This window comes from Giraffa tippelskirchi, chromosome 3 (genome assembly GCF_054371585.1).
Source record: "Giraffa tippelskirchi isolate mGirTip1 chromosome 3, T2T-mGirTip1v1.2.pri, whole genome shotgun sequence".
Lineage (NCBI taxonomy): Eukaryota > Metazoa > Chordata > Mammalia > Artiodactyla > Giraffidae > Giraffa > Giraffa tippelskirchi.
The window spans coordinates 42,701,098-42,944,890 of NC_137277.1; the positions used below are offsets into that span (position 1 = coordinate 42,701,098).

At 48.2% G+C, this 243,793-nt stretch overlaps 16 protein-coding genes, 5 long non-coding RNA genes and 5 other non-coding genes across 85 annotated transcripts; 12 read left to right on the plus strand and 14 right to left on the minus strand.

Moving 5' to 3' along the window:
• The first annotated feature begins 4,571 nt into the window (after positions 1-4,571).
• FAM222B (family with sequence similarity 222 member B) lies at positions 4,572-58,789 on the plus strand. Of its 6 annotated transcripts, none has more exons than XM_081580350.1 (4): positions 4,572-4,677; positions 6,089-6,267; positions 48,006-48,127; positions 54,853-58,789. In XM_081580350.1, the coding sequence occupies exons 3-4, from the start codon at positions 48,046-48,048 to the stop codon at positions 56,460-56,462; spliced, it is 1,692 nt and encodes a 563-aa protein (XP_081436476.1). In that variant the 5' UTR covers positions 4,572-4,677; positions 6,089-6,267; positions 48,006-48,045; the 3' UTR covers positions 56,463-58,789. The 6 variants fall into 6 exon arrangements, with proteins under 6 accessions (XP_081436476.1, XP_081436480.1, XP_081436475.1 ...); XM_081580354.1 differs by having other exon boundaries at positions 54,965-58,789; XM_081580349.1 differs by lacking the exon at positions 6,089-6,267.
• Positions 22,122-22,194, minus strand: TRNAG-UCC (transfer RNA glycine (anticodon UCC)). The gene has a single exon. It is a non-coding gene; the product is annotated as a tRNA-Gly (tRNA).
• TRAF4 (TNF receptor associated factor 4) lies at positions 43,886-67,460 on the minus strand. 3 transcript variants are annotated; one of them, XR_014079609.1, is made up of 9 exons: positions 67,227-67,460; positions 64,186-64,237; positions 63,505-63,609; positions 63,272-63,433; positions 63,018-63,179; positions 62,772-62,927; positions 61,868-62,511; positions 50,892-51,299; positions 43,886-49,649 (listed from the first exon to the last, which is right to left on the minus strand). XR_014079609.1 is itself a non-coding variant. In XM_081580356.1 (9 exons), exons 1-9 carry the CDS (start codon positions 67,367-67,369, stop codon positions 61,551-61,553), a joined length of 1,296 nt encoding a protein of 431 aa, XP_081436482.1. In that variant the 5' UTR covers positions 67,370-67,460; the 3' UTR covers positions 61,384-61,550. The 3 variants fall into 3 exon arrangements, 2 of the variants coding, with proteins under 2 accessions (XP_081436482.1, XP_081436481.1); XM_081580356.1 differs by lacking the exons at positions 43,886-49,649; positions 50,892-51,299 and adding an exon at positions 61,384-61,729 and having other exon boundaries at positions 61,868-61,962; positions 62,270-62,511; XM_081580355.1 differs by lacking the exons at positions 43,886-49,649; positions 50,892-51,299 and adding an exon at positions 61,384-61,729.
• Positions 67,094-74,185, plus strand: LOC145542139 (uncharacterized). Its single transcript, XR_014079611.1, has 6 exons — positions 67,094-67,271; positions 67,680-68,045; positions 70,370-70,585; positions 70,878-71,000; positions 72,341-73,154; positions 73,961-74,185. It is a non-coding gene; the product is annotated as an uncharacterized LOC145542139 (long non-coding RNA).
• NEK8 (NIMA related kinase 8) lies at positions 68,055-76,634 on the minus strand. Of its 2 annotated transcripts, none has more exons than XM_081580347.1 (15): positions 76,572-76,634; positions 74,316-74,521; positions 73,859-74,091; positions 73,491-73,622; positions 72,832-73,040; positions 72,584-72,663; positions 72,332-72,513; positions 72,086-72,236; positions 71,618-71,694; positions 71,170-71,287; positions 70,355-70,505; positions 69,945-70,108; positions 69,697-69,855; positions 69,355-69,513; positions 68,055-68,982 (listed from the first exon to the last, which is right to left on the minus strand). In XM_081580347.1, the coding sequence occupies exons 1-15, from the start codon at positions 76,616-76,618 to the stop codon at positions 68,954-68,956; spliced, it is 2,097 nt and encodes a 698-aa protein (XP_081436473.1). In that variant the 5' UTR covers positions 76,619-76,634; the 3' UTR covers positions 68,055-68,953. The 2 variants fall into 2 exon arrangements, with proteins under 2 accessions (XP_081436473.1, XP_081436472.1); XM_081580346.1 differs by having other exon boundaries at positions 68,055-69,136.
• A 1,566-nt stretch (positions 76,635-78,200) lies between these two features.
• Positions 78,201-80,651, plus strand: TLCD1 (TLC domain containing 1). 2 transcript variants are annotated; one of them, XM_081580395.1, is made up of 5 exons: positions 78,201-78,344; positions 78,897-79,188; positions 79,485-79,567; positions 79,662-79,744; positions 80,113-80,651. In XM_081580395.1, the coding sequence occupies exons 2-5, from the start codon at positions 78,995-78,997 to the stop codon at positions 80,494-80,496; spliced, it is 744 nt and encodes a 247-aa protein (XP_081436521.1). In that variant the 5' UTR covers positions 78,201-78,344; positions 78,897-78,994; the 3' UTR covers positions 80,497-80,651. The 2 variants fall into 2 exon arrangements, with proteins under 2 accessions (XP_081436521.1, XP_081436520.1); XM_081580394.1 differs by lacking the exon at positions 78,201-78,344 and having other exon boundaries at positions 78,841-79,188.
• RAB34 (RAB34, member RAS oncogene family) lies at positions 80,155-89,570 on the plus strand. Of its 17 annotated transcripts, XM_081580387.1 has the most exons (14): positions 80,155-80,981; positions 82,702-82,770; positions 83,179-83,240; positions 85,067-85,324; positions 86,342-86,420; positions 86,639-86,730; positions 87,775-87,840; positions 87,928-88,029; positions 88,146-88,210; positions 88,335-88,386; positions 88,565-88,646; positions 88,765-88,855; positions 88,981-89,088; positions 89,169-89,570. In XM_081580387.1, exons 5-14 carry the CDS (start codon positions 86,367-86,369, stop codon positions 89,234-89,236), a joined length of 780 nt encoding a protein of 259 aa, XP_081436513.1. In that variant the 5' UTR covers positions 80,155-80,981; positions 82,702-82,770; positions 83,179-83,240; positions 85,067-85,324; positions 86,342-86,366; the 3' UTR covers positions 89,237-89,570. The 17 variants fall into 17 exon arrangements, with proteins under 17 accessions (XP_081436513.1, XP_081436506.1, XP_081436507.1 ...); XM_081580380.1 differs by lacking the exon at positions 82,702-82,770 and having other exon boundaries at positions 80,685-80,981; positions 86,208-86,420; XM_081580381.1 differs by lacking the exons at positions 80,155-80,981; positions 82,702-82,770 and adding an exon at positions 83,048-83,100 and having other exon boundaries at positions 86,208-86,420.
• Positions 81,085-83,957, minus strand: RPL23A (ribosomal protein L23a). Its single transcript, XM_081580398.1, has 5 exons — positions 83,918-83,957; positions 83,166-83,349; positions 81,822-81,998; positions 81,344-81,413; positions 81,085-81,146 (listed from the first exon to the last, which is right to left on the minus strand). Exons 1-5 carry the CDS (start codon positions 83,946-83,948, stop codon positions 81,132-81,134), a joined length of 477 nt encoding a protein of 158 aa, XP_081436524.1. The 5' UTR covers positions 83,949-83,957; the 3' UTR covers positions 81,085-81,131.
• LOC145543978 (small nucleolar RNA Z17) lies at positions 81,229-81,299 on the minus strand. The gene has a single exon (XR_014081207.1). It is a non-coding gene; the product is annotated as a small nucleolar RNA Z17 (small nucleolar RNA).
• On the minus strand, positions 81,489-81,567 carry LOC145543953 (small nucleolar RNA SNORD42). Its single transcript, XR_014081189.1, has one exon. It is a non-coding gene; the product is annotated as a small nucleolar RNA SNORD42 (small nucleolar RNA).
• LOC145543977 (small nucleolar RNA Z17) lies at positions 82,085-82,154 on the minus strand. The gene has a single exon (XR_014081206.1). It is a non-coding gene; the product is annotated as a small nucleolar RNA Z17 (small nucleolar RNA).
• LOC145543952 (small nucleolar RNA SNORD42) lies at positions 83,434-83,500 on the minus strand. Its single transcript, XR_014081188.1, has one exon. It is a non-coding gene; the product is annotated as a small nucleolar RNA SNORD42 (small nucleolar RNA).
• A 1,776-nt stretch (positions 89,571-91,346) lies between the features above and the next one.
• On the plus strand, positions 91,347-99,210 carry PROCA1 (protein interacting with cyclin A1). Of its 11 annotated transcripts, XM_081580364.1 has the most exons (6): positions 91,347-91,804; positions 92,380-92,481; positions 95,471-95,557; positions 97,570-97,705; positions 97,961-98,116; positions 98,191-99,210. In XM_081580364.1, exons 2-6 carry the CDS (start codon positions 92,469-92,471, stop codon positions 98,849-98,851), a joined length of 1,053 nt encoding a protein of 350 aa, XP_081436490.1. In that variant the 5' UTR covers positions 91,347-91,804; positions 92,380-92,468; the 3' UTR covers positions 98,852-99,210. The 11 variants fall into 11 exon arrangements, with proteins under 11 accessions (XP_081436490.1, XP_081436498.1, XP_081436496.1 ...); XM_081580372.1 differs by lacking the exon at positions 97,961-98,116; XM_081580370.1 differs by lacking the exon at positions 95,471-95,557.
• A 1,114-nt stretch (positions 99,211-100,324) lies between these two features.
• SUPT6H (SPT6 homolog, histone chaperone and transcription elongation factor) lies at positions 100,325-131,285 on the minus strand. Of its 3 annotated transcripts, none has more exons than XM_081580333.1 (38): positions 131,142-131,285; positions 122,889-123,030; positions 121,950-122,108; positions 121,778-121,854; positions 121,259-121,451; positions 120,953-121,037; positions 120,043-120,316; positions 119,461-119,562; positions 119,102-119,218; positions 118,691-118,780; positions 118,342-118,484; positions 117,521-117,669; positions 117,273-117,371; positions 116,729-116,858; positions 116,493-116,643; positions 116,174-116,328; positions 115,787-115,982; positions 115,174-115,313; positions 114,934-115,051; positions 114,067-114,143; positions 113,684-113,819; positions 113,255-113,392; positions 113,009-113,176; positions 112,256-112,383; positions 110,923-111,130; positions 109,980-110,127; positions 109,402-109,544; positions 108,350-108,490; positions 106,623-106,818; positions 105,985-106,223; positions 104,812-104,925; positions 104,514-104,638; positions 102,738-102,850; positions 102,237-102,314; positions 101,979-102,145; positions 101,351-101,538; positions 100,921-101,103; positions 100,325-100,821 (listed from the first exon to the last, which is right to left on the minus strand). In XM_081580333.1, exons 2-38 carry the CDS (start codon positions 122,995-122,997, stop codon positions 100,809-100,811), a joined length of 5,190 nt encoding a protein of 1,729 aa, XP_081436459.1. In that variant the 5' UTR covers positions 122,998-123,030; positions 131,142-131,285; the 3' UTR covers positions 100,325-100,808. The 3 variants fall into 3 exon arrangements, with proteins under 3 accessions (XP_081436459.1, XP_081436458.1, XP_081436460.1); XM_081580332.1 differs by having other exon boundaries at positions 131,138-131,285; XM_081580334.1 differs by having other exon boundaries at positions 100,809-101,103; positions 131,138-131,285.
• A 296-nt stretch (positions 131,286-131,581) lies between these two features.
• Positions 131,582-139,284, plus strand: SDF2 (stromal cell derived factor 2). Of its 2 annotated transcripts, XM_081580397.1 has the most exons (4): positions 131,582-131,761; positions 132,044-132,205; positions 135,618-135,814; positions 138,602-139,284. In XM_081580397.1, the coding sequence occupies exons 2-4, from the start codon at positions 132,097-132,099 to the stop codon at positions 138,887-138,889; spliced, it is 594 nt and encodes a 197-aa protein (XP_081436523.1). In that variant the 5' UTR covers positions 131,582-131,761; positions 132,044-132,096; the 3' UTR covers positions 138,890-139,284. The 2 variants fall into 2 exon arrangements, with proteins under 2 accessions (XP_081436523.1, XP_081436522.1); XM_081580396.1 differs by lacking the exon at positions 132,044-132,205.
• Positions 139,285-139,724: 440 nt separating this feature from the next.
• LOC145542138 (uncharacterized) lies at positions 139,725-141,921 on the minus strand. The gene is made up of 2 exons (XR_014079610.1): positions 141,186-141,921; positions 139,725-140,404 (listed from the first exon to the last, which is right to left on the minus strand). It is a non-coding gene; the product is annotated as an uncharacterized LOC145542138 (long non-coding RNA).
• Positions 141,706-171,081, plus strand: BLTP2 (bridge-like lipid transfer protein family member 2). Of its 6 annotated transcripts, XR_014079607.1 has the most exons (40): positions 141,706-141,833; positions 142,684-142,807; positions 143,330-143,379; positions 143,679-143,823; positions 144,000-144,118; positions 144,354-144,414; positions 144,597-144,786; positions 145,757-145,880; positions 146,044-146,168; positions 146,421-146,488; positions 146,596-146,741; positions 147,430-147,548; positions 147,657-147,820; positions 147,980-148,238; positions 148,778-148,983; positions 150,204-151,296; positions 151,726-151,917; positions 152,059-152,261; positions 152,409-152,527; positions 152,634-152,854; positions 153,828-154,018; positions 154,143-154,242; positions 154,379-154,581; positions 155,682-155,976; positions 159,328-159,485; positions 159,782-159,988; positions 164,677-164,776; positions 165,256-165,438; positions 165,924-166,045; positions 166,496-166,651; positions 166,734-166,855; positions 167,426-167,606; positions 168,236-168,322; positions 168,523-168,633; positions 168,752-168,903; positions 169,008-169,138; positions 169,318-169,419; positions 169,724-169,858; positions 170,289-170,546; positions 170,967-171,081. XR_014079607.1 is itself a non-coding variant. In XM_081580327.1 (39 exons), the coding sequence occupies exons 1-39, from the start codon at positions 141,766-141,768 to the stop codon at positions 170,469-170,471; spliced, it is 6,699 nt and encodes a 2,232-aa protein (XP_081436453.1). In that variant the 5' UTR covers positions 141,706-141,765; the 3' UTR covers positions 170,472-170,710. The 6 variants fall into 6 exon arrangements, 4 of the variants coding, with proteins under 4 accessions (XP_081436453.1, XP_081436456.1, XP_081436454.1 ...); XR_014079608.1 differs by lacking the exon at positions 170,967-171,081 and having other exon boundaries at positions 170,289-170,710; XM_081580327.1 differs by lacking the exon at positions 170,967-171,081 and having other exon boundaries at positions 168,768-168,903; positions 170,289-170,710.
• On the minus strand, positions 145,726-154,842 carry LOC145542141 (uncharacterized). 2 transcript variants are annotated; one of them, XR_014079614.1, is made up of 3 exons: positions 154,548-154,842; positions 147,341-147,556; positions 145,726-146,161 (listed from the first exon to the last, which is right to left on the minus strand). It is a non-coding gene; the product is annotated as an uncharacterized LOC145542141 (long non-coding RNA). The 2 variants fall into 2 exon arrangements; XR_014079615.1 differs by having other exon boundaries at positions 154,552-154,784.
• On the minus strand, positions 166,420-178,174 carry LOC145542140 (uncharacterized). 2 transcript variants are annotated; one of them, XR_014079612.1, is made up of 3 exons: positions 177,904-178,174; positions 177,452-177,571; positions 166,420-166,621 (listed from the first exon to the last, which is right to left on the minus strand). It is a non-coding gene; the product is annotated as an uncharacterized LOC145542140 (long non-coding RNA). The 2 variants fall into 2 exon arrangements; XR_014079613.1 differs by lacking the exon at positions 177,452-177,571.
• On the plus strand, positions 171,354-176,807 carry RSKR (ribosomal protein S6 kinase related). Of its 4 annotated transcripts, none has more exons than XM_081580361.1 (12): positions 171,354-171,566; positions 171,949-172,197; positions 172,291-172,374; positions 172,499-172,567; positions 172,916-172,985; positions 173,221-173,325; positions 173,491-173,531; positions 173,777-173,804; positions 173,914-174,003; positions 174,091-174,179; positions 174,303-174,413; positions 174,854-176,807. In XM_081580361.1, the coding sequence occupies exons 1-12, from the start codon at positions 171,510-171,512 to the stop codon at positions 175,076-175,078; spliced, it is 1,218 nt and encodes a 405-aa protein (XP_081436487.1). In that variant the 5' UTR covers positions 171,354-171,509; the 3' UTR covers positions 175,079-176,807. The 4 variants fall into 4 exon arrangements, with proteins under 4 accessions (XP_081436487.1, XP_081436485.1, XP_081436483.1 ...); XM_081580359.1 differs by having other exon boundaries at positions 171,415-171,566; positions 171,952-172,197; XM_081580357.1 differs by lacking the exon at positions 173,777-173,804 and having other exon boundaries at positions 171,415-171,566; positions 173,886-174,003.
• Positions 178,175-178,305: 131 nt separating the features above from the next.
• On the plus strand, positions 178,306-196,551 carry SPAG5 (sperm associated antigen 5). 10 transcript variants are annotated; one of them, XM_081580341.1, is made up of 25 exons: positions 178,306-178,430; positions 178,684-178,803; positions 182,035-182,499; positions 182,974-183,125; positions 183,229-183,403; positions 187,956-188,030; positions 188,267-188,359; positions 188,455-188,589; positions 188,795-188,914; positions 189,036-189,128; positions 189,231-189,344; positions 189,676-189,769; positions 189,921-190,068; positions 190,148-190,250; positions 190,444-190,577; positions 191,033-191,168; positions 194,003-194,114; positions 194,282-194,368; positions 194,632-194,752; positions 194,869-194,980; positions 195,371-195,451; positions 195,613-195,768; positions 195,849-195,923; positions 196,054-196,134; positions 196,361-196,551. In XM_081580341.1, the coding sequence occupies exons 1-25, from the start codon at positions 178,380-178,382 to the stop codon at positions 196,430-196,432; spliced, it is 3,105 nt and encodes a 1,034-aa protein (XP_081436467.1). In that variant the 5' UTR covers positions 178,306-178,379; the 3' UTR covers positions 196,433-196,551. The 10 variants fall into 10 exon arrangements, with proteins under 10 accessions (XP_081436467.1, XP_081436471.1, XP_081436461.1 ...); XM_081580345.1 differs by having other exon boundaries at positions 178,694-178,803; XM_081580335.1 differs by having other exon boundaries at positions 182,035-183,125.
• Positions 196,552-197,240: 689 nt separating this feature from the next.
• Positions 197,241-200,764, plus strand: ALDOC (aldolase, fructose-bisphosphate C). Its single transcript, XM_081580402.1, has 9 exons — positions 197,241-197,325; positions 198,344-198,465; positions 198,555-198,766; positions 198,880-198,934; positions 199,029-199,189; positions 199,311-199,394; positions 199,629-199,803; positions 199,933-200,132; positions 200,262-200,764. The coding sequence occupies exons 2-9, from the start codon at positions 198,354-198,356 to the stop codon at positions 200,355-200,357; spliced, it is 1,095 nt and encodes a 364-aa protein (XP_081436528.1). The 5' UTR covers positions 197,241-197,325; positions 198,344-198,353; the 3' UTR covers positions 200,358-200,764.
• On the minus strand, positions 198,005-203,378 carry LOC145542144 (uncharacterized). Of its 2 annotated transcripts, none has more exons than XR_014079616.1 (3): positions 202,701-203,378; positions 200,912-201,014; positions 198,005-199,884 (listed from the first exon to the last, which is right to left on the minus strand). It is a non-coding gene; the product is annotated as an uncharacterized LOC145542144 (long non-coding RNA). The 2 variants fall into 2 exon arrangements; XR_014079617.1 differs by having other exon boundaries at positions 199,884-199,947.
• Positions 202,818-214,318, plus strand: PIGS (phosphatidylinositol glycan anchor biosynthesis class S). 2 transcript variants are annotated; one of them, XM_081580401.1, is made up of 13 exons: positions 202,818-202,877; positions 203,156-203,295; positions 203,377-203,488; positions 204,078-204,281; positions 204,598-205,965; positions 206,379-206,470; positions 207,787-207,994; positions 208,529-208,671; positions 209,720-209,834; positions 210,972-211,117; positions 211,914-212,014; positions 212,648-212,858; positions 213,215-214,318. In XM_081580401.1, exons 5-13 carry the CDS (start codon positions 205,815-205,817, stop codon positions 213,488-213,490), a joined length of 1,443 nt encoding a protein of 480 aa, XP_081436527.1. In that variant the 5' UTR covers positions 202,818-202,877; positions 203,156-203,295; positions 203,377-203,488; positions 204,078-204,281; positions 204,598-205,814; the 3' UTR covers positions 213,491-214,318. The 2 variants fall into 2 exon arrangements, with proteins under 2 accessions (XP_081436527.1, XP_081436526.1); XM_081580400.1 differs by lacking the exon at positions 204,078-204,281 and having other exon boundaries at positions 205,876-205,965.
• A 1,009-nt stretch (positions 214,319-215,327) lies between these two features.
• On the plus strand, positions 215,328-220,979 carry UNC119 (unc-119 lipid binding chaperone). Its single transcript, XM_081580403.1, has 5 exons — positions 215,328-215,606; positions 219,035-219,148; positions 219,651-219,753; positions 219,874-220,046; positions 220,299-220,979. The coding sequence occupies exons 1-5, from the start codon at positions 215,387-215,389 to the stop codon at positions 220,409-220,411; spliced, it is 723 nt and encodes a 240-aa protein (XP_081436529.1). The 5' UTR covers positions 215,328-215,386; the 3' UTR covers positions 220,412-220,979.
• A 5,161-nt stretch (positions 220,980-226,140) lies between these two features.
• FOXN1 (forkhead box N1) lies at positions 226,141-241,479 on the minus strand. The gene is made up of 8 exons (XM_081580404.1): positions 240,628-241,479; positions 239,760-240,218; positions 237,287-237,397; positions 235,210-235,340; positions 233,800-233,896; positions 230,145-230,352; positions 229,462-229,953; positions 226,141-227,701 (listed from the first exon to the last, which is right to left on the minus strand). Exons 1-8 carry the CDS (start codon positions 241,045-241,047, stop codon positions 227,388-227,390), a joined length of 2,232 nt encoding a protein of 743 aa, XP_081436530.1. The 5' UTR covers positions 241,048-241,479; the 3' UTR covers positions 226,141-227,387.
• Positions 241,480-243,793: the final 2,314 nt, after the last annotated feature.

Consider the following 243,793-nt stretch of genomic DNA (forward strand, 5'->3'; position numbering starts at 1 on the left):
GGAGAAACTCGCGCAGCGTAGGAGGAATGATCCCGGGGCGTGGGACCTTGTACCGCTCCCGCTGAGGTTCTTTTTAGTCCTCTCCAGCCAGAGGCTTGCAGGATCCCCGCCCAGTGGCCCTCTGGTTTGGCCTAGCGTCGGCAGCGGCCTCCGGCAATCTGTGCCTTAGCTTTATGGGAGCCTCCTGTAAGGAGTGGTCGGTGGGTCTGTGGTCCCGATGAGCAGCAAACCCGGATTTCCCTCCTATAAACCTCGGCTACTACCTCCTCTCTGAGGCCATTCCTTTCTGGAGAAAAACCAGAGGGTCTGCAAAGGGAGAAGCTGCTTAGTCACCTAGGATCTCCGGGATTGTCTTAGCTGCCTGAGGATCCTGATATACCTTGGCTGATTTGTGGCCCTAAGCCCTCCCTTCATCCTTTGACGCCTCAGTCAGACTTTTGGAATTGAGAGAGAAATGTCGCGAGGATTGGAGGTGCTGAGGATACAACAAGGAACAAAACGGACAAAAATCTCCAGCACGGGACTTGTATCCTGGGGGCTTCGTGTGTGTGTGTGTGTGTGAGAGAGAGAGAGAGAGAGATACCCTACCTGTGACCTGACAGGGCCAGTTTCAGTGGGATGGTTTGCGTGAAAGCCTAAACCAAGTGGATTTAAGAGAGAGTGAGGGGAGAGGAATTGAGGGTAGCCGGACCTTCCCAGGTGGTGCTAGTAGTAAAGAACTTGCCTGCCAATGCAGAAGACATAGAGACTTGGGTTCAATTCCTGCGTGAGGAAGATCCCCTGGCAGAGGGCATGGTAACCTATCCCAGTATTCTTGCCTGGAGAATCCCATGAACAGAGGAGCCTGGCAGGCTACAGTTCATGGGGTCTCAAAGAGTCGGACACAGCTGAAGCGATTTAGCACAGGGGAAACTTCCCAGAGGAGCAGAGCAAGAGAGAGTGATAACAGAAGAGAGGGAAAGAGGAGTGGAGTTAAGAGAGGATTTACTTTTTTTTTTTTAAGATGGGAGGTTTTTGTTTGCTTATGGTAGCGACCTAGTAAAGAGGAAGAAATTGATGATATAGGACAGAGAGGGGAGAATTGTTGGAGGATGGTAAGAACCAACTGGGCAGACGCTGTTGTGGGAATGAAGGCTGAGTGTTCGATAAGCTCTAAGTGATACAGATTGACAGAGCCTGGGGCAGCCAAATGCACTGATGATTTGCAAATGGTGTCAGGCTCCAGCTTTCAGGCTGCCTTCTCTGTAGAAGAAATGGCCTTTTTGGAACATGATATTCCGGATGTTCTTGGGGCATATGGGTGTCCAAAAAACAAGATGCTACTAAATACAAGACAGCCAACAATCAGAAAAATAGAAATAGTCTTTCATGAACAGTTAGGTGAAATACCATTTCAACTGCAATTAAAATGAAGGGGAATTTCAGGTTAAACAGTAGTTGAAGAACTCAATTACATAAATGCAAAATCACCCAAGGAACACATACTAAGTACCACAGTGGTGGCAACAGATAACACTGGAAGAATCTCAGGAATAACATAAAAACTTATGGGAAATGAGTTAAAAAAAAAAACAAAAACCTTCCCTGATCCTCCAAGTCCTTTTCTAATAGGTGTCATTTTATCCTTCTCACTAAAATAGTGCAGTGAAGGTGGTGGAGAGAAACAGATGGATTCCAGAGATCTAAGGAGATAGAATTTGAAGAAGACGGAGCTTAAAACCTTCCAAGGGACTCCAGTTACAGCTAGATAAGTCCAAATCCTTGCATGCATCTAGCTCTGCTTACTTCTACTCCCAAGGCATCAGGCAAACTAGCTTTCTTTCCATCTCTTGATTATACCAAGCTCATTTCTGCCTCAGGGCCTTTACACCTGCTGCTCTTGCCTCCTATGTTTTAGATTTGGCTTCTGCTCCCCATTCAGGTCTTAGCTAAAATGTCACTTTCTTGGGCAGGCTTTTCTTCACAGCATTTACCACTCCTGCAATGATTCTGTTGCAGTGTCTGGAATGCTATAAGAAACTGCTCAGGGCTCTTCAGGGTCTTACCTGTCTCCTGATGGCCCCAATCTAACCAAGTAACTTCCTTGCTTCAGTGCCTTCATGATAAAGTGTAAACCAGTTAATGTGGCTCCAGCTTACTTTGCCAGTCTCATCTCTTACTCTTCTTTTTGAGCTCAACTGAATTTTTTTTAGTCCCCCAATTGCCTGGTATTCTCTCTCACTTCCAGGTCTTTCCATAGGCTGTTTCTTCCATGACAGGTTACATTTTCTTGTAGGATCCTTTATCCTCCTATGACAAAGCAGTTAACAATATACTGATTGAGCACACAGATAATTGAGCCAGACAGCCTGGCTCTGGTTCTCAGCCCCATTATTTACTGTGTGGCCCAGGGCAAGTAACTTCTGTTTACTGCAGTTTCCTCATCTATAAAATAGGCATAATGGGATTATTGTTATAAAAGAGGGTTGTTACAATTAAGAGTACTTATATGTGTAAAGTGGGCTTTTTGGGTGCCTCAGACAGTAAAGAATCTGCCTGAAATGCAAACGACCTGAGTATGATCCCTAGGTCAGGAAGATCTGGAGGAGGGAATGGCTACCGACTCCAATATTCTTGCCTGAAGAATTCCATGGACAGAGGAGCCTGATGGGCTACAATCCATGGGGTCTCAAAGAGTCAGACACGACTGAGCAACTTTCACACACACACATATGTGTAAAGTGTTTACCTATAACAGTACTAAGCACATTGTAAATGCTGTGTGCCTGCTCCTATTGTTATATGTCCTCTACTAGATTATAAGTTCTATGAGAACAAAGAATATATATATAATTTGTATATGTATATATGTCACTGCTGTGTCTCCTGCACCTAGAACAGTGTCTGGCACATTGTTCGGTGAGTGAATAAATTATATCTGTGTTTGGATTTGTGCTCCCTTGATGGTGTCAACACAGTTGCAGCACTATCAGATATTATTATACATCTTCTTATATCCAGTGTTAGTGGGAAAGGGCAACAGACTTTCCCAGAAGGAACTCCGTGCATTTTTGACTCTGACTGGGTTACATGCCCATCCATGAAACTACCATTCTAACTTAAGGAATGTTATGAGCTGAATGACTTGGGATCTAGCTTATGTGCTCATCCACATGGTCTGAAAATGGAATAGGGGTGATTCTTTGAATGATTATCATGAGATATAGTGAGTGAATGCTTGGCAGACAAAAAACAAATCACAATTCTGCCCTGGGTAAGAAATTTAAATAGGGAAATGGTTCCAGAGATCCTTACAGTTCAAATATAAGAAGATATGCCATCTGCATATAGATTGTAGCAGGCCTTCCCTGGGACTGCATGTGGTGGGGGAGTTAAGAAGGCACAGTTCCCAGAAGTTTCAGGGTCAGCTATGGCTTTCTTTTTAGTTATCCATTCATCAGGACATAGAATCAATATTAATTCTTCTTCCTTTCTGGCTCTGCAATTCCCCTCTGGTGCCAAATGTGCTCTCATTCCAAAGGATAATACTTTTACAAGTAATAACTCTTGGTCTCTATCCCTCCAGACTCTGAACTGTAGAGAGGAGACCAGGCTAGAGGTAGGAAGGAAGAGTCATGGTGATAAGGAGAGTTTAGTCCTGTATCTCCGCTTCCCTCTGACTGCAGTGCATTGGCTGCAGCTTTCAAGTTTGTATTGTGGAGGGGAATTCCCTGGATTCCCAGTGGTTAGGACTCCCCGCTTTCACTGTCCAGGATCCAGGTGCCATCCTGATTGGGGAAGTAAGATGCCACAAGCCATGAGATAAGGCCAAAAAAAAAAAGTTTGCATTGTTGAACTCCTGGGACTGAATTGAGCCTAATCTCTTGTTGGGTTATGCTAAGGCAAGGGTCTAGGTGATGGTCTAGAGGCCGATAGCTGGTTTTCCTTGGGCTAACGGCCTAGTTTTTACCAATTTGCAAGAGTCAGACTCCACAATAAGAGTTGGGAAGTAGGGAACTATTAACCTGATAAGCCCCTTGATGGTACATATGAGATGCCGGGAGCGTTTTCATTCCATAAACTGTATGTGCTTGATAAACAGACTGAACTTAGCAGTGTCCCTGTGCATTCGAGGTGTAGTCAGCTCCCTGACAAGGTCCCCAGGGCTTCTGAGCATTAGAGTATTCAGGGATGTCAAAGTTACCTCTTACACAGTTACCCCTAAATGCATTTTAGATGTGATCGTGTTCTTGAAAGAAACCTAAATTTATTATCAGTGGTCATCTCAGAGCATTCAATCCTTCAAGTGCAAGCGGGATCCAGAATCCTGGAAGTACGATTAAGTCTACGGCCCCTATAGGCACCGCGTTTAGTAACCCACGCTACCTTCCAAAAGTCTGAGACCCTGGGGCAGCCACCAGAGCCTCTAAGCTTACTAAGTCCTCGAAGCCAGCAGCCATGTCCACCTGACACCCAGGGGTCCAGGGCATCAGGCACTGAGGCAGACGCCCCCGGGGCGGGCTGCGCAGGCGCGGACGGCCCGAGAGGGCCCCGGCACTCCAGGCTGCGCAGGCGCAGGAGCGGCTCCCGGCGAGTCGCGACGGCGGCGGCGGTGACTGAGGGGCCGGGCCGTGTAGCAGCGGTGGCGGCGGCGGGCGGCAACGGAGCAGCCATGAGGGCCGGGCCCAGTCACCGACAGTGAGTGGTGGTGGGAACAGGGTGGGCGACAGGAGGGAGAGGGTAATCTGGTGGAGGGATACTATGACTAGGGGGGGTGGGGTGGGCTCTGCCTGTGGGAGGCGAAGGGGCGTGGGGGAGGGACAGTTTGAGGTGATGATGGGAGGATTTGGGGCACGGTGGTCAGCTCGCCAGCGCCAGGGCTGGGCGGCTTCGGGGAGGTCAGGGGGTGCGCGCTGCAGAGTGAAGGAGCCCCCCGCAGGGGCAGTGTCCCGCGCTCCCCCGTGTGTCATCCTCCCTTCCCCCAGGAGCTTTCGGTCGCCTCTCCCTTTCCGCTTCTTTCAGAGAATGATCTCGGGGGGTGGGGGGTGGGGGGTGGGGGGGCGGCGGCGGTAGGGTAGTGGAGGGTGAAAGCCCTGCTGGAGCTGAAGAAGACAACTCTGGTCCAGGCGGGGAAGAGCCAGTCGCCCGGAGTAATAGGCTATTTTGAGTGGAGGATGGGGGTCGTTTAAAGCTGGGAGGGGTCTAGGGAAAAGAGCTAGGAGCTTAGCGTCCGACAGGTTCGAATCCACGTCCATCGCTGGTTAAAGCTGATAGATAACCTTGGGCAGGTACCACTTAACCTTTCTGAACCTCCGTAGATGTAATGTGTTTCAACGGGCTCTAGCAAGCATCACGTATGTGATTGAGTTCGTTTATAAAAACTGTGAATTGTGAGTACTGTGTCGAGGTTGCTGTATCACCAGCAGTATCACTGGATTTTAGATTTTACCGTTATTAATGGAATGACTGATTTCTTTGTCAAGGCGAAGCATGTTGTTTGTAAAAGCGATCGGCACAGACGTGTTTTCTTTATCGGCTCAGCAGATCCTGTGCAGAAATACCAGTTTGTTCTGTGATGTGACACATTAGCCATCAGACAGACTTGTGTAGGAAAAATGCCATACTCTCAGGCATTTTTTTTTTTTTAACAAATGGTATGTAGCTCCTCACCCAAGAGGGAGACCAATCTGTTAAATGCTTTATGAATACAGCCTGTTCTGTTCCCTTGTAGCATAGTTGGTACTAACCTGCTTTATTATGAGTTGAAATAAAAACTAGTTTGAGACAAACTGGGAGGGGTGCACAGTGAGGGATGTGCAAATACAGTTTTGTTTCGTTTTCCCAGTTTGTTATTTTTTTAATTGTAAAAAAGTTTTTCTTTGCAAGAGTCTCTGGTTGCCCCAAGGCCCTGTGTCTATTTTGGAGGTCAGATAGCATATAGCTGCTTTTAGGTTCCACTTTGTGTTACTCTGCTTGTGGAAATCTCCAGGGTGGAGTGTCCCTCAGAGAAAGACAGAAGCAGCTGTGCAAAAGCCTACGAGGTGGCTGGTTTGTTTCTGAGGGGCGGAAGGAGCACTCCTGAGGCTTTGTCGTTGTTCTCGTTGTTTAGGGTGGACAAAGCAGAGGACAGTTAAACTGTGTACCTGGAGAGAGAGAGAAAATGGCTTTCTAGTCACAGCTTTTGAAAGAGAGGTGAAACTCCTTTCAAAAGGACAGAAAGAGATGACGCTTCAACTCTGCCAGCTCTGAGGATGGAGAGCTTGAAATGGCAAGGTCTTTTGGAAATTTGTGAGTGATTTATCTTTCATCTGACCAAAGGTAGGGGGTAGCTGTATTAGATCCGAAGGTTCACAGATAAGGAGAATGAATTATTTTATAGGAATGGGGAAATGAACCCTCATTGCCTTTAACTTCTCTGTCTGGTCAAATGTGTTTTACTTCTCTTCCCTGGAAATACACAGTAATAGATCATTTTAAACTTTTTGCTCTAGTTGCTTGGCTTTTCCAATAAATTCTCCATCCATAACAGAGGATAGTTTAAAAAAGAAAATGTTACTGTTGTCATAGGTCATTTACAGGATTCGAATTTATTCTGTCTTTGTCTACCACATGGAAGATGAAGTAGAGGTGTAAAAATGTTAGAACTAACCTAACCATCTCATTTCTAATAGTTGGACATTTATTTTTAATTTTGATGATGCATTTTCCCCTCTATTGGAAATTTCCATCAGTTCAGACAAGTCCATAAATGCCATTCCTATTATGTTAAAATGATAGAGGTTTGTTCAGCTGTGATGAGAATTTCCTGTCCTCTCCTTCTATTCTCTTTCCTGTTTGTGGTTCCTTTCATGTAGTAGATTACTGTTACAGAACAGGGAGTCTTCCCCTGAGGGGGAGAACGGGGATGGTCAGTGCCTTAATTGCCTGTTGCAAGAGCTAAAATAAAAGGAATAAGGTTTACCAGCTCTTGTTCATTCTGATAAAATGAATCATTTTTCTTAAAAAAAAGCAAGCATTTCATGCCTCGGGGGAACCCTTTTTAAAGCAGTCTATTTAAAAACAAAATTATGGTGTTTTTACCTCCCTCTCTTTTTCTTTTAACTGAGAATATTTGCTTGCAAACAGAACCTTTGTTTCTTCAGATCCTTTCTGATCTTGCCACCCATTCCTTAGCTGAAGTCTCTTTTGTGATATTTTTATAACCACTAATTAATAATAAGAGCAGAAGGATTTTTTTTTGTCGTTTGTTTTGGTTCTTGATAGAGTGCTAACAACTTTAAAGGAATACTATATGAGAAAATGTTTAAAAGGGAAAGTAAAGAGGAAAGTGGATTTGTTTATTTTTTATTTACTCAGCTTTTAGTGTATGTGCTGCTGAAGCGAGCACTATTTACTCAGTTTTTAAATTGAAGTAGTGTTGATTTACAATGTTGTGAGAAGAGTGGGTTTAACTTGGTGAATCTGTAAATTGATTGTGATGTTTGGAGGGTAAAGAATTCAAGAATGGACCTGTGGTTCAGAGGACCCTTTTGAAGACCAGGGTTTGCTTACCAGTGTTTATTTATTTAGCACAGCTGTTGGCTTAGAGTACTTGCTGGTTAATATTTGCTGAAGGGAAAATAATAGTGTGTAATCAGCAAATGTGGGTTCAAATCTTCTGCAACTTTGTGTATCTTTGAATAAGCTTACTCACTTATCTTTACCTGTTTCCTCATCTATAAACCAAAGATGATAATTGTACTTACTTTATGAGGTTGTTGTGAAGGTTAAATGTGTTAATATATATGAAGTGTTTAGAATGGTACCTGACACTTAGTAAATGCTAAATGAACACTAATTATTACTCCTGTTTGTTGGATACTCACTCTCTTTGTGCCCAAATCACAGGTCAGAGTTGATGATGACTTAACTCCTGCCCTTTGGGAGTTCACAGTCTAGTGAAGGAAGCAGAACTGTACAAAGTAATTATAATGGAATTCAGGACCTTATTTCATCAAATCTATGGTACCAGTGATTGTAAGTCTCACAGTTATTTTGCATACCACTAAGGAAGAAGAAATGCTACTAATGAGACTGGCATGCCTTCAGTTGCATTCTGTTTTCGGAGAAATGTGGTGGAAAAAAGCCTGTCTTAGAATTGATGGAAGGACTTCCCTGGTGGTCCAGTAGTTAAGACTGTGAACTTCCACTGCGGGGGCTGCTGGTATGATTCTTGATCGGGGAACTAAGATCTCGCATGCTGCACGGCCTTCCCCCCAAAAATGATGGAGTAAGAGTTGATGGAAGGGCTGGATTCAGGTATTGTCAGTAAAGGCCTCTACTGCATCGAACCTGTTTGATAGGCCCTCACAGATGGACATGGAAGACAGGACATTCCAAGCGGACAGTGAGGTCTGAAAATGGGAAAGGGGAGGGCATTATTGATGCGTACCACCATATCAGGACAAGCAGCAGGAGGAAATGAGCTAAGACTTTGGCAGAGCAACATTGTCTAATGCAGCAGAGCAGGACAGGAAGCTTGGAAAATTTTCAGAAGCATCATGAGCCTAATTCTTGGATTTAAACTCCTAAAATATTATCACAACTCTAAATAGGTGGTTCTGATACAATAAACTGAGAAGTGAGAGTATGTGTGAGAAGTGAAATGGCCAGGGGAAGGGCTGAAGCTTTACAGCTGACCAGAGAGGGGATAAGTGTGAAGTCGCTGTACTCTTGGTGTGAGGTGAATGCTTTCTTGGCAGAGAAGTGTTTAATATCTATTTCTGTCTTTTCACTGCCTGTCAAGGTCTTGATTGTGTCCCTTTTAGAGCTTTACAACTCAGAGTAAAAAGAGTGACTACAACTTGAGAGGAGAAATGCTAAATTTTATTAAAGATAGATTTAATACAAGGAGGATAATAAATTACTAGATTTGATAGCTCAGTTACAAAATGATTTGGTTCAGCACTGGAGTGACTATTTCATGGGAAAATATAGGTCATTTAAGGAGTGATTTAATACTTACTCAACAGTTGGTGATTAAAAAAAAAAAGACTTAAGGGAATTCCCAGGTGGTCCAGTGGTTAGGACTCTGCATGTCCACTGCAGGATTGCAGGGGACACAGGTTTGATCCCTGGTCAGGGAACTAAAAGCCCACATGCTGTGCAGCCTAGCCAAAATAATAATAATAAAAGACTCACTCAGAAGAAAAGACTTTGGTAGTAATTTTCTGGTGACTAACCCTGAAGCTGTTTGGGAAAAATATATAAAACCAAAAATACCATAAAGTATGAATTTCTGTAGTGCCTTTTTTTTTTTTTCACCAGTAAGCCAAAACAACTCTTATTAAGTTTTTGGACTCTCGTCTCATTGAAAAATGTTGGTGATAATCCTCAGCAACCAGATTCAGCAAATATTGAAGTGCCTACTGTGTGTTAGGCATTGTGGTAGACACTGGGAATTAAAATGTGAATGACATGATTTGTGTTTTTAAGGTGCTCACATTTTAATTGGAGACTGACAAATACGTAGTTATGAATCGTTCCAGTATAGTAAGTGCTGTGATAGAGATCTCTACTAAGAGTTATAGGAGCCCTGGTTCTGCCTGGTGGTGGGAAAGGAAGGTTGGAGAAGGCTTCCTGGAGGAAGAATCGATTGGGTCTTGAGGAATGAATACTGTTTGGCTGCTTCAACAGAAAAGGATTGGAGAAGATAGTATTTCAAGTGTAGAGAGCAGTTTGCACAAAGCTGTGAGTCTATACTGGGAAGGCCAGTGGTTTAATGTGCGTAGGTCAAGGGGTACGAGGTAGGAGTGGAAGGAAGTGAGGTGAAAGATGGGTTGGAGTCCAATTGTGGATGGTCTTATTGAGGGGTCTGAATTTTATTTTGTAGGTGCTAGGCAATCATGGGAGAGTTTAGATCACTATTTAAGAAAAGTAACACTGATGTATAAACAACCGATTCCTACTGTATAGCACAGGAAACTATATTCAATATCCTGTGACAAACCAGAATGATAAAGAATATGAAAAAGGATATCTATATATTTCTCTCTCTCTATAGGTAACTGAGTCACTTTGCTGTATAGCAGAAATTAACACAACATTGTAAATCAACTATACTTCAGTAAAATAAAAAGAAAGGTATAGAAGTTAGATTTTTAAAAGGAGAAATTGGCTGCAGGGAGACAGTTGGTTATGAGACTGGTATGATGGTCGTTTGAGAGATATTGAAGACCTCAGGTAGTGAAATTGTAGACAGATTAAACAGCTTTTTAGGAGACTGACTAGAAGGATCTTACTGACTTTATATTGAGGAAGGTGTCAGGGAGAAGTTGTCCAAGATGGATTTAAAATTATTTGCTTGGGCAACTAAGTGGATGGTGATGTCATTAACTGAGGTAGGGAATAGAGGAGTAAGAGGGTGTTCCATTTGAGGGAAAATGAGTTTGATTTTGGCATGTCAGATTTGAGGTGTCTGGGAAATCCAGGAGCAAATGTCTAACAGGCTTTTGGAATTTGAGTCTCGAGTTCAGTAGAAAGCGTTAGAATCTCCGTAGAATGGAGATGCAGACCTAGAAATCATTGGGGTATAAGTAATAGTTAAAGCCAGTGTAATGATCCTGTGAGTCTTAAGGTCCAGTTGCTTAATGTGTTGATCATTCACATCGTCTGGAGGGACTGGCTAAAGCAGAATGTGGCACTCAGTACTTTCTCAGTAGTAGTTCATACTTACCTTTACGTTTTTTAATGCGTTATACACTTGGCTTAAATGATCAGCTTTAAGGTTGCAAAGAATAAAACACAAAACCTTTCATCTTAGTGGAAAAAATGGTAGCATTTTTTTCTTTTTTACCTCTTTATTATGGAAAAATTTAAATAAATGCAAGAGTAGACAGAACAGCATAAGACACCCCTATCCCCCTGCCTACAGCTACAGTGTCAGCTCATGCCCATCTTGTTCCATCTGTATGGCCTGTACCCACTAACCAACCTACATTATTTTTTTTAAATCCAGGATATCATAATCTCATGAATAAATATTTCAGTATATAGCTCTAAAAGATAAGGACTAAAAAGAAATTCCACCAAAAATTAGCAAGCATTTCTTAATAGCATCAGTTATCCAGTCAGTTTTCACATTTCCCCAGTTACCTCAGTAATTTTTCAACTGTTTGGAACAGTATCCAATTAAGTTCATTTAGAATGATTTTCATATATCTACTATTTATCATTTAATTTATAGGTCTGGTCTCCATCTCTTCATGTATTCATTGAGATCTTTCCTATTTAAAAGCTGCTATCACCTTCTAATCTTTTGGAGAGAGATGTGTGTGTGTGTGTATAATTGAATCACTTTGTTGTACACCTGAAACACAACTTTGTAAATCAGATATACATCAGTTAAAAAAAAAAGACTATCTACCATATGATTGGATTTATATGGCATTCTGGAAAACTCAAAACTGTAGGGACAATGGAGAACAGATCATATTGGGTTAAAGGTAGATGAAGTGTTTGATTACAAAAGGGTAGCATGAGAGTATTTTTGGGAGGTGATGGAACTGTTCTATGTGGTTATAGTTATATGACTATGCATTTGTGAGAACTCTCAGAACTGAACACTGTAACATGAATTCTACTGTGTAAAATTTTTTTAAAAAGGAAATCTGGGGTAGAAGACTTTAAAGAACTTTAAAGACATTCCTTGGGCTTCCCTGGTGGCTCAGAGGTTGAAGCGTCTGCCTACAATGTGGGAGACCCCAGTTCAATCCCTGGGTAGGGAAGATCCCCTGGAGAAGGAAATGGCAACTCACTCCAGTATTCTTGCCTGGAGAATCCCATGGACGGAGGAGCCTGGTGGGCTACAGTCCACGGGGTCACAAAGAGTGGGACACGACTGAGCAACTTCACTTTCACTTTCAAAGACATTCAAGAATTCCATAAATATGACTTCTTAAATGTATTGGGATTTTTTTACTTAATTTTATTTCTTTTTTGAATATATTTAAAATAACTTAAAAGATATATAGTGGAAATTTTAGATCCTTTTAGTTTATTTTACTTTAAAATGCAGTCGTGTACTCTGATTTTAACACGTCAGGGATACATTACCAGTTATTTTCTATGTTATGTAAGTTTGCCTATTGCCAAGCGTGATGCTACTAGATTTCCTTCTCCACTGTATTCTTCCTCTTCTAGGACGCTGCTGTGTCACCTAGAGATATTTTCTGTACTTGGTGCATGAAAAAATATTCACCAGTGAGATATCTCATGTTAATTGGGGGATATGTGAATCTCATCCAAAGTCTGGCCAAGCTGTCTGTTTTACTAAGGATGACTTAATAGACTGAAGCTTGGATACTTAGAATATTGTGGCAGGAGACATCCGTGATATTCTTGGAAGTTGTGTATTATAGCTTCCAGGTGAGAGTGGATTTTCCGATTTGGGAAGACATTGAGGAAATTGGCTGTGATTTTTAGGCAGCTGGACCAGGTCCAATATTGATTAACAGTATTGCACCCCTCTGCTGGGCATTCATCCTCTTCCCTTTGCTGCTGCTTTTTTGGTGGGAGATGGTTTGAAATACTTGCTAGTGTGTCTGGATCATGTCTCTACTCTAACCTTTTTTTTCCCCCACAACTACTCTGGTTTTCTACCAGATCTCAAATTTCTAAGTAGGACTTCTATTTAGATAAAATAAGATCATTCCTCTTAGTAGGGGATTGTTGGGTGCCTGATTAGGCTTCTCTATCTCATCTAAATAATTGCCTGTTCTTGGTAAATCATTAATCCAGTTATCTCTAGTCCTGTAATGTTATTCTTTCCCCTACCTTTCAAAGGCTATCAAGTGGAAATTTTCTTTCTTTCTTTCACATCTGCAGAGTTTACTATATTCATGTTGGCCTTTCCTTTTTTAACTATACTGTTAATTCTCTGTGACCTTGTTGCATCACTGTTTTCTTTCATCTAATCTTTAGTCTTTCTGTCTTTATTTTTTCTTTTCACAGGTAATGTAATTCACTACACACAGGCAAATCATCTAAATCTCTAGATTTAACTCAAATCTCTTTCTCTGTCTTTTCCTCTCCCTTGTCCCTTCCCTCCTTCCCTCCTAGAATTGAGTTCTATATTTCCAAAACCCACCTAGACATCCCATAGGCACCACAGAATTAATTATCTTCTCCATGAAATCTAAACATTCTAGATTTCCTGCCTAGTTGAATGATATTAATAGCCACACAGTTGCCTAAATAAAAAACTTTGGACTTGACCATAGTTCTTTTCCTTCATCACTCGTATCTGGTTGATACCTAGGTCTGATTTTAACCTTTGAGGTCTCCTAAATCTAACTTTTTGTTTCCAACCCTGTTGCCAAAGTCTTGGATTAGACCATTTTCATTTCTCACTTGGACAGTTGCAGTAACCTCTTAACTGGTCTGTATGCCTCAGGTCTTATCACCCTTCTGTCAATCCACCACCCGGTCACAGGAGTGATCTTTCTAAGTTCTGAGACTACTTATTTCCTTTCCCTTTAAGACTCTTCATTACCTACAGTGCCTAATACACAGCAGATGCTTGATTCATTTTCCTTCCGCCTTTCTTCATCCTATTTTTGCTCCAAGGACACGTCTAAAACAAGCAGACAGACATAACCAATAATCTAGTGAATTGCCTAATTAATCTTTAGGATTTAGCTCATAGTTCATTTCTTCTGTGAAGTCTTACTAGTTTCCAAAGCAGAATTAATCATTCCTGCTTCTGGGCTGCTGTGATATTTTAGTATCCTGTTAGCATTACACTTATTATTTAAATGTTTTGTTTCCTCAGTTGGATTATGAGTTCTTTGCGCATACGGGTTATGTCTTTTTTAAAAAATATTTATTTATTTAATGTATTTGGTTGCTCCTGGTCTTAGTTATGGCAGGCAGGATCTTTGCTCTTCATTGTGGCAGGCAAAATCTTTAGTTGCAGCATGTGGGATCTAGGTCCCTAACCAGGGATTGAACCCTGGCCCCTTCTATTAGGAGCACGAGTGTTAAGCTACTGGACCCAGTTTAGATCCAGATAAGGTCCCAGGTTATGTCTTTTTTACCCTCTCCTAACAAGTAAGCTTGCCAAATTTATTGAGTTTCTAGAATGTGCTGGGCACTAACCATACACTGGTGAACAAAGGCATACACTGCTCTTATGGAGCTGATATTCTAGGAGGCTAAACAGACAAACAACTTAAAAAAAAATCAGTTGCAGAGCATTAAAGTAGAGTGATATATTAGAGGATGAATGGATAGCTACTTAAGATTGGGAGAATAGGGAATATGGAATGCCTCTCTGAAGGTATGACATTTAAAATCCAGGAGGATACCAAGATTAGCAGATCAAACATTCCAGTGCAAAGCTAAGGAGGAATGAATTCCACTAGTTTTGTTTGTAGTGATGCTTCCTAAGGCCCACTTGAATTCACATTCCAGGATATCTGGTTCTAGGTGAGTGATCACCCCATTGTGATTATCTGGGTCGTGAAGATCTTTTTTGTGTAGTTCTTCTTTGTATTCTTGCTATCTCTTCTTAAAATCTTCTGCTTCTGTTACATCCATACCATTTCTGTCCTTTATTGTGCCCATCTTTGCATGAAAATTTCCCTTGGTATCTCTGATTTTCTTGTAGAGATCTCTAGTCTTTCCCATTCTATTGTTTTCCTCTACTTCTTTGTATTGATCACTGAGAACGGCTTTCTTATCTCTCCTTGCTATTCTTTGGAAGTCTGCATTCAAATGGGTATATCTTTCCTTTTCTCCTTTGCCTTTCGCTCCTCTACTTTTCATAGCTTCTCTACTTTTCATACTGTTTGTAAGGCCTACTCAGACAACCATTTTGCCTTTTTGCATTTCTTTTTCTTGGGGATGGTCTTGATCACTGCCTCCTGCACAATGTCACGAACCTCCGTTCATAGTTCTTCGGGCACTCTGTCTATCAGATCTAATCCCTTGAATCTGTTTGTCACTTCTACTGTATAGTTGTAAGGGATTTAATTTAGGTCATAGCTGAATGGTGTAGGAGTTTTCCCTGCTTTCTCCAGTTGAAGTCTGATTTTGGCAATAAGGAGTTCATGATTTGAGCCACAGTCAGCTCCCGGTCTTGTTTTTGATGACTGTATAGAGCTTCTCCATCTTTGGCTGCAAGGAATATAATCAGTTTGATTTTGGTATTGACCATCTGGTGATGTCCATGTGTAGTCTTCTCTTGTGTTGTTGGAAGAGGGTATTTGCTATGACCAGTGCATTTTCTTGGCAAAACTCTGTTAGCCTTTGCCCTGCTTCATTTTGTACTCCAAGGCCAAATTTGCTTGTTACTCCAGGTATTACTTCCTACTTTTTCATTCCTGTCCTCTATAATGAAAAGGACATCTTTTTTGGGTTTTAGTTCTAGCAGGTCTTGTAGGTCTTGATAGAACCGTTCAGCTTCTTCAGCATTACTGGTTGGGGCATAGACTTGGATTACTGTGATATTGAATGGTTTGCCTTGGAAACGAACAGGGATCATTCTGTTGTTTTTAAGATTGCATCCAAGTACTGCATTTCAGACCCTTTTGTTGACTGTGATGGCTACTTCATTTCTTCTAAGGGATTCTTGCCCATGGTAGTGTTTCATATGTTAGAGGAGCAGAAATAAGGCTGATGTGGCTTTGAATATGGTGAGTGAGAGGGAGATGGTGCAAGAAGAGGCCAGAAGGCAGATGACATTGACAGCTTGAGTGGTCTGCTTCCTTTGGACACTTTTAAGTAGGGATATGATGTGAGTTGATTTGTAATTTAAAAAAGTTATTACTCTGGTTACTATGTGAAACTGGATTGTAGAGGGATCGAGAGTGGAGGCAAGGAGACTAGCTTACAAGGCTGTTGTACTAAATCAGACGAGTTGATGGTGACTAGGACTGGGGAGATGGCTGAAGAGCTGTAGAGAAGTAGAAGGATTTGGCATATCTTTTGAAAGTGAAGTTGACAGGGCTTGCCCAGAGATTGTCAGTAGCCAGAGGGAGTGAGGCAGAGTGAGAAATCATGTATAGATTCTACATTTACTGGCTGGAGAGCTAGGTAGGTAAATGGTGATTATTGAGATGGGTAAGACTGTGGCAGAATATATTTGTCAGGAATTCTGTTTTGGTCATGTCAGGTTTGAGCTGTTTGTTAGACAGCCACCTGGAGCTATAGCATAGTTGGGTAGAAAAGCCTGGCATTCCAGGGAGAAGTCTGGGCTGGAATTGTAGAGTCAGAGATCATCGACATGTAGATAGAAGGTGAAGTCATGGAATTCAATCAGGCTGTCGCTTAGAATGGTTTGTGTCTAGAGAAGAGAGGTCTGACAGAGGGGCACCCAGTGAGGTAGGAGGAAAACCTGAAAGAATGATGTTATGGAAGCCAAGTAAAGAATATGTGAAGAAGGGAGGAGAGCACGATATCGAATGCTGTCTCAGATAAGAGCAGAGGTGTACCTGTGGGGGATTTGGCAACCTAGAGATTATTGGTAGTCTTGAGTAGAACTACTCATTGGAATGGTGGAGACAGATGTCTGATTGTAGTGGATGGAGGGAGCAAATGAGATGAAAAGCATTTCAGTTTTGTATGATGACATCGAGGTTTTGGGAGGCTATTTCTAAAAACTTCCTGTGTCAGTATTACTAAATCCTTACCTATTTATATTGCAATGTGGTTATATATTTTCATCAAAGCATTACAATTTTAGTGTTTTTGTACCATCATTTTAGGTAGATTACTGTTTTCTAAAAACCTAGTTTAATGAGCATTACGAGCAATACACATACGCTGCTGAATGAATGAGACTGCCTTTAAGGATCAGGTTCCTGGTCTTGGAAAAGCATACTGACTTGACCTTGGCCTTACATACATCAGTTTTCTCAGCTGTCAGATGAGGATAACAGGACCAGTTTAGCTCAGTGGGTGGTTGTGAGGCATGACTACTAATGAAAATAATTGTAAAACACTTAGGCAAGTTAAAGTGTGATATAAATGCTAAATAATAGTTCTTTATTGGGATGTTGTGAAAATTAACAACATACTGTCTGTTAGAGCCCTTAAGTTCCTTTTGAGAAAGGTGATATATTTTTATAAATACTATTTGCAGAGAAAGTAGCTCAGGATTTGGGAAAAGGCTGCTATCCTAATTTCTGAAATGTAACAATAATGGAACCATGATGACACAACTTTTTATTAAAGAGATTATTGTCTAAAGGTTTATTATGTTACCATTTTAGAGGATTCATATGACAAGAGTTTTTACCATCTTGGCTTTTTGGTTCAAGTGAGGCTGTGAGGGCCACCCTACAGCAGTTAAAATGCTGACTGTTTAAAGGACTGCTGGGAATGATTTATTATCTATATTTAAAATGTCACAATCAATAGAACCGCTAAAAAAAGCATTGAAAAAGCATTTTAATTTATTTTAGGTGACACCATATAGACATTTTAATGCAGGCTTAGGTGATGGCTGCAGTTAGAATTTAAAGAGGGACATGGTGCCATTTCAGGCAAAACTGGCACTCCTTGTTCCACACCTGTGTCTAAATATAGAGTCAGTGGTATCATTACCTGTAATGTACTTAGAAAATGCCTGAAATTTGAGTCTGATGAACTAAATTTTTCTCAGCCTCTAAAGTGGCATTAACAATGGAGGAAAACTGGGATGTGGTTCTTTTGATGTTTAAAATGATACGGGAAATGGTTAAGCAATAGTCTGCTCAGAACTTTATCCTGCTGACAGCTCAGTTGGGATCTTGTGTATTGTTTTTTTTTCAGTGGTGGTAGTTTAGTTGCTCAGAGAAGGCAATGGCAACCCACTCCAGTACTCTTGCCTGGAAAATCCCATGGATGGAGGAGCCTGGTAGGCTGCAGTCCATGGGGTCGCAAAGAGTCGGACACGATTGAGCGACTTCACTTTCACTTTTTACTTTCATGCGTTGGAGAAGGAAATGGCAACCCACTCCAGTATTCTTGCCTGGAGAGTCCCAGGGATGGTGGAGCCTGGTGGGCTGCCGTCTGTGGGGTTGCACAGAGTCGGACACGACTGAAGCGACGGAGCAGCAGCAGCAGCAGCAGTTCAGTTACTAAGTCATGTCCGACTCTTTGTGATCCCATGGACTGTAGCCCACCAGGCTCCTCCATGGGATTTCCCAGGCGAGAATACTGGAGTGGGTTGCCATTCCCTTCTCCAGGGAATCTTCCCCACCCAAGGACTGAACCTGGGTCTCCTGCATTGCAGGCAGATTCTTCACCAACTGAGCCGCCAGGGAAGCCCCCCGCCTTTTTTTTCAGTGGGGACCTGTGTATTGCCAATTTGAAAACAAAGTGGCATGAAGGTCTTAATTTTATGTAGGTTGGAATTGAATCTTTTTTTTTTTTTAATTTCAGTTCCCACAATCCATTACCTCTTTGTATCAAGGACAGGTAAAAGGTTTAGGTTTCTGTTCCTCTCTGATGGGAAGCCTGTACTCGTGTACTTGTTTTGCCACACCCAGACATTATTTGCTTTATTTCTGCATTTGGTGTTTGGAAAGGAGGTGCCTGAATGGTCTGCTTCCCCAGCAAAGACATTTGAGTAAGCTTTCCTTCTTGGAGAAGATTTACTTATGAGGTTGTATTTAAGCTTTCTGCTACTTGCTTCCATCATCTGCTTTGCTCATTGTAAACTCAGGGATTGGCTTCAGATTCATAGGTAAAGGTTCATCTTACATTTTTGTTTTAGTTCCTTCAGATTTGATTTGTGATTGACCTGCAGGTATCCATTCTACTTACCTGTCTCTTTCCCAAAGTAGGGATTTCACACAGCTTCTGTTTTCCCTTTCGGTTGTTTCTGTCTCTTATTGACTTGTATAAGTTCTTTGTATTTTGTGGCTAATTCTTTATCGTAAATGCTGCAGATGTTCTTTAAGGCTGTGTATGTAAGAAGTAAGAAAACAGGCTATTACATCAAATGCTTATCCCAGATGATATTTGGTTCAAATGTTTGCCTTGGTTATTTGAGCGATGGTAAGCTTCTTTTGTCTCTCTCCTTCCAAAGACGCATAGAAAAGCTCCTTCTGTCTGAAGTAAAGTGTTGGCTCTGTGTTGGTTATAATTTGCTTTTTCTGGCTGGCAGAGCCTTCTTTTTGTTTTCTGTCTTCTGACAGATTATAGGATTGTGGGGAAACAGCGTCCAGGGCTTTTTCAGGAACTGTGCCATTTTATCTACAGGAGAAGCCATTGGCTTTGGCACTAGAGGAGAATTGGCTGTGCATTTAAAGATGCCAAATCATGCTTGATTCACAAGTTTGCTGTCTCATTTTGTGTATGTGTGTGAAACTTTTTTCAGGATGTTGGCTTTTACTTTTTCTACCATGTGCTGTGCTCCATCAGTATGAGAAATCAACAACTTGTTCCTTCTCTCCAACTCTCCACCCCCAATACTCGCAATCCAAACATCCCAAACCATAGATGCAGCAGTCGTTTTGAGGATTAGGGAAAAATACACCACACAAAAGTTTCCATGGCCCTTTTGGTGACTTTGAGTTTTAATTCTACTTTATCAGCTAAAGTTTTTGTCTTTCCTATGTAGGCTTAAATTATTTAGATGGGGAAATGATTTGCCAACCAAGATGTCTCTCTACAGAGGGTTTACACAGGCATCGGTGGAAGCTAATTGTCAGAGTATTTTGTTTCCTAATTTGGGAAACTTAATTTGTAAAGACAGAACACATTTAGGAAACTTGTACTTATTTATCTTTGACATACTCTTTTCAGGGGGCTGTCTCATTTCAAATAAGAATTTTTATAATCCTGTAAGCAGTCTTAACCCCAGTTGTATCTGTTACCTTCATGCTTTTAAACTGGGTACAATTGATTTTGAAACCTAGCCAACTAGATATTTTAGCAAATCTTGTGCACGTGTTAATGCCTCATTCTCCTACTTTCTATAGATGACAGTTTAAAGATACTTTCTAAGTGTAGGTATTTCCATTTAAATTAAGATGGTAGTATAGTTAATACGAGAATAAGTCAGTTTGAGTAATCTTGTTTGTCTAGTATGAATTATTATATGGATCCATGTTTTTTCCCTCCTTCTGCTGAACTGTCCTTCCCAAACCCACAGTCTTGCAAAAGTTGGGGTTTGGTTCTCATGTGCATTCTTTGTTGTGGTGGCCTTTTTTTTGTTGTTGTTAAACTGGTGTCTTCCTTCACTGGAGTAAGCACCTTGAAGACAGAGATTGTAGCTTATTCATTTTTTTGTCTTTGGGGTCTATAATGTTCCTGGTATGTAGGAATGCAGTAGTGCTTAGATAAGCATCACCGACTCAATCAACATGAATTTAAGCAAACTCAGGCAGATAGTGGAGGACAGAGGAGCCTGGCATGCTGCAGTCCATGGGGTTGCAAAGAGCTGGATACGACTTAGCAGCTGAACGACAATAACAAGGAATGCAGTAAGTACGTGGTGAATGTGTTTAGTTGCCTCCGACGCTTTGCGACCCCATAGACTGTAGCCGGACAGACTCCTCTATCTATGGTGATTCACCAGGCAAGAATACTGGAGTGAGTTGCCATGCCCTCCTACAGGGGCTCTTCCCAACCCAGGAATCAAACCCAGGTCTCCTGCATTGCAGGAGGATCCTTTACTGTCTGAGCCACCAGGGAAACCAGAGTGAGTGAATAAATGAATAAATTGAATTCCCAAATACAGTGAATGGAGTTTATACTTCCCTCTAATGTCTGAAAGAGAGAGTGCAGCCAGTTTAAAAAAAAAATGTTAATACCTTGCTGTATTGAAATAATAGTCAAGGCATTGTCTTTTTTTTTTTCCCTCCCCAGATAGCTTTCACACTTGTTTTTTCAGATCTGTTCTCTTTAAGTCTAGTAAGTAGTAAGCTTTCTTATCAAAGTCTGTGTTCTAAAAAAAAAAAAAAAGTCTGTGTTCTGTCTCTTGGGTGTTTGAATTTTATAAAATGGCGCTGGCAGGTCTTTATGGGGGAAAATGCCTTTTTAATTATTTGCTTATTTATTTTTTAACAACAAAGATTTTTTTTTCCTTTGCCATTATGGTTTATTACAGGATATTGGATATAGTCCCCTGTGCTATATACAGTATGACCTTGTTGTGTATTCATTCTACATATAATAGTTTGCATCTTCTAATCCCACATTCCCAGTCCATCCCTCCCGTCCACCCTCCCCGTTGGTAACCTCAAGTCTGTTCTCTATGTCAGTGAGTCTATTTCTGTTTTGTAAATAAGTTCATTTGCATATTTTAGATCCCATATATAAGTTGTGTGGTAGTTGTCTCTTTCTGACTTACTTCACTTAGTATGATAATCTCTAGCTCCATCTGTGTTGCTGCAAATGGCATTATTTCAGTCTTTTTCTGGCCGAGTAGTATTCCACTGTTCATATATACCACATCTTCTTTTATCCTTTTATCTGTTAATGGGCATTTGGGCTGCCTCCATGTCCTGGCTGTTGTAAGTAGTGCTGCTGTGAACATGGAGGGGAGTGCATGTATCTTTTCAAATGACAGTTTTGTCTGGATATGTGTCTAAGAGTAGCATTACTGGATCATATGGCAACTCTTAGTTTTAGCTTTTTGAGGAACCGCCATACTCTCTTTTTCCTCCATAGTGGCTTCAGCAGTTTACATTCTTAGCAACAGTGTAGGACGATTTCCTTTTCTCCACATCCTCTCCAGCATTTGTTATTTGAAGACTTTTTAATGGCCATTCTGACCAGTGGTACAGTCTATTGGTTGCAAAGAGTCGGACACAACTGAGTGACTAACACTATGGAGAGTTGTAACTGCTTTTGTGCTTTTGAGGATTTTTGGTTTAGTTCAGGTGTATTTGGGGAGGGAATAGACTCATTAGCTAATCTGGGACACTTTTGTGGGCAGTATTTAAAATAAAAAATTTTTCACGTTTCGTTCTTTTTATCTGGAACTTAGTCTCTGAGACTAATGAAGTTTCTCCAGAAATCTAGCCAAGCCTTTTAATTTGGGTTAGAAAAAACGGCTGGCTTTTTTTTTTTTTTAATATTTTTTATTTGGCTAGACTAGGTCTTAGTTGCAGCATGCAGGATGTTTAGTTGCAGCACCTGAACTCTTAGTTGTGAAGTGTGGGATCTAGTTCCCTGACCAGGGATTGAACCTGGGCCCCCTGCATTGGAAGTGCAGAATCTTAGCCACTGGACCACCAAGGAAGTCCCAAGAGTGAGTGAGTGAAATTTGCTCAGTCGTGTCCAACTCTTTATGACCCCATGGACTATACAGTCCATGAAATTCTCCAGGCCAGAATACTGCAGTGGGTAGCCTTTCCCTTCTCCAGGGGATCTTCCCAACCCAGGGATTGAACTCAGGTCTCCCGCACTGCAGGCAGATTCTTTAGCAGCTGAGCCACAAGGGAAGTCCCAAACTGGCTTTTAAATAGGCATGACAGACAGCTCCTTTTCCATCTTCCCAGAACACTGAGGTTCATATATATATATGAAATGCTTTGAGCTCCACATAAGAAAAGGCTACTTAACTTCATTTTTTAAATTGTATTAGCACTTGGGAACTAAGTGGGCTTGTAGAATGTGGTGTAGACACTTAACATTAGTTGCAGGAACTTTGTGGACAAAAATGACAGCATAGGTTATTACTTGCCTTCCCCATTTCCGCTTTATTTTTCTTAAATGAACCCCTTCTATTGCTTCACCACTATACCTAAGGAAATATTCTACAGTCTTGAGCATATTCCATCCCAGCAGTGTTAGGTTTCTAACACTGGCATTAGTGATTGAAGTGTTGATGCAACCTGCCAGTTCTGCGGAAGCCTGGCTGTTGCTGAGTTTTTTCTATTAGGTGTATGGCTTGAACAAGACTTAGATGTTTGTTTCCTAATTGTACTTAGATGTTTGTTTCCTCATTGTACTGAAACCTGGTAAGGGAGTGGTTTGTTTGGATGTAGATGACTTGCATCTGAGCTGGGTTGGATCCAGGTGTGTGTGTGTGTGTGTGTGTGTGTGTGTGTGTGTGTGGTGTTTGTTGCAGGTGATTTACTGTATCCCTTCTTCCAGCGCACCAACTTCCAGATAAATGCCTTCCCAATATGTATCCCCCTCTCCCCTTAATTTCTGCGTCATGGGAAGCAGGAGTTTCAGACAGGGCGGATTGATGTGTGCAGCTGATCTAATATGCAAACCTGAATCTGTGCACAGTTATGAGGGAGTGCAGTTGATTAGTCTGAGAAAAGAAGGGCGAGGCAGAGGCCTGGGGAGCATCTTTTTGCTGTCGAAGGTCTCCGGATGGCTCTTGCTGTGCAAGTCTGAGGCACTGAGGCACCCAGGTACTGCCTGGGTGGGGGTCACGCCTCACATCCAGGCAGGGCGGGGGCAGGGGGCGCAGGGGAAGGGGCTTGGCATCACCTGGCCCAGCTGCGGGCTGCTGGGCTGCCGGCTTTGGGGTGGGGGCCTGGAGCGAGGGGGCAGCTCTAACAAAGAGGAGCCGTGCCGGGGCCGGGGCGGCGGGTGGCTGGCCTATCCCGGGCGGCTGACCTCCCAGTGGGCCTCCGCAGTTGGCTGTCGGGTGAGTCGCTCTGCTGGCTCCCTGGCTCGCCATTGGCTGTGCGGAATGGAGGGGGCTCGCGGAGGGCCGGGATGGAGTCGAGGGGGCGGGGCTGGCTTCCGGCGGCGAAGGGGAGCGAGCGGCAGCCGGCTGGGGGAGGGGGTGTCGGCGCGCCGCGGAGCGCTGCGCTCGGAGAGCCTGGCACCCGGAGCAGCCGCCTCCCCCTCCCCCTGCCAGGACCGCTAGAAACCCCTTCTCTTCCGTCCTCCGGGTCTGGGGCCGAGGACGGCTGAGCTGCCCCAGGCGGGCGGGGCGGAGCCCGGAGCCCCACCGAGCGCTGCAGTGTGAACCTCACCTCCCTTCCAGGGCTCAAGGTGTGTGTGCTTTTTCTAACCGACCCCGACTTCAGCCGACTTAACCTTGTGAGAAAAGGGGAAATGGAATGGGAAGTAAGAGCTCCACGTCTAATCAGTTTATTTTGATTTTCTTATTCTGCCCTTCATTCTTCTTTCCCTCCCTTCATCTCACCCCTGCAGCTGGGTAAGGAGATTCAGGACTCTCCTCTCTTTTTACTGATGTGTAGATGTAGGTCGCGTAGTAAAATGAACAGAGAAGAAAAGAGGAGCCCTTTCTTGTTTGGCATCTGATGCAGTAAGCCGGAAAAAAAAAAGAAAAGGACAGGCTAGGATAGGAGTGGGGTTTTGAAACTGTTCTGCATCCGTGTCCATTAAGGCTGTCTTCACCATTTTCCTACTTGGGACTGCCTTAATCAGCAAAAACAGTCTGAAAATGAAGGAGGTGCTAGTGGAAAGAGGGATCAGCTTCCGTCAGATGGTGGTTAAAGGAAATCCTGATGGTTGTTAGCGATTAACTCTGCTAAAGTCTCTCTCCCGAGTACAGTGTCACCGGCTTTGTGTAGGACTCAGCCCTGTTGGAGAAACCTAGCTTGAGCAAGCAAACTTCCCTTACCGTTACTGAAACTTAAAAGTCTCATTTTTCTCCATCTGTATATTTCTCATTCACAGACTCTCAGAGGGATTAGTTTCTGTCGTCAAAAAACAAACTTTAAACAAATCCAGATGAATTTTAAGTCGTTAATTTTTTTAAAGCACCCCCTCATGAATTCAGGTGGCTGTATCATTACAATTTATATTTATGTTTTGAGTTCCTTTGCTTCTACAACTTATGGACCCCTTCTTCCTGAAGGACAGTTTATCTTCGGCCAAAATCAGGAACCTCTTTTTCGGTTTTTAATAGAGAGGAAGGATATCAGTTGAAGAGGGAAAACTCAAAATTTATGATAGCAACAAAGGGTGTGTGTGTGTGTGTGTGTGTGTGTGTGTGTGTGTGTGTGTTTTCAGTGGCATTGTTCATGGTAAACTTGCTTTAACTGGGCATTTTCACCAAAAGTGTTTGGACCAGATTTATCCTGATGTTGATTAGAAAAGAGCTAGAATGCCAGAAGGGATGAATGTCAATTTTTTGGCAGCACTTTGGTAAATATTAATTGAAATGTTGACAGTTCATTCTTGTAAGCTGGGTTTGGTTTCCAGAAATTGTTCTAACTGGAGTTCAGTTTTGAAGATAGAATTGATACGCTGGAACTCTTTTAGTTTTAAGATGGATTAATGTTTCTTCTTTGCATTGGTTTTATTTTTATCTCTAATCAATAAGGAGCAGTTTGGGGTAAAAGCAAATATGATAAAGAATAGGATGATGGGATAGGAAATTGGTTCAATTGTGGAAACTTACTAGGGATCAGGAAACTTATTATAGTTGTTTTTTTTTTTTTAATCTGAAGCAGCCTTAATACAGAGTTGTGCAAAAAAAGTAGATTCTTAGTAAACCTTTGTTAGATTTTGGGTTTTTAGTTTATTACCCATTTATCCCTTAAGACTCCATGAATCATATTTAAGTTGAAAGGCAGAGAGAATACCCCAGATGTTGTCTTAGCCAACTTGTTACTGAGAATGAACTGTTAAAAATCACTTTGAAGCTTTGGCAGCTAGCTGTTGTATAAAACAAAGTGCACTTTGATGTCTAAACTATATGGTAAGCTGAGAAAGTGACAAAATCCACTTGGAGGCCATGTTAAAGCATATACCACCACTTCAGCTTGCTTCTACTAATAACCTCCTATTTGATATCTAGGTGTTATTTTTTGTCTACTCATGAGTGAGCAGCTAATACAGCTTTATAAAGTTACATTACACTTTGCTCACTTACTGTTTTTATATTTCTGTTTTCTTGACAGATTTGTATAATCTATATTTTGCACAGTGCAGTGATTTCCCCAAAGAATTTTCCCCAGGAGACAAAAGGCTATGTATAGAACTAATGATAGGTGTGTATCTATACTGATCTCCAGGTATCATTTAAGGAGGATGGAAATTCAGATTTGGTCATTTGTGAGGAAACAATTATATGAAGCCATGATATCCCATAATCTCTTAAGTTAAGGGGACATGGTGCTGTTGAGGTGCAGTTCGCTGATTTTTCTTTAGCAATCTGTTTTTATCCTGCTTCACAGCTTATGATGTGTTTTTGTTTTGTTTTGTTTTGTTTTTAAAAGAGGGCCCTATGTTCTCTCTAAAGGGAGACTCAAGCCCAATCCCCCATTCACATCTGAAGTATAAAATGGTCCCCTTGAGAAGGTGAAAAAAAACGTTGGACCCTTGGTGTTGTTTAATTCTCATGATAATCAGCTTGAGTGTTGTCAGGTTTGAAATTAGGGAAGACTTGTTCAAGGTGAGAAAATATTAGAGGCAAAAAGGCCTAGGAATGCTGCAGTGTGGGGGGCTTACTTAGAGACAATGAGCACATTCATATGGAGATGTGACTGGTGGTAGTCTTTAGCTATTCAGCTTTGTCAGTCAGGTGTCTGAGACAATATTTTGTGTGTGTTTAAGCACAACCCCCTCCCCCAAGGGTTGACTTTTGGAAGCTGATTCTTTTAAGGAAGTTGTTTGCCGTCTGAATCCAGAGGGTAGAGGACTTGGTGGAGTCTGTTATCTGTTTATGGCTTAGATAAGGACATGGAATTGATTGCTGGTGAGTTACTGAACTCTTCCTAATGAATGGTTGCTAGGCAAAGTGCATCTCAATCAGTTTAATCCTTCATAGTTTACAGGTCTGCTGTTGGTGAGGGCCAGAGCTGTCTTTCTAATGGTACTGCCCTTTAAGAATCCTGTTGGATGTGCATACATGTTGCTCAGTGGTTCAAGAAAAACAAAAAGACTAGAAAAACTAATGTGTCTCATTTCATCCATCTAAAATAACAGCTTTTGGCAACCTGGGTCAGCATTGTCATTAACTTCTCTCCTGGATCAAGTGGTGGGGTGGAGTTGCTCTCCAGTGTTAAGATAACCACTGTTTGATTATCTTTGGGTTTGTAACTAGTAAGTAAGGCAGGGAACTAATACATTCATTTTGGAAACGGGCCAGTGAAAACACTGCCCTTGGGCCTGGATGGATGGAAAAATAGGACAGAGTAAACAATTGAGGGCATAAATAATGAATCTTCCAACTGAGCCCTGGGAGAATGAAGGAGATTATCCTCAGAGCTGTTCAGTCTGGCGGTGAAAGGGGAAGAGTCCACTGAATTAATTACCCTGACTGTGTTTGATACTGTGCTTATTATGGAATTGTTAGAGCCATTCAAAATAGAGTTGCCTTTTAGATATAAACTATTAATCCATCTTTTTGTTTTTGTTTTGTTTTTTAAGCCAAACACCCAAATAGCTCATCTGTTTTATTAGAATCCAGGCCTTTGCTCCCTCCCCCAACTTTGTCCTCTGTGTTAGCATTCTGTGAATAATGGACAGTCCTTTTGTTTGGCCATATCTTAGGATTTTGCTTAATTAGCGATTTCATTATCTGTAAATATATACAGTAATAGAAGAGAGAAGCTGAGCTTGGCTTAAAGGAATTAGGAATTATTTGGTACCTTGAGTACATATTATACTTTGAAATTAAATGTGGGGTTGTAGGGAATAATTATATAACAACTCATAAAAGGTTAAGACAAGAGTTCCTTCAGCCCAAGAATCCTTTCCAGTATTAACATAAATATTTTTACTTTCGGATTAGTTTCATCCAGTGAATTAAATAAGCAGTCTCTTAGTGGTCTCAGCATTTCTCTGAGGTTGGGAAAACTAATGCCTCAAGAATGTCTAAATAACTTAGAAAGTGATTTAGTAGTGAAGCCAGACCCAGAGCCAAGGTCTCTGAATTCTTCCCTCCTCTGAATTTCTAATATGTTTGATTCTCTTCTTCAAGAACTCCTTTCAGGGTCCCTATTTGAAATGATTGAAAGTTTCTTATCTCTGCCCTGAGAAGCTGTTTTTATTTCTGTACTTGTGAAGAGAATCCAAAGACCCAAGATGCCATTATCAATCAAGAGAAGGAGGAACGTTCAAGATGAGATGCTGGAAGAATGATAGAGATATAAAGGAAAGGCCAAGTTGGAGTTTTATTATATTTTATCCTGATGGATGGGGGTGGGGAGAGGGAGGGGGGATAGCCACACTGACTGATTAGATCGAGTTTAGTCATAGACTGAGTTTGTTTCATGTAAGCCTAGCTGGAAAGGGCAGGAGGCACCTTTACCAACATACAGGGAGAACTCTAATAGTTAAGGATTCATTCTTGATCAGAGAATAGTCAGTTCTTGATTATTCATGCAGAAAGGCAAACAGGCAAAGGATAGACAAGTCCAAAGATATTCATAGGCCATATTTTTAAGCAATAGCTTTAACTTCCTCTGCTTTTTAACTGCAGTTTTCCAGCTGAACAAACTGATTATGTCTGATCATTCAAGAGCCAAGTCGGTGAGGTTGCCACCAGCTTGGTTTAGCTCAGTTTTGTATCCTTGAGACGGTTTGTTTCAATATTTTAAGACTTGACCCTAGTTATAGGACCTAATTATACCAAGGTCCCAAGGTCCTATGGAGAACTGAGATTTTCCAGGTAAATCGTAGATAAACTAACCCTCGACACTGGCATGTTTCCTTTGTTGGTGTCTTCTTGTCCCACGGATATGCAAATCGTTCATCCTATATGGACAGGCTGTAGGTAGTCAAACCAAAGAAGAACTATAACCGAAGTAAACCCCTTTTCTAACACTGGGCTCTATGGATTCTCCTGATTGGAGCTGTTGGCTGAAATCCATGTACACATTGGGTTGTGATCAAAGAAGTACTATAAATTATAAATTCAAAACTGAGGATTGCTTTAAGTGCTGTTTGGTTGGAAAATGTCTCCCCCACCCCCCACCCCTTGCTTCTGTTGTTGAAGATCAGCTGAATATTCCAGTAGATTTAAAAGGCAAGGTTTCATAACCAATCGCTACTTCTTGGCACTCAGCAAAGTGGGTTTTGAGGATCAGTTGCTGATCTGAGTGAAAATCAGATTTTTTTTTTTTAATTTTATTTATTTGGCTGCACTGGGTCTTAGTTGCAGCATGTGGGATCTAGTTCCCTGATCAGGGTTCGAACCCTGGCTCCCTGCATTGGGAGCTCAGAGTCTTAGCCACTGGACCACCAGGGAAGTCCCGAAAATGAGATTTTATGCCACTTGCAGAATTGGAGTGATTTACTCAGTATCAGTGTTGCTTCAGAGGAGAATCATAAGCAATTATTAGTCACAACTTAATTTTTTTTTTCCTCCCAGAAGTTATAGTACTTCTACCATTGGCATTTTGTTTATCAATTACAATGTAAAAGGTGGGACTTAATCTGTTTTAAAAGGAAAGGGTATCAAGACTATGAGAAATTGAAGAAGGCAGCTCATCCCAGGTCACAGTGTATCAATGGAAAAGGCGCATTTCCTGGGTTTCTGAATGGACCTCCTGGATCACCCAGCTATGCAGCTGAAAGTAGTTTTACTATTACGAACACATTAGTTGTGTAGCTGTGAAGGCACTGGTCTAGCTTTTGCTTATCTTATGCCCCAGAACCTCTCGCATTCAGCAGACAGTGGGCCTGGTGGGCTAACGATGGCTCTATAGCTTGGTTTCGACCTGTCCTGGCAGGTGTTACTGTGCCTTCACTAAAGTCCTTTACTGAGGATTTTAGTGCTTAGGCATCATTCAGTCCCTGTGAGGTATGTTGTGACTGGAGTGTGATACTGTGTTAGGATATTTCCCCAGAGAGATGAAAGGAACCTTTCCTTTTAAGAGAAGTGCTTTGCCTGTTTCCATAATCTGTGGGAAAATTAAGTTGGAACAAGTTGCTTTTCCAGCAAGCTATGTATTTTAATTTTGGTTTCTTCTCCAAGCTGAACAAATGTCCCAACTGAAAACTGTCGTTCTTACCGTTCATAGTACGTTCTGGGGAGACTTCTAAGTGCACCTAGAAATGAGAGGCTGATGCCACTCCAGGCTGCACACCAATTTTGTAGCTCTTTAAAATTCTGTTTGTACCAACTCCCTCCATCCTCCTGTGTATCCACACCTGCTCATCTTTCAGCTCCCCACCACTAGTTAAAAAAGTATCGAGTTGGTCAGAAAGTTATTTCATTTCCCTGTAAGATGTTATGGAAAACCTAAATGAACTTTTTGGCCAACCCTATACCTACCATTGCTCACACAGGGAAATGCTAGTCTTTATTAAAGTCATTGCACCCAGCAGCAGTCTTTGTATGTGTGTGCACAGTGGTGGGCTTTGGGCTTCTGTTACTTTCTTAAATTATTTCTTGAAGAGTATTTCAGCATTACAGAAACAAGGAAGCATCATGAAGACAGGAGTTTTTGTTAGTTTTGTTCATTGCTGAGTCCCTAGCTTCTGGAGCAATGCCTTGCTACATAGTAGGTGCTCAGCAAATATTGGTATGAAATAATTGGAGGAGGTAATCTTTAATAGATATCTAGGGATTAGAATTGGAGTGATGAGAAGAGAATATTATGTTCCTGGAGCTAGTATTAAATTAGGGATTGGATTACTTAACTACTTTAAGGGAAATAACATTTGTGAAAAAACTCAAGGATTGAGTTTTAATAATTGGGGTTAGTTGAGTTTTAATAATTAGAGTTAGTTATCCTAGATTAGAGAAATGGTAGACATTTTACAGTATGTAAATATGAAGGAGCATTGAATAAAGATAGATGACTAGCTCTTACTCATCTCGAAGAGAGCAGAGAAATAGGCTGAAACTTCTGAACAACGAAAATAAAACATGCAGAAGAATTTACTGATTCTAAGAATAAACATTGGAATAGGTAACCAAAGAAGGATGGTTTCTAAGAATGGATTTTTCAGCACTGGTACTGTGTTGGAGGCAATGGTGAGACTGGAAAAGAGCACAGAGCCAGGAGTGAGAAAATCTGGTTGTAGTCCAGGCACTTACTAGCTTTTCCTAGTTTATCTGTGAAAATGGCACTAATGATTCCTGCCCAGTCGATCTCATAGGGCATTTGAGCAACTCATGTGAGAGAATCAGTATGAAAGCACTTGGAAAATTGTACACCTCTCTACAAATGTAAGCAATTGTTAATGATTTTACAAAATCATCCCTGTAAGTGATTTAGATTCTTGGAATCTGAAAGTTGGATTTAGTGGTCATCTAGTTCAGATTTTTAGCTACTGAAAATAACTCTTTTTCCGTCACTCTTAATGGGTCATTGCTTTTGCTTCAGCGTTTCTAGTGCTGTGCCACTGTTGAACAAGCTCAAATTATTGTTTATGTTCATCTAAAATTGCCTTTCTTCAGACTTTAATTTATTAACCTAGTTTTGATCTTCGGAGCTCAGAGATAAAGCTGCTCCCTGCTTTGTATGACAGCCCTCTTGTGACACCTTTATTTGAAATCTTCATCATTTCTCACCTCGAAATCACTATAGCCACTTAACTGGCTTGTGCCATTTTCCATTTGTCTTTCACACTTGCAGCAGATTTATTTAAAATAGACATCTGATCATGTTACTCTCTTTAAAACCTGTTCCTATCTCCGCTGGTTTCAGGATAAAGTCTGACATTAGCTAATAATAGTTACAACTACCATCACTGAGCATAGGCACTGTACTGAGCACTTTATAAATATAATCTCATTTGATCATTATAGTTACTCTATATGATGTCAGGGCTGCTTTTCTGCTGATTTACTTTTAATCTGCTCTTCTGTCCCTCTAGTATGAAATATAAGGTTCTTCATAATTTAACACATCAGACTCATCTCCAAGTTTGGCCCATACACCCAACACTCTCCTCCCCATCCCAGGCTACTTGTGGTTCCCCAAACAAGTTGTTTAGTTTTACAACTGCATGCCTTTCGTTATGCTGGCTTTCGCTGTCTAGAGTAGCCTAACTGTCTCAATCCGGTAAATTCTTGCTCAGCCTTCAATGACACATATTGTTTCCTCCCATCTTTATAATTGTTTACTGAAGGTATTTTTTTCATTATTTTCGTTTTGAAACAACTCTGATTTCCTTCCTCCCTTCATTCCTGCTTGCCTGTCTTCCTTCCTTTCTTGAGGTATATAGTTGGTAATACAATGTTATATTAGTTTCAGGTGTCCAACAATCATTTTTTTTTTTTCCAACAATCATTTTTTAAAATGTATCTATTTATTTGGCTGCACCAGGTCTTAGTTGCGGCATGTGGAATCTCATTCTCTGACCAAGTATCAAACCTGGGCCCCCCCTCTTGCATTGGGAGCAAGGAATCTTAGCCGCTGGACTTCTAGGAAAGTCCCCCAACATAGTGATTTGATATTTGTATACATCGTGAAATGATCACATTAATCACATATCTTGTCAGGGATTTTGTCTGCCATATTTGTATTCCTAATACGTAGTACTACTCCTGCCATAATGCCTGGTGCATCATAGGTGCCTGGTGAACAAATGAATGAATGAATGAATGACATTCTAGTAAGTGTCCTCTTGTTCAGGTTAAACTCTTATTTCACTTTACTATCCATGTTACAGTTTCTAGGTACCTCTGTTACATCCTAGCCAAGCTATTCTAGGCTTTTCATATTTCACATCAGAAAATGTTGTATTTTGGTGACTAGAGGAAGTAAACTGCAACCTTCCAAAATAACTTCTATTGAAAAGTGTACCAAAGGGACAGGTGGTCCAGCTGCTTCCTTAGGGGAGGTTCTCATTGAATTAATTTCTCTAGCCACCTCCTTGCCAGGATAGAGCCCCGGCCACCTAAGAAAAAATAAGCAGACATAGCACTTTGTACTTGTTTTTCTCTTTTACCTTTTGTCACCTCAGGAGGTTACTGCTTTCTGCACACTTTACAGGTCATTGTAGATGTAAAGACCACAGTTTTCCCCTTCTGTGGCTACCTAAGACTGCATAATACTCCTAGGAGTCTTAGTTCCTTGGGCTGTAGACAGAATTGAAAGGCAGAAGGCCTGATACTAATTCCAGGGAAAAGGGCACAGTTCTTGTCCAGAATTGAAGGCAGGATGAGTCGGGCAGCAGGAATCTATCAGTTCCAGAGTTCATTCAGAAGCGATTTAATCTTTGCTGTTGAAGTAGATCAGCAATGCCATTTGCCTGTCTAAAAATGAGATTACCCAAGGATTCTCTTACAAGAAGATAAATTATTTGTGTAACAGTAGCTCCTGGCCTTGCATAATGTCTCTTCGTCTTACTACCACATGCTAGTGGTACAGGGAGCGTCTCGTGTATGGTGCTGGGGTGCGGAGATCAGGCCACAGTGCTTTACTTAGGGCATCTGGGAGAAATTTAACAATTCTCAGCAACTCTCAGCCTAATGGGCTTGGTTATTGTTAAAATTCATCTTTATCAAAGGAAGCATTGGTTAATGATTTTTCTCTTGGCCTAACATGCCTGGGCATTAGCTGGAATTGCCTCGTGATTTGCAGCGGGGAAGCCATGAGAGCAATTTCTTGTTTGTCCACAAATTAGCATTAGCAGTTTCATTTGCAGATTGAAGGAGCAGGAGGAGTGGGCCCTTCGCCAGTTGCAGCTTCCCTCTGACTAGGGCATTAGTTCAATTATGTCCAATTAACTTTTATTGCAGATAGTGGTGATAATTACTTGCAAGTCAGTTTTTTGGCTGCAATTATCCCAAGGCTGAAGTATGAACTTGATGGATTTTAATAACCAGAGTGACATATTTCGCTCCCTGCCGGCCCCCCCCCCCCCCGCAGTTACTTCTTTTTCCAGACTTCTCTTAGAGAGGAGGTCAAAGCATTGTAAAAATCCATCTCAGAATTAAAGCATACTGTCCTTTTGAAGAGCTGTGTAGGATCATATTTTAAAAGAATCTATTAGGAACAGCCTTAATGGCTTTTTATATTCTGAGATCATACCTTTGAGTTCATTGCTGCTTATCATGGGAGAATAGACTGAGATGGAACTAAATGTCGTTCATAGCAGTATGTGCTTGTTGTAAGGTTACTGTAATTGGCAAGGTGCATTTTAGTCCTCTGCTTGCATTGGAAATTCTCTTCAGAGTGCAAAAGAAAACTTTTGAACACTTTTAAAATTCGTAGGACACTTGAGGATACGTTTCTTAATAAGCTCTATAGGAATTTCAGTTTGTGATTTTAATAGAAAGTTGGATAATATATTTGGAAGCAATCCTTGCTATGTAGAAAAAGAGGGAAGAAACAAAAGAAAATAGTTTGTTTTTCTCTAAAGATGGTGAAGTTCCTTTGCTGTTTCCTTTTCTGTATTGCTGTTTGATGATTACCCTGAATATGCTTGTAAGCAAAATTTTATCTCTTTAACATGAGAAGACTGAAGCTGATTCCTGCTCAGGTTGTTCCTAGGTCTCCAGGTGACTTGCTGCGGCTTTCATTTTGGATGTCGTTCATCTTAATGTCCTTTGTTGCTAGGCTCTCTTCCCAAGGGCCCATCAGTCACTTTAGGTATAGTCATGGATGTGGCTGCATAAAATTTTTGTTGAGGATAAATTGCCAAGGAGTGCATTTTAAGAGTCGGCTTTTGTTAGAGTAAGGGAAGGGCAGTTCCCTGGCAGCCCAGTGGTAGGACTGTGCACTTTCACTGCCATGGGTCTAGGTTCAACCCTTGATGGGGAACTAAGATCCCACAAGCCTCGTGGCCAGAAAAAAAATAAGGGAGGAAAGTTCATGGCTGCTTGGAGACAGGCTGTAATATAGTTGTTCCTCCTCCAAAACTTCCATAATCACCCTAAATGAGAAAGAAGAGGAAAGGATGAGTGATAAACATCATCTTTGTACCGCTTCAAAGCTCTTCATTGATTGTTACTGAAAACCTTTCTGCTGTAGAATATCTAAGGCTCTGCCTGCCAGCTGCCATTGGTGTGAAAGTGGAGAAGCTGGTAATAGTTGCTACATTTCAGGAAGTCTGGAGATAAAACTTATGATGTTATTTGAAACTTCTTATATAGCGGGAGGAAAGATTGTAAAAACCATGTTCCACTCCAGAAGATTTAAGAAGGTTTTCCCTTGGAGCATAGGGGAGTTACATGTGTTTAGAATGAAGGGCCTTGAAAAAACTCTTATTAAAACATGAACTTGATGGGGATGTTAGTGAATGCGAGGCCTAAAGAAAGGAGGATCATTAATAGTGCCTCCTTCAGGATAAGACATTTCTTTTGGAATCTTTCTAAAGATGAAATTCTCCATCTTCAGGGTAGGAGAGTTGCATGAATGCCACTTAGAGGAAGGACTGCCAGAACAGAGTTGAGGCTGGGAGAGAGTTTCAGGTGCAGACATAGGAGAAAATATTATTCAGGTAAATATTAAAAAGAAATTAGAAGTTCATGAGGCAGAAAGATACATACAGGAAACCTGTTCCAGATGGCAAGAACCTCAGTGTCCGTACTCACCAATTCAGAGTTGAGTCACCTGTGTTAACACACAATGAGAATGGTTTCCAACAGACTACTCTCTTCAACTCTTCTTTTTGATCTCCTACCCTCCTTCAGATTTCAGCACTGCTGTCTTGGTTATTTTTGGTTTGTTTGTTTGTTTGTTTTAACAATTTTAATAAATTCGGGAACAATCTCAAATTTATAGAAAAGTTGCAAGTACAGTACAAAGAGTATTTTTCTTCCTTGAATCATTTGAGGGTAAGTTGCTCACTTGATTCTTCATCATCCCTGAATACTTTAGTTTTTGCAAAGAACATTCTCCAACATTATCACAATGCAGCCATCAAAATCAGGAAGTTAATGGTGACAACATTACCATCATATAATTCTCAGCACCCTCCGCAAATGTTGCTGTTGTACCAGTAATGCTCTTTATTACAAAAAAAGATCATACCTTGCGTTTATTTCTTCTGTCTTCTTGGTCTCCTTCAGTCTGGAACAATTTTTCAGGCCTTCTGTGACATTCATGACCTTGACAACTATCAGCAGTTGTTTTGTAGAAAGTCCTCAATTTGGGACTGTTTAATGGTTCCTTATGTTTAATTTAGGTTGTACATCTTCAGGAATATCACAGGAATGATGCCTGTGTTCTTCATTGCATAATTTTCAGAGATGCAGAGTTTTTATTTGTGTCATTACTGAGAATGTTTGATCACTCCATTAAGCTGGTTCCTTATAGGCATTTCCAGTGTAAAGTTACTCTTCCCTTTGTAATTGATATTTTGGGAGGAGACAATTCAAAACTATGCAAACATCATTTTTCTTTTAAGCTTTTAAGTTTACTAGTTTATTTACATTAGTATGGGCTCATGATTTCCTGTTTTAGTCAACTTATTATAGCTCAGCTGGTAAAGAATCTGCCTGCGATGCGGAGACCTGGGTTCAATCCCTGGATTGGGAAGATACCCTGGAGAAGGAACGGCTACCCACTCCAGTATTCTGGCCTGGAGAATTCCATGAACTGTATAGTCCATGGGGTCACAAAGAGTTGGACACGACTGAGCGACTTTCACTTTCATTACATTTTATTAAATTTAGTCTGTCTTTATTTGTTTTGATATTCATATTATCCCAGATTTTGCCAGTGAATCAAGAAAAAATATTTAACTGTGTGTTTAACCTGAGAGGTGCCTAAGTGATTTACTGTCTTTTTATTGCAAAGGGTTGGTTGGCACTAACCCAGACTAACATCTTATGAACAGTGGTAGAAAACAACAGTTTCTAATTACTCTATTGCTAGTATATGCCTCCTTCACTCAGTGTATCCATCCTGTGTTCCCTCTAATTTCTGCTGTGTAAACTTCTCTTTCTGGAGTTTCCCTCACCGATTGAGCATCCTATCAATCTGTCTTTGACATGTCACTGTTACTCTTTGAGCACTTCCTTTCCTGGGCTGTAATATGTACCAGACTCATCTAGTATTTTCTCTGCCTCAGTCATTTCTCCAAAGAGCCTTTGTTCCTGTTCATGGGAAATTTAGTAATTAGAAGCCAAGATCTGAGCAGACCCTGTTGGGGCTCATTGCTATTGAATGAGAAGTAGTCACTGCATCCGCCTCTGCTGGGGGTGCTCTCACACCACTTGGGTTCTGGCTCCCCACTTCAGGGCTCACCACCTGCAACCTTGTGGATACTCTCCTCACTCTGCACTCTGTTTGGGTACCTTCTGTTTCTAATCCAATTGAAACGATCTGACAGAGGGAACTGGGTGAACGTTGGTTAGGACACTGGTGAGGGAGACCTCAGAGCAAGAAGTTGATAGAGTAGAAATTAGGACCTTGAATGGGTGTATCGAGTGAAGGAGGCATGTACCAGGGATAGAAGAGTTGAGAACTTGTGTTCTGCCCCTGTTGATAAGATGTTCATTTCGTAGTGTAGCCATTTCTTGAAGGTATCTTTGAGATAAAGGAAGGCAGATCGTTTGGATATCTGTAAGATAAACCATATATTTATATAATTTTTCCTGATTCACTCAATGTTAAAGTAATCTTGAGTTAAATTGTTCTGTTTGGGTGGGACTTAATATTCGGTATAAGACTTATTTGACCAGTTAGAACCAGTCACCCACTGACAAATAACAGTGCTGAATGGTTAGGGAATTTCTCAGGGCCAGTCTGCTAATGGCTTGATCTGTGAGTGAGTTGTGGTACCTTGTGTCCTTGAAATATTTAAAGACCTATTTTGTTTTTGTTTTGTTTCCCAAGCAGTTCCTGAAATGAGGAAGCCTCCTAAAGCTAAGTTCGGAATCTTATTTTTGTGGGTGTTTACTCTAGCTATTAAAGTATTCTTCCAGCACAGATAGGGACTGTCTCTCCTTCCTGTGGCTGTAGCCAGTATTCTGAATTTTATTAGCTAGTTGTGGGGGTTTGCAGGGCGTGGGAGGAGGGGTTGCTCTTCTTCCTCAGTAAGCTGTCAGTTCCTGGGTCCTTTGGAGGTTTAACAGCCTCTCCTGCTTTCAGAGACACCTTTAGCTTCAGAAGCTTGGTAATTCCTTGGGTATGTGGAATAAAGCTTCAGGTGATAGTGAGGCTCAGTGAAATGGCAAGGTAAGATATTTTGATTTTCACTAAAAGGCTATGGAAACCCTCCCCCAAAGTTGTTATACTTAAATTCCTCAAGCTCCTCTACTCAGGCTGGGGCAGAAGTGTAAGTCGCTCAGTCGTGTCTGACTCTTTGCAACCCCATGGACTATACAGTCTAATGAATTCTCCAGGCCAGAATATAGGAGTTAGGGGCAGAAGGAAGGGCCTAAATGAACAGAATGAATTAGTATGTCAGTCACGCCTTGTTCTGTAACCTTAAAATCTGCCTATTGCCACACTAACCCTGGATGGCAGCAGACTAGAGATACAGTGAAGGGCAGTATGTTTACTGTAAGCGTTAACGTTCCCTGCCTGCCCTGAATTTACCAGCCTTACTGAAACTCTGCACTAGAAACCTAAGGCACATAAGCTCAAGGCATTGTGTACAGAGAACTGGTTCTAAGAGAGTAACAGACCAAATGAATACACAGTAGATAGCGTAGATGCATAGCCATGAAAAAGCGTGAGCTCCTTTTCACCCCTGAACTCAGAATGCCTTAAAGAGCAGGGAGCTGCTTCCTGTCAGAGACCTGGGTCAGCTCTGTGATGCCCAGCTTCCATCATAGTGTGAGTGTCCAAGGTGGAAACCAACTTAGCAAAGGTGTGAGTTGAGAGTATGTTCAGAGGTAGTCAAGGTTGACTTCTCCCATTCAGGAAAGAGCCTGAGAATAGGAGGGGAAGAGTTTCCTGAACGAGGGTAGTTTGAGAACGAGAGGGAACTGTGTTGGTCGTTACTTGTAGTATTCTGATAACACTTTTCCTCAGTGTGAATCATAAAGCTTTCTCCCGGAAGAAAGTCGGACCACTCAAACCTAAAGCTTTCCTTTGCCTTTATGTAGTTACTTGCCTAGTGCATTCTTACCCTGGTTATAGTTGTTCCCCCGCTTCTTTTTTTTGAAAGGAATTTTCACTGAAAGCCGTTTCCGAAGTGTTAGACTAGCCAAAGTATAATAGAGTTACAGAGTGAAGAGCTGATCTGTGGCAGGTAGTTCCCCAAATCCATAGGAGAGTCAATAATTACATTTACACTTAAAAGACAAAGCCATGGCCTAGAATATATATAATAGTGTAGGAAGGGGGCTATGATAGGTGCTCAATAAATATTGACTTGAGAGGCAGCTGTGGTATGGTGCAGCGTTTTCTGAACGTCTTTGTCTGTGCCCACAATGAAGATTGCATCCCAGTAAATACACTCATAATTTAAATAACTGGGACAGAGTCATAAAACAGTAAGCATTCTTAACTGTTACTTTGTGTTGTTGTTTTTTTTAAAGCCTGTGGATTAGAAAATATTTGTCTGATGGAATGAGCTACAGGTCTGGGAGTTAAGACAGAGACTGTCATGTGAGGTTCACCATCCCAGCTGTGTGTCACTGGACAAGTTACCTAACCTTTCTTAATGTGGGTTTCCTAATCTGTGGAAAGGGAATGATACTTATTCCATCTGAATTAAAAGCTTGCTTTCAATTTCAAGTGAAATAATGTATGCAAACATGTTTCAAAGTGTAAAGAACTATAGAGTCTAAGAGCGTGGTTTAATTCTGGTGGCAAAATAAAAAGTGACCTGGATTTTGATAGATTACAGGATAGATTAGCCAACATTTGAACAATGTTCACACTGGTGTCCTAAACCCTTGAATATATTAAACTCATTTAATCCTTAAAATGATCCCATGAAGGAGGTAACATTTTACAGATGAAGTTTTTTTCCCCAAGGTCACACAGCTGGTAGGGAGCAGAGAGCTCAGGCTTGTCTAGTTCTAATTCAAACCCAGTCTTGTCTCTTAGCCGCTTCGATGTTGTGCCTCTTGTGAATCCAGGTTTGTTCAGGTAATTTGAGCTGCACTGGACGCTTTTCTGTATGCGAATTTTCCGCTGTTGAAACCTTATCAGAAAATGACTCCCCTTGCCACCCAGTTTTTTCTAAATTCTGTTGACTTCTTTGGCTCTCTTGGTGTCATAATCAAGAAATGAAAGCTGAGTAGAATGTTATCCTAAACTAGATAGTCCAGGAGTGACAATTTACCCCCACAGAGTGCTGTAATGCGTTTAATGGTCAAACACAAATGACTTCATAATTTTCATGTATATATAATACATTTTACAAAATTATTATTATACCATATTTATGTATTATATGTACTTTTTAAACCCAGCACTTATAAGCATTTTTTGTCTTTAGATATTCTTTAATGGTATATATATTTAATTTGGGAGCTTATACTAATTTTATTAGATGAATATCCCATAATTTATATAATGATTTCCTTGCCTTTGGACATTTAGATTGTTGGAGTTTTCACACAATTATGAACCATACTGTAGTGAAGAGAGTTGTGTGTAAACCTTTGTTTACATTTCTGATTATTTCCTTAAGTTAGACTTTACAAGTATAATTACTGTATCAAGGAGTATGAGTATTTTAAAAACTCATTTATTTCTAGAAAGTGTGTCAATTTAGCATCTCACTTTAGTGACTTTTCACTGAATCCTTGACTCAGTGTGTTTTAGACTTTTTTTCAAACATGTTTGTCAATTTTTAAGCAAAAAATAAAATGTCATCTGTTTAATTTACATTTCTTTAATTATTAGATAGTTGCACCATTTCCTTGTATGTTTGGAGTTGCTTACATTTCTCCAGTAACTTTGCTGGAATGCGTGTCTTCACTCCACTAACATACATTCATTCACATGTTGTTGCTGTCTCCTTCCCTGCTTCCATTCATAACTCGTCGACACCTGTTCAAAGTTTCATTGAAATGTTCTCTGCAGTTTTGACAAACTACCCTCTTAGTATAAATCAGTGTTACTCAGTACATAGCAAAAATACGGGTTTACAAATTTCTCTCACAATTTCTAAACACAGCAGTGAGCTTTGGGTGATGCAGTTTAGACCCAGAAAAGGAAGACACCTGGGCACCAGGGTGAAGAAGCACACACAGACCCAAACACTCTCATTGAGACTTTTTTAGAATAATACCTGGTAGTTATGTACTCAAAATGGAGCAGCCTTACAAAAATGAATGAAATAATGCCATTTGTAGCAACATAGATGGACCTAGAGATTATCATACTAAGTGAAATAAGTCAGAAAGAGAAAGACAAGGGGAGTTCCTTGGTGACCTGGTGGTTAGGATGCTGGACTTTAACCACCATGGCCTGGGTTTGATCCCTGGCCAGGGAACTGAGGGTCCCGCAAGCCGTGTGGTGCAGCCAAAAAAGAAAAGAAAGACAAATACCATATGCTGTCACTTATATGTGGAATCTAAAATATGACACAAATGAACTTATTTATGAAACAGAATCAGACTGAACAGACATAGAGAACAGACTTGTAATTGCCAAGGCGGAGGGCGTGGGGGCGAGATGGATTGGGAGTTTGGGATTAGCAGATGCTAACTATTATTATATATAGAATGGATACACAGCAGGGTCCTAATGAAAAGAGTATGAAAGAGAATGTGTGTGTGTGTGTGTGTATATGTAGAACTGAATCACTTTGGTGTACAGCAGAAATTAACACAACGTTTAAATCAACTATATTTCAGTAAAATAATTTTTTTTTAAAAATGTGGCAGGCTTTCTAAATGATCTTAAGTCTCTTAAATTTCTGTCACCCTCTGAACTTGAAAGCCAGACTCTAGACTGAGGTAGAGGCCTTCTCTGGGGCCAGAGAGTCCCTGGAGAATGTGGCCTCCGTGCAGTTGCGGGAGGAGGAAGGGCCTGCGTAAGCAGCTTGTTTAGCTGCTCTTTAAACACATGCTTGCCAAGGTTTTTAAACAGCCTGCTAAATTCTTAAAATTCTTTTTCCATGTTGTGGCTTTGATCTATAAGATTACAGAAGCTATACTGAGGACCTGCCTTTTTTCATTTTTATCAGAATAAATGCCTGTCTATGGTGTGACTTGTTTTAAGCTCAGTCAGTGCCTATTAAAGGACTTTTTAGACATTGAGCCTTAAAATCGCACCCAACTTTGATATCTTTCCTACAAATTTCCTTTTTTAACTCAGTTGCCTCAGTTTCCCAGTCTGAGTGTGAGAACTGTGCTTCTGTAGCAGCTTTTCATGAACTCATGTGGGATGCAGGGCTTTGAAGATTAAAAATTGCCACATAATTATAGGTTATTTGTTGAATTATATTTCATCTGAGTAATAATCAAAAGCTTTCTGATTTGGTACAGGTTTCTACAGGAAATTGTAAAAGGAAAAAATCCAATATTTGTGTATTATCTCAAGGAAGCAGTTTCTTCTGATTTCTTATTATTCTCTTTGTCTTGCTGTGCACGGTCCCAGGTACTTATGAGTAAAATTCTACCAACCTGAGAGCTCTGCTTGTGATTATGAATGTGGTTAAGTACAAAGGTTGTTAGTCTTTCTAAAATGGTTCAGCTTAAGTTATAGTGATACAGCCCTGTTAGGAAACTGAAGGCTATTACATGCAATAACCAGAAACTGCAAATTCTGATTTAGCAGCTTATAACCTTCATTTCACATTTTTAGGAACACTTGATTTCTACCTAATGGTAATTAATGTACAGAAGCCAGAGGATACTTTTCAATATAGTGCAAATTGTACAATACAATACAATAAATGCCCAGTACCTGGGCCTTTTTTTTTAAGCACCTAGGCAGTTTTTGTCTCCTCTGCCCTCTCATTCCCAGAGTAAAGGCACCTGTGTGCACACCGGCACAGACACTTTTTGGCACTCGTGTTATTCATGTGTTTCAGGGACCTAAATTCAGATAAATTCCAGACCCTTGGATTAAAGTATATGCTATTCTTTCGGAATGTGAGCCAGCAGTATTTATTAAACATCTGTTACAAGAATAATCTTGGTCCTGACCCTGTAACTGGGAAGGATAAATAAAAGATAGTCTTCAGAAGCTCAAGTTGAAAGGTTAGAATGTCCAGGGCAAATACTTTCCTGGGACCTGAATAACAAATTCAGGAGAAAGCACTTGGGTCCTTCGATGAAATAAATAATGAGAGGATCCAGGAAAGAGAGCTCATGCTAAGGAAAGCACTGGCAGAGAAAGCACCTTTAGGGACACGGTGGTGGGGTAGGGTGGAAGGAATAGGATAGGAACAGGACCTTTTGTGATGGGTCTTAAAGGGTAGTTAGAAATAATGTTTCCAAACCCCTTGAGCCTCATGTGTTCAGCTTTGTGGAGGTGGTTTGCAGCAGGGTTAGTTCTGGGCTTGCAACAAAGTTAGTCCAGAGTGAAGGTCCATCTTTCTCGCCTGCTTTTTCTCCCAGCTTAGAGTTGTGAGGTCTCAGTTGCTAGTGATAAGTCCCCTGTTGTGTTAAGCATAGAGAAGAAAGATGCCTTTGAGCAATGACTGAATGTTATTGAGATTGGGTTAGTAGGGAAAAGTACAAGGTAGTTGGAAGTTGCCAGTTACCTGGACTGACACAATTATCTGTTTGAATAGATGATTTCAGTGACACAGACCTTAAAGATGACTGGTTCTGCAGAGTCTGGTTTGATGAACGTGTAATATTTTACCATCTTTTGTTCATGTTTATTTTCCCCAGAGCAGTATTCCCTTCAGTTTTTAACCTGATTTCTTGGACCCCAGGAATAAAGGAATGGGGAGCAGTAGGATGAGAATTCTACCCCCACTACTGAAAGGTAGTCTTTTTAGATAAACCTTTACCTCATGGATGAGAAAACTTAGTAGTCAAAGATAGTGATGACTCTTAATGAATGCAGTTTCTCAGGGTTAATCATACTCTCTTAAGATGCATGGACTCAGGATTTTCACCGTTGGGTGTATTTTATAAAGTGGAGTCTGATAACAAGGGGGCATAATATTTTCTTTTTTTACTTGGGATTTCAGAGATGCCACTGCTCTCAATTTCATTTTTTAATTAAAATCCATAAATGGCAGATTTAAAATTTTGAACCACAGAATGAATCAGAAATTGGGTTTGTCAACCTTTACTTTTGGGTGGTGGTAATTCTTTTTGAAAGTGAGGTTGAAGGCAGGAAAAGAGAGGGAAAGCAGGAGAGAGTCTTGGAAGTAAGGATACTGGAAGGCACTAGGCTGTGGGTGGGAGACTCTGCTGGGAGGTCATGACTCTCCATCACTTCACCCCCGAATCCCAAGTAAAAAACCCTTTGCTAGCATTTGCTCTCCCCTCCTTTTCCCACTAAAAAAAAAAAAAAGAAGGAAAAAAAGAAACATGAAGAGGAGTCTTTCTTTTCCTCATTTTCTACCCTCCAGTGGTCGTTAAGCATAAACAGGGACAAACAGTACAAACAGCTGAGGTTTTCCTACCGGCACAAACCTGTCCTAAGGCAGAGATGGCCCTTTATCAGATGCTACCCAGGAAAGCAGAGAGTGTGACCTCACAACTCTAATAAAACCTCTGTTCACCTCAGTGAGGCGGGGGAGTTGTGAGGGGCACGGATGAAAGTCTTTTGAATTTTCCCAGTGGGGTCAGAGTTTTGTTCCTTAATTAGAGGTAGTCTGGGAAAAGCCAGCACTTGTGCAATTGCCCCAGGAGGGTCTGAACACGTTAGTTCTGTGCTTACTGTAATACTGTCTTCCCCCTGCTTAGGGAGCAGACCAGCTGGTGGTAGGAAAGCTGGCTGAGAGCTCACAAGAGACTCTGCCAAGAAGATCTTTTTCTTTCTCTGTGATGTCTGCAGCTCATTTGGCCTGAGCACCAGGTTGCTACTTGATGCTGTTCAGCAGTCAGGATTTGAATTTTGAGGCCCTTTCAGAGAACGTAGAGGTAATGTTCGGAGAAGGGAATGGCACCCCACTCCAGTATTCTTGCCTGGAGAATCCCAGGGATGGCGGACCCTGGTGGGCTGCCGTCTATGGGGTCGCACAGAGTCGGACACGATTGAAGCGACTTAGCAGCAGCAGCAGCAGCAGAGGTAATGTTGATTTCTGAGTCTAATTGTGCTTGTGGAAGTTATCAGCTGTAACTTATATTGGAATATACATTTAAGAAAAAGCCAGATGGTAATCAAAATGTGTGGGTGGTTTGAAGTTTTTAAATAAAAGGCTTGTACTCAGCTGCCAAGCCTCCAGAGAAGTGCTTTGTACAACGCATCCCTGCTTTCGAATGGCTTGTGGAAGCAAGTTGCTTCCTTCCTATTTCCTCACAACCCTTGTGACCTTGCCACGTTCTCTGTCTTCCCTGCCCTGGCAGAAATTGATTCCTGACTTCAGTAAAACTGCTCAGGGGGCTTGCAGATTTCCTTAGTTCAAGAGGCAGTCTACTGGAAAGGATGGCATGTCCCTGAACTCTCAAAGGAAGTGTGTACAGACGAGGGGCTGTGCTCTTGGCAGCCCAGATGATGCCATTAAGGGCTCAGGAGTCAGACTTGCTGGGGGTTCTGGTTGAGAACATAATCATCAAAGGCCCCAAACTCTGGGACTGCTTCCTGCCCAGACTAAAAACGGACTTTCTGGAGTCTTTACAGAATTCACCTCTTATTTTTGTTCCTTTGTTTGCTGTCAGTAAATCACTAATGCCTTTTGCCACAGTTCAGCTGGCTTAATTCTCTCCTGTTCTTCCTGTTGAAATCCAGAATTGTGGCTTGAAGGGCAGTATGTTATGATCAGCTCTTTAGGAGCTGTCTCGTGGTTGCAGGCATCAGGGTTAGCTAGGTGTATCAGAGATTACAGTGAATGATTACAATCATTCGTAGATTGGTTCCTAAAATACAGGGAGAGAGTGTATCTGCAAAACAGCTGAATGAAGGTATTTTTTGTACCTCCATCATCACAGTCTCTTGACTTTCCAGGTGGAGTACAAGGCCTGGAGGTGGGCGTATGCTTGGCTCATTGGAAGAGCTCCAAGGAGACCACTGTGGCTGGAAGTAGAGTCAGCAAAGAGGGCAGGGGAGGTTAGAAGATAAGGTCAGATCCATAATAGTAACAGATCATAGAAGGCCTTGTGGGCCACGGTAGGATTTTGTATTTTATTCTAAGTGAGAGGGGAAGTTGTTGAAGATGTTTGAGCTGATATGGTTTCCAATTAAAAAAATAAATTACTCGGGCTGCGGAGTGGAGAATAGATTGGGTGATAGGAGCAGGGGTGGAACAGAGAGGTCATTTGGAAGGCTGTTGTTGTAATCCAGGCTAGAAATGATGAGACGACAAGTGAAATTATTGCCTACCTCCAAGAAAGGTTGGGAGACCTCAGAAGGAAAACGTCACTAAAGCCCCTCATACAGCCCATTGCACGATACTAGGCTCCGGTATTTGTTACTTCTCTTCCTTTCCTTGGAGTTTGCCCTCAGCTGTATTAGGACCATAGGAGAGAGGTTATTAAACAGATTCACAAGGGAAGGGTTGTAAGCAGTACCTCAGTCGTTTGACCCTAACAGAAGACTTTTTATTTCTCAAGGCACTGCAGTTGGCACACTGTGTTCATTCTGTCATCCCACCCACCAGAGACCTGAAAAGACCCAATCTGTGCCAGAAATCCGGGGCAGCTCTGTTCTCATTGAGGCTTTCACTCTTCAGTTCTTTCTGTGGTTGCTATCTTAGACACAGTCTGAGCAGCCTCTTTCACAAAGTATCTTTTCAGCTACCTGGCCTTGCAAACTGGAGCCCTCTGGTACTCATCGTGACAAGGTAGTTTTCACATACCTGAGAGGACCCTTTAAGGGAAAGAAAGAGGTTCTGTGGTCTTTGTTTAACATTTGAGCTTCCCCTCCAGCCCACACCGTTCCTCTTTTGTTGTGATCTGAAAGCCTTAATACCAAGCCACCCTGATTTCTGGGGTTTGCAGTGTGGGAAAGGAATTCAGTATGATTTAGTACATTACAGTTGTTTGGGAAATGCGTACTCCACGAGTATGCCACCCTGAACGTGCCTGATCTTGAAGTTAAGCAGGGTCCGGCCTGGTTAGTACTTGGATGGGAGAGAAGCGTGGTCCTTGGTATACAGGGAGCCTGAATTGTTGACGAAGCTTCCTTCCCTCCAGAAGGTTGCATCAGTGTTTGCTTGCTTGGGCTGTGTGTCTTGTTGGAGGACTTCACTGATGAAACCATGCCATCTTGTTACAACATCAGAATCACCTGCCCAAAGAGGCCTGCTGGCAGCCTACCACTTCCTTGATTTACCCTGAGAGCAAAGCTTTTTTTTTTTTGCCTCTTTTTTGGGGGAGGGATGGGTCTAGAGGTCTACTTGTGTGAAAGGCCGTAGGAAGGTGAATCCCCAAAAAACTTGCAGACAGAATTTGCTTTAACAGTAGTTAGTCTTGTCTCCTAGGATGCTCTTACTCCTCCTTTTTAAAAGTAAGTTCAGGCAAATTCCCTGGCGATCCAGTGGTCAGGACTCTGCCCTTTGATTGCCGAGGGCCCAAATTCAGTCCATGGTTGGCAAACTTAAGATCCTGCAAGCTGAGTGGTATGGCCAAAAAAAAAAAAGTAAGCCCAGATTACTAGGGTCACAAGTTGGACTTTGGATGTCTTTGCATCTCATATACTGTACTGTCTCTGGAAGTGTCTCACTGCCCCGGGTCCCAGCCAGGGCTGTGAATAGACTGAGCCAGGCCCCATGAGGATGAGCTGTCTTCAGGAATGCTGTTCTGTTTTTAGGGAGAAATCGTCTTTTCTTTCACCTCAGTTGGACTCTGCCCTAGCCTTTCTGCTCCTGCCTTAGTTGGGGCGCGGAGGAGAGCCAGGAGGAGAGCCAGCATACCATTTATGTGGCTGCCACGTGGGCTTACCCAAAGGCCGTAAGGAGAGGCAGCCTGTGGGAAACGCAAGCAGCAAGCAAGTGCATCCGTAGCTTGTGAACATGAAGACCTTCAGTTGTTTGTGTGGATCGATATTTTCTAGTTTTTATTTTCCCCACCCAGGCATCTATGCTGACTGAAATATCTGAGCCATAGCAATAGTAGAGAGCAAATTGTTTCCACAGATAAAGACATAGATATATTTTCGTCCTACATGCTGCTAATTAAATTGCTTAACTATCTAAACTCGGGCCTCCGCTGCTGATATCCGGTGTCCCTGGTGTCTTCCTTGAGCGAGTTGCCTGTGTCCCACGACCGCGTTTTTCTGTCGTTCCAGCGTGAGCGACGGCCCCATGTTGTGTTGATGCCGGTCTGCCATGCTAGCCTGTCTGCCAGGGCCAGCTGACCTGTCCTTTCAGCTTCTTTCTCACACGCAGATGAACACTGGACTTCAGAAATGTAAGTAATCTGGATCCCATGGAAGTGTGTGGTCCTTTATTTTTCCCCTCCATTCGGGTTCTCCCAGAGACAACTTTGGGGTACCCCGACTTTGGTACCTCCAAGATATTCTTCAGCACAGACAGCAAGAAAGCAGCTGCAGAACTTGTCGGCAATGCGAGACACTTCTCTGATCAGAGAGAGCCTCTTAAATACTAGATTCCCCAGTGTGTGTCATCGTAATTTTAATTGTTGCTGATAAATGTCTCTTGAGCAGTAGGGCTATATGGAGTTTTACAGCCCAGTGTTACATATATCATTTATGTATATATCACCCTTCAAGGAAGTGTTTCAGTTTGAACCCTGGGAGGAATGGAATGAAAACGCACAGTCCAGATTACCTACTGTATCCCTGAAACAAACTGTTTGCACTGTTGTGTTGTTTGGAGCTCTCTGAGTGCCTTCTGCCACAGGGACAGACCGTTCCCCCTTGGCCTTGCTGTCTGCCTTCTGAGCCAGTGCCCATAGCTCACGGCAAACAAACTCTCGCCTCCAGAAGGGACATGGAACTGTTTAGCTTTCTCAGCCTCTCTGGGCATGTTCCTGTTAATATTCTTCCCCCAAGACAAGATTTTGGAGAACTGCTAGCTTCCTGTATTACATTGGCTGGCACTGGGGCTTCAGACTTTGTATTTTCCCAGATTCCTACCTTCTATCCCTGTACTACGTGAATGTGCAAGGAAGATTCTATTCCTGGCTTATCATCATGCACAGCGTCTTCGAGTGTAAAGATGGCCCTAAATTTGGAATAGAGTTTCCTTTCAGAGCAAAAAGGGAAAATCAACGAGGCATCTCAGCTTACCCTTTAACAGAAAAAGAGCCTCAGCAGGTTACCTGACTCCTTTATGACAGAGGTTGGCAAGCTTTTTCTGACAAGGGTCAAATGGATCATACCACGTGGTCTCTTGCGTGTCCTCACCTCTGCTTTCCGGGGGCACAGGCAGCCGTAGGCAGTGTGTAAACAGATGAGTGCGGCTGTGCTCCAGCACAACCCTCTGCAGAAGCACAGAGTCCGGCTCGGGCTTTCAGGCTGTAGTTTGCCACTCCATGCTCCAAGAGATTATCTGCAGTAGTTAAAAACGGTCTGGCCTCTTGACTTCTTTCTTTGAGGGAGAGTAAGACTCAGAGCCTGGCCAGGTCTAGAATTTGGCCAGTGAATTTGGCCGTAACCGCAGAGCTGAGGGTGTCAGTCTTCTGCAGCTGCCTGACTTAGTAGCCAAGCTCGCTGTCCCAGCTCTTCCCCAGCCTTTCTTTCTCCCACTGAGTGCTGATTGGGTGAGGGTGTTTTCTGGGCTCTCTGGCCATCCAGAGCCACATGTTCACACCCTGTGACTGGGTGCAGGCTTCCAGGCACAGAGCTGGGGCGGGGGTGTACTCAGAAGCGTGTAATGAGACGACAGAGAGCAGCGCACTGTCTTTCTTCTTGGTCTGTAACACACTCTGACACCTTCACTCAGAGGTGTACCATCAAGGGCTGAACCATCTAGGAAGAAAGGCAGATTGGCAGCTTTATCTTAGCTGCTGACGTTGGATATTCACTCCCTTCTCCCCAAAGCAGCCCCCAAGTCACCTCTGCAAAAACCTTTATCCCAAATCTGTATTCAAGAATTGAGGTGTCCTTTTTCTCTGGTTTCAGGCTTACCTATCTATTTGGGGGACAGTGTATTTGAATCCCTTCAACTCCCTTGTGACTCTCCTTAACTACACCTAAATTTTTGAAGAGAAGAAAACCCAGTGGTGTTTTTAAGCTCACTTGCTTGCTTCTTTGCTCTCCCAAAATGTATTAGAAGAAAAAAAAATCCTGTGATGTACAGCTGTTAGCATTAAGCATTTACCATTAAGGTGGGACAGAGTATAAACTGTCTCCTTCAGAAACCAGAAGCTAAGGCGCTGCTCAGAGCCCAAGTCTACCAGCTGTCAAGACCTGTGACTGCTGTTCAGCCTTTCCCTGCTCCCATCCTACGGAGGGTCTTAAAAGTTGCTCAAAACACAGAACTCAGTATCTAGTGAGATGGGCATGGAGTGTGTGTATGCTAAGTTGCTTCACTCATGTCTGACTTTTTGCGACCCCAGGGACTGTAGCCTGCCAGATTCCTCTGTTCATGGCGATTCTCCAGGCAAGAATACTGGAGTGGGTTGCCATGCCCTCCTCCTCCCTCTTCCCAACCCAGGGATCAAACTCATGTCTCTTACGTGTCCTGCATTGGCAGGCAGGTTCTTTACCACTAGTACTACCTAGGAAACTCCATGGGGTACAGATGTTTATAACTTTGTTGTTGTTCAGTCACCCAGTCATGTCTGACTCTTTCCGACCCTATGGACTGCAGCATGCCAGGCCTCCCTGTCCCTCACCATCTCTTGGAGTTTGCCCAAGTTCATGTTCGTTGTATTGGTGATACCATCCAGCCATCTCATCCTCTGACACCCTCTTCTTCTTCTGCCCTCAGTCTTTCCCAACATCAGCATTAATAGCTTAGTATATCTTATATTGGAATAGTCAGCTTAAGGCAGGGGAGATGGGTCAGGGCTCAGGAGAGGGGATATGTGGCTTCTTGGCCCAGCACCGTCAGTCACCTGGCTGATCAATCTGCCCCTGGCTTGAGCTGCCGTATGTACAGAATCATAATATCAGTCCCTTCAGACACCAGTGTTTTCTCTTCTTCCCATCCTTTGCTACATGTATAGGAGGGTGTGATGCATTTTCCCACCTAGAAGTATGACTTGCCTTAGTGCAGGCTGGACTAGGGACGTCTTGCCTTTGGCTGGGTCCTGCAGGGGCTAGAAGACCACAGTTGTGGTTAGTGGCTGCCCTCCCAGAACTTTCCTGGATTGTTATTCCGTAACGTCACACACTTTGGGAGACCTTGGCCATTTTGGAGCTTTGTACTTGAAAAATTTGTTTTCCTCTGAGCCATATTCTCCCAATTCCCCAGAAGCTGTTGCTTTTGAACATTTTTTTCCTTCATTAACCCCAAGCCTCTGCTCCTGTTTCTCCAGCTCACAGACAGTTGTATAGATAGGGTGGCTTGATAAAGATTTCTGGGTAGAGTGGTTGAAATGACCAGAGGTCCCTGGTCTTCAGATTGTCTTTCAGACAGCAACTGTGACCTCTTTCACTGTAGAGTCTTGGGACCTAGAACAAATAATCAAAATTAATCTTTTACTATACTCTCATACGCTTATCTGCCCCCTAGTGGAAAGATCTGGAAATGGCAAATTGGCCCAGTGACTGGATAAACTCAGAGAAACATCAGAAATATTAGCTAACATTTGTTGAGTGCTTACCATATGCCAGGCACTATCTTGCGTATTTTTATGTATGTTCCCATTCATTCTTCAGTAAGTCCATGTGGGAGACTCACTTATCTTTTAAGCATGAGAGTGTTTGTCACTTGTCAATGTCACGTTACTAATCAGTGACTAGACTAGAATTCACTCTTGGGTCAGACTCTAAAGCCTGTAATTGATGCACAGAGCCTGTGTGTCTCCACAGGTTAGAGGTTCCTGCTGCGTAAGCCTCTAGTGTCTTCTGATCTTCAAAACAGAAAGATAAACGGGGAGGTCCTTGTAGGGAATCCTCGATTCAGGGAGATTCCCCCCTACCCCCAGTCCCTAGTCCTTGGAACTTTCTCTACTACATTTAATGCTCCGACTCAAGTCTGGGAGGTCCTGCATTTAGGGCTTCCACGGTGAGGTTACTTTGTCCCATCTGTGGGCAGACTCAGTGAAACCTGCTATCCTTGAATAATTGCCATTGACAGCTGCAGGTCCTGTTCACAGAGCATTTCTTCTTCATCGGATCTCTTGATCTTAGTAATTCTGTGAGGTAGGACAGCAGGTATCATTGCTGTTTATAAACGAGAAATGACTGAGTGACACTCTGAGTAGTCAGATAATAAAGCCAGTGCTTGAATCCAGTCTCTTTTTTCTAACCACAGAGTCTCTGTTCTCCACTGCTTTATGTCTCAATTAATGACATCGCTGGTACCAGATAGTTAAATAAGTTGCTTGCAGAGCTGTAGTGTCTGTGTCGGCTGTGCACTCAGAGAAGATGATGCAGAAGAAGGAGAGGCTCCAGGGTGCCTGTGTGGGGACTGAGATGAAGTACTGAGGAAAACTCGGAATGGTTGGGCTGAAGTCTGGTATGTGAAGTGGGTGGTGTCAGAGCCCCAGAATGTGACCTCATTCTTGTCCAGTATGCTCATCTATCATCCTTGAGAGTCTTCCTTAACATGCTATAGCCTGTGTCAAGCCTCCCCGCCTCTCACCTCATCACCATTGTCAACATCAGTGGAGCCAGGACAGAGGGAACTAGTCGGTGTAGTGTCCCGTCCCATACTCCTGATTGAGGCCAGCACACCTTGTGCCTCTGCTAGGAAAAACTAGCTTGAGAGTTTGTATTGACTTGGAGCAAAGGAGCTCTGTTATTCAGCAAGCCACTGTATCAGCCTTTCTTAGTTGGCCTTCAAGGAGAGAAGCTTGTTAACATGGATCAAGACTTTTCCTACATAGAGGGGCAGACCTTCATTTCCTGTCTGAATGGAAACACAGCAGCTTCAGATTCCTCCTGTTCAGCTGAATCCCAGCTGTTCAGCCAGACAGTATACGTTCAGGAACTTACTGCAGGTCTACTCCGGGTAAGGAAGGCGCCAAGCCAGGAGTGTCACACACTTTTCATCAGTCACATGAAAGCACAGTGGCTGACCAGGGCAGCTTCTCATGGAGTTCTGGTGCCTTGAGTTTAGGGACATTCTTCAGTGATCCCAGACTTTTTTGGTGTCCTCTATGCAAGAGAATGTAAGACCCATCAGAAAATGGCTCCCACTTTATGGAGCCGGAAGCCCATTAAGGGTCAGAAGCTTACAAGCAGCAGCAGAACTCTGTTCTCCAGGCTTTGACCCTTCTTGCCATCTAGTGCTGCCTAGAGGGTGGGAGACTTCCAGGCCTGTCTGCCTCCTACCTTTGATTGTCACTGTCACATTCATCCTTCTAAGGCCTTCTGCAGATCAGTCATCTTACAAACATTGTGATTACGGATGGAGCAGGTATTCAGCACTCAGTAAATAAAGTAGAGCCTTGAATACGTTAGAATGCCTACCAAGTTCAAGGCATTGTGCCAGCGTTTGAAAACACGAACCTTTTCCTTTCTGTACCCTTTTTTGCTGAGTCCTGCCTCTCTGAGTCCGGATCTCTCCGCCCCTCCTGAACTGGAGCTTTCTTTTCTTGCTTCCGAGGAGAGCAGCAGTTTCTAAGCAGTTGCTGCCAGCCAACCAGCAGTGTCACCTAATGCAGGCAGCTGTGCCCTCTCCCTGCTAGCACACTCACTAGACGACTTCTGTTCAGTGATGCCCAGCAACATAACTTTGAATGGGGTCTCCTTTGGGCCAAGCCAGCTGAGGCCACAAGCCAGGCATTTGGTCAGCTTAGTCCTTGGTCTGCCCTGGCCGCCTCCAGGCACAGGGAGGAAGTAGGGAGGGAGTCAGCTAGCTGAACCCAGGCTCCCAGCCAAGCGCACCCCTCCTTTTTTTTTTTTGCTTCGGGGAGTCTGTATACTTACTCAGCAAGCCTTTATTAAGCACCTTCTGTGTATATTCAGGGGAGACCCTCCCTCGGAGAGAGGGAGAATGGAGCTGAGACCCCTTGCCAGGAGCCTGGCAAGCTTAAAGAGCTCTTGTTCTCAGAACCTTTTCCTTTTTGACTGCAAGCACGACATCCGCTGGAGCCCCCTGATGGGAGGCGACTGGAGATGGGAACAAAGAGACTGTTAGCATTAATGAGGCCCATTGAGCGGTGTTTCCGCAGTCTCCAAAGGAGGGCAGGTTTTTCCTCTTTCATTTTGGAAAGTGACAGCTGACAGGGGCCGAATACAGACTATTTTTGGCTCTCAGAACTTAAAGATGCTCTGAATCCTTTCTCCTCAGTTTCCTCCCTGCAGTCCTGTCATTATTGTCACCCCCCACAAGGAAATAAATAAAGCCTTTTGATCTTCACCCAGTCAGGCTGAGAGTAAGCTGTAAACAAAAGTGAACTTGTGACATGGGGGTGGGGGAGGGATGTTGGCAGCTCGCTCCTCTGAAAAAAGAAGCATCCTGTCTCCTATGCCAGGATGCCCACCCCATGGGCACAGTGCCCCAGCTGCCACTGCCAAGAGAGCTGACGCCTCACTGGCCACCGCAGACCGGAGAGGAGCCATTCTGGGTGTCTTCCTCCCCAGGGTGTCACTGGGCAGGGACTGAGTGGCCCTGACAAGCAGCCCTGCTTAGAACCTCCACACCCCAGGCCAGCAGGGGCTGGTAGGAACTTGGAGAGACTTTGCGTGAGAATTGGCCCAGTTCCGGCTCTCTAAGATGTGAGACTTCAGAAAGTTGTTCTGCTCTTCTGATCTTTAGTGACCTCATTTGTGAAGTGGGACCATCATGATAGTACCTGCCTCCTAACACAGTAGCAGGGATTCATGGAGACAGCCTGGCACTCAGCACGAGCCCTGGCCCATGAGATGTGCCCACTGCATGTTAGCCGGGCTTGTTTTTGTGGGGGCTGAGGCTGGCTCTGAACTGGAGACTCGGCCTGATGCCCCATGTGCCCTGCCCCCCAGGCCGCAGGCGGGAAGTCTAGGAGGGCTGGTTGGCTTGGCACTGACGAGCTCCCTCTCCTTCTCTGCTCTCCTTCCCCTTCTCTCTCTCTAGGGGACACTACACAGAAAATGAGAACTGCTCACTACCCCACCCCAGCCGAATTGGACGCGTATGCTAAGAAGGTCGCAAACAACCCACTGACTATAAAAATCTTCCCCAACAGTGTGAAGGTTCCCCAGCGGAAACACGTTCGTCGTACTGTGAACGGCCTGGACACATCGGCCCAGCGCTACAGCCCCTACCCGACTCAGGCCGCCACCAGGGCAGGCCTGCTGGCCATTGTTAAAGTGCCAGCCAAAAGCATACTCAAGGACTTTGACGGCACCCGAGCCCGGTTGCTCCCCGAGGCCATCATGAACCCCCCAGTGGCGCCCTATGCTACTGTGGCACCCAGCACTTTAGCCCACCCCCAGGCCCAGGCTCTGGCCCGCCAGCAGGCCCTGCAGCACGCACAGACCCTGGCCCATGCCCCTCCCCAGACGCTGCAGCACCCTCAGGGTATCCCGCCACCCCAGGCGCTGGCCCACCCCCAGAGCCTCCAACAGCCTCAGGGCCTGGGTCACCCTCAGCCCATGGCCCAGACGCAGGGCTTGGTCCACCCTCAGGCCCTGTCTCACCAGGGTCTCCAGCACCCCCCTACTCCCTTGCTGCATGGAGGCCGGAAGATGCCAGACTCAGACGCCCCCCCGAATGTGACCGTGTCTACCTCAACTATCCCCCTCTCAATGGCGGCCGCCCTGCAGCACAGCCAGCCCCCGGACCTGAGCAGCATCGTGCACCAGATCAGCCAGTTTTGCCAGACGCGGGCGGGCGTCAGCACTACCTCAGTGTGTGAGGGCCAGATCGCCAACCCCAGCCCCATTAGTCGCAGTCTGCTCATCAATGCAAGCACTCGGGTGTCGACCCACAGCGTCCCCACACCAATGCCTTCATGTGTGGTCAATCCCATGGAGCACACCCACGCGGCCACCGCCGCGCTGCCCGCTGCAGGCCCTGTCAACCTACCCGCGGGCCTCTCTCGCGCCCCCACTGGCTACCCTAGCGACCTCAAGCCAGTCGCCTGGAACCAGCACCAGCTGGCCCACCTGCAGCAGATGTGTGGTGAGGCCGGTGGGACGCCGGCCCCTGGCTTGACAGGCAAGCATGCGGCAGGACGCGAGTTGGCAGGGCCTGGCTTGGTGGGCAAGGCCCCTGCCTACCCGCAGGAACTCTGCCTGGCACAGTCTTTCCATCTGAAGCCACCCCTGGAGAAGCCAACCCCGTCCCCACCTGTCAACGGCCTGGCGGCCCCACTGGCCTACCCCAATGGTCACTACTTCCAGCCCCTGTGGAACAACATTCTGCCCACTCCCAATAGCGACAGCTCGGGGTCTCAGGACCTCGCCGTGCCATTCCACGGTGGGCAGCCCGCGGGCGCACCCCTCGACTGTGCGGCAGTGGCTGCTGGGGCCCACTTCCGGGCAGGGACCGGGGGCGGTCCAGTGGCAAGCCAGAACAGCTTGATACAAACGGTGGATTACCTAAGTGGGGATTTCCAGCAGGCCTGCTTCCGAGAACAGAGCCTGGCCATGCTGAGCAAGGCCCACCGCGCCCCTGGCAACCGAGCCCCTGACCCCACAGATAGTCGAAGTCTTCATATTCAGCACCCAGGGTATAGATAGGGAGCCCTGGTGCCCTCCACAAGTTCCACGTCATACATCACCCTCCTAGGTTTAGTCTTACTTTTGAGTAATTGGATAGTTTCAAAGTTTGACTGCTCCAACGTGATCATTCTTAGATGTCTAAGAAAGGGAATTTAGTGGGATCTAATTGAGGACAGAGGGGGGTCCTCTTTGCCCTCATCTTCCCCTGTACCAGCCCCAGCAACTTTTGGGTTTATGTTGGGACCTAATCTCAACTCCCGGCTCGACTCTCGATTGCCTGCCTATCAGTCCAGTTCCTGCCCCCTCTCCCCCCCACCTCCTGCCCACCATTTCCCACCAGCCTCCTTTCATCTTTACCTGCACCTCTCACTGTTGCCCTTAGGACTGAGGTATGGGCTAAGGGAAGGGTCCCCTAGGCGAGGTAGTAGTATCCAGCTGCCTAAGCTAGGCCTCTCCCTGTCTGTCTGGGACTAAGAAGTCAGACTTCCCACTTGCTCTGGAAGCCAATTTCTTATTTACCCAAAGACCTGAAATCAAAACTGACCCGGTCTGCATCTCCTCCCAGCCCTTCCCTATTCCTCAAGGCTGTATTTTTACACCCGCATTGAACCCAGAGCCACTGCACTTGTCCTTGCCACACTCCTCAGGGGCATCCTGCAAGCGCGTGGCCGTGGCCGTGGCCTTGAGACATTGCAGGGGCAGGGGGGCGGGGAACCTGTCTTTGTATTGATACCTTGGTTCCTAACTTCCTTTCCATCCCTAGAGAAATGCCAGGACCGTCTGGCATATCCAAGACCACCTTCCTCACTGTTGCCTCTCCTAAGTCACCTGCTGCCCTCATCCCCCACGCCCCCCTCACAAACAAACAAAAAGCCAATCTTAACTTGAGGAGTTAGATAGTAGGTATGGGATGATCACATTGGAGTTTGGAATTAAAAACACTGAAAAAAAAGTTAAACTGCATTTGGTTCTCTACACTGGCTAAGAATATTGCTCTACACTGTAAGTTTTAAACGTCCTGTTTCTGTATGAATGTAGCGTGGGTTTGAGTAGCAATGTGTGTGAGCGGCCCCACAGGTGCATTCACTGTCTAGTCACCTTTCGCAGCCCCTCAGTTTAATGAAGAAAAAAAAACACAAAGCCTTAAGCTCTTTGAATTCTCCTTTACCAAATGAGCATGGTTCTAACAGCTGGAGATGGGCCTCTATTGGAAACAGCCCCTCCTCCTGCCCCTCGCCCGGCCTCACCCACTCCGTGCTCAGTCTCATCCCCAGGTGACAGTTAGTTGGCTAGAAATTTTAAACTTCTGTAACTTAGATTATGTTTTCTTGTAATGTTTTGCACCCTTCTGTTAAAGATGCATAGTTGGACTCTTGTTTTCTTTTTTTTTCTTTTCCTTTAAACCAAATAAGCCCTACCCTTTCCTCTTGTCTCTGGGGAATGTGAGCTGATGTTATTTAAGATTCTTGGTTTTGTTTACTATACTATCCACTGTTGTTTAGCCAGAAATTCTCTAGTGATCTAAAGCAATGTGACTGAAGACCAGTTTTTAAATTATGTGTTGGCAAGTTGCCTTATATTTAAAAAGAGAAAAAACAAGGAAAAATAATGCCTGATTGTGTTATGCCAAATGATAGCAACATGAAGTCCTAATTTATTGTTCCCCGTTGTTTTGCTGCGTCTGTAGACACTGGTACCTCCCTGTCCTGAGCCCCCAGGAGCGCCAGCAGCTTCTGGTGCAATGCCTTCTCCCAGTGTGTTGGCCACCATCTCACCCAGGGGCCCCTTCCAGTTCTCGCTTCTCTTGAGTTAAATTCTCTGAAAGGACACCACTGTCTCAGCTTATCCCCTGCTTGATCTCCAAACCAGATACTTTTGCTGTAATTTTTTTCCAATGCCTCTCTCCCCAAAAGGTGAGCTGCCATTTTAGGAAATTGGACCAGACACCAACTTGGGGGCTTAAAAATCAAACCTCAAACCCATCTCTTCCTGTGTAGGGGTGCATCTGAAGCTCTCATTCCCACCCCTAGTCTGCATGGAAAATGTACTGTGACCCCCCCTGCCCCCACTACCCTCGCCTTTGGTGGGAGATGTTTCCTAGTTCACCCTGAACCCCTCTTCCCTTCTGCCAGCCAACCCCCAGCCAGCAATAAGGGTCCATGCCAGGGCCTCCTATCCAAACCCCCGCCTCCATTCCACACTGCCCCTAGAAAATAATCTGGGTCTCCTGCCGTCCACATACTGTAGCATTCATTCTCCATCTCCCTCATCCTCTCACCTGTGGTGGTTTATGGGTGTGATGGGGTTTTTAAGATTATTATAAACCAGTAAAAAGAGAAAACTCACTTTTTGATCTTGTCCTATTCGTTAATGCTTGTTTGAGATGATCTTTCTTAACGGTTTTTAATACTTACTAGAAATAATTTCTCGTTTTTAAAGGGCCCTCTAGAGTATTTGTCCCAGTCAGAAGCCCTCCCAACCCGTCATCCCAGGGCAGGTGTGCTGAGTCAGCCCCTGGAGGGGCACCCGGCTGACTGGCCCTCTCCCCTAGGCAAGGCTGCAGGGGGCTTGGTGGGACTTGATGGCTAAGTATGTTTGCCGCCCTTCGCTGGAGTTCGAGTTCAGTGTACTGCCATGTTCACTCCAAGGACCATCAATCATTGAAAAATGGGGATCTGGTTTGTGAATAAGCCGACTTAAGGCTGAATGTAGCCTTCCCTCCCCTCCCCCTTGAAAATCTTGGAATTTCTGAGGACCTCTGACAAGTGATAATAAGTGTTTTAATAATCTGTAACATGAAAAGTGGCCGTCTTGGCAATTTCAGTCTTAAAAGGTTGAGTACTGACTGGAGGTGTTTTTTTTTTGTGGGGGGAGGATCGAAAACAGCTCTTTAGGTCTCCCCTTTCTGCTGAGTTTGGGTCTGGTCTAAGATGTGATGGAGGGAAGGAAAGATCCTACAGGTTGTGGAACTCAGTGAGGGTGGAATCAGGTGGTTAATAGGTGGTTCTCAAAACAGATGGGAGTCGAAAGCACCGTGAGCATGCCCTTGTCTGGGGGGGTGTTCTTTCGTGAAGGTGCTTTTTGCCTTTAGTCCTTATGCTGTCCGTGTGAAAGAAAACTCGCTTCCACTCGTTAGATGAGACCTACAGTCAGCCTAGAGTAACAAGGCTAAACAGAGTAGACAGTTGAGCCCCACTCACACTGATGCAAAACCCGGCTTGTGCTCCATAAGCAATTATGGCCACCTGCAGAGGCACAGAATGAGCAGTGTGGGTATGGGGTCAACCAAAGGAGGCACCAACCTATGTGAAACTACTGCCTGGAATGGTGCAGTGGCACAGTGCTGCCAGCAGAGGGAGGACATGATCGGGGGTGGGGTGGGGTCTGGCTTCTGCTGAAAGGCTAATGCAGAAGAGCCTCCACCTGTTGGTGCTGGAAACCCAGGTCTGTGCTTAAGTGAAGGCATTTCCTCTGCTAGAGCCCATGGTCTTTTACCAGCTTCCAGGCCTCACTATAACAAGATGGTTTAGCTCATGAAAGAGCCATGTTTCTCAGCAAAGCAGCCAGGGCTTCGTCTCTCCCTAGATGAGTGAATTTGACCTTTTGAAGGCTAGGTTGGTTAGTGTCTCAGGCTTAGACCTTTCCTGTCACTTCTGATAAGGGCTCTTCACCTAAGTCTCTGGCTGGGAAAGCAGAAAAGGCAAGCTACAGCCTTTGAACCTTCTTCCCATACTCTGAGCCTGAACAGTATTTTCCATACACAGGCCTCCTAAGGCCAGGCAAGAGTAAGGCACTTTATGCTGATGAGTTAATCTTTACAAATCTAGCAGGATTACTCTCATTTTACCAGCAAGAGTAAGGATGCCCATGTAGCTAAGTAACTTGCCAAAAAGCAAGCATAGCAAAGATCCAAAACCAAATCTATTGCCAAAATTAAAGGAAGCTATTCTAGGGATTGCTGGAGCTTAAAACAGAATCCAGTGACAGGGGGAAGAAAAATCCAGGCCCTGCCCCAAAATAGCTGGAAGATCACTGAAGTCAGTTCAAATATGGATAATCACAGTCACCCTCTTTGAGGCCTGTATGAAAAGCAAGTATGAATGGGGAAATCCAAGTGCTTTGAACACCTTGAAGGCTTTGGAGTTAGGCTAACATTCACCAAGTGCTCACAGTCATCCCTCATTATCCACAGGGAATTGGTTTAAGAATTCCCCAATTCATACCAGAGTCCACAGATGTTCAAGTCCTTGATAGAAAATAGCATAGCATTTGCATATAACCTACACACATTTTCCGATACACTTTAAGTAATCTATAGATTATAATATCTAATACAATGTAACACCATGTAAATTTGCCCATGAGTGGCCAGTAAGTTTTGCTCTTTGTAACTTTCCCCAAGTGTTTCCAGTTCACTCTTTCTTGATTGAATTCAAGGATGTGGAACCTACAAAGGACCGACTGTATCTTGTGCTAGGTGGGAACTTGCACTGTCTTCATCACAGCTCACTAAAGTCCTTTTATTAACTATTGCACTTCAGTGAAATAATGCATATAAAATGCTTAGCAGTTATCAAAAGTACTAAATGAATGATAGGTACTATCAGTAGACCAAGAAACACCTGCCGAAGGACAGGCACTAGTCTTTGGTGAGGTATGAATCAGGGACTAGATAGTGTTGAGCCCGCACCTCCCTCATCGAACCACCAGAGGGCAGCAACAGGCAACTCTTCCACACAAAGCCCCTTGCATTGCCTCTGTCCACCAGAGGGCGATCCATCAGCGCCATTGGACTCGGGCCAGAACGGTTGCAGGTTCCCTCCCTCCCCTCGCCCCGCCCCGCCTCACCCCCCACCCCCCGCCCCGGTCCCTTGACTTCACCCTTGGGCCCAGCCTTCCAGGACCCTAAGCAACCCAGATGAGTCAGGCTGGAACCAAGTTAATAAATACAATTCAGGATTTATTAAAAATCAGGGCTCCCTGCTGTGCCCTCCTGGCACTAAGTAAATAAATAACCAGAGGGGACACAGTTGGGAAAAGGATAAGAGAAATCAGATCTCAAGATTCTTTTAACTACTCTCTCTGTTTCCCAACTTCCCCTCCCCCCTATGGCTCTTGGGACATAGCACCAGCAGGCACCTTGGTCCCGGGAAGAGTGTAGCCGGCACCAAGGCACATCTGCCCTGTCCAGGAGACAGGTCCGGGGCTCGCTGGTTTCCAAGCCCTTGATGACCCTAAGACCTGCTCTTCCCAGAGGCCAGGGCTGAAGCACCAATAGGAGGCACCTGAGGGTGATGGGGAAGGAGGGGGGGGATGGGGTACCAGAACCTTGGCAGCAGAAGCAGCTGTAAGGGGGTCCGGCCCCCTCTCCAGGCTCAGCCGTGCTCAATGGAGGTCACTGCCCTCCCCCTTTCTCCTGATACCTGGTCTGCTCTCAGCTGAGGATCTTTCGGGGCAGTTCAACAGAGGCACGGATGAAGACAGCATCATCCCGTACATAGTTTCGCTTGCGGATATCCTGGTGGGAGATGAACTTGGGGTAACCAAAGCCCAGAGAACTCTCATCCAGGGAGCCCCGCCAAGTGCCTGGTTTTTGGAAATTCTTCCAGTTTGGGTCAGGGTGAAAGGTCTCAGTGACATGCTGTGGCTTGGCCAGCCCAGGGTCACTCTGATCCAGCAGGGAGAAGGTCACCCGGCGGGCGAAGGGCCACTCGAGGAGATTGTCAAAGGCACCCGGCAGCACACGAATGTAGAGCGAGAGGTGGGTGCCCTCACCACTGCCATTGCCGTTGAGGAACGCAGACACCTGTAGCTTGTAGCCGTACTTGTGCGTGTAGAAGGCGGGGCTGAAGCACTCGAGGTTGGGCTTGGCTTTGGCCTCCTGGAGCCGACGCCCATAACTGCCAATCTTCCAGATGAGCACGCCATCACTGCCCACCGACAGCTCCTCCAGCTCTCTTCGAAGCTCCTGCAGCTCCTGCCGCTGCCGGCTCACCAGGGCACACATCATGGCCAGGTGCGGCTTCACGCTGTCTTCCACGTGCCGTGCCATCGCCAGCTTAGGGCACTGTCGGCAAAGCCCCAGGCCATGGGGGGAAGAGAGGAGAGTGAGTAGGGGCGAGTTCAGTGGAGAGGGGAGGAGCGCATACAGGGTGGTGGGCACCGAGCCCTGAGTGGGGAAGACAGGGCGGCACTACGATAAGGCTGGAGCTGGCCAGCAGAGGAAGGAATGGGCCTTCGGGGCAGCACAGCAGGGACCGCTCAGGGCCTATGTCTGAGGTCTCAAGGACCAAGAAGGGAGCTGACGAGAAGGAAGAGGCATCTCACCCTGTGCTTGCAGCCGGAGTCTTTGAACGGGCACAGCACCAGGGCGGTGCTACAGCTGTCCTTCAGGTGGCCCGGCAGGTCCTCCCGAGCCACGGTGCCCACGCCACACTGGTTGGGGCACGGCACAGGCAGCCTCGGGCACTGGTACTGGTGACTCTAGGGCCGCAGAGGCAGAGCGGAGAGGTCAGCGGCCCGACTCGCTGCTCCCGGCCCGCGGCCCCCGCCCAGGCTCAGGAAGAGCCTCACCTGGATGGTGTCGAAGACGAACTCCTTGGTGCAGTAGGTGCAAGGCTGGGTGCGCTTGGGGCATTCGGAGGTGGCATGCTGGGCCAGCAGCCGCCGCATCATGCGGGCACCACACTTGTTCTCACAGTACACGCTCTCTTGCGGACACACGCCCTCGTGGCTCTGTGAAGCGCAGGGGTGGGGCGGGCGGGCGCTCAGTCTTCAGGGCTCCTCGGGCCCCGGGTGCCCCGCCCCCTCCCCGAGGCCCCACCCACCTCGAAGGCCTCCCCGCTGAAGTCACAGCCGCAGAACTCGCACTTGAGCCGCCGCTTGGGGCAGTCGTGCTGCAGGTGCGCAGGCAGGTCGCGGCGGCTCAGCTTGGCGGGGCAGCGGTTGGGGCAGGGCACCACGTTGAAGCTACAGGTATTCAGGTGGCCCTGGTGGGAGGGGCTGAGTTAGTGCCTGCCTAGGGGGGAGGGTGTCCCACCACCCCGGGGCAGAGGCTCACCTGCAGGTGCCGAAGGGGGCCATTCCAGCGGCAGCCCTCCTCGCTGTGGATGCAGCGGATGGGCAGGCCCAATACCTGCACCTCCAGCTCTGGGTCTGGGTAGATCTGGGGTCACGAGGAGCAGTGATCAGGGACAGCGCCTGCGACAGTCCCAGTTCCCGCACCCACCACCCATCATAGGCTTGATGGCTCCCTCAGAGCCAGGAACAGCCTCCCTCCTGCTAAACTCCCCTCGGAGCCCAGGCATACAGAGCACAGCAGGTGGCATCTGCTCCAACCCCAGATTCTGGGGTCCCCAATATGCTGACGCAAGATGCTCCCTTTGAGGTGACAGCCAATCAGCCTGCCCAGCCCCTGGTGGCCCCCACACCGTCTGCTTCCTTCCCCCTGGTAGAGGGGTCCTGGCCCTCAGCCACAGGTCTGGCCAGCCACTCAAAGGGGAGGGGGACACTTCTGGTGGGCACAGAGAAGCTCTGTGCACCCCCACAGGCTGGGCATTGTGCCCGCCCTCCAGGGCAAACACAGGCCTCATTTGCAAACTGGCCTGGTAGGAGGGAACAGGCCACCTTTGTGGGGGCGCACAGCACTGGGTTGACATTGGCCCTGAGCCCACTGGCTGCAGAGGCAGCTCCAGCCTCCACCAAGGGCGGCAAGAGCCTGTGCCTGGCACGGTGGACTCACCTTGGCATAGTCCAGAGGAAGCTGGTCCTCTGGGCACTTGAAGACTCCTTCACTGTGAAGAGGGAGGGGACAGGGTCACAGAGCTGGAGGGGAGACCCCGGGGCTCCACCCCCTCAGCCAGAACAGCCTCAGTGTCACCAGATGGGTTCCCAGGCAGCCTCACCTGAGAGGGCAAGGAGAGGCCTGAGGGTACCCACTTCTCCAGGACCCACGGAAGAGCCCGGCTTCTGTCCCGGGGAGGGGGGGATCTGGGCCCGGCAGAAGCAGAGGCAGCTGCCTCAGGCAGCATTTGGGCAACAGGCGGCAGCTGGCACCCCTCCCCCCAGGACGGCAGCTGGACTGGGAAAGGAACAGGCTGCCCAGCCACCCAGTCCCCCAGGTTGGTGTTCACTGGCTGGGCTGGAAGCTCACAGGGGAGGGTGAGATAGGCTGAGATTAAGTGCCAGGGCTCCCCAGTCCCCATAAGGGCGCCCTGCCAACAACCCAGGGCAAAAGTCAGCTTGGGGTCACCTTACCCCACCTCCCCCTCCTCCTAGGGGGGTGTGTCTTCTAAAGCAAAGAGGAAAGGCCGCTCCAAGGTCCTGTGTTTACACTCCCACCCGGCACACTCCTGTGTTCTCACCACCTGCCTGAGAAGGGGCTCAGTGTCCCCATTTGGCAGATGAAAGAACTGGGGCTCCCAGGTGAACTGGATACACCTGCCTGATTCCACAACTCAGTTTCTATTACCCTGTACACAGAAGAGAGGCTAGTCCCCAAAAAACTGGCCAGGCAAGCACAGCCAAGAGTCTGCTCACTGCACAGCGGGCATCCGAAGCCTGCTGACCCTGTCCACTGCCCTCCGGGTCCTTCACCAACCCCACAGCAGGTTGTCAGCACTCAAGGAACCTGTGGCATGCCTCCTCCTGCCAGCATAGCCTTGCTGACCCCAGCCAGACCAGTCACTCCTGCCTGGCGCAGCCTAGGCAGGGGAAAGGCTCACCCAGCAGGACTGAAGGCCCTCAGGCCTGGCATTTCTGGCAAGTCTGAGTCAGGTAGGTAGGTGGGAGGCAGGCCAGGACGAAAGTGGAAGCAGAGGCCACACGGCACCCCTGTCCAGGACGGCACGTTGCAGGCCGTAGGCAGTCCGTGCTCCCTGTGGTCAAGGGATTTCTAGCACCCATCTCCTCCCCCTGACCCCACGACTACTGCTGGCCATGCTGCCAATGCCCAGACAAATACATGCCCAGGCACTGAGGAGGTGTGCCCGTGCCCACGGGGCAACCAGCCTTCTTGGACCAACCTGAGTAATAGCCCTGGCAAGAGCAGGGGACGAGGGGTGGGCCTGGGGCGGGGGCGGGGGGGTGGTCTGCTTGGCTGCCTCAGGAATGTGCTGACTTCGTGGTTCTGGAGTCAGGGAGGGAGTCTGAGGCAAGTCCCCAGGCTTCAGGCAGAAGATTAGCCTGGGCAGCTTGGGGCCCAGCCAGAACAAAGGTTCCCCTAGGACGGCGGACACCCTAGCTGTTAGGGTGGGCGGGGCAGCGCCCATCCCACCATCCCTTCCCTCCCCGGGCCTCAGCGTGAGCCCGGGGTGGGGGGAGGCCGGGGCCGAGCGCTCCAGGCTGTGCAGTGGAGGCCCAGGCCCAGGGGAGAAGACAGGATGGGGGGGGGGTTTGGGGGAGAGGAAGAGGGGATTTCCGGGAGGGGGAGGGGCAGAAGCCGCCAAGAGGGGCAGAAAGGAGGGAAACTAGCCTGACAGCCCCCTCCCCCGATCCTCCCCCGAGGCAGGCACGGAGGGTCAGCTGAGGAGGGGGGGAGGCTCAGCTGGCCTCATCTGGAAACCAGAGGGCCGGGGGAGGGCACGGGAGAAGACAATGGGGCTGTGTGTCTGTAGGAGAGCGTGTGTACGCGGACGGGAGGAGGGAGGAGGGGAGGGAAAAGGAGGAGGGGGCCCGCACCGCGGCTCGAGCCGGAGCATATGTGAGGGCAGGACCGGTCCAGGCTGCGGGGAACACAACTAAACAAAGGGGCCTGCGGAGATCGCAGGGCTGGGACCGCGGAGGACGGAGGCAGGGAGGCTTTCAAGCACGAGCCCCGGAGATGTTCTCGCAGCCTGCGCCCCGCGAACCCTCAGCACACAGCCTCCTGACACACGGCAGCGGCTGGCCCACCTTCCCCCGGGCTCTCGGCAGACGACCCCAAGAGCCGGGGCTCCCTCTTCCGGCCTCCCCATGCCTCGGCCTCCCCATGCCCGGGACAGTGCAGTTCCCACAGCGGGCTGGAGACTCAGGACAGCTCAGGTTGCCCAGAACTCGATGGGGGCCCAAGAGCCGAGGGACGGATGAGCAGGGGCAGGAGACGGCGGGGTGCGAGCCCCTCCCGAACGATTTAGACCACCCGCGGTACCCAAGACCCCCAGAGGCGGGGAGGGACACCCAACAACGGGCTCCTGCTTCACTGAAGATCGGGGCGTCGCAGTCCTCTCTGTATCGTTAGAACACAAACCGCCCGCGCTGACAACCCCCTCCCCCCATTAGGTAGATAGTTGCGCGACCCGTGGGCAAGTCGCAGTCTATGTCTTTGAATCTGTGAAATGGGAGAACAATAGCTGCCGTTCTGGGAACATCGGAAAGATGAGAAGGGCTTAGATGGGTGTAAACTCCGGAGGCTTAAGGCGCCGTGCGGGGCAGAGGGTTTTGTCTTCCTCTTCCCAGAAGGACTCAAAGTTCAAGGCCGAGGCCGCTCCGGCTCTCAGGTGAGGGGGAAGGGACGGCCGCAGGTCAGGAAAGGCGTCCTTTCCCACCTCCACCCCGCGGGAAGGCACGGGATTCGTCCCACTCGGCGCGTGGCACGCGGGACCCTACGGATTCGTCCGTGGGGGGGTCCGCCCTCGGGGCGTGACGTCACAGTAGCCCCGTGACGTCACGGCGGGCACCCCTGAGGTCACCAGGCCGCGGCGCAGACAAAGAGCCGGCGTGCTCCCGGCCCCGGCCCTCCGGGGACAGCGTCTCCCGTATCCCCCGGCCGGCCGGCCCCGCTCCCCACCCCTCCCCAGGCCGCACCTGAGGAACTCCTGCAGGCAAGTGTCGCAGAAGCGGTGGCCACAGGTAGAGACCTGGACGGGCTCGCGCATGGGCTTCCCGCACAGCGGGCAGAGCAGCCGCCGCTTGGGCTTCTCCAGGAACTTGTAGTCGAAGCCGGGCATGGCGGGCGGGCACGGGCGAGCGGGGCCGGGTGCGATGAGGCCCCACAGCCCGCGCCTCGCTCCGGCCGCGCTCCCGGCTCCGGGCGGCGCCGACTGGCAGCCGGGGCCCGCTCGCGGCCCCTGAGCCCGCCCGCCGGAAGAGGGGGCGGGGCCGCGCCCGCGCGGTCCTAGCGCCCGCTCTGCCGCGCTCCCCACCCACCCGGCCGGCCGGCGGCTTCGGGGTCGGCGCTCTGACAGACTCGCCACCGCCGAGAAGCAGGGGTTCCCCTTTCCCCTCGGGAAGAAAAACCGAGGCCCCGCTTCTCTCCAGGGCTGGGGAGGTCGGAAGGAGCTCGGACACTGGATGGGGCGGAGGGCCTCGGGGGACCGGCCCGGCCGCGCCACAAAGCTTCGCTTCTCCGGAGTCAACAGCTCAGTCTCGGGGGCCACGTGTCGCCCAGAGGCCCGGGGCTCCAGCCTCCAGGTGCTAGGCAGCTGAAGCATAGCAACCAGATCCGGGGAGTCCAGCTGGGCAGGGAGGCCGGGCTGGGCCCCGGGCCAGAGGAACCTCGGCCCTAGCCTCAGGCTGCGCCCACATTCCTGCCTGGACCGCGGCTCTGCAGCCCAGATCAAGCCCAGCCCAGCCCAGCCCAGCCCTGGGGTGGCCGCCCCCACCCCTGAAGAGACCACACTCTAGGCAGGCAGCTGATTTTTTTTTTTTATTGGCGCTACCTCCCAGTCATCTGGGAAACTAGTCTGGCCCAGCCAGCTACCCCTTCTCCCAACCTGCTTTGGGGGAATGGGATGGAGTGAGGGGCCACCCTCTGAGTGTACTGCAGCCCACTCACTCCCGCAGGGGAAGGGAGGCACTCAAAAACTATGTAAACCCCTGCCTCGGAATACAGGAGTAGGGGCGGGTGGCGGCACTCCTGGGACCTCCCTGCCCCAGGCGATGCAGGGGCTAGGTCGCTGGAATGGCCAGTCCAGGCAGGCCCCAACTTGCCCTACTCCAAAGCACCGCGCTGCTCTCCCAGTAGACACCGGGGACTTATTTTATAACTGGGGGAAGAGGCAGGGTCTGGGTGGAGTCACACAGCCACCTCCAGCCTTTTTCTGCAGAGGCTCCCAGAGACCCCCCTGCTTCCGAAAGTTATGTCTGGCCTCCAACTCGAGCCAAGCTGAACCCTGGGGACATTAACTACAGATAAGAAGGGGTGGGGAGGGGAAACTAGGATGTTGGGGGAATTGAGTGGGTTGAGTTTTACATTTGTTGTTGTCTAGTCGCTAAGTCGTGTCCCAATTCTTTGTGACCCCATGGACTGTAGCCCTGTAGGAGCTCACCAGGCTCCTCCGTCCAGGGGATTTTCCTGGCAAAATACTGGAGTGGGTTGCCATTTCCTACTCCAGAAGACCTCCCCGACCCAGGGATCGAACCCCGGTCTCCTGAGCCACCAGGGAAGCCCATATCCAGAGCCAAAAGCAGAGCAGGGGCTTTACTGGTCCTTATACCCCATTGATGACACAATCCAGTGAGGCGCCTGCACTTTTCAAGAACATTCAGAGGAGAAGCAATATCAGGGTAGCCCAGCAGTGTATCCAGGTGTGTCAAGGGGGGACTGCCTCATCCGTGACCGCTGGGGAGTACAAAAGAGAAATCCCTGCAGCCTCCCAGAGAGCAGTGCCTCTAGCAAGCCTCAGCTCCCTTCACTCTCTCTCCTACACGGGGCCCTGGACTCTGGACCCTGCCAGGCCAGAAACAGAGGTTCAAACGGGAACTGGACTTGAGGGCTGAAGGAGAAAGAAAGCATTTGATCCCCAGGGAGGCCCAAGAAGTGCCTACCCTTGCCCACCCTGGGAGCTCACTTTGGCCCTGCAGCTTCTGCTTTCATTTATCTGGGAGCTGAAGATGCTTTTAGCAATTTGGGGTGTGACCGCTGGGGATGCGAGTATGAGCAGGAGCCAGCTGGGTTAACCCTTGTGTGGGTGAGGGTGAAGTTATAACTCACGGCGGATAGCCAGGAGAGTGTTGCCGTGGCAACAGGACACAGAGGTCACGGTGTAGGGGTGGGTCTCATCCAGCTGCACTGGCCTAGGGAGTGCGGTGTCCTCATCTCTCCTTCCCAGGCGACCTCGGGCTCCTTTGCCCCAGGAGTACACTTCACCTTCTGCCAAAGAGAATCCCAAGGAGAGCAATGGGACAAGGACAGAGCTTAGCAAGCAGCTAGCCTCCTAGAGTGCCCTACCGGCCCCCACATGGGGTTGCTGAGTTCAGCAGCCCTGAGCATAACCCCTCACTGCCCAAGGGTCTGCCCACACCCCCATCTGTCCCCATAATGTCCATTGATCACCTGCCCCAATGGCGACAGTGAAGGCATCCCCACAGGCCACCATTGCTATCTTGATGCCCTGGAGGCCCTGGACTTGACAGGGTGCCCGGCTGACCCGGCGAGCATTGGTACCCAACTGCCCATGCTGATTGCTGCCGAAAGTGTAGCAGTCACCAGAGGCTGTAGGGGAAGAGAGAGGTAAGGAAGAAAAGGGCCCAAGGAAGCCAAGATAGTCCACCTTTGGCCTCCTGTGTCCAGGTCCTACTTACCAGTTACAGCAGCTGAATGAGCAGTGCCCAAGTCCACACTCAGCAGGGGCTCCCGGTCCAGGGGTGCAGAACCTAATGGAGTGAAGTTCAGGGCCTCCTCCACTTGCTGGTGTGGGGCAGACTCCTCCCCTAGGGAGAGGTGGTCCAGGCCCAGCTTGTTGAACCTGAGGACAGAGCCAGGAGCCAGTTCAACTGACACACATATAGACTGTCCTCCCCCTCACCTATCTGGGCAGGAGCTGGTGCACCAGGGGACAGGCCCCACCCTGGGCTGAACTCAAGCCCTCCTCAGTTCTAATCCTTGGTGGGAGGTAGGCAGTGACAGATGAACCCTGGCAGCTAAGGTGGGGGGGGTGTGAGGGGGAGGCTATCCAACGTAGTGCACCCAGTTACCTGCTGCTCCCACTTACCTGTTGCTCCCACAGGCCAGGGCTTGGCCAGGCACCGTGAGGATCATGGAGGAGTCAATGCCACATATAACCCGCTGGGCTTCCTGTCCTGGGGGCATGGGTACCTGCTGGGGGCAGCTGTGGGACTCCCTGGTGCCTAGTCCCAGCCGACCTACAAGGAGAAACCAGGACTGGGCTCGTTTGAGCTTTAGGACTGATGATACTAGGATAAAGAGGACCCATGGAGAGGAGGTGATGGCATGAATGAAGGCTGTTCCCCAGACTGAAATGCCCATCCTTGGCCCCTCTGTGGGTCAAAATCCTATTCCTCCTTTAAGGCTCTGTTCAGATGCCATATCTGTCTTCTCCAAGTGGAGCCTCTTGCCATTCCTTGGGTTCCCACACCTTTGGACCTTGGGGGGAGCCCTGCAGCTGTCTGTCCTCTATCATACTGGAGATATATCCTCTATGATCCCTCCTCCACTTAGACTGAGTACCCTAGGAGGACAGAGACCCCATCTAAGTCTCTAGTTTCAATGCCCAGCCTGATGCCTGACCCAGAGAGGACCACAACAAATATGGCTGGAAGAATGAACTCTCTCTCGTGACATCATGAGCGCCCGAAGGAATCGACGTCTTACTCATCTTGTCTAGCACTCCAGGCAAGGTAGGTGCATAGTGGGTGCACAATGAAGGTTTGTGAAGTGAACAAATTAATCAGAGAGAAAAGAAGAGCGAGAGAACAGGCCATGGGGTAGAAGATGGCTATGAAGGGGGTTCATGGCTATGAAACCATGGCTGGGTGTTCCAAAGACTGAAACAGAGTGAAAGCTTACCACCATCTCCACGGCCCCAAGCAAACAGTTCTCGTTCAGTGGACAAGGCCAGCACATGAGAGGCTCCACAAGCCACCTGCACCATCTCATAGCCCAGCAGGGCCTCCACGATGGTGGGCTAGAACGAGAGAGAGGAAGCAAGGGCAGACTGGGCAAGGGGCCTGGTTAGCCACCAGGCCCCAGCATCTCCTGTAAGGATGAAGTTGGAGGCTGCAAGTTCTTGTGAGGTGGCTGTCTCTTTAACTACCCCCCACATGTACTGCACCCACTGGGGAAGCCTGGTCTTTCTGTACTTCCCCAGACATTGCCCAGAACAGGTGCAGCCGGGAAGCTACTGGGACCGTGGTTGCTGGGGATTCCCCTGCCCCCAACCTGGGCGTCAGCTCTCAGATGTGGGCTCCTTGCCATCTCCCCACTTCCTCCTCCCCAGGGTGCAGGCAGAACCCACCTGGCTGATGTCATTGAGGCCGCCATGGCCTAGGCACCCGTTGCTACCACTGCCAAAGGTCATGATGATGCCTCGGTCTGGGGAGGGGGGCAGTGAGGAAAGGGAAAGGAGACAGTTTAAGCTGTTCTTCCAGACAGACCAGTGCAACCTTGGATCAGAGAAGCGAGAAAAAGTTAGTTGGCAGCTAGGGCTGGAAGAACTGGGTGAGGGGAGACAAGGACAGGGTTCTTTCTACACCAAGTGTGTGACTCTGGACAAGTGACAGCTTCTGAGCCTTAGTTTCCAGATCTGTCAAAGGGGAATCTAACTGCCTTGCCAGGTCCGCTAGGAAGGTTAAGGGAGATCTGTAAGTAAAGCACCTCCTGGAAGATAAAAGCGTGATTAGCAAATGACAGGCAATTGATGGAAATTGCTCTGGGGGCCTTCTTAAAGCCAAGTCCCCACAGGGGAGGGCCCCGACCAGCTCACCAGTCAGGCAGGCGGTGAAGAGGTCCCCGCAGGCCACGTGCTTGATAGTCACACCTGACTGACCCTCCAGGAAACGGGAGACGAACTGGGGCTGCTGCTGCTCCACCGCCCCGGGCAGGAGGGCGCCCCCTCCGGCGCCAAGGGGCGGGGCCTGCGAGGGGACGGGGAAGGCGTGGGCGGGGCCTGAGCGCTCTGCTCCGGACCCTGCTCCCCCTCGGTTCTGACCCACCCCTGCCGGCTGCTCACCTCCCAAAGGATGAGGCGCCCGGAGCGAGTGACGCCGGCCTTCTGCGTGCGCCCGGCTGCCACCTGGACCACCTCTGTGTTGAGCATGGGCAGCTGGAGTGGTGCGCTGAGCCCGCCGCCCCACGTGTATACCGACGACAGCGGCGGCGGGATGGCTGGCCGTGCAGGTCCCCGGGGGACGCCTGCGGGGACAGCTCATCAGGCCCGTTACATAGGTGCCAACGCTGCGGTCGCCCCGCCCGCCCGACTTACCTCTGCACCGGGCGCTGGTGGTCCTGCTTCCTGTGCTGCCCGGGGCCATGGGTGGCCCGGTGGCCAAGAGCTTCTCTGCCCTGCGGGACAGATGCGGTGGGCGTCAGGACAAGGACCCTCCCTGACGATCCCACACTAAGGCAGAGAGGACTGGCCCAGAGCGCCCCTCTGCCCCAGACCTCCCCTGGGGGCCCCCCCACCCCTGCTTCCCAAACCCTACTCCGACCCCCTCGCTTCCCTGCACCGGCCTCCGCATGCGGACACTGCCCAGGTCGGTGTGCAGGTTGAGGAGCGCCCGGATGCAGAGGGGCTGCGCCATGATGTGGCTGAGCGGCGGCCGCTGGGCGGGCTCCAGGCTGAGCAGGCTCAGAACCAGCTGGCGCAGCTCCGGGCTGTACCGGTCAGAGATGGGCGCGAAGGTACCGCTCATGATCTTCAGTACGAGCGCTGGCAGGTTCTGTGAAGGCAGCGGAGCCTCAGCCAGGCTCTTAAGTCAGCAGCACCCCCAGCTCCAGCCCCTAGCCTGGTGGGATGGTCGCAGCCCTGCACTCACTTGGAAGCCTTGGGTGTGGTAAGGGGACTCCAAGGAGGATAGGGGAACCAAACCCGGCTTTCAGGAACCTCTGAGAGGGGAGCTGCAGCCCTGTCCACTGGCTGCCTGTTGGGGAAAACTCAAGTCCTGCCCTTAGGAGAGTCCCTAATCTGATGGAGAGTCCCACCCTCAGGAGTCTCCAGTTTAAGGGAGGACACACGCCCTACCCTCAGGAACCCACAGTGTGAAGGGAGGCGCAGCCCCAGCCTGGGTTAATCCACCAGCTTGAAGAGAGAGACATAATGGTGCCTGGGGCCAGGGACTTCAGGAAACACAGGGAGGGATTTCCTAGCTGTTCTCCTTTGGGGGACTTACCGCAGCCTCGAAGGCCCTCTTGAGGCTGGCCAGCTCATAGAGGACACAGCCCAGGGCCCAGATGTCACTCTTCTGGTTGTAGGGCTTGCCCTCACACAGTTCAGGGGAAATGTAGCAGGGAGTACCCACCACCTGCAGGAGGGGAGCTGCTATTACAGCCGGGGTGGGAGGACCAAGGCTCTGGCCCCAAAGCCCACTTAGAGACAGCGTCTCTCCAAAGCAGGCCAAAGTGTTTCCTCCTGCGGGACCACCCAGCCAGGGACCCAGGGGCCGAGGTATTGGGGGTGCAGGGATGAGGACAGAGATGCCAAGTAGCCCTGGCCCCCCAAAACCTCCAGCACCCTTGAGGGCCCCTCCGCGCCAGGCACCGTGTAGGCCTTGCTCTTGCTGCTAAGTATCTTGGAGATGCCGAAGTCGCCGATCTTGACGACCATGCGGTGTTTATCGAGAAGGATGTTTTGGGTTTTGAGGTCCCGGTGCAGGATGAAGTGGCTGTGGACGTGATGCAGCGCCAGCAGGATCTGCACGAAGAAGTGCAGGATGGTCTCCTCCTCCAGCAGGGAGTTACAGCGCTTCTGGATGAACTCAGCCAGGGTGCCGCCTGCAGCCACAGGGAACTTGTTAAGACCCAGGCTTCTCCGTGCTTGAGTCTTTCCTTCTATGAAACTAAAGGCCCAGACAGGGCAAGGAAGGTCTGCTGGTGTCACATCCCTAGGGTCAGAACTCTATATACCTCGGACCCTCAGCCAAGCCCACTCCAGGGAGGGAATTGGGGTTGTCCCAGTGGCAAGAGGCCCTCAGGCCAATGCAAGAAGGCTGTCCCACCTGGTGCGTATTCCATGGCGATCATGAGAGCCTTGTCCTCCAGGAAGTTCTCGTAGTACTCAATGACGTTGGGATGGTTGAGCAGCTTGAGGACCTGGCACTCGTTCTGGGCTGCCTGCCGCTCTTCCTTAGTCATCTGCTCCACGGGGATCTGCTTGATGATCACCAGCTTCTGGTCAGCCTTGCGCAAGCACAGATGAACAATCCTGAGGACACGGAGTAGAGGAGTAGGGACTGAGCCTCCAGCCACATATCAGGCAGGTCAGACTGGTGACTGGATGTTTCTTAGAACGGGGGAATAAGCACTTACACTAAGAAGTCATCTAAGTAAGTGCACAGAACACAGTGAGGAGTAGGGAGAACAGACTACAAACTGTGCGAGACCTTTGGCAAGTCATTTAACTTATCTGGGACTCAGTTTCACCATAGGCTCAATGAGGTAAAGTTAGTCTTGGTCTCAGTAAGTCCCCACAGACTCGAGTTAACTGCCTGGGTTCAAGTCTTGGCTCCTCCTCTTACAAGTTATCTGGTCTTAAATTATGTGACATCAGGTTCTGGAAAAAATAGGGTTGATCTCACAAGGTAGTTGAGAGGATCAAATGAGAAAATGCAAGTTCTGCAGTTAGCACACTGCCTGGCACATCAAAAATACTCAATGAGCAGGAGCCATTCATTATATTATTTTCTTCCAACTCTAGTCAGTGTTCATAAAAGCAGGGTTTTGTTCTTTCACCTTCACCGCTATAGCCCCAGTGCTCAGCCTAGTGCATACTCCTGCACTTAGTAAGAGCTCTACAAGTATCTGCTGAATGAAGGATTATCTAAGTATCAAATGTCTATCTCCAGCTCAGAGGTCTCCTCTGAGCCTCAGACTTACATATTCAACTACCTGTTTTGTATCTCTACCTGAATGGCCCACAAGCATTCTAAAATGTAACAAATACAAAACTCTTGATCCCTGATCTCAAAACCTTTCCTTCCTCAGTTCCTCCTGTTTCAGTAAATGATACCACCATCCACTAGTTATTAAAGTCAGACACCCGAAAATCATGCCAGAATTTTTCTTCCATTTCACACTAACATATCTGTAAACCCTGTTTCTACTACCTCCAAAATATTGTGAACCCACCCATTTTTCTGTGTCTTCTGCTATAACCCTTGACCAAATCATCATTTCTTGCCTAAAATACTACACTAGACTTCAAATGGTCCTTTTCACGGTTGTCACCTCAAATCTAAATTCCACTGGCAGAGTCAGTGACGTTGTAAAAATGCAAATCAAGACCATTCCTTTGCTTAAATCTCTTTTCCTTGACACTGTAAATAAATTCAACTTCTTTACCTCTGCCTGCAAGGCCATAGGGGCTTCCCAGGTGCCTCAGCAGTAAAGAATATGCCTGCAATGCAGGAGATGCAGGAGCTAGCTGTCGGTTGGATCCCTGTGTCTGGAAGATACCCTGAAGGAGGGCATGGCAGCCCACTCCAGTATTCTTGCCTGGAGAATCCATGAACAGAGGAGCCTAGCGGGCCACAGTCCATGGGGTCACACAGGGTGGAACACGACTAAAGTGATTTAGCATGCACACAACACACAAGGCCATAATCTGGTTCCCACCCTCTGTGACAAATCACATTTTATTCCATTCTTTACCTTGCCCATTACATTCCAATGACATTAGTCTTCTTCTCAGTTCCTTGAATACTATGAATTTTTTCCCACGTGAGGACGTTAGCAAAAGCTGTTTCCTTCCCCTGAGAAGCTTTGCTTTTTTCACTAGGTATCAGTCCTCATTACTCAAGTCTTGATTTTAAATTTCACCCCTCAGAGAACTTTTCCTTAACCATCCCAAATGAACACTCCCTCGTGTTGTACTCTATTCTCGCAGTTTGTTAATCACTGCTTTAACAATGTCCTGTTTATAGCATAATTTTCCGGTAGTATGTAAGCTCCAAGAGGGAGAAGACCACGCCTGTTTTGGTCTTAACTGTATACACAGCACGGAAAGCATTTGTTGAATGAATGAGTCAGGATTAAAGAACAAACTCTGCGGGGGCCGCGAAGGCTGGCCGGGGGCGTGACCTCCTTGGAGGCGGAGTTTCCCAACCAGGACTAGAACCGGAAGCCTGGGAGGGGCTTCCCGGACTGGGCGCTCACGCCTCGGGGCGGGGCTACACAGGCGGCGAGTTTGAGGTCAGAATTGGGGGGCTGATTTTCCCTCTCCGCAAGCACTTTCCTCCCCCAGGGCCCTGGCTCACCCGAAGGCACCTCTGCCCACCACTCGGATCCGCTCGTACTTCTCCATCTCATTTCTCAGAGTCACATTTCCGGAACCCCCAAGCCCAAAGGCAGCGCGTGCGCGGACCCGCCCTCTCTAGAGCCACGCCCACTGCCGTTCAAGATAATTACGTGGCGGAGCTAGTGGAGCTAGGTGTTAATTCAGCCACTTATTTGTCTCTGCTCGTTTGCACGCTTTCTGCAGTCCAGATCTGCAGTCGCCCCTCTAGGGTCCAAGGAATAGGGCGATATGCCATTTCTTGGCACGCCCCACAAAGATCGGTACTGTACCAGCCACTGCCTACACACGTGGCCGCATCCGGCCCTTGCAGTTCTTCTTTAGACCTGAGGGGTTCCCCGTTCAGGCCAAGAGAGGGTGGGAAGAAAGGACGGATCTCTCTCTGCCCCACTCTTTGCCCACTGATCACACTGTTTTCGAAGTGCAGGGCAGATTCTCATTAGCAGACAAACGACCAACTACCAAAACTGAATCGAGTCAGCGCTCTCGGTCTGTGGGCAGGGTGCAAGGCTAGTTTCGTGTTTGCCTAGGGAGGGACCGGGGAAACCCTGAGCTATGTAAGCTGATTCACCTAGGGAGGACGTGATACGGTCTCCGGGCTGTTCCGACTGGTGAGCTCTGCGCTCGTCAACACTCAACTCCCCAGAGCACACATACAACGCTTGCCACTGCAGCAGATTAATCTGACTTCAACACTCAAGTAGAGAGGACCTTCTTGGGAGAAGATGGGAGGGAAGTGGACTGCTACCTGAAAGAATCGGGGAGAGGGAGAAAGATAGTCGTTCAGCTGATATGAGTTCAAGGGTTCTGCCCAGAGGTAGGGGACTGGTTAGTACAATTGTTTAAGGTCTTGATCAGAAGTGTGCTTAATTTCAGGTGTCTCCCTGGCGCCTCTTCACGAGCTCCATAGCTCCATAAAAGCTCAGTTAAGGAAGCAGGAAGGATGGTGATGAGCTAAGGGACAGCGTCCCTATTTCTGAGTGGGAGAGGAATGTGAGAAAAGGGGTGTTTGTCTTCAGCTCCTACTCTGTCCCTTGAAAGGGTGCCCAAACATATCCACATGGGATGACCACTAGAAGGGCCCCTCATGAGGCCGCCCCCCAACCCCTGTCTGGCTCAGGCCGGTGTGGCTGGCGGACAAAGCTGCCCTGAGAGCAAAAGGGAGCGCAAGTGGGAAAACCGCTCAACCGGGACACTCCGTGCTCTCACCTAGAAACCGATCAGGCCTGGGTTGACCAAGGAGCCCCAGAGGGGTTAATGTGTAACCTTGGAGTCAGCAGGGGAAGCAGAGCAAACACCCAAATCTCTTGGCGCCTCAAGGCTTCTGATATTTCTTCCCACTCTCAGCACCTCCGCCCCCTCTGCTCCACCCCCAGCTCTCCACCGTCCTTCTGTTTGCGGAGTCGAGCTAATTCTCCACCCAAAACAATCACCTCTTTTCTTTGGCGGTGGGAGGGGATCCCGCGCCATGGTGAGGACAGGCTGACACCTTGTGGTCGCGAGCTGCATCTGCTCCAGTCCACTGGCCTGCAGAGTCACCCTAGCGGTCTGGGCAAATCGGCCGTCTTCCCCGCCCCAGCCTCTAGGGAGCGGGGAGAACCGAGCTGGGACTGTGAGGGAGGACTGTGAGTGCCGCGCGGCCCCAGGAGCCCGAAAGCCGGCTGGGAGGAGGGGTGCTGACGGGTTAGTCGACAGTTTCTAGGCTCCGACTCGGTGCGGGACGAGGTAGAGGCAGGTAAACATGTTTGTCTTGGGCCCCAAGAAACTAGTGATCCAGTGGAACAAGGTCCGGGCGGAGACACCGCCCGAGGCGGGGTACCGGCTGGTCCCTGGGACCAGGGATTGAGGACGTAGGTTGTGACGGGTCTCGCTCCGCTCCGCTCTGCCCACCAAAGAGTAGAAGGCGGAGAGAGAGTTCTGTCAGTACCCGCCCAGGCTGGGGAGCCGGAACGCCTGGGGAAAGGGTGGCTGCAGGTTAACGAGGCCAAGCAAGCAAAGTGGGACTCCGTCGGCCGTCGGAAGGCGCCAGCGAGGGATGGCTCGGCGGCGGTGCCCCCAGGACAGCTCCTTTTGACCGAAGTCCGGGAAGGCTGACGGGCCTAGAGGGCCCGGGGGAAATGGGGCTAGTGCCCTCTGCGCTGCAGAGGCGCCGGAGGGGCGGGGACAGGCGGGAAGGGCGGGGCGGGGCGGGGGCGCTGGTGGCTGGGGGCGGGGGCAGAGGCCGGCGGGGAGGGGACGGGAGGAGCGAAGGGGCCTACAGGACTCTGCCGAAACTCTGTGTGTGAAGTCGGCGGCTGGCAGGACAGGGATCCAGGCTGGACTGGTCCACGAGGGAGCCCCGTCCCCGAACAGCCGGAGGAGGCCACCTAGAGGGCGGACAGAGGCATGCCCCCAGTGCTGGTCCCCGCCCTGCCGCTTCTCCTGGGCGCCACGCTGACCTTCCGGGCGGTCCGGCACGCGCTCTGTCGCCTGCCCCTGCCCGCGCACGTGCGAGCCGACCCCCTGCGCACCTGGCGCTGGCACAACCTGCTCGTCTCCTTCGCGCATTCCATTGTGTCAGGGATCTGGGCGCTGCTGTGGTGAGTGAAGGACTGGGGGAGTGAAGGTGTCTGGGGATTCCTCACTCACCGGCAGGCTATGGCCCAGACAGTCTCACCTGATTCTCGGCTTGGAATGCTGTCCAACCAGGAGCGGCGGCAGCCCCAGGCGCGGGGCAGGGGGGGGTTCTCACCTGGGAAACGGGACACACCTGGGTTTCAGCCAAGCCCCTCCTCGCTCCCCCGTCAGCCAACAGAGGACTGGCTAGGGTAGTAGGGGGATTTGTGGGACCTTTGGGTTACTGAAATGATACGAGTTTGCCTTCTCTTTATTTCAGTATATGGCAGACCCCTGAGATGCTGGTGGAGATTGAGAAAGCATGGTCGCTTTCTGGCTACCTGCTTGTTTGCTTCTCCGCAGGTAGATCTTGCTGGGAGGCATTAAATGGGTGGGGAGACAGGGATAAACTTCTAATTCCGTACCCTTTACAACCTCTCCTCCATCCCTCTGCTAGGGTATTTCATCCACGACACGGTGGATATCGTGATCAGCCATCAGTCAAGAGCTTCTTGGGAATACCTCGTCCACCACGTCATGGTGAGTGAGAAGCTGGGGATGTGGTATAGGCCTGGTGCCTATACCTGAAAGCACCTGAACCTGGAAGGTAAAGACCATCTTTTCTAAACCCCATCCCCACTGTGTCCCACATCTCGTGCTACAGTGCTGAGGGCTAGCAGAATGAGCCCTTGGTTCACTACTTAAGGCCAGCAATCATGCATGGCCTTCCAGCCAGAGTGTGGGCAGAGATCAAGATTTACTACTGTTGAATCCACTGTAAGCTTTGTTTCAGAGTGAAGCTATTAAAGGATTTCTTATCCCTCCTTGTGATACCCTGGATATTCCCAGCAACTTCCAAGAAAACCCTGGCATCCGGGCCCTAACCCATCCTCTCCCTTGCCTTGTAGGCTATGGGTGCCTTCTTTTCAGGCATCTTTTGGAGCAGATTTGTTGGTGGGGGTGTCCTAACACTGCTGGTGGAGGTCAGCAACATCTTCCTCACGATACGCATGATGATGAAGATCAATAATGCCCAGCATCTCCTCCTCTATCGAGTCAACAAATACATCAACTTAGTCATGTACTTCCTCTTCCGCCTGGCCCCTCAGGCCTACCTCACCCATCTCTTCCTGGGTTATGCTGGCCAAAGGACCCTGGGAACCTTTCTGCTGGCCATCCTGCTCATGTTGGATGTCATGATCCTTGTCTACTTTTCCCGCCTCCTCCGCTCCGACTTCTGCCCCCAACGTGTCCCCAACCACCAACATAAAGACAAGTTCTTGACTGAGTGAAAAAGCAGTTAGGGATTTGTGGCAAGGACAGCAAACACCGCCAAGAACAGCCTCACAGGAATGGAGAAGAGACATAGCCCCTCGCCTGAGATGCTCTCTTGGGGCCAGCCTCTCCACCAAGCCTGCTCCTACTATTTAAAACACTAATGAAAGAATGCCTCTGAAGTCCTTGTCCTTTCTTGGGCAAGGGGTGAGGGAAGCAGACAGACCGGTTGGACGCAATAGATGGGTGTGGGGTAAGGTGCTACTGCAAAGCCAGCCAAGCCACACAGCCCCGAAATAGATGTTAATGGAACCTCTGGATATTGGTTTCATACCAAGCCTCTTCCAGATAAAGAAGGCGGTCTTGTAAAGCTTCTTGCTTGGTCTCTTACCTCCAGGATGGAGGTCAAGTTGTAGTTGTCCTAGGACAACCAACTCTAATCTGGGTCATAAATCTCTGCTGCCAAGTATGGTGAAGTGATATGGTTGAGTGTTCCAACAGGGTAAGTAGACCAAGAGTTTGCCCAACCAAGCCTGGTTACTTAAGTGTGTATGTACCACAGTATGGCCCCTCACCCAAAAATCAACATAAAGACAAGAAGCATATACATAGTGAAAACTTTTATATTTGGAATTAGCCAGCTGGACTCAGTTTAGATGATCCCAATCTGAAAAACAAAAGGGAACTTTGTTACGGGAATTGAAATGTGAAGGTTAAGAGGGAATGTCACAGTATTTTTAAAAGACAGGGGTACAGTCAGTCAGTTAAGACTAATCACCGAAGTCAGGCTTTGGTCACTAACAGACACATCATTTGCACCCAGGAAGGTAGAGTGTCAAGGAGTTTGTAGCAAAGAAAGCTTACTTTGTTGGCAACATCCAAAGCATCATAGTCAGGAGCCAGTCGAACATATGCCTTCTTCTCTCCATCAGGCCTAGGGTGGTGAAGGAAGCCTTAATCCTTGCTGCCCCTCACTGCCCCCATACCCTCTCTTCCACCCAGACTTCTGGTGCATCAGTGGTTCCTTTGTTCATGTCATTTTTTTTTTCTCACAAATAGTGATTTTTTTTTTAATCCATCATTTGCACAGAGGGAGTCAGGGAAGCCACTAAGCCACAAACCACAGGTATTCTGACATTAACTGTACCTTACTCTAGGACCTGCTTTTGCCTAGAGATAGGGATCAGGAAAATGAGAACTAACCCCAAAGTCCTAGAAACAGGACAGCTGATGTTCTGGGAAGCCTACTTCGGACCCCAAAAGCAGCATCAAGGAATTTCATGCCATTTAGGCGACAGATGCCCTGGCCTCCTCCCCATCCCACAGGGCCCCACTCACCTACCTGATCAGAGTATTGACCTTAGCCACGTCAATGTCATAGAGCTTCTTCACAGCCTGTTTAATTTGGTGCTTGTTAGCCTTGACATCCACAATGAATACCAGTGTGTTGTTGTCTTCTATTTTCTTCATGGCTGACTCGGTGGTGAGGGGGAATTTGATGATGGCATAGTGGTCAAGTCTGGGAGAAAGGTAAAATGGGGTCACCTGGCATGGATCTACTAAAAGGATGGGTCCTTTTTAGCAGCCCAAGGCCCAGAGAGCCCAGGTGCATCAGACAATGATAGCAATCATTTCTTTCAGACTTTGGTCGCTGAACAGTGTCATCACATGCACCCTGAAACTTGGGGACCTGGATGGAGCCTTGGCTTAGTGACATTTCAAGGGCTTTCATCCTTTTAAGAGATTAAACAATCATCTTTGAGTTCTAACCCTCTTCATTCTTTACCTGACCTCAACATTCCTGAGGAGCAAATTTCTAAAAGAAACTTGAGACTGGAGAGGTTAGAAAACCAAACCCAAGAGCAAAGTTACAACTATGGAATCTTGAAATCCACGCTAGGGTTCTAAAGCATGTTGGTGCTTCACTATGAGGCTGAATTGACTGTTTTCCCCCGTTTCGGTTACTGAAATCTGGCTGACAAGCCATCAATTCTTGAGAGCAAGTTTTTATTTATAGCTTAGGTTAAAGTTACAATAGCCTCTCAGGACACAGCTTTCCCTATGAAATTTAGAGAAACAAAGCTCTGTTTGCCTGGGTACACTGTCCTCTTTTGAAGATAGAAATCAGGTTTCAACCTTTCATCACACTAAATTCTAGGTCCAAATGGGGGTAAAAGTCCTCTTCTCTGTGGACACAATCTACTCTCCTGCCTTTTTCACAGGAAGCAATGGTTAAATTACCTTTGGTGGTAACCACTACCATGGCTCTACTCTCAACTGTGCTCCTTAAGGTCAGTCATCACCAGTAGTGTGACACCAGAACACTCATGTACCCTAACCTTTTGCCCACTCCCCCTAACCATTCCTTAAATGAAAAGAAGCTGCTATGTACTGCTGCAGGCCTTCACTGTCCAATACAGATCCTAAACCTGGAACTCTTAAAAGATTTCAGTCCCACTTTATACTCACAAGAAAGTAAACCACATATGCAACAATCTAACAATTGACTAACCTTGACAATGACTCTGGGTTGTTTTAAATATATGGCATTAATCTCATACTCCCGTTAGACAAGCACACTAGGTACCAACATGATTTTGAGAAGCCATACTCTAGGTTTGGTAAATTTCCCAATTACCAAGGAGGATACCCAAACATCTTTTCATGAACAAGGGGCAGTACTGACTTGTTTCTCCTAGGGGCGCTCTTCCGAGGATATTTGGGCTGCCTCCTGAGCCGCAGTGTTTTGGGCCGCCTGAAGGTGGGTGACGTCCGGATCTTCTTTTTCTTGTGGCTGTGGACACCTTTCAACACTGCTTTCTTGGCCTTCAAAGCCTTTGCTTTGGCTTCAGCTTTAGGAGGGGCAGGGGCTGAGAAAAGGAAAGAAAACGAGGATGAGGGATTTAGAAATCACTTCCGGCCCCAAGACCAGTAGTGGGCCTCCCAGGCCACACGTGCATCAGTGGTTCCTTTGAAGGCATCACAAGTCTCAGGAGATTAAAATTTTTCCATCACATGCACGATTCTAGAATGAACTTGGGATAAGATGAGGAAGAGACTAGCAATGAACGAACGCTTGGCATTTGCTACAATGCGAACCAGTAGTTTTATATATACCATCGCACAGCTACCCATTTAACGTGGGGTCAAACAGTTGAGAGTACTGATTCCTTACAGGTCTAGAAAACATGGAGCTTCCCAGAGCCGACGACCCTGCTGTCCCTGGCAGGCGGTACAGGCCAGGGTTGCCTCCCCAACCCCCTTCACTAGAGCCCCAACCATGCGGCTGGGCGTAAAGGCTCCTTAGCGTTGCCGAAACTCGAGAAGCTGCTCCGGAGCAGACACCGCAAGGGTTGGGCCAGCCATCGTTCTCCCAGTTCATTCACTATGCGGGGACCCTCGGCCAGTCAGTTGTTGATCCCCAGCCCCAGCACACACCTTCCTTTTTCGCCTTCGGCGCCATCTTCATGAAAAGGGTTTTCGAGACTTGTTACCACGGGCTTATAGAGCCAACTCTCACCGAAGACTCGCGATACTTTTTACTTAAAGCTGATTGGAAAAGCTGCAGCGCTGCGCCCGCCGGGAATGGTAGTTAGATTTTTATTTTCTCGCGAGAGAAACTAAGCTAGCGCCACCCCTCCGCCTGTCAGACCCTAAAGCTTCATGGGCGTTGTAGTTTTTTGGAGACACGCGTTTATTTTCAGTGGTATAACCTGCGGCTGCGCGGATCTGAGCGCTTCGCATCTTAAGCAACTTTAGGGAGGAGGATTGTGTGCTTGTGTGCCTGAAACGATTAAGTCGCTTCAGTCGTGTCCGACTCATGGCGACCCCATGGACTGTAGCCCGTCAGGCTCCTCTGTTCACGGGATTCTCCAGGCAAGAATACTGGAGTGGGTTGCCATGCCCCCCCTCCAGGAGATCTTCCCGACTCAGGGATCGAACCCGAGTCTCTTAGGTTTGCCTGCATTCGCAGGCGGGTTCTTTACCACTAGCGCCACCGAGGATGAAGGATTGCAGTTCCACTGCAAACTAGAATTAATACTGTAGTTAGATTGACTCAGTAGAGTGAAGCAAAATTCTAGAATCTTAGAGCAGAATTTGTCCAGTCCAACTCTGTCAGACAACATCTGTGGAAACGGAGGTCGAGAGAGGGGAGAGGACTTATTTATAACAGAGTGATGAGTCAGGCAGAAGGGAGGAGCAAAGTGTCTGTCAGAGGAGGTGGTCACATTTCCCCTCTTTACCTGTGACAGCCTTCACGAGTCTTCCTGGGAATCTTTTCGAAGAGACTCTACGAATATTCCAAACACTCAACGCTCAGATTTCTCCAGGATACGCTCGTTCTTCTTGGGAATGATTTCATTCACAGTCCCCTCCCCGTAAATAGTTTTCCTTTCCTTGCTTATCTTTGCATCCCCAAATTCAGTTCCTGACACATGGCAAGGTTTAGTAAACGCTCAGGTTTTAGCTTCTTTGAGGGACTGCTTACCCGCTCCATCACATCGCCTTTATGCCCACCTCCACCTCTCTCGGAATCAGAGATTCTCTTTGAAGGTGAGATTTACCGTGTGCTATCCCCTCTTCTAGCCTGCAGACTGCAAAAAGGAAACGTCCTGGGGGAGTGGGGGTAGATTCCATCGGGATCAGAGCGAAGAAGGCCCGTGTCAAAGGAGAGTCCCCATGTCCCAGAACGGTGACTTCCCCAAAGGAGGAAATTCTCGGTCCCCTAGCCCTCCTTTATCCTCCTCCATCAAGAGAGACAGCTTGATCTTCGGCCCCCTAGGCCTCCAATCTACACGGCAGCCTTGGAGGAATAGGCACCAGATTCGGACACCTCTCTCCTCGGTGGGTACCTCATTCCTACCCTGGCATCGCCACCTCCCAGGGCAGAAGGGCGAGCGGGAGCAGACCCTATGAGTCATGTCCTGGGCCTGCAGTTGATGAGGGAAGCGCCGCCTCTCCTAGGGCCCCTTCTCTCCCCCTTTCCCCTCCCGCTGGTTCCTGGCGCAGCCAGATGCTGCGCAGCGATCGCCGATTCCCCTTCACCAGTTCGGCGGGGTAAGGGTCCCCTCGGAGGCTCCTCCCCGCACAGGAGATGCTGGGGAGAGAGACTTGGGGGATCCCGCTCTCGGCAGGTTGCAACCTGGGTGAGGGCGGGCCCGGAGCCCTGGCGAGTCAGTCTGGCCCGGGAGCCTGACCTGGGGCAGCACTCGGGGAAGAGAAGAGGGGGAGGCCGGGGCGGGCAGCGAGGCCGGGAGTTGCCGGGAGAGGGGCGGGGGGCGGCCCTTTTCCAGGAATTTCCGGGGATCAAGTTACAGCGCTGGCGGAGGGAGAGCCGAGTGGGACGCGAGGCCCTGAGGCGGACTGGGCCCCTCGCCCTCTCCTGCAGCAGTCCCCCGGCCGCACGGTGGGGTCCCTGCACACACTGACCCCGTGTGGCGGGGCCGCTCAGCGCCCCCCGGCTGCTCTGTTATGGTAGGGCCGCCTCAACCCCGAGTTGTCGTCGGGTCTCCACGGCCTCGAGTAATCGTAGGAACTATCCGACCCCGAGTTATTGTAGGGTCTGCGCGGACTCGGGTCCCCCCAGACGGGACTCCCCGCCCTCACTTGGAGGCCGAGGGGTCTCCCAGGCCTCGAGTCGTCCTAGGGACGCCCCGGGCCCGGGTGATTGTGGGTTCGCCCCGACCCCCGGTGATTGTCTCATCCCCGTGGCCCGCGGTGGTCGTAGCGTCCCGGAGGCCACGGGCTCCCGTAGGCTCCCCGTGGCCCCGAGTTATAGTCGGGACCCCTCGGTCGCGGGTGATTGTCGGGTCTCCACGGGCCCGGGTCGCTGGGGCGCATCAGGCCTCCGCGCCTTCTCAGGGCGCCCCGCAAGGACGCAGGCAAGATGAACATTCTGGCGCCGGTGCGGAGGGACCGCGTCCTGACGGAGCTCCCCCAGGTAGGCGCCAGGGCCACGTCGGGCTTCGGGCGGCGGTGGGTGTGGGCCGGGAGGAGGCGGCACCGGGCCGGGCTTGGGCCCAACCCTGCCGCCCAGCTGGGCCAGCTGCTTCTGGGTGGTCCTCTCCCCACCCCCATCCTCCCGCCCCGCCCGGGGCTGCTCGGTGGTGGGCTGAGGGCCAGGAATGGGTTAGTCCCATTCTCTTCCACCCCACCCAGTGCCTGAGGAAGGAGGCCGCTTTGCACGCGCACAAAGACTTCCAGCCCCGCGTCACCTGCGCCTGCCGGGAGCACAGGACAGGCACCGTGGGGTGAGTTAGACATACCCGGAAGGAAGAAATGGAGTCCCAGGAAACCTGCAGTCAAAGCAAGGGTGCGGAGGCAAGAGCTGCAGGCTCCATTTCGGTCCCTACCAGCCACACTGTTGTTCCCCCTTAGTGTGCCCCTGTGCTCCCCTTCCTTCCAGCTGGGTTATGGGAAGTCCTAAGAGATGGGGTGGGGTAGGAAGGTGGCAGTTTTAATTCCTGACACAGGGAAGGGGTCCAACTTAAGGCTGTGGTCACCAGCTTAGCTTCCCACACTCCATCTATTTGAGCTTCAGGACAGTGAGCTGTCCTAGAGGGATAAGTCCCATTGTGGGTTAAAAAAAAAAGATAATACTATTAACAGTTGCCACTATTAACTGAGCATGTACTGTGTGCCAGGCAGTGTGTTGGATATAATTATTATCTTTTATTAAATGGAAAATACCACTTTCAAGTTGTGTCCTGGGGAGGGAGGGAGAGGTGTTGGAATGTATGTGTGTGTGTGTTGAGGGGGAGGCAGTTGTTGGGTTGTTGTTTAGTCGCTCGGTGGTGTCCAACTCTTTGCGACTCCATGGTTCCTCTGTCCCTGTGATTTCCCAGGCAAGAATACTGGAGTGGGCTGCCATATCCTTCTCCAGAGGATCTTCTCGACCCAGGGATTGAACCTGGGTCTCCTGCTTGGCAGGCAGATTCTTTGCCACTGAGCCACTTGACTAGTCCAGAATATAGGACATTTATTTCATTTTAACCTTCACAACGACCCAATAAAATGTGTGTTAAATCCCCACTTAACAGATGTTGAAACTGAGGCTCAGAGAAGCTAAGAAACTTGTCCTAAGTCACACAGCTAGTAAGTGAAAGCTGGGATGCAAAATCAGTCTCTGACACTGAAGCAGAAACACTCCTCCCTAGCACATCTGTCCAGGCCTGGTGTCTATGGTAACCTCAGCCCAGGTGCAGCTCCCTTTGTGGACCTGCCCAGGAGCACTGGGACTCCTCTGAGTGAAGGAGCTAGAGCTCACTCTTCCCACCCACTCTTGTGTCCAGCAGATTTAAGATCTCCAAGGTCATTGTGGTGGGCGACCTGTCAGTGGGGAAGACTTGTCTCATTAATAGGTAAGAGGGTGCTGGAGCTGAGAGGGGTGGGCCCAAGCCTAGCCAGGTGGACTGGGCTCAGGATCAGAGCATCTGGTGCCTCCTCAGGTTCTGCAAAGACACCTTTGATAAGAACTACAAGGCCACCATTGGAGTGGACTTTGAGATGGAACGATTTGAGGTGTTGGGTGTCCCGTTCAGTCTGCAGCTGTGAGTTCTTTCCCCACTCCTTCCCACCCTTGCTTCACCCAGTACCTGTTCCCCACCTCAGCCCCCAGCACCACCCTGCCCCGCACCTACCTGTGTTCCCCCCACCTTCCTCCCAGCTGGGACACCGCTGGACAGGAGAGGTTCAAGTGCATTGCATCAACCTACTACCGAGGAGCTCAAGGTAAGAGCCAGAGTTGTGAGGCAGGGGGTACACCTGGCCTCTAGCCTAGGGCTGGAGGGATTGTGGAAATGAGCCAGCAGCGTCTTCCCCAACAATCTGCAGCTGTTTTCTGCCATTCTTCCAGCCATCATCATTGTCTTCAACCTGAATGACGTGGCCTCCCTGGAGCATACCAAGTAAGTGAGCAGGCCGAACTATAATGGGGGGTCTGAGAAGAGAAGGTTCAAAAAGAGGCAGGTCAGGAGTATGGAAGGGAAGGAGAAGAGTGCATCCAGGGAGGGAGGGTCATTGGGCATATAAGTGGGGGGATCCTGTCTGGCTCCTTCATCTCTTGCTGTCCACTGTCTGTGGCAGGCAGTGGCTAGCTGATGCGCTCAAGGAGAACGACCCTTCCAGCGTGCTTCTCTTCCTCGTGGGTTCCAAGAAAGACCTGAGTGTGAGTATGCCAGTGTAGTGGGTGGGGGGGGGACTTGCCAGTGTAGGGGGTGGGGAGGGACTTCCCATCTCGACGAGGGAAACCCCATGCCCAGTGCCTGACTCTGACTTCCCCTCAGACTCCCGCTCAGTATATACTGATGGAGAAAGATGCACTCAAGGTGGCCCAAGAGATGAAGGCCGAGTATTGGGCAGTCTCATCTCTCACTGGTGAGTCAGAGGCACCTGGCCTTCTGCTCTGGCCTTCCTGCCTGCCTTGCCTGTCACTCCTACACCTCCAGCTGTGCCTGTTGGCCTGGAACCACCCCTGAGCTCCTATCTGCTCCCTGTGTTAGGTGAAAATGTCCGGGAGTTCTTCTTTCGTGTGGCGGCACTGACCTTTGAGGTCAACGTGCTGGCTGAGCTGGAGAAATCGGGATCTCGGCGCATAGGGGATGTTGTCCGTGAGTGCCCGCCTGGACGAGGGTGGCAGAGAGCACAGGGACCCTCCATCCTTGCCTCACTTATTTCTCACCCTCTTCAGGCATCAACAGTGATGACAGCAACCTCTACCTAACTGCCAGCAAGAAGAAGCCCACGTGTTGCCCATGATGGGTAGGGGACTGTCCAGAGACTGCTCGCCTTGGGGCACTGTGCCACCTTGACTCGCCCAGAACTCAACCCCAGGACATTTGCACTGACTGTTTTTCCAGACCAAAGAGCTGCCTCTCGGTGGCAGTATCCCTGGACGGGACCATTCTAGTCACTTCCTGCCCCCAGGCACTGTGTCAAAACCTGGATGCCCCTCTCTCTCCAAGGTGCCCAGTGGGGGGAGGTAAGAGGGCCCTGCTGCTCTTACTCAGCCGTTGGGCCCTCTCGGTTTCAGGATGCTTAATGGTCCCAGTCTCACACTATGCCTTATGCATTAAAATTTCTGTTATTAGCAGGTTAGGGTCTGGAGTCCTTTGTGGGGGATCAGGGATGTGGAATGGGCAGGGCTATATGGTGATCTTAGGACTGGAGCCTTCTGCTGTGATTCTGGCCATTCTTGGCCTCTGGGCAGGGCTCAGGCAGGCTGGGAACTCAGGGACCACATGTAGAGCGATGCATTCGACCCTCACTGGATGACATCTGAGCGATCTTTGAGATCTTTAAGAGCCCTTTTCCTTTGGTCCCTTCCCCCCAAATGTCTCCTGCTACTTGGTGCTTATACATAAGTCCACCATTGGGTAATACTTTTTTTCGCCTTCTTCCTGCCTTTTAAAAAATACTTCTCTAAGAAGTATTTTTTAGAGTATGGAACATAGTGAGAAGTGAGTTTTGGGTGCTTGTTGGGTTGACCAGAAGGCCTAGGAAGGTAGAGGCAGAGCTCTTACTTAGAAGATGTGCTGATAACATCTAAGTATATTAGTGATATAAATGTTAAATTATGAGTAGCACATTTTTATATTTTAAAACAGTTAAAAACTAAATTGGATTAAAAATAAGACATTTTTCCCACTTCAAAAAAAAAAAAGATGTGCTCTAAGCAGGAGGTTCTGCATTTGAATCCTTGCTGTACATCTTGGGACACTCAGACAAGTCAATTCTCCTCTGTGCCTTAGTTTCTTCATCTCTATTGTTATTATTTTCTTTTGGGGGGGATGTGTGCTGAGCAGTTTATGGGATCTCAGTTCCCTGACCAGAGATTGAACCCGGGCCATGGCAGTGAAAGACTGGAATCCTAACTAGGCCACCTGGGAACTCCCAGTTGCCTCCTCTAAAGGAGGAGCACGTTCATCATTCATTTCATGGATGAAATAAGATAAAGCACTAATACACACGTGCACGCATGCATGCTTGCTAAGTTGCTTCAGTCATGTCTGACGCTTAGCGACCCCATGGACTGTAGCCTGCCAGCCTTCTCTGTCCATAGGATTCCAAGCAAGAAGACTGGAGTGGATTGCCATGCTCTCCTCCAGGGGATCTTCCCAACCCAAGGACGGGTTCTTTACCACTTGTGCCACCTGGGATGCCCCAATACATACATAGGAAGAGTTTAAAAACCTTAACTATTATAATAACAGTTTGGGTGAAGACTGACCAAGAACCTGGCTCCCCATTGACAACTGACCCAGAGCTAGAGATTGGCTGGCAGTGTCTCAGATGTTCAGGCCACAAAAGGAGGGACACCTGTGGCCTGGTGTTATCATCCTAAGAGGCCAAGACAGGAACATCAATCCTAGTTCCCAGTAAGCAACCCCTCTGTCCTTTGCCACCATTCTTACTTGCTATGCTATTCTGGAAGAGTTGGCTTTTCTGCACACTCGCCCTTTCCCTTCCCCGCTCCTCCGACTCCATGTTGACATCTATATTGGGCAGTATTGTCACTGGGACAGGGAGCCCCGTAGAAGTAGGAGGGGGCGCTTGGGGTGGGGGCCGTCGCGGGGCTGAGCCGGTATCACGTCTTCTTTCGCTGGGCTACCGTGGAGGGGCCTGCTGGGGGAGAGAAAGAGCGAGCCCAGCCACCGGCCAGGGAAGGAGAGACCCTGAAATCCTGGATGGAGGGCTGGAGATTGGTGGGAGTAGCTTCCCAGGCGGGCGCGCATGGACCCGACTGTAGATTGGGGGCGGGGCTAAGGGCTGCGGCTGGGTTCCGAAGGATTGGGAGGGGCCGGGAGGGTGAGAGAATGGCTGGGGCGGGGCTAAGAACTGGGTTGGGGTGGGGCTAGGTTCTGGGGGTAGGACTAAGCTGGGAGCAGAGCTGGAGAGGAACTAGGAATGGGACTGAGGGCGGGGCCCGAGCGGCCGAGCTAAAGTTTAGGCCTGAGATACAGGGGAGGTGCTAAGGGTAAAGTGGAACAAAGAGGGGGGGGCCCGGAAGGAGCTAGGAGGCCCCGGATGAAGAGCGCCGCTGAAACTCAGACTTGGGCTAAGACAACGCAGCCTAGAGCAGAGGGAGAGGGGAGACTGGGCAGGCATGAAGCAGAGTTAAGGGCTGGACTGGGGCGAAGCTGAGATTGGGGTTTACAGTGGGCTCGGCCAAGCTGAGGTTCAGGGTTGGACTTCTGCGTGGAAGAGTCTTGTAGAGACGAAGAACTAGACTGAGAGCTATGTGGGTCAGGACGACACTGAGGATTGAAAGGTGGACTAAGGAAAAAACAGAGGACGATACCAGCTCGTGGGACGGGAGCAGCACTGGTAAAGAGGGGGCGTGGCAGATTATTAAGGGAGGGCTTCCAGCTGGGGGGCGTGGCACGGGGGACTGGCCTGAGAACCCAAGGAGGGGGTGGAACCTGAGAGCCCGACGAAGGAGGCGGGGCCAAAGGCTGGCTGGGGCGGAGTTAGGGCCTGGGGGCGGGCTCACTCGAGCCGTGGACCAATGATTGAGCAATAGGGACAGGAGAGCTGGAGAACCGCTTGCGGGTTGGACTGGGGTGGTCTGGTTCGAGCCAGAGCTACGATCTCTGGTTGTAGGGGTGGAAGGCATTGCTCCGCCTCAGCCGCTAAGCAGGAAGTGAGGAGTTTGGCTGGAGCCCATGGTCCAGTCGCTGGGGTTGGGGCCTGCGGTTCCATTGACTTCAGGGCAGGAAAAAGTCTGGAAGTTCCACGCGTGACGTCACAATCGCCTCCAGAGGTGGGCGGGACCAGGGCGGCATTTCCAAGGAGACCGGAGCTGCTCTGCCTAGCTCCCTCCTCTTCCCTCCTTCCCTTCCTTGGTTTTTCCTTCCCTTCCTTCCTCCTTCCCCCCCTCCCTACCTCCCTCCCCTGTTCAGCTGCTCGGGCGCCCGACCTGGAACCCTAACTCCTGTGCCGCAAGGGCAGGGGGAGCTCCTCAGCTCTCAAGACTGGGAGGACTGTACAAATGAGCATCACCTGTGAGTTTTGAGTTAGGTCCCTGTACCTCGATTAATGTCCTACTGAGAAAGAGACCTCAAGCTTACCTCTTCCTTTTAAGCTCTCTCTCATTCAATGTCACTCATTCATTATGGGATCTCCCCTATGGCCATCTTCAATCACTTGTGCTGCAGAGCTCCAGATTGCTGCTTCAGCTGGAAACTAGAGCAGATTGTCTTCCTCAGATCTGAGAAGAGTTATTAAATCCCTCCCCTTGGCATTAGAGTTATGACTGTCAAGGCTTCTTGGGGATATGGGGGGAGAGGCAGTTAGTCAGTGGACCCTGCATATAAGCCTCTTCCATGGTGACTCTGGATAGAGCAAGCAGAGTTTGAATCCTGACCCTGGCTCGGGTCACTCTGGCCTGACCTTTAGGGTCCAGGCTGGATAAAGGAGGCTGTGGAGTCAGGATTGAGTAAATCCAGAGGTTGAGGAATTGGCTGTGTTAGAGTTGAAAAGCAGTTGTGGGAAGTGATAGCTGGCAGGACAGGTTTTGGATAGGAACCACAAGTAGACAGGCTGAAAGAGCATAGACTATGGAGCTAAGAAAATTGGATGTGAATCCTACCTCTGTCATCTATTAACTTGTTTCTTTGGACAAGTTACTTATTGTAAGTCTCTGTGTCCCCATCCACAAAATGTGCTTTGGTGAGGATTTAGAATCAATGGCATGTTTTAAAAGCCCAGCACAGTGCCTGACTCTGGGAAAATGCTCATCCAAGGTCAATTTTCTTTCCCCAGAAAAGTCCCCAGATTTGAACCCTGGACAGAATCTCCAGTGCCACAGCTTCTTTGTGGCACCAGTAGGGCTTTATTCTCTTCTACTCATGTGTTTATTCAATCAACCAACTGGGGGACCAGTTGTGTCATGATGAAGAGTTTGCACCTCATCCTGAAGGTTGCTAAGTTGCTTCAGTCGTGTCCGACTCTGTGCGACCCCATAGACAGCAGCCCACCAGGCTCCGCCATCCCTGGGATTCTCCAGGCAAGAACACTGGAGTGGGTTGCCATTTCCTTCTCCAATGCGTGAAAGTGAAGTCGCTCAGTCGTGTCCGACTCTTAGCTACCCCATGGACTGCAGCCTACCAGTCTCCTCCATCCATGGGATTTTCCAGGCAAGAGTACTGGAGTGGGTTGCCATTGCCTTCTCCACATCCTGAAGGTAGTGGAATGCCATTAAAGAGGAGGAACGTGGTGAACCAGTTTGGCTGCATTGTGAGGATTGGATGTAGGGAGTGAGACAGAAGTTAGGAAGGCCAGGTGGGAGGCTACTCCAGCTGTCTGTGTCAGAGATAATTGATAGGTCTGAATCAGAGTCAGATGTGGGGGCAAGTAGGCATGGCAAGACTTGGTTGTTGAGTTGGTGAGAATTGAGGCAAAGGATGACCCCTTGATTTCTAGCTGAAGTGTCTGTGCTCTCTGAAATGGAAGTTACAAGAGACAGTGTTTCGTGAAGGGTAGGGAGAAGATGGTGGGTTCATATGACATGTGCTGGTCTGATGTTTTGAGAATGTCCGAGAGGACATAGGCTATGTGCTCAGGAAAGCAGTCTGCATTGGAGATTGAGATTTATGTCATTTTATTAGTGGATGTTGAAACCATGGAAACGGATAACATTATCCAAGACAAGCCTGTAGAGTCTTCTGAGAAGGAGGCCAGCAAAAGAACCCTGGTCATCATCAATTTAAGGAGTACAGGCCAGCAAAGAAGTTAGGAAAGAATTAAAAGCTAGGAAGAAAGAAAGAGATGAGAGAGGTGTGTCATGAGAGCCAAAGGAAGAGTCTGCAGGAGAAAGAGGTTGATTGATCAACAGGGTCAGTGAGATGAGACAAAAAGGTCACTGAGTTTGGCTATTAGATCACAGATGGCCTTTGCCTGGGCTATTCTGATAGAAGGGCAGGGATGGCTGCCATGCTGTAGGTGGCTGGAGAAGACAAAGGTCAAGACTTAGCTCACTGAAGGTAGGGACTGGGCCTCGTTTGCAGGTGCCTAGTGAAGCTGTCCAATACATCTGTTAAGTGAGGGAGTGAATAAACTTGGATTGAAAAGGAAGAAGGGTGGCTATGCAGTGACATAAGGAGAAATAGGGTTCACAATGTTTTGTTTAAAGATGTTCATAGCTGTAAGAAGGAAAACAAACATGAAAGAGGCAGAAGGTGAGAATTCTGTCTGGGACCTGGAGTTCAGGTGCTTGGGAAAGGAGGAAGGAGCGACACTTCCCCAGGCTAGAAGTCGATGGGGGTAGGAGCAGCCGCAGATGAAGCCCATGAAATGATGCATTGGGAGGAACAGTCGCGGGGTACAAATTTCCAGGGAAGCGTTCAGAGTTTCATTCGTTTGAGTACTTCCTGTGCCGTGGAAAACTGATGGAGCTGACCAGAGACCTATAGAAGGATGACCAAGTACCACTGAAGGCCCAGCTGAAGTCCCAAACCAATCATCTCCTTCCCTTAAGCAGGACTCAGTCCAGTACCCTCAAAGGACAAAGCTAATTGTAGGAAGGAAAAGGAAGTGCAGACTCTACTCTGTGGTTGCTGATGGAGCGGCTGTCGTGTTGGAGTTTCGTTTGGGGACACCCTGGGACAATCCCTTCCCTGAAACTGTCCCTCCTTACCTAGACTCTGGCTCACTCCTATTCTTCCCTCCAGATTCTACTCCTATTATGCTTCTTCCAAGAAGCCCCGTGCCCCCATTTCAGTGGGTGTCCTTGCTCCCACAGGCCTTCCTCCCCACCCTGTCCCTCCCTATCAGGGTCTGCCTCACACCACTGTCCTGTACTGTTGAACAGACTGTGTCTCCTTTCCTCATCCCCTCCCCCAGTCCCTGTTGTCCCCCAGCACCTGTTGAGAGCAGGGACTATTGTTTTTTAATCTCTGCATCTCCTGGGGCTGTCCCTGGAGCTTCTCAGGAGCTGTTTTCTGAGTGAATGGCGTGAGGAGGGGCTCCTGCTACCTCTGTGTACTCTCTCAGATATAAACAGGTTGCCCAGCTGGGGGAGAGGACATCTGCTGGCCAGTGTGGCATCCAGCACAGATGGTTCTACTTTATCCTCTGAAGGTGGGTCCTCTTTCAAGGGGGGCGGGGTGTGTGGAAATCTCTGGCCCCAGGCGTCCCCACCACCCCTCACCTGGTGGTAGGCAGGAGGGAGGGAGGTGTTTGGTCCTGAAAGGGTAACCCAGCTGCCCTACCCCAACCCCTTCTCGTGGCCTGCAGAGAGGGCCACTCCTTCTTGGAGGCTGCAGTCACCCCTTTCCTTTGTACAGCCCTTTATGGTGCACAAATATCTTTGACATATGTGAACTGAGTCCTTTCAACAACCCTGCAAAAGAGGTATTACCATCATTCCCATTTTGTGAGTAAGGAAATGAAGGCTCAGAGAAGTAAAGTAACTTGCCCCTAGGTCACCCAGCTCAACTTGGACTCAGGCCTGACTACAAGTTTGGGACGGTTGCCACTCTGCTGCCCTTTGCTGCAGTTCAGCAGTGCTGGAGAAACCCTGAGGCAGTGGTGATGGTGTTCCAAGGTCCTGCCTCCCAGGCAGGACTCTTATTCCCCTGCCATTGGAGAAGGGGCGTGGGAGGAAAGGAAGCACAAAGGGAGGCCACTAAGTGGACTGGGGTGTATAGGAGACCCAGGCCCCCCACTGTCTGGTGGGGGAAGGGAAGGGGCTAGCAAGGTGGGGAAGGCTCAGACCAAGCTTCTGTCTCACCTCTCAAGTCCTTTAAGTTCATCTGGAGTAGCTTTAAAGCCAGCCTGAGTTAACTGCTGGCTGGAGGTCAGTATGAAGTCTTGCCCCAGTTCTACCCCATGTAGGGGCTGGATAAAGGCACAGTCCTCCTGGCCTGTTCTGAGGGAGTCAGCCAGCCACAGCACCCCAAGCCAGGCAGCCCTGGAACTCACAAGTCCCCAGAGCCGGGGTTCAGGGGGAACCTACAGGAAGGTGCCTGTCCTTTCAGCAAAGGGAGCTGCTTCATGGGCTTATGTTGTAGCTGGTGGCCCGAGGGGAAGGCCACTGGGGCCTTAGGCAGGGTCAGAGGTGAGGCGGTGAGAGTGGAGGCTGGGCGAGACCATGTGTGTACAGGCTTGATGCATCCTAGCAAAAGAGGTAGGCATCTTTCCTCGGGGGCCTCCCCCTAATTCCAGCCATCTCTTGGCAGCTTCTCCCCTGTGCCACCTACAAGGGTGGATTGTTCAAGTTTGCGGCTCTAAGGACTGGGGAGAGAATGGATGGGGAATGGGAACTTGATAAGCAGGGAGCAGGGAAAGAGTCAAGATTGAGTCTACGAAAGGGGAGAGAAGAGGCTTGAAGAGAGGAGGAAGGAGCAGAGACAGAAGCCCAGGGGCATGACGCGGGGCTGGCGCTCAGGCAGGCTCCTCCTCCTGCTATAGTGGGCCCTGGGGCTGGAGCGGCTTCAAAGGCTGGGAGGGGTGGGACACCGGTCTACCCTCCGGGCCTGTGCTGAGCTGAGCGGGAACCAAGGATGCTGCTGGCTCCCCTCGGCTCTTCCCTCCCAGAGTTACTCTGCACACAGGGTCAGCTGACAGCTCGGAGCACTGGGTGAGGGGCAGGTGGGAATCAGTGGAGGGCCCTGGGAAGGTGGGGCTGCCATAGAAAGCAGGGGAGGGGAAGAGGCAGGTGTTCCCAAACAGCATGGGGCTGGTGGGGACCTTGGTGAGACACTGTGCTAGAAGTCTGCGAGGGGCAGGCAGATTCACATGCAATGGGCTGGGGAGAGGAGAGGCTGAGACCTAGGTACTGTTGGGCTGAGTTACTACTACAAAGCAGTAAAGACAGCTGTGTGTGTGTTGTGGGGGGTGGATGTCCCTGGCAGTCCAGTAGGGTTAGGACTCAGCGCTTTCAATGCTGGAGCACTCAGGTTCAGTCCTTCTTCGGGGGAACTAAGATCCCACAAGCTGCACAGTGAGGCCAAAAACAAAACAAAACAACTGGAGGGGGGGAGGGTGGTGGCAGCGGGTGAACCTGATGAAACCTTTAGATTGAGCTGTGGGAGGGGAGATCCAGCTGTGCTGCCGTGGCCGCCGTGTGACCCAGGCTCTTACCCACTCAGGTGAATTCAAGACCACTGACAGGTGCTGCTGGAAACACAAGAAGTGTACCAGGCACATCGTCCACCCCTTCTCCTCTGACTATGTCCACCACGACGTGCACCTGCACTCTCTCAGCCACTGTGACTGTGACTCGAGGTAAGGCCCCCCTCCTCGGGAGACCCACAGCCCAGGAGAGACTCCTGGCCAGACCCAGGTCCAAAATGTCCATTGTGGCTCCCTGCATCAGCTGTCCTCCTGGCCTCAGCTGTGTAAGCCCGGCTCTGCTCCAGGGGCCGTGGGGCAGTCTTCTGGCTGAGCACAATGGAAGCCTGCTGTCCCTTAGGCTTCTTGCTCTGGGCCCCTGGGGAATCATGGAGGCATGGGAACCAGGCTGAGTCCCCTGTGTGGCAGGCTGAAGGACTGCTCAGAGAAGACAAATAGCAGCTCTGGAGATGTGGGCCCAACCTGCTCCCGAGACGTGGACTCAGCCTGTTTCAACATCATCCAGTCCCCATGCTTTGAGCTCATCCCAGAGGAAGAGTGTGTGGAGCGGTTCTGGTATGGCTGGTGAGTTCCGGCAAGTGGAAAGGGGGCACTGGCCCCCACATTCTGTCATCTTTCTCTGCCCTCCTCCCTCGCAGGTGCAAGAGCTACAGGCCTGTCTCCGTGGCAGTGATCCACCATCCCATCCACCATGAGTGTGGGGCAGATGACCTAAACCAAGAAGAGGAGGAGGAGGAGGAAAGCAAGCCTCCTATCCCGACCCAGGTGGGGCCTACCCCCACCCCCACCCCCACTGACACAGGCATGAGCATGATCACGGGTGCCCCTGACTCAGCAGCTCCCATCACCATCTGGCGTTCTGAAAGCCCCACTGGGAAGTCCCAGGGCAACAGGGTGATCAAAAAGATAAAGAAAAAAAAAGAGAAAGACAAGGAGGAGGAGACGGACGAAAAGGAAAAAGCAAAGGTGAAGAAAAAAGTCAAGAAGGGCAAGTTGACAAAGAAGAAAAGCCCAGTGAAGTCGGAATCACCTCCGGACTTAAGCCGATCGTTAAGCCCAAGAGAGTTGGCCAGGATGTCAGAGTCCAGCCCAGACAGCCGGCAAGATTTGGAGAGTGAGGCCAGTTACAATGACCCTGGGCGGGAGGAACCCTCCAGCGAGGATATTGTGGAGTCTTCATCACCCAGGAAGAGAGAGAAGAACGGGGTCCAGGTCAAGAAGCCCGGCTTGAAAACCTCGCCAATCAAGAAGGTCAACAAAAGGAGATCTCCCCCAGCATCAAACCCCAATCTCAGTTGAGGCGACCAGGGTGAAGAATAAATGCGATCAAGCCTGTAGCTGACCCCCTGCTTCTCTCTCCCTCCAACCTGGCTACTTGTTGGGGCAGGGGGCGGGCTCTGGGCATGGCTGGAGCCAAAGGGCTAAGGGGCTGCGGGGGTTTCTGAAGGGCGGTCCGTCTTTCAAGAGAAGTCCAGAGAAGGTAGGTGGGTGGACAGGGAAGGGGCAGAGCCCATTTCTCTGTAACATCCTAGATCCAGGCACAACTGGGTGGGAAGGCAGCTTCCTGTCGACCAGCAGACAGGTCTGTGTGAAATCCACCTGGTGATGGGCAGTGCTGTGTGCGGTGATACCCCTAATAAATTGAACCTTTTAACCCACTCTGTGCCACCGTGCCTGGCCTTTCCCTACTCTTAAGTGGCCCTGCGGAAGGTGCTGGTGGCATCAAAGGGAACGCGATCTTCCCAGCTGGTTGGCCCTGCTCCTGCCCAGCCCTTCTAAACCGTCCCCACCCCCTCTTCTTTAAAAAAGATTTATATTAATTTTTTTTGGCTGCACTGGCTCTTTGATGCTGTGCTTGGGCTCCTCATTGTGGTGGCTTCTTTGGTTGCGGAGCATGGGCTCAGAAGCATCTTCCCGGACCAGGGTTTGAACCTGTGTCCCCTGCATCGGCAGGCATCAGGCAAGTCCCCCTTCTAGAAACTTTTTGTGCTTGAAGGGAAAGGAACTGAATTCCTGTCAGAAGGCAAGCCCCTCCCCCCAACTCCTGCCAAGAAACAGCCAAAGGGATCTTGAATGAAGACGTCAGGTGAGAAGCCCACCAAGTATGGGCAGCAGTGGCCTTTTCTGCTGAGCCTCAGGCAGAGAAAAGGGAGAGGAAAGCCTTGCTTTCCCAGGGCTGTGAGACAAAACGTGAAGGAACACAGGAACATCAATTCAGAACTAAAGAGGCAGCGGGCTAGACAAAGGGACCCTCGCCAGGGCTGTGTGGGCGGGACCAGGTGAGTGTAGGGCCTGTCCTGGGGCCACTGACGTAGAGGTCAGATCCCAAGGCCCAGTCAGCTAAAAGTGGGGAGAAGCGCAGGGCTCAAGTGGAGAAACCCAGATTGACTTGTGGCCTTTCCCCAGCATGGCAGAGAAGACCAGGAGGTAGTGGTCGGGGTGGCCATGTGTGAGCAGCAACAGCTGTGCAAACATTTACTGAGGTGTGATGAGGTCCCAGCCCCTGGACTGACCCGTCACACCTTTTATCTCAGTCCTCACAGCTGCCCTGCTGAGGCGGGTGTCCTCATCTCTGTGTTACAGACAAGAAAGCTTGCTCAAGGTTACAGCGCTGTGACCCTAGGCGGTCTGATGCAGATGCCACCTGCTCCTCTGTGAGTTGCTGCCTCTCTGAAGCCCTTGGGTCAGGGGAGCCTGCAGAGCTCCCAACACGGGTTTGAAAGCTCCCCCTCAAGAGCCGGAGATTTGGGAGAGAGAGGCTTTGTCAGGTGCTCTGTAGAAACACTGTTTATTCAAATGACAGGCAGGAAGCGGTGGCAGCAAGGGGTGAGGGCAGCCAGGTGGGGGCTGGGCAGGTCAGCACTGCTCCCCTACATCCCTCGTCATCCTGCTTCAACGGCCACCCCGCTGTTGGCACCAGGATGGAAGTACTCGCCCTCCTGTCCCAAACTGAATAAATAGCATCCCTCTCCCCACAAGTGCAGGGGAAACTCGAGTGCTGAACTTGGCCCCACCGCAGCCCAGAGTCAGGGGAGGGCAGAAGCTCAAAATGGCTTGTAGGGAGCAGAGCACAAAACTCCACTCTCACCTTCTTCTTCCTCTTCTTCCTCCCTGCCACACGCCGCTCCCAGCCTGGTCCCAGGACAGGCGGTCAGTGAGGGCCTGGAGGGGAGGATTGTTGCCTAGCGCACACTGAGCTCAAGTTCGCAAGGCCATCCAGCCTGTCGCCCATCCAGGCTGACCACCAAAGAGAACGTCAATTCACGCCACTTTATGGACAGAAAAGGAGGGGCAGGGAGTGAGGCAGTGGGCAGCCAGGTCTCTCCCAGCCTCAGAGGTAACCAGAGTCCTAGGAGCAGGCGCCCTACCGATCCATCTCGTCCAGGAGTGGGGTGGCATCGCCAGCAATAGACATGGGGGTGCTTTCGATCATAGGGCTGGGGGAGGGCCGAGGGGTCAGCCTCTGCTTCTGTTTCCGCCGCTCCGCCTCCTTCTCCTGCAGCCACTGCTCTGCCATCTTGCCCCAGTCGATGGCTGCATGGCTGTTGGACCTGGAGGAGAACCAGGGTATGTGATACAAGGACTTGACTCGGCCTGGGGCTCACCAGAAGAAAACCCACCCTGTAGTCCCTGGGAGCCTCCATTCTCGCAGAAATGGATCTCACATCTATGGACAGCAGTGTTGTTCTGGCTTCTCCCAGAGACCAGTCCTCCGGGGGACACCACCTGGCTCACGGCTGTCAGGATATCCAGAGCACCCACCTCGACTAACGACCTGTCTACCGTCAGTGTACTCACTTTGGCTGCTGCTGCCGTTGCCGGGAGCTGGAGGAGGGCTGGGGCTGGGCCTGGGCAGACTGTGGGGTGGTGCTGGCCTGCAGCTGGTGGTACTGTGGCGTGGTGATTGGTTGGCTGGGCGTTGTGTAGGAGTAGCTGGGGGTCATTAGTGGTGTGGCCACTGGCTGCTGGGCTGGTGTTGGGAATACCTGGAGAAGGGTGACAGTGGAGTTTAGGCTGGGCTTTGTGCTTATTTGCTCTTCTGGTAAATTTCTGACAAGCTGAAAATCTGGGCTCTCCACAAAGCCTTCCAGCTGATCCTCTCCTGAGCAGGGTGTGATTCTGAGCAGCGGAGGCAGGCCAACAGCAGGGCCCACCACTTGACCACTCGAGTCTAGAGGGTTCCAAAGATCCCAAAAGACTCTGTGGAATGGTCAGAATTCTCTTACTCCCCTTCCCCTCAGTTGGCCCGAGAAGAAGGAACATCTGTTGGAGACAGCTCCTAACACTGTGGCGGTCCCACCTGCTGTGGAGGCCCTCGTGGTGGGCCCTGCAGAGCCCAGTCTATGGACACAGGCTGGTAAAGGATGACCGTCCCCTTTCACCCTTCCCCACCCTCTGCAGGGCTTTTCCTCCCCAGGCCACATACGTGGTAAGCGCTGTTGCCCCCTCCACTGCCGCCGTAGCCATACTGGCTGGAGGCCCACTGCGCTGGGGTGGCATTAGGGTTCTGGCCCTGGCCTGTCACAGCAGCAATGGCATTGAACATCTGCGAGGTCATGTTCTGGGGCAGGGCGTTCACAGCCCGCGTCAGATCTGTAAGCACAAGAGGTGGAGATGGGTACGTTAGGGGACAGCCCTTCCAGCTCCATCCCTCTCACCCCCAGGCCTGGCATGAGCTCCTTGCCTGCAAGGTTGATGTTGGCCGGGGTAGCATTGATAGAAGCAGGTGTTCGGGTCCTGCTGCTGCTACTGGGGGTGATGCCTGCAAGAAATGGCCTGAGTGAGAAGCCTCTCCAGAAACCTACTTCCGGTTTTACAACTTAGGGGGCTGGGAGAGGTACCCAGGTGGGTGGAAAGAAGAGCAGCTGGGGGAATTCCCTGGCGGTCCAGTGGTTGGAACTCTGCCTTTTCACTGCTGAGAGCCTGGGTTCAACCTCTGATCAGGGAACTAAGATCCCACAGCTGCACAGTGAGCCAAATAAATACATTAAAAAAAGGGGGGGGGAAGCTGTATAGCCAAAGAGAATAGAGGACCTTCCTGATGTTAGGAGGAGGGAGTAGGATTTGAGAGCTACAGTGACAGTCTAGGTCTCACCTTCTGCTATAAAGAGTTAGTGTCTGTCTTCACTCAGTGCTCAGCTGTCCCTTCAACTACACTCTGGAAGTCACAGAGAGTAGAGCTCACCTGGTACAGGATCCTGATAGTGATCCTTAAACCATCTGAAAAGGCCATTCACAGTGGGGAAGACTTGGCCCCGGTACCGGAATCCTTCTGGAGTCACAGTTACATATTCTATCCTGGGATTTTGGAAGGAAATATGCATCAGATCCCACTTGTGGCCAGTTGCGAGCGAGTGGCCAGAGCAGATCTCCACCATGTGAAGGAGCCACACTGGGTGCTGGGGGGAGGAGATAAAAGAGCCAGTCCCTGACCCTGGAAAAGGAGGCTGCACTCTGGCGAGGTGAGGAGGGCCCAGAGAGGCCCAGACAAGGCCTGGAGTCAGCAGCCCCAGGTGTGCTCTCTACAGGCTGCCAGAAGGCTCGCTGGGGGCCGGGCCACCACCCTGGGCTGCCGTGTGATGGCACCACACAGCCGGCGAGGGGGATACAGAGATCACAGTGTTGGGGGTGGGGGTGGGGCCTCCCCGGGCAGCAAAGCACAGTGCCCCATGAGCCGAATCTGAAGTGCCTCTTGAGGGCGGCTGGTCTGTCCTCATTTAACACTTTGCCAGAGCAGAGAGTGGATAAGAGGCTCTAGGTTCAGATCCAGTTCCAGTTTTGGCTCTGGCAACTCACCACCTATAAGGTTTTGTACCAAGTTACTTGGTACCAAGTTACTGAATGTGAATCTCAGCCTCATTTGTGAAAAAAGGATGACAGCACTTAAATCTATAGAGTTTAACCTACGAGGAGTAAACAAGACAGTGTATAAAGCACTCATCACAATACTGAAAATGGATTGTGCTCAATAAAGCACAGCTGTCAACAGCCAGTGCTAAGTATGTAAGTTCTCACTCAGATTAAGATGAAACCTGCTTCTTGCACCAGAAGGAGTCTGTGCCCCTTTCCATGGGAAGCTATCACGTGGCCTCTGTCCCTGGTTAAAGTCTCCTGTTTGTTCAACTGCTCTTCGTGGAACAGTTTCCAACCCCCACATGGCCCTGGCTGCCATCTCCTAGAAGCATGCTGGTGAATCAGAAACAAGCATGATATTCCAGAAGTGCCCACGGTGGTGCAGGGTCCAGAGCTGCTTGTCCTCTGAGCACCTCCTAATGGAGCCCACTCTGGGCACCATGTGCAAGCACGTGATACAGGACCAAGAGCAGAGTGGCACAGACTGAGGCCAAGGATCGCAGGAGGACGCGGCAGTGGAGAAGGCAAGTCTGGCCATCAGTCTGGGTAACAGACACAAGAAAGGAGGTCGAGGGAGACAGGACTTGGTCTGGTGCAGGGTGAGTGTTGGAGGGACGCAGATATCGGAATACCCAGGGAGGCCAGCCTGGCTGTCACACACAGAAGGGAGCAGAGCAGGCCGGCGACTGGAAGAAGAGATGCTCTCCAGACCCACCCCACCTTCAGCACATGCTCACCACAGCAGCAGGGAGCCACTGCGTGAGGGTAAAGGCCCTGGTGAGGGTGAAGCAGAGGACAGAGCAGTGTGCTGGCCCCCATCTCTGCCAGTCAGGTGGAGAGAGTGTCTGGTGGTTTCCATCACTCCCTGGGAGGGAGAAGAGGTGAAGGGACCTCCTTTTTCACCCGGTTGATTAAAGCGCCTTTCTTATTCAGTCTTTGCCTTTTGCCTCTAAATCATCACCCTCTGTCCCCACCTCCAACCTCCACCTCCACTTGAAACAGGTAAGAAGGGAAAGGAAGTTAAGCAGAACCAGAGAGAGTACTGCTCGGGGCCTGCAAGCCTATCTGTGGACCCCAGCGGCAGCACCTTCTCAGCACCAGTGCTCACCTGGGTTTACCCCGGGGCTGGTATCCCAGTAGGAACTTGCCGGGCAGTTCCTTGCAGGCACAGATGAAATAGGGAATGAAGGTGGGCTTCTCCTTCTTAGTTTTGATGAGCAGCTCCTCTAATTTCTGGGGGTAGAATGAGGGGGAGAGGTTGGGATAGCAGCATGCTTGGTACACAATGTCTGGCCTCACACACCATGTACACCTCCTTCATCAGCGCAGCATCCCCTACACTGAAGGGAAACCAGACATCCTTAAGTGACTGGGAGGGGTCATCCCTCGCAGAGCCCTGGGCTCACCTTACGGTCCCCACCGCTGCAGTCCTGATAATACTTGTGGTTTAGAAGGTCCCGGGCAAAGGATGCCATAGGCTGAACATAGCGGGCAACAATCTCATCCAAGTCTTCAAACTCCTGTGGGAAGAAGGTGAAGGCCCCGAGTGTCACATGCTAAACTGAGATCCAGCCTTTCATCAAGTCCCCTTGGAAGAGAACCCACGGGAGGGGAGGAACTACCCCAGCCCTCCTGCTGTAGCCTCATTCTGCTGCAAAGTCCCTTCAACTTATCCACATGTGTGAGTTGGGTCTAACTTGATTAGCTTACAAGACACAAAATCCCTTACTTTTTTTAATTTTAGTTTATTTATCTATTTTTTAACTTTACAATGTTGTATTTGTTTTGCCGTACATTGACATGAATCCACCATGGGTGTACATGTTTTTCCCTTCCAGAACCCCCCTCCCCCCTCATCGCTTACATTTTTAAAAAATTTATTTGGCTGCATTGGGTCTTTGTTATTGAGGCACGAGTGCACCGGCTCAGTAGTTGCCGCGGGCAGGTTTAGTTGCTCTGAGGCATGTAGGATCTTAATTCCTCAACCAGGGATCGAAATCACATCCCTGCATTGTAAGGCAGATTCTTAACCACTGGACCACCAGTGAAGTGAAAGTCTCTCAGTCGTGTTCGACTCTCTGTGACCATATGGACAATACAGTCCATGGAATTCTCCAGGCCAGAATACTGGAGTGGGTAGCTGTTCCCTTCTCCAGGGGATCTTCCCAACCCAGGTCTCCAGCATTGCAGGCGGATTCTTTACCTGCTGAGCCACCAGGGAAGTCCACAAAAGCCTTTAAATCATAACTTTAGTTCTCCCTTAGTGCTTGAGAACAATAAGGGCCTTCATAAAATTTCTCTCCACTGAACAGAGAAATTTGGCCTGTGTCTGCCTGAGGACACAGCACTTGCATGTGTATTTTCTCCTCTTCCTCCAGTGGTTCTCTAGATAGTCTATTTTAGAATTTGGAGGACAGAGAAAGAAACACGATATATACAAAATTGCTGTCAAATTACTCATTTCATCAGGGCCCTGAGTAGCTAGAATACATACAATGCACAAAAGTGACTACAGTGGAAGAGTCCTGCTTCTGGAAGCAGGAGTGGGGATGCCAGCGTGTGCAGAGGCTGCCTCTTACCTCACTGTTGATCCACAGGGTGGCTCCCAGGCTGAAGGCATTTTCCTTGCCTTCTTCCCGCACATCCACGTGCTGGTAGATGCCATCACTGACCTTCCAGGTCACTGTCAGGTGATTCTCACCCTTGCTGCTCGGTCGGATGATAACATCACCCTGGTCCATGGTTTCCATCATTTTTTCTGCTTGCTTAAAATTTATATTATGGAAGGATGGGTGTGCAATCACTCGCTTGATATACGCTGAAGAGGGCAGGAAAGAAGCATAGGTCAGCTGATGGGATGGGGAGCCAGCCCAATGAGACAAGCCATGGCTAAATTTCTGATCCACTACTAAATTCTGAGACTTTCACCCTCTCTGGGCCTGGATTCTCGGATGTGAAGGATGTGTTAACCTGGGCTCCTAGGGTGCTGGGAGAATGCAGCTTTAGTAGGAGTCCTAGTGCATTAGCAAAGAAAATGTGACCCAAGAAGACCCTGGCGCCCAGTCCTGCCTATGACTCCCTTTCATGCTGCCTCTGGGCCTCAGCACCTCAGCGCTGAGCACTCACTCCCACTGGGAAGCTGAGCAGTCAGCATGCGCATCCGGGGAGGGAGGGCTGCCAGGACTCGGGGTGCACAGGCATGGCTGGGGGCACTCACTGGTCCGTTGCTGCTTCCGCTTCATGTCCTCCTCCTGCTTGTGGTCTGCTGCTTCGGCGTCAAAGTCATAGTAGGTGTCCTTGGGCAGTTTCCACTCGTTGTTCCTGTCCATGAGGTCCGAAGTGCGGCAGGTCAGGTCCGCACTAAACTTCTCGATGTCAATCTTCATGATGCGGCAGTGAACAGTCATTCCCACCTAGATCCACAGAACATGTGAGCTGGAAGGGACAGAGACGGTCTAGCCTGATGCCCCATTTTACATGTGAGAACAGCAAAGTCCAAGCAGAAAGGCGGACAGACTGTCCAGAGCCAGCCAGCTACTGACCGTCAGGTTAGCAGGAGTTCTGGGCTGAGTTTGGCCTGTACACTAGTCTGTGCCAAGTACTGACGCCTCCTGCTCTAGGCAGAAACACCAAATGGAGTCTCCTGGGATCTGTCACTGGCACTTTTCTCTTTCCCCATAAAGTTGCCCAATTACTGTTCCTAGGGTGTGAGCCAAGTATGGCTGTCCTTTTTGGAGGAAAAGCAAAGTAACAGTTTTTCTGTACTTTCCCCCTGATTTGAGCCCTTCTGTTTAAAGAGTGACAAAACCCAGTTAATTTGCACGGCTCTCCTGGAAACTGCCCTAGCTCCACTTACAGGTATACCTCAGAGACATTGCAAGTTCAGTTCCAGACCACCACAATAAAGCAAACATCATAATAAAGTGAGTCACTAAAATTTTTTAGTTTCCTAGGACATATAAGAGTTATGGTCACACTATAGTCTATTAAGTGTGCAACACTTTTTTTTTTAACAGTTATGTTTTAAAAAAATTAAATATCTTAATTAAAATTTCTTTTATTGCTAAAAAAAGGCAAACCATCACCTGAGCCTTTAGCGAGTCCAAATCTTTTTGCAACACTAACATCGAAGATTATTGATCACAGATCACCCTGACAAATATTAAAAAGTTTGAAATACTATGAAAATTGGCACAAATAAATGTAGCACAGAGACATGAAGTGATCAAATGCTGTTGGAAAAAATGGTACTAATAGGTTTGCTCAATGCAGGGTTACTACCAACTTTAAATTTGTTAAAAAAAAAAAAAATTACAATATCTGTGAAGGGCAATAAAATGAGGGATGCCTGTGTTAGGAATGTCTTTCCCCAGCTTTCCTAAGTCCATGGTTCTCAGGGGTTCCTAACACTTAGAACCAAAGATTTGGCAGATCTGGTACCACTAGCAGATGTCACTAACTGGATGATCCTGGAAAAGGCACTCAAACTTCTCTGAAACCAGAAGATAAATATTCCCTTCTCCATTGGACTAGCAGATCTGAGACAACATATGTAATTATCAAGGGCTGGAATCCAGTGTGTGGATAATAAATAGCAGCTCTGACAAGAGAAACTACAACAGAAAGGGAGCTCAGTCTTTCTGCTTCAGAGCATGAAACGCCGGGCCTTGCTTCCTGCCCCCCAGACTAAACCACGGCTTCCCACACAGGAAGGGCTGGCAACATGATGAAATTTCACAAAAGCAGTAAACAAAAACTGCTCCTCATTTGGGTAGATGCTTCTTACCCTGACTTCACTCAACTGGTTATAAATCCTCCTGAAATGTTCCCCACCAGGAGCCCCCGGGAACAGAGCCTAACTCCTGGGGGGTGCGCAGTCCAGCGCCAGCCTGATTTGGGCGGCTGAAAACCACGCCAGATGCCGCAGCCCTGTCATTCACCTACCTTCACTCGTTCCTCTGGCCGTTTTACCACTTTGTCACTGAGGAATTTGGTGGGGATGAAGCCAGTGACACCATTGTCTAGCCGTGTTTTGACACCGATGGCCTGGCCTGGGCATGAACCGCTGTCAAAGTGGTTCCAGACCTAAAGACGGCATCAGGAGAAGAGCTTGATCATTAAGATTCTGGAGACCACACAGTCAGGAAAGAGCTGGCAGGAATGCTGTAATTCATCTTACCACTGACACTGGCATCACGATGTGAGAACACGATGACTCAGCCACCCAGCAACACATTATTTGAATATCCCCTAGGTTCCCTGATGCATAACTCATGTTTGGCACCACTGGCCAGCAGATCAATCTTCTATGTTAATTTACTGTATATGTCCCTCCAGCTTCAACTGAAGCCCCTCCCTCCCATTCTGTCCTGACCTTGTGAGCTTAAGAAATATGTTTGTCACCTCAGAACAACTCATTTCAGTGAACCAGCACACCATGGCTCTTTTACATCCTTGACAAATCTCACCAGTTTGTTTTACTGGGTAAAGTTGAGAAACGGTCTATTTTACTATCTGCCTAAGTAACATGTGAAAATCCAGAAAAGGCTTCAGGATGGCTTTTATGAGTTCTAACCATGAAAAAAACAGATGATGCCGAGAAGACTGTGGGAAAAACTAAGATGTGTGTGGAGGATGAAAACATTGAAGGAAGTCTACAGATACCTTCTAACTAGCATAGGGACACCATGCCCACCCTGTATGTAAGAAATGCATACATTTCCTCATGTCTCTAACTGGTTGAGCAAGATCCTCAGAGAATGGGAAACAAGGATTAAGGGCTGAGTGAGAACAGAATAAGAGCACATAGATCATTTCTGACTAGTACCCATGGAGGGACTTTAAGTTAGGCCTGTGTGCATTCCAGATCTCTTCCCCCTTTTGTATTGCCGTGGTAAAGTGTCACCTAAACCACTCCCATTCTCGACGCCTTTCTAGAGCACTGAGATCATGTAATCACGAACATCCAGGGACCATAACAAAACTGCAGCACATACCTCGCTTAGTTCCGGGAAATTGTCTTGTTGACAGAAAGGGCACTGCCACAGCCCTGTCTCATCGTTGCGGATTGCCTGGTCATAACTCTCACCTTGTGGACGCCTGTGGGCGATGCCGGTGACGTTGCAGATAATGAGCTTTCCTGCAGGAAGGAGAGAGGAGGAGAAGGAAGGGAAGAGAAGGGGGGCAGGCTGAGAGAACCGGAGAGGTGACTCCTCCCCACCAACTGTTTAGTGACAGAACATCTGTCCTAGAGCATCTCCCCTGGTTTCTTTCACATCCTCGAAAAGGGAGATCTTCCCTTCACTTGATGACAGGAAAATGAAGCCACAAGACTGACCCCATAAACACCTCACAAAAGCAGGTTAAAAAGCACTATTTGACCTTGAACTCAAATTTGACTTCCAGCTTAGGGCTCTATAATCTTCTTAAAAGCTTCCCTGGTCTTTCCCACCCACAGTACAAACTGGCCTTATTCTGTTGGAATTATAGTCTGACTTGAACATACACAGTAAACACTATCCCATCAACCCCTTTTTATCCTCCTCCAACTAAAGAAAACAGACCCAGGATTTACCAATGTAGAAGGTCTCTGGTGTTTCTTTGGTTAACATATTGAAGATTTCCTCTGTGTTGGGAGAGCGGTAGGCTGTCCGGAGGTCCTTATACCGACAGCTCAGCTCTGCTCGGATGTCGTACAGAGTGATGTGTTTGTCACCATAGCCCTGGGGAAGAAGCCCCCATTAAAAGTCTTGCAACTGCTCCCTAACCTGAGCCACCAGCAGTTTCAACAAAAGGAGTAGCCAGTTGGCTCCTGTCAGCGTTTCTTTTCTTTCCCCCCAACAGTTACTAAATCAGCTTTTTAAACTTTTCCTTAGCCACGGAACACTGTTCTACAATAAAAATGCTTCATGGGGACCTCCCTGGTGGTCCAGGGGTTAAGAATCTGCCTGTCAAGGTGGGGGACACAGGTTTGATTCCTGGTCTGGGAACATTCCACATGCTGCAGGGCAACTAAGCCCTTGCACCACAACTACTGAGCCTGGAAGCCCTAGAGCCTGTGCTCCACAACAAAAGAAAGTCACTACAATGAGAAGCCTGTGCACCGACACTAGAGTTGCTTCTACTCGCCACAACTCGTCCCAACTCAAGAAAGCCTGAGCACAACAATGAAGACCCAAAGTGCAGCCAAAAAAAAAAAACCACCCATCACGGAATCACAATGTGTGAAACTAATGCAAAACTGCACAGTTGGAAAGGAGGAAAGAGGCCCCAGAAGGAAGCTACTATGTCCCCATTCCCAGCTCCCCCAAAACATGCCCCCCACAATGATTACAGCAGTCTCTGAGACGTCCTTGGCTCCTTGATAAGCAGACTGAAAAACTCCTTGAGTAAACCCAGTACTGCACGGGGAGGGAGAGGATCAAGTCTCTTACACTAAATAGTATTGGAGCTTCTCTGAGGATGTGGTTCCAGAGTCTCTTCTCATCTAGGCCAGGCCTTCCACTCTTGTCACCCACCTGCCTCTCCAGTTCTTCTGCAAAGGCATCAAGGTCTAGGTCCTTGAGTCGCTCTGGATTTTCCAAGATTTCTTCAAGGGCTCCCGCAGGGTTGGCATCCTCAGCTGATTCATCATATTCCAGAGCATCCACTGCCATCTTCCTGGCCCACTCATAAGTCTCAGGGTGAACTCGGGAACCATCAAGGACTTCAATATATGAGTCAGTGCTGGAGGAGAGGCAGAAGAGGAGCAGGATATATAACAAGAAGCTTCTAGTAACAACCCAGATGTCCACCAATGGGGAACTGGTTAAATAAATTAGGGTACCTCCATACAATGGAATACTATACATCCATTAAAAAGAATGAGGTAGAGCTGTGTGTGCTGACATGAAAGATGGCCACAATATATTGATAACGTGAAAAATGCACTGCAAAACACTATGAACCGTATGATCCCATTTTTGTAGTAAATGGGTAGTTAGTAAATGCATAGCAAAAATAAAATTTAGAAAAGTTGTAGTATACATCAACTTGTTATGGCAGTTATCTCTGGGGGGTGGGATTATGGGGGACTTCCACTTTCTGCATAATATTTCTGTATGTTATTGAATTTTATATGATGAAATTATATATAAAAGTCTTATAAATAAAACAAGAAGGGGGAAGAAGACCTTTGAGAATTTGCTGACAGCTACTTTCCCCCATAAAGCCTTCCCAGGCTGGTCTTGCCCGTGCACTCACATGGACCTATGTTATTCGTGGAGTGTTACAGCAAAGCTGGGTGGAAAATGAAGTTTTAGAACTTGAAGCCTATTTCCCCACTGATTTCCATTACTGAATGAGGAGCTATGTGCCCGTGGAAAAGATCCTCCAAAGACTGAGTTGATAACTTCTGGAGAGGAAGAGGTCAATAGTGAAGTCCAAAGTCCAAGTGAATAGAGAACTTTCTCTCAATAACATCATCTCAGAACATACCAAATCTCTCTCCCCCTTCCTTATCTCCTCAGACCCCCACACTCCTCTTCCATTGCCCCAACTAGTCCCACCCTTATCGAGCCACAAAAAATCATAACAACAGAACAAGTTTGTGTTTACTGAACCAATTCTTATGTTTTCTGTCCTCAATTGATAAACTAAGTTGGTTCTTTTGATGTTTCTCTCACAGAAAAGCTTCATATAATTGAACTGATCTTTTCCATAGGTCAGAGGCTCTTGACTAAATAAAGACTCTTGGCTTTAAAACGTTTCCTAATTTAAATAGTCTGTGGCCCTTTGACAGCCCTAATCCCCGAACCCCCCAAGCAAAGCCCAAGAGAACTCCTCTTGGCCCACCCAGGCAGAGGGCATCACCTGTCCCCCAGGGAGGCGGTGTCAATCTTGAGGAAGCCAGCGCAATTCATGAAGACTTTGGGACCCATGTGGCACATGGTGACCAGCTGAGTCCGGCTCTCGAGCCTGGTGTTGTTCTGTTTCAGAATCTGGAAGAGAAGCCTGGAGTGAGCAGGAGCAGTACATAGGCCCCACCTCCTGGTCTGTTTCCAGGTCTCTGGAAAACGTTCCACAATGGGAAGCTGCCCCAGCATCCCAATAGCTAATTGAGCACTGAGCAGTTAGCACAACATACTCACTGCTACTAAAAAAATTATTTTAAAGAACTATACTGTGCCAAGCAAAAACAATACATAGCTAATGTACAGCTTCAAAGTTGATGTAAAATATACACTCAAGTACCCATCCCACGTTAAGAAAAAAAATAACCACAAATACTCTTGAAGGTCGCTACATGCCCCTCTCTGTACTGAAATCCTTTCCTTCCTCCAGGGAAAGAAAAATCCACTATCCTGAGGTCTGTGTCTACCATACTCTCGCCTTCCTCTAAATCATGGCTTAGGCTATCTTTTCCATGAGCCACCAGAATGCAGTAGTGACAACCAGGACTGTGGCCACCTAGGCTGAAGTCTGACCCTGACTCTCACTAGCTGGATGACTCTAGGTGAGTGCCTTTACCTCTCTGACCTTGCCCTTTTTGTCAAACCATGCTGGGAAAGTAAAGGTTCACTGAAATAAGAACGTTCCTTTTTTTCCGATTCAACCCAATCCTACCTTCAAGAGATGGGTCCCTTTTCGAGGTCCCAGGCCACAGACATACTGAATCAAGGCCTGGCTGTAGGGGTGGGCAATGGCACGGTTGACATCAACTCCAACCTCATTGACTCGGTTGATGAATTCACAGTACAGGGCGTTGAGCAGCTCTTCTTTCACCACATGCTCCTGTCAACACACAGTAGGCAGGGATAAGGTTACTGTGCCACTCTGTCCACCTGGGCCTACCTGTCAAATCCTACTCACCTGCAAGGGGTGAAACTTGAGGCATAGGATGTCTTCATCTGAGCTGCACACCTGGGCAAACTCAATCAGAGGGTCCTGGATGCGCCGGGCCAGGGAGACGGCCTGTCTCAACACAGGAGGGTAATCCCGGAACTCTGCCTAGGGTCAGATGAGGGTCAGCATGGCCACAAAGTCCCTTCAGCTCTAACAGCCAGAGGAAATCCAAACTGCCTGGGTTGATGTCATGTTCTCTTCTCTGGGACCATTTTTCCTGGGACCAGTTTAATCTCTGGGGCTCCCAACCTGAACCATGACTGGCATGATGGGAGATTTTCTGCACAGGTAAGAGAAGAGGTGCAATCCTGTGCCCTTGACAATCTTTGCCTCCCTATCTCCCTGGGACTGACAGCTCTTGCCTGTGTGAAGTATAAGGGTGGGCTCCAGCCTTACCTCTGATTTCTTGCTGTTCATATAGAGGATGGCCAACTCGTTGTCAATCAGCTCCACCCCAATAGAGGACAGCTGCTGACCCTGGTCCAGCTCATGCACGATGCGCTTCACATCCTCAATCAACATCTGGGCATCCCTGGAGGAAGGAAGGATGCTGGTTAGGGATATTTCCGGATAGTTTCTCAGGGATGAACCATCTCAGGGCTGGGAGCGGGGAGGAGAGAGCTTTGAAGACAAAGGGGTACAATATTCCAGGGCTACCCCCTGGAAGTGGGGGGTTATCATGTGTTATCAAGGCTCTTCACAGGCACAGAGCAGATTCAACAATAAAGGATGAGTGACTTTAGCCAGGCCTGGCCCAATCGCCTGGTGCCCCTCCCTACCTGTTCTCTCCTGCAACTGTCACCACGTGAGGCTTTTTGTTCAGAAGGAATTTCTTCAGAGTTTCAATGTCTTGAGCCTAGAATGAAAGAAAATTGGAGCTAAATGGCTCTGAGGACAGGGGAGATTTCTAGCACTTTTCTCTCCATAAGTAGCTTGAGACCTTACAAGATCAGAGAACAATGATGCATCATGCGTTGTCTAACTGGAACACAAAACAAGGTGGCTAGGAGCTCTAGTTGAAAATTATACATCTGTTAACCTTTCCTAAGATTACTGTATATCTATCTGGCTTACACATGAGCTGTGGTTAGCATACTCAGGTCTTTCTTTTAACATGAACCACTGCCTGGCAGTCAAGATTATTCTGATCTCCACTTTAAGATTTTTCTTTTTTAAAAGAGTTGTTTGCTGAAAATTATGTTTTAGAATGGAACTCTTGTCAATAAAATTGAAAGATACTGCTACGTTAAAGAAAAAATCAGAAGTATACACACGAGATGAATTCAAATTTCTCCTTCCATGGAAGAAACACAAATGCTAAAAGCAGGGAAAAGGTTGGCTTAATGCCTCAGTGGCTTTCAGCTCCTGGAACAAGCTGACCCAGATGCGGTAAGAACAGAGGCAGTAATGGCAGCTCCCAGAAGCACAAGGCCTAGGAACTGGCTTCAAGTCAAGAAGCAAATTCTGTTCCAGAACTTGAGTGCCATCTACTGCCTATGAAAGTGAGACTTATTCCAGGACTTAAGAGGTTAGTGAACAGGTCAGAGATCTTGCAGGGGATATTGCTTAGACCATGAACGCATATCCCCACTGAATGATAAGACATGTTGAAGATGTACACTTGGTAACCAGTCCCAGCCACTTGCCTTCTTCTCCCGCTCTTCCTCTCTCCATGCAGTTCGCCGCTTGGTAAAATGAGGCAGCCGGAGGAAGTCTGTCACTTCTCCTTCACCACTGACCAAGGCGCAGAACACAGGGTGATCTCTGCCAGCCCAACAGAAAAAGAACCGTGTGATAATCAGGACTACAAGGATATGAGTAAGAGAAGAACAAGATTAGGGAAACAAGTAAGGGGTGATGCCAGGCAGGCAGGAACAGGAAGTTACCTGGCAGAGGAGAAAGCAATGCCTAGGACCCGGATGCCCTTCCCTTGGTTCTCATCCATAAAGTCGTCATCTTCCTCTACTTGTTGATCTGGCCGGTAGGGCGCCACCCTCAACCAGTTGTACAGCTTTCGACTACAGGCCTGGGGAGGAGACACACCAGTCACTATGGCCGTCAGGCTCGCCAAGTATGTTACAGAAACAGAGGCAGACACACATTTGCAAAGATCATATTTATATGTGCACATGTTTCTAGCCCTTGGCAGGCTTACAACCTGAAGGCACACCTTATTCTTAACAATAGCAGAGTACAGAGGCCAGTCACATATATGAAGAATATGTGTACGGGGTGGGGAGGGAGGGAAGAGGCTCTTCAAGGGGAGATCTTAGAGTGACCCATGACCTTGTGTGCACCACCTCTCAGGTTAGGCCCTGGGGGTTTCCATTAGCTACAGGACAGCTATGAAGGGGTGCCTTCACTTTCAGCTCTAGCCTGGGGAAATTACGTGACCAAAGTCATGCTGCTGGCCTGGCGTGCTGCAGTCCATGGGGTCACAAAGAGTTGGACACAACTCAGGGACTGAACTGAACTGAAAGATTGAGTCTCTGTCCTCACCTTTATGACGTATTCTTTGGCTTCGGCCAGCAGCTTGTTCTTGAGCTCTTTGGCCATCTGCACATACAGGAATTGCTGTAAAGCTCGCTCGATGGCCATGGTGCGCTGCCGGTTCCACTCCTGCACCTGATGGCTGAACTCATCTCGGTAGTAAAATTGTTTGATTTCTTCAAAATACGTCTGGTCACTGCCATAGCTGAGGGGATATAACACTGGTATCAGGGACAGAGAAGAGGTGGTGCCTGAATGCCCACGAACACTGAGTGAGCTGGGGACAATGGCTTGTTCAGTTCTGAAAGCGTGGTTCACATTCCTGAGGGACCCCTCCCTCCAACAGACTCCTGACCAGGCTTTCCCAAATTGACCCCAGGCTAGAGCTCTGCTTACCCTTCCACTCCCTTCATATCGATGCTGATATCAATGGTGAGCAGCCCTTCATCTTCAGCCAGGCAGATCTTGAGGAACTGGTCATCTCTCAGTTCCTTAACAGGCTTGTTCTTTAAGTACTTGAAGGAGTAACCATAGTGGGCCTCATCCACATCCTGCACAACAAGAGGGAACCATCAATCAACAGAAAGACTGGGCTGGACCCTGGGAAAAGCCCGCCTCTGCACTCAGGCAGATAGCTCAGCTAAGCGTGAAGGCAAGAAACTCAGTTCAAACAGAGCTGGACCATAAGCTGAATCAAAGCCCTTCAACGGCTTACCTTTCTACCTTTCTTAGTGGGGCTTATATTGAGCTTGGCCCTTTCCTGGAAAGTCTGTCTCAGCACCTGCCGGACGAGGGGCTCTCGGGCAATCTGCAGGGCTACCATGTAGCGGGCACCTTCCAACACAGCTTCCGGGGTAGGGAACTGGCTGCAGGGAAAATGGAGGAGCTGCAGGATGAGGACACCTTTGTCCGTAGGTTCCTCCTCTCACTAGCCAGCTACCGCATGCCCACCTGCAAACATAATCCTTCGCCAGCTCCAAGGGCTCTGCTGGAAACTGCTCTGTCTCATGCCGCTGGTAGCTGTCCCGGAGGTTTTCCCCAAATTGCTCAGGAGTAAGCCCAAACTTTTTGGCCAGGCCATCTAAAGCAAATCAGGAGAGTTCAAGGTAAGCCAATAGCAGGACTGAATAACTTCTTGGTTTTCAGTCTAAAACAGCAATTCTGGGCAGTAGATTTAAAAAGGATCACCAATGAGCAGAAGCAGGATGCCTCACAATGAACAATGAAAATGCTGGCTTTAAACAGAAGCAGAATAAATAGAAAATTTCTGTGGAAGTTACAGTTTAGCAAAAGAACTTCCCAAAGATAGGATGAACTCTGATCATGTGTTTCCCACACCTTCAGGAATTCCAGGGAAAGCTGGACCATTCCTGTGGTATGGGTTTGGGTCATGGGAGCAGGTGTTAGAAGTGGACTGGCGATTCATTCAGATGTCCTTTAAGTCCTCTTCCTACCTCCCAGTGACTATCTGGGAACTTATACAATTAGCTTTTACCTAGACCGGCGCTCTGGCAGATGGTGTACATGTCTCGGCGAGAAGCCTGCTTGAGCTCTGGCCCTCTCTGCTCTTCATCTTCTGCCTCCTCACCATCACCTGGGGAGAAAATATGAGTTAGTCTTCTGGCTTCCAGTCACTTCCAAGGATCTGACACATGGAGAGACGCTCCAAAGTGTAATCAGTCAAAGGCATCCTTGGAAAGGCCATGGCCACCAAGCCTCTGGGTTTTCTTTTCCAACACTCACCTTCCTCATCTCCCTCTTCCCTTACACGCTTTAGCTTCTTGCGGCTGGCCTTGGCGGCATTCTGCATCTTAGGGATGTCACGACCGTAATAGAGCAGGAAATGATTGTAGACGTCTTTCAGTTCATCCATTGATTGAACATCCTTGAGCCTGGAGGGAAGGGACATAAGACCTCAATTTTTTGTCATGGAGGAAGGGTATACCCCGGGTTTGCTAGAAGAGGTACAATTTCCATGTGGCAAGATCCCAACTAGGATGGATGCCTGGGTTCTCCAATTATCAGGGACACACAATGGCCTAAACCATGACTTAACTGCAATCAAGGTACTTTCAAGAAGGAATATGTCAAACAATTGGTGGCTGTTACAAATGGTAACAAAAAAGAAGAGACAGATGAGGAAGCATGTCTCCAGTTCAGAGTCCTTGAGACAGTCTTTGTCCTTCCTTCCCAGGTTCATGCCGCTGGCCATTAACATCACCTGCTTCTCTCTCACAACCCTCTCTAATTCCAGGCTCACCAAGCCACTCTCTGCTTGTAGTTTGGTTTCCCTTGTAGCTTTTTATACAGGTAACATAAACAAGCAAACATGACTATCTGATCCTCTTAACCTTTTATACCAATATGGGTAAGTAACAGGAATTTGCCTGTCAAAAAGAGCACTCCTGGTGTGTTGGTAAGTTGGGTTTCTAAGGGATAGGTGCCTTGCTGCGAATTTTACAAGATTATGCTGCTCTGGAGGGTGGGTGGGTGGGGCGGGGGGGGGGTGCACCTGCCTTTGGCGTGAGAGCTCCCTCTAAAGGAATAAAACCCACATATGCTACCTCTCCATGTCCGTGGTGTCCAGAGCCCGGATGCCATCAGCAAGGGGCTTGTCAGGATCAGCAGAGATTTGCTCGTACTGATAAGCCTGCATCTTCTCAAACAGCCGTGTTAGGTTCTCCTTACGAATCCTCAGCTGGGTCCACTAGGACAAGGTAGGGCAGGGGTAAGGGCTGGTATTTAGCCTTGAAGACCCAAGGCCAGGTGGTTCCTTACCAAGAGTCCCTGGGGGAAGCCTGACAGGCTTGGGGGTTTGGACCATCACCTGGTACGTACAGGAAAACTTGGGCCCCGGTAGTAGCAGTACCCAGTGGAGCCCTCAGCTCTGAGGGACACGGATCCCTATGTTACCTTTTCATCCCACTGCCACACCCTCCACAGGTCGTTGATATGCAACTCAGGCTCCACATACTCCTTCCGGTAGAAAGCAATGAAAGGCACCTAGGGTGGCAAAGAGATCAGTCAGCCAGAGAGGAAAGATCTGGAAGGAACCCCTCTGCTAGAGGGATAAACAGCTCCATGAAATTCAGCACTGGGAACCCTGGCCCATTTAGGGCACATGCTCGCCCTGCCATGGGGGAACATAATGCTGCAGAAGGGGTAGTGGTTTCTTTTGATCACTTGAGTCCTCACACTTCTTGGTCAAGGGACCACTGCTGAGGACAGGAGATGGGGGAGTCCCCACCTAAACTAGATGGCCAACTTTGCCCTCACCCCTAGTTGACGTTCTACCCACTGGACCACTAGAGCCTGAGGTGCTACCTCAAAATGCTGATTTCGCATGAAGCCCAGGGCCTCTTTAATCTTCTGAATTGTGCTGGGCCCTTTTCGACTGAAGCTGCTGGTTGGCTGCCCTCGGTCTAGGTAATCACAGCTTTCCTACAGTTGGAAGAAAAAAGAAACAGCAACACCACCATTACTTGATTTGTCTCGCAACATACAAAACTGCTTCTTGTCGCAGGATGACCTTCTCAGAGTAAGTCTAGAAAAATCTCCCTCATACACCCACACACACATGCTGTTCTGTGGGAGGCCCACAGATGTCTGGGGCAAGGGAGAAGCAGCTGATGAGGTGACTTCTGGTTCATGTCAAAACATAGGCTCTTTTTGGGGGGGGGTACCTGCAGAGAAATGGTTGGTGTGGCAAAGGCATTCCTGTAGATCCAGTCTGCCTCTTCTTCCAGTTCATCATCTTCAGCCCCCTTGACGGGGATGGAACGTAGCTGCAGGGGATAACACAGCAGCATGAGACTGATTTTACCTTATATCTCATGCAGCAAAAACACGCACTTCTTCTGGACAAAAATATGTGCTCTAGAGGCACATGTTTCCAGTACCTGGAAAAGCATTGTCTTGCAAGTAGGCATGTCGTATATTTGCTAAAGAGAGAGAGCTATTTCAAGAACCATAAGACACATGAGAGTCTATGTTGAGCTAGACTTCCTGTACCCCTGGTCAGATTAGGGTTCAAAGCCAAGTTCCTATATATCATTTTTGTTTGTTTTTTTTTGGCTGCGCCACCCTGACTAGGGATTGAATCCGTGCCCCCTGAAGTGGAAGTGTGGAGTCTTTGCCATTGGACTGCCAGAGAAGTCCCCCTATATACTATTGTTAGATTGATCTCTGCTATAACCCTCGTACCAAGGTGGCTCAGGGCAGCTGATGACAGTTCAGCAGAAGGACAGAGGCTGGTGCTTCCTTACCTGAAACCTCTCAGGTAAGTCAGTGGCTCGGATTTCATTGTCCTGATCGGTGAGGTGGCTGCTTTCCAGCTCACTGGGCTCATACATCTCGAAGATGCTCCTGCGGCTCACACGTTTCTTGGTGGTCTTCTTGGGGCGCACTCGGATCTCGCCCTCAGCCTCATCGTCCTCATACTCATACTCTTCCTCCAGCTCTTCGTCGTACTCATTGTATTTCTCAAATTCATCGTAGTCAAAGTCCACACCAAAAATCTCCTGGGCTTCCTGCAGAGCCCTGCAGGTGAGAGCGAAAGGCAGTTGGCCCAGGTTCCAGTGAGAGGAGACAGATGTGGCCCCTGCAGAGATCTTTTACCTGCCCCGAGGGAACTAGAAAGGCTGAGGGAAATCTAAACAAAAAAAAAAAGCATATTCACCGCGAAATAAAGGCTTAGCTGGTGGCTATTTCTGGGGAAACTCTCATTTACTGAGATGAAAACCCATCTTTGGCACATGTCCGTGACCAGGATCAAACAGTAACAGGACAGATGGGTTCATATCATGTTCAGTGGATCCATCCTTTGCTAAGATGTTACAATATTCCCTCAGAGCAAAGAATTTCCTCTGACAAAATTATACTTAGAAGACTGATACACAAACAAGTGAACACGGAGCTGCAGGTATTAGAAAAAGGCTGGGTCTTTGCTGACATGTGCCTCCCCCTTCATCCCACCCTGGCACTAGGATGCAGAGAGAGCTTTCAGGGCTTTGAGAAGCAGTCTGACATCACTGCCTGGTGAAGGTTATCAGAGGCAGGGAGGCAAAATGGTCGAGAGCTGACTGTTCCATCTTTGGCCAAGGCCTCTGACCTCTTTCTTCCTGCCTGGGTCCACTCAGATATCTTTATCACCACCTTGCCCCAGACTCCACTCACGCATCAGTGTATCCAGGAAGCTTTTTCCGCCACTTAGGTTTTTTCAGAGGTTGTCCATCATCGTCCACGATAAAGTCATCAATGTCTAGGTAGGGAAGGGAGGGGTTAGCGCCCAGAGGCAGGACTGAATGGCTTTAGTTCCTACTGTATGAGTGGCCAGTGAAGAGAAGAGAGCCTTTGGAAAGGAACTCCTTTCTGTCAAATGCTGGAGGCCAGTAGCTGAAAAATGATTTCCCGTCCCATTCCTTGGGGCAGGAAATCCCAACCCCCTGCCCCAAACTGGCTTCCCTGCCTGATGCTACATACCTGACTCTTCATCATCTTCCTCCTCCTCTTCTGGAGGAGCCATGTGGGCCTCCACGGCCTCCTGCCCTTCTTCCCCTTCCCCATCCTGAAAGATCTCCTCTGCGATAGCTTCTTTTTCATGTTCCTCCTTGCCATATTCCTCCTCCTCGTCGTCCTCATCATCTGAGACTTTTTTGACACGTCGGTATTTTTGCTAAGGGTGGAAAGCCTGCCTGGTCAGGGTCTGAGGGAACTGGCATAAGGATGCCTCCCCTCCAATCTCACTTCTATTTTCCCACCACAGTTACATTGACAAGGGAGATGGGAAAGAGCACATCAAGTGATGCCCCAAGGCCCACTTCTGAAACTCTTGACAGGCACTCAGAACTGGGCTCCACAGCACAATAATACTGAGCCACTTTCTCCCTGCTGAAGTTCCCCAGACGGTTCTGGATGTGCCTCCCCACCACCTCCCAGAGCCACTGAATTTCAAGGGCTTCTTCCTTCATCCTCAAGGACAGAGACAAAAAAGGCACTTACTCCTCTTTTGACTTTGACACCCAAATTCTCCTCAATGAGATCAAAATCATCATCCTCCAGGCGGTCGTCAAAAGATGCTAGAGAAGACAAAATGTTGCTGGTTGTGACCAGGAGGCCCCTCCTCCACTGACTTCCACCCCAGCCTCACTTGACCCGGGCAGGGGCTACTCACTGCGTTTTCTCTTCTTGTGGCTGACTTCATCTTCTGAGTCTCCGGAGTCACTACCCTCATCTTCCTCCCCTTCCTCTTCATCGTCATCGTCATTGATAAAGCCTTTCAGGTTTCCTTGTTCATCCTGATCATCCAGGTTCTCCTCCTCCTCCTCCTCATCTGGAAAACATGCATGTTTGAGGCATGCAGTTTGGGAAACAGGCTGGCACTGGGGCAGGACCACCTGCTTAACTGTTATTTCTTATCTGCTCTGAACCAAATGACCTGGATGCCATGTTAACTGTTCTGCCTCATCCAATCCAAAGACGAAAAACATGACCGCTGACTCAGAGCAGCAGCCTCTGGAAAGGAATCTCTTTTCTACGTTCACTATCTGTCTTTCGACAAGATGAGCTTCCTAATTACTCTGGATGGTCAAAATCTTGACTAGAGGTTTTACAGCCACCAATAACTTTGGTTTCTTCTCAGTTTATAAATTCAGTAGCTATATTCCTTCTTTCATCTATAAAGCTTTTGATAAAGCTTCCATTTTCCTTATTGTCTCTAAAGTTGTTTTCATGGTTCTACTCTGCTAATGATCCTAATGGTTGGGTTTGGACAGAAAAATTGGAAACTGGGTGCATAAATACCAAGACTGCTAGGTATCTAGGAGAGAAACACCCCCTATGTACTTCTTAGTTTACTGGCTGTCCCATCCCACTAATGTAAGCTCCATGATAGCCAGGTCTTTATTTTGTATTCCTAGTTCTAGGCACAGTACCTGGCATATAGCAGACAGATACTTAGTAAATATTTTCTATGAATCACTAAAAATTACTCAAGCTGGTACCTCTCATGTGTGATAACTTCTGCGCTCAGCCTGAGCCTCTCATCAGCAAGAATCCAACTATCCAAAGCTTAGCAATAGTGGGGAGAAGCTTGAGGCTGGGGCTTCCTCACCGTCATCCTCCTCTTCTACAAATTTCTTGTTGACCCGGGACACCACCTCGCCTTCATCATTGTACTCTTCCTCGGACTCCTCAGCCTCACTTTCCACAAAATCAGACATTGCTGCAGCTTCTCACAGCCTGCCTGAAGACGACTAGGGAAGAAAGGGAGATGGGGATAAAAAATGAGAGAGAACTCGTAAACATTTCCACAAACAGCCTTTGGCTGTGTGTCACTGCTCTGTCCAATCATTACCATCTGGGAGGAGAGAGTAAGAATAAGATGGCTTCATCTCTTCTATTATCCGTTCCTCTCACCACTGCCCTCTCCTGTGTACCTTTAAAAAGCAATTATACCGGACATCTCTGTAAATACCACATGGCTTGTCCAAAGAGGTTTATCTCACTTACCATTTGGGGATAGAAATGGGCAGATGAAGAGAGAAATTAATGCAGGAATAATTACATAGGTAGGGATACAGTAGTAGTGAGATTATATGACTCACTCGTAAGTCTGGGAAACAATTAAATGCCAACTTAATGACAGGAACTATAGCTGAGCTATAGCTGGGCTATTGGCAGAGTCAAAAAGAAAATCTTTTTCAACAGATTAAACATCATTTCATGAACCTGAGTCCACCTGTGTGAGTACTGGTCAGGAGCATTTGGGTAGAAAAGGGGCTTCTTCAGAAACATTAGGACCACAACTCTATTGTGAGCATTTACCTCCCCAGCAAAACAAACAAACAAACCAAAAAAACACTTTGAAAGAGACTTCCATGGCCTACAAATTAAATGCAACATGGTTAAATACAAACATTGCTGGGCTTAAGAGTAGAAATCAAACCCTGGTCCCATCGTCTACTAGGTCTTAAAGGTAAGCATATTACTGAATGTGCTTGAATATCAATGTCTTCATTTGAAAAAAGGCAACAGCACTACCCACCATGTAGGGTAGTTGCGAATATTACATGGTAACAGGGTAAAGAGTCTAGTTTACTATTTAAAAAAATGTTAATTGAATCCTAGGCCTAATTTCCAGCATTCTATAATTCAGTACCAACCAATCTAACTTCGTCTTCTACCTCCCTGCTGTCAGATGCAGCCAAAACCTAGAAATGGCAGTGGAGAACCAGAGAACCATGACATGGAGTTTCCTGGGCTTTAAAATACAGCATACATCACACAAATCAGAGCATCAAAATTCCATTCTGGAATCTCAAAGCTGGCTGCTCTTCCACTCAGCATCACTCCTCATGCTGTCCTGATTTATGGCCCACTGTCTATGTCCATTTTTTCCACTTAGACTACAAGCTACTGGAAGTCAGACACAATATCCTATTAAAGGACTAAAAAAAAAAAAAATCACAAAAACATAAACAGCAATATAAGAGGCATTACACTGCATTTTTATTCTGTAGCGGATAAGCTGTATCCCACCAAGTGCTCTATACAGAACAGAAACTGCTAAGTATCTGTTAAATAGAATACTAATTCATGTCTTCCCAGTTGAAGATGGCAGTGGGCCTGGAGAGGGAGGAGGGTGGCTAATGGCTATCTCAAGTGGTCTAAGCTCTAGAAGGAGCCTTAAGTGCTGTGGCTCTGCTACTGCTGCTGCTGCTGCTAAGTCGCTTCAGTCGTGTCTGACTCTGTACAACCCCATAGACGGTAGCCCACCCGGCTCCCCAGTCCCTGGGATTCTCCAGGCAAGAACACTGGAGTGGGATGCCATTTCCTTCTCCAGCTGTGGCTCTAATTCTCCTGAAAATTACCCTTACTGATATCAACTGATACCATAACCAAGTAAAGATTAACTGAACTCAATAAAACAAAACTGAAGGTACAAGTTCTGGTGGAAAGGGAGAATCAATGAGGAGGTCTTATGTTCAATTTTACACTGAAGTTTCAGATGCCATTCTTTTTAAACTGTACTGAACGTCTACCAAGTACAAACACTCGGCTGGGAGCTGGGAATTTGAAAAGAAATAGGACTGCATGTTCCCAAGGAGTTGACTTCTAGTAGAGGGCCAAAAAAGGACCATAAAGGGACTTCCCTGGTGGTCCAGTGGTTAAGAATATGCCTGCCAATGCAGGGGACACAAGTTCGAGCCCTGGTCCGGGAAGATTCCACATGCTGCAGGGCAACTAAGTCCACATGCTGCAACTACTGAGCTTCTGTGCTACAACTACTGAGGCCCCCATGTCCTAGAGCCCCTGCTCTGTAACAAGAGAAGCCACCACAATGAGAAGCCCATACACCGCAATAAAGAGTAGCCCCCACATGCGTACGGCAATTAGAGAATGCTCAGGCACAGCGACAAAGACCCAGTGTAGCCAGAAATAAATAAATGAAACAAACGTAGGCCTTCCTGATCTACTGCACACCTAACAAGTTCCAGACACTTAATAAATAACCTATTAAGCCCAACATTGTCCTATGAGTTATAGCACATTTCTCTGTCCTTTCAAGAGAGGAAAAAATATATTCAGAGATGAAGTCACTTCTTCAAGGTGATACAACTTTCAACTGTAAGACCTGAGAGTTGAGTTAAGGTCTGCCTGACTCCAAAGAAACAGTTGTTTCCATCATACCAGTAGTTCTCAAAGTGTGTTCCAGGGATCACCCTCTCTTTTCTTTCATGGGTACAGTGAAGTCTTCCAGAGGTTATACAACATGTAGTATCACAATGGGCTGAATGCAGAAGCAGGTGTGAGAATCCACATTACTGTAGTAAGGCACACATTAAAAAGATTTGCCAATGGGACTTCCCTAGTGGTCCAGGGTTAAGCATCTGCCTTGCAATGCAGGGGACGCAGACTCAATCGCTGGTCTGGGAACTAAGATCCCACATGCTGCAGAGCAACGAAGCCCATGTGCCACAACTAACCCCTGAGGCAGCCAAGATGAATAAATAAAATATTAAAAAAAAAATTTGCCAAAAATGCAAAAACAACAACAAAAAACCCAACAACCACTGCACAATCCTCCAAACAAACAAAAATAATACTACTCTTCTTACTACATTTTATTTTGTTTTGAAGATTATACTTGTTTTCCATAAAATGTTAAAATGCAGCAGGCTTATTTTCTCAGTTTTACTGATAAACAATTGGCCCTTGAACAACATGGGTTTGAACTGCGTGGGTCCACTTGTATGTGGATTTTTTCCCCCAGTAAACAGAGTAGTATCTGTATTTTCATTGTATATATCTTAGAATTAAGTGTGGGAGAAAGTTTGTGTTCCCGTTAGAGATCACAATATGTGGAATTAAAAGAATCCAGGTTTGAGTTTTGATTCCATTCAAAATGTTTCAGCTTCCTGCCCCTGGGTGAGGCATTTATCAATTCCTTTGTTTTTGAGGCAGAGATAGCAGTAAGCACATTGTCGGGGGGGGGGGGGGGGGGGGGAGAAGGGTGTCAGCAACTCAGATCCCTGTTGTCCACGGGTCAACTATAATCGACACATGTTGTATAAAGTTAGGTGCATAATGTGTTGATTTGATATACCTGTATATTGCAAACAGGGTTGTGATTAGGTTAAAATCAATTAACATTTATCTATTAGTTTTAACTTCTAATCTGGTAAACACCTATACATACAAATCTCATAAACATCCATAGATGTAACTCACATAAACAAAATGTCTTTGTAATCTTATATTACCTTTAAGAGTATAAAGGGGTCTCGAGATCAAAAAGTATGGGAGCCCCTATGCTAAACCATGTTTAGGTCCCACAGGATGGTGATATAGGAAGCCTTGGTTAGATTGATGCTCCCCGCCCCCACAAGATCTGTATCCTTAAGGTCATTATCCTGAATACAGCCAAAAGTGAGAAGTGAGTATCTAAAACTTCTGCCAACTAAATGTGGTGCTCTAATTTAACATGGCGCTCCCTCAGCCCTAAGCTGAGTCATTAAAAATAGATTTGGGTACAGCAGCCCCCACACACCACTTGCTTTAATTAGGCTATCAGACCCACAAATTCAGTCTTCTAAGGCCTCAACATCTTCACACTAGCTGCTAGCTCCTCCAGACCAGATGCCCTACAGCCTACTTAGCAGAGAGAAACAGAGAGCCTACCTAATGAAAGCAACAGCTTTCTTCTGTTCTGGGGGCAGCTGGTGCTCTGTGCTGCGCACAGCTTTCCTCCCATCCCCTAGGTTAGCAATGAAGTACACGCTGTGCTATATAGCTGGGGAAAGCCCCCAATCTAGCTCACTGCCAAGACTTCCAGTTAAAAGAGGTTGTGCCAGAAGCAATCCTGATTTGCTGCAACCTGGGGGAGCAGGACGTGCTGAGGGCGCTGCAGTAGCACTGCAGGCTGAAGTTGGCAAGCAGCAACTATTCCAGGACAAAAACAATGCTGATTAGTCTATGATTATAATTAATAAATGACATCTGAGAAGACTCTGATGTTGTTTGGATTTTGTATTTAGTACTTAGGCTCTTGAATTTTTCCCATATTCAGACTCTAAACTTAAACTCGCTACTGAAACAGATCCAGAAGGGCAGTGGGGTAGTGAAAGGAGAAGGTTTCTCCAGGCGGATGCACAGCTGCAGTAGATGTGGCTCAAAGGGAGAGGCTGTCGGTTACCATGACATTCTCTGGAAGAGGAATGGAGCTGGGATCAGATTGCCACAGGGGAGGCCCTCTGCAGTCCCTCCCTTTGAACAAGACGGTGTGGGAGGCAATTAAAAGAAGACCAGAGCAAAAAGATGTCTGTTAATTTCCTCCACTGGCAGCTTCAATTAACATTTACAGTTTTATTTTTTTAGGGTACAGCTCTGTGCTGAGACTTGGGTATATAAACATTAAGTAAAATATGCTCTTGACCCTCGTGTTCATATTCACCTCACAAAAAACTTGTAAAAGAAGTTATGACAAAGCATAATAAGTGTTTTATGGCAGTTACATATGAGAACTATGAAAGCAATATGAAGACAGAGGTCGTCAGAGAACGCCTCACAAAAGGTGACGCCTGAGTTGAGAGGAGTTAAGAAGATAGTCTAGAAAAAAGCAGCATGAGCAAAAGCTTATGAGGAAAAGGTATGAAAGGGCCCAGTGGTCTGAAGAATAGCCCCAGAAGTCTGGTGTGGAGTTTAAACTATAAGACATTCTGCATTTGATGAGCAAGAGCCTAGGACTATTCCAATGATGCTCACAAATGACTACCCAATTTGGAATCCAAAAACTTAAGAGCTTAATAGACAAAAGTATTCAGAATCCACTTAAGACAAGTTCTTTTATTAAATTTTGGATTCAGAACTATGTTATGAAAAATCTTAATCACATCAAGTCATTAGGATTTTACCTGTAATCATTTTAACATGCACACCATTATTCACAAGAAATAACTGTCTTAGAGTCTTTTCAATGCCACATTGTTAATAGTGGTTAACATAACAACTAATTTATTTTTTTCTTTCCATGTTTCCTTTGGGGACAAGGAAAAAATAAAAGAGGAGCAGAAACAACAATATGTAATCAGATTCAGAATCCCTGCAACAGTTACTGAACCCTGTGCAACATGGAGAGGGGATTGGGAGCAGATAGTTCCTGTTCTAACACCAAGGGGTACATCTGCCCTTACAGTACAAGAGCAGACACAGTATGTAAATAAATGGGAGTGGCCTAATTTGGCCCATTTTTTTTGGAGCCTTAGTTTGGTAACCCCTGATCTACAAGTATGGAAGGTCTTTAAAGAAATGATGGCAAAGGTACCATGGGAGCCTGTAATAGAGGATTCTAACCTGGTTTTGAGCAAGTGGCTTGAAAGACCTTAAGAGTAAGGTGGAATTTTTTTTTTAAAGGAAGATGGAGTTAATTAAGTAGAGGAGCTGGCTTCATTGGAGGTGGTTCAAGGAGCGGCATTGTTGGAGAAAAGAGCTCCGGCACAAGGCTCAGAATATGTTGAGGTGGGAACAGTGAGGGCTGGTTTGACTGGAGAGAGTCCATAATGAGTCAGCGATGAGGTCACAAGGATCTTCTTAACTTAAGGATTTTAGATTCTAACTGAAAGGTGCTGGGACGGTCCTACAGTATTTTAAACCAAGAACTGACTTAGTAGTTTACTTGCTAATTCAGTAAGTACTTATTTAATGAGTGCCTACTACACGCCAGGCACATACAAGGCAAAATCCCTGCCGCTAGGATAACTATATTCTGGGCCAGGAGACAGACCACAAACAAAATAAACCTGGCTATAAATGATAGGAAGGAAAGAAACACTCTCACCTCTGAGAGACTTAGTTTAGACTGAGACGTGAAGCACGGGTAGGCTGCGGTATACAGGGCCAGAAGGGGTTTCTGGCAGAAAAAGTGGGCAAGAACTTGGAACACAGCAGGCCATATCCCAAGGTCATGTGACCAAAGAATGGTGAAGGGAGAAGAATGTGAGAGGGAGAAGGGACCTGCTCAAGCTGGGCTGTGAAGGCTACAGAAAGCCACGGGAAAGGGAAATGACATGATCTGATCTGATCCTGTTATGGGCTGGGAGAGGTTCTAGGTGGAAGCAGAGGAAACTGAAGATACTATCATGGGAGCTTGGGCAAAAGATGATGGTGGCTTGGAACAGGGAGGAAATGGAGAAGAGAGATTTGAAATACATTTTGAAGGTAGAAGTGACAAGACTTAATGAAAGACCTAAGTCGTTAATTAGAAAGTGGTCTGGCTTTGGTACTCTCATCCATGTACCACTCAGTAAGGTAGAGAAGACCAAGTTTGGAATGATGGAGAGAAAAAAAAAAGGTTTCTTTTTCTTATGTCAGGTTTGGGATGTTTAAGAGACTTTCAAATAGAGCTGTTAAACAGGTATCTTGTGTAATTCTTAAACACAGAGGAGAGAAGGCAGGGCTAGATATTAAACTTGGGAGATGCCTGCTTTCAGATGGTACTTAAAGCCACAGGACTGGATCATCTGAAGGAAGCATGCAGAAAACCCAGCATCAAAACTCTGAAGGAAATTCAACTGCAGAATGTGACTGTACCACTTCCTGATGTGATTAGTCCCCGGATGAGATTTAAACCTCTTTAAATTATGGTAGCAATACCATGCTAATCTGATCTAGCAGCCACCCAAACCAACTAAATAAGCTTTCAAATGTTTCAGACTTCTACTGGCTGGAGGGAAAGTCATGTAAAAGAGCTCTAAATTCACAACTGATGGGGGAGCAATCATACTTTTGCAATCAATACACAGAAGACAAAAATCAGCAATTTTCAGATAAATAGTTGAACTTAAAAAGGTCAAACTGAACTTTTTTCCTCCAAAGAAATCAAATTCAAAATTCTTCACACTCTTCATGTTCATTAATAGCAGCAGTGTAACTTAATACTCCCTTGCTACTTCTGATATTATACTGAATTTCTGCAGAAGTATTTCTGGAGAGATAACAGAAAAATAAGCATCAGTACTTGCAACAAACAAGGGAAATTAACTGCTCAGGCTGGTTCAAGGGAGTCCTTGAAGAGAAAGGCAGAAACTGGAAGAAAATAAACTTTTGACTTAATAGCCCAATCTGATGTGCGTGGTAGGCGTTTGATGGATGGATAGATGTGTGTGCCTGTGTGTGTTAAGTCGCTTAGTCGTGTCTGACTCTTTGCGACCTCATGGCCTGTGGTCTGCCAGGCTCTTCTGTTTCTGGGGTTTTCGGCAAGAATACTGGAGTTGAGTTGCCATCTCCTCCTCCAGGGGGTCTTCCTGACCCAGGGATCGAACCCGCATCTCCTGTGCCTCCTGCAATGCTGGCGGATTCTTTACCGCTGAGCCACAGGGAATGTAGCCATCTACAGAAAGTTCTAACTATATTATTCAACAACATGAAAAAAGACGGAATTTGCCATCGCCCTCTAGCCGATGACCAAGTTGCTGAAAGCTCCGTAGGTTTCACATCCCTAGGACAAACAATTCGATCACCTGATCCTGACTCGGAAGCCCCAGATCCCTTCCATTCCCAACTCTATCGCGTGGCCCAGTTCTCAGAAGATGCGAGAGAAGGACGGCATCCCAGGAAGTCTGTTGACACAACGGGCCGCTCAATTCATGGGTTCTGGGTGGCACAGGGTTGGGAAGAACCTTGAGACTCTGAGCAACTACCCCGCTTTCCTCTTCGTTCTCCCTTTCAGAGTCGGGAAGGCCGGAGGCCCCCCTTCTTCCCGCATACGGCTCCCCAGTGCCTCGTCCCTTACGGGACCAGGCCCTAGGAGCCTGGTTCCCTACCTGACTCATCGAGGGACACGCTTTCCGGTCCAAACTTTACCTGCCTGAGGCCCGCCGCTTCTCTGGTGCTCTAAGCCCCCACCGAGGAAAATGGAGTCGTCGAACCAAGACTGGGAAAGGATAGTACGGATCCACCGCACAGCCCCTCCGCCGCCACCACCGCCGCTGCTGCTGCGTCAACGTGCTACGTCACTTCCGGCGCCCTGTCACTGAGAGTGGGCGGGCCAGTTTGTGCTCTCTTCTCCCACTCGGCTTTTCGGGGATCGTCAGAGGAGAAGGGGGTTATCTGGCCGAAGTGGTTCAGGAATGCAGTTGTCACAGGACTCCAGGAAACAACTAAGCGGGTCTGAAGCAACCAGGCCTAGCTTGTTCCTCAGGCCGCTCTAGCAAGGAACCATAAAGACCAGGCTAGAGCTTCTCCCTTTTCTCTTCTCTGTGGTTCCGCCTGCAGCTTCCGCTTCCGGGAAGGGGCGGAGTTTCTTCTGAGATTAGGGGCTCCGCGCTACAGCCAGGATGGCTGTGGTGTCGCTGCTGTTGATCGGGGGCTTGTGGAGTGCTGTGGGATCGTCCAATCTGGCTGTCGTTACGTGCGGTTCTGTGGTGAAACTGCTCAATACGCGCCACAACGTGCGACTGCACTCACACGACGTGCGCTACGGGTCAGGTACGGCCACCGGGGTTCGGGTGGGCTGGGAAGGCCTGGTAGGCTCCGGAGGGGGCGGGGCCTGGAGAAACTCTGAGGGGTGTGGTCTCGGGAGGTTAGGGGAACCCGGGGGAGGTTCCTGAAGTCTGGAGGCCGAGTCCGAAAATCCAGTGGTCCTTAGGCATCTTAATCGTAATCCTAGTTTCTATCTGGTGCGCTTCGTGCCAGGCATGTTACATAAATTACTTTTAAAGACTACAACGTTACTACGAGGTATAGACTATTATTATCCTCATTTTACAGAAGAGGCAACAGACCCAAATAAATCGCATGCTCAAGGCCTTGGCAGCTAGTGAATGACAGTGACGAGGTTCGATCCAAATCTGTCCAGGTTCAAAGCCTGCTTTCAGCTACTGCAGGCTGGCAGTACTCAGTGCAGGAGGGACAGGTATATAGAAAATTACAGTAAGTGCTGTTACATTGCTGAAGTCTTCCAAGACCTCACTCTTTAAAGACTATAACCCTCTGTTTAGCTCTTTTCCATCTTACACTTGCTCTTCAACTCTTCCTTTGGCCTCTTTTCACTCAAACGTTGCCCGTCTTGTAAAGAAAAACTAAAGGACTCAACTGGAATTGAAGAGGAAACTGTTTAGAGGGCTTTTTAACGTATGAAATTAAAATGCTTAGCTTGTGGGTTCATTTACAAGTCAGCAGTTATTTGTGGGCTCAATCATTCAGTGTAGATTTAGTGAGCAACTACTATGTGCCTAAGGTTGTTCTAGATACAGGAAATACAGTAGTGGGCCCGTCAGCACATTACCGGAAAACAAAAACAGAAAGGAGAGAAAAAAGTTCAGCTAGTGAGATGTGAGAGGTGTCTAAGATGACTGCTAGATTTCTATCTTTGATAACTGATGATGCTGTTAGCTAAGAGAGGAAAGAGTTCTCTTAGACAGATATAGGTCTGTAGTTTGGAGATGGGTCTGTGGTTCATGATACCCAAAACCTGTCTGACCAGTTAGACTAGAAGAGGAACTGAATTGTCATTGTTGGGATGTCTTAATAATCCTAGTGATTATTAAGTGAATACCTACTATATATCTGGTTTATTGTATTTTAATTTGCTCTTGTTTCCTACTTTGGATGTACTAAGTTGAGTCAGAATGTGGGTGGAGAGAGGCCTGCCAGTAGGAATCTATAGGTTTAGAAAGCTCTTCAGATGCTCCTGATGGGTAGCCAGATTGGAGAGCCAGGTTCAAGTCTGGAGCTCAGAAGAGAGATTTGTGCTGAGCCTGGGGTAGAGAGTTAAGTACATCATTGTCTCGGTGGTGACTGAAGATGTGGGAAGAGTAAATAAAAATGCCCAGGGTGAACTGTGGTTTGCAATCTGGTGTCAATTTGAATCATTTGGAAAGCTCATTGAAGCACATGTAAATGCTTTCGTCTTGATCCCCAACCATTATTTAAGAATGTCTAAGGCCAGGGATGGAACTCTGGGTAATCCCTAAGTTTAAGAATGGGAGAGGAAGTGGAGGGTTGAATAGAAAGTGAAAAAGTAAGAGACAGAAAGTGAGGGCTGCGATTTAGTGAAGCATAGCAGTGAGGACCAAGAGAACTGTTAAGGCAGTAACCGGAATTAAGGAGGGAGAGTTGATTTACCCTTAAAAAAAAAAATGTACAAAATCATTGGGTTGAGTAGAAGAAACAAGAGAGAAGGTGGTAGTTTAGTCATAAACATTCACCCAGATAACTGTGGGCTATGGTACAACACTGTGTTAGGTGGTAAACAGAAAGTGTCATTGAAAGGTTATTGTCTGACAGGGCTAGGGGACTAAAGGGAAAGCTAGGAGGAACAGGCAAGAATAACTGAGGAGAGTATCTGGGAAATATGTAGTACCTTCAAAGAATTGAGTACTGAATGAGACCTAGGGAAGAGAATATCCCTGGAGTTTATATGAGTGGGCTATTTGGGAGAGCTTGACAGTAAATAAAGCTTTGTGGGAAGCCAAGTGGTCAAGTGGTTAAGAGTTGTAGAGCCAGGCCACCTAGGTTCAAACCCTGCACTGTCTCTTGGGATTGTGTAATCTTGGACATATTATTCATCTTTTTTTAACACTCCAGTTTAAAATGGGGGCAATGATAGTAAAACCTATCCCAGAGAATAGACGAGCGTATCAAATAATATTCAAGTAAAAGGGTTGAGTTGGTATCTGACACCTAGTAAGTGCTCAAATACAGGTTAGCTAGTTAACAATTATTATTTGTATAGTCCCTCTTTTTTCAAGTTTATAGGTATATATTTAACCTTTTTAGAGGTAAAATAACCTTTTAACCTGCAAAGTCACACCGTCTGTATCACTGTGAACCAAATTTAAGTGACTTAATACTTTTGTAACATGTTGATACATTACTTACAGGAATTGGATAACTGTAATGGCTTGTTGGATTAAAGCTGACAGCAAAAACTGGTCTCATTTTCATTGTGAAATATGATAAAAAAAATTTGGATTGTAATAAAAATTTTGGGTTTTTTTTTTGACTGCAAGTAGTGGATTGTAATACATAGTGAACATTGAATAACGTTACAAACAATTAAAAATATGATTAGATACCTGACATGTACTGGGGGATATCCAGGCTACTGTATACAGGTAAACACTGCCTGTGCTTCAAGAAAACCACACATGTTCATTCATTCAGTGCCCTTTGATGCAAATTTTTGGACTGTTCTGATATGGTACACTCTTAAATATAGTTCATCATACAGTAACTAATACTATATAAATACATTGTGTTTCTCATACATATTTTAATGTAGAAGAAAAAAATATTATGAAACATAGGGTTTTCTTCCCACCCCTCCAAACCTTTTTAATTATTAGTCGTAGGAAAGAGAAGGGTGAGGTTGAGCTCACCCTCTTTTCCTTTTTTTTCTTCTTGTATATAAAAACCCTTTATCGATAAAGTTTAGAAGAGAAGAATCTGTAACTTCATAATTTTTTTAAAAATATAGTTATTTTTAATTGGAGAGTAATTGCTTTACAGTATTGTGCTGGTTTCTGCCATACATCAACATGAATCAGTAATAAGTATACACATCCCCTCCCTCTTGAACCTGTCTCCTATGACACACCACATTCCACTCTAGGTTGTCACAGAGCCCCAGTTTAAATTCCCCAAGTCACACAGCAAATTCCCACTGGCTATCCATTTTACATATGGTACATTTTTCCATGCTACTCTCTCCATTCATCCCACCCTCTCCTTCCCTCCCTCCAGCACCACCCCCCGCCCCGGCCCTGGGCCCATAAGTCTATTGTCTGTGTCTGTGTCTCCATTGCTGCCCTGCAAATAGGTTATCAGAACCATCTGTCTGGATTCCATATGTATGCATTAGTACATGATGCTTGTTTTTCTGTTTCTGATTTTACTCTGTATAATAGGCTCTAGGTTCATCTCCTTCATTAGCACTGACTCAAATGTGTTCCTTTTTATGGCTGAGTAAAATTTCATTGTATATATGTACCACAGCTTCTTTATCCATTCATCTGTCAGTGAACATCTAGGCTGCTTCCATGTCCTGTCTATTGTAAACAGTGCTGCAGTGAAAACTGTGGTACATGTGTCCTTTTCAGTTACAGTTTTCTCAGGTTATATGCCCAGTAGTGGGATTGTTGGGTCATGTGATAGTTTTATTCCTAGTTTTTTAAAGAGATCTCCATACTGTGTTCCATAGTGGCTGTATCAATTTACATTCCCACCAACAGTGCAAGAGGGTTCCCTTTTCTCTGCATCCTCTCTGGCATATATTGTTTGTAGATTTTTTTGATGATGGCCATTCTGACTGGTCCTTTATATATATATTTTTTGACTGCAGGTAGTGGGCAGCAGTCGGTGACAGGTGTAACCTCTGTGGATGACAGCAACAGTTACTGGAGGATACGAGGAAAGACAGCCACAGTGTGTGAGAGGGGAACTCCTATCAGATGTGGTCAGCCTATCCGGCTGACACACGTCAACACTGGCCGAAACCTCCATAGTCACCACTTCACCTCACCTCTTTCTGGAAACCAGGTGAGGTGGCGTTCTATGGGTCACTGCTGCTCAACAGAGCATTTACTCAGTTGAGTTGTTTGATATCTTGGTTCTTAGCCCTTTCTCTTCCAGGTATAAATCTCTTCTGTGCAGACCTGAAGAATTACCTGTCTCATAAGGAGAAGGAAATTGTTTCTGGTCAAAATAGAGACTACATCTAGATCAAGAGATGAGGCAGAAAGAGAGGCTAGGTATATGTTAGTGTATCATAAGTTATCCTGATAAACCTTGCAATAAAGAAACCCAATATTTTCCAAACTTGTAATAAAAAACATTATTATTTTCTAATGAGGCCAACTAACCACATTAGGAGAATGAATTAGAAATTGTGCCTTTTTTTTTAAAGCCTTGAACTTTTGAGGATGCTGCTGCTGCTGCTGCTGCTGCTGAGTCGCGTCAGTCGTGTCCGACTCTGTGCGACCCCATAGACGGCAGCCCACCAGGCTCCGCCGTCCCTGGGATTCTCCAGGCAAGAACACCGGAGTGGGTTGCCATTTCCTTCTCCAATGCATGAAAGTGAAAAGTGAAAGTGAAGTCGCTCAGTCATGTCCGACTCTTAGCGACCCCATGGACTGCAGCCTACCAGGCTCCTCCGTCCATGGGATTTTCCAGGCAAGAGTACTGGAGTGGGGTGCCATGATGTGGATCCCTTAATGAGTGCTTCCTTCCCACCTCCACTCTGTACATAGTTTTCCTTGTTAACATTTTAACATTAGTCTGGTAAATTTGTTTCAGTTAATAAAACAGTGCTGATACATTGTTATCAGCTAAAGTCTGTAGCTCCTTCTGATTTCCTTAGTTTTTACTTAATGTTCTTTTTCTGTTTCAAGATCCCATCCACATTACATTTAGTTGTCTCCTTAGGCTACTCTTGGCTGCGACAGTTTCTTAGGTCCTCCTTGTTTTTATTGACCTTGATAGTTTTGAGAAGTGCCAATCAGGTATACGATAGGGTGCTCCTCTGTAGGAATTTGTCTGATCTTTTTCTTATGATTAGACCAGATTTATTAAAGGTTTTTGGGAGGTAGACCACAGAGGTAAAGTACCCTTTTCATCTCATCTCTCAAGGGTACATAGTATCTTATGATTGTTGATATTGATTACCTGGCTGAAGTAGTGTTGTTTTTTTTTTTTTTGAAGTAGTGTTTTTTAGGTTTGTCTTGTAAAGTTATTCTTTTTATCTTTCGCCTTTACATACTGTACTCTTCTGACGAAGAACTCTGACTCTTGTGTCACTGTGCACAGCCCTTACTTGAGTGGGGAGTTATGCTCCTCCTCCTCTAGGGTGGAATAGCTACGTAATTTATTTGAAATTCTTCTGCATGGGAGATTTGTCTTTTCTGTATTTATTCAATCATTTGTTTACATTGATATGGATTTCTTGATATGGATTCCTAGATTTTTTTTATATGTACTTTGAATTATTATTCAATACCACTGTCTTTATTATGTTGCTCACATTATTCCAACTTTGGTTGTTGGGAGCTCTTTCAGTTGCCTCCTGTATCCGTTTGACATGCTCCCATCATTGTGTTTGTGTGTGGCTGTGTTTTTAACACTTCCTTACTTTATGGCACTAAATTATTCCGGGCTTATCTTGTCTATTTCTTTCCCTAGTCCTAGATTCAGCTATTTCCCTACGGAGTCCTGCTTCCATTTATTGGAGAAGAGTATTCTTAGAAACCAAGATCTAGGCCTTTCATGAACTCACTGCTACTGGGGTTTTGTTTCTTTGAGACCCTCTCACCTGCCAGAGCAAAGAAATAACATGCCTGTATGTGTATATATACGTGTCTATAAGTGATCATATATGTAACTGTCTGTATCTATAAGTTAAATATGAGTTTTTACTGATATCTCCAATTGTAATCCATTGCCACATAGATCATTTTAGCCTCCTCTCTGCTTATTTGTAAATTCCCACTATTAACAGTGAGACACCTGGCTCCCAACACTGTCATCCATTTACTTACTTGTTCAGTTCCAGTATACAAGTATAGTAGTAGGATTACTAATTACATGTAATTTCTTTTGCCTTTAGTCTTTATTTCCAATTGACTGATTTTTTTATCTAAAATTTTATAGCTGTAAGTGTATATTTAAGTTACATGTGTTTGGTAGTGATCATTTTGTAATGTATAGAAATATTGAGTCAGTATGTTGTGCACCTGGAAGTAACATAGTGTTGTAGGTCAATTATACTTAAATTAAAAAAAATTATATATGTCTGAAATATCAGCAACTTTTAAAATTGTTACAGAAACTCTGAATTTTTGACCTTATGGGGATTGGGATTAGAATACAAGTGGAAGATAGAATTTGCTATACTTTGGTCAATTAATATTTATTATTTCATTTAATTCTCACAATTATTTTGTAAGGTATTGTCATCACTCTATAGAAGAGAAAAATGAAAGCGCAAAGGAGTTACACAGGAAGGGACAAAGCTGACATTCAAGGTTTGCCTGTCTCCAGAGCCCATCCCATTTCTAACTTGTGTTTCTTAACAGGTCACTTAATGTCTAGTTAAGGGAATGAGGTAGGAATATTTAAAGTTAAATAATAAGAGGTAAAGTGTTTTCAGACTATAATAGAAAATACAAGGCAAGTAGAGGATTATTTGCAAAGTAATTTATTTTTAAACAACACTGGAGAGCCTTTTATTTTTCACTCTTGGATAGCCTCATTTTCTTCCCATTGCCTCCCTCCCTTTTTCAAGCCTGTGTGTCAGCTATACTAATATTGCTACCTATCTTTGTCTTCCAGGAAGTGAGTGCTTTTGGTGAGGAAGGTGAAGGCGATTATCTGGATGACTGGACAGTGCTCTGTAATGGGCCCTACTGGGTGAGGGACGGTGAGGTGCGGTTCAAGCATTCTTCCACCGAGGTTCTGCTGTCTGTCACAGGAGAACAGTATGGTCGACCCATCAGTGGGCAAAAAGAGGTGCATGGCATGGCCCAGCCAAGCCAGAACAACTACTGGAAAGCCATGGAAGGCATCTTCATGAAGCCCAGTGAGTTGTTGAAGGCAGAAGGCCACCACACAGAGCTATGAGTCTGGAGGCTGTGAGCCACTGTCACCACACAGTGTTCTTAGACTTCTGCTGCTCCTTCACCCTTTGGATCCCTGCCACAGGTTCCCTGGGCGGTGACCGTGTCACCACTGAGATGAAGATGCATGACAGGAAACCGTAGCTGTGTTTGGAAGCTTCAGCCCTTCACACTTGAGTGGGTGGTTCTCCCAGACTTGGGTCAGTTCTTTCTGAGTACAAGACTTGTTGGTGAAGGAGCAGAAGCTTTTTATTCATATTAGTAGGACAAAAACTGAAGGAGGCATCCCTCCTAGCTAGGAAATTTTTATTCCTCAGAAATTTGGCATCATGGATTAGTAATGTGTGTGATTTTTCTTCCACTTGCTTTAAAACGATAAAAGAATTTCATTGTTGGTCACTGTGTTGTTATTTATTAGGTGTGCTGTTTCATAATCTGATTAATCCTTGAGTCCTAAAAGTCATTGCTAAGTTTTGAGATGATGGGAACCTTTGATGTAGATCCTTGTTTAAAAAAAAACTTTATTTTGTATTGGTGTATAGCCAGTTAACAGTGTTGTGATAGTTTCAGGTGAACAGCGGAGGGATTCGGCCATGCATATACATGTATGGTGTGGATCCTTTTGAGAGCCTTACTTGCATCCTACTTTTTCTGTCTTTACTTTCCCTTTTCCCTCAGCACCTCTTTATTAGATTTTTGACTAACTATGGTTAAAGACCCTTAATAAATAGCCAGTAAAATGTTTTACTTTGGATATGTTACTGCACGTGAGCAAAAGGGGTAGAGGTAGAAAGTGGAACCAACATTTATTGACTGTTTGCTAAATACTAGGCACCATATTATAGATCTCACCTCATTTAATCCTCACAAATACATTACCAGGTAGATACTACAATTTTACCAATGCAGAACAGAATAGTTGAGTTATTGCCTGAATTCTTAAAGCTAGTAAATAATTTGAATATAGGAATCCAGCTGTGTTTGCCATATGTTCTTTTTACTGCAGTACAACTGTATTTAGCTCTTGGGAGATTACTTTTTGGACAAATGTAAATATCTGTCTCTCAAAAGGGGTTAGAAAGCTTTTGTCCTCTGTTTACCTCACTTCTTTTCTCTGCTGGGTAGATCCAGGAAGTTTGCTCCTCTGTCCTTCAAGGATGTTAGCAATAAACAGAAGTGACTGCCATCTGCTGGAATTTCATGACTTAGCAGGCCCTTTTGATTTTTAGAAACCTGGATTTTTTTCCTTACTTGCTTTACAGAGTTAATGTTGAACATTTGGGGATACCAGGTCTGTGCCAGATGTGGCCCATAACATTACAAGGGTTGATCCTTTTTACAAGGACTTGTCTCAGTAAGCTGAGGCCAGGAACTACTTGAAGAACTCCATCTCGGCCTTCTCTCCTCTTTTTCCATTTCAGTTGCATTGCTCGCTTGAAATCTCTCCAGAAAGAAGTAGACAAATGACAAAATCAATATTTCATGCTATTGAGATGGTTGGGAGTAGAGCGGTAACAGTCTGGGGAGAAAGGAAGTGATAGGAAACAGTTGAGTAAAGAGTAACTCTTCATAATGTAAGAATAGGGAGTTGTGTTGCAAGTACCTCTCCCGTGGCTTGGTCAGTGTTTTTATTCAGTTGTTTCCTGAAAGTCAGGAAAGAAAGAATATACCTTGGGGCTCCAGGTTACAAGGTGGATGGAGGACCTCTAGCATTGGAGATAAGTATGAACTTAGGAAAAAAAGTGCTGGAGCGTTGGGGAGATGTGAAATGACCGATAAGAGGACTAGATGTGAAAGGAAACCATTTGGAGGGGTAAAAGCAACTTTGGGTAACCTAGGTGAAAGCTGAAATGGTGCTTTATCTGTAGGAGTGAAAAAAGTCTCCAAGAGAAAGCCTGGAGTATATTTAGGAGGTTAGGACGTCAGAGCAAAGGGATATGAAGTACTTATTTTGAAATAAGTCAAAGAAGCTAAAGCTAAATTTCTTTAGCTTGTATTGACATCACTGTACTAGAGTTGGACAGAAACTGTCCAGTGCCTTCATTTTACAGAGAAGGAAACAGGCAAAATAAAGTTGACTCTGAATTATCTATTTCATGTAATTATGCGTGCTCCCCAGGTAAATTGTTGCTGAAGTGCAAGAACAATATTTTCTACTTCAGTAATATCCCCCTCCTAGCCCAGTGCCTAGATGGTGCTATTCTCAGTAGTAACTGAAAACTGCAGTGAAGAGTCCAGAATGGTGCAACTCATTCCTTTGTGGATGGAATGAGGTGGGATTTTTGAGGCCTTTTAATTACCTCTTGGTTTCCTTCTGACTGATGTTCAGACAAGAATGAGTTAGGATAACTAGTTTGTGTGACTCAGAAGTATACTTCCGCGGTAGCCTCAGTCTGAGCCCTAAGTAGCCAAGCAGACTCTACAACTACTCCGGGAAATTGCTCTGAAAGTGTAATTCTCCGCGGCCAAAACTACCCAGCGAAGACCACTGACAGCCACCAACCAGGGCCGCGGGCCCGTGGCAAACCTCCAGCTCCGCTTTTCCGGGTTCAGAACGGTGCGCCCGGGGGCGGGGCTTGTGTGTCAGTCGTGGGCCGCTACCCTGCGCTCTCCTTCCGGAGCCACGCCTTCACTTCGCGCAAGCAGCCAGTCGGCCCTGCTGGATCGCGGGCGTCGGGCGGGGCAAGGCAGGGAGACGGCTGGATGGCTGGCGGGCTGCGAGGGGCGGGGCGCAGGCGCGCCAACGCTTCCTCGCCCAGCGTCGTGCCTGCGCGTGCTGCTGGTCGGCCCGCGGCGGCGCAGCTCGGAGCCGGCGGGGCGGGAGGGGGGGGTGGCGCCCCGGCGGGGCGGGGGCCGGAGCCAGGCCGGGCTGGGGCCGGAATGCCCCTGTTCTTCTCCGCGCTGTTGGCCTTGCTTTTGTTAGGGCTCAGCGCCCTCTTCCTAGGCCGGTGAGGGGATCCCGGCCACGGCGGGTGGCGGAGGGGGTGGGAAGGGAAGGAAGAGAGACTGAGGAGGGGGCTCGCTGGAAAGAGGCGCGCGGGAGGGGGTTGGGGGGAGGTGCGCGGGCGGTGGAGGGGGAGGGGCCGGGGAGGAGGCGCGCGACGAGGGGAGGGGTCGAGCGGGGGCGTAAGAGTGGAGCTGGCTGGGGGGAACCGCGAGAACCGGGAGACTGAGTAAGCGGCCGAGGCCTGAGAAGATGCTGAGATTGGGTGGCGGATAGGGGTGTGAATGAGGAGGGGGCCTAGCATAGTGGTTTTTCTTTCCCTATCCGCATGCCCGTGAATGTCCCCTTCCCCGAGTGCGAAGGGCACCTGCAGCCTCGCCCTGGAGAGCCGGAACAGGTCTGGCTGCCCAGGGAGAGCGGCATTGGAGCCGGCCGGATGTGACCCCACACTGCCTTCTCGCAGACACCTGTCTGGAGGGCGGAGAAGGAGACCTTTAGGGGGTTGTGTGATGGCACACCTGACACAGATGCTTGGACTTCAACTCCTGTTGGGACCTCTACTCTCTATCTCTGAGGTTCCTAAGGATTTGAGGGATTGTTTTCTTTGTCTCCAACTTAAACGGTGGCGCTTAGTTCGTCTGATTTCATTTGGGTGGAGGGGACACTCTGGAACTGGGGTCCTGATCAGCGTGGCTGAATGTACATGGCAGAGTGGTGTTTTGGGAGAGAGGAGAATTGCCCAGAAGATCCACCTCCAGTTCATGACCCTTTGCCAGGCTTTCTAAGACCTGCAGGGGTGAGGGTGGCCACCCTTTGGGAGAGGGTCCTGTGAACTCACAAGGATTTTTCTGCAGGTGGCTTGTGGTCCGGTTGGCCACCAAGTGGTGTCAGCAGAAGCTGCAGGCGGAACTAAAGATTGGCTCCTTTTTTTGGATTCAGAATGTCAGTCTTAAGTTTCAGCAGCACCAGCAAACAGTGGTGAGTCCTGGGAAACTCCTGGGGAATGTATGTGGGTTGATCTAGCTGAATTTCAACTTTTAATTTCCTTTTTAAAAAATCCTGGTGGCTTTCCTAGTTAACCCAGCCTTGCCACCCCTTTGCCAAGATGATTTTAGAGCCTGTTTGGGAATACTGGAACTGATTCAAGTTGTTCTTTTAAAAATGCTTTTGAGGCACAGGGTGTCCAGGGCATGTAAAAAAGGGAAGTAAAGTACAGAACAAAAATACAGAAGTAACGCAGAGAACAAAGATAACGAAGATTACCATTCTAATATAAGAGGAGAAATGGCAAAAATCCATGAAAGAGAAATATTAAAGTCTAACCAATGTCACTGAGACGAACAAGATATAGTGCTGAGGAGAGAGACTGGGGGAATGGAATGGAGACTAGTGGAAGGGTTCTCGCACTTCCTCCTCTTCTTATACCCTTTCTTGTCTTGTCAAACTGCTTTGGGCTTACCTAACAGCTAGTGTACAAAGCTTCCTCCCACACTGTTTTAGGAAATTGATAGCCTGTGGATTTCCAGCAAACTCCTTAGCCATGATCTGCCGTGAGTAACCTATCTCTTCACTCTCCTCTTGGGGAATATTTTGGGATTGTGGTTTGCAGATTGAGATTCGTTTACAGAGGCCTCACAGCCCAAGGAGGGAAGCGGGTTCTTGGTGGTGTCTCTGGGTTAGCCTGGAAGCTGTTGTTTTGTGAGACAGATATTGATAAGTACTCTGAGACTGTCTTCCATGATTTGAGCTATGTTTTTAGGGAGGATGGGAAAATGGGTATGAGGGAGGGGAAAAGACTGGTATGGAAGGGGTTTGGGCCTGATGGCAGTGAGATTTCTCTCCTGGACAGACACTATGTGGCCTTGTGCTTTGGAGAAGTACGTATCAGAACTGACCTACAGAAGGTTTCTAGCCTGTTTGCCCCATTCTCCCAGAGTACTGGGGCGCACCAAAAGGAGCTGGCCTTCAGCCCATCCTTACTGAAGATCTGCCAGGTGAGGCTACTTTACCACTTCCCTGGACTGAAGTAGGAATGGCTGGCTTGGGAGTCACGGGTGGCTTTTTCTAATGTACTTGAGGCATAACGCTAAGAGATGCCTCATTGTTTTTCCACTGGAAAGGAACGACATTGCCTTGATATTAATTATTCATCTTTGCATCTTCCTTCCAGCTGTTCTCCATTCATGTAGATTCTATAAACATCATGGTCCTCAAAGTGGCTACTTCTGAGTCCTTGTGGCATATCCAGATCAGAGAAAGCAGTTTTCTTTTGGATAGTGATGGGAAGAGGTAAGCACTGGGTAGAAGGTTCGGTAATCCTGTTGTTGCCTTACAGTTGTTTCAGGCTGGGTGGATATCAGGGCTTTCTTAATCAAGGTGTTAAGTTCTCTCATTCTATGTAATTTGAGGAGAGAGTAAGATTAAGCACTTCTGCTTGCCTTGTGCCTTCTAGCCAACAAAGCTTGATTGAAGGTAAATGATGAGGAAAGGGGCCAGGTGCTCTTTTTTTTTTTTCCTTTCCCAGGCTGAAATGTGAGGTGAGCCTAAGTCAGATCAACAGCAAAGTTCTAAAGAGTGGCCAGTTGGTGAGTATGTCAGTCATTCAGATGCCTTGTTTTTATTCTGGGCATAAAATATGAAGGCGCTCAGGGCTTGCACTCTAGATTATGTGTGCTATGGGGTTCCCTCAGAGATGTGTTCCAGACCACAGCATTTTGACCGCAAGCTCCCGACACAGTCATACCTTAGAGGCTTATCTTCCCTGTAGGAGGACACCTGTCTAGCGGAGCTCTCACTTGCCCTAAAGCTGTGTCTCGAGGTGGGCATCAGCAGCGGGCAGCTGAAGGCGATCACGGTGGATGTGTGGACACTCCATGCCGAACTGCATGAGGGCCTCTTTCATAGTCAGCTGCTGCGCCAGGGCGCAGGCCTGGCCCCCAAGCCTCTTCCCTGTTCAGGTAAAGTCCCAGTCAGTGACCTTCTTAGCTTCCCTGTTGGGCATTCTTTTGGAAGTAGAAAAAAAAAATAGTTGTCCCACCACTCATTTAGGTGTGATTTGTTATTTTCCATGGTCTTTAATCCTGGCCTTTGAGGATAGCTAGAGGAAAGAAGGCATTTGCTTGTGGTACGTGAAAGAACATTTAGTGGGTAATTATCATAAATGAGGCCTGAACTTTGTGTTTTGTACATGTTTGCCTACTAAATCCTCAGTGTTTCACAAATGAGGAAACCAAAGTGCCTAGAAAGATTAGATAACTTGACTGAGATCACATGGGTAGTCAGTAGTAAAAATGGGGTTTGAATTATTTGGCCCAAAAGTCCGTATTCTTTTCATTATAATAACCTGCTCTCCATACTATTTTTTAGTTATTTATTTTGACATGTACATACTTACATTTATTTATTTTATTTTTATCCATGCTAGGTCTTTGTTGCTGGATGCCAGCTATCTAGTTGCAGAGAGCTGGGTCTACTCTCTTGTTACAGTGCACAGGCTTCTCATTGCGGTGGCTTTTCTTGTTGTTAAGCACAGGCTCTAGGCACATGGGCTTCAGTTGTTGGGGCCCACAGGCTCATTAGCTGTGACTCGCAGGTTCTAGAGTACGGGATCAATAGTTGTGGTGCACGGGCTTAGTTGCTCTGCAGCATGTGAGATCTGTTGGGACCAGGGGTTGAACCTGTGTCCCCTGCGTTGGCAGGCAGATTCTTATCCATTGTGCCACCGGGGAAGTCCTCCAGACTATTTTTTAGACCCTGGGGAAGGAAGTAGAGTAGGTGCCTGGATCTCTGGGATCTTGGCCTTATTGCCTAAGTTTGGATGTTTGCCTAGCCTACTATATGTGGGAAGGTTTGGCTGAAGGCATGGCATATTGGGAGACTTGAGTGTTAAGAGTTGATGGCTTTTGTACTATTTATTGGTATTTTCAGAGGTGACAGAGGACTTGGCTGAGCCAACTCTGCCTGGCCTATACCTCCTTCAGCAGCTGCCTGACCAGGTCAAAGTGAAGATGGAGATCACAAGTGTGGTGTTGTCCATGAATAGTCAAAAGAGGTGAGGTCTCTCCTGACAACAGAAGTGTGGAGAGTGATGGTTGGAGCTGTGTGCTGGGATCTCAATAACCAGCCCAGTAGCTGCACTGAGCTTGTGTGAAGGGGGAAAGGGAGTAAGACTAGCATCCCACATATTTCTAAGTCAGACTCTGTCTCTGGTCCAGGCACCTGAATTGGACATTGAAGCTGCTGCATTTCCTGTACCACCGTGACGAGGATCAGCTGCCTCTGCGAAGCTTCACAGCGAATTCTGATGTGGCACAGATGAGCACCGAACTCCTTCTGAAAGGTTCATGGGTGGGGTCAGTGGTACTGAGAGAGAACAGGAGGACCAGGCACACACTTCTCCAATGCCTTACTTGGTCTTCTTAACTCAATATCAGTGAAGCAGAGAAGGGGGAGTTGGGAACATACTGAAACTAGCCCCAACTAACAAGTGTTGGTGACATTCTTTTCATCTCTTCGCCCACCCCTGACCCTCTCCTAGTCTTTCCTCTCACCCTCTCCGTGTCCTTCTCTCATCTGCCCTTTGCCCTTACAGATGGGTTGTTGCTGTCCCAGAGCCGCCAGCGCATTGTCTGCCTCAGCTCCCTCAAGGCTAATGTGCAGGTCTGTTGACCAAGAATCATTCCTTTTTCTGCTCTCCCCGAACGTCATTGAGTCATGAGCATATAAAATAAAACCTGAGCCCACAGTTCTGGTGTCCTCGTTTCCAGGTGACCACCATTGACCTCTCAGCCTCCTTGGTTCTGAACACTTGTATTATTCATTACCGGCACCAGGAGTTCTCTCACTGGCTACACATGCTAGCACTGGAAACCCAAGAGTCTAGTTCATCTGTTCTTAAGCAAAGAAAGAAAAGGTCAGTGTAATCTTTTTCGGCCACCGTCTTATCAGGTGGATTCTTGGGTTTTTTTGGTCTAAAGTGGCATCTTGTGTTAAATATGTATTTGGTTGTTTGATCTTTTTAAAATTTCAGTTTCAACAGCCCAGTCTTAACAGCAAACATGCTTTATATTTTCTGTTAGATGAGACACTGGCAGTAGAATGAATGACAAATTTCTTTGTTTTTATATTCTCAGCGCCCAGCACAGTTCCTTATTATAGAAAACGAACATCTCTTGAACTGAACTTAAATAAGAAACAATATTTCATCTGCTTTAGATTATAAGGTGCCTGTCATGTCAGTAGTGCCATGTCTCTGTGTGTGTAGTACTTGCATTGTGTCCCATAGAGGAGGTCAGTGGTTTCTAAGTGATGCTACTTGGTGGTATTAAGTTGAATCATAAGATATACTGATAATCACCATATTTGATATATACTATTTGATACATGAAAATAGCAATTTCATCTGGTTCAACCTCATAAGTCTGTATGGATTATCACTGGGAGTAGGAGGAAGCCGATGAGTTCAGTCTTTTTCTAGTTGCATCCTTTCCTAAGAATCACAACAAAACTCACCCTGCCTTTTGAGAGCTTCTGAAATCTGTAACATGATAGGAAGTTGCAGTTCTTTCCTTGTCAAACAATGAGGTCTTGTCCCCGTACAGAGCCTTTCCTCAAATCCTGGCACCTATCATCTTTAGCACCTCCATCTCCAACGTCAATGTTTCCATTCAGCTGGGAGATACGCCTCCCTTTGCGTTGGGATTCAATTCCATCTCTCTGGGTAAGGCTCTGCAATGGAAAAGGAACAATTTGTTCATTAGTGAAGCTGGGCCCAGTTGATGGCCACTGTGGCTCCAAAGAAGTCCTCTCTCCCACCTTCTATGTTTAGATTACCAGCACCTGAGACCGCAGAGTATCCATCAACGGGGCGTCCTAACTGTGGACCACCTCTGCTGGCGGGTGGGCAGTGACTCCCATATTCAGAGAGCACCCCACCCACCCAATATGCATGTTTGGGGTGAGGCGCTTGTCCTGGACTCCTTCACACTACAGGTAGGTGGGGACTTTGGTGAACAGTAGCCTGTAGAGTTTGTTCATCCTGCCATGCTCTAGAGCACTGAGCACCTTTTTTTGGCAGCAGACGGTGCACCAGTGCATTACAGAACTGTGTGTCGACATGCTTCTGATGAAGTCCCTTTATTTCTTTTCTAGGGTAGCTATAACCAGCCTCTGGGCTTGTCCAGCACTCAGTCAGATACCCTCTTCCTTGATTGTACCATCCGAGGACTGCAGGTGGAGGCATCAGATACCTGTGCTCAGTGTCTTTCTCGGATCTTCTCCTTAATGGGTCCACAGTCTGGGAAGTCAGCTGTCTCTAGGGAGTCCTCATTTGGGGAATCTGTGTCATTACTGTGGAAGGTGGACTTGAAGGTGGAGGACATGAACTTGTTCACTCTTTCTGCCCTGGTTGGTAAGTGGGACAGGAAGTGGGTAGTTACACAGTATAGTATACAGTATACTCTACTGAAGTGGGTAGTTTGTAACCTGAGCAGATTATACTGCTGCTCCTCACGTAATAAAATCAGTTATCTGAAAATTTTCTGAGTCAGAGGCAGGAAATGTTAAAAGGTCTTGCATAACTGTTGAGCTTCTTGATATTTCTTAAGGGCTTATAGATAGCAAAGTGTGTAAGAAAAAACAGCTTTGATATCTGATCAGGAGAAGGGGATGCAGTTAGTTTTCTGTTTATTTGTGTATTTAGTTCTAGAGAGAAACTGATGTATCTTTGGGGAATTGGTGGGAGTTTGGGTCCTTCTTTGGCCCTGACAGCTGTAGTTAGGTTAAAATGGGAAGGGAAAAACTTCCCTAAAACATGAGGAATTAGGCTGGAAAGTGTGGGGAATAAGGATAGCCAGAGTGAAGGGAATAAGGAAGGAAGGAAGGAGAGCGAGGACTGAAGTCAGCGTTTGAGAGCCGGGCACCAACCCTGACATGGTTTCTGGATGTTAGGTGCTTCTGAGATCCGGCTGGACACACTGACTGTCCTGGGAAGTGCTGAGACCTCCACTGTGGGTGTTCAAGGACTTGTGCTTGCGCTGGTGAAGTCGGTCACAGAGAAGATGCAGCCCTGTTGTAAGGCTCCTGACATCCCCACTCCAGTGCTCAGCTTCTCCATGCTCTCTGTCACCTATCACAGCAGCATCCGCTCTCTAGAGGTAATGTTTCTATGGTGAGGTGGGATTGGGTTGGTTTTTCCCTGGCTTAGAGCATTTTCCAGTCTTGAGTCATGTTGTGAAACTCACCTGTGAGAAACATAACTCCTAGTGGTTGGTCTTTTTTCCCTGGTTTGTTTTGTACATTTTTATCTTTTAATATGGAACTTTAAATACATATAAAACCAGAGAGTGTATGAATTTTCATGTAACCATACCTGGCCTCAATAATTACCAACTTAGAACCAACCTCATTTAGCTAAACTCGGAGCAGTTGTGCCTGCCTTCTACTATGGGATTATTTTGAAGCACATATTAGACATATAATTTCAACTGTAAAGATTTCAGTGCGTATATCTGATATACAGATATATGTATGTATATATAAGTAAAGGGCTCTTAAAGGTCATGATCTGGTGGCATTTTACTGAAGCACTCAGCTCATCAACAGGCTAGAAGAGATCTGAAGATGGAGGCACTGGAAAGTTTTGAGAGGCTTCCTGGTACCTTTCTTCTCAGGGTATCATTTCAGTTGGACACGGGGTCCTCTTGGGAGGAGAGTGAGATATTTCCCTGTTCATCGAACTTCAACTTCCTTTGGAAACTGAAGAGTTTCCTTTACAGAGATTGGAACTCAGAGGAATTTTTTGGTCTTAAAATTTAAATTTCCTCTGTCTGCTTAACTATGGAGAATTGACTTTGTTTTTCAGGCTAACAGAGTTCCTCTAATCCCTTCTTCGAGGCATACTTTCCCATAAGTCAGTTGCTGTATGAACTTGTTACCAGTACTTTTTAAGAATTAAGTCAAGGTACAATCAGTGCATGAAACATTTTCCAGTTGATTCTTGCAGTGGTTATTATACAGAAGGTGGTCGTTATGGAAAGGTAACTCATGAGCAGAAACATAAAAGCCAAATGACTTATTGAGTACATCTATATACTGGATATTCTTTGGTAGATACCAGAGAATTAAATAGCTTCTACTCTCAATTTAGAATCCGGTTGAAGAGAACTTAAAAAAAGTGTAAGTGCTTGTAAGTATAAGTAGGAACTGTTAGCTCAGCATACTAGTGCAAAGAGGAGCAAAGCAAGGGGGTAATTAATGTGGTTGCTCAGGAAAGACTTCTGAACGTAGATGGTTCTTGTGCATATATAATAGTTTCTGCATCTCTCATGTTCTAGGATGTGGTAATTGATCGATCCTTTCCTCTTGTTCTGTAAAGGTTCAGTGTGGCGCAGGGCTGACCTTACTTTGGAGCCCCCCAGATCACATGTACTTGTACCAGCATGTGCTGGCCACCCTGCAGTGCCGAGATCTACTAAGAACCACTCTCTTCCCTGAGACTGTTCCCCTTGTTGAGCTAGAGACTCCACTGACCCCCTCTGAGCCAGAAGGCTCTCCCCCGGAGTCCTCCCCACCAAAGCGGCTGCTAAACCTGACGCTGGAGGCGAACACAGCCAAGCTGACAGCTTTTGTAGCTGAGGACAAGTTCATTACCCTGGCTGCCGAGAGTGTGTCTCTGAGCCGGCATGGGGGTTCACTACAGGCTTACTGTCCGGAGCTGGCTGCAGGCTTCGATGGCAACAGCATCTTCAGCTTCAAGGAGGTGGAGTTGCAACTGCTCCCCGAGCTGGAGGAGATGATCCTCCACCGGAACCCCTTCCCTGGGCTGCAGACGCTCCGGAACCGTGTGTGGCTCCTGTCTCTGGGTTCAGTCTCCGTGGAGTTTCCTTATCAGTATGATTTCTCACGGACTCTGGACGAGGCCGTGGGAGTTCAGAAGTGGTTGAAGGGCCTGCATGGCGGGTCTCGCTCTCAGGCTTCTCCCAGCTCTGCCCCGCTCCCGCCTGATATACTCCTGAAGGTCCAGCACTTCTCATGGGTTTTCCTGGATGACATTTTTGAGGTGAAACTTCGTGATAACTACGAGCTGATGAAGGATGAAAGTAAGGAGAGTGCCAAAAGGCTGCAGTTGCTGGATGCCAAAGTGGCCGCCCTGCGGAAGCAGCATGGGGAGTTACTGCCTGCCCGCAAAATCGAGGAGCTGTATGCCTCTTTGGAACATAAAAACATCGAAATCTACATCCAGCGCTCCCGTCGTCTCTATGGCAACACACCCATGCGCCGGGCACTGCTCACTTGGAGCCTGGCAGGGCTAGAAGTGGTGGCTCTGGCAGACGCCTCCTTCCACGGACCTGAGCGTGTACTAGAGCAGGTTCGAGAGCTTGATCCAGGCAGCCCTTTCCCTGTTGAGGGAATAGATCTTGTCATTCAGTGGTGTAGGATGCTCAAGTGCAGCGTCAAGACATTTCTGGGTAAGTAGCACTTCCTTATTTGCAGAGCCCAAGGTTTGCCCTTGGAGCTCCAGGGAGCTCTTTGAGCCATTACAGAGGAGCTCGGTTATATCGGGAAATGCGGCTGTTTTGGGCGTGGGTGGAGTGGGATGGGTGGACTCCTCTTCCTTTTCTCTGTTCCTGAATTTCACCCTGAAACTGCTTGGCTGAACATGGGTACAGCTAACACAGTCATCTTCAGGGTTAGTGCGGCTCTTGGATCTCAGCGTTATCCCCCTCACTCTCTACTCAAGGACACTGTGCCCTTTTTTTGGCTTTGCTGCCAACTGCCAGCTCTTATTCTCTCAGTTGACCTTGTGAAATAGGTGTAAAAATAGTGGCAGGGGGAAGAAGGGCCTGCGAGTGCTCAGTTTCCTGGGTAGCCACTGTGTGTCCTCCCTGTGTTAACAGTGCGGATAAGAGACTATCCCAGGTACTTGTTTGAGATCCGTGACTGGCGACTGCTGGGTCGACTGGTGGGCACCGAGCAGAGTGGTCAGCCCTGCTCTCGGCGGCGTCAGATCCTGCCCTTGGGGCTTCCGTGGGGTAACGTGGCCGTTGAGAGGAACATGCCCCCACTCAAGTTCTATCACGACTTCCACTGTGAGTAGGGGAGGGCAGATGATTTGACTGAGATGGTGGTGATGGCTGGGGTGGGAGATGAGCTGAGGCCCTTCTGGAGTAAAGGCCGAAGAGAGGGGTGAAGATGTGTAACAGACTGCGTCCTATGCTCCTCTGCCCCAGCGGAAATCTTCCAGTACACCGTGGTATGGGGCCCGTGCTGGGATCCAGCATGGACACTGATTGGCCAGTGTGTGGACCTCTTGACCAAGCCCTCAGCTGACCCCAGCCCACCTCTGCCCTGGTGGGACAAGAGCCGTCTTCTGTTCCATGGGGACTGGCACATGGACATTGAACAGGCCAACCTGCACCAGCTGGCCACTGAGGTGAGGGGTCCAGAGGAGCTGTTTTCTTCTGAGGATGGTCGGGCTGGGGCTTGTACAGCATACGGGGGAAGAGAGAAAGGCACTGATTTGGGAGGTGAAGGTGATAACGCTTAGTTATATTTCACCAAGTTTTTGGGGTGGTTATAGGATCCATACAACACAACTGAAAATATGCACTGGGAATGGAATCACCTGTCTTTTCACTGGAAACCCGGTCAGTTTGTGTTCAAGGGTGACTTGGATATCAACGTGAGAACAGCCTCTAAGTGAGTGGAGTATGGATGGAGCCTCAGACAGGGTGTGGGACTCAGGGTCGGGGGAGATAGGGAGAGCCGAGGGGCCACTGGTGACCAGGGCTGTGTTGTGAGCCAGGTATGACGACTGCTGCTTCCTTCACCTGCCTGACCTCTGCATGACCCTGGACCTGCAGTGGCTGTGCCACGGCAACCCCCACGATCACCATGGTGTCACTCTGCGGGCCCCAGAGTTCCTGCCTGAGGTGCCCTTGGGCCAGTTCCATGACTCCTACCGGGCCTTTCGCTCCGAGAACCTCAATCTCTCCATCAAGATGGATCTCACTCGGCACAGTGGAAGTGAGGCTTGGGTCTGGGGCAATGGGGAGAAAGGGTTGGGAGGATGAGCTTAGACACTGAGGACTTCAGCTTGACCCTCTGGAGAGGGGATCAGAAAAGAGCAAGGGAGCTTTGGGATTAGGATCCTTTTTGGAAGAGGGTTGGTAGAAGTAGAGTTCTTGGGACTTTGAAAGGAGCTAGTGTTGGAGAGTGTGAGGCTTGAGTGCCATTGGGGTTTTTAAACCTCTAAAATCTGAAGCTTGGGGGCCTTCCCTGGTGGTGCAGTGGTTGTGAATCTGCCTTCCAATGCAGGGAACATGGGTTCAATCCCTAACCAGGGGACTAAGGTCCCACATGCTGGGGCAGTGAAGCCCCTGTGCTGCAATGAAGACCCAGCACAGCCAAAATGAAAAAAAGAAGTACTGGGAGCTAGTGCTTCAGTAGTGTGTGATGTGCTCAGTCGTATCCAACTATTTGCCACCCCAGGGACTACAGCCTGCCAGGCTCCTCTGTCCATGGAATTTCCCAGGCAAGAATACTGCAGTGGGTTCCCATTTGCTTCTCCAGGGGCTCTTCTCGACCCAAGGGTTAAACGCACATCTCTCAAGTTTGCTGCATTGGCAGTCAGGTCCTTTACTACTAGTGCCACCTGGGAGCCTTTCAACAAGTGAATTAAAAAAAAAAAAAGCCAAATCCTGAAGCTAGAAAGGATTTAGCTTCATCTGTGTTTTTTCTTATATGTTTTTTTATTTATTTGGCTGTGCCAGGTCTTAGTTGGCACACAGGATCTTCATTATGGCCTGTGAAATTTTTTAGTTCAGGCCTGCGGCATGCAAACTCTTAGTTGCAGCATATGGGATCTAGTTCCCCGACCAGAGATTGAACCCAGGTCCCCTGCATTGAGAGCACAGAGTCTTAGCCACTGGACCACCAGGGTAGTCCTTTCATCTGTGTTTTAACCACAGCTGGGAAATGTCTATCATTTCTTTTGCAGCGATATCCCAGCCCCGGATTCTGCTGTATAGTAGCACCCTGCGCTGGATGCAGAACTTCTGGGCAACTTGGACTAGTGTCACAAGGCCTATTTGTAGGGGAAAGCTCTTTAACAACCTGAAACCCAGCAAGAAGAAACTCGGCCAGCACTACAAGCAACTTTCCTATACCGCGCTCTTTCCCCAGCTGCAGGTCAGCTCTGATGGCGCTGCTGACATCTGTCCACTTCTCTAATTTTCTTGTTTTCCCTCATTGGGTCTCTGAGTTGCCTCCCTGACGCCATCCTTGGTTCAGTGTTATGTTCTCTTGTTGTCAGGTGCATTACTGGGCCTCATTCGCCCAGCAACGTGGCATCCAAATTGAGTGCAGTCAGGGCCACGTCTTCACTCGGGGAACTCAGCGACTTATACCTCAAGGTAAGATCAGAGGCTCCTTCGTTTCTCCACACCTGTTCCTCATCCTGTTTCTCAGTTCCCTCCCCGGCCTCTCTTTCTGTCCCACACTGGTCTTCTGTACTGGTTTGCATGGGCCCTGTATGCCTCCTCTCCTCAGCGGGCACAGTGATGCGGCGCCTCATCTCTGACTGGAGTGTGACCCAGATGGTTAGTGACTTAAGTCAGGTGACTGTTCACCTGATGGCTTCGCCCACTGAAGAGAACGCTGACCACTGCCTTGATCCCTTGGTAACAAAGACCCACCTACTGAGCCTCTCCTCCCTTACCTACCAACGGCACAGCAATCGCACGGCTGAGGAGGTACCACCTGACAAATTCACTCTACTGCTTTGCTTGTATCAGTAGGTGTCTAAGTCTGCTCAGGCTGCCATAACAGAATACTGTAAGCAGAGGGGCTTAGACAGCAGAAATTTGTCTCAATGCTGGATGCTGGGCAGCGTGGTCAGGTTCTGGTGAGGGCTGTCTTCCTGGCTTGCAGATGGCTGCCTTCTCACTGTGACCTCACCCAGCAGGAAAAGAAGGAAGCTCTCTGATGGCTCTTATTGTGATGACACTAATCCTGTCATGAGGGCCCCACCCTAATTAGGACCCCATCTAAACCTAATTACCTCGTAAAGGCCCCATCTTTGTAATCCCCATTACATTACATTAGGGATTATGGCCTCAACATACAAATTTGGTGTGAGGACATAATTCAGTTCATAGCAGTAGGCTTTAGGTTAAGTCCTGGGTAATGTTCCTAACTATAGTGTAATTATATATGTTGTTAGTTTATGATACATTCACTAGTATGTGCATCCCTCTTTCTGAAAGTTTTTTTTTTTTCCCCTCCTTCTAAAGATAGTCTCTTGCTTTTCAGGAAATAGAGTAAAACTTTTTTTTTTTTCCTAGTGCTTTATTTGGTGGTCCCTCCCCTGCCCCCAATTAAGGAAGGGTTTTAAGATGAAATTCTTTTGAGTCATTTAAAATACAGTGGATAGAGCTTCCCCGGTGGCTCAGTGGCAGAGAATCTGCCTGCAGTGCAGGAGATGCAGGTTCAATCCCTAGGTTGGGAAGATCCCCTGAAGAAGGAAATGGCAACCCACTCCAGTATTCTTGCTTGGGAAATCCCATGGATAGAGGAGCCTGGTGGGCTATATAGCACATGGGGGTCAAAAAAAGAGTTGGACAACTTAGTGACAAAAACAAAAATAAAAAAAACTGCCTTTAAAATACAGTGGATATAGTCAGAGTGTAATATAGTACACACACTAAGCCCACGTAGTTTTTCTTTCAGTCGTCTTGTATCCCTCAGCAGAGGTCTGTTATTCAGCAAGCATGTTTGTTATCTTTGCATTTGTGGTCCAGGAGGAATGGTGGGAATTTCCATGCAACTCTGAGGTCCTTTCCCTGTTTCCTAGGAGCCCTCTACTCGAGTTGGGGATTCTGCCTTTCACGCGCATCAGCTGCACTTGGTAGATTTACGGGCTTCCTGGACAACCACCAATCGGGACATTGCCTTTGGTTTATATGATGGCTACAAAAAGGCGGCTGTGCTCAAACGTAACCTCTCTACTGAGGCGCTGAAGGGGTTAAAGATTGATCCCCACCTGCCAGCCAAAAAGCCAAAGCAAAGTGTTCCTTCCAGTGCCCCAACCCCACCTCCTGTTAGCACTCCTAGCTTCAGTGGACAGCCTGATAAGGGGTCTTCAGGAGGTAAGCTGGGAGAGAAGACTCTGAAGGGTTAGGTTTAGAATATGTATGTGGGCTTGAACAGGAGTTTGAGAAGGACTAATTCTGGGTGGTTCAATCTGTGTGTAGAGATGAAACTGTTATTTTTCCATATTAGGCCACCTAAGTCTTACATAGCAGTGCCAGGTGGGCATTAAAGGGTCTGCTTTATGGGACTTCCCTGGTGGTCCAGTGGTTAAGACTCCATGCTTCCATTGCAGGGGGCATGGGTTTGATCCCTGGTCAGGAAACTTAAGATTCTGGCAAAAAAGAAAAAAGGGTCTAGTCCTTTGGCCACGAAAAGAGGATCAGGAAGGAGTGATGAAGGAGAAGAAACAAAGAATTAGAGAATTATTTTGTTTTGATGAATTTGTTCAGTCAATAAATATTTTTTGAATACCTCATAGGCACAAAGTACTGTACTGGATTTAGTGAGAGATATATATGACATTCTACTTGCCTCAACAAGTTTATTATCTTTGAGCTAAGATTAGTTCATTCACTCACTGAGTCAATCACTCATTCATTCATTGATTCACTTTTTAGCTTTACTGAGGGTTTATAATATACTAGACATGTGACCCTAGACATTAGAATTGTAAAGATGAGGGGAAGCTCTGAAACTAAGAGTCGTGAGGGACTTCCCTGCGGGTCCAGTGGTCAAGACTCCATGCTTCCACTGCAGGAGGCATGGATTTGACAGGTCAAGGAACTGAAACCCTGTGTGCAGTGCAGTGCAGCCAAAAAAATAAGTCATGAAAATGCTTTGTAAGAATATTTAAGAAGGAAATATTTAAATGAGCATAGGGAAGTCTAGAAAGGCTTCACAAAAAAGATAATATAATTGAGATGGCTGAGTGCAGAAGAATTGATGCTTTTGAACTGTGGTGTTAGAGAAGACTCTTGAGAGTCCCTTGGACTGCAAGGAGATCCAACCAGTCCATCCTAAAGATCAGTCCTGGGTGTTCATTGGAAGGACTGATGTTGAAGCTGAAACTCCAATACTTGGGCCACCTGATGCGAAGAGCTGACTCATTTGAAAAGACCCTGATGTTGGAAAGATTGAAGGCAGGAGGAGAAGGGGACGACAGAGGATGAGATGGTTAGGTGGCATCACTGACTCAATGGACATGAGTTTGGGTAAACTCCGGGAGTTGGTGATGGACAGGGAGGCCTGGCGTGCTGCAGTTCATGGGGTCGCAGGGAGTCGGACACGACTGAGTGAGTGAACTGAACCAAACTGAATTGAGATGGGTCTTAAAAGAGAGTAAGACTGATAAGGAGCTTCCCCAGTGACTCAGTGATAAAAAATTCACCTGCAATGCAGGAGATGCTGGTTCGATTCCTGGGTCAGGAAGATCCCCTGGAGAAGGAAATAGCAACCCATTCCAGTATTCTTGCCTGGGAAATCCCATGGACAGGGGAGCCTGTTGGGCTGCAGCCCATGGAGTTGCAGAAGAGTCAGACATGACTGAGAGGTTTAATAGGCAAAGAAAGAAAGGAGGGCATTTTAGAGAGAGAGAATAACAAGTACAGAGGAATGCAAGTTCATGGTGAGTTTAACGACAAGGTGAAAAATGCTAAGTGCCGCTAGAGAGAAATTACAGAGTATGTGAGTTCTTGACTGTAGTGAAGGAGGTCCTATGGACAGGGAAGGATTTATTGAGGAAATAGCATTTGAGCTGGACTTTGAAGGCCTAGTATGGTTTAAGCGTGTGGAAATGAGGAGAAAGGGCATTGAAAGAAAAGAGAGTATCTTGAACAGGAGTGGAGTTGGTCAAGCTCAGTATGTTCAGAGGAGAGTGAATAGTCTGAGTTGGCACAGGGTGTAGCCAAGGGTGAAGATGCTGGAAAGGAAAGCTGCAGGTAGACTATCAAAGGTCTTTCATACAAGGCTAGGGAGTTTTTGTTTCTTATTCAGTAAACAGTGGTGAACTGCTGAAGGATTTGAATAGGGGTGTGTCATCATTAGCATTTTACCTTTAGGAAGATAAATCTGGTGGTGGTTTTGGGGAGGACTGGAGAGAAAGTAACTGTAGGTGGGGGAGACAAATGAGGAAACTATTAACGCCATTTTAACAAGAGGCCAGGAGTGCCTGAACTAGGTAGAGGCAGTGGGAATGGAGATGAGGGGATGAACAGAAATGTTATGTACACATGTAAGATTTGGCAGCTGGTTGGAAGAGGGAGTTAGAACATGGAGAAGGAGATAACAATTGACTGATGCTTTGAGCCTGGTGACTTGATAATAACAGTAATATCAGAAGTAGGAGAGCCAGAAGCTAAACAGGTTTGTGGGGGTGTAGTATTGTTGAGTTCAGATTTGGACATGCTGAGTTTGTCGTGCAAGTAGTACGTCTAGATAATGTCTAAAAAACAGGTGGAAATGAGGATCTAAAAGCTTAGGGCTTAGAGTTAGAGATTGGGAGTTTCAGCACAGAGCTAAGAGTTAATGCCCAGGAGATAATGCTTAACTGTATGGCAGGTATCCTGTGAAATACTTTATATATTATTCCATTTAATTCTCTCAAAAACCATATTAGATAGTTACTGTTATTTTACACACAAGGAAACAGGTTAAAGCCAGTTGCCAAAGGTTACCATCAAAGTAATTGGTAGAAATAGGATCTTGAACATAGGCATGCTAGTCTAATTCTGGAGACAGTGCTCTTAACCTACCATTGTTAGACAAACTCTAGAAGAAAGAACAGGGAACAGGCCAAGGAGAGACCTTAAGAGATAGACTTGTCTCTAAAACCTGGGAGAAGGCGGAGGATCTAAAGGCATAATCAGAGAAAGCAGTAGAGCTAGAACACAGTGACACTGATGGCAAGGGAATGATTTATGTGGAAAGGAGTGGTCAAAAAACAATAGTATTTAAAACAATATGAAGTCGAAAGGAAGGGGACATACGTATACCTGTGGCTGATTCGTTTTGATGTTTGACAAAAACCAGCACAATTCTGTAAAGCAATTATCCTTCAATTAAAAAATAAATTAAAAATTAAAAAAATATATTTAAAGTGAAAAATAGAAGGAACACGATGAAAGGGAAAAAGATCCTAGAGTAATTCAGAGTGGATATGCCTAAGAGAAAGAAATGCTAGCATTTACATAGCGTTTCTAAGTTTCTCTTGGGAATCTGTTACTTTTATTAAAATTGAAGGAAAAGGAAATGACAACTGTTACCCTAAAGTGGTGGAGTGGGCTGAGCTGGAGTTGCAAGTTGGGGAGAATATGTTCTAGAGAAATTGAAAGAAGGTGAGTTTGGCCCTGGATGTGTTCTCTTTCCTTTGACTCTGTGGCTTTTCCCCCCACTTCTTATTTCTCTGCCAGGTGCCTACATGTTGAAGAAGCTGATTGAAGAGACAGATAGGTTTGTAGTGTTCACAGAAGAGGAGTCAGGTGTGAGTGACCAGTTGTGTGGCATTGCTGCCTGCCAGACTGATGACATATATAACCGAAACTGCCTTATCGAGCTGGTCAACTGCCAGGTACCTTCTCTTTACTAGAGTACCCCAAGATAGGGCTAGATGATAATCATGTGTGTTTACCTACCCCCCCCCACACACACACCTCTACGGAAGAATAGGTGGGTAGAGCTCCAAAACACTACCCTTTTTATTAATAACAGGTACCGTGGATAATCGCTTCCATTAGTAGAAGCCAGTAGAGCTCACTCAGTAAGCCAGAATTAGACCCACCTGCAGTCACTGGTACAGTCCTTTCACTAACCTTCCATCTTCTTCCTGGCCCTTGTGCTGCGACTCTGCTTCTGTCTCTGGCATAGATGGTTCTTCGTGGAGCAGAGACAGAAGGCTGTGTCATTGTGTCAGCTGCCAAAGCCCAGCTGCTGCAGTGCCAACACCATCCAGCCTGGTATGGTGACACATTGAAGCAAAAGACCTCCTGGACTTGCATCCTAGATGGCATGCAGTACTTTGCCACCACTGAAAGCAGCCCCACTGAGCAGGATGGCCGACAGCTCTGGTTAGAGGTTAGTTGGCAGGACTGGGAAGGCCTAATATCTCTCCAGTTTTCCATAGTTGGCACCTTTCACCAAAATGGCTTGCACAGTCCTTGATAGTACCTTTTGCTAGCAGGTTGTAGAATAATGAGGCTGGTAACACTTGAATATAGAAACTCCGTGCAGTTTCTGGTCTGTGATCTGTGAACACATAGTGCTTTTTCTGTTTTTTAGATCTCATACTATTTATTCTATTTCATTGCAAGAGAAATTCTCATTTCCCAACATGAGAGTAAAATGAATTGCAACTTTTTAACTTGAGATTGCTGACCACTATTAATAAGATCATACTTATCAGTAGGCAGCCAAAAAAACCAGACAGTAAGCCTGGGAATTTTCAGTAAGCTCTCTAGCTGCCTTTCTCTGATCTCTCATGAAGATGGTTGATTAGTTGTTTCAGAAAATCGGTAAGGTTGAAGAGAAAGACTGCTTGTCTGGGAGGCAGGTTATTATGTGAGATACGAGTTCAGTTTTGCCGTTTTAGTAGCCATGAGCCCTTGGGCAAGTCACCTTTATTTGTGAAACTGAATTAATATTTCACTCACACAAGGATGTTGAAAGGATCAAATAGAAAGTACTTTGAAAAATACAAAGCTTTATTCAGATGGAAATAAAGTCTTATTTAAGTCAGTATGTTTGGGGAAGTCTTAGTTGTATATTAAGATAATCTTTTTTGTTAGGTAGATTGTGAGCAGTTGGCAGGGACTAAGCTATAAATTTTCAGCATTTTGGTAAAACTAAGTTTGCACTGTAATTTCTAGGATATACTATCATCAAATTTATTGGGAGCTCTAATGGGTATGAGATGTACCTAGCCACTATTCTGCATTGTGATTACTTAACAGGTGTTAAATGTCCACATTGTGCTGGTGTGGTCCATTCAGATGAGTTATTGGATCCAGCTACATCTGATTGGGACCAACGTGATAATTTCATTTTTCATTCTACTCATTGGAGACAAAGCTAACCCCTCTTCCCTCCTCCCTGACTGGTACTTATTACTCCAATGATCTTAAGGTTCAACCCCAAGTAGAAATTATATAAGAGGTAATAAGCATTGAATCAGGGCCAGGTTGATGATAATGTGAAAGGTCATGCTGATATATTACAGCTGTAGTTGAGGCAAGCGGTACTGTTTACCAGTAGTCTCAGGAGATAGGCACAGAAAATGTTAACTACTCATGCAGAGGTAGCAGGATGAACTATGCAAGATCTCCCTTTCTCGCATTTTCTGGACCTCTGGTTCTATTAGGCATGCCTTCTTTTGCAAGGGAATTCTTTTTTTCTCAGACTGTGGTATTTGCTTCAGAGTAGAATGTCCTTGGCTGAGGTGGGAAGGACTTTGATATTGCCATTCCTATACGAATTTTTTTGTGACTTGGCAGATTGTCTGTGTTCTTCTCATATCACTCATTCTATTCACTTTGACTTCAGCTTGACAGAGAGAGTCCAAAGAATTCAGTTTCCTTCCCCCATGGCAACAGTGTCAGAACAGTCTGAAGATAGAAAACAGCAAGAACACAAACACACGAATACCAAAATGGGTGGTATTTGTCATTTGTTTTGATGAATTTTTTTTTGCCCATGACGTGATTTTTTTCCATTTTTAAAAATTGTGATTAAAACATACATAAAACTTACAAACATAAAAAAGATAAAAAGGGACTTCCCTGACAGTCCAGTGGTTCAGTTCAGTTCAGTCGCTCAGTCGTGTCCGACTCTTTGCAACCCCATCAACTGCAGCACGCCAGGCCTCTCTGTCCATCACCAACTCCCAGAGTCTACCCAAACCCATGTCCATCGAGTCGGTGGTGCCATCCAACCATCTCATCCTCTGTCATCCCCTTCTCCTCCCGCCCCCAATGCTACCCAGCATCAGGATCTTTTCCAATGAGTCAACCCTTCACATGAGGTGGCCAAAGTATTGCAGTTTCAGCTTCAACATTAGACCTTCCAATGAACACCCAGGATTGATCTCTTTTAGGATGGATTGATTGGATCTCCTTGCAGTCCAAGGGACTCTCAAGAGTCTTCTCCAACACCACAGTTCAAAAGCATCAATTCTTCGGCGCTCAGCTTTCTTCACCATCCAACTCTCACATCCATACATGACCACTGGAAAAACCATAGCCTTGACTAGGCGGACTTTTGTTGGCAAAGTAATGTCTCTGCTTTTAAATATGCTATCTAGGTTGGCCATAACCTTCCTTCCAAGGAGTAAGTGTCTTTTAATTTCATGGCTGCAGTCACCATCAGCAGTGATTCTGGAGCCCAAAAAAATAAAGTCTGACGCTGTTTCCACTGTTTCCCCATCTATTTCCCATGAAGTGATGGGACCAGATGCCATGATCTTAGTTTTCTGAACGTTGAGCTTTAAGCCAACTTTTTCACTCTCCTCTTTCACCTTCATCAAGAGGCTCTTTAGTTCTTCTTCACTTTCTGCCATAAGGGTGGTGTCATCTGCATATCTGAGGTTATTGATATTTCTCCCAGCAATCTTGATTCCAGCTTGTGTTTCTTCCAGCCCAGCATTTCTCATGATACACTCTGCATATAAGTTAAATAAGCAGGGTGACAATATACAGCCTTGACGTACTCCTTTTCCTATTTGGAACCAGTCTGTTGTTCCATGTCCAGTTCTAACTGTTGCTTCCTGACCTGCATACAGGTTTCTCAAGAGACAGGTCAGATGGTCTGGTATTCCCATCTCTTTCAGAATTTTCCACAATTTATTGTGATCCACACAGTCAAAAGCTTTGGCATACTCAATAAAGCAGAAATAGATGTTTTTCTGGAACTCTCTTGCTTTTTCGATGATCCAGCGGATATTGGCAATTTGATCTCTGCTTCCTCTGCCTTTTCTAAAACCAGCTTGAACATCTGGAAGTTCACGGTTCACATATTGCTGAAGCCTGGCTTGGAGAATTTTGAGCATTACTTTACTAGCATGTGAGATGAGTGCAATTGTGCGGTAGTTTGAGCATTCTTTGGCATTGCCTTTCTTTGGGATTGGAATAAAAACTGACCTTTTCCAGTCCTGTGGCCACTGCTGAGTTTTCCAAATTTGCTGGCATATTGAGTGCAGCACTTTCACAGCATCACCTTTGAGGATTTGAAATAGCTCAACTGGAATTCCATCACCTCCACTAGCTTTGTTCGTAGTGATGCTTTCTAAGGCCCACTTGACTTCACATTCCAGGATGTCTGGCTCTAGGTGAGTTATAACACCATCGTGATTATCTGGGTCGTGAAGATCTTTTTTGTACAGTTCTTCTGTATATTCTTGCCACCTCTTCTTAATATCTTCTGCTTCTGTTAGGTCCATACCATTTCTGTCCTTTATCGAGCCTATCTTTGCATGAAATGTTCCTTTGGTATCTCTAATTTTCTTGAAGAGATCTCTAATCTTTCCCAATCTGTTGTTTTCCTCTATTTCTTTGCACTGATCGCCAGTGGTTAAAACTGCAAACCACTGCAGGGGTGCAGGTTTGAAGAGCTCCATGCAGTGTATCATGGCCAAAAGAAATTGATAACATGATATAAAATTTATCATCATAACCGTTTTAAATGTATAGTTGTATTAAGTACATTCATAATGTTTTACAACCATCACCACCATCCATGTCCCAGAACTCTTTGCATTTTGTAAAACTGAAACTATACCGGTTAAACAGTAACTCCCCATTTCGCTTTACCCCAGGTCCTGGCACCCACCATTCTCTTTTCTATCTCTATGATTTTGACTGCTCTTAAATATCTCTTATATATATATATAATATTTTAGGTATGTCATATAAGTGGAATCATATATGTTTGTCTTTTTGCGACCAACTGACTTATTTCACTTAGTATATTGTCTTCAAGGTTCATCCATGTTGTAGCATGTGTTAGAATTTCCCTCCTTTTAAACCTGAATTCCATTGTATGTATATACCACATTTTACTTCTCCACTCATCCATTGATGAACACTCGGGTGACTTCCATATTTTAGCTATTGTGAATAACACTATTATGAATATGGGAGTACACATTTCTCTTCAAGACCTTGCCTTTAATTCTTTTGGGTATATATTCAGGAGTAGAATTGCTGGATTATAGAGTAATTCTGTTAATTTTGTTTGTTTGTTTTTAATTTTTGGCTACACTGTGTGGCATGTGGTATCTTAGTTCCCTAACCAGGGATTGATGCCTCTGCATTGGAAACAGGGAGTCTTAACCACTGGACCACCAGAGAAGTCCTTGTTTTCCATTTTTTGCGGAACTGCCATACTGTTTTTCATACTGGCTGTAACATTTTACTTCTCATCAACAGTACACAGAGTTCTAGTTTTGCACATCCTTGCCTTATTTTCTCATTTTTTTATGGTAGCCATCCTTATGGGTGTGAGATCAGACATGATTCGGTTTTTACCTAGCTCGTATTTTTCTGGCCTGAATCCTGGCAAAACGTGAATGTAATTCAAGTTGGGTTTGGAGAGCTTGGGTAGTATGAGCCAGGAGAGAGGGACATTTGTCCTTTACCTTGGGAGATTTATCAGTTCTAGGCAGTGAAAGTCTCAGTAGTGTTATACTTGCATTATAGAGATATATGACCCAGTTGGGCAGGACAAGCTACTGGTCCCCCAGGAGTTAAAGATGCCTATATCTCTGTCTTCAGGTAAAGAATATTGAGGAGCACCGGCAGCGTAGTCTGGACTCTGTGCAAGAGCTGATGGAGAGCGGGCAGGCAGTGGGAGGCATGGTTACCACTACCACAGGTCAGTTCTCACCTCTTTCCCATCATGTGGTGAGGAGCAGACATGAATCCTGAAGGGGGTCTCATTTCTTTACTTATTCTTAAGATTAATGTGGGCTTCCCAGGTGACTCAGTGGTAAAGAGTCTGCCTGCCAGTGTAGGAGGTGCAGGAGACACGGGTTCAATTCCTGGGTCAGAAAGATTCCTCTGTAAAGGAAATGGCAACCCGCTCCAGTATTCTTGCCTGGAAAATCCCATGGACAGAGGAGTCTGGTGGGCTACAGTCTGTGGGGTCACAAAAGAGTCAGATGTGACTGAGAGACTGAGCACGCACGCATGCAGACACGCAAGGTTAATATATGTGGATTAGGACCATTTTTGTGTTAGGCTATATTGAAAGCAAGTGTCTGGAGTTACCTAGACATCACACATAGCTGGGAGGCTCTTACAGTACCTCTTTTGAGAATGTCTTTCTCTTATCTCTTTCCTACCTCTTCCCAGATTGGAACCAGCCAGCCGAGGCGCAGCAAGCCCAGCAAATCCAGAGGATCATTTCACGCTGCAACTGCAGAATGTACTATATTAGTTACAGCCATGACATTGATCCTGAGCTGGCAACGCAGATTAAGCCACCTGAGGTTCCTGAGAACCAGGAAAAGGAAGATCTCCTGAAGAAGCAAGAAGGTATTCAGGGTTTGAAAGGCTTTTGAGGGGGGGAGTAGGGAACTTGTGAAAGTAGTTATTTCCGTAGTGGTTTTGAGGCAGTAGTGTTATTAAGAGTTCCAGTATGCACAGGGCATTAGCATTTCACTTTGCTTTTTATTTTTTAAGCTCTGCTAGGAAAGAACAGAATTGGAATAAGTGGGGGACTTGTCTGGTGGTCCCATAGTTAAGACTTTGTGCTTCCACTGCAGGGGGCACAGGTTCGATCCCTGGTTGGGGCGCTAAGATCCCACATGCCATGAGTCTCAGCAAAAAAAAACCAAATAACTGGAATGAATGCATATTGTTTGATTCTGAAATAAGCAGGTGTTTCTACCCATGAGCATATCTCACCAAGCCCTGTTATGGGGTTAATTAACAGACGTGGTTCAAGATATGGATTAGGAGATGGGGTAGAAATTTAGGGAGAAACTGAGTCTCTTATTCAGCTGCAAACAATTATTTAGGGGCTGTGGATACCTTTACCCTCATCCATCATGAGCTGGAAATCTCCACCAACCCAGCTCAGTATGCTATGATCCTGGACATCGTCAATAACCTGCTTCTCCACGTAGAACCCAAGCGGAAGGTGAGTAGGATCTGTTATAGAATGCCAGTTAGCCTCAGAGGAACCCCCAGACCTTGTGGTTTTATTTGGGGTCCAGTAAGAAAAGCCATGCTTCAGACTGAAAAAGGGCCTGGTGGATGATACATCGTCTTTTAGTTAGCAGCAGCAGTTGAAATTTTAGTTATCTAGAAAAGGTCTGAGGGTCCTTTGTTTTTCTTGGTCAATTTTTTCACTTACCTCTAAAAACACCAAACTACTCCCCACTTCCACCTCTGTCCCTCCCCTGTGGAACTGGCTTATTGTGAAATCCACATTGCCAAATCTTCTGCATTGGCCTACTCCTTACTCTTGCTACTAACAGTGACAGATGAAGATGAACATTCTGGAAGAGGTCATCATTTCTTGTTCCTCTCTATATTTTACTTTACTGCAAGGCTTGTCTCTTGTTCATTTCCTTTTCTGTTCCTTTAGGAGCACAGTGAGAAGAAGCAGCGGGTCAGGTTCCAGCTCGAGATCTCTAGCAATCCTGAGGAGCAGCGCAGCAGCATATTACATCTGCAGGAGGCAGTGCGGCAGCATGTGGCACAGATACGGCAGCTGGAAAAGCAGATGTATTCTGTCATGAAGGTAGTCTCCTGGGCAGTCTGAGGGTAGGGAGGTCTCCTAAGACATGGGAAATCTCTCAGTTTCTCCTGTTCTGGCTCCCTAGTCTTTGCAGGATGATAGCAAGAATGAGAACCTGCTTGACCTGAATGTAAAGCTTCAGTTGCAGCTAAACCAGGAGAAGGCCAATCTACAGCTGGAAAGTGAAGAGCTTAATATCCTCATCAGGTGCCACAGCATTCTCCCCATGCCCTTTTCTGGTGCCCAAGATGGAGTCAGTTTCTTTTGCCTGCGTTCTGATAGTCTTTAGGTCTAGTGTATGTTATCAAAGGCTGATGTAGTAGATTCAGGCACCTTTTCCTGAATGAGCCTTGTTAGACTTGGCCAACAGGTTGAGAACAGGAGAGCCCTTTCTTAGGATGTTTACTAGAGTACTTCCAGGAAAATGAGAAAAACAAGTAGTTCAGAAAGATCATTTTTGTGGCCATGATGCTGTGCAACTGAACTAAAAATAAAATGTTTTGAAGTTGATCAGTAGGGAACACAATTGCAGATATAATCGTAGGGGTTATTAGTAGGAACAGCTTACTTCAAGAAGCTGTAGAACTGAAGATGGCATTTGTGCTCACATGGCAGCATGTGAGAAACAATGAATCCAATGAAAATATTTAGGGAATAGTTGTTCTAGAACAGGTCCATATCTGGGTTTACCTCCTGCATCATTCTAGGGCATTCCACCTCACCTCTAACCCAAATGCTGTTGCCTGTATTGGCTTTGACCTTCCTATCCTTTTATAGGTGTTTTAAGGATTTCCAGTTGCAGCAGGCCAACAAGATGGAGCTGCGAAAGCAGCAAGAGGATGTGAGTGTGGTCCGCCGTACCGAATTCTACTTTGCTCAGGCACGATGGCGCTTGACCGAGGAAGATGGACAGCTAGGAATTGCTGAACTGGAGCTGCAACGGTTCCTCTACAGCAAGGTATTGGGTATATACAGTCACACAAAGACAGCTATATTGAGAGGCATTGACCTTTCTCAGGAGTCTAACTCACAAAGAGAAACTATTATGTGATTGTTAATGGTTGTATGAGTGGTTGTTAATAATGATAGAAACATGAGCAGAGAGAGTACCCCTCATACACATTTGTTTGTAATAGTAAATAATAGAGATGCAGATGAGCTTGATCAAATGCTTCCCTCACTGAAGAAGATAATTATTCTATATGGCCAGAGGAAAGTAGTCTTCCAAGTGCAGCTTAGAATAGAACCATTAATTCTATACTGGCATACATCTTTCCTGCAGTTACCCTTGGCGTGGAGGACAGGACGTTCTTCATTATTCTTCCATTTCCCCCAGAGATGTTTGGAAATGTGTTGAGACCATTTTTTAATGTCATAGGGACTGGAAAGTATTGCTGGCACTTAGTGCTCTGGCCATTAGTGCCCATTAGGAATACTGGATTAGAGGGTGCATTGACTTTAAGATTGAAAGACATAGCAAAAGCATATGTAGAACCTGAAAACAAATGATATAGGTAGCAGTCCTCTGGTAAGCTCTTGAGAAAGGCTTATTAAAGTGGATTGGGTGGTCAGGATCTGTCTTTATAGGTGAATAAATCTGATGACACAGCAGAACATCTTCTGGAGTTGGGCTGGTTCACTATGAACAATCTCCTCCCCAATGCTGTCTATAAGGTAAGTCTTAGTTCCCTATTCCCAGCCCATTTACAGACTTCCTAACACTGGGCATTTGCAATGAAACTTCCACATAAACCCAACTCTGGGAAACAATGTGGTGATGTGAGATGGAAACTTGCCTAGCTTAGGAAGACCATTGCTGCTTCTCTCGGTCTGCAGAAGATTTGTGGATTGATTTATCACTGTCTATCCTACAGGTAGTCCTGCGGCCCCAGAGTTCCTGCCAGTCTGGGCGACAACTGGCCCTTCGCCTCTTTAGCAAAGTCCGGCCCCCAGTTGGGGGTATTTCTGTTAAGGAGCACTTTGAGGTTAGTAAACAGTCCTTTGGGGACCTAGGAACAAAAGGCAGTTAAAAGCTATCTGTGCGTTGTTACGTTAGGGGTAGGTAAACTGAGGGATGATGTCTGAGCTTAATTGCTTCTTCAGCCTTTTTCCTCTTTAGGTAAATGTGGTGCCTCTCACCATCCAGCTGACACACCAGTTCTTCCATAGAATAATGGGCTTTTTCTTTCCTGGCCGAAGTGTGGAAGATGATGAGGTTGGCGATGAAGAAGATAAGTCCAAACTGGTGACTACTGGTGAGAACTTTAATGGTGGAACTCCAGAGGACTGGGGTCACAGCCCCAGAGACGGCTGAAGCTTCCAAAGGAGGACAACAGCTAGCGTACTTGCTTTTTCGTAGGAATACCAGTGGTGAAGCCTCGGCAGCTGATTGCAACAGATGATACAGCACCACTGGGCCCTGGGAAGGGTGTGGCACAGGGCTTGAATCGGAGTTCTGGGGTCAGAAGGTCATTTCGCAAAGCACCTGAGGTACCAGACATGCCTCTGATAATAGGAAAATGGGAGAGTCCTGGGGTATTCTGTTTGGCCTGGCTGGGGATTTCTTCTGTTTCTTTTTGAGTCTACTCCAGGGATGAAAGGAGATGTTTGGGGTCCTGAATTTCTTGTGATGGCTTGAGGGGTACACACTTCTTTCCTTCCTTTCCTAGCACCCTGTTGATGATATTGACAAGATGAAAGAGCGAGCTGCCATGAACAACTCCTTCATCTATATAAAGATCCCACAGGTTCCACTGTGCGTCAGCTACAAGGTCTGCCCTCTCCCAGCACTTTCTTAGAATAGTATGGGAAGGGTACCAGATAAGATCAGATATTAAAAACAGAGATAGTGAAGGTGGTCTGTGGGTAATGTGCTGTTCCCTCTGGATTGTGGTCTGTGCTATTCCCTCTGGATTCCCTTAGGAACCAGTACCAGACTGAGATAGGGAGAAATCAGCATCTGTAGGTTGCTGCTGCAGAAAGGTACCAGATGTGGACTCAAGTAGTGGCTTAGACTAAAAATAGCAGCCAATATATTTTTTTCTCTTCTCTTCCCTCCCACTCTTTCTCTTGCAGGGTGAGAAGAACAGTGTGGACTGGGGCGACCTTAACCTGGTGCTGCCCTGTCTGGAGTACCACAACAACACATGGACGTGGCTGGACTTTGCCATGGCTGTCAAGAGGGACAGCCGCAAAGCCCTGGTTGCCCAGGTATCTCGGCAGAGTTCATGGCTGTTTGGTTAACAGAGGCTGGCAAGCAGATCCTCTGCTCAGGGGCATTTCCTTGTAACATGTATGTGTTAGCAGACAGCCATGGGAAGGGGGCAGGTGAATGGAGTGATTTTTATTCCTATCCTCTCCATGACTTTGCTCAGATGGTTAAATTGAATGTCTACTGAGTGTTTCATATATGTTAACTACTGTTGATTTTTAGGGAAATAAGGACTGACATAAGTTCATGTTTAGAATGGGTTCTAATAGACTGTAAGCTTCTTGAAAGCAGAGCTCGTTTAATAATCTGAATTGCCCCCATTGTGTGTCCATGTAAGTTTAATAAATCTTTATTGACTTGCTCCACTTAACTTACTCTGCCTGTCCCATTAATATTTACCTTCCCTTTTACTCCTCTCTAATCTATCAGGTAATCAAAGAGAAGCTAAGGCTGAAGCCTGCAACAGGGTCTGAGGTCCGGGGAAAACTAGAAACTAAATCGGACCTCAACATGCAACAGCAGGAAGAGGAGGAGAAGGCCCGGCTCCTCATCGGTTTAAGTGTGGGCAACAAGAATCCTGGGAAGAAGTCCATCTTTGGCAGGCGCAAGTGATCCGGCAATCCAAGAGAGGCTGCAGTACAGGATCTGACTCTGACTCAGGCCCCAGGGACTTGTGGGGTGGGAGGTGTTTCCCTTCATCCTATAGGATTTGTGGGGGTCAGGAGCCCACAGGGTGCTGTGGAGAGAGGCCCTGCTCTTTAACAGCTGGCTGGTTCCTACAGACCATGATGGATAATGCTGAGTTCTACCTCACACTGATCAGCAGGTCCAGGGCCAGAGAGGCGTCAAGAGAGCAAGACCCAGGGAATGGCTCCAAGGCCAGAATCTAGTTTTGGGATCAACTGAAAGGGTAGAGGGGGGACAGTTCTGATCAAGTGTGATAAATTTTTATAAATAAGCATATATAAAAAATACATATATATATATATATATTTGTAAGTTTAACTGCTCTCCCTCTGTGCCAGAAAGTGGAGGGGAGGGGCTGATCGTCTGTCCCTCATCCCACCACCCTGTATGAAAGAGGTATTAGTGTTCTGGGGGAATCAGCCCCTCCCCAAACTGTGCCAAGCTCACTTTGGAGAATGGCAGTAGGAGACAGGGCTGGCCATGGGTCTCTCTCCCTGGGGTATCCCCTGAAGAATGGTAAAAAAAAAAAAAAAAAGTGATTTAAAGAGAAAAAATATATTTTAAATTTGATGCTGTTTTTTTTCCTAATTGTATTGAGTGTATGGTTTCAGCCTGTATCCTTTTCTCTCCATCAATCCAAGAAACTACCAATCCTAGGTGCCACTCTGAGGGTGGCTTCTTCCCTCCTGCCTGAAGCTGTACCACAGATATTTCCCAGCTCTTATGTGACATGGGTCATGTGCTGACAGATCTCTGCACATTTTAGTCCTGGCTCTAAGCTATTCTTCACCAGGGCGATAGGATTTGGGGATAAGGGTGAGGTTTGACTGCATCATTTGCATCTCTAGTCATGAACAGCAAGGAAAAGAGGCGGGGCTTGTGTGTAACAGCACTGGGGGAGGAACTGCTTATGTAACTGGGGCAGCAGATTTAGCAGAAGGAAAGAGGAGGCAGAAGCTGGGGATGGGAGCAGTGAGCTGTCGGCAGGGGCACCATGCCCAGATGGCTGCTTCTCATAAGGTAGGGTGTGGGGCCTCTGGCAGCTTGTTCAGGGAAGGTGAAAGGCATGGGCTTGAGGCCTGGCAATTGACTGGCAGTGACAGTGTTGTCCACTGTGGGGGTGGGGCAGGGAGGCTTTACTATCAAAGTAGCTATCCCAGCCCCATACTGAAAGGTGCAGGCTGAATTTCTGATGCCATATGGGGGAAATGTCCAAATACTGCTTTCCTAGAGGATTTTGTGTCCAGGAAATCCAGACCTTGGCTTGATGCAAGGGTAGTGGCTATTTTGCTTGGGCCTAGTCTATGTCTCTAGGGTTGAGATTTGAGGGAGTGCCTGCTAAGATGGGCAGAACCTGTAATGCCTTAGGGGCAGAAGGTTTAGTGGCTCCTTTGGTTCTCAGCAGGGTGGCAACATCCAGGGCCCCTGGGTCCAAGGCTGGAAGAGCCTCTGGTCAGGTGTGGGGACCACAAGGTCAGGTATGAAAGAACTGTGGGGACTACGGGGGCATCAGTTCCTGCACCGGGCGCCCCTGGAGCCAGCCCCACTGCTAGTAGAGAAGCCGCTGCCTGAATGGCCAGTGCCTCAGTTCGTCAACCTCTTTCTGCCGGAGTTTCCTATTAGGCCCCTTAGGGGGCATCAGCAGCTAAAGGTAGGTCAGTGGAATCCCTGGAAAGGGTCTCAGTCTCGGGGAGAAATCAAGAAACAGAGTCTCAACTGCCCTGTTCTCCACTTTTCTGTACAGATTTTAGGCCTTGTGGCTAAAGGCTCCTTTGGAACGGTCCTCAAGGTGCTAGACTGTGGCCAGAAAGCAGTATTTGCAGTGAAGGTAGGGACCTAGATACTCCCACATTCTCTAGTCCCTGCCTCCAGCCTTGATTCCAGAGAGGTTGGGAGGAATAAACAATTTAATAACACTGTTCCCCTCTAGCATCAGTTCTCTCCTTTTATAGGTGATGCCCAAGGCAAAGGTCCTACAGAGGGACATCCTGAGGCAGTGCAAAGAGGAGGTCAGCATCCAGGTATGCAGTATTGCACACAGCTCTGGAATGGACCCTCGGAAGAACCAAACTACAGGTGGAGAAGCACCTTTTTTGGTCCAACTAGCCTGCTTTTCCTGACTCTGACCCCTCCCTCTGCTGTAACCAAAAGATCTCGGGAAATGCAGCTATCAGTAGAGTGATTCTAGGTCCTGAGGGAAAACTCTCCAGCACATCCAGTTCCTTAGTAGTGGGGTACCAGGCAGGCAGCCTGAACTGAGAGGTGGGGCAGCATCTTCCTTTCTGCACAAGTAGGTAAAGCCTGACTTCTGGCTCCCTTGATCCTCAGTGACCCTCAATATTCCTAACTTCTGTCTTCTTCGTCCATAGCGACAGATCAACCATCCTTTTGTACACAGTATGGGGGACAGCTGGCAGGGAAAACGACACCTCTTCATTAGTGAGTAACTGGCTTCTCGCCTCATTCCCAAGGGTACTTATGCTGTACTCCCCACCTGAGATTACCCATCCCTTTGGCTTGTTCTGCCTTTGTTCTGTTCCCCTTCTTGTAGTACTGCTCTCTCCCAGAGGGAGAGGGGACAGCAGATGGTATCTGTTTGGGCAGGAGGCATGCAATGCCTTGCACCCAGGCATAGTAGCCCCCAAATATTGCCCAGACTTCTGGTGCTTTGCAGTGTGCAGTTACTGCAGCACAGATCTGTACTCCCTGTGGTCTGCTGTTGGCTGTTTGACTGAGGCTTCCATTCGCCTCTTTGCTGCTGAGCTGATCCTGGTGCTGTGTAAGTGAAACAGGAGTGGTAATGGAAATGAGGAAGGAATTAAGGAGGGAGGGAGGAGGCAGGAGAGAATTGAAGTCAACAGGGATAGAAATGGGGTGGGAGCTATCAGGGAAATTGGAAAGGACAAAGAGCTTCAGTAACCCTCATGCTTGCTGTCATCCACAGGCTATCTCCATGACTTGGGCATCATCCATCGAGATGTGAAGGTAATTAAATGTTTTGTTTTTGTCTGAGGAGGGACTTCAGTAAGATGTTCCAATAGGTCCAAGAAGATGGGAGGAGTTGCTGAGAACAGTTGACCTTGGGAACCTCGTGGGTGTTAAGGATTTGGGCAAAGGCCCTCCAAGTATAGACTTGGCTGCTGAGCAAGGGCATCTTCAGCTGAGGATACACATGATGAAAAAGGGGTGAAAGGAAGAGAATGAATAATTTCTCACCTGTGGTTTTTCAGATGGAGAATATCCTTCTGGATGAACGAGGTAAGTCATTTCTTTTTCTAGTTCCAGAATAAGAGGCTCCGCAGTTTGGAAATAAGTCATGACTGATGAGGGTTGGAACAGAGTGGTGCTGATGCCTTGTTTTTCACAGGCCATCTGAAACTGACAGACTTTGGTTTGTCCCGCCACCTGCCCCAAGGAGCCCGAGCCTATACTATCTGTGGCACTCTTCAGTACATGGGTGAGGGAGAGGCTAAAGCTGATGGGTAAGCAGTAGGCAGGAGGAAAGCCAACAGATGTCAGTGACAAGTATCTTTCAAATCTGTAGCGCCCGAGGTCCTGAGTGGAGGGCCTTACAACCATGCTGCTGACTGGTGGTCCCTGGGTGTCTTGCTTTTCTCTCTGTCAACTGGAAAGGTGAGAGAATGGTAGTGACATTGGGCAGAGAAGAAGAGGAGTTGCTCTCTGGTGGGAAGAAGAAGATAAGAAATCTTTCCTTATTCTTACTAAGCAATGACACCTTCCCACCCCTTAACTCAGTTCCCGGTGCCAGCAGAGAGAGATCACGTGGCCATGTTGGCAAGTGTGACCCACTATGACTCTGAGATCCCATCTTCTCTTAACCAGGGGCTCTCACTCCTGCTCCACGAGGTAAGGGCAAGCACGACTTCACTACAAAAACCTTTCACTTCTTTCCTTATCACTGAAGTGATATGTCCCCATTCCTCTGATTAGTTATTGATGGTGGGCAGGTATGGGGGCTGTTCCAACTTGATCAAGTACTACCTCACTACTTGCCTTCTAACTAGCACTTCAGACTTTATACCTGAGTTCCTGATCCTCCAAAGCTCGTCCCCATCCATAGCAGGTCACTTCTGAGAGAGTGCTGCTCTCTTACCAATACAGCTCCTTTATTCCTACTGCTGCCCCCCAATTAGCCTATTTCTCCCACTTTTTACATATCCTCTATTCTTTTGGGTTCTTCTCCCTGCCCTCCACAGATCCATGAACTTCTTTCTCCTTTTCCAGCTTCTCTGTTCCATCCCTTTCATATCCTAGTCTCTCATCCTTCATGCTCTGTTTTACTTCAGCTCTTACGCCAGAATCCCCTTCACCGTCTACGTTATTTGCATCACTTCCAGCTCCACCCTTTCTTCCGGGGTGTGGCCTTTGACCCAGAGCTCCTCCAGAAGCATCCAGTGGACTTTGTCTTGGAGACACAAGCTACCCAGTCTAGTCCATCATCGGAGTCCATGTTCTTCAAGGACTTTGACTGTAATCTGGAGTCCTTCCTGGTCCACCCGAGGCTGGCTTGAGCTCCTCTACTGGAGTGGGGCCCATATGGGAACCTAAGGACTTCCTCCACTGCCAGCTCACTGTGACCACCTGATGATCAGTTTGTTTTTACTTTGTAGCCTCTTAACATTCTGTTCCTTTAGGTGTTGGACCAGAGTTCAGACTGGGTGTAATGCTGTTGGCAGCCACGATGCCCTAGTCCTTACCTCATCATACAACCTATCTCTCAATCTCAGATCAGAGTGTGGACCTTTACCTTTATTTCAGTTCTCCGGTGCTTATACCCTGCAGTTTTTAGCCAGAAGTTTATTCCACTTTTCCTTCTTGTTTCTGTGCCATGTTTCCTTTCATGAGCAATAACATTTCATGGGTTCCCAAGGTGCTATTTATGTGTTCAATAGGCTTGTCAGAAGCAGTATGAATGTTTTTCAGAGGTCTCAAAAGCTAGCATTTATTTCAGTCCCTAAATATGCAGGTAAAACATGATTTGGGGCCCCAAGTCAGTCTTAATTTTTAAAAATTTGAAAAGTTAATCAAATAGCATACTGTGAGGAAGAGAATAAGAAATGAAACATGAGGTGGGTTACATGTTGTCTTCTTTCTGGAATAACTACCCACATTTTTTCAAAAACAAAACCTCTTTGAAAGACCTAAGTATTCTTAAACTGATCTAGTCCCTAGATGGCCACGGGTTTAGTTTGTGATGGGCAAACCAATGGATTAAGAGGCATGACATCAACTTTGAGATTTAAGATAAGAGATGTAACTCAAGAACATTTTCCTTTAGGAAAATCATCTGAACCTTAAATTCGTATACATTTCTGGCCTTCATGACTTCTTTTCATTTTTCTTTAACTTCTTAAAAGCTTCACTTTCATTATTCTTCAGTTATATCTGAAGAGAGTCTGGGAAGTACTCTGAGTACTGTTTATTAATTTTGTCCCTGGTTTAAGCCAGATTTTCCCTGTACATAGCTGGCATTTAATTGACCTCTGCAGAACTGCTTTTTCTGAATTATACTTTGACAATCCATATGAAAATCCCTATGAAATTTAATGGCTGTGGATACTGTAAAGGGTGTTTATAGATCATAATGTTCTATATAAGGATGTATGTGAGAAAATTTTCTCTGAACCCAATTGTGCTTTTCCTCAATTGCTGGTTGGTTTTTACGTTAAAGACAGTTTATATTCAGCTGAGTCTATTTTTCTTTTCATATGATGCTAGACCACTTAGAACGCAGTTTGTGGTCCACTTCCAGCAAGTGTTTAGGACCTCATGTTATGTTTTGTATGCTAGCCATGTTCTCGGTTCCATCCTCCTTTTCTGCCTTTACTTTTCTTATTCTCATTTTTCTGTTTTAATCCTTTTTTTTAAATCTTACTGGATCATCTCCATCTTTGTAAGCCTTTTAGAATTAGGTTGAGATATAAATAAATAATGTATCCTTAAGCCTTTTGAGTATCTCATTTGTTTCTCTTTAGAGACTTTTTAAGCTTTATTACATATTTCTAAAGTTGTCATGACCAGAACTTCACATTGGATAAAAAACCAATACTAGAAATAGAAACTAATGGCTTCTAAAATAGTAAAGAGTATTAGACTGGAATTTAGGAGACCTGGTGACTTGATCCACCAACAAATATGTCAGTGTAAGGGGCCTCAGAAGAAACCAACCCTGCTGACACCTTGATCCCAGACTTCTAGGCTCCAGTATTGTGAAAAAATAAATTTCTGTTGTTTAAGCCATCAGGTCTGTGGTACTGCATTTTATTTAACCCAATATATCTAAAAATATCTCAATATAGCTTATTGGTAAAGAATCTGCCTGCAATCCGCTCAGTTTAATTCCTGGGTTGGGAAGATCCACTGGAGAAGGGATAGGCTACCCACTCCACTATTCTTGGGCTTCCCTTGTGGCTGAGCTGGTAAAGAATCCGCCCACAATGGAAGGTCCCCTGGAGAAGGGAAAGGCTACCCATTCCAGTGTTCTGGCCTAGAGAATTCCATGGACTATGCAGTCCATGGGGTCACAAAGAGTCGGACACAACTGAGTGACTCTCACAACATGTAGTCAACATTTTAAAATAAGGTATTTTTTTTTTTCTCCCACACAAAGTCCTCAAAATCCAGTTTATATCTTACTCCTACAGTCTCAATTTGGACTAGCCACATTTGAAGTGCTCAGTAGCCACATGTGGCTAGTGGCTCTGCTACTGGATAATACAGAAGAGCCCATCCCCTGAGAGCCCTGAAGTTCATAACATTATGGTTTTTCCTCCCTGGGTTATTGCCTTTTCCAAATTCATTATGACTTCAGAGTGTCAATAAGGTGCCTGTGAGTGTTCAACCGAACATACTTTATAGTAAACTCTTTAACTCCAAATACTTACCTTTAGGCTATTTCCCAAAATCAGTCCCACCTCCAGTAGCTAGTTTCCCACACAGAGGGGTCTCAACAGTAGAATATAGTTGGTAGTGTGGGTGGCAATCTGTACCCTGCCACATGCTACCTGCGGGGCATTGAACAAAAGACATTGTGTGTGGCTCAGTTCCTATGTCTGTAAAACGGGGATATTTACAGCACCTATTTCATAGCTCATTTCAGGATTAAAGGAGATAAGATATAAAAGGCATCTGGAAGAGTGCCAGGTGCCTAATAAATGTCCAATACTTGTGAGCTATGACTGTTCCAGTAAACTTGTTGCGGGCTCTGAGGTAAGTCCCAAGAAAACACCAGAAATTCTGGAGAGGTTAAATGACAGCGCAGGCTGTTTGAGGTCATCACGGACGCAGGACCTGTTCGCGGACCGAGCAACCTAAGTAAAAAAACCACTTCACTCACCTTCCCTTCTAGACCCTTCGGCCGGCTCCTACCGGTCACGGCTAAAGTAACTGGGAAACCCGAGGGAGAGACGTATAACGCCAGGCCACGGCGACAACTTATTTGACTGGGAGTGAGAGTGGCCTTCTCAAGCAAGAGGGATAGATTCCTCGACCGTCCAGCTACCCGTTACGCTCTCGGAGATGAGGCCGAAAAACTGGCCTTGGGCGTTGAGCCCCCTGCTCCCACCGCCCGCATTGAGGGTTGATGCTGGGGTTCACACCGCGCGCGCGCCCACCGTGGGCATGGCCGGGCGGGGCCAATGCAAGCCCCGCCCCTGCCCGCCTGGCCCGAGTCCCGAGCGGACGCGCCCGCCTGACGCACTGAGGCTTCGCAGCCAATCGGGAAGCGCGAAGCAGGTTCAAATAAAGACGGCGGGTAGGCATGGCGTCGTCTCTTACGTGCGGGAGCTGCTCACCCGGCGTTCTGTGTTGAAGATGTGGCGGGTGAAAAAACTCAACCTTAGCCTGTCGCCTTCGCCCCAACCGGTGAGCCGAAGGGCCTCATGGAGCGAGAGGCCTAGACCAGGGTTTCGGGGGTCGCTGGCTGTGCCGAGCGTCTTGGAAAGCTGAGTCGAGCCTGAGGCGGGGGGCGTGTGGAGTTTTCCGATCCTGATGTTCGGAGCACTGGGGTTGGAGCCTACTCTTGTTTATTGCTCGTGAGCTTGTGAGGGAGGGAGGAGAGCTTCTTAGGGCCGGTTGGCAGAACCCAGGCTTTCTTTCATGCTCTCTTTTTTCCTAGGGAAAAGCAGCTATGAGAACGCCTCTTCGAGAACTTGCCTTGCAGCCCGACGCCCCCACCAACTCTGGAAAAGGGCCCCCACACTCGCCGACCCCATCATCATGCAAACTGGGGCTGCAGGTGAGATTCGCCTGACCAGTCTCTCGACTGGGCTCTTTGCCGAGGCCGAGAGCTCAGAGGAACAGAGGGCCAGGGCTGGAACGTAATTAATAACGATAATGAAGTTTTCTACCTAGGCGACATCCATTTACATCTATTCAGGCCAACAGAGAGGTGCCCTAGGGTCGTTAAAGGAAATCCACTGAGAGCCCGCATCTCTATATAGGTGTTAGTTTTTATCACCTCCTCCCCCGTTCAGTCTTTAGCAAACGTCTCAGAAGTACTATCACTTTGATTAGTGGTCTCCTCTTAATAAGGGCTCACTTACGGAGAAGTCAGTCAGCTGCGAGAATGAGCCAATATCAATCCGTTTGGAGAGGTAGTCAAACGCTTATTTATATTATTTGCTTATTTTTCTATTGGGTTGTTAACTCTTTTTCATTATTTTCTAAGTGTTCTTATTATATTATAGTCATCCTTTGTCATGCTTTTTAGCTAGTTTATAACTTTCTTTTGATTTTTACCTTTAATCCTGGGGTTATCTGGGAGGGGTTCTTGATTTCCAAGTGCTTAAAAACCCTTTTGTGTCACCTTTTAAATTTATTTTCTTACATTATGATCAGACTGTAATCTGTTGTCTTTTTAGCCAAGTATAGGGTGAATTTTTTCTTGGTGTTCTGTGAACATGTGAAGAAAAAGCATATTTACCATTCAAAGAATGTCACATTCTGTTATATCCATAAGCAGATAGTTAATTACCCTGTCCTTGCCTGTTTTTCAGTCTGCCAGATCTGTTGAGTTTTGTGTTGTCCTTGTTTAGATTTGGTATCAGCATAATTTTGGCCTTGTAAAATGGGTTAGGAAGTGTTCTTCTAAATTTTTTGGAGGAGCTTGAGACAAATGGGTGTTACGTCTTCTTTGAATGATTGGTAAAATTCAACCTGTGAAATGATCTGGTCCTGGACATTTCTGGAAGTTTTTGAGCATCTCTTCATATGCTTGGAGAAGGAAATGGCAACCCACTCCAGTATTGTTGCCTAGAGAATCCTGTGGACAGAGGAGCCTTGCAGGCTGCAGTCTATGGGATCTTAAAGAGTAGGACACGACTGAGTGACTAACACACTTTCATATGCTTCGTTGTCATTCATATATTTTCTTTGGAGAAATATCTATTCAAGTCCTTTACCCATTTTTAAATTGGATTATTTTTGTTGTTGTTGAGTTGTAGGAGTCCTTTGTATATTCTGGATATTAACTCCTTTCCAGATACATGATTTGCCAATATCTACTCCTTAAGGAATAAGTAGGAACTTAATAAACATAGCAAAAGCTTTAAGGTGCATTTTTACATTTCTAAAAGTGTTTGGTTTGTATATTTATCTTTTGGGCTATGTAGTGCAGACTGATTTTTTTTTTTTCATCATATAGCTTTAATTTTGTCTTGTCACAGTAGTCTATAACTTTACATCCTACCTTGTCTGATACTAATATTGCTGCCTCCGCTCGCTTTGTTTTTGCCTGATATCTCTTTGCCATCCCTTTATTTTCTACTTTTTCTTAAGCACTTTGAAATAAAAACTTAAAAACTTGAAATAAAATACTTGAAAGTACATAAAACATGGAGCCTAACAACTTTGTGTAAAGCACACATCATTGTAACCAATACCCAAGGACACTGCTAGAATATCAGAAGCCCTTTTTAGGTCAATCTTACATTTCATCCACTGCTGTAAATGAGAAATTTCATGTAAGTCTGACTCTTTTCCTTTTTTCTTTCTTTCTTTTTTAATAAATAATTAGTCTTTATATCTAAAGCTTCTAAAATATCTTGTTGTTCTGGTAGTTTAGAAATTTTTTCATTTCCTGTCAATCCTGCTTAGGGCTTGGTGAGCTATTTTAATATGCAAACTCAAATCTTTCTTTACCTTAGAGAAATTTCCTTCTATTATTTCTTAATCAGTGCCACACTTGTGGGTGTTCTCTTTTCTCCTGGAGATTCTTTTATTCACATGTTAGGTTTACTAGATTTATCTTTCAATTCTCTTAGCTTTTCCATAAGATTTACATTTCTTTGTATCTTTAAAGATTTTTCTTCCACTTGATTGTTCAGGCCAGTAATTCCTGTCTTAACCCTGATCATCCTCTTTCAATTCATATTACTGAAATTTTTTCTTTAAAAATAATATTTATTATTTCCATGGGAATTCCCTGGCGATCCAGTGGTTAGGATGCTGCACTTCCACTGCAGGGGATACGAGTTTGATCCTTGGTAAGGGAACTAATATCTCACATGCCATGCAGCCAAAACAAAACAAAAAAAATAATTTAAATATAAATAAATACAAGTAATATTTATTATTTCCAGGAAGTCTTTGTGTGTGTGAGTTGTACTCAGATTTTCTTATGTATTCATAAATTTTTTTTGGTGCAAATTGTCATCTTTCTTCCACCAGCTGTGTTTTGGTAGGGTCTACACCTAATTAACTATCTCAGAGTTTGTCCTTTTTCTGGCTACTAGATCCACGTAAGTATATTCATATTTTCCTATTGTTGTTCACTGAATCTCAAAACCAGCAGCCCTGCAAGTGGTAGAAAATACAGTGGTCTCTATCCCTGTGAACCACCAGTTGAGAGGTTGTCAGTGCCTTATCAGTACACCAGGAAGAAGTCTTTCTGCTCTTCATTTTCCTCTGCTATGAAGGCTAGAGCTCTTCAGATCCCAAGAGTTGAATGGCTTCAACTCATGTGTTCAGGATAACCTCAGCGCTTGCACCCAGGGAGACTAGGTCACTAGCATAGGTTAATGTTGTCTTTTCTCCCAAGGATACATGGATCTCCGTGGGCCAAGTGCTCTCTAACTCTAGTCCCCAATTTCTCATCTGTTCCAAAAAGAAGAAAATCTTATACCAACTCTAGAACTTGAGCCAGGGATCCCTCCTACCCTAGAATTAGGTTGGAGTTAAGATTGGAGAACAGGAGGGTCATTTTCAAGCTTCCATCTCCACATGACATGGACAGAAAATCTTAGCCTTGTTTATACTGTAACCTGGTTCACTTGGAAGGACCCAGGACATCTTCCTAACTTTTCTACTGGGCCTCTTTAGTAAGCAGCAAGGCTTAGCCAAGTTCTTACCTAGGCAAAGTAATGAGAACTGTTCCTTTTCTGAGTTCAGACAGTATCCTGAACCTGTAATTGTATATTGCAAACTAGAATTGACTGTCTTAGTCAACTGCTTTTGTTTTCTTTGGCAGGAAGGCAGCAACAGCTCATCTCCACCAGATTTTGTCAATGCTAAGAAGACAGACTCCCCTTCAGAACAGTTCAGCCATCCCTCAAAGTGGCTAGAAGCTTATCAACATGAATCAGATGAGCAGCCCCTAAATCTGATTCCCCAAACCAACTCTACTCCCAAAACCTGTGAGAAAGGAGTAGACCCACTGGACAACAATGTGGTTAAAACCATGGTCCTTGTACCTTCTCCAAGGAGGCAGCAGCAAGACATTACACTTGCGGACCATCTACATACCATGGCAGAGGGAAACAGCTTCTGTCTAGATGAGCCTCTGAGGCCAGGAGATCTGCTGAGAAAGGGGGTGGCCTTCTGTACGGAAGACAGCTTTTCAGAAACTGTTCCTGGTATGCCTAAGATACCTACATTTCAGGATCCTCCATCCCAGCTCTTGGAGTCCCTACCAAATCTCTGTTCTGAGCAGCAGGTACACTGCTCCAAGGAAAGCCTGAAGGATAGGAGCACTGAGGCTGAGCCTGAGGACTTAGTTCCTTCTGAAAGTAACGCCTTGTTGCCTTCCTCCCTGCCCTGGCTTTCCACTTCAACTGCCTTAGCAGCAGATTGTCCTGTCAGTCATGTGGACCCAGAAGGGGATATTTTAGAGCACAGAGCTATAGAGGAGAGGGAAATAAGCTTTCCCACACTCCCTGAGGAGGCTGAATTGGGACGTCAAGCACTTGTGTCAAATACAGACGATATTCCATCCACATGCCCAAGCCCAAATCCTGGAGAAATGGAATCACAGGTGGCTCCTGAGCCAGCAGGAAAAGATGCCAATGGCATTCCTGGCTCTGATGTAGGGCCTTGGATGTCACCCCTGGCCTGGCTGGAAAAAGGTGTCAATACCTCAGTCATGCTGGAAAATCTCCGCCAGAGCTTATCCCTTCCCTCTGCATTTCAGAATGCTGCAATCGGCACTACCCCTTTCTCCACTTGCTCGGTGGGGACTTGGTTTACTCCCCCAGCACAACAGGAAAGGAGTACAAACACATCCCAGACAGGCCTGGTGGGCACCACCGACAGTGCCTCTGAAACAGAGCACCTCCTGTGGGGGTAAGTGTCCTGTATCTTTGTGCTCTGGGGCTTCATTAGCCTGGATCCATCACTCCCATCCCTTTCCCTCTCTTCTTCCCATGTTCTTCTTTTCCTACCACAGCCATTCTCCAGATCTGTCTACCTTGTCTCGACGTGACCTGGAAGATAACCTGCTGAATTCTCTTGTCATCCTGGAGGTTCTCTCTTGCCAGCTGCGGGACTGGAAGAGTCAGCAGAGCGGCCCTCACCCCGAAGTTCGGGACAGCAGCACACAGACCAACACCTTTCCCAGCGAGGTAAGATACTTCCTCCCAAAGTGTGGAGGATCTCAGTGGGCCCTCTTCCTTAAAGTAAGTACGAAAGCTGAGGGTCTGGAAGATCCCTTAGAGCTGTGGGTACACACTATACCCCTGGGATACATCAAGATTTTCCAAGGGAATGTAAGCAAGGAAAGTTCTTTTTTTTAAATTTACTTTAATTGAAAAAATTTTTTAATCATCTATTTTAATTGCTTTATAATATTGCTTTGGTTTCTGCTATGTATGCATCAACAGCAAGGGAAGTTTTAAAGGAATTGTTTTCTAGATCTTTATCTTCCAAATGCACTGTTTCCAGATTTTTTTTTTTGGCCATGCCATGCAACATGAGGAATCTTATTCCCCTGACCAGGGTTCGAACCCATACCCCCTGCACTGGGACCCTAGAGTTGTAACCACTGGAACGCCAGGGAATTCCCTTACATAAATCTTGTACCTACAAGAATGGAAGATAGGCATCTGTTCAGTTCAGTCACTCAGTCATGTCCTTCTCTTGGTGACCCCATGGACTGCAGCACGCCAGGCCTCCCTGTCTTATCACCAACTCCCGGAGTTTACCCAAACTCATGTCCATTGAGTCGGTGATGCCATCCAACCATCTCATCTTCTGTTGTCCCCTTCTCCTCCTGCCTTCAAGCTTTCCCAGCATCAGGGTCTTTTCCAATGAGTCAACTCTTCACATCAGGTGGCCAAAGTATTGGAGTTTCAGCTTCAACATCAGTCCTTCCAATGAACACTCAGGACTGATCTCCTTTAGGATGGACTGGTTGGACTTCCTTGCAGTCCAAGGGACTCTCAAGAATCTTCTCCAACACTACAGTTCAAAAGCATCAATTCTTCGGTGCTCAGCTTTCTTTATAGTCCAACTCTCACATCCATACATGACTACTGGAAAAACCATAGCCTTGACTAGACGGACCTTTGTTGGCAAAGTAATGTCTCTGCTTTTCAATATGCTGTCTAGGTTGGTCATAACTTTCCTTCCAAAGAGTAAGCATCTTTTAATTTCATGGCTGCAGTCACCATCTGCAGTGATTTTGGAACCCAAAAAAATAAAGTCTGTCACTGTTTCCATTGTTTCCCCATCTATTTGCCATGAAGTGATGGGACCGGATGCCACGATCTTAGTTTTCTGAACGTTGAGCTTTAAGCCAACTTTTTCACTCTCCTCTTTCACTTTCATCAAGCATAGAATTGTTGTTGAACTATGTCTTACTGTAGGAATTATAGTAATCCACAGACACATGAACTGGTAAGGGGAGGGCTGCTTCATCTATTTCCTTAGTATCAATGAATGATCTTCAGTAAAATTTTACTAGGTATGTTTATGATTTTAATTATAATAGTGATTCATATACAACTGATGAAAATATTTGTCCATCCAAGAGTTTTTTCACTTAAAGTCTTATGGTCAGAGGAATTAGAAAATGTTTTAGATATATCTCAATTTAGGTGAACTTTTGTTGTTGTTGCAGAGATCTTGATTTAAAGTGTAAAAATATATTACATTAGGATAAAATTCTGAGAGGAGTAAAATGGAGGTTCAAGGAGAAAAAAGAATGATATAAAATTTCTGACTGTTTAAGTACTTGTGTGTGTATTTTTTAAAGATATCAAACAGATATTAAATCATGGTATTTGTAATATTTATACCATTGGGTATATTTGAGGGTGATGTAACAGTTTTATTTCAAACTGTCAACATTTATAAGGTGGTGGAAATTACAGCCTTTGAACAATTTAAATATCAGAGTACTCCATCTTTCAAAATTATTGTAGGAGATATCAGAGGATAACAGTTAAAGACCATTGTCCTAGAGGATTCTTGCTGTGACAGCATAGGTTGAAGAAGTACGGGAATGTGTCAGGGAAGGAACTGAGACCTTCCATGTTATGGCTGTTGAGATAATAGGGGCTGCTGCTAAGAAGAGATGGTCTCAGGAATTCCCTGGCAGTCCAGCGGTTAGGACTCTATGCTCTCACTGCCGAAGGCCAGGTTTCAATCCCCGGTTGGGGAACTGAGATCCCACAAGCCACCCAGCTCGGCAAAAAACAAACAAACAAAAAAAACGTCTTCTTTAGGTTGAAAACATCCTCAAATAATGACTTTACCTTTTGCCAAAATCCTGGAAACCACAGGCTCATCACTCTTCTAGCTGCTCAGTTTCTCTCCTGTGTTTTCTTATGTTTGTATCCTTTCCTCTGGTCCTTGACCTTGTTCTCCCCCACCCCAAGTTGACCATCTGTACCTTGAAGCTTGCCAAATCCTTTCAGAGACCGCTGAAGCAGAACCAAAGAGAGGAAATGACAGTACCTTCAGCCATTCCCCATCACAGTTTCATGTCTTTGCCGCTTGGCTGCTTCATTGACGCTAATCTCATCACTGGCCTGACTGCCCAGCTCTAAGCAGTATGTGTGCCCTGTTCCAGGGCTCAGTGGGGGACTCCATGTCCTTACTGTATAACACAGTCGGGGGGGAGGGACTCCAGGAGATCTGCCTCCTTACATCCAGACTGCTGCAGTGTCGTGACTCAGCACTGCTGCTCCAGCACTAGGCTTTTCTCTAGGCGATGTATGTCTTGCAGTGGTAATGAAGGCTCCCCACTTTTCTCTTGGAACTTTGAAGTTTCTTTGCGGCTCTGCTGCCTTTGAGATCACAGTTACCTACTTCACATAGCACATCAAGATTTTCATCTGCTCTAAGATAGTGAACAGACCTTAGAGATTAAGAAAATTAAAATGACTGGGTAAATAAATATTTGAGAAGGTTACCATTTTTGGTAATCAAATAAATGCAAATTGCAACATGAAATACTATTTTCTTCTGACGAAATAGCAAAGAGTAAAATAGATAGTGGTGGTAAATGTTGTCCCATCATCAGTAAGGCATAAATTGGTTGAACCTTTTTTTTTAATGCTTTAAAACAGTTATATTTAACATTATTATTACTTAAACATTTTTTTCTCCTCTTGTTTGAACATTATGCCTTTAAATGGGTTCAGCCTTTCTAAGGACAGTTTAAACTGCTTAAAGCAGTTCAAACTTTTAACCCAGTAACTCCACGTCTAGGTATATATCCTAAGGGGGAAAAAATTCCACATACAGATGATAACTTTAAAAACATGAAAAAGAAAATAATGGTACATCCATAAGATGGGATATTCTACAGTTATTTAAAAATATGTTCACGAGGAGTTTTTTGTTTGTTTGTTTTTTGCCATGCCTTGCTGCATGTAGGAGTTTAGTCCCCCGACCAGGGATCAAAACCATACTCCCTGCAGTGAAAACACAGAGTCCTAGCCACTGGACTGCCAGGGAGGTCCCCTGAAGAGTTTTGAATAGCATGGAAGTTAATGTAAGTTCATGGTAAAAGGAAATCATGTTTCACCTCTCAGAGGTTTTGAGGTGAAGTAAAATAGCAGAAGTTAAAAATGAGTGATACTCCACTTTGACAGGTCTTCCTAAAGTACATATCCTAGTCACAGGCTCTCAATAAGGAGACTGAACATAAACTCAGAGCTAAATGACATTAGGATAATAAAATTAAGTAAGAAAAGCAGGACCCCAATTTTATTTATAAATCTCAATCTCAAAACCAATTGTGTTTTTCTTAAGCATTACTGTCCTTCATTAAATCTAAGACACTTATCAATTTTAAAAGCATATCAATGTCAGTGGTGTTAAAATGTAAAAAGACAATCATCTTAGAATTTACTGAATATGGTAATTTCCTTCTAAATCCGTAGTCTACAACTTTTTTCACCCTGACACCTAAGGGAGGTAATAGACTCATCAGTTACAGCAAATCCCTATAGCAAGGAAATCTGGTGTGGAAGTATATTGAAATCTCTTGGGGTAAATGCTATACTGTTGGTTGAGAATTATGGCTCTCAGTGGTGAAACTAATAATGAATCTTTTTCCACTCTGTTCACTTTTCCATTTCTAAAATTTTATAGTAAACACATAATCAGAAGAAAGTTATTTTAAATTTTATTTTTTCAATTTTGGCTGGGCTGGGTCTTCACTGCTACATGGGCTTTCTCTAGTTGCAGCAAGTGGGGGCTGCTCTTGAGTTGTGGTGCGTGGGCTTTTCACTGCAGTGGCTTCTCTTGTTGCAGAGCACAGGCTCTAGGCATGAGGGCTTTAGTAGTTGTGACACACGGGCTCAGTAGTTTCAGCCCCCAGGCTCCAGAGCACAGGTTCAATAGTTGTGGCACAGGAGCTTAGTTGCTCTGTGACAAGTGGGATCTTCCTGGATCAGGGATCAAACCCATGTCTCCTGCATTGGCAGGAGGATTCATTACCACTGAGCCACCAGGGAAGTCCCCAAAAATATTTTAAAAAGTAATTTTTAGATTACTTTTAATTAAAAAAGTAATTTTGTTTTTCACCTACCTCTGGATTTTTTTCTAGCTTTGCTCCTGCTTGTAATGGGAAGGGCTCCTGTATATCAGTGGGTGGGAGGGGGAACAAGGTGCTGGCAGAGCATATCATTTCTGCAAAAGGAACAACCCTGTTTCTTTGGCTAGATAAGTAAGAAACCTCAGCATCTTCAGGAGAGCCAGGAGGTTGGACAGGCTCTGCAGCAGGCCAGGAATGTCATGGTAAGTGTTGACTGACCTTAGACCATTGCTGGGTCTTCTGTGAAGATCAAGAATGGAGTGGTGAGCAGATGATGGTACTCAAACGTGGGAGTGAAGGGAGGTTTCCTTCTGTTAAGGACATCTCTTCCTTATTGGGTGCTTGAAGTTGGGGTCAGTGGCTTTCCTCCCCAGTGTCCCTGCTTACTTCCTACTTAATGACTTTATTTGATCTAGCCTAACTTCCTCTCCCTCTATAGCAATCATGGGTGCTCCTCTCTAGAGAGCTGATATCCTTGCTTCACCTGTCTCTGCTGCACTTAGGTGAAGATAAGACTGCTCTGAGTCAGGAGGTAAGCAGCATGAAGATGGAGGCAGAGGCCTTTGGTGGGACTGAAATTCAGCCAAAGAAAGAAACCAGACACAGTATCTGATTCTTATCTTGTAGTCTCGGCGTGCAGAAACCTTGGTGTCCTGCTGTTTTGATGTGTTGAAGAAATTGAAGGCCAGGCTTCAGAGCCTCAAAGCAGAAAGGGAGGAGGCAAAGCACAGAGAGGAACTGGCCCTCAGAGGCAAGGATGCGGTAAGGCTTTGGTTCCTGGATGAGGGAGGTATCTTCCTAAGGTTCCTGCAGGAATACAAATTGACTAGAGTCACAGATGGGTGGCCTGAGAACTGCCTGCCCTGGGGAGTAATGAACTCAGCTACTGGCGTGATGGGTAGTTAAGGTTTTTTGTGCTGTTTCCTTCTTCTGTGCATGATGTCCTCACAGCCTCTTATTTAAACAGGCAGAGACAGTGCTAGAGGTTTTCTGTGCACACGCCAGCCAGCGCATCAGCCAACTGCAACAGGACCTGGCATCCATGGGGGAATTCAGAGGCCTTTTGAAGGAGACCCAGACTCAACTGGTAATTGAGGGTATCTTCTTTCCTGGGATCCACATTGACACACTGGGAGGGGAGTCATGTACCCATGCTTCCCTGTATCCAATGGGAAGGGGCACCTCCACTGGCAATCCTTCTCATGTAGGTAGGGCTTCACACTGAGCAAGAAGAGTTGGCTCAGCAGACAGCAAGTCTTACTTCAGCCTTGCAACAGGACTGGATAGCCATGCAACTGGATGTGAGTATTGGCAGGCATTATACTGCTCCTCTGCTCACAGCCAGCCCTGTTAGAAGTCTTGTTTCAAGCATGCTCTCCTGACCTATTTGCCTCCCCCGGTAGTATATAACATGGACAGCTCTGCTGAGCCGGTTTCAACAACTCATGGAGAAATTTACAGCCAAGAGCCGGCAGACCCTGCAGGAACGTGATGCTGCAATTGAGGAAAAGCAGCAGGTACACAAGAGAGGGGACTGCTTAGGCCTGGTTTCCTCCTCCTTCTCCACAGAAGGCCTTTCTGATGAGTCGTGTCATTAGCCTCTTCCCCTTGACCTATCTTCTTTCCATCTGTGGGTTTGGAGACCAGCCGGTCCCTTTGCTGTTAGATGGCCTTCCACACCTTCTTCATCAACTTTTTCTCCTGTTTCTGCTTTTTCCTGAGGATTAGACTTATTTGCTGCAGTGAACAAGGAGATTGGCTGTCCTGTCCGGAAAGAGAAACTGGACTAAGTCTTGGGACTCCTGATTCAGGAGGAACTGTGGGAAGAAAACTATCTTTTTCTCCTAGGTTTCCAGGGAGCTGGAAAAAGTCTCTTCCCATTTAGAGGACTGCAAAAGCCAATTAGAACGACTGGAGTTGGAAAACAGTCGCCTGGCAGCAGGTGTGCATGGGTACAAGCAGTTGTACCCTGCTGAGGCTTGGGGTGTGGCAGCTGAGCAAGCAGCTGCTCTAGAGCACTTGTTTTGGAGCAGAGGTGTGGGGAGGTTTGGGCCTGCTGACCACATGTCATCATTAGGATCCTTTTGGCCTAGATCTCCGGGCTCAGCTGCAGATTCTGGCCAGCACAGAGAGTCAGCTAAAAGTACTACAGAGTCAGCATGCCCATTGTACCCAGGACCTGGCCACGAAGGACGAGTTGCTCTGCCAGCTCACCCAGAGCAGTGAGGAGCAGGCTGCTCAGTGAGTTCCTCTCGGGCTGTGGTGGCGGTAAGCACCCAGAACAGGGGACCAGTGGAATCTCACATAAGGTCTCTGGCAGATGGCAAAAGGAAGAGATGGCACTAAAACACATGCAGGCAAAGCTGCAGCAGCAACAGGCGGTCCTGGCTAAGGAGGTGCAGGACCTGAAGGAGACCCTGGAGGTAAGGAAGGTGGTCTGGGGCAGGGGGGCTGGCAGGAATGTGACTCTTCCCTGATGGTACTGAGGTGAGGTTTGAGACTGTGGACTGGAAGAAGCCTCTGATCCCAGGACTCTGTAAAGTTTCCCACTTGGATGCATTTCCCCACCCCACCCCCCCTCACTCCTTGCCTTCCTTCTTTCTCCTATCTCCCCAGTTTGCCGAACAGGAGAATCAGGTTGCTCACCTGGAGCTGGGCCAGGTAGAGTGTCAGTTGAAAACCACGCTGGAAGTGCTCCGGGAGCGCAGCATGCAGTGTGAGGGCCTTAAGGACACCGTGGAGAACCTGAAGTAAGATCTCTACCTCTCTGTGTTTCCCCCTGAGAACTTCTTTCCCAGGCGAGCTTCTGGAAGTGGAAGTCTCCAAGAAGGAAATTGTACCAGGGTCTGAGAGCCTCTTGTTTCTCCCTTTCAATGCAGTTCTGTGGGGGTTTTGCGGAGGTGTTCAGAGAAGGTCACCTGGTGTTTGGCCATCTTCTCTGTTCCTTTCTTATTGTTGTTTAGTTGCTAAGTTGTGTCTGACTCTTTCTGACCCCATGGACGGTAGTCCGCCAGGCTCCTCTGTCCATGGGATTTCCCAGGCAAGAATACTGGAGTGGGTTGCCATGTCCTTTTCCAGGGGATTTCCTGATCCAGGGATTGAACCTGCATCTCCTGCATTTCAGGAGGATTCTTTACCGCTGAGCTATGTGGGAAGCCCTTCCTTATTTCAGGGCCAAAATTCCTTATATCCTTCCTTATTTCAGGGTTAAACTAGCCAGCATTGTAGCAGAAACACAGCAGCAAGACCTGGAGAAGATGCGCCAGTATTCCCAAGAGCTGGGGGTGCTGACGAAGCAACTCCATAGCCTGACCCTCTTCCTACAGATGAAACTAAAGAAGGTAGGATACGGGGTTTCCTTGTCTTCCCTTACAATCATATCTTCAAATAAAGACAGTTCTATTTCTTCCTTCCTTGTCTGTAAACCTTTTATTCCCTTTCTTACTGCATTAGCTAGAACTTCCCCTACAATGCTGAAAAGGACTGGTGGTAGGGAACATCCTTGTCTTGTACCTGATTTTAGAGGGAAAACTTCAAGTTTCTTACCTTTCAATATGATGTTAACTGTAGGCTTTTTGTAGATATTCTTTATCAAGTTGAGGAAGTTCCTCTCTAATCCTGGTTTACTGAGGGTTTTTCCAGTTGTATCTTTATTGTATAGAATTGTCTTCCTAAAATACTGCTCTTGTTCCATCTCTGTGACCTTCAGTGACTTTCAGTTGCCTACAGGATATCTTCAGCCTGTCGTCTGTCTCCTTCTTTCCTATTATGAACTCTTTACTCCCACTAGACTGCCTACACACTACACACACGTCTCACTTCCATTCTTACCCAGATGCAGGCTGTTACCATGTTTGTTCTCCTCTATCTTCAAACTGGAAATGTCTTTTCCTTCCTATTAAAATCCTCCCTGGTTCACCTTCTTTGAAATGTTCCCGAACATCAGTGGACTCGGTGGTCTCCTACTATATTTCTCATGAGCTTACTCTCCTTTTGCACTTGTATTAATTTTCCTTGGATGTTTGGTCTCTTCAGCTAGGCTGTGTTTAAAGCAAGCAGAAGTTTAGCGTTGCTTCTTTGGCTTCCCCACAGTGCACACTGCAGAGTAGATAGTGGATATCTTTCAGACTGCAGAGTTAATTAGCTTATTCAACAGTTAAGGGCAGAGCCAGAATCCTGAAATCAAATTACTTATGAGCTGACCCCATTCCCCAGCGTGTGATAAGCACAGAAATCTAGTCTTGGGAAGACAGACAGATGTAAATTTGTCAATTTGACTTGTGATTGTGATAGAAGGTTGTCTGAATGGCCACAGAGAAGGGAGCATCAGCTTTAGTTTTGAGAGTTAGGATGTCTTCTCAGAGCAGGTGACTCTTGAGCAGAGTCTTGAGGTTAGAAGTTTGTAGAGCAGGGGTGGGTACACAGGAAGGCCCACCAGGCAGAGGGAACAGCATATGAAAGTCATAGAGGCATTAGGGGTACTTTTTGTAGTATCTACCCTGTGACAAGATCTGGGTTAGGTGCTGGGACTAACCAGGTGAACAAGGCCAAGGCTTTGCTCATATGGAAGTTTGGGGCCTGGGAAGTAGCCCTTTATGAGTGGATTATAGAAGCTATGCGGGGCAGGGATGACAATGGGAAGAGGCTGGAGAAGTAGGCAGGAGGCCAGATTTTTGAAGGCTTGAACTAATGGCAATTATAGAAGGGATATGGAGGAGGGGATGGATTGAATGAATTCAATACATATTTAGGAAGTAAGTTAATAGAGGGCTTCTCTGGTGGCTCAGCGGTAAAGAATGTGCCTGCAATGCAGGAGACGTGGGTTAGGTCCTTGGGTCGGGAAGATCCCCTGGAGAAGGAAATAGGCAACCCACTCCTGTATTCTTACCTGGGAAATCCCATGGACATTGGAGCCTGGAGGGCTACAGTCTATGGGGTCATAAAAGAGTCAGACATGACTTAGCAATTACATAACAACAACAGAAGGTAATAGAATATGGTGACCAGTTTGATATAGGAGTAAGATGAAAGAGTGAATGATGATCTTTTTTGCTGGAAAGATGGCAACACTCTAGAACTGAGGTTGGCAGACTTTTCCTGTAATGTGCAATATGATAAATATTTTCAGCTTTGCAAGGCATGTGATCTCTGTCTCAACTACTCAACTCTGCCTTTGTAGCTCAGGAGCAGCCATAGAGAGTACGTAAATGAATGGATGTGGCAATGTTTCAATAAAACTTTATTTACAAAGACAGGTGGCAGGCCAGATTTAAACCACAAGCTGTAATTTGCTGCCCCCTTGCTCTAGGATCTTAAATACAAGTGGAGGAACAGATTTTTGGTGAGGTGGGACAGGAAAAATGGTTAGCTCAGCTTTATACATAGTAAATTTCAGGTGAACCGTGGAGCAATCTGGTAGATTTTCCACAGGCAGTTGAGCCTTTGGACCAGGAGATTGGGAAAAAGTCCAATGAGAGAGACAGATTGAAGGGTCATCAATGTAGAAGTGGGTGTTTCTGTGGAGCTCCTGAGGTGAAGCCATGTGGGTAATGGATTAGAGTGTAAAGGGGATCAAGTATGAACCAAAAGGACCCCACAGTTAAAGATAGACCTCTGCACAGAGAGAAGAAATAGCCAGAAAGGTATGAGTCCTACCTGTGAAGCAGAGTCATGTCACAGAAGCTAAGAAAATGAAATTTCTAATAGAACATGGTCATCGGTTATTACATAGGTCAGGTAAAATAAGATCTGAAAGGAGTCTACTGCATTTGAAAGTAAGGATGCCCTTGGAGCACGAAATAATGAAGATGCCATTGGTGTTCCAATAACGGTGAAATGGTGGGGCAGAATCCTGTGTGTAGTGGGCCAGGGATTCCATAGATGGTAAGAATTTTAGGCAAGAAATGTAGGCTTTTCTTTCTTTTTTTTTAAATTGAAGGGAAAGAGAAAAGGCAGTAGCTAAAAGGGTACTTATGGTAAAAAGAAGGCTTTTTAAAAAAATTCTTGTTCTAGTGAGAGAGAATTAAGTTCAGGGAGAGGAACTAATGGAAAAGTTGAGGATAGAGAAAGAGGTGATAGAACAGCATTCCCACGGAGATGGCTAGTGAGTACCTGTAAGTTCAGGGAACTCACTAATCCCGAAAAGCAGTTGACATTTTTTCTCCTTTGCCCTCAGGCTGAACCAGAGACCCTCCTGATAAGCACAGCCAGTGCTCTTTCCCAGGAACACCCTCAGCCCAATGACAGCACCTTCTTGGGAAGTTCCCAGACAGCAGAGGCAGATGAAGGTTAAAGGCCCTGGAATTGAAGGGTGGAAAAGTTGGGACCCTGCTCCTGGTATCTTCAGCTGTTGAAGATGCTGTCAACAGACCCTGTCTCTCCCTGGTTTCTGTGGTGGCAGATCCTTGACGGGGTCACCAGAGGGGCCCTCTGCCACTGTTGGTTTTTGTTTCAGACCCAGAATCCACTCCTGTGCCCTTGCTTGGAAGTGACAAGAGTGCTTTCACCAGAGTAGCATCAACAATTTCCCTTCAGCCTACAGGTTAGGATGGGCTCCAGGGATCCTGCCTCATTTCTAGATCTGGTTGTGATGATAAAGACTAAAGCAGTGAGAAGTGCTTTGCTCTAAAAACCTCAATTCTATTTGGGCTTATTTCAGTTCTGCCGTTGGGGGATCGGTAATGTTCCGGACATTCAAATCCTATGGGTGGGGAACATGGATAAGAGTGGAAGAAGTGATGGCTACGTACTCCTTCCTTCCAGAGCTAAAGGGCTTTGCCTCTTATCTAGTACTTTCTCTTTCAGAAACCCCAGGCATTGAGAAGAGCCTGGCAGAAATGGGTACTAAGACTCTGGAACTTCAGAGCCTGTGTTCCCTGCTGCAGGAGTCTAAAGAAGAGGCTGTCACGACTCTGCAGCGAAAGATGTAAGTGGAGTGCAGTCTTAGTGAGAGAGCAGGTCATGTGAGCAGCCCCTTAATGTCAAGGGCCCAGCCAGCCCCTGGTGGGGGCAGAAATAATACTGAATTCTTCCCTCCCTTAGATGTGATCTGCAGGCTCAGCTGCAGGCCCAGGAAGAACAGCATCAGGAAGCCCAGAAGGCAAAGGAAGCAGACATAGAGAAGTTGAACCAGACCTTATGTTTGCGCTACAAGGTGGAGGAGGGGCCTGGAAGTGAAGCCATGAAGAACTGGGGCAGCTGTGTGGGCCCACTGGGAGCTGCTGTCTCTCCAGGAATCTGGGTGGTGGGGATTTTCCAACCATTGCCCTAGTTTTGCCCTTCCTGGGGTCAGACAATTCACATATTTGGGAACCAGCTATAGGCTGACCCATCTTCCAGGCTGACCTAGAAGTCAGGAACTCCAGCAGAGCTCTCTCTACAGGGAAATGTGCCTGGCCTGACCTAGCCCTAGAGGAAGAATTGGAGTGTTGGTAATTGGTATCACCTGGACTGAGCATGAGTCAGGCGTGAAATCTTATCTCTTGGCAAGGGCTGCAAAGAAGCTAGCTCTCCCACTGCCTTCTCACCTCCTTTTCTCTCACAGAATGAAAAGGAACTCCAGGAAGTGATACAGCAGCAGAACGAGAAGATTCTGGAGCAGATAGACAAGAGCGGCGAGCTCATAGTACGTTCGTCATGATGCCTGGCCTCTGCCTTCTGTGTCACTATAGCCAGGGTCCCATATGTGGGAATTGGGTCCCCTGGTCTACCCTTGCTTACCACATGGGATAAAGATGGAGAGGACCCTTTGAGCACTACTAGATACTTCTCCATTCTCATCCACAGAGGCTTAGAGAGGAGGTGACCCAGCTCACCCGCTCCCTTCGGCGTGCAGAGACAGAGACTAAGGTGCTCCAAGAGACCCTGGCAGGCCAGCAGAACCCCGACTGTCAGCCCTTGGACACTAACTGGATCCAGGAGAAAGTGTGGCTCTCCCAGGAGGTGACTCAGAGTTAACCAAAGAGCTGGGCAACTGGTGGGAACCTTAGGCTGTGCCCCTACTCATCTGAACGTATCTATAGGTGGACAAACTGAGGGTGATGTTCCTGGAGATGAAAAATGAGAAGGCAAAACTCATGGTCAAGTTCCAGAGCCACGTAAGGATTTCCATGCCATTCCAGGGCTGTTTCCCATCTCCCCTAGCAAGCTCCCTGCCATGTTTACCTTTCCCCATAAGCTATGTCATTCTTTTAGGGATAGAACTTATGCAGCCTATTTGCTTTTTAGAGAAACATCCTGGAAGAGAATCTGCGGCGCTCTGACGAGGAGTTAAAGAAACTAGATGACACTGTTCAGCATATTTACGAGGTAAAGGAGGGAGGGCGTTGATGCAACTTAGGTACTTGGCATAAGGCTTGGCCAGGGGTACTGATGAGCATAGCTCTGGTTCCTAGCCTGTGCTGAAAGCTGGGCCCTGACTCACTGTTGTGGGCTTCTCTGTGGCTTCCATTTTCTCCTCTCTACATGGGTGCTTCTTAGGCTTGGTGCTTCCTGGCCTGTGACCCTGAGCTGCCTTTTCTGAATCTCCTCCCAGACTCTGCTGTCCATCCCAGACGTCGTGAAGGGTTGCAAGGAGCTACAGGGATTGCTGCAATTTCTGAGCTAAGAAACTGAAAGCTGGAGTCTGTTTCACCCCTTTTTACCTGCAACACTCCCTTACCCCAACATCAGGACCAATTGGCTTAGAGCCAGCTCTTGTTTATAAAATAAAGTATATTTAATGTATTTCTTCAGGCTCACTGGATCTTATTTCTTGGGTGGGAGGTGGGTAGATGAGCTCAGGGGGAGGCAGCTTGGTCCTTTTGCCTGGGCTCCCTACTTCCACACACCCCTCCCACCACATCCAGAGCCACAGCCAGCTCCTGACTCCTTTTCTTGCTTCCCCAAATACTCTGGGCACTGGACTACTTGTTCCCTGGCTCACTGCCTGGTGGGAAACAGACAAGGCTTCATTCTCTTACCTTCTCCATCCCCCTCTGGGGTAGCCCTGGTGAATAAGGGGGTGAGGACAGAGAACCCTCTGCCCTGGACTTGCACACTGTTGCTGTCTGTGTTCCACCTACCCTATCTATGGTAATTGTTTACGGTGACTCTCCTTCACCAGACCAGGATTCATCCCCAACAGCCAGCACAGTCCTCTGCACAAGGCCACTGTGGCAGGAATCAGAACAAGGCCATTTCCTGCCAAGGTGGCCTTTCCCCTGGTCTCTGGGCTCCAAGAGGTGGGATGAGGACAGACTACAACCACCTCCGAGATCCCGGCAGAGTCAGTCACTCCACCTCATCGCCCCGCCTGCGTGGGCGTGGCCTCACCGCGCACTCCAGTCCTGGGAGGGGGCGTGGTCAGGGCGGGGAGGGGCTGCCCCCGCCCCCCGGGGGAGTCACGTAGCTCTGCGGCAGCCGCAGCCTCATTTACAGAAGCCGGGGCTGGAGCCGCAGCTGTCGCGGATCCGAAGGCGAGCTGTTCCTGTGGCTGCGCAGCTACCTCGCTGCGCACAGGTGAGCCCCGGGAGTTGCTCAGCATCTCCGCTTCCTCTCCCTGACTCTTCCCTCTGCCATCCTTACCCTGCTTCTGCGGGGGCCTGGATGTGCCTTCTCGACTCGCTCCTTTCTGTCCACTCCACGGCTCAGCTTCTTCCACAGCACCCCTTCCTTTTAGCTCTGATGCAGCTTTCCGATTCCAAATCTTTCTCTGCCGGCTGGACTTTTCCTTGGTGTTAGCCTCTTCCACCTAGACCGTTTTAACCTCAGCCTGCTTCCTCTCCTAGGCTGAGTTCCCTCTCCTGTTCTCCTGACTTCACGGTCCCCCTGAGCTAGGTCCTTCTCCCTGACTAGTTAGCCTGTCTCACCATCATCTCCCCATAGGTCTCCTCCCTCCTTATCCTGTATCTCTTCCTCCCTTTCAATCCTGAGCCTCTGCTGCCATTCCCGTTAAGGAATGGAGAAGAGGTTATGGAAGCCTGCGGCCGTTTTTTTGTTTTTTGTTTTTGCACCACTGCTACTCCCTACCTCCACCCTTTTCCTCCAGAAGCTGAGGGAAGAGGGATGATGGGTACTTTTGCCTCATTCTGAAGCCTCAGAAGTAAGTGCACCTTCCCTCAGGGCCCTGCTGAGTGAGGATGAGAAAAGGGAAATTGGAATGGCCAGGGCTTTTGCCTACCTGAAGAAGGGGCCAAACTCAGTGAAAGAAAGACTGGCATCTTTATTTAGGCAGTAGTTTCATAAGAAGACCTGTAGCTTTGGGGCTGTTCACCTCCCCACCCCCATGCTGGGGCTGGGAAGGGTGCCCATCAGGGACAAAAGGAGATGTGGGAACTGGGGTCCCCAGCCTGTTAGCTGCCCGAGAGACTGGTGCCATGTTGATGTCCAGGACCTGCGCCAAGGACTGCCGCTCTGTTCCCAGCCCTTGCTTGTTGGGGTGGAAGGAAGAGGCCATTTGGCCCACATGGAAAGGAGAGGAAGCAGAGGAGGTAGGGTGACTGGGGTTCAGCATTTATACCTTGTCTTCATTCCACAGAACTGTCACCATGCCCCATTCGTACCCAGCCCTTTCTGCTGAGCAGAAAAAGGAGTTGTCCGACATTGCCCTGCGCATTGTGGCCCCAGGCAAAGGCATTCTGGCCGCAGATGAGTCTGTAGGTAGGTGGGGCCCTGCGGTCAGGTGGGGAAGAGGTGGCCAAGGAACTTGGGGATGATCTTGCCACCCTACTTGGTTTGCCCCTCCCCAGGCAGCATGGCCAAGCGACTGAGCCAAATCGGGGTGGAGAACACCGAGGAGAACCGCCGGTTGTACCGCCAGGTCCTGTTCAGCGCTGATGACCGTGTAAAGAAGTGCATCGGAGGTGTCATCTTCTTCCATGAGACACTCTACCAGAAAGATGATAATGGTGTCCCCTTCGTCCGCACCATCCAGGATAAGGGGATTGTCGTGGGCATCAAGGTGCAGCCACTGGCCCTAGATGGGGGCTGAGCATGGAAATGGGTGTGTGCGTGTGTGGGGTGGCAAACGCGGTCCTGCCTGGGTTCAGTTCTGTGCCTGTGTTTCCCCTTCAGGTTGACAAGGGTGTAGTGCCTCTAGCCGGAACTGATGGAGAAACCACTACTCAAGGTACAGGAGAGGTGGGCTTCAGGACCACAGAGTTGTTGGGTGGCTGCTGCCGGCAAAGAGGAGCAGAATAATGAGGTTGGCACTCTGCCTACAGGGCTGGATGGGCTCTCGGAACGCTGTGCCCAGTACAAGAAGGATGGCGCTGACTTCGCCAAGTGGCGCTGCGTGCTGAAAATCAGTGAGCGCACACCCTCAGCACTTGCCATTCTGGAGAATGCCAATGTGCTGGCCCGCTATGCCAGCATCTGCCAGCAGGTGTGCCTATGTGTGTGTGAGGTGGTCAGATGGGTGTTCTGTGCCTGGTGGCGAGAGGGTTACATGGCTTTCTTCCATTCTACCTCCTGCCCCTCCTAAGCTACTCTGTTCTTACCTGCAGAATGGGATTGTGCCTATTGTGGAACCTGAGATTCTGCCTGATGGAGACCATGAGCTCAAACGTTGCCAGTATGTTACAGAGAAGGTGAGTCCACACCTGGACACAGACATACACCACAGGGAGAACGTGACAGGGAGCCTGTGCTCCACAATCCCTGGCTCAGATGCAGACATTTTCCTCAAGCACACTTTTACTTGACCCCAGAATGTACCTGTGAGTCTAACCTGTATCCACTCTTGCAGTCATACCCACTCACCCCTAGCCAGGGAACATAATGGCAGGGGCCCAGAACCTTAGTCAACCTCCTCTGATTCCCAGGTCCTGGCTGCTGTGTACAAGGCCCTGAGTGACCATCATGTGTACCTGGAGGGTACCCTGCTCAAGCCCAACATGGTGACCCCTGGCCACGCTTGCCCCACTAAGTATAGCCCAGAGGAGATCGCCATGGCAACTGTCACTGCCCTGCGTCGCACTGTGCCCCCGGCTGTCCCAGGTACCACCTTGATTCCAGAGCTGTTCCTATCCCTAAGACCCATTCTCAGGTTCTTCTTGTGGCCTCCAGAAGTTCCTTACCCTGGAAAAATAAGGAGTGATCAATCGGTTTGCCTCTTCTCTGTCCTAGGAGTGACCTTCCTGTCTGGGGGTCAGAGTGAAGAAGAGGCATCTCTCAACCTCAATGCTATCAACCGATGCCCCCTTCCCCGGCCATGGGCCCTCACCTTCTCTTATGGGCGTGCCCTGCAGGCCTCTGCACTCAATGCCTGGCGAGGGCAACAGGACAATGCTGGGGCCGCCACTGAGGAGTTCATCAAGCGGGCCGAGGTTGGGAGCTAAAGGTGGTGGGTGGGGAGGTGGGGTGTAGCTAGGCAGGCGGCAGCCCAGAGGCTCTAGCCTGGGCAGGGTCAGGAACCTGTGGACTGGGTCGGCATATTTACTCCCCTCCTTTTGCAGGTGAATGGGCTTGCAGCCCAGGGCAAGTATGAAGGCAGCGGAGAAGATGGTGGAGCGGCAGCGCAGTCCCTTTACATTGCCAACCACGCCTACTGAGTACCCCTCCACACCACAGCCCTTGGCCCTACCACCTGCACCCAATTTTGCCTGTAGTTATGGCCAGGGCCAAGTAGCCATGCAGAGCAGAGATGACTCTATCCAGCAGAGTCATCTTCCTTTGTTCTCCTCCCCTCACCTCTCAGATTGCTGCACCTGGGATCATTGGATGGGAGGATAGGGAGCCCTCATTGACTGAGGGCAGGAGAACTTGCTAGAAGTCAGAGCAGGATGCCTGGGTCTCCCCCCAGCCTCTGCCACCCCCTACAATTTTCCCATGATGGGGTTGCTTCTCCTTGGGCTCTCCTTGCCCGCCCTCTCTCCTGGGGTCAGAGGGTAGGGCAGCAGAGCTGACTCATGCTTTGTGTGCATACCACATAGCAAATAAATGATAGCAAAACATGTTACTTTGTTTGCATTTTTTACATATCTAATTTCACCTCCCAGTTTCTGATGTCTGTAGTGTCTCTGAGCCATCTTGGACTGTGGAGGCGGAAAGGGTGGATTTTGTTTTACTGGACATTAAGTTTAGGGGGAGGGGCACATCCAGTCACCATTCTTAGCTTAGGCTCTTGTTGATGTCCGAGGCTGGAGTTCGCAGGTATAGAGGGCTGTGAGTCTTTCGGGAACTGCCACTTCAGAGGCACATGACTGCAGCTGCAGAAGGATGGAGTGAGGCTGTGCTGTGCTTAGTCACTCAGTCGTGTCCAACTCTTGGAAACCCCCATGGAATGTACCCCGCCAGGCTCCTCTGTTGTCCATGGGGATTCTCCAGGCAAGAATACTGGAGTGGGTTTGCCATGCCCACCTCCAGGGAATCTTCCCAATCCAGGGATCGAACCCAGGTCTCCCGCATTGTCGGTGGATTCTTTACCATCTGAGCCACTAGGGAAGCCCAGAGTGAGGCTAGACCCAAGCAACTTCTGACAGCAGCTTTTGTGCATGGCCCCAAACTGGGCAGAGGCAATGGGAGTCTCTCACCTTTCAGCTGTGTTGACACATTCCACCAGGGGGAGCCACGACAGAAGCAGCACCTGGGTTCTTGCCCAACAGGAAAATCCCCATCACTAAGCACTGCCAGACCCAGCACTTACCTAAGAGGTTGCCAAGGGCTGTTGCTCATTCCTATCTGAGATAGATAGGGGCACAGAGGGAGCCAGTTTAAGGGTCTGGGCAAGAATGACCCGGTGAGGTCTCATGCTGAACTTTGACCTCTTGGCCTGGGCGTTGGGAATAGGTTGAGATTCTGGGTCTATCTGAGCAGATGAAAAGACAGAGAGAAACTGCTGGGTGTGTTCTGTGTGAACTGCAGAGGCCATGCTCTACGTAACATGCACAGCCAATGCTTCTCCCAGCTAATTATTGTAATATGGGAATGTAGGCTCAGTGTGGCCTGATCTTATATAAATAAAAATAGCTAACACTTATATAGCAGTCTCCTGCCAGGCCTTTACAGTTATTAACTCACTTACTACAACAATTCTATATAAAGTAGATACTATTGAAATTCCTATTTATTTATTTTAAAAAACAATTTTATTCCTTTTGGCTGAGCTACATGCATGCAGGATCTTAGTTCCCTGACCAGGGATCGAATCCATGCCCCTGCAAAGTCTTAACCACTGGACAACCAGGGAATTCCCTGCTATCCCTATTTTAATATGAGGAAACAAGATCGCTTCTCAAGATCGCTCAGGTGAAGTGGGGAAGCTGGGATTTGAACCAAATTTGAACAAGATCCCGAGTCCGTGCTCATGAATTTGTAAGAATTTTAGTGAACTATTCAGACTTTAACAAGTTAGGAACGAATCCAAATGAATTTTAAAACTATTAAATGAGCTAAATATGCTAAAACAGATACTACTAGCTTGCTCCTCAGGAAGAGGAGCTCTATAATAGGGATGATAAACAATGACCGTGATAGGCGACTTTCCGTGTGCTCTTTATGAATGACCTCATTTTAGTCAGTATCTCCATTTTTCAGATGAGAAAATTGAGACTTAGAACTTCCCGTGGTCGCCCAGCTAGTATTTAACGACTGCAGAGTTTGCGCTCTTAACCCCTGGGGCTAGGAGTAGGTTCCACATGGAATCGGAGGATGTCTTCCAGCAAAACCGAAACCCGCACAGTTTCTCAACCACCCGTTGACGCCGGGGCAGCCACCTTTCAAATTCCAGGAGAGGCTCTTTGCGTAACCCTCCTACCCCTCGCTGGAGAAGGAAATGGCAACACTCCAGTATTCTTGCCTGAAGAATCCTATGGACAGAGAAGCCTGGCGGGCTACAGTCCATGGGGTCGCAAAAGTCGGACACGACTTAGCGACCGAACCCCATCACCACCTACCCCTGGCAGGTTTCCTCCTTCCGGAGTGCCGCTCGTGATTGGTCGCGACCGCGGCGGTGGGCGCGCCCCCTCCGTGCGGGTTTCCGATTTGGGGAGGCCTGCGCGGCCCCGCCCCTCGGCGGCGGGAGCGATCGGACGCCAGCATGGCGGCCGCCAGGGCCGCAGCTACGGATATAGGTTCGGTGGCGTTCGGGTCGGGGCTGCGGCTCGTGGAGTGCGAGGAAAGAATGCAGGGGCGGGGACTGTGGTGTACCAGAGGTCTCGCGGACTGGGGGTCGGGGTTCGTCTCAGACAGGATTCTTTCAGACCCGGGCCCGGGCCCCTAGCCCGGGAATCCCTCGGAAGGCGGGCCGAGAGGCTCTGAGGACGGGTTGCCGGGGCTCCTCCGCCTCGGGGGTGGGGTAGGCACCCGAGCCCACCGCTGGCGCCTCAGTGGATCCCTCCGTGCCCCCCAGAGGTGGTCCGAGGCAAGCGCGCCGCCCTCTTCTTCGCCGCGGTGGTCATCGTGCTAGGGTTGCCGCTCTGGTGGAAGACCACGGAGACCTACCGGGCCCCGTTGCCTTACTCCCAGATCAGTGGGCTGAATTCCCTGAAGGTAAGACCTCAGGGGTGGAGAACAGGGGACAGCCCGGGAAGATGGAGACTCAGCTGATGGCCCTGATGCTTCTTTCCGCAGCTGCGGCTAATGGTGCCAGTCATGGTAGTGTTTACCCAGGAGTCAGTGCCATTGGATGACCAGGAAAAGCTGCCTTTCACCGTTGTGCATGAGAGAGAGATCCCTCTGAAGTGTGAGTTCCTGGGGGATCAGGGCTGCCTTTCTGGTCTGAGCTCAGTCCACAGATAGATTGGCTAGGAGGAGCATGTGTGTGTGTCTGACTCTTTGCGACCCTATGGACTGAAGCCCGCCAAGCTCCTCTGTCTATGGGATTTCCCAGGCAAGAATACTGGAGTGGGTTGCCATTTCCTCCTCCAGGGGGTCTTCCCGACCCAGGGATTGAACCCGCATCCCTTGCATCTCCTGCATTGGCAGGTGGATTCTTTACCACTGTGCCACCTGGGAAGCCCAGGAGGAGCATGGGTATCCTGAAAAAGTGGTTAAAAACTTATTTAAAAAGCCCTCTCTAAATGAGCATTGTGTTTGCTGAGAAGAAAAAAAAAAAGCTTTAAATTCAGTATTCACCATTAACATGGCAGTTTTTTTCATAAAACAGTTGTGCTACCTGATCAGCAGCAGGTGATCCTCATTAGGGGACAGGAGGATGTGGGATGTAGTGGAATGAACACTGGATTTGGAATCAATTTGAACTTGTATACAGGCCTTATTCATTTTAACATTAACATTTTACTAAGTGTGAGGCACTTTTCTTGTGTGCTTAGTCACTCAGTCGTGTTCGGACTCTTCGCCACCCCATGTAGCCCGCTGGGCTCCGCTGTCCATGGGGATTCTCCAAGCAAGAATACTGGAGTGGATTACCATGCCCTTCTCCAGGGGATCTTCCCAACCAAGAGATCAAACCAAGGTCTCCCACATTGCAGGCGAATTCTATACCGTCTGAACCACCAGGGAAGCACTTTTCCTAGGTAACAGGAATTTAGAGATGAATAAGAAATTGATAATGGTTTCAAGAAATCCATAGGTAGGGGAGAGAGACAGAGAAAGAAATCAATGTAGAAGTATATAAGTATATAAGAAACAGAGACTGTACTTAAGAAAGAGACGATAACTGTGAGGAAAAAAGGTAGAGAAGGTTTTGAGGGCTGTAATTTTATTTTTTTTAAGAGACAGCATTTATTGTTTTTTAAACAACCTCCACATTATTTATTTATTATTTTTGGCTGTGCTGGGTCTTCACTGCAGTGTGCAGGCTTCTCATTGCAGTGGTTTCTCTTGTTGCAGAGCTCAGACTCAATTGTGGCACACAGGCTCAGTTGTTCAGCGACATGTGAAATCTTCCTGGACCAGGGATTGAACCTTGCTTTGGCAGGTGGACTCTTATCCACTGCACCACTAGGGAAGTGCTGACGGTTGTAATTTTTAAGACAGATTTTTAAAGGAAGTGTAGGAATTCAGGTTAAATGAGGAGGTGAGGAAGGGATAACACTAGTTAGTAATAATGATAACTAATATTAGTTGTTCATTATATGCCAGAAACTAGGTGAAACACTTTATTTACATGTGTTGCCTCATTTAATCCTAACATTATGACCTCCATTTTGTCAAGTTTCTCTTTTTTTCTTTTATTATATATCAGCTCTTCCTACCCCATCCCAATATATTTCTTTTCATTGATTTGTTGGAGAAAACAGGTCCTTTGTTTGTTAGGACATCTCACGTTCTGGATTTGGCAGATTTTTTTCCTCCTGGTTTCATTTAATGTCTTTATTATCCTTATTTCCTATAAACTGATAATTAGATCTAGTGGTTTGTTTAAAATCAGGTTCAGGTTTTTTTTTTTTTTTTTAACTAAAAATACTTTCTTCTTTTGGTTGCACTGTGTGGCATGCAGGATCTTAGTTCCTTGACCAGGGATCAAACCTAGGCCCCCTGTATTGGGAGTGTGGAATCTCAGCCACTGGACCACCAAGGAAGTCCTGACATGTCCGTTCTCTATGTCTGAGTCTCTATTCCAGCATTTTCTTTTTATCAAGAATGTGTACTGAGTTTAATTCTTTTGAAGCATTTATTGAAATAATCATATGTTTTCCTCCTTATACCTTTTCATTGTAATGAATATTGTAGTAGATTTCCCTGTGGGGAGGGTACTTCAGGTTGAAGGTACACAGGGAGAGGCAAGAGCTGGGCAGGTGGACAAGGTGGAGTGCCGTGTATTTATATCATCTATGGTTTTTCAGGTGGCGCTAGTGGTAAAGAACCTGCCTGCCAGTGCAGAAAATGCAAGAGATGTGAGTTTGATCCTCTGGAGGAGGGCGTGGCAACGCACTCCAGTATTCTTGCCTAGAAAATCCCATGGACAGAGGGGCCTGGTAGGCTACAGTCCATGGGGTCGAAAAGAGTCAGACACGACTGAGCACTCACACAGAGTCTGCATAAATCAGTAGAACTGGCTGTAGCTTCTTGGTCTTTTTGTGCACGTCATCATCTTACTCTTCAGGATGCTGGACAGTGTTAGGGCTGGAAAGGTGGGCTCTTCTCATTATGCCTCTTTTCTCTCAGACAAACTGAAAATCAAATGCCGTTTCCAGAAGGCCTATAGGAGGGCTTTGGATCATGAGGAGGCGGCCTTGTCACTGGGCAATATACAAGGTACCGGAGGGGGTGATCATTTTTAACAGGAAGCCCTCTTTTTCCTTCTGATCTCTAAGTGTGTAGTTTCTATACTTTGTCTTTTTTTTTTGGCTGCATCCTGCAGCTTGTGGCTATCTCACTTCCCCGACCAGGGATTGAACTCGGGCTATGGCAATGGGAAAGCCCAGAATCCTGACCACTAGGCCACCAGGGAATTCCCTCCATCCCTTGTCTTAACTCCAAAACCTCTCTGGGAAAGCTGGGAGTGAGAAACCTTGTGTCTCAGCATGGGCCACTGAGGGCCAAACCTGGCCACAGTGTCAGCTGGGTGTGAGTGGGAGGTGGAGTGATGGACTAGGCATCCTGGGGGAGCCAGAGGGAGAGGGAATGGTGTTTTCTGCTCCTGGTAAACCACCTGCTCTCATCCCCAGAGGCAGAAACCACGTTAGCTGAGACATCGGAGCAAGCGGAGGGCTCCCTGACAGTGTACGTGATCTCTGAACACTCCTCGCTTCTTCCTCAGGTAGGGTGAGCAGAGAGGCTGCGGCCTTGCCGTCTCCCCACAGCTTGTCCTCACCTAAGTCTCCTGGTTGCGGTATTGTCCATTCCTTCCATTTGCTGTAGAAAACTCCGCAAGTATTTTTTTAAAAGAATGAAAATAGGGATTGTTTTCATTGACTGGGTCTTTCTAAACCCAAGGCTTGGAGAGGGTTAAAGTTCCAATTTAAAGTGGAAAAAAGAGTCAGTAGGATTAATGAAGCTGCTTTGAATGGGCTGTGATGATAATATGAGCCACACAGTGATCTTTTCACTTGCTGAGCAAAAGGCTCAGTGGGAGTTGTACTAGGTATCATTTTATTTTATTTATTGATTAAAATATTATTTATTGACTGCACCGGGCCTTAGTTGTGGCACGTGAACTCTTAGTTGCGGCATGTGGGATTTAGTTTCCTGACTAGGGATTGAACCCAGGCCCTCTGCATTGGGAGCGTAGAGTCTAAGCCACTGGACCATCAGGGAAGTCCCGTATTTTTAAATTTATAATGCAATGTTAATTATTACAAAAAGATGAAGGAAAATTTTAATGAACATGCATGTACCCACCCCCAGTTTGCAAACTACAGTACAGCCCTGTGTAACTCCGTGGTTATACTCCATTCCCTTTCAGCCCAAGGCGACCATAGTTTGTGTGTATCATTCTCTTACTTTTCTTTCAAGCTTTATCACATGTTATATCTCTATAAGCACTATGTTTACTTTTACCTATTTTTGAACTTTATATAAATGGCATAATACAGTGCATGTTCTTCTCCAGTTTTCACTTTGCTTGACCTTTTTGTTTGAGTCATTCATGATGTCTGGTTGAATCCAATGCGTTCATTTAAAATTCTGCCTAATGTTTCATTGTATAAACATATCACAGTTTATCCATTCTGTTGCTGACAGGCATTTGGATTGTCTCCAGTTTTATCCAATTACAAATAATGCTGCCATGAAAATTCTTGTACTTGCCCCTTTGCCATGTGCCGTCTACTTATATCAAACTTCTCAGTGGTTTGTTTCTTGCTCAGCATGCCATCTCTTAGTTTCTAGCACACAAAGACAGCTGTTGCCTGGACCTGTGTCAACTGGGAAGGAGAATAGAACTGAAATGAATGAAAACACTTGTATATCCCCATAGCTCAGAAATGCTGAGATAACTCACTGTGAATCCAGAGAGAAGTGCAGGCCTGCTGGTTGGTGGCAAAGGACCAGATTCTCAAAGACAGGAGCCAGAGTGCTCCTCTGCTTTCTTCCCTGAGCTGTGTGGGCCTCGTGTCCCTTGCTTGCCCCTCATAGGACATGATGAGCTACATTGGGCCCAAGAGGATGGCAGTTGTGCGGGGGATAATGCACCGGGAGGCCTTCAACATCATCGGCCGTCGCGTCATCCAGGTAGCCCAGGCCATGTCTTTGACGGAGGACGTTCTTGCTGCAGCCCTGGCTGACCACCTTCCCGAGGACAAGTGGAGCTCTGATAAGAGGCGGCCTCTCAAGTCCAGCTTGGGTAGGATGACCCGGCTTTTGCCAGGGGAAGGGAGAGGGAAATGAATTATGCGGAGACAGTGGGGTAGGAGGGGAAGTGCGTGCAGATGCTTCACTCCTTTCTTCTGTGATTTCATTGAAGTATTTATTTTTAACTGAAGGATTATTACTTTACAATATTGTGTTGGTTTCTGCCATACATCAACATGAATCAGCCATAGGTTTTAGTTTCATTTTTCTTTAAAAAATATTTTTGTTTATTTATTTGGGTGTGCGAAGTCTTAGTTGCAGCATGAAGGATCTAGTTCCCTGACCAAAGATTGAACCCAGGCCCCCTGCATTGAGAGCGCAGAGTCGTAGCTACTGGACCACCAGAGAAGTCTCTCATCTTTTTCTTAAAGTACTCAGCGTTCCTCATCCCAGTTTTATCCTCCCTTTGGTTCCATGATGGCAATCAGGCCCCAACTAGAGGAGAAACAAGTGCAGCTCAGCCAGGGGTACAGGCTTGCCTTTGATCCACAGGAACCCCTGGCTTCCCTGACTTCTGTTTCTATAGGCTATGAAATCACCTTCAGTTTGCTCAACCCTGACCCCAAGTCCCATGACGTCCACTGGGACATCGAGGGGGCTGTCCGGCGCTATGTGCAGCCCTTCCTGAGTGCCCTCAGTGTGGCAGGCAACTTCTCTGTGGACTCGCAGGTGAGACTAGGAGCAAGTTGAAGAGCCCATTTCCTGGGTACACCATCCTTTGCCATCCTACACCATCCTTTCCTACCATACGTATTTAGCCTTTACAAGTGTAGTCTGTTCTTCCGGCTCTTTGAGCTTGCTGATTGGCTAGGAAATTCCCATGTATATATATATATATATGGTTCTGGGGTCTACTTTCCCTCCTTGGTGTCCAGCTTGGGGAATTTTGTCAGTGCTTGTTAAAAAACTAACTTCCTTATGGCTCCTTCTGGAACTGTATTCAACAGTTTTACCATCCTAAAAATTTATTTAAAAACAAACAGGCAGTTTAGGATCGATGTGTACATACTGCTGTATTTAAAATGGATAACCCAACAGGGGCCTACTGTATAGCACACTCTGCTCAGTGTTATGTGGCAGCCTGGATGGGAGGGGAGTTTGGGAGAGGATGGATAAATGTATATGTATGGCTGAGTCCCTTTGCTGTCCACCTGAAACTATCTCAACATTGTTAATTGGCTATACTTCAGTATAAAACAGTTAAAAAAAAACTTCCTGAAATATGTTAACACAGTGACAAAGATGTGAAGAATGTAGTTTTCTGAATCACACAGTGTCCTTTTTAGGGAAAATATGGGAGACATTTTTATCAGGTCTTGGTAGTGGGAGTAATTACTTCTGAATAGCTAACTTGATTTGATCTCGTGGACACTGGATTATGCTCTTTTTTGTTTAGGGTGTTGGAGAGCCTGGTAAAATAATGTGTTCAAAGCATGGATTTAGTGTGTTAACTTTATCCTTAGCTTTGTTATTTTTTTCCCTAGTCCTATTTTCTCTCAGCCTTGATTTTTTTTAATCAATTTTTTTTAATTGAAGGACAATTGCTTTACAGAATTGTGTTGGTTTCTGCCAAACAGCAACATGAATCAACCATAGGTATACATAAACCTTGATTTTTGTCTCTCATATTTTCCCTGCCTAATTGTTATCTTTTTGAGGACACACTAGACTATCAATCAACAGACAAAATAACATGTTTTTCCTCTTTGTTCTGCAGATCCTTTACTATGCAGTGTTGGGGGTAAACCCCCGCTTTGACTCAGCTTCCTCCAGCTACTACTTGGCCGCACACAGCCTCCCCCATGTCATCAACCCTGTGGAGTCCCGGCTGGGTGAGCTCCTGAGGTTGAGGGTCTCTGCCAGGCTGAGGAAGGACCCAGTAGGCTCAGCCTGGGTGGGAGGCGGGTTGTATATAGTGACGGCTCCCAGATTGGGTTCGCCCGAGAGTGTCGAGGAGGTGCTGGGGTTTTAGGCTCCTTTCTCATGATAGTCTACTGATGTCTCCATCTCCACACTGTCATAGCCAAAAGCGCTTATTAAGCATTCCTAGCACTTTTTATAAACACATGGATCGTCCCTGCAAACCATCCAGGGAAGATACGGCCACACTTTCTTGTAAGAAAGACAACAGTAGCAGTACATGAAGGCAGAATTTGAATTGATAGTTTTGCTGATTGAGGAACCTTGAAGCTGGGATTCCAGTTTTTCATTTTGGGGCTGGATCATAGGAAGAGGAGGTATGACCAAGAACTGTAATAGAGGCAAACCAAGGGGAGTAAATCACTAGCTGTGGAATTTCAGGGTTAGGCCAGCGTGTATCAAGGGCTATGGGAGGGGTGATGTGAGAGGCCTTGGTGAATCCTTCCTCCCTTCCTTCAAAGTCTGAGAGACTGCTTAATGGCATGACTGGCTATAGAGAGAGAGATTTCAGGCTAGGCTACTATGAGCTTAGAGTGCATAGACATTCTGGAAGCTCAGAGAAATTTATTGTGGATGAATTTTGAGAGAGGGACCAAGTTGAGGCTGGCCAGGCAGGTGTGTGCTAGATCATAAAGGACCACTTTAAAAGTGTCTGAACTTTAACTTGGTAAGAGTGGCTGGCTGCAGAAGGATATGAAGCAGGGACTGACCTGAGGTCAGATTTATCCTTGTGCCTAAGAACAGGTTATAGTAACATGGGTGCAGTGTGGTAGTGGGCCAGAGAGCTGTCTTAGACAGTCAGCGGTGGCAGGGTGTGGTGGGGGGTTCTGTTGGAGGAGGGCCGATTCGGGGGCAGGAATACACTTCAGGTATGTGGCACATGTTGGGAGAATGTTGAGGTTCTTTACCACAGACACCCAGGCCCGGAGGATATCTTAGTGATTATCAGCTGGGGAAACTGAGGTGCAGAGTGAGGCTGCAGCAGCTGACCTGGAACTAAGATCTGGATCCAACCTGCTGTGCTGACTCCCCTTCTCCTTGTGCCCCAGGATCCAGCGCCACCTCCCTTTATCCCGTGCTCAACTTTCTCCTCTACGTTCCGGAGCTTGCCCACTCCCCCCTGTACATTCAGGACAAGGACGGGGCTCCAGTGGCCACCAACGCCTTCCACAGTCCCCGCTGGGGTGGCATTATGGTAAATGGTCACACTGTGCAGAGCCCAGAGCCCAAGCTTCAGGGACAGACTGATGTTCCCTGAGACTGTTCCTTCTGCTATTCCTCCGTGGCCCAGCCTGAGTGAGTCCGGGAGGTGAGGGCACTGTGAGCTCGTGCCCCTCCTCGGCCCGCCCCACCGCTGCTTGTTTCCATCAGTGTTGCTATAATCGGCCCCTTTTGTACTTGGCAGTTTGCACTGACTTAGGACTATTCTATGTATAACTTAGATCTAGGCCCTATCTGTGGGAGTCTTACAAGATTGGGAACTCTGTCTCCCCTGTAAGATTGGGAGTTTCTCATGGGTAGGAACTCTAAAATGGAATACAAATATTTCGTTTTTTGTGTTTTTTTAATAAATATTTCTTTAATAAGATTTGTGAGGGGGTAATGGAGATATAGGGCTTCCCAGGTGGTGCTAGTGGTAAAGAACCTGCCTGCCATTGCAGGAGATATAAGAGATATGTGTTGATCCCTGGGTCAGGGAGATCCTCTGGAGAAGGAAATGGCAACCCACTCCAGTATTCCTGCCTGGAGAATCCCATGGACAGAGGAGCCTGGCTGTAGTCCATAGGGTTGCACAGAGTCGGAAATGACTGATAATAGTGGAGATCATGTATATAGAACTCCTAATAGAAGGTATTCCAGAAATATTTGGTTTGTCATTTTTAAAGAGCAAAGAGTATGTCTTCCTTTTCTCTTGTGGCCCCCAGAGGGTCTGGGGCAGAGCTTTGCACAGTCCTTGCATGATGTTGAGGCCACCTCGTTGCCCCATGCAGGTATACAATGTGGACCCCAAAGTCTACAATGGCTCGCAGCTGCCGGTGAGAGTCGAGGTGGACATGGTGCGGGTTATGGAGGTGTTCCTGGCTCAGTTGCGGTGAGGTCCTGGGGGATCCTCTTGGGGGCATGGCTACTGAGTCTGACTGTTGTCTCTTGGGCTGACTGGAGTGAACTCTCACCTGGCAGGGATACCTTGGCTGTGCCTGGAGCCCCAAGGAAATCAAGAAAGGTTTCCAAGAATCCCTTCATCCTTCTCCTAAGAAAGACTAGTTGCTGACAAAGACTGTTGTAGGAAAAATAGGCTTATGAATCCATGGTGGCTCAGTGGTAAAGAATCCGCTTGCCAATACAGGAGACGTGGGTTCAATCCCTGGATTGGGAAGATCCCCTAGAGGAGGAAATGACAACCCACTCCAGTATTCTTGCTTGGGAAATCCCATGGACAGAGGAGCCTGATGGGCTACAGTCCATGGGGTCACAAAAGAGTCGGACACGACTTAGCGACTAAACTTCAACAACAAGAACAAAAAGTGAGATCATTGGTTAAATCGGGACTTGAGGCTCTGAACTGCTTAGGGTTGCCTCTCACCCCCTAAGACCCTCAGGTGCTTCCTACAACCCCTGTGGTTCTGGGTGAGATGGAAAATCTTGATAGTTACTCTAGGAATCTCAACCATCTTCTCCCACCTTGTGGTCTCTGCTCCTTTGATCTTCTGCGCTGTTCCTACAGGCTGCTCTTTGGGATTGCTCAGCCCCAGCTGCCTCCAAAATGCCTGTTTTTTGGGCCTAAGAGTGAAGGGATAATGACCTGGGAGCTAGACCGGCTGCTCTGGGCCCGGTCCGTGGAGAACCTGGCCACAGCCACCACCACCCTCACCTCCCTGGCCCAGCTTCTGGGCAAGATCAGCAATATTGTCATCAAGGACGATGTGGCGTCTGAGGTAAGCAGGCAGGGGATGCATTCTGTAGCTTAGGACTGGAGTGGCCAGTGAGGGCCAGGGAGTGGTGAAGGCAGAGAGCCATTTGAGGTCCAGGGAGTATGTGGGCATGCCATCCTCAGTGCCTAGGTTTCCTCTAGAGGGCAGTGCCAGCTCCCCAAGAAGAGTGCAATGTGGGTGTGAAGTGTTAAACGGGCACTAAGAAGGTATCCCCTGGCCCTTTTATACTGGCTGCCATATATCCCGGGTGAACTTTAAGCAACCTGCCTAGTAGATAGAAGACAGAGTGGGACCCTCTCCCACCCCTCCCTACCAACTGATGCCTCGGACTTTTCGGTAACACCCTACCCCCTTCCTAGGTGTACAAGGCTGTAGCTGCAGTCCAAAAGGCAGCAGAGGAGCTGTCCTCTGGGCACCTGGCCTCTGCCTTCGCTGCCAGCCGGGAAGCTGTGACATCCTCGGAGCGGGCCTTTTTCGATCCCTCGCTCCTCCACCTCCTCTATTTCCCTGATGACCAGAAGTTTGCTATCTACATCCCACTCTTCCTGCCCATGGCTGTGCCCATCCTCTTGTCCCTGTTCAAAATCTTCCTGGAGACTCGCAAGTCCTGGAAAAAGCCTGAGAAGACAGACTGAGCGGGGTGGCATCACAGTAGGAAGCCTTCCTTTCCAGCCAGGAGGGGAGGTGTTAGATTGAGAGGCACATAACGGGGTCTGCCACAGATGATTTGTCTCCAGCCTGCTCTGTTGCCACTCCAGCAGTCAAAGTATAACAACACTCCAAGAGGGTTTCCTCTTTCCTGTCCTCCCCATTCTTGTGGCTTAGGTCCCTCCCACTCTTCATCTCCTCCCCCCACTCCAACCCCCAAACCTCAAAAGACCCAATCTGGGTCTCCTTACCTGGCTTGAACTTGAAGGCCCTTTACTATCTCCTTCTGCAGCAGGGGCAGCTTGTGTTTCTGCCCTGTTCCTCACAGTCCTCTTGCACTGAGGGGGAGCATTAGGGAAAAGCCCTGGGTTGGATTCTAGGGCCCTTCCCTCCTGCTTCTCTCTGATCCCTCAGAGAGAGCCCTAGCACTGCTCTTCTGAAAGGGGCCAGGCCCCTGTCATCTCTGGGGCCTTCTCCCTTCCTCCTGGGTGGCTACACTTGGTGGGTGCAGCCTGATGCTATGAGTGGCAGAGGTTCCCTTCTTCATTCCTTTATAGAGGCAGTGTGGTACAGTGGGGAGAGTTCTGGACTTGGGATCCAACATGTCTGAATTCAACCCTTGCTTCTGCACTTATTATCAGGGGAGCTTTGAATAAGCTACTTAATCCTCTCTGAGCCTCAGTTTTTCTTTTGTTAAAATAGCACTAATGACACCTCCCTTACCGGGTGGTTGTGAGGATTAAATGTGATGAGCTTGTGAAAGTGTCTGGCATATTCTAGGCTCTCAATAAACATTGGTTGAATATGAACTGGAATGATGCGAAGTGTGATCATACCTTTCATTCTTCATTCGTGTATAAGTCATAGTTTCCTGCTGTCTGTCCTCTGGGCTCACTGGTCCATTTTACTTCCACCTGGCCACGTGCCCTTCCCACCTTCCTGTCCTGGAGGGCCCTGTGGTAGCTAGACATTGTTGGCTGTTGTCCCTTAGAATTTCCTGGGTTATCTATCTGGGGGTCTGGGAGAGAAGTAGCAGTATAAGCTCTCAGATGCTAACTGATTCATAAATTCTAAAAAAGTATACAGTTGGCCCTTGCACAACGTAGTGGATGAGATGCCTACCTTCTGTGCATTAAAAAATCAGACGATAATTTATATTTGGCCCTGTTTATCTGCAGTTCCATACCCACGTATTCAGCCAACCTCCCATCGTGTAGTACTGTAGTATTTTCTATTGAAAAAAATCCACAGATAGGTGGATCCACTCACTTCAAACCCGTGTTGTTCAAAGGTCAACTGTGTTGAGTGCAGGCTGCAGTGGGCACTGTACTAAGTGCTAGGTATTCTAGAGAACAAAGACAGGATCTCCAGTTGAACCGAACTGGTCTTGTAGGGGGACTGGTCAATGAGCAAATGAAACGAATTTCAGATGATGCATTAGAAAAAACAGGCTGATCAGATAGTGACGGGGTATCTGAGAGGTCCTCTGAGCAGATGACATGTGAGCTGAGACCGGAAGGACGAGAGGAGGCCAGCTGGGGGAAGAGCATCCCAGGCCCTGAGACGGGAACTCACGTGCGGGGCAGAGGGAAGGGCGGAGTGTCTGGAAGCCAGCGAGTAAGAAGGAGTAGGTAGCCAGCACCCCTGAAAACCCCTACCGGAAAAATGAACGACGTCCCAGGCTGGCCCCCTCCCAGCTCCAGGTCAGTAGCCCAGGTGGGCGGGCGGTGGGCGGGGCCAGCGCCGGGCCCACCCCGGGGGCGGGGCGGCACCTGGGGCCCCGGTCCGGCAGGGGGCGGGGCTGCGGACGCTCCCCCTGCTCTCGGCTCCAGCCGGCGCAGGCAGCCGCGGCGGCAGCAGGCGAGCCGCGGCCCCGCGAGGCCATGAAGGTGAAGAAGGGCGGCGGCGGGGCCGGGACGGGGGCGGAGCACGCTCCAGGGGCCTCGGGCCCAAACGTGGAGCCCAAGCCGATGCTGCAGGAGGAATCCGAATCCGGGTCCGAGTCGGAGCCGGAGGCAGGCCCGGGGCCCAGGCCGGGGCCGCTGCAGAGGAAGCAGCCGATAGGGCCGGAGGACGTGCTGGGGCTGCAGCGGATCACGGGCGGTGAGCACCCGCGAGGCAGCGCCGCCCGCGGGCGGGAGTGAGAGAGCACGAGAGGGGGCCCTCGGAGCGCGCGGATCCCGGGCCCCCGCCCCCTTTCCCGCCGTCCCCCCCGCCTCCCCTCCCCCACGCGGGTCCCCCACGCTTGTGTCCTCTACCCTTCTGCCTCCAAGCCTGAGATCTCCATGTCCCCCCTTCCCTCGATTTCTCTCTGCGCGCCCTTGTCCCTTTAGAGATTCGTTTCCACCCCTTCCATTCCTTTTTGAGGAGTCCATCCCCCTTTCCCATGGTGGAGGTGGGGCAGCAGCTGCAACTGTGACCCTCTCCCCACAGAGTCTTCAGAGTCCTTTGAAGATCTCCGCAATAATGAGGAGGGGGGCTGAATGCAGTCAGCCCTCGGTCTCCTCCACCCTAGAGGCTAGGTGTGGTATCAAACCCCTCAGGTCTCCTTCACACTGGACACCCCCAGGAAGTCTGGGGCCATGCTCTCCTCAGGAAAAGAGCTGAAGAGGAAGCTTCAGTGGCTAGACTCTGGGCCTCTCAAGGAAGTGGGCTAATACCCCCTTTAGCCTGAACTAGGGTCTGTCCTCTTCTGGGAGGCCAAGCCTCCACTGTGGTTGAGTTTTGGAGCTGGATTGCCAAACTGAAGTTCCAACTTTGCCATCCTATTGTCTGTGTGACCTTGGGCTAATAACTTCACCTCTCTGAGCATATTCATCTGTAAAATGGGAATAATGACCCCTACCTTTAGAGAGCTGTTGTGAAAATAAATCTGCTGATTTTGCACTGTGCCTGGCAGGCCGTGCGTGCTCTGTAAATAGGGCTCTTTTGTCAATACTGAGGGCCCCACAAGACTGCTCATGGCTGCTGCCTGGAGTCTGACAACTGGGCATTCAGGGCAGGGGAGGGGGTCACTGTAGGCAGGGAACAAGGGAGGGAAGTCTCATGGCAGAGGCTGTGGCTGAGCCTCAAAGAACAGAAGGCGCTTGGAGAGGCAGTGGCCTTCTATCTTGTCCTCATTGGTTAATAACCCTGCCCTGGCTCCCTCTGTGAGGGCAACTTTTGGAGTCCCCCTGTGGGGTAGGGAGCAGTTGCTGGACTGGACCTGAGCTCTGGCGCTGCAGGAGCAGAAGAGTCCAGGGCTTCCAAACAGCTGTGGAGGGGACTGTGATAGCAGGTCTAGGCCTGTGCATCTGGGTCCCCAGGGGACCAGCATCTCCCTCCTCTCTTAGCCAGGCAGCAGCCATTCTTGGCACTGAACTGCCTTACCCAAGCAGGCAGTAGTAGAGGGAGGGCACCTGGACCAGTCTGATGTTGGTGCCAGTGGGGCTATAATTGGCAACAGCAGCATTTAGGATTCAGGTTAGCTCTGGGGCAGAACTTCCTTATAGGATGTCTAACTTGTCCCAGTCCTAGGTAAATTTCGGGGTGATTTTGCAGCCAGAGGGGCTTCTAGCCCATATACAACTGTGTGTCAGAATTTGGAGGAAATTCATAGCCCTTCGAGATTCAGCATCTGTGGGTGATTAGAGGAAGAGTCTTCACCAGATCCCTCTCCTTTGTGGAAGCTGAGAACAGGGCTCCAGGACTCTCCCCACTGGCACCCCTGCCTGGTCTCCTCTGACCCTAATCGCACAGGTCTGAGTTTGTTCTTCCTGGATTACCCAGCCCTGAAGCCAGCTTAGGAAGCTATTTGTGGCTGAGGCGAAGGGAGCAGTTGTGTTCTGAGCCCTCGGCCACTCTGTCCCTTATCAGGCCTGACCCTGAGTCCCAGGCTTCATCCTTCTGTGGCTGGGGGAGGGAGTGGAGGTGGTGTCCTGAGCCATGGGCATCTTCCATTCCTCACTTCCTCCAAGGACAAAGGGATTGATAGGTTGAGTTGGCAGTAGAAGAGACAGAGGTCACTGCAAGTTGTTCTCCAACAAGAAGAGAGGCTCCAGAAGTTAGGGAATGGGGGAAGGAGGAGAACTCTATGGGGAGCTGGGAGCTGGGCAACCAGGATGCTGTTCCGAGTTCTGCCACTTCCTCTCCTCATGCCCTGTACTTTCCTCCTACGTCTTTGGATTAGTGTTTACTTTCTGTGAAAATAAGTTGTGTACAGGGTGAGGTAGGACCTGCCTACTTCCATTCCTCCTCTCCCCACTGTGGGCTGTGATGGGCAGGCCAGGGCTCCAGCCCTACCATAAGCCTTGTGTAGTCCCTGCTGGACCCCAAGTGCCAGGTGGCCACCAGGAGGGCTTCCTGGAGGGGGCTGCCACAGGCTTGGGAAGAGAGAATGACTTTACATTCACTTCCTCTTCCTGCCCCAGAGGAATCAGTGGTGGCCTAGGGGCCTAGCGGGTGATTTCCGGGCCTCTGTGGGGAGGATGTGATGCTATGCAGGCACCGGAGCCCCCACTGCACCTCTCTGTTTCTTCCTATTTGCTGCCGGGGCCTCCTCCCTGAGTGCTTGCAGTTGCTGCTGCAAGAGTGGTGAGGGTTGGATCAGGCCCTGCAATTTCTGAGCTTCCTCAAGCCAGGCCCACCACTGTCCGTGGTTCCTCTTCTGGGCTCAAGAATTCCCCTTACCCCAGGCACAGCCCTGCTACACCTGCCACACCCTCTTACTGGCCTTGCCTCTTCTCTCTGGGAGTGGCTCAGAGTCAAGGATGGATGGATGACCTTTAAGGGGAGGTTCCCTCTGTTAAGACCTCCTCTTATTTGAAGATCAATGGGGGAGGAGAGCAAAGGTGGCTCCCTTCCACTCTCCACCCCCCCCCCCGAATATTCCAGGCTCTGGGCTTGGGTCAGCAGAGCTTTAACTAAGCTGCTTAAGGGAGCTGGGTTTGTATAAGCCTCTTATGGGGAGAGGAGGGGCCTGGGGGGTGAGAAAGAACAGGGAAGGGGTTGTTTGTTTGCCCCAGCGCTACCTAGGTCAGATAAAGTCCTTGCTTGACACACTTAGATGTAGCACCGGGGGCGGCTGTGGGGCAGAGGAGGGGCAGGGGTATCCTCTCTGGAAATAGAGCTGTGTCACCCCCATTAGAGTGAGGTTCTTAAAAGCAGGGCTCTATCTTCCCTCTCAGGATGGTGGGGGGCGGGCTTCCCAACTGATTCTAGAGTCATTGGGTTAAAAGTCACCGAGCCACTCCTGACACAGCAGAGGCTGGAATAAGGGCCCTCCACCCCTGGGTGGGAGGGAAAGTGTGGAAGAGGTGGCCTTGTCCTCTATCCTGCCCCTCCCTGACCCAGAAGCTACCAGGAGAGAACCATTTGTCCCCCGTTAGATCCCAAGAGCAGAGCTGTGTCTACCCCACGCTCTGTGGGGGCTCCCTCAGGTTAGAGGCTCAGTTCTCTCTTTCTGCAAGGCAGTCACCCTAGGGATCAGAGAAAGTGGTAGCTAGTCCAGGGTAGCTAGGTCCCTTCCTTGCTCAGCTGCCCGTCTCCCCTAGACTACCTGTGCTCCCCTGAGGAGAATATCTACAAGATTGACTTCGTCAGGTTCAAGATTCGGGACATGGACTCAGGCACTGTCCTCTTTGAAATCAAGAAGCCCCCAGCTTCAGGTGAGTGCATTGGGTAGGCCATCATCCACAGAGGAAGTGGGCCTCCCCGGGACTCCAGAGGCCGCCAAGGAGTCAGAACAGAGCTGAGATTGGCACCCAGGTCTCCCCAGGAGTCACCAAGCAGCGGGGCCCTCTGCCTGGGGCTGGGCCTCGTCTTTACCTTCCCCTGTGTCCCTGGGGTTGCACATCTTGAGAGGACAATCCTGCCTCTTCAGTCCCTGCCAGCCTGCCCCCTGTAGGCCTCCTTGGAAACTGCAGTCCCACAGGCCCCAGGTCTTTTTATCTCTTGGGGCTCTGGGACTCACAGTTGAAACTGGTGACCTGCTGACCAATTTAGAAGCAATTGGAAGCATTTGGCCAATGGTCTGAACCCTCAATATACATCAGGATCTCCTGAGGAGTTTTAAAAAAAATTCAGACAGATGAGGTCCCTGGGGTGAAACTCTGGGTGGGCATAGGCCCCACCTGAAGCCCACTGAGCCCCAGCTGGGGTGCATTACAGAGCGACTGCCCATCAACCCGCGGGACCTGGACCCCAATGCTGGGCGCTTTGTCCGCTACCAGTTCACGCCTGCCTTCCTCCGCTTGAGGCAGGTGGGAGCCACGTGAGTCACTGGGCTGGGGTGAGGGGTCGGGGTGGGGGTGAGGGTGGGAAGGAGCCCTTCCTGAGTTCTTGCTGAGCCCCTCCTGGGGCCCAGCTCAGCCCCGCCCCCTTCTCTGCTCAGGGTGGAGTTCACAGTGGGAGACAAGCCTGTCAACAACTTCCGCATGATTGAAAGGCACTACTTCCGCAACCAGCTGCTCAAAAGTTTCGACTTCCACTTTGGCTTCTGCATCCCCAGCAGCAAGAACACCTGCGAGCACATCTACGACTTCCCTGCTCTCTCCGAGGAGCTGAGTGCGTTTTGGGGGCAGGGTGGGGAACTCAGAGGGACCAGGTTGGAGGGAAGGTGGGTCTGAGCCCCTCTCTTCCCATCCCAGGTCTTTTGTGTCTAGCCACCATTCCTAACCCACCTATAGGGAAACTGAGACCAAAAGAGGCTGGGGGAACTCTTTGTTCAGCTTGTCCCCATCCCGAGTCTTGAAGCCCCTGCTGTGACCTGGCTCAGGCTCCTGACCTTTGCCCCAACTGGCTGGGCCTCTCTTGCAGTCAATGAGATGATCCGTCACCCGTATGAGACACAGTCCGACAGCTTCTACTTCGTGGATGACCGGCTGGTGATGCACAACAAAGCCGACTATTCCTACAGCGGGACGCCCTGACCCCCCAAGCCACCCCCTACCCCGGGAGGGTCCTGGGCCCACAGCCATGACCACTCCAACACTCACCTCTCAACCCCAGGTCTTCTGTCTGAGGAGTGTTGCCGAAGCCCTGAGCCCTGAGTCAGTGTTGGGAGGGAGGGTGCCTGAGGCCCCCCAGTCCAAGCCTGTGGAGCCCATGGGGCCTGGCACGTGGGGTGTGGTGGTAGGGGGGCTGTTCAGCTGCACATTCCAGGAAGACCTCCTGTTGGAGGAGTAGCCAGGACTTCCAGACAACCTAGTTGGCCCTAGCTTCTTGGGCTCAAGTTGCGGAAAAGAGATCCCCTATCCAGGCTTTTCCCCTGCCCACCACTGACAGGCCGTTTAGAGTTGTAAATTCACAGATGAAGTTCCATGAGAGGTCTGGCAGTCAAGCTTCCCAAGGAAATCTGGGCCCTGACCCCAGCCCAGGTCTCTACCATCAGGGGCTGAGATCCTGCCTGAGGTGTGGGAAGGACCTGCCCAGATTACAGCCTGGGGTAGGGGCTGGACCAACTGTATATAGTTTTCAATAAACTCTCCTTTTCTGTTCTCTGGTTGTGGGCTGGCATGTGTGTGTGTTGGTGGCTGAGGGGGCAGTAATGTAGTCCCAGGGTACTCCTGTCTCCTCATCCTCTGCACCTGGATACCACTCCTGGCATCAGAGTTGGTATTTAGTATGCGTTGCAGCTGGAAAGGGTTTTTCCTTTGATAAGGATGGTGACCTGAGCGCTCAGAGGGGAAACTTTGGCCCAAAGTTGTATCTAACCTTGAAGAACAGAGGCTGGGACAAGGGCCTGCGACTCTGGGGTGGGAGGGAAGGTGGCCTTTCCCTCTACCCCACCTTCCCTGAACTCAGAGGCTACTAGGACTGTTAGATTGTCCTTTTAGCCCTCATCAGAGAGAAGGCTAAGGCCTGGCGCCCTCTTGCCTTCAGCTGCCTTGAGGAGGACCCCAGGCTTGGCTGCCCTGCATATAACACTGCCTCCAGCCCGACCCCATACACAGAGTATGTCTTCATTTTCTTAATGGAGGAAATTCAGAAACAGGTAGATGGAGAGTTTATGTCAAGATTTACAGCCTACTGTTCCAGGTACTAATTTGGATACACTTGGCGCTATTTCTCTCTCTGGCCTGAACAGTTAATCTATAGTTAATCTAAGCCTGCGAAGCCTGGCAGTACTGGAATTCACCTGGGTTCTATGGAGCCCTTGTGGGAGGGCCAAGATCTGGGCTGAACTCTGGGATTCTAAAATGAGTGAGACGTTGGGATTTCCCTGGTGGTCCAGTGGCTAAAATTTTGCTCCCAATGCAGGGACCCCAGGTTTGATCCCTGGTCAGGGAAATGGATCCCAGTTGCCTTAACTAAGACCTGGTGCAGCCAAATGAGTGAGACAGAGGGAACAAATACCTGTTCTAGAATAAGATGAACTGGGTGCACAGGGGAGCAAGAATCATCCTGCTTGGAGGGTTCTAGTGAGGATTCTTGGATGAATCCTATCCACCCCAACATTCAGGCCACAAACCAAGGACTTAGTCTCAACTCCCGTCTCTAGCTCCATCCAATCACTGGAGATTTCATCGTTTAAAAGTCTCAACTTCATCTGCTTCTCTGCAGTTCTTTACCTCTCACTCGAATGCCTACAGTATCCTCAGCACACCTCTGCCTCTGGTATGGAAGTACTGAGGAGCATCCTGACATGACCGCTTAATAGCTGCGCAGTGTTGGCAGGGCAAGTTAACCTCTGTGCGCCAGCATTTTCTGAAAAATGGGTGTTAATCCTCAGAATTGATTGTGGACAGTCTAACACATGTAAGGCATTCAGGCTTGGGCCTAGCATTCAATATATGTTGGCTATTAGCTTCACTCTTTCCAATCCATCCTTCACTCAGCTGCCAGAAATAATCTGACCAGGTCATTCCTGCTTAATCTCAGCGGCCCACTATCATATTCAGGAGAATTGCCAACACCTGAACCGCAAGGCTCCACATGTCTTTCACGTTGTAAATATTCACTTTCCTGAAAGCAACTGATAAATTGTGCCTCCAGACATTTGCTTTATGCTGTTCCCTTTGCTTCAGTACTCTCTCCCCATCTCTTCCTGTCTAAGTCATCCTGAGTTTTTAAGTATTTGTGATGCTGGCTGGATTATGAGGTGGTTACCGGGCTCTACGGGTGTTAGGTGAGCTGGGGGCAGGAATGCCAAATGGTCTCCAATGAATGGGACCCTCAATACGAACCATCCACCCCTCACAACGGAGGGTCACTGAGTGAGAGTGCAGGGAGCATGCTAAATCGAATTGGGTGGATGTTCTGGATTGGTCCTGCTGTACTTCCACCTTCAAACAGGTAGGGCGGTCCCTGTTTTGAGGTCCTCATCCCTGGGGCATGTATCAAAGAGGCTCTCCTCCGGTGAGGCCTGGCAGAGGCCTGGCTGGGAGAAGCCTTGGACCCCTGCCTCCTTTTAAGTCTTCATGCCTCTGGCACTGGTCCTGCTGCTAATGGTGCACCTTGGTACATTTGGTTCCTGGCACTTTTCCTGGGAACCAAGAGAATCCCTGGGCTGTAGAAGGAGGAAGAAACAGGGTCGAGTGGGGCTTGTCCTGGCCCTGGTGCTGATGAGCTGTCCTTGAAGGCTGAGCTGAACCTTGCCAGAGCTGGGCCTCACATTCTCTTTGAAGTCAGCCAGATATTTTTTGCTTTGACTCCTTAGGGGTGTCATGAGGACCCTACCATTGGGTTGCACAGGAAAGCCCAAATCCTGCAGGGGACCCACCACTCATGCCGATTCGGGCTGGAGCTAGGGGTGCACGTGGGAACTACCAAACCCACTGTAAACTATTGAGATGCTTCCCTTCCAGTTGGTGAAGTACTGCTGTCCCCAGCCCCCAGTGCCTTCCTCCCTAGCCTGGCCCCTCCCCTGGGAGCCACCCTCCACTTTCCCACCACCTGGCAACTAAAGCAAGGGCGCTTTACTTTTTGGGGGGTTGGGGGCCCACCACGCAGCTTGTGGAATCTTAGTTCTAGACCAGGAATTGAATCAGTGCCTCCTGCACTAGAAGCGTGGAGTCCTAACCACTGGACCACCAGGGAAGTTCCAAAGGGTGCTTTACTTTTTTGTGTGTCATGGACCCATTTGTTGTCTCTACTGAAGCCTGTGGACCATAAGGTTTTTATGTACATAGAGTATGTTGTAATCCTATATAATTTTACATGTTAAAAACTATATATCGATATCTATATATATTCTGTGATGCCTGTAATATATTATGAAAACATCTGTGATTTCTAATGTGATTTCTCTACCTAATGACAAAGGCACAAATTGTGTGAAAAGTTATTGTGCTTTGTTGCTGACATTCTTAATCGAGGGAAATGCTAAATTCAAGGTAGAGATGAGTGAAAATGAAGGTGAAATTTCTTTATCCAAGTTCATGGACTCATGAATTCTAACTGGTTTTAGAACCCTCAGGTTTACAGCCCCTAAACCTGAGAAGCTAAAAGGGTTCAGTTCAGTTCAGTCACTCAGTCGTGTCTGACTCTTTGCGACCCCATGAATTGCAGCACGCCAGGCCTCCCTGTCCATCACCAACTCCCGGAGTCTACCCAAACCCATGTCCATCGAGTCGGTGATGCCATCCAACCATCTTATCCTCTGTCATCCCTTTCTCCTCCTGCCCCCAATCCTTCCCAGCATTAGGGTCTTTTCCAATGAGTCAACTCTTTGCATGAGGTGGCCAAAGTATTGGAGTTTCAGCTTCAACATCAGTCCTTCCAATGAACACCAGGACTGATCTCCTTTAGGATGGACTGGTTGGATCTTCTTGCAGTCCAAGGGACTCTCAAGAGTCTTCTCCAACACCACAGTTCAAAAGCATCAGTTCTTTGGCGCTCAGATTTCTTCACCGTCCAACTCTCATATCCATACATGACTACTGGAAAAACCATAGCCTTGACTAGACGGACCTTTGTTGGCAAAGTAATGTCTCTGCTTTTAAATATGCTATCTAGGTTGGTCGTAACCTTCCTTCCAAGGAGTAAGCGTCTTTTAATTTCATGGCTGCAATCACCATCTGCAGTGATTTTGGAGCCCAAAAAAATAAAGTGTGCCACTGTTTCCACTGTTTCTCCATCTATTCCCCATGAAGTGATGGGACCAGATGCCATGATTTTAGTTTTCTGAATGTTGAGCTTTAAGCCAACTTTTTCACTCTCCTCTTTCACTTTCATCAAGAGGCTCTTTAGCTCTTCTTCACTTTCTGCCATAAGGGTGGTGTCATCTGCATATCTGAGGTTAAAAGGGTTAATTTCCCACAAATAGAGAACTTTCAGACCCTGGATCCATTCAAACTATTCCTCTCTGAACGGTAGGTGAACACATGATGAGTGGCCAGCAGAGGGTAGCATATGAGCAGAAGTGTGGGGCTCAGTTCAGGGCTCAGCTGACACCCAGTTGTTTTTTGTTTTGTTTTTCCGCCTAGTTTTTAGTCCAAGGGCCAGTCTGGTTATAAACAAAGAAACATGAGACCCCAAGGCTTATCTGCTTGCCACCTGTCTTACTTGCACAGGGGCAAGCTCACTTACTTGTGTGCTGCATGGGCCCATAGGATTGAGGCTGGACTGAAGGCCTCCAGCTGCCTGGGCTGGAGGTGTAGAGGAGGTCACCTGAGCCCCCAGGGTCCGAGGTCCTGAAGCAAGGAAGTGGGTCCCAGTAAAGTTCTCCCATGAAACACTCACCCTGCTCTTGGAAGCTTGGGGTATCAAGACACAGGCCTGGGGTTGCCGAGAGCTGGGGGCTTGACAGAGAGCTTTCACCACTTCCTATACCACAGGCTGGGCTGGGGCGGGGTAGAGACGGGGGTTCTTCCTCATGCACACACTGGCTGGCCATGCCTTCACCCCACCCCACCCTTGTGTCCCTCTAGCTCTGGCCCCAGCCTTAGAGCCTCTGGGAGGGAGGGTGCTGATGGAGGGCAGGATTCTATTATGGGATCCTCTGAAATAACGTCCTCTGGCCAAGGTAGGTGGCATTGGCTGGCCCCCAGGCCCTGGCTCCCGGGAAAACTTTCTAAGCAGAAGGCTTACCCATGGCTGCTCTGAGATCGAGGTCTGAGGTCCGAGGTCCATGGATAAGCTTTTGGCTCCCACGCTTGCCCCATCCCCATTCAGGCCGAATGTGGGGCTGCCTCCCAGGCTGCTGTTTGGTGACAGCAGCCTGCCTGGTGTTGGGACTGAGTGGGCCCCTGACCCTCCAGAGACCACCCTCCAGGGCCAGCAGGGCACACAGCACCGGGCTACGTTTCGTTCATGTCACCTGTGGAACCCAGAGCCCAGCCAGGGAAAGATGAGGGCAGAAAGGCACTGTCTGGATAGGGAAGTGACCCCTTTCTAGTGTGAGGAGATGCAGGCTGAGGAAGGGATAGATCTCAGGAGGAAGGGACGTGGGGCTGGGTACCTACTCCCTCCCTCCCTCTGGACAGGGCAGTTGCTGCCTCCAATCCTTCAGGAAGTTCTTCTGGGAAGAGATCCCCCCTCCCCCCCCCCTCCGCCTCATCCCCTTGTCCTCCCTCTGAGAGGCTTCATTCTTCAAATTGAAACTTCCCAGTTCTGGGTGAGGGTTGGGGTAAGATCACAGGCCCAGGGAATCTACCGTCAGTGTGTCCTAACCTTTTTGCCCCAGGGAGGGGAGGTCCAGAAACGAAGGCTTGGTAGCTGAGACCACAAGGCATTTGCTTTATTGTTCCAGGACAGGTAACAGTGGCAGGCCATCAAGGGCCTACTTGTGTCTCATTTGAGCCTGGGCCCAACCTCGGGGGGAGGGGGTGTTCTTGTCACCCTCAAGCTCCCACTTCAGCCTACTTGGTGTGGGTTGGGCTCTCAGGTAGGACACAGTGGGCAAGCAAGTCACACCCCCTTGCTCCAGGGGCATCCTGGACCTGCCAAGCAGTCAAGCAGTCAAAGAGAGGGGGCATGGGTACTCCCCCACCAGCTTGAACCAGAGTTCCCTCCCTAACTGCCCAGGCTGTCTGAAACAGGAGTATTCATAAGCTGGGACCTAAACTACATGAAGTTCTCAGGGGTGACTGTAGTGACGTGGAGGGGCCCTTCCTGCACCCAGGGCTGGGACAAAAGGACACTTTCAAGTTTCCGAGGACAAGGGTTTTTCCAAACACTTTGTGTCGGAATTGGGCTCAGTTTGGTCCTGGGGTGGACAATGCCCCTCCTGTGTGTCATCCCCCAGGGGAAGCCAGATAGAGCTTAAGTTGAGGACAGGTTAAGAGCCTGGCAGAGTGGGTGCTGTGAATATCAGCACCCTCTTGGGGGCCCACAGACAACTTAGGGAGAGGTTCCATATCTCCTCCTTCTCAATGGGCTGCTGGGATGAAGATGGGAGAATAAATACAGGGGGCTTCTGGGAAGATCACTCCTGGAGGGGGGCAGGTCTGCAGAGAACGTGGATGTCAGAAGAGGGTTCCAGGGTGGTCTTGGACCTGGCTGGGGGGCCCTGAGCTTTTGATAACCAAAGCCTTCAACTCTCAGCTGCCTCCCAATGAAGTCTGTGATATAGTTCTGATTCCTCTGGATATAAGGTATGTGAGTGGGTGTATGTCTGCATAATTGTATGTGTATGTGTATGTGTGTGTGCCTGTGCACATGTGCACGAGAGCCTAAGTGTGGATGAGTGTGAGCCATGGATAGTGCGTTTTCTTCTTGCCCAGACACTTGCTCTCCAGGGTCCCTGGGCCAGGAGCTGGTGTACTAGGCAGTAGAAATGTGTAAGGGGCAGAATCCTGGGTGGGGACTTCTCCACCCCCAGCTGCCAGCTAACAACCAAGTTGGCTTCGTGACATAGGGGACAGGGAGGGTGTTTCCTTCCTTGACCTTTAAGGTGAGCCCAACATGGGCGGCTGGCTGGGACTTCCAGGCCAAGCAGAGGCTGGAGCTGCTGCGGGGCATAGCTCAGGCCAGGGCCATGGGCTTGGAGCTGGGACTGAGGTACACAGAGGGGCCAGCAGGGGCCGTGGGGGGTGTGGGCTCCAGCTCCATGAAGGCCGAGTAGAGGGTGGTGAGATGCAGGTCACCCAGTGCCCCAGAGCCCCCGTTGCCTGGGGGTGCCAAGTCGCCTGTCCCACTGCTGGTCTCGGCCAGACAGGGCCCGGGGGGATAGCAGGGAGGGGGAGGTGGCGGCACTGAAGACGATGTCGGCGATGAGGTCACCAGTACCAAGGGGTCAAGGGCCAAGCTGTCATCCTTCAGCTGTTCCCACAGGTTTCCTATTTGGGGGAGAAAACAGGCGTCACGAGGAGGCACCAAGGAGCCCTGCCTGCCTCCCACCCCACGCTCTCACACGCTAAAGAGAGCTGGACTCCGGTAACACCGATTGGAGAGCAGACTTTTGGCACTAGCTCTGTGACCCCAGGCAGTTGCTAAACCTCTTTGAATCCTCCTCCCATGTAGGACAGTTTGAAAGCCATAGCCCAGATGATCTCTGTGGCTCTTTTTTGGGGGGCGGGGAAATGGGCAAAGATTTAAGAGCTGCCTGTTGGAAGGGCTGATGCAGGTGCTGTACATTCTGGGGTTACCCTGGGTAGGGAGCCCTAGGAACTCTTCACCCTGGCTCTTGTCCCGGTTCCCGAGGAAGGTGAATGTGCAGCCCAGACCAGGGATCTTCCAGTAATGCACTGCGGCATCCAGTGAGCTGGCTGGGCTCCTCCGCTGCAGGGCCCAAGGAAAAGGAGCCAAGCCCTGTCGGGAAGTGCTCCCCACTGGGAAGCACTGACTCTGGGGTGCAAACTGTGCACACCCGATCCTTCTCTGTGTGTCGTGTGACCTGCATCGTGGCTGGCCAGGGCCTGGGGCTCCTTCCCTGAGGAACAGGGCTGCAGGGTCTAGAGGAAGGGGGCTGAACTAAACCCAAGACTGGCTGCCTGGCTTCCAATCCTAACTCTCCTTTCTAGCTAAGTGACCTTGAATAAGTTACTTAACCATGCTGCACATCTGTGAAATGGGTTGAATAATCCCTCCTACCCTATAGGCCCACGTGAGAGAGGGCATGTAAAGTGCCTCACAAGATGCCTGACAGTAGGGCTCAGGTAAATGTTTATGGTAGCCCACATATCTATAGCTTCTTCTGAGTCTGTGGAGCCTGGCTCCCCACTTCTGGAGGGGGATGCAGCTCTAGTTGCCTCTCTCTAAGAGTAGCTTCCCAAGACCCAGGCTCTCTCCTCATCAGACTGGGAGATTTCTGAGGGTCAGCTGCCCCCACGTGCTTGTGGATGTCCCCTACCCCAGTGCACACAGAGGGTCTGAGGCCTGCGTCAGCACCCTCCTTCAAAGCTCCTGTGGCCAGTACCAGGGCCTGGGGGTGCACTGGAGATTAGATGGGAATGGGTGGGGTTGGCCACAGGCAGAGATGGAGCAGGCGAGATGGAATGGGAGAGACAGAATCTCTTTCTGGGACCTGCCTAGCTCCTCAGCCTTCCCTTCTTCTGGGGGAAGATCTCTCCTTCGGCATTAGGTGATGAACTCCAAAAATATAGTCGCTTCTGGAAATGTTCACAGTCTCAGTTGCTCACAGTCAACTATGGAATAGACCATTGGCCCCTTTCCAGCCTGTATCTTCTTCTGAAGCTACTTGGGGGGCACGCACCCCTGGTCTATATCTTCTTCTGAGGCTGTTGAGCCTGGCTCTCCACTTCTGGAAGGGGATGCGGCTCTAGTTGCCTGTCTCTAACAGTAGCTTCCCAAGACCTGGGCTCTCCTGGGCACAGCACTCTCAGCCCAGAGCTGAGAGTGGTTTGGTGATAGATCAGTTGGAACCTGTTCAAGGGGACCTAGGAGGAGGGAGATGAGGGCAAGAATATTCCTCTTTGACCCTTTACCACCACCACCCATTCCTCAGCTCTGGGCTTTTTCTGCTCCAGAAACCCGGCAGTTAGCAGGCTGCAACCTGGAGACTGAGACAGGACGGGTCACACTACCAGCTGCCCCTCTCCAGGCCTGTTCCACCTCCCCCTTCCCATCCCCAGCTCACCCTGGAAGTCAAAGTCAGTGAGAGAGGGGTTGATGGCGTCCAGGTCAGTGCCAAGGTCTCCGTCTGGCAGCAGGGTGTCGTGCATGGTCCTGGCTGGGGAAGGTTCAGCCAGCAGCTTGGCACTGTGGCTAGGTGGGGTGTGGGCAGGCAGAGGCGAGTCCTGGGGGGTGCCCGGCTGGGCCCGCAGCTCTAGATGCCCATCTGGCTGTGGGAACAATGGCTGTGGAGGTCCAGGAGGGGCCAGGCCCGGTGAGAGGTGCGAGTATGTCTGCCCATAGCAGGAGGGCGCGTGCCCCCCAAGTAGGTCCTGCAGGGGATTCTTGCCAGGAATGGGACCCGGAGCTGGGTGGATTGAGTGCAGCGGCTGGGAGAGCCCAGCTGGAGGTGCCAGGGGCTGGATGGGGCCGGAGCCTGCCAGCCCAGGGGGTGGGCAGCCGAGCAGTGGGGATCCCAGCTTCTCCCTCTTGTCTCCAATGAGGCTGTCCAGCTCCTCTGAAAAGGCCCGAGAGAGGATACTGTGAGACCTCCTTTCCCCCACAGTTGCTCCCAGCCTTGGAAGCACACTCAGGTCCTTTCCTTATTCATCAGCTTTCCGTTGCCCAGCTTTTCTCACCAACCCCAGTCTTACTTTAATTTTTTGGCTCTGGGCACCCCGGGTCCACCCCGCCAGCCAGCAGCCTCACCTGGCTTGGCCATACTCTTGCGCACGGCGATGGGGTCTTTCCTCTTCCACTTCTGCAGCTCCTCCTGCATCTTGTCGATCTTGGCCGGATTCAGGGCCCACAGGCAGCCCTTGCGAGAGGAACTTCCTGATTTGTTCTCTACCTTTTCGAAGCACTTGTTAAGAGACAGGTTGTGGCGGACAGAATTCTTCCAGCCATCAGGCGCTGTCTGCCGGAGCAGGGCAAGACACGAATTCAGGCTGGGGTCAGAAAAAGCCTTGGCTGTCTGGGCACACAACTGCCACTCACTCTGGGGCTTGTCATGTTCTCAGAGACCACCCCACACTCAGTCCCATCAGTAGTGGGAGAGGGATGGGCAAGAACCTCAGTCACAGTTATTAGTACCTAAAATCTACCTCCATCCTATCCCATGCCCTTCAGAGGACTGTTGAGGTGATTCATACAGGAGCAGCTGGTGGGTGCTACGGAGGAGGTTCTGCCCCTCCCCAACCTGAGGTTGGACCACTCCCCGATGGGTCTCCGGGCCTGTGCTTGGGCCCCTCTGTGGAGAGGTACTTGCCATGCTGAGCTCTCTGGGGCTGTGTCTCCCTGCTGTGAGCTTGCCTCCGGGGTGTGGGTCCGTGAATTCCTCTGAGTGTGAGGACGTGTGTTGCTGAGGGTGTGTGTGTGTGAGAAAATCTCTCTGGGGGGGTGTGTGGGTATCTATGATTGTATGTGTGTGTGGGTGTTCACATGCGTGTGCCTGGGGGGCGTGCCCTGGTGGGGAGGCCAGCCCTCAGGCGGGGATGCTCGTGCCAACAGAATAAACACCCATTAGGAGGCCTGGTCATGCCACCAGTGCAGTAATTGTGCCCAGGGAGGGTTGTAAAAACCATTAGGCTGACTCAATCGGGTGAGAGGCGGTGGCGGGGGTGTCACTGGGCACCCTCCCCCCGCACCCTCCCCCCTCACCTCCAGAGCTCTGTTCCAGGCTCTATGACAGTCCTCGGCCCAGCAGGGGTGACTGTGGGCAGAGCACCCGCTCTGCCTGGTGAGGTCCTTCTGCGCCCTCACCCTGCGGCCCCTCTCCCTTCCAGCTCACTGTTTCTGCCTAATGAGGGGCGGCCACTCCCTCCTCCCCAGCTCACTTGCCCCAGAGAGCAGCCAGGCTGAATCACGTCCAGCAGAACCGGGCCCCAATGCCAGCGTCGCTGCAAGTGGTTGGCAGGAGCGGCTGAAGCCTTTCCTAGGGGCCACTGGCCTGGGTCAGGGGGCTGGTTGAGATGACCCCCAAGGCTCCCAGGGTCATGAGAGAAGACTCTTAAGCCACCAGACCAGCCAGCTAAGGATTAACCTTCAACTCCCACAGCAGTCCCTATGAGGAGTCAAGACTGTGTGGCCCAGTGGGCAGTTAATGGGCACTGGGCCCTTTTACAGCCCCATAAATCTGTGACTTTGGGATGCCAGAGCAGCCCCCACCCCAGCCACTTCCTGTTTGGAAGAGGGATGGTCAGCACTAGCAATTATGTCCAGTGGCTGGAACTTGCGCCGTCCCACATCCCTGACTCACAGGGCTTCATGACGCCCATCTCAGCTGCCTTGGGCATGAGTGCTGCCCACCCCAGGGTCCACTCAGTCCTCGCACAGAAAAATGACCTTCAAGTGGGGAATGAGAGCTAGAGGTGGGGAGAGGATCTTTGAACTCTTTCCTTAGGTGGATTGGAGGGGATTTGTCAGAGCTGGAAGGAACCTATATGCCACCTGGTCCAATCTGACCATTTTACAGACTGGGAAACTGAGGTCCAGAAAAGAAAGAGTCCAGGCTGAGATCACATAAAGAGGCAGGGACAGAGTCAGACTCCAGCTCTGTTCCCTAACTAAGGGCCCTGCCCAGGTCACCCCACCGGATTGTCTTTACCACCTGGGGCCCGTCCCATCCTTACAGATGGTTTCTCTCTGAAGTCAAATGTAAACTTGGGAGGGAGGGAGTGATGCAACTGGCTAAGAACAACAACTGGAACCAAAAAAAAAAAAAAAGCAGTTAGACCTCTTCACTCCTCAGCCCCATAAAACAGGGATTACACGGCTCCCAGGAAAAATAATTAAGCCAGGAAGATGAGATGTAGGGAGGGGCTGGGGGCCAGGCTGGGAGTTGGCAGGGAGGAAAAGCTGAGAGGAATGGGGCAAGGCCCTCTCCCACTTCCTTCTCTCTCGCCCGACTCCTTGAAGCCTTAGGGGACGTTCTAAAAGCTTTACAGGTCAATGAGACTTTGGCCCCCTGACATGCTGGGATTTAGAGGGCAAGCCCTGGATACCGGCTTTGATGCTGCTTGAATCCCATTGCCAACTTTCCTCCTTGCTCCTCTCCCTTCCAGAAGCTCTGATGGATGACCATGCTTTTTTGTTCTTGGCCAGAACTCTGGCCATCTTGCCCATTCATCGTTCGATGGCAGCTCAGCAAGTATGAACTTGTTGGAATTCTTGTTCAGTTGCTACGTTGTGTCTCACTCTTTGCGACCCCAGGACTGTAGCCCTGTCAGATTCCTCTGTCCATGGGATTTCTCAGGCAAGAATACTGCAGTGGGTTCCCATACCCTCCTCCAGGGGATCTTCTCAAGCCAGGAATCGAACCTGCGTCTCCCGCACTGGAAAGTGGATTCTATACCACTGACCCATCAAAAAAAACCCTTGTTTGAATATCAACCTCAGATTATCCCCAGACAGCACAATTGGGAAGATGGTGGGGCCAGAAATCACCCACTGGTGGGTGGAGCTGAGTTCTGGATTACCTGGGTCTCAGCTCCCGCCCTTTGCCTGGGCAGCAGGTGAGACCATATCCATCAGGTTGCAGGCCTTGGAGAAAGCATTCCTCATACACAAGCTCTGACTTCCCCTGCACCCACCCCAGAAGGAGGGGTTTTTGTTGGAGGGCCTGGGGAGCCTGCAGACAAGGGAAGTGGGAAGCCAGAAAGCCTGAGCCAGCAGCAAGTGATCCCGCCTGCTGTTTGGCCTTGAGCAAATGGAGAGAGAAGGGCACTTGTCTTGCCTCTAGGGAAAGAGTCTGGTAGAGCCCCAGAAGCCCCTTCTGTGGATGAAAGAGACTAGATCCTGTCCATGGGAAGGTCAGGTGAAACAGCCAGCTCCCTAGGACACTCTAAGACTGTGAAGCCCACACCCCGCTTTCTGGCAGAACTGCAGCTGAGCCTGCCACCCACGGAGGCAGATCCTAATCTCTCCCAGGAAGGCAATGAGTTCTGCAGTCCCAGCATCCTGGGTGACCTTGGCTGGCCAGCTCCTACCCAAATTCTTCAGTCCCACAGCATCCTGGGGGCAGCAGTGGGAACAGCCTCTCATTTCTTCCCAAGCTCTGTCTCCCCATTTGGGGTAGGTGGGTGCTCCTTGAAGCCTATCAGGTTGCCATGTCCACCTTCCACCAGCAAGAGGTCTGACTCCAGCCTGCTGTGTGACCTCTGGTGAATGGCTTGAGCTCTCTGTTGCCCAAACAGAACTGACCTTCTGAAGGGCAGACAAAGGGAAGTGTGTGGTGAGAGGGCACACCCTCTCCTGGCTTTCATTCAAACTCATCTCCCACCTCCCAATGGTATCTTTCGGTTCCAGAGAGGTCTGGTTTGCCCAGGACTTGGGGGTGGTGTGGTGGGGTGGATTTGGGGCTCACCTTGAAGTAAGGAAAGTGCTCCGTCATAAAATTGTAGATCTCGCTGACAGGAAGGCTCCCAGTTTTACTGTTCTTAAGGGCCATGAAGATGAGGATGCTGAAGGCAGAGAAAGCTCTGAGAGTTTGAACCTCTGATTGGGCCTGGAGTCTTCCCCCACCCTCCTACCCTGGCTGGAATAGTCAAGAAAGAAGAGCCTGCTGCAGAATTCATGGGTGAGAGGCGGTCGAGAGGAGAAGGGATGAGAAAGTATCCACTGAAGTTAGGAATTACTGATATTCGAGGGTCTTGTGGCATCTGAGAGAGCTGGGTTACACTCTTGGCTTTAGTCACTCACTAGCTGTGTGACCTTGGATGAGTGCCTTAACCTCTCTGAGCCTCAGTTTCTTCAGCTTTGAAGTGAAGAAAGTAATAGCTACCTCAGAGTCATGATGATTAAGGATGCTGCCTAGCATATAGAAGGCTCTCATTAAATGGACGCTGTTATTACCAGTCAGCCCTCGCCAATTGCTTGAATATCGGATAAAGGGAGGGAACTAAGGTTATTTGAGCCCCTACAATGTGCCAAGCATATTCTCTCACTTAATCTATCCAAAGGCCTGAATACTGCAGGTTTTTTTGTTTTTTTTTTAAGATGAATAAACAGAGGCTTAGAAAGATTAAGTCACTTGCCTGAGGTTTCAGCTAGTAAATTCGGAGCCTGGACTTGAATCGAGTTCTACTGGACTCCAAAGATTGCATGTGCTCTTTTCTGTGCACCATCCTGCCTTCCTCAAACCCCTTCTCTGTGCTCCTGGATGATGTGTAAGTACCTTTTCCATTTCCTGAGCTCACCCTGGCTGATGACCAGACCTGTGAGGCCTGGCACACAGGAGGTCAAGTATCAGTGTTGGTTGGATGAATGAAAGTTCAGATGGAAGGGATCCCAGATGCGCAGGGTGCTGCTGGCCTGGCACCTATAACTCCAGCCCCAGAGCAGCTCCACTAGATCTGGTAGATGCTGAGTAAATGAACCACCTCTGCAGACCTCATCCCTAGCTTACTTCTCGTGGCGCTTTGGGGTGAGGCTTCTCTCTGAGTCTGCAGAGGGAGGGGAAAGGGAGGAGCATCCCCCCTAAACTCTTGGTCCCAGGCCCTGGGCCCCAAGAGGCTAGAACCTAGTGGGCTCACCCCAGGGCACCAGCATCTGCTGAGCTGAGCCACAGACATGGCTCCCCAGGGTTGGACGAGAGGTCAGAGGGGAGCTAGTCAAGCCCCCTGCCCCCACGCTGGAATCTTCTCTCTAGCATCCTTTGGAAGTCTACCGGGTATGACTTCCACCCCTCTACCATTACCCTAATACCTCAAGGATTCCATGTCTCAGGGACTTCTCACCCCTCTTCCTTCTACCCCAGAAGTGCTGAGAAACGTACCTGTAGGAGTAAATGGGTTTTGGGAAGAGGGGCTGGTGCCCATCGGTGCTGGCCTGGGGTGCGATCCGCTGGTATGGATAGTGTGAGGAGCCCAGGTAGGGTACAGGGTAGCTGCTGCCACCTGGTGAGTACTGTAGAGGTCAAAGGGGCAGAGTGGTTGCCACGGTAACCAGTCTTCCCAAGGAAGGGAGCCCCCTCCCCCCACTCATATACATCCAGAGAAGGAACTGAAACTAGATTCTTCTCTCAAGCATTCCGCCACCCATGGTCATGGGCCCCAAAGGCAGAGCTATCTGAGGCTGGCCAAGGATGTGGCTGTCCTGGGAGGGCCTGTGAGGAGATCCACATTCCAGAATTCAGGATCTCAGAGGTCTCAAATCCTCCTTCAGCATCTTCCTCTCAGGCCTCTAGGTACCCTGGTTGCCATGGTGATAGGACAGGAGCTGAACTAGAGAGTGTGAGGGGTAGCTCAGGCCTCTGTACCCTTTTGGGAAGGTGCTTCGGACCTCCCTGGCATCTCCTGGAGTGCTTGGGCCGGAAATGGGGTGTCCGGCCTGGGCGTTTGCTGGGCACTGGCCCCTTTTACGAGTTTCAGTGGCTCTTTGAAAGGGCCGGTCATGGTGGTGGGCAGGTGAGGGTAGGAGGTGGTTTTTACGGCAAAGGGAGTGGCTGCCGGGGATGATGTTTTATGGGGGTGAGGGGGGGTAGGGGACTCTGACTCCCCCATCTGCTCCAGGCTGAAGTGCTCTTTCCAGGTCACCCGAGAGACACTTAGTGACTGAGTCACCCACTCTGCAGGCTCCATAAAGCCCTGGGTGCGGCCATCTTGTTCGGGGAGGGGGTGCAGAAAACAGGGGGTATCAAGACAGAGCTGGACACGGCAAGGCTGTCTAGGGTCTGGTAGCCCCTGAGCCCTGCTGTGGCCCAGCCCCTGTTGGGCCAGGCTGCCTCAGGGACACCCCTACCCTGAGTCAGACTGTGAGCCTCAGGATGGCCCAGCCACTCCAGCCAGGCTCCTCACAGAGTGAGGATGATCCCGTGTTCCCTCTGCTTCCCTCCTTCTCCTTCTTTCTCCCCACAAAGCAAGCAGTCTGACCACCCTCCCGCCCACGTGCCTGCCTCCCTAGCTTGGCCAACATCAGGGCCAATGCCAAAGAGCTGGAAGTAGAACCTGCTCCACAGGCAGGGCCTGTCTCAGTGCCAGGCTGCAGGTGGATAGAGCTGGGCGCTGGGCAGCCACTTGCTCTGTCTTGCCCGGTGACTCCTGGGAGCTGCCTGGCTGCTCTGGGGCACTTTTCTTTCTCTTTTTAAAAACCTCCATCCCATGCCAGTGTGGGGCAATTACTTGGCATCCTGTGAATCGGGGAGGAGCTGAGGCTGAGCAGTGGGGTGGGGAGTGGAAAGAGTGTTAGTCTCTCAGTCGTGTCCGACTCTTTGCGACCCCATGGACTGTAGCCTGCCAGGCTCCTTTGTCCATAGGATTCTCCAGGCAAGAATACTGGAATGGGTTGCCATTCCCTTCTCCAGGAGATTGTAGGGAGGGGGGATAGGGTGAAAGATAATGGGGACTTGGAGCCTCCAACGGGTAAGGTCCCCTAGCCTCACTCCTGGTCCCTCCCTGTCTAGGCTAAAGGGAAGTTTGAGGCCAAGGCCACATAACAAGAAGGTGGATGACCCAGGCAGGAGCTCATTGTTTCCTGTGGTGTTCAGCCTTGTGTGACACCCCACTTAAACTCCTTTACTCTTTGCTCAGTCCTTGTCTTGTTCTCCTCTTTCTCTCTGTTTTTGGTTCCATCCGGCCCTGCCCCAATCTCAGCCCCACCCTCTTTGCCAAGACCTCTCAGGCACTGCCTGGGTCTCAGACAAGCCCCGCCCACTCCGAGAGAAGGGCAGTTGCTTCCCTTCCTGTGAACCCCTGTTCCCCACCCTGGGTGGCCCAGTCTGAGATTCAGGGCCCGGCTGCCCCTACCTGCCCATCCAGGTGTGCATGCATACACTCATATACACACCCACACATCATACATGAACACAGTATCCTGAGACCCTGGGGGAAATTGCCCACCTGCCCCAGACCCACCTGGTGGAAAGGGGGCTGGGAAGGACAGTACATGTGCTGCAAGGGGGGCTGGTAACAGTACATCCCTGGACCACTCTCCAGAGCTGGGGGCTTGACCTTGACTTCTGACCCCTGCTGGAAGGAAAGAAACAGATGAACAGTCTGGACCTTGTCTTTTTTCCTTCCTATCATCCATCTTGAACCTTACACAAAAGCAATTCCACCTTTGCCTCTAGCAAAGCTTATTCCTGGAGAATAAATACAAGAGAACAGAGGAGGGCAAGGATTTTCCCCAGGGAACTCAGCAGGTTAGTGGTGGAGTTGGAGCTGGAACTGATTGTGCTCCCTACCCCCCACTTCCCTGCAAGTGAGAGGCTGAGGCTGGGCTGTCCAGGGAAGTGAGGGAGACTTGTCGTCAGTCACACTGAAGCTGGGGTAGGACCCTGGAATGGCACAAGGATGCACGGCCTGACCCCACTCACCAAGCCTGGCTCGGGACCTACTTCCTGGTTCAGAGCCACCAGCCCCTCAGAGCAGATCCGCAAAGGACCACTGCTCTGGAATTCCCATTGCAGAGCCATGGGGAGGGATCACAGGAAGTGGCCAGACAGGTTGGTCCAGCTGGGACCCCCAAGGCCCTACCACTTCCTATTCTGCAAAGCCCAAGGGAGATCTAGCAGGTTCTCTGGAGGGGGCTAGGGAGTCCCCTCTGCTCTGGGCACCCCCAACTTAGAGCCTCTGCTCTCTGTTCTGAGGAGTCTGTGCTGTGTGCTAAGTTGCTTTAGTCGTGTCTGACTCTTTGCAACCCTGTGGACTGTAGCCCACCAGGCTCCTCTCTCCATGGGATTCTCCAGGCAAGAATACTGGAATGGGTTGCCATGTCCTCCTCCAGGGGATCTTCCCAACCCAGGGATTGAATCGGCACATCTTATGTCTTCTGCACTGGCAGGCGGGTTCTTTCTTGCTCGTACCTCCTGGAAAGCCCCTGAGGAGTCTACCCAGTTGCTAGTCTGCTGGAGCCCTGTACCCTTTCCCACTCTGGCAGAGGGAATCTGCAGCTGCTGGTGGTGGTGGGGGCCGGATCCTGGCTTCCCACAGGTTGTGAGCCCCACTGGAACCCCCAGGGACTCGCATAGAGCTCTACCCTGAGTAGGCACCCAGACAGAGAGCACAGCTAGGGACTGGAAGATAAACCAGGCCAAGAGCAGGTGGATCATTCTTATTGGGGTTACCAGGGGCCTGGGGAACCAGCTTCTGGGCCCAGAGGGTCAAATCAGCTGTGAGCTCTTTCCTGGGTGTGCCCTGGGGTGGCTGATGCAGAGATATCCATAATCATAGAATCTCAGGCCTAGAAGGGCCGGGAATACTATGTACAACCCTATTATTTGGCCAATGATGGGGCTGAGCCCATAGAAGGGAAGGGATGTGCCCAAGGCCACTCAGTGAGTCGACCATCCTGCTGTGGGTCTCTGGGCTCGAGTTCTTCTCCTTGATCTCTATGGGACCTCAGTTTCTTCTTCTGCAAAATGGAGATAGTGGGAACTCTTTAGAGGGTTGTCGTAAGGATTAAAGAGTACTTGAAAGGAAACATCTGGCACAGTGACCAGAGACTGGCACTGAGTGGACATTTACGGGGCAGTAACTGATGGGACAGGGCTTCCCAGGTGGCTCAGTGGTAAAGAATCTGCCTGCAATGCAGGAGACTTGCAGGAGAGGCATGTTTGATCCCTGGGTTGGGAAGATCCCCTGGAACAGGAAATGGCAACCCACTCCAGTATTCTTGTATCTGGAGTAGGCACAGCTCAAACTGGGAGTGGGTTTTCCTCTTCCCAAGGCAATAAGCCTATGGGGTAGGTGCTGGTCAGTATACTTTTCTGATGAGACTCAGAGATGTTAAGTGACTTGCCCAAGGTCACAGAGCTTATGGGTATGGCTATGAAAGGACACATTGATCTTCTAAGGTGCTTTCAAGGTATTTCTATGAATACACCCAGGCCTCATTCTAGGCAAAGAATGGGGCCCAGAAGTTCCTTTGAGGAGACTTAAGTCCTCTCCCAATTCTGCATGCTGATGCTGGAGTGGAGAACATTGTTCTATGTGACTCCTCCCTAAGCCCTTTCTCCTGGCCTCTGGAATGTGTTTTTCTTCTCTCGTTTACATATGGGTGTGAAGGTCTGGCTGGGGATTCTTGACATTTAAACAAACAGAGAGAAGCTGCATGCAGGAATCCTGACTCAGGAGCCTCTGGGGAGCTTCCAGCATCCCTGGCCCGACCCCTTCTACACTGGGCCAGGTCAGCATTCCCTCCCTCAGCTGACCTGGAGGCTCCGAATGAAGCTGAAAGACCCCAACACTCTGAGCTTGCAGGTGCACACTGACCCTGAGTAGAAAGGTCTGGAAAGGGGATGGCAGAAAGTTTGATCTCAGAAGACTTTCTGGAGTGCCAGGAACTGGCACAGGGGTGATGGGGTGTGCGCTGGTGGATGGTACTCACCAGGACTTGGGGGCTGTGCTCCTGGCTGGGGTAGGGCAGCCCGTTGCACCAGACCTCCGCAGGAAAGCCAGGCAGGAAGGCCTCAGCCTCCCCCACATCCGCAGGGATCTCCTCAAAGGCCTCCAGCGCCCCCAGGGTCTTAAAGGAGTGTCCATCGAGGGCCAGGGCGGTCTGGGCCTCGGGGAAGACATCCTCATGGAAATGACGCTTGTATGGGTGGAAAGGCACGTGGCTGCCCTTGAGGAAGCGCCCGGGACCGCTTGCTGGACCTTCCTCAAAGCCGAAGCCAGGGTACTTGTCTGAGGGTGAGGGCCGGAAGGGGCCTGGGCCAGGGCCAGCTGGGCAGTGGACTTGCTCGGGGCCTGGTGACGCGACGCTGGGGCTGTGTGGGGGCAGTGAAGACTCCCGCTCTGGAGGGCCATCAGGCACAAAAGACGAGCAGCTGAAGGCGGCATGCTTCTAGGGTGGACAGAGGGTAGACAGCCTGTAAGCAGAGGCTGGATCCAGACCCAACTCTGTGTGAGGGTAAAGGGTCTGTGGCTGAGCTCTGGGGAGCCCCCGGTGGAGGAGGGAGACCTAACCCGCCCTTGGAAGCCTCAATCTGATCAGGACACACCGCTTCGAACTCCGGGTCACCCCCAGTAGGATGGACGCACAGCCCTGCCCTGGGAAAGTCCCAGACTGAAGGGACAAGCAGAGGCCCAGATCTCAACACTTCGGGATCTGGGAGTCCCTGGGTACTTGTTTGCTGGGAGAAAGGACAAGACAGAAGCAGGGAGGTCCCAGGGGGGTTGGGGTGATGGCCCACCTGCTGTCACATGGCCTTCCGGTCTTGGCCTCAGCCCAGGCCTAGGTGCCAGGTACTTACGTTCTGCGGAGCGGGGGAGCCTGGGAGGCCCGGTGCCTGCATGAAGTCCCCTTGGGGCTCGCCCTCCAGCCTGGTGGGGCCCGGCAACGTGACGTCAGACTGTGGCGGGAGTAGTGACACCATCACCCAGTCCTGGCCTCGAAGAAAGCCGGCTGTGATGAGAGTGAGGACCAGCGTCCAGGGCTGACCAAGCCCGAGTCCACCCCTCCCAACCCCTCCCTGGGCTGGGACCCTGCCTCCACCCAAATGTCTGATGAGAGAGAGAAACAGACAGAGACAGACCAACAGACAAGCTGAGAGAAACAACAGAAGCAGAAGGAAGCAGATCAACAGTGTGAGAGACAGACAGTGAAAGACACACAGGGAGAGGCTGGGGAACCTGCGGGGACATGGATTCTGGTGACACCATGAGCCTGGCATGACACTGAGGAGTGTGTGGCCTCTAGGGTTTTCTCCTGTGTCCGCCACACTCCAAAGTACCCGTGACTTTGTGCAGGCCGCTGCCCTTTCTGAGCTTTAGACTCGCCATTTGAAAAACTCAGGGCTTCCCCTAGGTGACACGTGAGGGCTCTTTCTGCTCAGACATTCTAGAGTTACAGGAGAACTCTGTGTCCAGCACAGCTGAGTGGTTCAGAGGACTCAGCTCAGGGACATCCCTGGTGGTCCAGTGGTTAAGAATCCTGCCAATGCAAGGGACGTGGGTTCAAACCCTGGTCCAAGATCCCACATGCCACAGGGCAAGTAAGACCGTGCCACAACTAGAGAGAAACCAGTGCATCGTAACAAAAGATCCCACGAGCTGCAACTAAGACCCAGTGCAACCAAAAATAAATAAATAAATATTAAATAAGAAAAAAAGACTCAGCTCAAAGCCAGCCTTTTTCTTGCCTTGCTAGCTGTGTCAGTGAAGCTCTGAGCTTCAGCATCAGTCATCTGCAAAAACAGGGAAAGAGAGAGAGACGCCCTCATGCAGATGTGGGGTTAAATGAAATCAAGCACATGAAGAATTGAGCACAGTGCCTAGCTATAGCAAGTGCTCGATAAATGCCAGCTCTCCTTATTAATAGCACGACTAATAAGTTTCTTACTATTACTAACCTCAGCTCTCTGCCTTCCTTCTCCACCACCTACAAAGGGTAGTTTCTCCTGAATTTATTCCTCTTTGCCTGAGTAATCTTTGAGAAAGTCTACCCTGGGCTGAGGGCCTGTTCTGGGCTGAGGGCCTGCTCTGGGCGGAGGGACTGCTCTGGGCTGGCCCCTATGTAAATGATGAGGAGAACTTTTCTCATCGGTTGATCAGAGTAATCCTGTGAGGAAGGTGCATTATTAAACCCACTTTCCAGATGAAGAAACTGAGGTTCAGAGGGTTTATGTGACTGGCCCAAGTCATCTAGCCAATCCTCGATAGAGTCAAGTTTTGAACCCAGATCTGGCCAACTCTGGAGGCTACGCTCTTCTTAGTTTATTTGCTTGGTAGGGGTCAGAGTCGGGGTGCCTGAGCTAGGGGGCCAAACAAGAAAAGCCTAAGGTTGACACTTACCCAAGACCCCCTCTAGCAGAGAAGGACAACTTCATTTCCCCCACCTTGCTGTCCTGGGAGCTCTGGGAGGGAGGGCTGGCCTCGGAGGCCCCTGTGTGCTCTGCCTGGGGTTGGTACATCTTTGCTAAATAAGCTGATCGCTTTCATTTGACAGGGGAGTAGTGGCTACCAGGAAGGGAAGGCATTTGCCTGAAGTCCCTCAGAGGCTCAGTGGTGGAGGGGGCTGGGAGCTGGGCTCCAGGTAGGGGGGTGGGGGAGGCTCTCCCGCCCCTTCAAGAGTCCCTGCAGCCCCTTCTCTGTGTCCCGGCGCCGCTCACTCGGCAAAGCTAAATGTGGCGTGACTGGGGAAGCGCCGAGCTGGCCGTAACTGGATACTGCAGTGGAGCAGGCCCCAGGCCGAGGGGCAGGGCAGCCCATCTCTGGTTCTGCTTGAGCGCCTGGCCTGGCCCCTGCTCCCTGGAAGCCCTGGACAGCTAGGGCCCGCCTGCCCGCCTGGCCCTGGGCCAGACCTGCTTTCCCAAGGCCTTCTCCATCCCCTCCTGACAGAAGGCCGGGGTCCTTCCTCCCCCCACTTCTTAGGCTTTGTAATACGTGGGGTGGTGGTTGCTCTCCTCTCTGGAGGCAGAATAACACGTGGTGAAGAGCAAAGGTTTTGGGAATTCCCTGGCAATTCAGTGGTGAGGACTGTGCACTTTCACTGCTGAGGGCACAGGTTCAATCCCTGGTCAGGGAACTAAGATCCTGCAAGCGGTGTGGTGCAATGCACCAAAAAAAAAAAAAGAGCAAAGGCTCTGAATTGGGGACGAACTGAATTTGAGTCCCAGCTGTGTCACTTTCTTGGTTTGGTGACTTTGAGAAACTGTGTGATTCTCTGTTTCTCCCTTTGCTCCTGTGGTCATGGGGCCTGGGGACCCACCTCACAGGGCCGACATGAAGATTAAGTGACATGATGTGTATCAGTGCCCAGCACGTACAAAATGCTCAAGGAGGTATCATGCACATCTGGATTCATTGGCCAGATGTGGCCATGGCTCCTGACCCCAGACTCTAGTTTCCCTGATGGTCTCACTGCTTCAGGTCTGGGGAGACTGGCTAATGACTCCATTCCCAGATGACAGTTGCCCTTGTAGCCCTGTCTGCCTGGCCTTTACTCAGCCTGGCCCCAAGGGGTTCAGACCCCGGCTCTGCTCCTCTGAGACAGGAACCTGCGGAGGCCTCTCTGAGACTCAACATGGGCCAGCCCTCCTGCCGAAGTTCTGGCCTTCCCAGAAGGGCCCCTACAGCCTCTGTCTGCCCTTCATCCTGGCAGCAGTCCCAGTGTCCTGGGGTGTTATTGGTAGCCCGGGCCAAGTTCCTGTATGTCAGAGGCCTTACCTGAAGGCTTCAGTTCCCAGCTGTGACTTTCATATCCTGGCTTGGCCAAACCACTACCCCACTTCCTCTAAGCTCCCAGGGACAGGATAAGAACCAGGGAGGTTAGGCAGAGTTCAGAGGCCAGTGTCTTGATTTGCACTGAGGATATAGACATCCCTGGAGGAACCTCAGTGTAGGGTTTCCTCTGGGTAGGTTTTATAAATGATGACTTCTGATTTGATGACAAACCCTGTTGATTGTCTCAGCTGAAAT

Bases quoted from the DNA above. Each gene is read 5' to 3' on its own strand.
- FAM222B (XM_081580350.1), top strand. From the start codon at position 48,046: ATGCTAGCCTGTCTGCCAGGGCCAGCTGACCTGTCCTTTCAGCTTCTT. The intron at 48,128-54,852 runs GTAAGTAATCTG...CTCTCTCTCTAG, and splicing joins GAACACTGGACTTCAGAAAT to GGGACACTACACAGAAAATG.
- TRAF4 (XM_081580355.1), bottom strand. From the start codon at position 67,369: ATGCCCGGCTTCGACTACAAGTTCCTGGAGAAGCCCAAGCGGCGGCTG. The intron at 64,238-67,226 runs GTGCGGCCTGGG...CCCTCTTCACAG, and splicing joins TGCCTGCAGGAGTTCCTCAG to TGAAGGAGTCTTCAAGTGCC. The intron at 63,610-64,185 runs GTGAGTCCACCG...TCGTGACCCCAG, and splicing joins TTCCTCTGGACTATGCCAAG to ATCTACCCAGACCCAGAGCT.
- NEK8 (XM_081580346.1), bottom strand. From the start codon at position 76,618: ATGGAGAAGTACGAGCGGATCCGAGTGGTGGGCAGAGGTGCCTTCGG. The intron at 73,041-73,490 runs GTAAGTCCCCCA...CTGCCTTCACAG, and splicing joins AGAGGGCCTTCGAGGCTGCG to AACCTGCCAGCGCTCGTACT. The intron at 70,506-71,169 runs GTAAGCTTTCAC...TTCTCCTTGTAG, and splicing joins TTGGGGCCGTGGAGATGGTG to GTCGGCTGGGACTAGGCACC.
- TLCD1 (XM_081580395.1), top strand. From the start codon at position 78,995: ATGCCCCCAGTGCTGGTCCCCGCCCTGCCGCTTCTCCTGGGCGCCACG. The intron at 79,568-79,661 runs GTAGATCTTGCT...TCCCTCTGCTAG, and splicing joins GCTTGTTTGCTTCTCCGCAG to GGTATTTCATCCACGACACG. The intron at 79,745-80,112 runs GTGAGTGAGAAG...CTTGCCTTGTAG, and splicing joins ACCTCGTCCACCACGTCATG to GCTATGGGTGCCTTCTTTTC.
- RPL23A (XM_081580398.1), bottom strand. From the start codon at position 83,948: ATGAAGATGGCGCCGAAGGCGAAAAAGGAAG. The intron at 83,350-83,917 runs GTGTGTGCTGGG...TCCTTTTCTCAG, and splicing joins GCCGAAGGCGAAAAAGGAAG to CCCCTGCCCCTCCTAAAGCT. The intron at 81,414-81,821 runs GTAGGTGAGTGG...TCACCACCCTAG, and splicing joins AAGGTCAATACTCTGATCAG to GCCTGATGGAGAGAAGAAGG.
- RAB34 (XM_081580377.1), top strand. From the start codon at position 86,367: ATGAACATTCTGGCGCCGGTGCGGAGGGACCGCGTCCTGACGGAGCTC. The intron at 86,421-86,638 runs GTAGGCGCCAGG...CACCCCACCCAG, and splicing joins TCCTGACGGAGCTCCCCCAG to TGCCTGAGGAAGGAGGCCGC. The intron at 88,211-88,334 runs GTAAGAGCCAGA...CCATTCTTCCAG, and splicing joins CTACTACCGAGGAGCTCAAG to CCATCATCATTGTCTTCAAC.
- PROCA1 (XM_081580362.1), top strand. From the start codon at position 91,717: ATGTGGGTCAGGACGACACTGAGGATTGAAAGGTGGACTAAGGAAAAA. The intron at 97,706-97,960 runs GTAAGGCCCCCC...CCTGTGTGGCAG, and splicing joins CACTGTGACTGTGACTCGAG to GCTGAAGGACTGCTCAGAGA. The intron at 98,117-98,190 runs GTGAGTTCCGGC...CCTCCCTCGCAG, and splicing joins GAGCGGTTCTGGTATGGCTG to GTGCAAGAGCTACAGGCCTG.
- SUPT6H (XM_081580333.1), bottom strand. From the start codon at position 122,997: ATGTCTGATTTTGTGGAAAGTGAGGCTGAGGAGTCCGAGGAAGAGTAC. The intron at 121,038-121,258 runs GTATGTAGCATC...TTCCCTACCTAG, and splicing joins GGAAGATGATGAAGAGTCAG to ACATTGATGACTTTATCGTG. The intron at 119,219-119,460 runs GTACCCCCCCCC...TTCCAACTGTAG, and splicing joins CACCAACCATTTCTCTGCAG to GAAAGCTGTGATTACCTAGA.
- SDF2 (XM_081580396.1), top strand. From the start codon at position 131,611: ATGGCTGTGGTGTCGCTGCTGTTGATCGGGGGCTTGTGGAGTGCTGTG. The intron at 131,762-135,617 runs GTACGGCCACCG...TTTTGACTGCAG, and splicing joins CGACGTGCGCTACGGGTCAG to GTAGTGGGCAGCAGTCGGTG. The intron at 135,815-138,601 runs GTGAGGTGGCGT...TTTGTCTTCCAG, and splicing joins CACCTCTTTCTGGAAACCAG to GAAGTGAGTGCTTTTGGTGA.
- BLTP2 (XM_081580327.1), top strand. From the start codon at position 141,766: ATGCCCCTGTTCTTCTCCGCGCTGTTGGCCTTGCTTTTGTTAGGGCTC. The intron at 146,489-146,595 runs GTCTGTTGACCA...CCTCGTTTCCAG, and splicing joins CCCTCAAGGCTAATGTGCAG to GTGACCACCATTGACCTCTC. The intron at 155,977-159,327 runs GTAAGCTGGGAG...TTTCTCTGCCAG, and splicing joins TGATAAGGGGTCTTCAGGAG to GTGCCTACATGTTGAAGAAG.
- RSKR (XM_081580361.1), top strand. From the start codon at position 171,510: ATGGGAGCAGTGAGCTGTCGGCAGGGGCACCATGCCCAGATGGCTGCT. The intron at 172,198-172,290 runs GTAGGTCAGTGG...TTTTCTGTACAG, and splicing joins GGGGGCATCAGCAGCTAAAG to ATTTTAGGCCTTGTGGCTAA. The intron at 174,180-174,302 runs GTGAGAGAATGG...CCCTTAACTCAG, and splicing joins TCTCTCTGTCAACTGGAAAG to TTCCCGGTGCCAGCAGAGAG.
- SPAG5 (XM_081580335.1), top strand. From the start codon at position 178,380: ATGTGGCGGGTGAAAAAACTCAACCTTAGCCTGTCGCCTTCGCCCCAA. The intron at 188,031-188,266 runs GTAAGTGTTGAC...CTCCCTCTATAG, and splicing joins AGCAGGCCAGGAATGTCATG to CAATCATGGGTGCTCCTCTC. The intron at 189,345-189,675 runs GTACACAAGAGA...TTTTTCTCCTAG, and splicing joins CAATTGAGGAAAAGCAGCAG to GTTTCCAGGGAGCTGGAAAA.
- ALDOC (XM_081580402.1), top strand. From the start codon at position 198,354: ATGCCCCATTCGTACCCAGCCCTTTCTGCTGAGCAGAAAAAGGAGTTG. The intron at 198,767-198,879 runs GTGCAGCCACTG...TTTCCCCTTCAG, and splicing joins GGATTGTCGTGGGCATCAAG to GTTGACAAGGGTGTAGTGCC. The intron at 199,190-199,310 runs GTGTGCCTATGT...TCTTACCTGCAG, and splicing joins ATGCCAGCATCTGCCAGCAG to AATGGGATTGTGCCTATTGT.
- PIGS (XM_081580400.1), top strand. From the start codon at position 202,844: ATGGCGGCCGCCAGGGCCGCAGCTACGGATATAG. The intron at 207,995-208,528 runs GTAGGATGACCC...CTGTTTCTATAG, and splicing joins GCCTCTCAAGTCCAGCTTGG to GCTATGAAATCACCTTCAGT. The intron at 208,672-209,719 runs GTGAGACTAGGA...TTTGTTCTGCAG, and splicing joins ACTTCTCTGTGGACTCGCAG to ATCCTTTACTATGCAGTGTT.
- UNC119 (XM_081580403.1), top strand. From the start codon at position 215,387: ATGAAGGTGAAGAAGGGCGGCGGCGGGGCCGGGACGGGGGCGGAGCAC. The intron at 219,149-219,650 runs GTGAGTGCATTG...GGTGCATTACAG, and splicing joins CAAGAAGCCCCCAGCTTCAG to AGCGACTGCCCATCAACCCG. The intron at 220,047-220,298 runs GTGCGTTTTGGG...CCTCTCTTGCAG, and splicing joins TGCTCTCTCCGAGGAGCTGA to TCAATGAGATGATCCGTCAC.
- FOXN1 (XM_081580404.1), bottom strand. From the start codon at position 241,047: ATGCCAGGCTCATGGTGTCACCAGAATCCATGTCCCCGCAGGTTCCCC. The intron at 240,219-240,627 runs GTAAGTACCTGG...TGTCCACCCTAG, and splicing joins GCTCCCCCGCTCCGCAGAAC to AAGCATGCCGCCTTCAGCTG. The intron at 227,702-229,461 runs GTGAGCTGGGGA...TCCCCCAAATAG, and splicing joins CACTGACTTTGACTTCCAGG to GAAACCTGTGGGAACAGCTG.